This window comes from Colius striatus, chromosome 1 (genome assembly GCF_028858725.1).
Source record: "Colius striatus isolate bColStr4 chromosome 1, bColStr4.1.hap1, whole genome shotgun sequence".
In the NCBI taxonomy this organism is placed as follows: Eukaryota; Metazoa; Chordata; class Aves; order Coliiformes; family Coliidae; genus Colius; species Colius striatus.
In genome coordinates this window covers 124,869,553-125,157,910 of record NC_084759.1, presented here as the reverse complement: position 1 = coordinate 125,157,910, position 288,358 = coordinate 124,869,553, and the positions used below count along the sequence as shown (strand labels likewise).

Sequence of the window (288,358 nt, the reverse complement as noted above, 5' to 3'; positions counted from 1 at the left end):
GATACCACATAGCAGTAGAGGAACTAGAGTAATTGAATCTACATCTCCACATGGGAGTGTTTTATGTGTTTTCTCAAATAAAAAATAAATCACACAGAGACCTCTATGGCAAGCTTAAGAGAAATTAAAATAGATGCCTTCAAGCTGCCTTCATAAAGAAAATACTTCATACATTCTTTATTGCTTTGAAAAAATTAATTTGGGAGTCAGGAATGCTCTGCTGTCTAGACCAGTAGTGCATTCTCACTCTGTTGGCACCTCTACAGGTGTTGTTTCACTTTTTTCCTCTTCAGGTCAAGGCTGTATGAACTGAAGTCCTGCATTTCCATGCCAATGGCAGCTCAACCAGTCATGTAGAGTAGATAAACATCCTCTAAAAGTCATGCCTCCTCCAAGGCTAATACAACTTTATATTCATGATACCTTTTCTTGTTTCAAGGCTATATTGTCTTTTGTCCCAAGATTAGGCCAAAATGGATCATGGAACCCATCCTTCTTTCTCAAATTGTGACATTTTACTAGTTGTAGTTAAATCTTACAAAATTTGTATGCCTCATGGTTACAAAGTGAAAGAAAGAAATCTGAGTCAATATTTTTATTGTTTCTTTTTCACCTCTGAAGTTGTAAATGCACATCACAGTATAATTGAGTAGAAACCACACCCCTTCATCTTCAGTAAAAACACTCATCACTATTCACTGCAGATTCATGATAACATGGGTGGTCTGTAAATAGGGTTCAAACTGTATTTTGGAGGGAGCATTTGTTTCCTGTGATTATGTTAGAAAAATTTGTCCTTATTTTTTGCCATAAAATCTTATAGGTCTGATCTAAAGCTTTTGGGAATCACTTAACACTTGCCTTTTTATCTTTTTCTCTCTTATTTCTCTCAGATCTCTATTATTTAATTTCTGGACCCAGTGTTTGGTTTTTTTTTCCCCCCTCTAATCTTCTCCTGCATAAAAGAAGTATGAAATGCAAGAAAATATAAAGGCGGAATGCAGAAAGTCTGACTGTTACAGTAGGTCATTACTCTGAATCTACAATTGTCATCTTATAGCCAAAAATTGCATTTCTGCTGTCTTAAACCTAACCCTCCAATTTTTAGCCCAGTTCTAGACTGGAGAATTGAAGATTAAATGCCTAGTATTCCAGACTTCCTGTATGATTCTCGGCCAAAGTGACTTACTTTAGGGTATTCATGAGTCTACCTTTAAGAAAGGATTCTTTGGGGATCTGCCTGGGCTATGGGAGTTATCTCACAGGAAGTTAAGACAGTAAGTGTACCAAAACATGTGAACTTTTCGGATAGTATGATACTGAAGTCTTAAAAGCACTCAACAAGATGGACATAATCATAGAATCATTAAATGGTTGGAAAGGACCTTTAGAGATCTTTTAGTCCAAGTTGCCTGCAGAAGGAGGTCCATCTAGATCAGGTTACACAGAAACCCATCTGGGCGGGTTTTGAAAACCTCCAGAGAAGGAGACTCCACACCCTACCTGGGCAGCATGTGCCAGGGCTCCCTCACCTGAACAGTAAAATAGGGATTTTTTTTTGTCTTTATAGAGTTTAGAAAAGGATAAGATAAAAATGTTTACTTAGGTTTAACTTTAACTCATAATATTGATGAAATGCATTGAACTGAACTAGGGGGAAAAAAAATCAAATTTTGTCTTCTCAAGTGTAGGTCTGGCCTTAGCAGAAAAGTTTCCTTTATAACCAAAATGATTGTATGTTGAGCTCCACAGCCAACAAAAACTTCTGAAAATATCCAGGTAGTACTATCACTGCTGAGAACAAGATTGTTCTCAATTATGGAAGTTCCTGAATAAAGCAATTATGGCATTGGTTCCAGTTTGAAACTGCATTAGTGATACTTAGGACCTGACCTCATGAGACTTGCTGTTAATTAAATACAGTTACACTGTAACTTTGATGTCCTACTTAGAGACTTTCCCAGCATCTGTGTGAATAAAGCAGAAAGGATTTGGTTCCCAACATGGGAACTGATTGACTGGGAAATAGCTCTGACGAAAAGGATGGGGAGAGTCTTAGTAAACTGCAAGCTGAAAAAGAATCAGCAGTGACAGAAAAGGAGGTGAACAATATCCTGGACTGTATTCAAAGGCACATAACAAGCAGATAGGGAGAAGTGATTATTCCCCTATGCAGTACTCTAGATGTGGTCTAGCACTTCCTAGACCACATCTAGAGTACTGCATCCAGTTTTAGGTTCTCCTATATGAGGAAGACAAACTGAATGACACAAGTAGAAGGCCATAAAGATCAGAGGAATGGGACATTTGCCTGGTGAGCAGATGTTGGAGGAACTGAGCTTATTCTGCCTTTGTAAGAGAAAGCTTCTGGGAGACCAATTTGTAGCTTTCAACTACACATGAAGAAGTTATTGAGAAGATGGAGACGGAGATGCATGGTGGGAGGACAAGAGGCAAGAGACAAAGTTAGAACAAGAATGGTTCCAGATGAATATAAGGAAAAAGCTTTTCACTATGAAGAGAAATTAACATTGAAACAGGTTTCTCAGAGTTCACATGAATTCTTTCAAGATCAGATTGGAGAAAGCCTTGAGCAACTTGGTCAGAGTTCATAGATGGACCTTGCTTTGAGCAAGAGTATGGACAAAATAACCTCCTGATGTCCCCTCCATCCTGAATTCTTTATCTTAAGATCCTAGTTCTCTAATCATAGGAAATTGCCGCAACAAAATATGTCAAACAGAACAGATTCTACCCTCTTTTATCCATGTTCTGCATCACCTCCTAAACACATAGAATAAGATGGTTTGAGAGAACATTTTCATTCTATCCATAGGCTTCCCTGGCTAATACTTTTTGAAGTCATGTAGCACCTAAAGTCATGAAGTCACCTAAACTTGAAAACTCAGATACTTGTTAAGAGTTTTATGATCTATATCATGAAATGGGGAGGTATTCTATACTAAACAGCTCTACCTGGTCAGATTTCTTTTTTTCTGACTTTTCGGTGCCAAAACAATGGATGAAACACCACCCACACAAAGGTAAAATAGAATACTATTACTAAATTCTGGATTTGTTTAATGCATTTGCTTTCCTTCAAGTCACTTTTAAAAATCCCCTGTCCTTAGTTGATTTTGTTTTATTTAGTGACATGTGAAGCTGTTCAAACAGGACTTGCATGATGGCTGACTGTTTTTTTTAATACATTACAGGGCTTTCCAGTCTTAAAGTGAAATGTAGAAGTAGATGGCAAATACAAGCAGGAAAGGGTTACTTGTATGCATATTGAAGTTTCTAAGTAAAGAAAATCCTCAATGGTTACAAACAAGAAATCCTCAATATATGTGTATGTGTGTTTAATGTGATTAAAATGAATAGAAATAGATGAATGAAGTGCCTCCAAAGGTTCAGAACTTTTATTTCATAGAATCACAGAATGACAGGGGTTTGAAGAAACCTCTACAGATCATCCAGTCCTGCTTCACTGCTAAGGCAGGTTAATCTTCAAAAGGGTGCAACTCTTAAACCAAACATCATCATTTGAAAATGAAAAAGTATTTGAAGATCAGTTTCAGATAATAGGACTGAAACAGCATGACTAAGGAGGACCTTGAAAACTTACAAACCAGTGAAGGTAACTGGGAGCAAGGAGCCCATAATAATGAGCTACCTTGAATACTCAGGAGCTTAAAAAAAAAAAAAAAGGAAAGACTACAGGAATTCAGATACTATTATTTGACAGAACAAACACTATTGAGCTGTAATATTGTACTTTGCTTTATTAGATCTCATAATATTTTCTAAATAATGATAAATTTAAATAAGATCAGATCATAGTACAAGTGAAACACTAGTAGACTTACTCTGTAGTTTCAGTTTTTAAGTCACTTATGTGGTGTCGAGAAAGTCGATTCCACATCATTTTTTCAAAGACTAATAACTGAAAAGTTGAGTAGTTTCATGAGGACAGGTGGAAAGCTTCTCACAGATACTTGTTCACTCCCCTCTACTGGGATGGGGGAGAGAACTGGAAGGGTAAAAATGAGAAAAACTTTTGGGCTGAGATACAGTTTAGTAGTTAAAGGAAGAGTTGAATGCACAAACAAAGGAAAATAATGAATTAATTCATTACTTCTGCTCAGTGGGCAAGTGTTCAGCCATTTCCAGAAAGCAGGGCTTCATCATGCATAACATGATTTCTTTTGGGAAGAAAATGTCCACCCTTTCCACTTTCTTCCCCTAGTTTTTATTTCTGAGTACAATATTCTGTTCAACTGTCTCAGTTGTGTACCCTCCCAGCTTCTTGTGCACCCCTAGTCTACTTGTTGGTGAGGTGAGAAACAGAAAAGGCCTTGATGCTGTGCAAGCACTGCTCAACAATAACAGATTCATGTATTAATCATTTAATCACAAATCTAAAACATAACATCATACAAGCTACTATGAAGAAAATCAACTTTATCCCAAGTAAAATCAGTACAACTGATTTCTCTGTGTATTATTACACAGGGAGCCTAGCCTCAGCTCTTTGCCAGTATTTCCTTTAGAGCTGTAGAGAGAGGGGTTCATCTGGATATGTGGGGAGTGTGTGTGTCTGGTAATCTTAGCATTTAAGGATCTGGTCAAAAGCATTCTTTTGTTGGTGCTTTTTCCATTGCCTAATGACAGATTCTAGACCACTATCTTAGACTAAATCAGTAGCTCCTGACTAGATACCTTGGGTGACTCATCCCGGTTTGCACCCAACTAATGCCACTTGTGGGATTCATTTGAGAATGAGAATGAAAAGTAAAATATGAATCTTATTACTGAGCATCCATAATGTAGCAAAATAAACTTGTGACTGATATTAAATGGCCATTTCAGAATTGGTGCAATAGATAGTACCATCATCCTATTTGCATATTCTTCAGATACACCTAGAGAAAAGACTATGGAAATTGTCTGAATTTTTCTGCAATTCCTATATTACTCTGTAGTTCTCAAAATGCTTTTGAAGCTCCTATGCATTTACAATTAAGAATAAAGACTCTATTAACAATATAACATGTGTCTGACCATACAGACAAGTTCAAGAGTAAAACTCTGAAGTTCCTCAGAAGAAAACAAGTATGATTTGTATAAACAGAGAACTTAGGCATAGGTGTCTTGCAAAAGTGATGGTGTATAGAGATAGACTTTTTAATGAATTTCATCAATTAGGAGTCTGCAAAGATGATAATAACTAGTTTGTAAATTGGTAATTTATCTCGTTTCTGACTTCAAAAAATGAAACTCTGAATGACAAGTCCATTATGAGGAAGAAAGTAGTAACTTTTTTCCATTACTGTGGAAAATAAGTGGTTATGCCTTTGTTCTCATGGGGCCTATCTTTTCAGTATGTTATTATATGTACCACTACAGTTGATGCAGTTTTATTTTTTCTCTTCATTTTTTGAATTAGATCCCTTTTTTTTTATTATAAGCAAATGAATGTACTAGCTTGCATACCTTTTGCATAAGGCTCAGTACACAGGTGACCCATAGACAAATACAACTCTAGCTTCCTTGAATTGTATGCTATTCCAGAAAAAGTTTGTGTCTGAACATGAGATTGATGCAGTCAGGAGGCAGACAGGAGATCACAGGAAGACATGGGGGAAAGTATAAATTTGAGGAATATCTGAAAATGTTGAAATTTTTTCTGTATTTTAGCTTCAGGGTAAGATCTTGTTGTTAAATCTCATTTTTAGCAGGTTATGCACATTAGTTTTAGTAACAGGTTGCACGTGATATATAAAAAGAGAGCTTTTTTTTTTTTTTTGGACACAGAGCTGCAAAACGCTCTGAAGCAGCTTGTAACTCTGTCATGTAGTAAAACTGGGGAAAGTCTTGATCATTTATTTTCCTGTCAAGGAATCGCCTTAGGGCTACTGGTTGACAGAGGCATTTAGGATGAAAATAGAGAGTTTTAAAAGACAAGCTAGAAGATTGTGCCATACTCAAAGAATTATGTGGAGGTATATAGGGAAGGAGCTGCTAGGTAGTGAACAGAGAAGGACAGAAGGACACTAACAGAAACAGAAAAATGCTTCTTCCTTCCTACTAAAGAAAATATAGACATACGGGAGGCTGAGTTATGAAGACAAATGCACATCCTAGCATAGATGATCAAAAGCAGTGTCAGAACCACTTCTCACCAACACCACAGGCACAACTGCTGTAAATTATTTATTTAATTAGCTATTAGCAATAGGAGAGCTAACCTTACATAAGCAGACATGCTTAAATATAAAGATTTTATTTAGCTTTCAATCATATGCCTAAATCTTGGACTCAAGTCTTTCTAAAGCTTTTATGAGGTAAGGTTTTAGAAAATATTTTGCCAGCAAAAACTAGAGTTTCTTATCAAATCTCTGCAGCTGTTTGCTTTTAATTTTGAAGAGCTGTGCTATAGTTAGAAAATGCCTTATCATTGATATCTATTTGAGTTTAAATGGGTGAATTACTTCGTATTATGAGAAAGTAAGTCTAACATTAGATCATTTGGTTTGTATTGATTGTACTGCCAAAAAAGGAAGCACCATTGTATCTGCATTTGTACTTTTCTAAGGGAGTGTTCCCTGAGATTCTCCTAGCTCCCCGTTCACCAGCTACCAATATTGGAAAGCCATCTTAAAAACACTCAAAATTCACTTCCAATGATGCTCACTTTATCTGAATAGTGTTCAAAGCCCTAGAGCAAATATTCATGAAGAAAAATGTTGAATAAAGTCATAAATAGTAAAGATTTGGAGTGATGAAGAGAAATCCATTGCTACCACATGTAAAAAAAGGTTTCAAAATATCCTATCTTTGCCCTTCATAGAAAACAGGAGAACACTCTGGCTTGTTGTGAAAACATGATGGCTAAACTGTCTTGTTATTTGGCTCAACCAAATAACCCGGACTGATCACATGCCTTTTTTCAGCATGGATTCCACCAGACCATGAATATGATGAAACTGTTACACTTTTAAGACCAGCTAGGATCACCATCTTTCAAGCTGGTGAGCCACTCCTTGGATCAGCCCCTCCCTAGTGAGATTAGTATTTGTTAAAAGTCAGTTGCTTTAGAATTATGATTGACACACAGATATATATGTGCAATCTGTCTAGAGCCACTGCTAGGTGTTGACACCATGTCGTGAAGGTGACCTTTTGCACACTGGCATTTAAGATCCATTCCCGATGATTTCATATGTGGACTATCATGTGGTTTTGCCAATGGGAGTTGGTGAGGCCCATCCCAAACATTGAAACATGGGAGGATTAACCACGCCTATATTCTCAAGCCTCTCAGCTACATCCCCTTTGTATCACATTAGAGTCAGCCAGTCTCTATTGCTTCATCAGTCCATGGCACTGTGCCTAGGAGACCAAGTAAGCTAACCGTACAATGAGCCTGAATAAAGAACTAACTCTTGTATGAATCCATTAGATTGTTTTGTTTCTGTCATAAAGAGTACTGTGTGGAAGTAGTGTATACATCTATGTGCAGAAGCAGCATAGATGGCGTTCTCGGCAAATTATGATTGGCTGTGATCTAATATGCTTTGTTAAAAAAAACCAAATCATAGTTCAAATTCTTCAGCTTGCATTTGCCTTGTACCTCCTTAAACTCCTTGTAATTTTATTATATTTCAGTTCAAGTACAAGACAATTATATCTCTTTTATTGAAAAGTTTTTATTTGTCACATTCAGTTCAAATTCTAGCATTTGCTATGTAAGTCATCAGAATCTACAACTAAAACTTAGGGCAAGATTCTTCAGAGACCTAGTCTGAACTCACAATTCAAATAAATCTTTTAAGAGAAAACTTCCAGCCTACAATGCACACTTCTCATTGATTTAGTGTAAAAATTGCTTCAGGAACCTGATTTCTGTGAATCTTTTCTTCTTTTCTGACTATAGCAGTATTATGAAACTATTTCTTTGATGAGAGGAGAAAAGCCTTTGAAGAGATGTGGACATATTTTGTAGAGGCTAAGTAGCCCTATTGTCATTTATTAAGAATTGATTTTGACTTGATCAGGTCATGTCAACTCAACTTCAGCACTTTAGACTAAAAAATGAGCCATATAGACCTCTCTTCCCCACTTTCCCACCATTTTCATCTTCCCCTCCCTCTTCCTTTTTCCTTTCCACCTTCCCTTCCTCCTTTTCTCCTTCCCTCCTTCCCTCCTCCTTTCCTCTCTCCTTCTGTCTTCCTTCCCTTCATCTCTCCCTTCTTTTCTTCCCTTCTTCCTCCCTCATTCCTTCTTGTGTCCAACATGATTTGATCATTTTACAAACATCTAAACCCATGTCTGTTTCTTATTAATCCTCAAATGTCTGCATTAGTACTTACTAATTTTTTTTTGATTTGCAGTCTTATTTCTCATAATTATTTCAGTTTCTGATTTTTGGAGTCTTATCAACCCAAAGATGTCAAAAATCATAGAATCACAGAATGATAGGGTTGGAAGAGACTTGCAGAGATCATCTAGTCCAACTCCACTACTAAAACAGGTTCACCTCAATCAGGTCACACAGGAACACATCCAGGCAGGTTTTGAAAACCTCTGGAGAAGGGGACTCCCCACCCTCCCCACCCTGGGCAGTCTGTGCCATGGCTTCTTCACAGTAAAGAAGTTTCTCCTTGTGTTCACATGGAACTTCCTGTGTTCCAACTTGTCCCTCTTAACGCTTTGTCCTGTCACATGAGTGTAGCATCAGTGTACCACTATAGTGTGCTCATGTAGTAGCAGTGTACCACAATGTACCACAACATTGCATTATAAAGATGTGTTCCTGCTCACAGCAATTTTACAAAGATGTATTCCTGCTGTAAAGCAAAGTTTTAAAATGATGCACAACTTCCTCTATAGTTAGGAGCTAAATATTCATTCTGAAATGTTTACCCATTTTTTGTTCCAAAGTTTGGAAATCGTATTTGTAAAATTCAGCTTTCCTGACTCATTCACAAGGACACTACTCTGAAAACTATGTGATAGAAACTAGTTTCTTCTCCAGCATGTACAGATTTAATCGACAATACTGATACCTTCTCATTAGTCTGAACCCAGACCACAATCAGCAAGCTTGAGTAGACCCTGAGGTGGTGGTTTAAATGTTACATGTGCACAAGGCTGTATTTTGGAGAGATACAATGGGAGAAAGGAAATAGGAGACAGTAAAGATGGGCTTTTATTTTAAATCTTAATTTTCTGAGAGGGTGAAGATTCAAATTAAAAAAGGCTATTAATGTCTGAATAATAAAGCACAATGATCAACCGTGACTTGAGAAGTTCAGGTTGGACATTTGGAAAAATAGTCTCACTCCAAGGCTGTTACAGCACAGAAACAGGTACACAGTAGAGTTTTGGATCTCCATCATTAAGATTTTCAGTTTTGGATCTGCATCATTAAGGTTTTCAGTTTTGGATCTGCATCATTAAGGTTTTCAAGGCTGTGTAAGACAAAGTCATGACAGACAGCCTGATGTAGGGTGATCTCAGGTGTCCTTTATAACCAGTGAACCAATGAATTAATCTTACTAGAAATCTGGTAGCCTCAAATTTTTCATTCATTTTTTTTAATGACTTACTTTTCTTGTATCTTCAAATACAAGTTTACTTGTAAAATTCTCACACAAAAAATGCCACTGATCAGTGAACAAAATCACTGGTTCTTATTTGTGGGAAGAATTAGTCCAGTCTATTTCACCTCTAGCTGAAACCGAAAAGTTTGATTTGTCAAGCACTGAACACTAGAAGAAAGTATGAAGAGTGGATGAGTCAAATTTCCTCCAGAAAGACTTTTTTCCAGGCAAGCTAGTGAATTTTCTGTTATTTATCAGATGCATAACAGGAAAATATAGAGAATAGTTTACAACAAAAATGAGATTAGCACTGGGCAGACTTTTTATAACTTGCTCTGATTTCCCAAAAGGCAGGAATGTTTATTCTGCTCCATAGAATTTGCCATAAAATTATTTTTTATGCAGAATCAGATATTTTCTTTTCCTATTTAATTTCTTTTCTTTTCCAAATGTACTGAAACAGTGAGGAGCCAGTAATTAATACCCTATCGTCTGATTGGATCTCTGGGAAGACTGAAACTGTAGCTGCAAGAGGTATGAAGTGCCTCACCCATCTCAATCAAAGCTTTAGATGTTCTGTACTTGAGTAGCTGGGCAGTTGGTAAGCTTTTCTGAAGATTCTACAGAAATCAGCACATCTTACAAGGAATCTTTAACTTTTTCCATCCATTTGCTGACATTTGTTTGTCCAGCTATCCTTTTGGGAATTCTAGGTAGCTACCACTTTGTCTTGAACTTTTCTTCTGTGTCCTAAGCAGAAGTAGAGCTAGCATCAGTGCACAGCACAGTTTTGCGAAGTCGCTGCCAGTCTAACCACTAACCAGCTTATTAGTACATGTTGCAGATATTGTCCCCATACAAACTTTAATGTATTGATACATTAAAATTCCTAGATAAACTTGGACATTCTCTGAGGTTTTTAAAAAATCATACGTTCTGATACAATAGTCTAGTTGAGCTTATGCAACACTAGTATTTTCTTGCCCAGTTCTGCTTCTTTCTGAGGTACAGTCTCAATTATTTCATTCTAACAAAAAGAGAAGTTTGGGCAAATAATGCATTTGATTAGTGAAGAGGAAAGTGTTGTAAGGACAAAGTTTTCATGTATATAAAGGGATGATGGTAAAGTGTGCTTCTGTAGGAAAAGCAGAGATCTTGCATACTTCACAATTATCAAGCAAGCATAAAACAGCAGCAAGATCAGAGACTTATCAGGGATGCTCACATCTTCACTAGTGTCTTGTCTTGGATAGTAGGTTTCTAAATGAGGCTCAAAACTCTTGCCAATAAATTTCTCTGTGCATAGTTGAGAGATTGCTTAAAATGTTATCATTTCAGAAATAAAAATAACTTATCTTAAAAATCTATATTTAATGTTTCTAAATATTACTCTAATCTGTGAACCAAGTATTTGTTGTATTGGTTTAGTCTCATTTAGAAAGCTTTCAAACAAAAAGTCAGCTTTAATATGTTGATTTAATTTCTTCTGTACAAGACAGACATGGATTTTTTTTTTGGTATTTATTATAAAATCTGAAAAAATATCATTCAGTACTGGGACTAAAGTTAAATATTGCAAATGAGAAAACACGTGCAAATACAAAGCACAATTAAACTATTGTTTCAAAATATTAGTAATTTTGTTATCTTATAAACAAACGGGACATTTTGTTTAGATCTGAGGTCTTCAAAGTATAGAATGCACTTCATCAGGAGTTTAGGGAAATTCATTAATGGAAATTCATCCCATTAGTCTGACTTGCAGTTTCTTTGCCTTATTTGCTTTAATGTGTAGTGTAAGATGAAGCCCTTAACCAAGCTAGAAAGGAAATCATAGTAATCATTTAAGAAATGGTCTAAACATCACATTCAGTAAACAGTAATTATAAATGTAAAACTGGGCTATCCGTATCTGTTTTGCATGTTTATTATTGAGAAAAAGATGCACATAGGTACATAGAGTTATTGCAAGCAAGGAGTATTGTTTCACTTTCCAAAATAGGTCACTCCACCAACATGAGAATATGGCCTTTTCTACAAAGAGCTTGTACTGCATTTTTCATTAAACATTCAATTACTTGAAAAAAAATAAGATCCTTGATATTTTGAATTGTAAATCAGTATTGAAACACTACAATAATTTTGTATAAAGAAATTTCTGATGAGGCTTGCTGCGGAAAAAAGAGATTTAACAAAAAAAGATTGAGATAAACCCAAACATAACAACCCAAACAATTTGTCAATTAATTGTTGTGATTGCTACCAAACATCGGTCCATGATATCTATTGTAGACAAAAATAAGCAGACAGTGTACTTATTTTCAGCAAAATACTTCTTATTTTGCTACAAGCAACTGGATCAAAACATTCATTCTTATCATATCATAAACTCAGAAGTTATTTCAGTAATGTAGAAGATAGTTGGAAGTTAGCAGTTTCAAGGAGGGGAGGAATGTCTGGTTTGAAATTCTTGCAATATTGTTAAGAGAAAAAGACACCTTGCACCAGCAGGGAGCAGCAATAAATACTTTTTCAGAATGTTATGATATAGCTACATCACAAAACATAAAAAAATGAAGCAAATCCTGAAGCAGCACACTCATATGGAATATTGCAGCAAAAGTACTTTGCCTTTGTGTAACTGTAGTCATTGCAGTTTTCAAGTCTGAGACAGATTGCATTGAACTAGCAAAAATGTTAGTCTAGTGCCTCCTATTAATTCATCATTTGAGGTTCACATTGGTACAACTTGTGTATATGTCCTAATGGAAGAGGTTACGTAGTCTACATGTACGTATTAAATTTGAAATTTTCAACTTCTGGTGTGCCCATTATATTTGCTGTCTTCTCCCACTTCAAATTTTCTTCTACAGCTGTTTATCCTCCAGATCAAATAAATTATGCCAGAAACAAGCTGCACCACCCATCATCAACAAAAAAAAATATGCAAAGGTGGATGGGGAATAATTTACTATAGCTGAAGTACTCTGCCTCCTTTTGCATAAAATCATTTTCAAGGATTTTTTAAATTAATATGCAAGAAGCCAATTCCAATAGCAGTCAGGAAGAAATTTTTTATGATGAGAGGTGAAACACTGGAATAGGTTGCCCAGAGAGGTGGTAAATGCGCACCTCTGGAAACATTGGAAAATGGAAATGGTCAAGGTCAGGTTGGTTGGGGCTTTGAGGAACCAGATCTAGTTGAAGATTTTTCTACTCATTGCAAAGGGGTTGGACCTGCCAACCCAAACCATTCTTTGCGTCTGTGATTCTCTATCTTATTTACATTGGGCAACTCTAAAGACAAGGAAATAAACTCATATATGATGCTGTTCTGTGCAAGGAGTTTGAAAGTTAACTATGACAGAATGTAATTTCATAAGAGAAGGCATTTCCTTAAAAATATCTGCTACTGGGTTTTTTTCTTTTCTTTTTATGGATATGGATAAAGAAATCCATAAAGGCCTAGCACTGCTAATTGTGTTCTAGTCTGCCTTCTGTAATATAAGTATGTTGTTTTGAGCTCTAAGATCAAAATTCTTGTTGTTAGTAGCAATGAAGAACACAAAAGTGGACCAGGGCTTACACACCTTATGCTTCAAACTATCTTTTAAAATGTTATCATAATCATCACCACAAACTGGAGCCTTTTTGTAGGAATGGCTATATGTAGCTCTATCTTAATTGTATTTCTGCAGGTTTTCAAATTGGTGAAAAAAATACTATTTTACAGGAGGAGGAGGAAGACATCAGTTCTCCCCTTGATGCTATTTCCTATTCTCTATTAAAGAAAATCCATCTATTAAAGAAAATTAGAGCAGCAAGACAGTTCTGGTTAATATACCACATTGATCACATCTCTGTTGAGGTTTGAACCAGTGATCTATAGTTTAGGGAAAGACTTAAGTAAGTGAGACCAGGCAACACACAGTTCAAAGAAACTAGTCAACTGAAAAGTATCCAGTCTTTTGTCAGTCTTCCATTGGAGCATAAATACACATTCAAGTATGAGAAATAAACACAAAATATTGCAAAGATCATGATGCTCATTATAGCACTTGCAAGAGAGATGTAGATATTTGGTGTGATATTTCAATAAAATCAGAAATCTACTGTATTCAGCTTTTTTGTTATCTGCTTTGATTATCACAGGGTGATTTCACTTAAATCTAGCGCTAGATTTGTTGATTTGTTAAAAACCCAAAGTTTCTGTTGTTATTCCCATTGGATGGAAATGTTAAGACCATGAATTGCTTTTCACGTCTGATATTGGAATGAAACTCCACACGCCTGAGAATACAAAAAAAAAAAAAACCTGAAATGATAGTCTGTTTCTGTGAAAATGTCTCCATTTTTCTTAAAAGTTGTGCCTGGAAGGGAACCTGACTCGGTTGTTCATGGGATAGTTTTAGACTTTCAGAGAGAGAGAGAGAGAGAGAGAGAGAGAGAAAGCGAGCATCAGTTTCTGAACTACCTCTGCAGTATCTCTTATTCTTCTACTCATTTCTTTTAGAGCCATATTGTAGTTCACCACTCAACCTTGATGGCTCAGTTATACATCAGAGAACTATGGTTCAGAATCTTACTCTTACATAGAAAAGAAAAGACCAGATTCAGCTGACTTGGGAGATTAGTGGCTCTGAGGAAGTTTTGTACTGATGAAAGTCACCTAACCATGTCATACATACTCTCGTTAGGAAAATAAATTCCCACTTCAGATCCTTCAGAATCCTCCTAGGAATAGCAATCACTTCTTTTCAAAAGTTTAAAGTGCATTCATGAGACAATAAAATAAATCAAACCAACAAAACTCCATCACCAATAAAACCCCAAACCAAACCAAAACCAAAACATCCTTGCTAAAATAGCACTGTTGAAAATGCAGCTAGTAGAGACTGGCTTTCTTCAGAAAGCAAAATCTGTCAGGCCCTGAATACCAGCTTCATAATTAAGAGTCCTTTTAATCATCACAGTGTCAGTAAGTACCTTCATTCCTGAGCTTAGTTACAGAAATGGAGTTTCAGTTCCATACAAATCATAAAACAACTTAGTCATTTCTCTTTGCTACGAGAGCATTGGGATTTTCTGAAACTGAAGGGAGAGATTATACTGTATTTAACAATCTGGGAGAGGGCTTACTAATCACTTCTGTGTAAATGGATGAAATCACATTTATAGCTTCTTTTGCTTATTTTTGTAGGGCATTACAAAGCATGACAAACCACTACAGATCTTAGCAAAACAAGCCCAACAGCTCTATGCAAAATATCTGCTTAATAGTGGAGACACCTAAATGTAGAAGAGAAATTTATATATCATAGCATAGATACCATGAATTGTTCATAAACTATTCACCAGGAAAGTTCCAGGTGAATTAGTGCATCATGTTGGACTGTGTATGAACAGTTGGAGAAGAGAACTGTTGTGGCAAAAATTATCCGTGTTGTGGAGTAATAAAAGAGGTGGCTTAGACATCGTAGACCTCCTCTCCTGGACCGACCTCTCCACGAAGATGGTGGAAGGTGTTGTGTCTCAGGATCTCCCAACCACGGTGACAACTAGTCCTGGATGTGCTCCGTGACAATGATAGAGCAGACGGTTCCTTCTTGTACAGCATGTCCCTATTGATTTCTAATTTTCCCAAATCTTTGTCATAGTTATCCGTGTCCTGAGACTTAAATGCTTCTGTGTACCGCATCATCTTGTGTTTGTTGGGATCAGCCCTGTCTTCAACTCTGTAAGAGGATTAAAAAACATGAACAGAATGAAGTAAAATCATTCCAATTTATAAAAGAAAAAGAAACAAAACAACAAGCTGCCACAAGAAGGAAGCCTCTCTCAGAAATATGCCCACTGACCAAAACATTCCAGAAAATCTACACAGAAACAGCAGTTAGCGTACAATTATCTCCTAGACCTTCGTACCTATCGTTGACTTCAGTACCCTTACATGCTCATAGTTCCCATCCTTCAACTCATTTTCCAGTCATGGTTTGCACTTTCCTTTTTGCCACTGTAAGCTATTGGCAGACTTACCCCACTTGACTTTAGCTCCAGATTCTTTGTATGTGAGCCATATATTAATATGTAATGTAATGTATATGCATCCATTTCCTTTATTCTCACTTTTCCTCCTCTGATACTCCATGGCTGCTAGCCTCAGGATGTCACTTATCTTTTGCTGTACTTCTGTTTAACTGCTCCACTTCTTTCAACTCTCCTCTACATTATGTATAACTTGTCTGCTGAAATACTGTTCCACAGTATATACAATGAACATACATTCAATTAAACAGAACTACACAACACCAGCACTCTATTCTTTTAACATCCAGTGAAGAATTGTCACTGGATATTGCTCTTGCAAAGTTATATTCTGCACCTTGGACTGAAGATGATGCACATTGATACAACTTTAGGTCTGCTTGTTCTCCCCAGCAAACCTGAAAATCCACAAGGTTAATTTCTCTGCTAAAACATGCAGAAAGTCCTATTTCATACAAACACCACTCCCCCTTCTGGCTTTATCAGCAAGTTAGAAAAGACATATGCCCAAACAAACTTTAATCTTTGCTCACCTTGATATAAATATTGATTAAAATCAGAAATAATGGTGAATGTAGTGGTACCTAGACTAAAGATAGTTCATTTTTCAATACCTAAAGTGAAGTCCTGGACCAAAGACTTTGCAACCTGATGCAGTTTTTGCAAAATATAATTCACTTACTAGATTCACATGAGAAAGAAATCTTGTCTATAATTCTTCAGGTTCTGGCTTTGAATCATCAGTAATGCAGTTAATTGCTGCTGAATGCCTAATTGATTGACTCTGCCTCTGTCATTTCATGCATCTGATGAATAGGGACAGCCAACTAAGCATAGAGTCAAGTTTGATGATACTAATTGTAAGAAGTTTGAAACAAAAATTCAGGCCTTATAATCCCTGTGATTTTGGGATTTGTCTTCTGTGGCTACTGGATAAGAAAACATCAGCTGGTTTCACATGGAATTGCACAGCATAGATTTCTGAGGGGAATAATACTTGTCTACCAGTCACGGACAGAAAACAGATTTGGATCTGTATTCTGGAAGGGCAGGGCTCCATTTACTTCTCCCAAAGCCACTGGAAAGGCTCTTTATTAACATCCATACATTTGATTCCTCTTCTAAGATCATTACATGCACACACTAGAAGAGAATTCACCTGAGATACCATCTGTCTCCTAGCCCATACTCCTGCCCACAGATTCCAGATCGAGGCCAGAGACACCGAGGCAGTTTCCGCTCCAGCATGACAGTTGTAGCGACAACCTTCGGAATTTAAAAAGAACCAAAGATCTCAGATGAATTAGGAAAAAAAACAATTAAAAACCAGACTCTCTTTTAAATTTAGCAGTTTCATCAGTACTGAATCATTACCATATTATATTACAGCTCCATACGTAATGAAGAAAAAATCATGTAGTCAATACCCTATAAGGCAGTTCACTATTTTAGTCCTAACTGTGCCATGCTATAGATTGACCCCAGACAACAACTAAGCACCATGGTTGCACCACTCACCTACCATCTCACCTCCAGTTGGATAAGGAAGACAATCAAAGAAAAGAGTAAAACTCATGGGCTGAGATAAGTATTGGAACAAATTGATTTCCTGTGGCTACGTAACTGATCTGATTTATTTGTTCTGCCTTTTGAGAAAGAGGGTCAAGCCAACTTCTCCTAATGGATCTAAAAATGTTATGACCCTGTTTGTAATCAATATTTGGACCAAGTTAATCAGAGACGGTGTGGAGTCTCCTTCTCTGGAGGTTTTCAGAATCTGCCTGGACATTTTTCTGTACAACCTGATCTAGGTGGACCTGCTCTAGCAGAGGTCTAGACGATCTTTAAAGGTCCCTACCAACCCCTACCATTCTGTGATTCTATGATTACCTTCCATTCATCTCCCCTCAGTCAATCCCTATAATTATAATTATAATTATAATTTAATTTTCAGTTACACAGAAATATAATTTGTAAAAAAAGATATAACTTTAATTCTCTTTAAAAAGAGATTCCATACTAAAGAAACAAACGTCTAGGGAGACCACAGGATGAACAAGAAGGGCAGCATGGCCTCCTAGCTGCTATGTGAAATAAGGTAGGAATACCTACATAGTAAAGAAGTACTGAAAGACAATTTCACATGGGAAAATGTGAAGAGTGGTCTTGCACTTAGACCCTTCAAACTCATAGGATTAAAGAAATTTGATAGCTGAAGCTGTAAAATAGAATTTAAAGGTTTTAAAGTACTTCCTTTAGTGTATAGGTGGCAGAGTAAGTGCACTCTCTGGCACATTTTCCCTGGACAGCTTCCCCTTCTATATTCAAAGCAAATGCCCTACCACCTAAACTAGATTACCTGGGCTCTCCAGAGTTCATCCCGCTCGTGGGCCACTCTCCAGTGGGTGTCACCCATCATGGCAATCAATAAGTTGAGCATAAGAAGGGTAGCAATGATGGCGAAGGCAAAGTATACCACGCTGTACATGAAGGGCAGATCGACATCATAGTTTGCAGGGCCATCAATGATAGTGAGGAACAGCTCAAAGGTGGTGAACAAGGACATGGGATAGTTGTAGAACTGCCCAAGGTTTTCAGGGTTCTCTGTCTGGAATATGATGTAAAAAGCTAGAGGAAAGCAAGGGGGGGTCAGGAGGAAGAGGTGTTAACAATGAGACTCACATTTCAAGAACAACAACAAGGTCCTATAAGTTGCTGACAACATAAAGTGGTCTGGGAAGGAATTGCATGTGTTTCTATGCTAGTGCAGTACCTGGCATAACAAGGGCATATTGTTGTCTAGAATTACCAGTCTCCATTATAAAATTATTCAAAATTGCTTAGATTATTTATTTGTTCTGAAAACAGTGATCTTTTCTTCTTCAAGGATAAAATAAACCTATGTGTGCTAATCTAATTTTACAAAGACAAATATCATAAATGCAGCATGTTTTTAAACCTCAACATACATATACATGCATGTATATATGTGTATACACACACACACATCTACATATATATATATAGTTTCTTTTACCCTGGAAAGCACAAGAATTGGAAACCAAACTCATGAGAGCAGAAATCAGTATTGGGAAAGTTACCATGCTCAAATAAAAAGAAGCTATAAACCATCACTGTGTTTGCCAGCTAACTCAGAGGGCAACCTGAAAATAAATCAATGAAAACCCACACACTTAACTTATACTAAAGAAGCTGTCAGGGGTAATGTATTACTGTTTTGCTTTTGTAGACTCACCTGATGCAAAACCTAGTATCACCACAGCCATGAGCCAGCAAAAGCGCATAAGATCTCCAAATATCATCTGTAGAGCAAAGACAGAGCCATCATAAGGCCCAGCTGTCCCACCAAGTCACAATGCAATCCTGTGTGAACCATTTCCAGGTTCTAAGATCATCCCTGGACTAAAGAAAACTGCACTAAAAAGAGAATATGAAAATCCCAAATCCTCTGTGCAGACAAGAATTTATCCTTATGCCATTAATACTGTTCCTAAGGGAGAAGTGTTCTGTCAGTTCTACTTATCTGAAAAGACGTGTCAGAATGGGTGCAACACACTCATATTTGTTTGTGTCTTTTACCTTCTGGATCATGATGGTAAAAGGTCCAAGCATTTGGAAGCCTCGTGCAAAGTACATGACATTACACCATCCTAGCACCAGGGCAAAGGACATGGGCACCACCTCACCAGTTGTGCTGGTGAGACGCATTACCATGGTTACTAGAATCATACAAGCATATGTGATGCTGCAAAGGAAAAAGAGACAATTAAAAAAAACCTTCAATAAAGGAATCGTACCCTCCCTTTTGTTTTCTTTTAAAAAATTCCAAGATAAGCACATACAGCCCTAGCCCCATAGGCAGAGACCTTTCAACACTGTCAGCTCTACCAGACTGCCCAGCTCCCTACACACAATTTGAGCCACTAAGAGTATATAAATCAAGAGAAGGAATGCTCTAAAAGAATGAAGCAAGCAATTAATCTGGCAAAAGACAGCAGCGAAGATAGCGAAAGTCAACATATTTACTAGACTTTAAAAATGGAGTACTTACACAATTATGTGGAAAGGCCCTCCTAAGATGGTTTGTCCAAAGTATTTTGCTGCTCCAACTCTAAGAATATCTGGGATCTAGGAGAGACATCCTATTGACTTTAGGATTCAGATGGATTCTATTATACTGTTAAATGTCATGGTAACTGCCAATATTCACAGGATCTTGGGGCCAGCTGCATCTGCTTTGTTTTCTGGTTCACAGGTTGATTTCTATATTACTTTAAAAACAGAATGATTGATTCAGATGGGCCCCTCTTTGGATGTGATAGAGATTGCTGGAAAATCTAAAACTGCCTGGGCAGATTGAGAGATTTTGGTATGTGGCAGAGAAGTGTTGCAGCCTGAAGTTCATGTAGATTACTGAGAAGAGACCAGCCAAACATTTGAGCCTCAGAAAAGAAGGTAAAAAAGATTCTTGGGGAATCAAAGGAGTTAATTGTAATTCTCATTGTGTTAGTTGTAGTGTAACCCCAGAGACTTCACTAAACACAGAAAGAAGGATGTATCCTTTTAGAACATATATGAGCAGACAGAAAGCTGTTTACAAGCCCTGTTTTATTTCAGTTCACCCCGGCATTGTCATTCAAGTGTTCTCATATAAAAGTGTCAGATTTCTCTTTCATATTGTAATAAAATCAAATGGGGGATGTATTTATTTTAATTTAACTTTTGTTGGGATTTTCTTTTGGATGTTTGTGGAGATTGACGGCATGGACCCCAAATGCAAGTGCAAGAAGAATCATTTTATTGCTCTCCCCTTGCTTCTTATATTTTTGCCTTATAAAAGCCACAGTTGCATTTACTGATTAAACTATTATTAGCCATTAGCTAAAGGAATCTTCTGCCTTTCATGTCCTTGCTCTGTTTCCAAATTCTGTATCTTGATACTTTATTGACATCAATCAATCTTGGCACCTGCACTCCATTTCTGCCTTCCCATGGCTTTCGACTCTGCACAGTCATAACATTGTTCGCTGCTCTATTCTGATACCTGTTCTATTCTGTTGTCCCTGACAGAAGTTTATGGTAAGAACACGTAAAGATACCCACCTCAGAACTGTGGGTAAGTAAGGCTCCTGTTAAGAGTCTATACAATCATTGCTCTCAAATTAAACTTTTCTGTGTGCACACAGAAACGCCTTCACCTAGCAACCCTAAATCTGTAACTATTTAGGAGAGCTAGGTTAAGGATTTGTAAGAATCTCATGTAACTGAGATTATGCTGGACCCACAGATAATGCTAATAGGAATTGTGGCATTACCCTGCAGGGAGTATTTCACAGTGTGGCCAGTCCTAATTGCTTCTTTTGCACTTGGAGTCTTACTAGTATGTTGTCACAGTCTCTGTTTCATCTAATAGATACTGCTGACTGTCTACTGCTATAGACATATATCAAAGCACTTAGACTAAGCAAATAATTCCTACCAAGTTGTTAGCACAAACTCCTGTTTGTCTAGTAATGTCCTGGTTTAGCAAGGAGCAGCTTTTGCTTGTGTTCTGGTTTAGCAAGGAGCAGCTTCTGGCTTAGTAACAGTGGGAGCGGGTTGCAGTGAAGACCCGGTAAAGAGTCTGCGGACTCTCCCCCCGGCTCCTGGGTTCAGACCCACCTCCGGCCCGGCTGGGCCAATCTGGCGCCTCTGCCATCACTATTTAAGGGACAGGAATTGGAATGCGAGTCAGGAGGTGTAAGAGTGATACAAGATGAAGGCGACCACGCGGACCCTTCAGCCAGAGAAGGAGGAAGGAAGGAGAAGCAATAGACCAGAGACTCCTCTGCAAGCCGTGGCGAGAATGCAAGCTGTGCCCCTGAAACCTATGGAGATCCGTGGCAAGACTGAGAGCCACCAGCAGCTCCATGTGAGTGAGCCCGGACGGGCGAGGGACTGTGTGGGGAGACAGCCATGGCCCAGGCCGTGTTGGAGAGCCTGCGTGCCACAGAGCAGCCCCACACGAGAGGCAGAGAGGAGCCGCAGCCTTTGGAATGAGTGCGCATTGGAGCAGCCCGTGCAGGTCTGCCGTGCGTGTGAGTTACCCCACGGACTTGCAGGGAGGACTGGTGTGGAGTTCATCCGTCCTGAGGAGGGACAAACGGCAGAAGCTATCGGGAACAGACTAACTGAAACCCCCACTGCCTGCCCCCCCAAACCGTTCAGGAGGAGACAGGGTAAAAACACCGGGATCAGGGCTCTGAGCCCGGGAAGAGGGGAGGTGTGGCAAGAAGGTGTTCTTAAAAAGGCTGGTTGGACTCTTCATTGATGTATTACTCTGTGTTGTTTCGTTTTGGTTATGTTTTGGGTTTTTGGGGGTATGTTTTAGTTGATGTTGCATTAAATTGTTTTTTTCTGTTTTCTTCCCCAAACCGAGTGGCCTGGTCTGTTTTGTCCTGAACCTTAAGCGGCAATTAAGCCCTCCCTGCCCTTGAGCAATTCTCAGCCACTTCGGTACTCGAGACTAATCGTGGTTTTGTTCCCTGATGGGCCTAAACCACGACAGCTTGGTAACAGGGGGAGGGGATTGCAGTGCAGAAGCAGTAAAGAGTTTTTGGACTCTCATCCTGCTCCTGGGTTCAGACCCACCTCTGGCCCAGCTGGGCCAATCTCGCGCCTCTGCCATCACTATTTAAGGAAAGGAATTTGAAGTGCTTGGGAGGACGTGTAAGAGTGGTACAAGATGGACACAACCATACGGACCCCACAGTCAGAGAAGGAGGAAGGAAGAAGGAGCACCAGATCAGAGACCCCTCTGCAACCCATGGCAAGAACACAGGCTGTGTCCCTGCAACCCATGGAGGGCAATGGCGGGACTGAGAGCCACCACCAGCTCTGTGTGAGTGCACCCAGATGGGCAGGAGACTGTGTGAGGAGGCGGCCATGGCGCAGGCTGTGCGGGAGAGTCTGTGAGTCCCAGAGACCCACACAAGAGGAGCAGAGGAGCTGCAGCCCTTGGGATGAACACACATTTGAGCACCCCGTGCAGGGCTGCCATGTGTGTGAGGTACCCTGCATAGGAGCAGAGAGGACGGGCGAGGAGCCCACCCACCCTGAGGAGAGACAAATGGCAGAAGCCATCAGGAATAGACTGACTGAAACCCCCATTACCTGCCCCCTCCCCCGCCCCGAGCCATCAGAAGACACTGAACCCGGGAAGAGGGGAGGGGAGGGGAGAAGGTGGTCCTAAAGGGCTGGCTGTGTTCTTCATCATTGCACCATTCTGTGGTTTTTTCTGTCAGTTATGTTTTGGGGTTTTATGATTATGTTTTAGTTGGTAGTGGATTAAATTATTTTCTATTTTCTTCCCTAAGCTGGGACCATAAGTGGCAATTAAGCACTCCCTCCGCTTTGGGAATTCTTAAGTCTGTGGTGCTTGAGTCTAATTGTGGCCTTTTGTTCCTGAATGGGCCTAAACCATGACAAGTAAGTAAAATCGGTCATGACGAAACTCAAAACTACATAACTCAGTTTATCTTACCTCAAGGACCAAAATTACTACAGCTCCAATGACTGTGATCAGCTCCCCAACTAGCCTCAGCTGATCCTCATATGTCGTATATGATTCCTGGAAAAAAGAGGAAAAGGGAGTGAATGGAAAGTAAAAATCAATTTTAAAGTGAGCAAAAGGAAATTAAAAAGACAATAGGAGAAAAGAAGGCTCACATTTACTGTAATAAACATGACTAGATCTGACAAGGCCACTGGAACTATTGCAGCCCCAGTAATGGAGAACAGAGCATACCTCATGTTCCTCACATCTGGCAGAAAGAGAAGAAGGACAGCTGCAATAGCTGGGAACTGGGAAAGACTTGGACTTTCCAGTTAAGTAGGTTAGATGAGAACTGCCAAATGCTGCCCATGGGGCTTTGGTTTCTATAGACACAGTACCTGCAGCATTTTCTGGACATAGATTGTATTATCTCTGCTGCTTGTCTTGTTGCTTGTTCGGGGTTTCAGAGGTCGGTAGACACAGCACATAGTGAAGCAGACCATGTAGAGTATGTAGAATAAAGCCAGGAAACAGAAATAGGGACGACCATACATATTCCACTTCAAGCTCACCAGCTCTTTCACAGGTGTTAGGTCCAAGATCTGGCGTGCCTGAGAAAGATGGAAAGAAGGAATTAATTGCCTTAAGGGCATTTGTTTATCAACATCATTCACACTGTTTCATGGGAGAATGTTAACAAACTATTCTCATTCTATTTGGCATTAGGAGGCTGAATTTATTTTGCAAAAGTCAAATGTTCAAGTGGGTTTGAATTTGCTCAGTTTGCTAATAAAAAACTTTTGAAAAAGAGAAAAGTAAAATTATATCCTGCAAAGAACAGCTTTTGAATACCAATGGGAAGCACAAGAAAATTCTGTTAGATACTGGAATAAGTTTGTTGTCTGCATAGGCCTGGACACATAAACATTCAAGACAAACCTATGATCCAGGTCCTTGAATTCAAATACATGAGCATGTGTTAGAGAAAATGAAAAGTATTATTTAAAATGGCGTTTGACAGAATCCTTTATACTGTAAAAAAACCTAGGCTCTTTCAACTTACTGCTTTTAGACTATTCAAAAGTTTTGGACCTTCTATTTAGAATCTCAGTGGTGCAGCACAAATATATCTAGAATACCATATATATTTCTATGAATAAACAAAAACTTTGATGCATCTTTCATGATGTGTAAGATAGCACTGCTGTGTACCTTGGGGTTACGTTTCTGCCAAAGACCTGCTTATATCCATACATAATGTGGGGCTGAGGAATTCTATACAAAAAGAAAGTTTCATCAAAGAAGTTGAGAACATAGTTTTAGAAGTGACAAAGTGGATCTATAAAAAATAAGAACAGTGGAGTTATGATCACTGAAGGGAAGAATACTCTCTGGTCATACAACTGAATTTCACAAACTAACAGGTAAAATCCAGAAATTTTCTTAAATACCCTTATGATTGGTCTTGTTAATTTGCACACATGCATATAAAGGGTAAAGAAATGCAGTGAAATGTTATGGGAAAAAAAAAATCAAACATCTCTTCTTATGCCTCTGAGTGATTGATTTGCTGCTGAGATGACAACTGTAAAACTTGGAAAGATCAGCGTCATCCCAGTCTTTTTAACTGCTTAGGACAAGATGAAATTGCAGCTACATTAACTGTCTAATAAATGCCGTTACTTCTTCCTACAGATTTTGCTTCATCTTTGTCCTTAGAGCACCACTGCTACAAGTAACCCTATCACATACCTTCAGGCACCTAGTGGAAGTATCTTCATTAGTTATGTGGTTATCCTAACATAACCTTGTAGTCAATAAGGTCCTACAGATTGCCATTCAGTTCACCTGATCAAATCATCTATTCAGCTTCTGCTAGAAGACTGACAGAGTACAAGTATGACAAACAGGGTGTACTTTACACCTTGTTTATGAATTTGACACACACACTTTATTAAATGCTTCTAGACCTATTTTCTATTGGAATGTTTAGAGGACAACTGCAGTAAGCTAGATGGAGGCATAAGTCAAATTTTCATGAATGGATAACTTGTATTGCACTCTAGATGTCCTCCTTCTCTTGCTACATTGCCCTGTTTCCTGTAACTGAGTCAAAGACAGATTGAGTGAATTGCAAGGAGTATGTGTGTTTCAGTAAATGGACATGACTCTAACAGAACTCCTGAAAGGCCTAAAAATATTCTAAAGAATCAAATCTAAGTGAGCTATATTGAACCTACCTAGATAGTCTTAGGTGTTCTGTTTTCTGTAGAAGTCAGTGTTCTAGAATTCTTCACATAGGAGAGCAAATTTCCTCTTTGAAAGGATTCTATAAGTTTGAAGTGTACTATAACCTTCCTTTAGCTTAGTTCGTGTCTATTTTTTTTCCACTTTTCATCCACTTAAGGGTCAGAAAACATGTCTTAGTACCTATTTGTGTGTGCATACCCCTTCATGCAAGAGAATCCTGCTTCCGATTGGGGTCTAAAGGTGCTTGTCTGAACCAATACTGGACTGGGAGAAGGACGATAGAATGGGATGACACATAGCATTCTTCTAGAGGAGACAGAAAACATTTCGGGCCAAACATACCAAATCCAAAGAAGAATTGCTAGTTATGCATGCAAAATTGCAACTCCTCATATTTAAGAGTATTCTGGAAAACACATCGTAATATCTCATGGTTTTGGGGGACATCTTAACCTCTGAAATTAGGAGTCTTGGATCTGCGTGCAGTATATATTTTGAGATAAGACAGAGGCATGATATTCTTTATTTTAGTATTATGGTTTACACTTCTGGACAACTTCTAAGGTTGTTCTACTTTTTTGACACAAGTCTGCTTTCACCTGAATTTCTATATGTACCACCACACATAGAAATGTAGAGGATTTTAAATAAAAGCAAACAGTAGTTTCATAGACTTCTTCCACACTGTGCAGAACTCTCCAGTAGCTGAAATTTTGTTAGAGAAGTTTTGCCTAAAATTTTGATAGGAGGAAACAATACACGATGGGTAGAATTTACCAATTACAGTGTTTTCTGATTAATTTCCTATCCTACTAGTATTATTTAAGATTATTACAATTGACAGGATAGCGTACCTTGGAAGTCTTAAGAAGACTGCCAAGGCTGTCTATACTTGCTATTACATTCTGATATTTTTATCTTAGTAATCCCTTTACAAGTTCTTGAGTGTACAGCAGAGATAATTTGTTCACTTTAAGTCTTAACTTGGACAGAAGATGTCATTAAATGAAGGCAATAATAACAATGAGTAGTTTTAAAATGCACTCCAGTCTAGGAATTCTGAACATAGTTGTGTCTCACAGGGACATTGTGAGAGTTCATCAGTATCACAGTTATAGAAAGCTGCTTGCTAGAGCTACTATAGAGGTACTTGTTACAGATATCTCTGAGCCTGTTGAATGAGTGAGATATTTAATCACAGAATCACAGAACAGTAGGGACTGGAAGGGACCTCTAGAGATCGTCTAGTCCAACCCCCCTGCTAAAGCAGGTCCACTTAGATCAGGTTGCAGAGGAAAATGTCCCGGTGGATTTTGAAAACCTTCAGAGAAGGAAACTTCACACCTTCTCTGGGCAGACCATTCCAGTGCTACCTCACCTCTACAGTGAAATACTTTTTCCTTAAGTGGAACTTTTGTGTTCCAGCTGTTACCCATTACTGCTAGTCCTATCACTGAAAAAAATGTTGCCCCATCCTCTTGATATACATCTTTTAAATACTTGTAAGCTTTAATGAGGTCTCCTCTCAATCTCCTCCAAGCTGAACAGTTCTAGGTACCCCAGCCTTTCCTCATAACAAAGATGCTGCAGTCCTCTGATCATCTTGGTGGTCTTGCGCCCGTCTCTCTTGAGCTGGGGAGCCCAAAACCAGACACAGTAGTCCAGATGAGGCCTCACCTGTGCAGAAAAGAGTGGGAGAAGAACCTCCCTCAAATTCTTCTTGATGCATCGTAGAATGCCATTGGCCTTCTTGGCCACGAAGGCACATTGCTGGCTCATGGTTAGTTTGTTATCAATCAGAACTCCCAGGTTCTGCAGAGCTGCTCTCCAGTAGGTCAATCACCAGCCGTACTGGTGCATGGGGTTGTTCCTTCTCAGCTGCAGGACTCTGCACTTGTCCTTGTTGAAACTTCTGAGGCTCCTCTCTGCCCAACTCTCAAGCCAGTTGAGATCTCACTGAATGGCAGTACAGTTTTCTGATGAATCATCAGTGAACTTGCTGAGGGTACACTCTGTCCCCTCATCCAGACCATTGATGAAGATGTTGAATAACACTGGCCACAGAACTGACCCCTGTGGAACCCTGCTGGCCACAGGCTTTCAATTTGACTCAGCTCTGTTGATCATCACCCTCTGGGTTCTGTCATTCAGCCAGTTCTTGATCCACCACATTGTCTACTAATCCAACCCACACTGCCTGAACTTGCCTATGAGGATATTATCAGAGATGGTGTCAAAAGCCTTGCTGAAGTCAAGCTAGATGACATCTGCTGCTCTCCCCTCATCTAGCCAGCCAATTATTTCCTTATAGAGGGCTATCAGTTTGGTCAAAGAGAATTTCCCCTTGATGAGTCTGTTTTGAGATCCTCAACAACCAACTTTTCCTTTGTGTATACTGAGATAACATCCAGGATGAGTTGTTCCACCACCTTTCCAGGGATGGAGGTGAGGCTGACTGGCCTGCAGTTTCCTGGGACATCCTTCCTGCCCTTTTTGAAGACTGGAGTGACATTGATCTTTCTGTAGTCCTCAGGCACTTCAGCTGTGCTCCCAGTCATTTGCAAATGATGGAGAACCGCTTAGCAATAACATCAGCCAGCTCCCTCAGCACTTGTGGGTGCATCCCATCAAGTCCCATAGATTGATGAGTGTCAACCTTGCCCAACATGTCTTGAACCTCATCCACCACAGGAAAGTCTTCCATTCTCCAAACTGTCTCACTGTTCTCCAGGGGCTGGGCTTCCCCAGGGCTGGCCTTGGCAGTGAAGACTGAGGCAAAGAAGGCATTCAGTAGGTCCTCCTTCTCTGCCTCCTCCATCATCAGGACACCCTCTTTGTTCATCAGTGAGTTCACATTCTCCCTAATCTTTCTTTTGCTGCTGATGTATTAGAAAAAGTCCTTCTTGTTTTCCTTTACTTTTTGGTTTCATCCCTGCATCCTTTGGTGATGTTCCTATACTCTTCCCAAGCAATCAGGGCCTTTTCCCACCATACATAGATTTTATTCTTCTCATTGAGTGGTTCCAGTAGATCCTTTTTCATCCATGTAGGCCTTTTGCCTCTTTTTCCTGATAATATACTTGTGGGGACACACCGATCTTGGGCTTGGAGGAAGTGTCACTTGAAGATTGACCAGCTTTCTTAGGCACTCCTACCATCTAGAATCCTAGCCCATGACAGTCTTCCAAGCAGATAATCAATCACACAATGTCATTTCCTGTAATTTGCTCATACTAAGTTCTTTCAATTATCTGAAAGTTACACACCTCAGGAGAAACAGTATATAAAACATCAGATGTAGCCAGATCACTAACAAGCTGCTATATTTCATGTATTCCCTGCAGCACATGGTACAAAGTCTGTGCTCTGTGGTTTATATTAAAGAACTTTAACCTTCAAACTTATCATTCTTCTCTTTTTATAGTCACCCAGTTCTACACATAGAAGGCATGTGGTGTCCACAGTACCTCTCTCTTCTTGGTTGAGACAATGAGCTCAAGGAAGGACTGATCTTCAGCCCAGGAATCAATTTCTGTGAGATCATAGAGCACAGTTGTCAAGGGACCAAAGGACCAGAGATTGTGCTTCCGCTTCTGCATAAGGTATTGAAACATCTGAGGAGAAAAGAAGGGGTCAAGGATATCAGCAGCTTTCCAGCATGATAGTTGCTATAGTTCTCATATCTTTCAGAAAAAATTACAGCAGGATAAGAAGTGGAAGAACTTTTTCTGATTCCCATTTAATTATTAGCTTATATCTGAGGTTAAGGATGAGTGATTTTTACTGTAATCAAACTGCTAAAATTATTTGGATGTTACATAGCTTTACGATGGGTTTAATATGGAATTACATGTGGATTAGGGAAAAAAATCCTTTTATACTCTTGTACAAGTTATCAGGAAAGTTGTGTGGCAAGGGAAAGAATCTTCTCCTTTGTGGATCTACAGAAGAAACATTAACCATCTTTTTTTGTTAAAGGGAAGGATGGGAGTTTGCAGTAAATTTTGAGGTTTTGTCTATGAAAAAATGTCTATGGATACCTGAAGAAGTTTCCCATGTGTCATATTTAGGATAATGAAATCTGGACAACAAAGATGATAATTTCAGTCAGACTTTCAAAAGATTACTTGGGATGGGTCTTTCTGTTACACCTGTTTAAGTGAAATGCTTCAAAAATTGGGTCAAAAGATCTAGTCTCTAAGCACTCATTTCTTCCATTAGGATAAAGACATTTCTTGTAACACGTATCTTCTACACCCTAAGAACATGCACAAACTGCCTTGGTGTGTGTTATGTTATTTCAAATTCTCTCTTTTTCTTTTGTATGGAGGCAAGCATGTCACACAAACTCACCACAGTGTTGCCCTCAGTTCCAGCCAGTTTGAATGGAGTAAGCCCCTCATTGTTAGGAATCAATTCAAGCGATCCTGGTCCTTCTTTGTTCCTGTCATAGGAAAGTATCAGGCTGTACATGTGGCAAGCAAACGTCTTATTAGGTTGGTGAACGAGGATGTGAAGAACAGTGTTACCTATGAAGGAAGCAGACTAGATGAAGTATGTGTAACAGCCCAGTCCTGTGAAAAGACTCGCAATTGACTGATGGCTTTAATTTTCCTCACATCCCTCATCTCATAGTATTTGCAATGAGAGAAAAACATGTATGTGCACAGATGACAGAGCATGATTTAAAGTGTTCAGAAATACTATGTGTAATTCATTAGACCCCACAGCACATACCCAGATAATCTTGAGCTCTGATGTCAGCTCCATTTTCAATGAGCAACCGTACAATTTCCTCATTTCCCACACAGGCAGCAAATGATAAAACATGCTCTCCTGCAAAGAAAGGAATGGAGAGAAACAGCATGAAGACCCCAGGAGGCAGGAGAGGTTGAAGCATGCAGAGGGAAAACCATTCATGCTATAAAGCAGAGGATATGAAAGGAAGAACTACTTCAGGTAACTTGTAAATTTCCAGACCCTCTCCTCATCCTACTCAGAAAGGAAAAGAAGACCTTCCCCACATAACCCTAAAAGGAAGAAGTATTCTTTTCAGGACATTATCTTCATAAGAAGATTGACAAGTAAGTTGCAGTATGTGCTCCTAGGAAGAAATTAAATTATAATTTTACTGCAGGATATATGTGTGCATATATGCAAATATATTAAACGTGTACGGTTTATATATTTGTATTTCTGTAGTATGTACATATTCAAAAGGAGTCTACTGTCTGCTAAAATGTGTGTCATCTGCTAAAAGTGTCATCTGACTGATGACACATGGAGACAGGAGCCTCTGCTTATCTGTTTAAATGGGAACTAGAGGAAGCCTCCCTTATATTCCCTCATCACTCTGCTGGTTCCATCCTCTAGCAGAAAGGGAAAAAATAAAGCTGTACCAAAATAGAGAAGATTCTGGGAGCTGCGTCTGAAGAAGTGCCCAGTGGCCCGTGCTGTACAGGCATTGGCCCCTCTCTTGAGTAAAGCCTTCACCAAAGCGATGTTCTGGTTCACTGCTGCAATGTGGAGAGCTGTCTGCCCTGTAAGACACAGAAACAAAACCATACCTTCCAAGAAAACAGCTTCAGGCTGATCAGTAGCCTGTAGTTCATGTTTCAGTCACGGTAAGTTTAAGTTTTTGGGACTGCATGTATAACGGCTATATGATTTAGCTTTGAAGTTATCCTTGTTATGTGCAGAGAGTTGAACTACAGGTTTTCCAGAAGTCTCATTCCTTTTATTAATTCATGAACATTGACTTTACAACCCACCAAAAAAAACAATTGGATGCACTTAGCAATATATTGAACTAGGAACAGTATAAGCCACTTTCCTAAATGTACTGATAGTGCTTCCTCTCTCCCCTGATAAGAATCCTACCCATCCCCTTTCCTTGAGATGTCACCTTCATAGAGATCTGATGTCATCCTCTCATTGATGAGGTCAGGAGCTGCTTCCATCAGAGTCACTGCTGCTTCCACGTTATCATACAAAGTAGCTACATGAAGGGCAGTCTCTCCCACTGCACCTAGAAACAGTAGGAGAGGAATGTGAGTAATTTAGACATTCATCTGTATGAGACAAAAGCAGAAATTTATCTATTGTGTGTGTTCCTCCCTTGAGTACTGCCAGGCGCTGCTTCATTATATGACATGGTAACAGGCACATAACTATATAGTCTCTATCCTTCTCTCCATCAAAATCTAAAAGCTGAACAGAAACTTCAGATGTTTGTAAGTGACAGCACACTCAGGCATGAAGTGAATGAGCACACAGCCCTTCCACTGACCACCTTCCACAGTAAACTCTGTTGCAAAGCTGCAGACATAAAAGTTAAGTAGTTGGTCTGCTAATACAAATGTTTAACAAACTAGTAAACACACTGTTATCTTGTGGCAGGATATCTGCTTCCACAGAAGACCATTTGTCACAAATAATTGAGTTACCTCTCTGATATATATCACATGTTCTGTCAGTGAGAAGTTTCCTAATGGCTGGGAGATTGTTCTCTTTGGCAGCCTGAAGGAGTGGGGATTCCCAGATCCTGTAGTCAAGAAAAAGTGTCTGGTAAGGGTTAGCATGGCCTTTTGCACTGAAAGACTGGTAATGAATAGCTAACAGCTCTATTTTTGGGGGCAGAGGGCTAAGAAAAAGAAGCAGCAAAACCAGATAAGTTCAATGCTATAAACCTAGATAGTTCATCATCTTTTGACTTATTGATGCTCAACCATTTGGGGGCAGCAGAGGGAAACATAGAAGAAACAAACAAACGGAATGTTTTGGTCTCTATAGCCTACATTTTGAGGCACAGAAGATAACAAACAACGGGTCATTTGATATCCCTCCAGTGAGTAGATTAGTTACCTCAGGAGCCAGAAAAAGCTAGTAGATTTTTACACTTCCATAATGGATGAAAAAAAAAAAAGTACAAACAAGAAATATCCCTGTGTTATAGCAACATTTCATATGATATGATTAAAAGAATGAGCTCAGAAATGTAGTTCCTCATCATGCAAAGTTATGATGAAAAATTTGAAGGCTTAACTACACTGGTTTTTTTTTTCCAATGCTGAGAAAATCGAGGAACTTGAGAACTGAAATGTATGCCTGTCCTGGGAAAGCATATGCCATCAAATGAGTTCCAGACTGAAGAATGCCCTGGAGTTTTTCATGAAATACTGGCTTGTTTCAGTAGATCCTTCAGGGCTAATGAAGAATTTACAAGTAGAGCCACCAAACTTCACTACAGCAAAGTCCTTTGATGCAAACAGCAGGTCAAGGGAGGCGATCCTCCCCCTCAGCTTTGAAAACCATACAGTCCTGTGCCCAGTTCTAGGATCCTCAATACAAAAGGCATATGGAGCTACTGGAGAGAGTTCAGCAAAGGGCTGCAAAGGTGATTATGGGACTAGAGCATCCCTCATGCAAGGAAAGGCAAAGAGGACTGGGACAGTTTGGCTTGGAAAAGAGAAAGCTCAGGATCTATATGAACAAGTACCTGAAGGGAGGGTGCAAAGAGTTAACTGCAGTGCCTGTTTGTTTAGCATACAAATAAGCTTTGCCAGTGTTCAAAATAATGAGTTAGCCACACAAAAATAATAAAAAATTAGAACAACATCTACTAATTTGAGGCAAATATTTATATTATCCTCAAATATTTTTAGATTTATCTTTTGATTAATAAAAACTGTTTTGTCATTGCCTTTTTTATTTTTGTTTTTATACAAATAAAGAATTCTAAATAGCCTAAATTCATCAGCTAAAGATTTAAGAGGAAGGAAGAAAGACCCCCAAACCCAAAGGAACAGTCCACATCTCATGAATTTTTAGTATGAAATAGAAAGGTATTCCTCTCTCCAAATAGGGTAAGTTCCATTTTAGATCTCTTTTCAGATGCAATTTTTGTGCTTTTATCTCACCTTTGCTTTCTTGTTGTAGTATAGGTGTTTAATTTGTTCTTAATTATCTTGCATGGATCAGATCAAGTTGTAATGTGTGATATGGAGTAAGTCTAAGGAACACAGTAGAACAATGACAAATTCAAGCTGATATGACCTAGATGAAAAGCCCTCCTTCATTTTCCTACCAGTCCCTGTCAATCCTTTTACCACAATCTAAAAGCCATCAATAGACTGGATGTCAGTCTCACACACACACACAAAGCATACATCTGGAAACACGTTCAATTCTTTCTCATTTCCAAAGTTCTTCCTTATATTCTTGTATTATTTATCTACAAGATTTTGGGGATACAGTTTATAGAGCAAATACTATTTAAAGCAATAGCTGTTTTGCATTTAGTGATAACATGGATTTTAGTACACATTACCTATTGACTCTATTATAAACCACATGAAAACCCACACCAGGGAGACAGAAAGAATATAAATGGCTCAAGTTGTTTTCTCAGAACTTGTGCTTATTAGGTATAAGGTAATTTAACAGAAAAACAATAGAAAAGCAGGCAACATCCATTCTGTGTCTTACAGAAAGATGTATTTCATGATTTAAATTATTCTTTTATGAACATTAGAATCTTGAAGCAAATCCACCCCCCAGACTTCATACACCATCCTCTCTGGAGTTAGTCCACCTGACATGTGTGGGTTCTGCACACCTTTACAGCAGAAAGATTCTGACACATTTGAGAGAGCTTGGGGAATAAAGCAAAACAAAAGTATCAGAATTACACAGATAAATAGGAATAATTTGAATAACTGAAAAATCAATGGGCATGGGCTACAAGTAGTAAAAACCATAAGTGAACGTTATAGTTATCATCCCATAAAAGGAGCACTGCCTGTCATCAACAGCATCCCTATCTAAGTCATTAGAAACTAGACTAAAAAGATGATGAAGAACAGAGGAGAAATAGAAACAAAATATTAAGAAACATCCTGAACAAACCATCCTGGGGTATTTTTATGTATCCTTCAAACTCTTAGCCTCACTACTTTGGGATGTATTTCTTCTTTAGCTTACTCATATGTCTGTCGCATTAGTTGCTACTTAAAAGATGATTTGATGAGAACCTTGCATCTGTGATCTGACAGATAGTAACAAAATAAAGAAGCACACTGAGCAAAAGTTGTAAGATTTAATACCAGTGAAGCAACCTTGCCACCTCTGACATTATTTTGACTGAGAAAGACTGTGTTTTTTGAGAAGCAGGAAGTGGGAAGGAGGTGGGGTTTCAACAGCATAAACAATACTACAATTAATATGTTGATGCTTTATTGGGTAGGTCTTTATCCTTCAAATGACCTCAGAGAGGAGGAAGGATTGGTCAGGAGACAGTGTGGGAGGACATAAACGTAATACCTTTCTCACAAAATTCTCCAAAGCCCTTGTAAACAACTAATTAAATTATGAGCCTGCTAAGAGGGAGACACCTAGTAACTACTACGCTCAGTTTTCAGAAATTTAGACAAAATTGTCAAACCTTTCTACTTACTGTAGCAACCTCAAACTGAACTCAAGGAACCAGAGATACCAAAGGTTCATGACTTATATGTTTACACCATATGCTTTTACTCTCATTCAATTTTCTGTTTCATAATTGGGAAAATATTTTACTGTCATTTAAAACATGCCATTATAATTATCAACTCATTTGTAATACATTACAGCAATGTGGTGATCATATAAATGACAAGTACCAGGTAAGGCAAATTCACTTTAAAAAAACCCCACATTGAATCTAGAACCTTTGAAACAGTTTGATTTTTGCATATTTAACCAATTTCCCTCCTGATCCATCAAACACAACATTAATTTTACATTTTACAAGTCTAGTTCCTGTAAAGCAGCATCAGGTAAAATCTGTAACTTAGTCTCTTAATAGAGCTGCCTATAGTAGTTTCCATAAAGTACCATTATGTCATTGGATGGAGAGAGTGGCTTTCAGAAACTGAATCAGCAGAGACCTATTTAGGTACTCTGAGAAAATAGTTCAGCACATGTAAGTTAAGCTTCTGTCCTAAATCGTTCTCTTTAGCTATCAAGTCAAGGGTCACTAAGTTATCCCTCTAAGTCTGTAACACTAGGCAGTACTTATGTTGCCTTGTAAGATCAGTTTAGGATAAGCACAGCTATATAGCTAATGAGTGGTTCTGATGGATAATGAAAACCTAGAAGTGCTCCTGGGGTCTTCTTACTGAGCTAAGGAATGTAACTCGGTCAAGGCACTAAGACTTGGTCCTGTATTGTTCTCAGTCAGTTTTCTTAGCAGATGATTGAATGATATGCTTAGGAAATTGTGAGTTGTTTTTCAGTGTAGGTGAGGACAAAATCAGGAACACCCAAAAATCCATTGTGAAACAAAGAGAAGACAGAATGTAGGTCAGATTCTGACTGAGGGAGTCATGCAAAATAGTTTTAAACAAGGTTAAGGATTTCACAAGCACTTTCTGCTAGTAATATGTATCCTTTTGAATTTCCATCGTCTTAAGCACTTCTTTTGGAGTGCATCCTGATATCATGAAGAAATAAAGAATGTAAGGACAGGTCCATAAGTCTTAATTCTGTATAAAGAGGAGAATTCAGATTTATAGGGTTATTTTGGAAAAACAACAAGGAAATATGTTGAATATGTGAGCTGTCTGAAAAACAATTGATCTGCAACTTCTTTTTCAAGACAGAGCTTACCAGACATGCAACATATCATCTCTTTCCTCTTCTTTCCTTCCCTTCTCAGATTCTGTGTCATTCACTGTATGAGATCTATTATTTGGTCCAGTTTAAGTTTGGCATCTGATAGCTTCATGTTTTATCCTCATAGCTATGTCAGTTATAGAATCACAGAATCATTGAGGTTGGAAAACACCTTTAAGATCATTGAGTAAGATCACTAACCTCACACTGCCAAGCCAATCACTAAACTAAACCATATCCTTCAGCAACTCATCTATTTGTCTTTTGAATATCTCCAGTGATGGTGACTCCATCACCTCCCTGGGCAGCTTATTACAATGCTTAACAACTCTCTTGATAAATAAATTCTTCCTAATGTCCAATCTAAACCTCCCCTGGCACAACTTGAGCTCATTTCCTCATGTCCTGTTGTTCATTACTGGAGAAAAGAGATTGATCCCCACTTCCCTACAACTCCCTTTCAAGCAGTTGTAGAGAGTGTTCATATCTCCTCTCAGCCTCCTCTACTGTAGGTTAAACATCCCCAGCTCTCTCAGCTGCTTCTCATAAGAGTTGCAGTCCAGATGCTTCAACATCTTTGTTGCTACTGAGGGTCTAAAGCAATTCTTTCTGAGTGATAAATTAATGTTATTTCAGCTTTCTTTTCTTTCCCTGTTGTGGTTCTCAGCATATCTATGATCAATACCTCCTCATGAAATTGCCAAAGGAGATTCATCTTTTCTCTTCCTTCTGCTGTTACCTTTATGTAAATGTGTGCAAGACTTCAGGAGAGGAGTGCTCAGAGGATGCTAACAAAAAGAGGAGCAATGCAATCATCTAACAAGATGCTAACGAATGAGTTAGGAACTAATAGCACAAAGTGAAAAGGAGTCAGATAATAGGGGTTTAGACAACCAATGGGGTCAGCAAATTTCTTCAGTACTGACAAGACTCAACAAATTAACTGGAACCTCTGGTGCATGTATGTCAAAGCCCCTTCATCTGACATTAAAAACAGCTTCTCTGGAAATAAATAAGTTACTAATTGCTGATGCTACTAGACAAGAAACTGATAGGGAAGGCTTATCCCTTCAGATATTTAGCTGTGTACCAGACTAAGCAATAGAAATCTTGCACAGTCGCTTCCAGCAGGGTGATTTCCTTCCATTAATCTTTTTATAAATTCTGCATCTGAAACTTGTAAGGATAATCTCATGCTAGAACTGGATTAGCAATTAATCGTGTATTAGTTATTTTAATTATCACTGAGTTATTAATAAAACAAAGCTATTATCTGAAGCATAACTTCATCCTGCATCAAAACTTCTACCCTCTTCAATAGAGATTTTCTTACAGTTTTATTTTCTTACCTTGTGTCTAATTAATTTTCTCTAACTACTTGTTTAATTTAGGGCCTTTTTTTTCAGAGTGCAAATTTCATGTTTACTTCTTTACAAGGAAACTTATAGCAAATTTTAAGAAGGCAAATGGCTTCCTAAATTTATGAGCCTAAGCCACATTTTAGGTTCTGAGGTCAGATGTGTAAATGTCTGTACATTGTTGGGGTAATATGAGTTCTGGAGAACCTTTACACTTGTGAAATTAAGGAAGCTTGTTTTCCATTATTAGACTCAAAAATTCCATTAGGATGAAGATATAACAGCATTAAAAAAATAATAAAAAATGCTGCCAGTGATGAATTTGATATATTTTACATGCAGCATTAGTTTCCAACAGGCTGTTCTTTGCATCTTAACTTCTCAGAAGCCCTGTTATGGAAACGTATTACCAATGAGGTGGTTGAACTTGGACATGGCATCTTTATGTCACCATCATCTTTAGGAGAAAAGGAACCAGTTAATACTGACAGGCATTGTAGATTTTAAGACAGGACAGTCTTAGGTTAATTTGTGCGCTGAAAACTCTGTAATGTTGTTTAGACAAATGAACAGCAAAACTATGGTACCTGCCTCATTCCTTACCAGCTTGAGAAATACTTGCATAGAAGCTGAAGGCTTTTTGTGTCCCTCTACAACTTTTAAGCAATTTCACTTACTAGCATTAGGCTGAGCTACCTTTTATTTGTGCCATGTTTATTTTCCTGATAATCAAAGCACTTCACTACTATGTCTGTGAGACTAAAGAGCTACAAAAAAGTGTGGAAACTGAAGGGGATGTCAATTTTTTATTCCAACATGTTTGGAATAACCATAGCTTTCTGCAAGTCATACATATTGTGCCCTGCACCTCTAACACATTATTTTTCATAACACAGGTTTATACAGTTAATTGATGTGTCAGAATGCTTTCTTTTTTTTTTTTTTTTCCAGTGTACCACACAAGTTAAATATTTAATTGTCATTAGAATGATGAAGCTTCAGAGCATCTCATGAAGGCCAGGTAATATCCCTAACCCCCAAACAGCAGCTCTGAGTGAAAAGAATATTTGTCAATCAAAGTTATAAAGACAGGCAATAGCTGAAATAAAAATATAACATAATTGTCCTGGGTTCATGGACTTAATTGCTGTAATTTATTTATTGTTTCTTTTTAATGAACAATGCAATTCTCATATGGTGGTATTTCTAAAATTACATGCTAGGGAGATTTTGTTGACATTTCCTTAGAACCTCTTATACTAAAAGCTAGACCAAAAAAAAAATAAATCAAGCAATGGATCTCATAATTTCTAGAAGATCTATTAGACTGTGACAGGCACATCATTCCACTTCACCTCTTACCAGGCCTGAATTTTCATAAGTATTTATCTTTTTATTACCTTTATGACCTATGTTGGGTTTCCATGTCCATGTGCTCCAGGCTACATAGATCACAGTTACTCAGAGGTAACACTAGAAAGGACATATGAGATGTGATCACTGTATCTGAAACTCCACACTGAGCTACAGGCTGTTTAAAAAGAAGAGCCTTGAACAAAAAGAAACCAGCAGATTAAGGCAAAATAAATTCAAAGTTGTCTTCAATATTAGAAGATTGTATCAAATTTCCTGAACTGGGATATCCCTTTGGGAATTGTTATACAGTGTAGGATTAAGGCAAATAAATCCCTCACTATAGATAATGCTGAGATCAGCTGTCAATAAGATTCACAGAACTATTTTACATGAAGAAAGAGGATGAACAGCAATTTCAGTGAAGGTTAGAAGTACCAAACCAGTTAGCTTTCAGATATTATCATCACCAGTTGTAGGACAGGAAAAAACACTGATCTCTTGCAGACGTTCTGTGTGCAGTCAGAGTATACTTATTAAATAGTAACATATTTACCACTATCTCTCAATAAGGTAATTGTAGAATTTAATTGCTGCTTTTTAGTGTATATATTTCAGTACCATTAGCACTAAGAAGAATTCAAGCTGGAGCCACAACACTAAGATTCCAGATCAAAATAACAAAATGAAGTAAAAGACGTCTCAGCTTGTAACAGTTTTTCCACAAAAGCAAAGGCTTTATAAAAGTAGTTCCCATAAACAAGTCACCACAGAAGGTTTCCTGTTGTGTTTTTCTGTCTCTACATAATTAGGAATACAAAGGCAATAGATCTGATTCCAGTCCACTGCAAATAGTTCATGTTCTTTCTCCTCAACATTTGAGCATCTCTGGCGACAAGAAAGGAAACAATGCGATAATAAGAGGAAGAAATCGTTCTGTCCATCTTTAGGAAGAGTATCCACATATTGGCACCATGTAATTTCTGATCAAATAGCAGAAGGCTCATTTATGTTGGGTGAAAGCAGTAGGAAACATTCAGAATGAAAAATGGAAGGGGACAATTGTGCCCCCTTGCAACCCTGATGTCATGGACGACGACATTGCATGTACTACATATGTTGTTACAAGGAGTTGTATAAAGAAATGTTAGTTTTGGGGACCACTGGGGTTACACTATAGTGATCTGAGAGAAGTTTATGAAGAAAACTTTATATGCCTGATAGATTTTCTATTTTTTCTCTATCAGTAACAATATACAAGATGTTCATGGGCCTGCAGAACATGATTAATGAGTATTGTATTGTCAAGCAAAGAGAATGTTGAATGGCAGTCTAATAGCAGCCTATGTGGAAGGAAGTAACAAAAAGGAAGGGGCCAAACACTTTTCTGTAACACCATATGGTAAAACAAGGGGCTACAGCAAATAATGATTTTGAAGGTTCAGGTTGAACATATGGAAAAAAAACCCCTTTCATTAGGAAGTTACTAAAACTCTGTAACACGTACCTAGATACGATGTCCTGGGAGACTTTCAACACCAAATCAGACAAAAATAAAGCAATGTATTTTGTTGCTGGCAGTAGTCCAGCTTGAAGTTAAAAGTTAGAGACCTCCAGAGGTCCCTTTCACATCTCTATGGCTTAAAAAAATGTGAAGATAATGTTACATTATAAAAATCTTAATATATATTTTTTTTATTTTGCACTCATTCATTTGGATGTCACAGAATTTGTGGATAACTTATTTTTCAGTTATCTGTGATAGTTTTTATAAACAAACACAAAACTAAACACTTGAACATTTTATGGAGACGCTATTGTTCCTACTGTCTCTCCCATTTTAAGCATATATAAGTCCAGCTCCTCTGAAGTAAAACAGTTTTTGTTACTTGGTCGGAAGTTCATGGTATATCTAAGTTCTTTCCCTAATGACAGATATGTGTATCTGTCCCTCTCAAGGTACTATCCTACTCATTTTATACACATATATGTGTATACATACACACATATATATTGATAGAATGATTTTGTCCCTCACAGCCACCCTTTTTTGTCCCCAGAGGTGTTCAGAGTTTTTTGAGGGAAAACACTCTCCAAATTTTATAACAGATTGGGAACAACTTGTATTTTGAGTACTACAGCATTTGTGCATGCAAGCAGCAATGAAAAACACATTTAGTTTGATTTCCATAAATACTCCTGCACAGCAGTAACAAACAGCCTTCATTCAGCATTCACATGTGAAGGCACGCGCAATTTTCTTGATAAGATAAAGTTTAAGTGGAGTCACTGTACATATTGACACTTGGGCCAGCAGGACACCAGCAGTTCAGTCCTGGAAGTTCTGACAATACTAAATACTAAGTTCTGACAAGACTAAGTCCACTCTTTCCTCCAGTAAAGGCAACTTTTTAAGAGACAGAAAGCAGAATCCTTGCAAAAAAGACATTATTTCAGCTGACAGCAGCATATGCATCACACACATTCCTAGTAAGAATTTATATAAACAAACAAACCCTCATGCATTTTCTTGTGAGCTTTACCAATGAAGTAGTTATTAATCTGTGATTGAAGTCCTGCAGTCAGGGTAATTCAATTGCAACCTAGTAAACCCACCTGTGAAAGCAGATAAGATTGGAACTCCAGAAACATTCCACCTTGAAAGAAGAAATCTGATAAAGAAAAGTGCTCCAGGGTTGTTTAAAGTTTATCTACTGACAAAACAAAGCCTAAGGGAAAAGAGTGAGAATCAGCTACAAGGAGAGAGTAGCATAAGAAAGGGAAGACAGAAGGCTGAAATGCACTGTACCTTTTTTGCTGTAGTAAGTAGGTTTCATCCAGATGTTTATCCCATGATTTTTTGCCTTGCAACTTCTGACTTAGTACATTCCAAATCCGGAAATAAAAGGGCATACTGTCCCCGAATAAAGGTACCCCCATATCACACCCCTTTTTCTCTCTTCAGGAGCTATCTGAAAGCCAGCAATCCCTACTTAGAAAAAAAGTCAGGGAAGGCTCACTACAAGCCAGCACTCCTACGTCCTCAGCCTGTTACTTACAGAGGAGACTGTCCATCAGCTGTGTCAGGTGATCAAAGTACATGTAAAAACACAAAATAAAATCACTTGTCCCTAGCAAGTGACCATACCTTGAGCCTCATCAAGTACTTAGTTTCCAAAATAGCCCAACCCAAAGGTGTGTCTGATTTAGAAGTAGCTGGCCAGCAGCCTACCCCTCTCAAAGACCCTATACAGCACTGAAGAATTCATACAGCATCAATGTCCTAGGCTTTTTTTTCTGAAGTCTAGAATCGTCCTCCTTGTGTACTTCTGAATTCCTCTGGAAGGCAACATGTAAGCAATTTTGAAATAGATGGCTGAACAAGTCAGGCAAAACACCTTTGAGGTGAGTGAACATGTGGGGACGTGCCCTAAAAGACAGTGCTCTGAGAAGGCAGTATACCTCCCACCCCAGCTGTCTGCAAATCCCATTAAAGAAATTATCATTATAGACTCCACCTTCTCTGCATTAAACAAAATCACTCTACTGAGTAGGAAGAGTTTATATTGATTAACGTGAGCTTTATGTATTTTGTTTTTTTAAAATGTTTTGTGTCTCCTTGTTTCTTTAGATTTTTTCACATTTATTCCAGAAAAGTTTATATAGGAAAGGGGTGAAAAATTAACAAAAAATAGGTTTTTTGTATAGAAAAACATCATCAAGGTCTTGGAGTGTGTTTGCAAAGCAGTGGATAAAATATCAAAATGAAAAGACATCCTTCTTCTTGTGAAGAAACTGGAAGCTAAGTAGGAGGGGGGAAAAAATAATAAAGGAAATTACCTCCAACAACAAAAGCTACTAGTCTGTGATCTTCTTTCCTTAAAGATATATCCATATATCCTTGCATCCTGAATCAACAGAAATGTCCATTCTTACTCTTGCTGTAGTGGAAAGGGATTCCATTCATGGTGCCTGGACCTAGGCAGAATCAGTAGATAGGGGAGAAAAGTGAGTAAAGCGATATGACTGAGTCTTGTATTTAAACTCTTGGTTTATTTAGAGGTTACTTAGACTTGCCAAACCAGGATTCACATCCAAACTTCTGTAAACTCATGATTAATCCTATCTTATAAAAACATAAATCACCACACAGAAAAAAACCACCACTTTCAGTAATTGTATCCTAAAATGTAAGATTCACTGAGTTGTCAAGTTCTGGGAGGAAATGTCAAGTTAAAAAGTCATAATGGGGAAAAAAATATTACTTGTGACATTGAGAGGTTAGAGTGTAACACCATACAAATGTTGTGAGCAAAATGTGAGGGTTTCTAAACAATATCAATAATGTATCCCTCCTAGAATTCTTGAGGGGAGGAAGCAACTTCACTCAAAGATGAGAAAGATATTTAGACACTGACATGTTAAGGATCTATGATAGATGAATATATTCTCTGTTTTCCTGGGTTGTTCCTCCAAGCAGAGAATATTTTCTACTGTTTCTCCAAGGAGTAAAAGCCCTAGAAGACTGGTATCAGGATTGCCACCCAGAAAGTAGCTCTAAGGTACAAGAAGTGAGTAACAGTCAGATAGCAGGTTAAGAGTGTTTTCAGCTAGCCATATGAAGGCAACAGCTACAGCAGCCAGGGCAGTACAAACAACAGCAAAACTGGACTCCCCACATTGTTGTGGGGGGTCATTACAGTTCCAGATTGCTGTAAATCTGACTCAGTAGTTTTCCTCTGCCCACTTGTATAGGTATTAAGTCTTAATACTGCAAAAGAGTGTTTTCTTGTAACTCATGAGAGGTAATTTTCAAGGGTAATAGAATGCAGAGATGAAAAATGGATTAAATAGGCAATATTGGATTACGGCCATACCTCTTAAGCACTGCTGGGCTTTCAGTCTGGCAGGAGACTGAGAACAGCTTTTCAAAACCTAAGGACCTATCAGCCTAGCATTGGAGTGGTGGATTATCCATCTGTACAGTTTTGGTGTATGTGGCTTTTCACATACCTGATATCTGCCTTTAGCTCTTTGTTTCCCCTTCCATGGCTTCTAAGTCATACCATGACTCTGCCTTCTAGCCCTCATTCTCAAAGCCTGACATTGTTCTAGATCTACCTGGTCCTTGTTCCAGGCCCCTACTGCAAATATAGTGTTTATCCTGGTTGCCAGTGACGCTCTTTCCTGCTGTGCGTCTTAACATCTCTTGTTTCTGACAGACTGATTCTAACTGACCTGATTCCTAGAATCTCTTGATTCCAGCTTGACCCTACCTAACAAATATGATAGCTGGTGTCAAAATCTCCTTACACACTGTTTCCCTCCTATGTCCATAGTTATGAATAGCAATATAAGCATGAAGAAATGTAAAGCACAACCTGACCAAATGTGTTGTTTGCACCATAGTGTAAAACAATACAAAATTAAGATCAGTGTGGAAGTGATAGGATGATGTCGATTCTGTGCAGTTCAATCACCCATGGGTCTAGGGGATCTACCAATATTACACATGACACAGTTAGGATGCGATGCCCTTTGTAAAGGTATAGAATCTATACAAATAAGACAATATGTGGAAACAACTTCACAAACAACCAAGGAATTTCTATTTTCACATACCTGCTACAAATACAAAGAGGAGGAGAGACACTTTTGCCATGGGATTGTGATCTTGCCAGAGACAGTACTCTACTCTTTTTTTGTAGTGCATTGCATTTATTTCAGATCAGCTGAGATTATTTTAAAAAAAACCCAAACAAAACCCAAACATCTGAATAGCCAAGTGTGAATTAACCGACTTTTTGAAATCCTGGAACTTTTTCCAGCAACATGTCTGAAAAGAAAAAAGTATTACAGAAAAAAATATAGAAAAAGTCTAAAGAAAAAATTTCTACATAGTCTCCACTTTTCATCCTAGCAACTTCTTCAGTTTCTTCTTTCAAACATAAATCAAAATGGTTATTACCTGGCCTATTAGAAAAGTAATTCCAGTGTTAATGCAGAGACAGACATAATTTGCACAGTACATGGCATAGATTCCTTTCCTTCTGAATGGCCTTGACCCTTACATTCCATGTTCTCACAATACTCCTGTTAACCTTCCTGGAAATTTTGAGTTGCTGAAGGTATGTAGGATTGAATCCAATGTGCTTATCTGGTGACGAATCAAGATGGGGGTGCATGTTCTTTTTTCTCTTTCTCTGTTTTCCTCACAATTTCTTCAAGAGGGTAAAATTGCGAGAGACAGGTGATATTTTAAAGTTACTACAAAGATATATGTAATCCTAGTCTTTAATAAAATTCATAAGAATGTAAACTGTGATTAGCAGGAAAAGGAGAAAATAAAAGGTATTTTAAAAGTAAGGAAGCCTTTGAACATGAAGGAGAAACTTCTGCACATGGTAGAAGTGCTGCATTTTTGTCTTCTGAAAAGATTTTAAAGATTTTTCTTAACCACTGAAAAGCACATAAAGAACAGTAGACTTACACAAAGTGGCATTTGAAGAGAAAGGAAAGAAAAAGAAGTCGACTTATTTATTACAATGAATTTAAATTCTTTTATATTCACCTTCCAAATCTGCCCCCCAAATCCTTCTTAAGCATCTGACAGACAAATAAAGTAGCACAATTAACACATCTACAGCCCCTAAGTAGCCAGATTGTCTTGGCTAGCCTTTAGGCAACCCAAGTTGTTTATGTCAGAGATAAGTATTGCTCCAACCCTTCTGCTTGGACAAATTGCAGCACAAATATCTGCCTGTTTTGCTATCTTAGGGACAGTATCAAAAATACAGGCTGTCAGGACATTCCAGGAGCTCTTATTCTTCTACTGCATATTTCTCCGTGTCTTGTTCTACACATCCTTTCTGAACCATACGTATGCTGAAACCTTAAAAATAAAATAACAGTTTCTGGTTTCCTTCACCTTACCTATCATAAAAATTTGCTCTTAAAAAAATCTCATATCAGAAATCACAAGAGAAAGTCTGTAGTTTCAGTAAAGGCAAAAGCAAGGTACATGGATTGCATATCCAAGTTTAGGCTACCATCTTAAGAGCAAGAGTGGAAGTGCAGCCTACAACCAGATCAGTGTCAACATAGTCCCTGTTTATTTCTGTTCGTGCTGCAATTCTTTGTCTGGGATCTCCACATCTAATAAAAGCTCTAAAGATGTGAGTTGTGAGAGAAAAGAATGAAAGAAAAATAAGTGCAGAAAAAAAAGCAAAGGAAAATAGGTTTCTGAGCACAGGCAGAACAAAGTCAAGAACTCGCCAAGTCAGCAGTAATCAGTGACATAATTTCTCCATAGGTATAATGGATAATTTTCCCTCTGAGAAGGCTGTGATAATGATTAGCCAACAATTGCTTGATGTATTACAGGTATGCTAGGGAATCCTGTTGGACTGTGATATTTCCAGTCATTCAAGTTATAGTATCTTACTTGTGTTGCATAGGAAAACAAAGTAATGGATAATTGTATGCAAATGCATAGTATGTTCTACAGTTTCATATCACTCAACTGCGTGGTCATATATACCAAAACCCAAACCTAAGTAACAGAGGAAGATAACTAGATATTCCAAAAGAAGCATACTAATGTTATCTCCACCAGTCTTAAGAAATTCTTACCTTCACAAGATCTCATCTACTGTGTAAATATAAATTACTTAACCACCAGTAAATCACAGATAACTCAGAAACCGAAGTAACTTAACCATACATTATAAACTATCTCAGGGCATAGGTGTCTTTTAAGGATCTACGATATATTACAGAACTAATCCGGATGCGTAATTCTATGAATCCATCTTCAGACCTGAAAGAGTGCAAAAGGCTGGAGACAAGGTTGATTTAAATACAACATTATGCTGAATTATCTTAATTGATAGTGCATGTTCATTGTGTATGAATATATGTGTGTAGTAAATGTGGTTAAGAGACTTAGAGTAGAATGGATCTCCTCTTCTTGACTTGAAGTAGGAGAGCAACACTGTGTGTAGGGGAGATTGGCAGCAGAGGCATAGACTCATTTGAAAGATACATTCCCCATGTACTGGTGAGTTGGACGAGGGATCAGCAATAGTTCCATTAGCCATTACAGAAAATTCTGGGATTGTAGTGCAAAGATCGGTAGACTTCATAAAATTGAGACCACCATTTGCAGGAGACTTTGAAGCATTTCCAGAAAGAGACAATAGCAGGAACTGAGGATCTCTGGTGAGTGCAACTATACTGGCAACTTAAAGGAGAGCTCTTAATTAAATAGAGTCACCAAGAAGCTTCCTAATTCATAACTAACTTTGAGTGAATGAGTCAGTAGGATTCTACCTCACAGGAGAAGTCTGGACAAGGCTTCGTACAAGTTTTCCTACTGTTCTGATTTGAGCTATTAGCTTTAGTCAGAGATTTCTTTTGTGAGTTGGGAAGCTTGCCATTGGTTTAGGTAAGAAACCAGTTCCCCGGCCTCTTGTCAGGGGAGAGTGTCTGAGGAACTTACGTACTTAAAAAAAAGCAGAAGCATATTATTTTGGAAAAGATGAAATGAGTGAATATGAAACAGATATTCTGCACATAGGACACTGGTAGTGGGCTCTAACATAAAAATAAGTGATGTACAAAAAGTAGAAAAGGGCTTGGAACCCCACTTGGACTGCAGACTAACATAAAAATTGTGACAGTAGGATCTGAAGATATAAGATATTGAAATCAAGCCATGAAAGGCTTCTCATTTGTATTTCATCAAAGGAAGTCTGGGATTTTAATACAGCTCAGGGATGTTACTCGAAAACTCTTAAGTAAGATTTTAACACAGTGAGAGAAAGTATTAATGAGAAAGAGCACTTCACTAATTAACCTTGTGGTCAGGCATCCTGTAAGAATACATAAGTAACTATAAAGTTCTGTGTGTGACTCTGGGAATTCGTAGACCTTGCTTTTTTAGTAGAAATTCTCCTTGTTCCTAAAGGTACACAAAAGGATGAAAGCAAATATCAGAGATGCATTGATAGGAACATTTTGCAATTCAAAGAAAGTGTAACAGCTGCTTGGTGTTCACGACTTACAGTGTTGAATTAAGACTCAATGCAAATACGCTGACTCTCAGTTTAATAGCTGGCATCAGGCTTAACAGACTCTCAGAAACCTATGAAAAATTAATCCATTCTGATTTCACTTTGAGGTTTTTGAGTCTTAGACTGTAGTAAGTGTGCTACTGTTAACATAGCAGACAGGGAATCAAATTTGGATTGTGACTGGTTTATTCATGTGACAATACATGGCACCGCTTAGCACTTCGAACACACAGGTTACGCTGTTGTCCAAGACATCCTGTTCCTGTCTGTGTTTCATCTGGGATAGAGTTAACTTTCTTCCTAATAGCTGGTATGAGGCTATATTTTGGATTTGTGCTGAGAACAGCGTTGATAAGACAGAGATGATTTGGTTATTGCTGAGCAGTGCTTACATAGCATCATGGCCTTTTTTGCTTCCCCCCCCCGCCTTGTCAGCAAGTAGATTGGGAGCGCAGAAGAAGCTAGAAGGAAGCATGGCCAGAACAGCTGACTCACACTAGCCAAAAGGCTATTCCATACCATCCATCATCATGCCCAATATATAAACTGAGAGGAGTTGGTGGGGAGGGACAGATTGCTCCTCGGGCATCAGTTAACAGATGATAAGTAATTGCATTGTGCATCATTTACTTTTTCCTTGGGTTTTATTTGTCTCTATTTTGTTATATTCCTTTTCATTATAGTTTTATTATTATATGTTTTATTATTATGCTTTATTTTAGTTATTAGACTGTTCTTATCTTAACTCACAAGTTTACTTTTTTCCCCAGGCTCCTCTCCATCCCACTGGGAGGTGTAGAAGTAAGGAAGCAGCAGTGTGGTGTTTAGTTGCTGGTTGGAGTTAAACCATGATATCCTGACTGAGCTACTTCGTAGGAGTATATGTTTTTTAGATCAGCTACAGCTATGCTTGTGTTTGACCATAGGCTCCAATAATCTAGACCCTGCTGACTAACTTCTAGCTTGGCTTCAGAGGTACCCTGTAAACATGGACCTACCTAGTGACAAGTGGATCTTGGTTACCATCACTGGACATCATTCTGATCTGTGGATTAATTTCCTAGCTCGATCTGAGACCTGCCTCATCTCCATGAAATTGCCTGACAAGCTAGGTTATTGCTTGAATCTGACTACCATCTACAGGTCTGACTATTCACTTTGCTCAGGTAGTGTGGTTCTGTACGCTAGCTGATGAGATCCCTGTACTATCTGGTGTGAAGTCATGCTCAGCTTCCTATCCCTTAGGGTGCAGACAACCCTTGCTGCTTCCAAACACCTCTCTCAGAGTTTTATAAGTATCTCTGCACTTATTACTATTCAAATTGCAGCACCAAAGATTGTCATAGTGGAGTCTTCATCTCTTCTGAAAATTTTGACAGTATCAAGAGACCATGGGAAGAGGCTAGATCTGACTGGTTGTTCTGGAAAATTAACTTTGACAGTCTACTTTTCCTAAAAGTAGTGTTAAAGCAGAAACAAATATCTCTGCTTACATGAACATGTTGTTTTGAACAACAGAAAAGAAATAATCACTGAAAAATGGTTAGAGTCTACTTGTGGTATCTGAAGAACTTTTTACAGATTTTTCCTGGTACAGAAGTGACGAAGGAGCTGGTGGGTTTTTGCATCAACTGTTGGAAGGCCTTTGATTAGGTGAGTATATCTGAGCTTGATATAACCAGGCAGAGTTTAAAAAGATACTCTGTGCATAAAAGCAGAGAAGCCATAAATGTTCCTCTCATATAGGTTATCCTGAAGGAAGATATTTATCAAAACAACTTGCCCATAGACAGAGGAGGTATTTGTGTATTAATCATCTTTGTTTAGTTAAATGAGGAAAGGTTCAATTTGCTCTGTTACTGTGTGAGTAATCCTGTCTTTTCTGTGCAGGTATGGTATAACAATAGTTAAAAAAGATAGTAAAAGACTGTAGCACTCACTGTCCAGAGCTTCTGGGAAAAGGACTGCTACATACCTCATGGAAAATTTTATGGTAGAAACTGAAGAGTGCTGTATGCAAAGTGGAACTGATTCAGGGAAAAGGCAATAAACTAAACTTTAAATGTAACTTTAACAGCACGAAAAAGGAAATGACAAATCTCCTGTAAAATGGAACCGGTTGTTTTAGATTTAATGTACTTACTAAAGTGACTATTAAAAATAATTTCTTTGTACATTTAATTACTTATTAACAAGTATTTTCCTCTTTATTTCTGCTGGAAAAGTTGGTGGTCGAGATTTTTTTTTTGTCTGGATTTTTGTTTTTCCTCAGATTCTGTTGTTTTCACCCTATTTAATAATGGACACTTATTTCTGTGCTTGTAATATCACTGTGCAGCAAGTTTCCTTTTATTTTCATTCTTGTGTGCTTTTTGTAATGTGTTTTCTGCTTAGACTTCATTAGCAAATGAATTTTGAGCCTGATGTACCACAACACCCAAAGAGCTACAATGCTGTATTTGCATTGGTGATTTGTTTTCCCCATCTCCACCAAGAAGCTGAGAAAGGTTTTACTCCATAGCAGAAACAAGTTTTTCATTACAACTACATAAGTAAAAACATGATGAATGATCAGAATTAAACATTACCCTCTCTTCCACCTGTGAATGTTGAATATACCAGAGGGCTGTTCTTTAAAACATTATTGGTTATAAACGGAGTATAGACCAGAAGCTATTCTTACAGGTCAGATCTTCAGGCACTTACACATACTCCTGGCCCTATCTGGTCTGAACCAAAGTGACAAACTCGTTGCCTTTTTTTTTTTTTTTTTGTCTTTTGCCAGGAACAGTTGAATGTTTCACTATTAACTAGATTCTTAAGGGGAAAGAGATTCCATTGACTTACATAACTCTTACTAGGGCAGACATTTAGCAATGAAACTGTTAGAGCAAGGATTTCTGAGAATAGAACTTGAAATTAAAAGTTACCTTCCCTTTGCAAGTATGATTCATCACATTTTACAGACAGAGTCTCATTTATAGCCTCTCTGAAGTCTCCCATGGTCAGTGGTCATGGACCAAACAATTAAATATGTTTAAATCTTACTTAAACTACACCTTAATCAAGCATTTCTTTCTTTTGTTGTTTAGATTATCCAAAATGACACTTTTTCCTTGAGAGAGCCACAAAAATAACACTCATACTGCTTAAAAAAGCACCACAAATTTGATATCATGCAATGGCATTAGGAGATGACTTGGTACTAACTTCACTTCTTGAGTTAGCCCTTACGTCCCAATATAGACATCACTGTATATCCACCATCAATAAACACAAGCTCAAGGCTCAATGTAAATGACTGAATAACAAAATAACAAAAATAAAAGCATTTTAGTTATTTCTAATGGTCTCCTTAGTGGGTGTCCTACTTTTTAACCTGTTTATCTATGAAACACAAGAGCTGGTGTAGAGGTGGTATTTATGCTTTGATGTACATCCGTGTCCTGTGGATTAATTAGCAGAAACTGACTGCCCTCTACTGCATTGATGAAGGTTTGTTCAAGTTGTAAACGGTGTTATTTGTAATGTTAATACAGTCAGGGTACAAAGGACACCTTTGATAAGTTTGCAGAGTAGTAGAGGTAACCACAGTGCAGAGGGTGGTTGCTATGTGGAGACTACTTGACAAAATGAAGTAACATGTCAACAGGAAGATCATGTTCAACAAAGACATAGACCCAATCCTGGGCTTGGGATAGAAATACCTCTGCATATTGGTACAGGATAGGAAAAGATTGTCTGGGGATGATCTCTGCAGAAGAGAGTCTGCAAGATGAACGTAAGACATCAGCATGCCCTTTCAGCAATGAAAGTCAACCACATGCTAGACTGCATTAACAATACTGTAGGTAGTATGTCAAGAGAAACTGTTATTTCCTTCCATTTCAGGGAAGTTATGCTCCATATAAGAGACTGTGTCCAGGGCTGCCTCCCCAGTGTAGGAGAGATATTGGCAAACTGGAGCATATCAAACAATGGGCCATTACGATGGACAACATGAGGGAAGAGGGGAAGGCAGAGGGAGGCATAGGTCTAAGTGCAGTATCTAACTACTTTAAACATGGCCATAGAGAAGACAGAGCCAGATTCGTCTCAAAAGAACCATTGAAAAAAGCAACAGTTTTCAAATACTGCAGTGAGGATGGCTCAGCAGTGGAACAGCTTGTCAAGACAGACACTGAAATCTTCATTCTTTGAGCTTTTAATAACTTAGTTGAACAAAACTCCAAGCTGATCTAGTTCTGATGTTGGCACTGCTTTGAACAAGGAGCGAGCACAGCATTTTTAAACACTATGAATCTATAGAAGTGCTTTGAAGAACTAAAATTTGACAACTCTTTAAAATTTATATTCTGTTAATTAACATATAAACTTCCTGTATCTGATCATAACCTATTCCCTGATGTTAATGCATACTAGAGCTGTATAACCATCAAAATTTCATCATTCTTCTTCAAGCATTAGCTAAAGCAGATGCTGGAGGTAAAAAACTATTCAATAAACGTGACTGTTGTCCTTCAGGGATTTTTGTGTGAACAAGTTCTATTTGTATTTTCAGCACTTTCTGAAACTGGCTTATAAACACACTTCGGTGTGATATAGTCACTTTGTGATATAGTCACAAGCTGTCGTAACTGAATCAACAAATTGTACATGCAAGTAACAAGGAGCTAAAGCTACATCCCTTATTTCTGCCAAGAAAGAATTTTTAAAGGTTGATCTTAGGAAACAAGAGAAAATTCACTTTATGGTATTAATTTTGTTATTATTACCCGAATTGAAATAAATGAGGTTTGGAGGATTTTAATTTTGCTTAAATAAATTTACAAGATCTCAGTTTGCAGGGAAAAAGAAAAATTTGCCTTTCCTAACAGCTAAAAAACAACTGTCATCCCAAGATGTACCCTCTATCGAATAATTTTAATCTTGACCCATTTCCAATGTACATATGCCAAGAGTACAACCACACTGTAGTCACCATGGTATCTCTGTGTATTAACTAAAGGATTTTGGATGTGAACCTGCCACCAAGCAGCAATAGAATTCAGCATAAAGTGATACTGCTGACAGCACCCAAGCTAGCTCTTTTAAAGCTATCTTGAGTATTTCACCACTACAGATTGAAGACTAAACCTGGTTCAGCAAAGACCCTTTTAGGTTTCTCTGTGCATGAGTGCCCCATGAATCATTCTGCTTCTTAATCTAATATATCTTGAAACACATCTGATCTTTGTATTTATAGTTATGAAGAAACAGTTTCTTATCTGCTGCTCATGATATCAGCGTCAAGTTGATGGTGGTTCAAGTTTTTTGTTATTAAAAAAAAAAAGAAAAAGTAACATTATATTTTTAAGAGACCTCTTGAGGTATCCAGTGTAACTTCTCAGAGTAGAACCTTAGCAAACACTAAATCAGATTAGCTGAAGCTCTGAAGTAGTTGATTTCAGTACAGACTGGGAAAAGATTAGCTGGTGACCGTCTCTGCAGAAAAGAGTCTGCAAGTTCACCATAAGCCATCATTAAAACAACAGAGTATCCAGCTTAAGGGCCAAAGTCTTTGCCCATCTTCCAATTCCAAGCCTGCAAGATCAGAGATCATGTCTCTAGAATTCTTCTGAGATCACTGTATCTGGGTGACCTTCATCCAAACCCTGGGGAAAAGACCACAAAGTATTTTTCCGCCTGAACATCTGCTGTGCACCCACGGCATTTTTCCATAATTTGCCCTTTGGAGTCACCAAGTTTACTGAAAAAGAAAGGCTAACTGAATACACTTATTCCATTTGGCTTCTCCTGTGTGTGCAATCGACAAGGAAAATTATGTATTAAAACCTTCTCTGCCTCTCAAGTTCTTTTGGAAGTCAACTATAAATATTGACTCCCAATCTATTTTCACATGATGCCACATACAAACTTTATTTCAGAACTGATAATTTCTATGACAGACCAGATCATCAGTTTAGTGTTTTGATTCCAGTCTTTAATAAATATAGTGTCGTTTCTTGTGCTTTTCTGGTTTTTTTAGGCCATGTGGTGTTTTTAATCTTTCCATATTTGGAAATTTCTTTTTCCCAACAGTTTGAGACATTTTCATTTTTACCATCCAGTAATAAAACCTTTAAAGCTGTTTCTTTTTCAAAAATAACATAAGGAGAACTTGGAGTATGAAAAGCATATACATATAATTACCATACTTCTGCTTATAAAATCTGTAGGAATTATTTTGCCATCTCATTTCCACAGTTCACAAAACACTGATGATTTGCAGACTCATGAGTGCCCTGCAGCTCTGCAACTATTTCGCGAACACTTTCAACTGTCCATTTTTGGTTAAAAGTTGCACTTGAAAATGGCACATTATTGTCAAGAAGCTGAGGACTGATACTTTTTTAAATTAAAAAAAAATGGAAACAACAATACTGATAATATAAATTTAAACTGTATTACTAAACTACCATCTAAACTGATAATTCCTTAGCATTGTGTCTTTATCTGAAACTACTTATACTGATTTGTTTGCCATGGTGTGATGAACATCAGCTTTTAACTGCATTTTTAATTCACATACTGACATACGTTTATGAAACAAGTGTTTCATAGATACCATGGTGATGACTCTGTGGACTGGGACAGTCATTGGCTACTGTTGCTTTTTTGCATTATCTGTGGGAGGTAAAATTTAATAATAGAGAAATAATCTGATAATAAATGATAAGATAAATTAACAACAATTTAAAAGATCCATTTTTCCATACCTAGCTACCACAGGGGAGTGATATACATTGAAATCTTACCAAAATAATAAAATATATTTAAAGAACAAGAGTAACTTGCTATAGGGCTAATAAAAGATCATTTTACAATGTTAAGAATACTTTTCAGTGCCAGGAAGCAAATATAAATGATATCACTTTATTTTTTGTTTCAATTCTTTGTATTGCCTGTTCTCTGTGTAATATTATCCTTTCCTACGAAACAATAGAAAATATTTTAAAAATATTAATTGCTTATTTATTATGTTGCATCTAAACAGCAAAGAATCCAAGCCATAACTAGAAAGTAATGGGGAGAAAATCCTAAGAATACACCTTTTAGCTGTGTAATTTCACATGAAAAGAATCTCAGAAGGTAGTCACATAAGTTACCAAACATAAGACATTTGAACTTCTCCACCTCTGGGGTTCACCATCACAAAACCACTCATAATCTGCTCTTTGTAAAGGGGGAACAACAACAATCTTCGAAACAGCTTCTGCTATTTGTTTCCCAGAGCTAGACTAGAAGACACACACAAAGAAACTCAATATGACACTGAGTTCAGGTGCTGCAGTGCTGGTAACAGTTCACATTCCAAAACATACAGATCAGATTACAGACTAGGTATCACATTATTGAGAGTTTTATGTGAAGAATGTACATTCTGGCAATGTCTGTCCTTTGGTGCAATTCTATGAAAGCATGACAGTGTTATGGTACTAGGGAGTACTTCTGCCACAACTACACTTTCAGAGCATTTCACTTGCATTATAACCAGGAAATGCCTTTTGTTTGCATTATCAACATATTCCCATTTTAGAAGGAATATTTGTAAAAGAGAGGGCCCCAGGTTTAAAAGAGCTTTATCCAATATAGAGAAGGTCAAGTACATTACTGAAGTTGTAGATAATGCAAAAAATCTAAGATCATATCTTTGCAGCTGCAGTCATTACTTGTCCAGTTTGTCCAGCGACACAATCCTCAGTCTAAAAGCTTGACAGTGGAACACAAATTGTTTTCTCTCCCTCTCCAGGTGACTCTATTTATAAAATTTAAATAATATACCAAGAAAGAAATAACATTGAAACACTCATTTTTGTGCTGACTGGTTTTGTTTCAGCAAACCGAAAGACAAAAAGAAAAAAAAATCACAAACTTCTGGAGTACCATATTGTTAAGTACCTACGTCAGACATCTTGAAGACTATTTGTAGCACTTCCACCTACCTAGTACATATCCAGATACTACTTAAACAAAACCTTGGCTCCAAATGAAGCCATTGTTATTTTGCAACTGACTTCTTTTCAAAATCTGAATACAGTTGCATTTAAAGGGGCAGTTCAATCTCTCACATTTGCCTATTCCATTACAGGAAGTCATATTGCAAACTCAGGCTTATAGATACTTGGAGGAAGAAACAGTGAGACTAGAAGAACAAAACTTCTCTAAACAGAGAAACTGGAATGATATCTATCCTGTGGTAAACTCAGAAGTGAAAGTCACTGAGGGTAACATATAGTGTTCTGGTCTATTTAGAAAACACAACTAGAATAATAAGACTTATTTTTCTTAATAATAGTATCACATTGTTTAAACACTGAATTCTTTGTTTAACTCTTTAAATAGAAGATATTCTTCCTTACTAGTAAGAGTGACTGAAATGTATTTATGACAGACTTTGCAGCTTCAGGGGCAGTTTATAGTAACACCTTTGACAACAGTGAACTATCACACTCCTTACACACCACCTAATCATCTTGGATCTCCCTCTTATCATTGTACTGCCCTCATTTACCCCAAACCAAATTACAGCCTAGAAGGAGGCTTCGATTTATGTACCTTACCTAATGAATAGTTATGTCATGTGGTCAACTCTGGAACAGGTTCAAGAGAAATTAAGGCAGAACTTTGTGTAATTGCTCGTACATAAAGAAAACATGCCAGAGCAATGTCACTGGTGTTTTGCCTGGGGAGAAAGGGATTCAAGGCCTTGACAATGCACCTAATGACATCTGCATTCCCATGATAACTGTACCATTCCTTCCTCTTCTCTGTACTTTTCATAAGAACAGAGAGAGTTGCCTCATATTCCATTTGCAAGAACCCTGGGTATATGTAGCCTCCTCCCACTTGGAGGCCCCATTCTGTTGCCATAATGGTATATATTCATTTATGAAACAATAATAACTAATTATATTTATTAATTTAGCTAAGTAATCATGAAGTGATATCTCTTTTTTTCATATGGATCTTAGATCCCTTCATAAATGAAGGAAAAGATTAAGATCTACATAATAAAAATTAATATAAAACAGAGGGATGGATATAAGCAAGATTCCATGGCAACTGTACATAACTTGCATTGTACAAGCATTACAGTGCCTTCTGCAGAAAGACCTTTGAAGCCTACAGTGAATATTGGACCGAGTTCCTGAATTTTGCCAGCTTTTTACAAAGGGACTTCTGAGATTTCATTACTATAGAAGAACCCTGAAAATATTCAGCAAGTATATCCAGACAGCAGAAGGCAAACAAAATTTCTTATATTGTGTTTCTTATAATCTTAAAGATGGTTTATCCATTTTCTTAAGAACTTGTTTAACAACTGTGACTTTTTGAAATAATAAGAAAACAAAACTCTTTTCAAATAATTTGTGTTTATCTTGTTTCTAAAGTTGGTCAGGGTAGCCTAAAATAAGTCAGAGGAAAAAACCATAAGAACGCTTCAAAGCAAACACATTAAGACCATTGTAAGAGATATTTCAATATTTATTAAATGCATAGGGGGGTGGTTGATGATTGCTGTAAAGATATTTGGCTAAATCATGTGAGGCTTGACAGGCTAGACAGAAAGGTGCTTCAAGAGTTAAAGCTTCTTCTCCCTAGTCTAAGCTAACTCTTCCACTGCTGAGGGCATAAAGTGCTTAATGCATTTGAAAGAAAGGGCCCAGCAGGCAGTGGAGTAGTGTGGTTTAGAAGCTCCAAGCTGTGAATCTCTTTTATCTGAATTCATTTTCTTCAGCATTATAAGCCGGGGTACTTATTCACATATATATATATATATATATATATATATATATATGTATATGTATGTATGTATGAAATATATCATTTGCATCTGAGTTAGTTTTAAAAAAAAACATAAAAATCTTGTCCTAGTGCAGCTGATTGAGCTGGCTGGGAAGGATTGCTTCCCAAAGGCCACTCTCGTGCTATTAAAGAAGACTAGGTTTAATACAGATTTGATTCACACATGTGTATACTTCCACTATTATGATCTTAATTAGTAGTAATCAAGACAAGAACAGATGGAAACAGAAGTGGTACAATGGGAGAGCAAGAAGAGAGTGGCAATACAGGCTATGCTTCAGTGGAAATTCAATTAATACTATTTTTTAAAATAATCATCATCCATTGTCATCATTTTCCATTTTCAAGAGGCAAGATTAGTGGGAGGAAAATAGCCCCATTTTGAAACCCCAGACAAGTTTCTGCTCTTTTTCACCTCTTTCTGAGTTTTCTATATACTGATGACTTTAGAAGCTATGAATTCTGCATGAGAAAGCAAAGAGAGTGCATGTGTGTCTTCCTGTGTGATGCTGTCACGCAAAACAGATTCTAGCAGACTAGTTATCATTCTGATAACAAGCATGACAGAAAAATTAAAAGGACTGTCCACTAGAGGGAAGCCAGTTTTTTAGATTTTGCAGTGCACTTCTTGTCTCCCTGCAACACCACATCAGCAGCCATACTATAGAACTGTCTGCAGTCACTGCTTCACCACTCACACACACTGCCACTCACACACACTGCCACTCACAACTGTCCGTGGCCTGAGCTGCAGCAGTTCATTCATCTCAGACCCATAACTACTAACACCTATCATTCCTGTTTTGCATCTGTCTAGTCATTCTTACCCTATGGCCCCTAAAAACCTCTGTCAGTTCTGTCTTGTCTTGCCCTGCATCTCTGAACTTCTGCTCTGGGGTCATCACACAATTCTCTGCTTGTGCCATTCCTCTCTACCTTATTCCCTGTCATTTGTAGTTCTAGGCACTCCCAAGGGGATCTGATCTCAGTCATAGCCCTGGAGTATCCCCAAGTTCTCCAACGCTATCAGTTTTCTGATCATGGCATCAAAATCAGCCGGTGGGTGTGTCTTTAGTTGCCTGGCACTATCCTGTTCTCCGAGGAACACAGCCTTGGGGTAGGATGCAGAAATTCACTGATTATGATCTTTCGGTCCATTTCTTTTCTTCCCTCCATTGGCTCCTTTTTGCCTCAAGGCCCTTACTACTCCATCTTGGGAATGACTTTACAGCCTCCTCCACCTCCTCATTACAAATCCAACAGGGTTTTGACCTCACATAGGAGAGTCATCTGATGTAGACAGTGATAACCTTCCTGGTGCTACCAATTGTCCTGTACTTTACTGGTCCATGACGGAGAAAGCATACATTAACTAGTTTGTCTTATTCCCCTCCCCCAGCCCAATCTGAGAGCAGTAGCCAATGTGCTATACTGGCTTGGGTATTTTCATTGCCTTTGCACCTTACACTGGGTCACATTACAGAAATAGCTAATGAGTCAAAACCCCAAGAAAGGGAAAATACTGCTTGACTCTGGGTTATTCAACTGTTTCAATGTATTCATCTCTCTCATAGACTTCTCATTCCCCGTCACTCTGGAGCCACTGTATGGACCAAGGAATTCATTTCAGAGGAGTCCAAGGGCAGTCCTTTGGACTACACTAGCAATCCACTCCATTGGTTACAGAAATGCACCTATATCTTCTTGTCTGATAAGGAAAACACAGTCTTAGGCAGGAACCTGTTGTCCAGTGTGATAATGAGCAGAAATGACCATGAGGATTCCAGAAAAGAACAAAGCCATATGGAATGAGATTTCTGAATTGAAGTTGGTCCTCTTCAGAAGCAGTAAGTGATATTAACCTGCTAGTGCACAGGCCAGAGTAGCCCAAGCACAAAAAGGCTCAGTTCAAAATAGGTCCGACTTAGGCACAATATCCAACAACTTTTTAAACACATCAATGTAGTTAATCTATTGAAGATAGATTTACATGATGTAGAGCAATGTTTGCCTCTACATGAGGTGGCAGTGCTGACAAAGTGTGACTTAACTCAGGGAACAGAGGTGAAGTGGAAAAAAGTCAATATTATCTGAATTCTTTCAATTTTTTTTTCTCTCTTTCTTGTGCTGAATGCATACAAGTTGAAATACTCACACATCTTGCACTCACACATACAAAACACTGTAACAGGGAGCATCCAGAGAAATAAGTATACAACATCTGAGATGGACAACTGAATATTTTACTCACTCAGCCACACTGAATAAAAACCTATTTGCTAGATAGTGATTCTGTTCTCAGATGTGGACCTGTGTTTAAGGAGCACTGCTTTTAGCTTAAATCATCTTAGTACATTCCTTTCCTATTGTCATTACACATCTTCATTGGTGGTGACCATATATGACCACAAATGAAGGAAGAATCAGAACTCTCTGAACTCAAGCAAGGATTGTGTCTCTTTATAAGGCTACGGCCTCTATTCAATTTGTACTGTCTGTATCCCAGTAAAGGGGAGTCTGGCCTTCCTCTATACTACCCCATCCATTTGTTTCTACTGTCTAGGCACAAACTAGGGTTTGTGTGACTGCACAGTTAACTAGATCCAAAACCCACTGATTAGAAAAGCAACCTAATAAAACCTGTACTTAAAATGGTTTTGTCACCTAATATGCTTAACTGAGTCACACCAACACTAGTGTCAGCACAGGAAAATATGTAGGAGTAAGTGACCTGTGGCAGGATCCCTTGCTGAGGTAGGAGCCTGAACTAATGCCAGAATGAAGATGTAATCATGACCTCAGTAGTTGTATGAATTTCCACATGTGGCATCTATTTACTTACCTACTTTGGATAAATAAAGAATTTCAGAGGTACAGGTGAGGGCTTGAAAATATTCCCCACTCTCTATAAGGAATGTAGAACACTTTTGATACACAATCTTACATTGAATTGAGTACAGATTCCTTAAGATCCAGAGATCTCTGTAGGGACATGCCCCTTGCAACTACTTTGCTGGTTGTGCTGCAGGACTAAAAATTCTTTGTTCCAGTCCCACTCCCTCTTGTTCTGTCCTATGCACCCTGTCTTCAGATCTGTTGAAGCTTCTGTCTTTCTCCTGTCTTAGAATATATAGGTACTGCTGCCTGGTATATTGATATGACTCATTACACACCATTCAGTAAGAGACAGTATATAAGAAATTTTTACAGACAAGTAATATTCAATCATTCACTTTAATGAACAATTCTGAAAACGCCAGCTTTTAAGTTCTTGAATTCTGTTTCTAATCTGCACCTTCTAGGCTGAGTGTAAAATATTTAGAAGACTAGCTGTGGAAAAAAAATCTTTTAGTATTTTGGACAATGACCCAAGACCACCATCTGGTGTAGAAATCCCAGTGTCTATAAATCAAAGTGTCCTTGAATGTGCTTTCTTCTGTAGTGACTTTCACAGGCCTGGGATAAATGTTATCTTGATTTGACGAGCTAAATTCCTGACCTGCCTAAATTCCAGGCAGGTTTTTTCAATTGTCTCAGAAAAAATGTGAAGATAAAGATCTTAATTAAAGAATTAATTAAAGAATAAAAGACCATTATTAATAAGAAAAGGAGGAAAAAACCACCACAAACAAAACAAAAGGGAAAGGCAATGATAACATAAAATTTTATGTAAATTCAGGAAGTGTGGAAGATATTTGGTATATCAAATTATAGTTGGAGTTAAATGTAGTTTGAAGAAAATTAGAACATTGTCTCCCAGGCTACATCGTCGTAAGTACAGAGTCTTAAAAAGTATTCTGTACAGAGACTCAAAGTCAGCAATTTAGTCTGGCAAAGGGAAGGACAAAGATTAATAAGACAGGAGGTTTTTTTCCTCATTGCAGAACTAGTGCTTTTTAAGATGAGCTGTTTCTGCATTGATGATGTTAGATTGCCATCTAGAGGACATTTGAAAGCACATGCTTGCCACTACTGTTTTTCTTAAATTTATTCGTATTCACAGAGGCTGTGAAAAAACAATATAAAAAAAATAATTAAACATTGAAGTGGGAAAGTAATTTCATTTTCTTTTCCCCTCCACTTGCACCAGTGTTCTAAAACATTTTGTCGAGTTTCAGTCAGTGAGCACTATTTATAAAGGGGAGCTACAGGATAAAGTGTGATTTTTCACACTTGATTTTCACAAATGTGATTTATCACCACATCAGGTGGTGTCCTGTTGTTATGATCCTATTTCTTTCATTCTATTTCTTTTTAACTTTGAGTAGAGACCAAAGCTTTCACACTCTTTGCATATTTTAGAGTGTTGTTAGCTACATATGACCCAAAGTCCATGGTGTTTCTGCTTAACAGCCTATGACATCCTTGTATTTCAAATGAGCTCAGTGATGTCACAATGTGCCCAGAGTAAAGACTGCAGTGCTAGGGAAATCCTGACTCCATAAGCTGAAAAGGGCAAAAAGTGCCTTGTGCTAGAAAGGATAATTGAATGGGAGGTAACTCAACCCTGAGAGTTTCCTTGGGATCTACCATCTGTCTGATAGCTATGTTCCTGGCTACTTACTGCTCAGTTTTCTCTAATGCCATCATACCACTAAAAAGACAGACCATAATTGACACAGAGAAGAATGGACAGCAACAGGGAAGTGGTCTATCAGCAGGTGAGAGGATGTGTTGAATCATAGAATCATAGAATCATAGAATCATAGAATGGTAGGGGTTGGAAAGGACCTTTACAGATCATCTAGTCCAACCACCCTGCAGAAGCAGGTGCACCTAGATCAGATTGCATAGGAACATGTCCAGGCAGGTCTTGAAGACCTCCAAGGAAGGAGACTCCACAACCCCTCTGGGCAGCCTGTACCACTGCTCTGTCACCCTCACAGTGAAACAGTTTTTTTCTTATATTTAAGTGGAACTTTTTATGTTCCAGCTTCATCCCATTACCCCTTGTCCTGTTGCTAGCTACTGTAGAAAAAAGGGATGTCCCAACCTCCTGACACCCAACCTTGAGATTTTTATAAATGTTAATAAGATCTCCCCTCAGTCTTCTCCAGACTAAACAGCCCCAGTTCCCGCAGCCTTTCCTCATATGAAAGATGTTCCAGTCCCCTGATCATCTTGGTGGCCCTGCGCTGGACTCTCTCCAGCACTTCCCTGTCCCTCTTGAGCTGAGGAGCCCAGAACTGGACACAATTGAAGTGTTGAAGTGAAAGGGTGACAAAGGAGGCTTGGCAAGCAAATAAGGGCAGAAAATGCGATGGGGAATGGATGCAAAAGTGGAATGAAAATATATAACTAAAAGGTCAGTGAGGGTCAGATAGCCTCTAAAGAATAGGGAGCCAACAAGGAATAGGGAGTGTGTTAACAAGGCCAGTAGGGCAAGGCCTGCCAGGGCCCAGTCCCCACAACCCCAAGCAGGACAAGCAGGACAGGCCTGGGATGGGTAGTAGTCATGGTAAGACATCACATCAGCAGGGAAGTCCATCATGATCATAGAATGACAGAATTATTATGGTTAGAAAAGACCTTTAATATCATTAAGTCCAACCACTAACTTAACTCTGCCAGGCCTATTGCTACACTAAACCATATCCTTCAGCACCTCATCTATGCGTCTTTTGAATATCTCTAGGGATGGTGCCTCCACCACTTCCTCAGGCAGCCCATTCTAATGCTTAATAACCCTCTCAGTAAAAAACTCCTTCCTAATGTCTAATCTAAACCTCCCCACATGCAACTTGAACCCATCCATGGAAAGGTAATGGAACAACTCATCCTTAATGTTGTTACTAAATATATGAAGGAAAAGACTGTTATCAGGGGGAGTCAACCAAAGGGAGAACCCGTTCAACTAACCTGATAGCCTTCTACAGGGGCATAACTGGCTAGTTAGATGAGGGAAGAGCAGCAGATGTCACCTACCTTGACTTCAGGAAGGCTTTTGACACTGTCTCCCATAACATCCTCATCAGAAAGCTCAGGCAATGTGTCTTGGATGAGTGGACAGTGAGGTCGATCGAGAGCTGGCTGAATGACAGAACCCGGATAGTGGTAATTGATAGCAGGGAATCAAGTTGGAGGCCTGTGACCAGTGGGGTTCCATGGGGGTTGGGGCCAATCTGATTCAACATCTCATCAATGACCTGGATGAGGAGACAGAGCGTAGCCTCAGCAAGTTTGCTAATGACATCAAACTGGGAGGACTGGCTGATTCCTCAGAAGGCTGTGCTGCCGTTCAGTGAAAACTTAACTGGCTTGAGAGCTTGGCAAAGAAGAATCTCATGAGGTTCAACAAAGACAAGTGCAGAGTCCTGCACCTAGGGAGGAACAACCCCATGGACCAGTATGGGGTAGGGATATGTGGCTGGAAAGTTGTCTGGCAGAAAAGGACCTGTTGGTGTTAAGCAACAGCCAGCTGAATATGAGCTAGCAGTGTGCTCAGGTGGACAAGAAGGTCAATGGCATCCTAGCTTGTATCCAAAACAGTGTTACCAGAAGGACCAGGGAAATGATTGTCCCCCTGTACTTGGCACTGGTGAGGCCACATCTCAAATATTGTGTTCAGTTCTGAGCCCCTCACTACAAGGACATTGAGGACCCAGCCCTTGGCCTTGTTGAACCTCAGGTGATTGGCCTTGGCCTATCACTGCAGCCTGTCCAGGTCCCTCTGAAATCCCTTCCTGCCCTCAAGCAGATCTACGCTCTCACCCAGCTTGGTGTCATCAGCAAATTTACTGAGGATGTACTCAATTCCCTCATCCAGATCATTGATAAAAATATTAAACAAAACAATCTCCAACACTGAGCCCTGGGGAACACCACTGCTGACTGGTTCTTAACTGGATTTAACTCTGTTCACTATGACTCTCTGGGCCTGGCCATCCAGCCAGTTTTCCACCTCTCTCAGAGTAGGTCCATCCAAGCCATGGGCAGCTAGTTTCTCAGGAAGGATGCTTTGTGAGACCGTGTCAAAGCCTGGAAGAACACATCCACAGCCTTATCCTCATCCACAAGGCAGGTCATCTTGTCATAGAAGGTCAAGTAGGACCTGTCTTTGAACAAGTGAGGTTGACTAGGCCTGAGCCCTTGGTTATCCTGTATGTGCCTCAGGATAGCATTCAGGATAACCTGTTCTATAACCTTTCCTGGTACTGAGGTCTGACTGACAGGGTTGTAGTTCCCAGGATCCTCCTTCCATCTCTTCTTGTAGATAGGGGTCACATTTGCCATCCTCCAGTCCACTAGGACCTCACCAGTTATCCAAGATTAATAGTAGATGATGGAGAGTGGCTCAGCTCTCCATGTCTCAGATGACGAGACATATCCATGTGTAAGAAGGAATGCCAGTCAGTATCAGGATAAGACATAGTGATGGTAACCAGACACAGCCCTACATTTAAAAGGGGCAGAAGTAGTTCAGGGTGGTTATGACCATCTTAGTTCACTCTTGGCCCTGACTGCAGCCTCCCCTCTCAGCAAATCTCCCTCACACCCCACAGAATTGGTTCAGAATGTCCATTCTATAGAGTGATTTAATTGCTATGGGGTGTCACCGGGTAATTTCCAAGGGTAAAGAGCCATGAAAGGGATAAGAAACTGAGAAATGAGCATGGCATATAGAGAGCTTAAAGCCTGAGGAAGAGGGCCAGGGTGTGAATCAGGTTGCCCATGAGGAACTTTGAAGATTCAGTGGGCTTGAAAAGAAAGGTCTGGGCAGCTGGGAGGGTAGGAGGCTTCACACAGAATCCTGGGGGCAGCACCCAGGGCCAGACTGATCCCTCAGTAAAGATCATAGGCCCTGCTTAGTAGTGGGCCCAGCTCTATGGTGTTCACATCAGTGCTCAAGAAAGCCCAAGTTAACTTTCCGGGACTCCCAAGGATCATCTGCTTTCCATGGGACAAGGAACCAGCAGACAAGACTGCAAGCAAGGTTGTCAAGGCAAGAGCCTCACTAGCCAGGGCCCAGTCCCCAAAGACCCTGAGCAAGACAAGCAAGGAAGGTTTGAGGATGGTAGTTAGGTAATTATAGGCAGTGATAGATAGTTATTCTTTCAAGCATAAAGTAAGACCATAATCATGAGTCAGGCTCAAAGTAAAGGGAGAACAAGTCAGAGAAGCAGAGTGAGCTTGGGAAGACAGAAAGCGAGACAGGCAACAGTCAAGGAGAAATCATGTTGAGAAATAAGTGGGGCAACTGGCCAAACGCACAAGTGAGAAAATGAGGGTAGAGAAAATCAATGGAAGAAAGACACACTTGTAACAATAAGCTGGGAAAGTGTTGACAAAAGGAGCAGGGAGGGGGGGAAGAAAAAAAGGTTTCAAACCACAGGAGTCCAGATTCCAATCTTCAGTTCTTTCAATGCCTTCCTTCTCTATACTTAGTTGTCCTTTGTAAAACAGCAGTAATGATGGTCTCACCTTCCTGGACAACTACTTACTACCCTGCTGCAACTGCATGCACTTAGCAGGACAAATGGAGAAAAGTTTAGGCCAGGTTTGTACATTCATATCCATACATATCAAGAAATCACACTTGCAAATCGTGAGGATGTTATGGGGCGAGTGAGTATAGAGGAATATATACTCAGAGAGGAAGGATAGAAACAAGACAGGTACAAGGGGTGTAGAGAATGGGAAGAAGTATGAGTGAAAAGCTGCTTAGTATGAAGAAGAAAATGGACATACAGTAAGGGTGAAATGAAGTCAAACATTTAGAAAGCAGGGAGAGAAAGGGAGAGGGAAGCAAAGGTGAAGAGGATCAGAGTGTGAAAGAACAAGAAAAAAAGCTTGTTTTCCCCGCCCACAGCTACAGGCTGGGAGCAAATGGAGGAAACATTTGTGGCAGCATCAACAGGGGAAGGAATGGAAGTGATCGACATGGTCCAGCATGAGGATTCACAGAGACTGAGGAATTCAGCAGTGAAGAATCTGCTGTCAGACCTGGCTCTTTCCCTGAGCATTAACAGTATTATGCTCTTTTTTTACTATGTTACATAAAGAATGAAAAAACTTCTGTTCCCATGCGTGATAACCATTTGAACAACTATCTATGTTTCACAATCACCTGCTAGGCAGCATGGCTTCTCTTCACCAACCACATCCAGAGAATTTGCAACACTGAGACCAAGAGCAAGGACCTTATCCACATATAGAAAGTGTTTTCTTCTCTCCTTGAGAAACACAATAAATTCTCAGTTCAAGACTCATGCAATTTTTTTGAAGCCAGATCTCCCTTCTTACACGCACTATAGTTAGCAATAAAGAAGAATTAATTCAACTCACCAACTTCGAGGGTGACTATGTCTTTTAAACAGAATATCCATAAATTTGTCGTACATTGTAAGAATAAGAAAAGAAATTTCATATTCCAGGGAATTGGTTCCCCTATACACTTAGCAGGATAGATATACGCAAAGTTAAAGACTCCTCAAAATCCAGACTGTCAATAGCTTTTGATTTTTCTATGCTTTATAAATAAAGTAGCCAAGGAGTTTCAGCACATTGAAATAACTTCTAAATGACACACAAGTTCTGGTAACATGCTAATTGCTATTAACAAAAGAAGGTCAGTCTTGACACACTGCTAGGACAAAATTGATTAAACAAGTAGAGGAACAGTAAATACTGTTTAAATGATAAAGCACAAGCCCAATTTTTATTATGAGGTATTATTATTTATTACTTGGGAAGTTCAGGTAAGAACTCCAGTCATACTGGAAACAGCACAAATGCAGGTCAAAGAAACAGGACTTGCAAATGAGTTTGCAGAGTAATTGTTTTCCCTGAAGCAAATACTTTATTAATATTTTAGTTAATTAGTGAAATAAAAATCTCTGAATAGTCTGTTCTTGTAAAATATTTTACTGCATTGGACAGTACTTAGAAAGGATTAACACAATTAACTAAGATTTTCACAATTTTTACAAGCTTGCATTGTTAGGGAATGTTTCCATCTGCCATCACCTTTTCCATGTGCCATCACCACAAACAATCCTCAGGCAGTCAATATGATAAGTAAAATAAAAACGCTCCTTTAATCAACAGTTTGAAGAGTATGCAAAAAGTAGGAGTATTTTCTATACTTATTAACTTTGGTAATTTTTAGAACATTGATATACATTTTCTAATTATCAGAACCTGAAATTGATATTAATTAGTAGGTTACTCTTGAGAATGTGCTGTAAGCTCTTCTCTTCCTACCCTAAAATATATTACTTCATACTCTCTTTCTCCTCTAAAGTAAATGAACATATAAAATTCTATTTCAAGTAGAAAGTAAAATTCTACAGCAGCACTACTCCTCTGTATGAATTATAAATATTTACAAATATAGAGATGAGAGAACTTTTAGGGATGACAAAAACAGGTTCAGGATCCAGAGAAGTTCTTAGGATTATAGACTCACTGAATCTTAAGGGTTGGAAGGCCCCTTGAAAAATCATCTAGTCCAAACCCCCTGCCAGAACAGGCCACACAGGAACTCATCCAAGTGGGTTTTGAGTGTTTCCAGAGAAGGAGACTCAACAACCCATCTGGGCAGCCTGTTCCAGTGCTCCATCACCCTCACAGTGAAGAAGCTTTTCCTTATGTTTCTTTGGAACCTCTTATGTTCCAGCTTGAACCCATTGTCCCTTGTCCTATCATTGGACATCATTAAGAACAGCCTGGCTCTATCCTCCTGACACCCACTCTTTATGTGTTTGTAAACATTAATGAGGCCACTCCTCAATCTCCTCCAAGCTAAAGAGCCCCAGCTCCTTCAGCCTTTCATCGTAAGGGAGATGCTCCACTCCTTTAATCATCTTCATGGCTCTGCGCTGAACTCTTTCAAGCAGCTCCTAACTGTTCAGTCTTCAGAGACTTCTAGAAACCCTTGTGACTGTCCCATACTCCACCATTAGCCCTAAATAGAGACTAAAAAAGAGAATCTTTTTGGAAAAAAAAGAAGAAAGAGAATTTGTTCTCAGCTCTCAATCCACCTAGCACTTGCCCCTTTTCTCTCTTAGGAGTTTTGCTGATGAAGCAAAACCAGAACTGGGAATGCCTTCAGTTACTTTCATTATTGACTTATCTTTCAGATGGATTTTAGCTGGATCCTAGTCCCTGTTTCCATTTATCAGCAGGAGAGAAAAGGATCCTTCTCTCTCTGGTCTGTGTGGTTGGAATAGTAACTCACAGGATTTCCCTAAAAGCCAGTCTTACATTAACAAGTCTTAGAGCTCCAGCGTATTGCCCTGTTCGTTGACCATGACTGTGAGGCTTCTGGAGCACACAGAGAAATGCACAGAACAGAGTGCTGTAACAATCCTTCTGTTTACAAGCCTTCAGAAGCTGTTGCTTTCTAGAGACTGGCTAGTCAACTTGCTGCCTTGGGACTTGCTAAACTCTAGAGATGTCACATTTGAGACAGAGTGCTGAGAGCAGTAGGAGAAACCCTTTTGTGCTCAGCTTCAGAATTTTGCTGCCATCAGCTGCTGAGGAAAGCATAACAAGAAAAGGAAGGTAGAGGAGTGAATAAGAGCATCATGTCACCCTAGGGGCCCTGAGATGGTCATATTTTCTTGGATCAGGCCTTCCTCTCCCTGGGGTCATGTCTCTTCCTCCCTTTCCATGCAGATTACCAGATGTGGCACTTCTTATCTGGGTTCATTGGTGATCCACTGGAACAACGGAAGTGCTTGGCAAAGTCCTGGCTATTGCTGACAGGTCCACAAACACGAAGTGGCAAAGGACTATGAGGATCTGTGTTCAGGGAAGACTCTAGTTTCTCAGGATCCTGGTGTCCACACATTGCCTGAAAGGAAGCAAAATAAGCAACTCAGTTTGGCTGGAAGTCCTCATGTAAACAAGATTTAAGGCTTGTCATGACACTGCACACATGACTGCTGGAGTAAACAAGTGAAAACACACAGGTGCCAACAATTTTCAGATCTTTCCCTTCACCATCACAATTTCTGTTTTCTCTTTCCCTAAACTTCTCTGTCCCAGTTTCCCTATCTGACACAGGAAATTTAGATAGCTTGAAGTTTAGGCTCATGGAACCTTGGACTCCATCTAAAGCAATGATATTGACGTGATCTCGATATCTAGATTTAGCTTCTTAAGCAAAAGCAATGAGTGTCCATTAAGAAAGGAAGAGCAGTTACTACTATTCTAGAGATTGATGGGAAGGTTATGTGACTTTATTGGTGTAAAAACCAGTTCACTCTTGTGATTTCAGCCTTTATTCATTGACAAATGATGGAGCTGCCAGATAGCCACTGAAATGCAACTCTTGCCACCAAGACCAAACAATCTGTGATTTCAGAATTACTTAACATAATGCCAGTACACAGACAAAACTTCTCCCTTTGCACAACTGCAGTGACTTATTAGGGTGTGAATTTTGTGAGCACAAAAATCCAATGATCTATCATGAGGAACTCAACTGCACAACTCTGCACAACTGCACAGCTTTGCACAGATCTTTAAACCAAGTTCCCACAGAGATCTCAAACTATGTGTGCATGTACCTCTAGTTCTTTCTTTCTAAATAACATTCTAAATTATTTTTTCCCTATCAGTCACTCAGAACTATGTGATATCTAATTATTCACCATGACAGACAGGTGGATGAAAGAAGGGATGGGGAGATATGTACCTTTTCCAGTAAAATTCCACTTTCCTCTAAGATTTCTCACAACAAGAAAAAAGTACCCAGAAACCGACAATGAAGTTTGCTTTCCCTAACACAAATTGTCTGCTACAACTTAACTGTGGCAGATTTCAAAGCTCTGTAAAAGAGATATTTGTAGTCAGGCCTTTTATTAGCTCTGAGATCCTTCACAGATCCTATATGTGAATTTTATCTTTCTATATAAGATCCTGGTCTCCCAGAAACATTAGTCATTCCTGGTTTTGTGAAGAAGGGGAAAAGGGATTGACTATCGAGAAAGATAAATCATAACAATGTGGAAGACAATAGAGAGTGAAAGACACACATGAATGGCCTAGAATTCATTACATGAGCAAAACTGAGGTAGAAAAGTTGGTCATGTGAAAGTCCAATCTTAGATAAATCCTTCTCTTCTTTGTGCTTTTTCAGCCAATTCTTATAGGCCTGTGGAGAGAGAAAGTTAATAATAATCAATCTGCCTTCAGATTATGTACCAAACCCATGTCTCTGGCAATTAAATATATCAAATACATAGTTAACAAATTAGCAAGTTTGTATATCTCCTCACTCTGAGGTTTTATGCTGCTGGCCATCCACCTAATTAAGATGGAAAAATAACAACTTCTTTGCTTCCCACTTCAGACATTACCATACACACATTGCAATAAGAGATGTGGTGACTGCACGATGAAATAATGACAATTTCTTTTAAAGAAAGTCACAAATATTTGAATAAAAATGAAAAGACTCTCTACCACTCAACATTCTTCATGCAAGAACAGAATAAATAACCAGACCTAGAGATCTCAGAGCACCCTGTCCTTAGTGAACTGGTGAACTACTGCCTGATGATTCACAGAATCACAGAATCCTAGAATGGTAGGGTTGGAAGGGACCTTTAGAGATCATCTAGTTCAACCTCCCTGCAGAAGCAGGTCCACCTAGATCAGGTCACATAGGAAATTGTCCAGGCAGGTCTTGAAGACCTCCAAGGAGGGAGCCTCCATACCCTCCCTGGGCAGCCTGCTCCACTGCTCCATCATCTGAACAGTGAAATAGTTTTTTCTTATGTTTAAATAGAACTGTTTGTGTTCCAGCTTCATCCCATTACGCCTTGTCCTGTTGCTAAAAGAAATAAAAAAATATCTATAAAGTACTGCTGAAAACATCATTATGAAGTCATTTTACCAACACACAGAATTCTGGTTCATGTCACAGCTTAGTTCCTCAAAGACATAAAACATAATGTGTTTTTCTATGCAGGACATAAATGGGAAAGCAAAGAAAGACTGACTTCAGATTTGGTGAAGGGGGGACACAGTCCTACATGGAAGTAGTGAGCTTATGAGCAAAGCTTTGTGAGGAATCTACGTTTGTAACAGCAGAGGACATGCAGGTCGTGCTGCATTGGCTCAGACATGCAAGAAATCTGGAGCTGGAGCAGCATGTAGGAGAGGGTTGCAGCAGAGCAACCTGCTGACATGGTGGGTGAGTTGTGTGGTAAAACTATGAGATTAGACTACAATACCTGGTAAGCAATGGTAAGCCCTCCAGTGTCAGCTGTATTCTCCAACAGTGTGAAAGTACCGTTGACCTTAAAGCTATAGCTTTCATACTGTTCAACCAAGCAGTCTATAGATTTCTGCAGTGTGCTCCTGTTACATGTAGGACAGCCCCCAGGCAGCACTGTGGGGAAAAAAAAAAGAGTCCCAGAAAGCAAAGATATTTCTGACATTCACCTGTATTCCTCACATTAATCACCCAGTCTTCTTGGTAGTCAGCATGGCCTGGAATGTGCTTTCCTTACCTTCATCTACTTTAATTATATATATACACACATATATATACACACGCACACACATACACATTGATACAGGGATCAGAGTTTAAGATCCCCTGAGGGAAAATACTACAAGGGACCTAGAAGAGTAAATAAAGACACTACAGCCTGTACCCACCATAGCCATAGAATGTGTGAAGAAGTTCATGGGCCATGAAGACCCCGATGGCACCAAAGTTCACAGCACTGAAAAATAAACATTGAAAAGCATGCTTTTGAAAACAGAAAGAGAGCAAGTGAACATTCATTATAGCCACTGTGGGCTGCAGAGGAACATTCTACTTGGAGGACATGGAAGCACTTTTATTTCTATCGCTTCTCAGGTGTGCTACAATTTTCATGCAAAAAAGGACATCAAATAATATTTTTACAGTCAGTTGGTTTTAAGTGCTTTTAATATCAGAAAAATATTGCTTAACAGATCTATTCCATGTGACCAAAGCTATGGTCTACAGAAGTGTCATTGTTGCAGAGAAAGACTGAATTAAAAATATATTTGCTTATTAGAGGATGTTTCTTCAAAAAAGGAAAGGAAGAGAACAACTGTCTTTGATCTATTGGAAAAAGACTTCTGTCAAGAAGGTGCTCTGTGAGGCTCCTATTTTCTCTGGGTTAGATTTCTATAGGTTAGATTTCAGTAATTCTTGGAATCGAGAAAATAAAAGGCAAAAGTGAAATGTCTACTTTGCAGTTAATTTATGTAATATTTCTGCCTCTTTTCTCTGGAGTAATATATTTGGCTTAGCTTAGTTTCACTAGATTCTGATTTTACTCCAGCAGAGTTAATGATCACACTCAGAATTCATAAGGCAGTATCCATGTGGCTTTAGAAAAAGCTATTCCCCCTCTGCCCCCCTTACTGGGTCTTTCTTGGATATAGTAAGATGTTAAAGACAGACCCACTAAGATTCTTCCAGGAAACATGATGCAGTCAAGGGACTACATTCAGCTTCTGAATTTGCATACCTGGGAAATTCCATGTGGAAAAAGGGGCTACGGAACATTCCAGCAGGAAAGACCAGCATGTGGTGCCTGATTGAGTAATATGAATGCACAGTCCAGGGGGACACATACCAGCTAGAAGCAGAAAAAGAGAAATGAGAGAATATATTAACTCCTTATCTTGTATCTTGCTCTTTTCCTCCACTGCTCTTGCAAAAATGGAATGCTCAGTCCAACTAACTGTTCATATAGCAACAGCAAAAATGATGAAACTCACATTATCTAAAGGTGTTTGAAATAAACCTTTGCATATTTACCGATGGTCAGAGCTAGTACCTTAGCTTTCACACACATTAAGGTGTTCATCCCACATCTTCCCTGTCAAATAAATTGGGATTAGCAATGTCCTGTACAAAATACTCTTTGGGCATTGTAAGGTCCCAAGCATGTCTGACAATATTGCCTGCCTTCTGAAACATCTTATGTCCTGCATTTGAGGTTACCCTACTGGTATTCATGTCATCACAGTGTTTTGCTGTTTGCTTTGCTGCTCAGTCCAGAAGAACCAGCTATCCCTCTTACTCAAGGGTTTGTGGGCAAAAAAGGATCCTTTTTTTTCAGGGGTCTGGGGCTCCATCCTCAACGGTGGGATTTTTTTTTGGTAACATGAGCTTAAGTTGAATACAAGACAGGTTGCCAGATTCAAGGATTGGTGAAATCACATCTGGAAGTACTGTTCTGCCCCGGCTTGCCCTCCCCCTTCTTCCTCGGTGAAAGAGAGATATAGATAAACAATTGGACACAGTACTGCAAGATCTGCTCTAGCTGATCCTGCTTTGAACAGGAGGGTTGGGTTAGGTGATCTCCACAGGTCCCTTCCAAATTCAATCAGTCCTCAAGCGTGTGATTCTGTTACATTTTTCAGTTCAGTATCTGACACTTACTTATCCTGTGAGTGGTGCAGAAGGAGTTTCAAGTAGGAGTTTTCCCTCAGTACTTTCAAGCAAGCCACCACATTGAAGAAAAAAGTGTCTTCATTTATCTCCAACTGAGGGAAGAGATAGGTAATGTGACCATCATAGGACATAAGTGAGGAATGAATTGGACAGTATGAGAAAAAGTCCCAAGGGTCAAAAAAAAGCTTAAGCAAAAGACAAACCAATGGAAAACTTGTGGTTTTTTTATCTCACAGTTCTGAATTTGAATTTAAGAATTCCAATTTAAGATGTGACAGGAATGTTACCTGCAGGCCAAACAGGACATACAATTAGATCACAACCAATCTCTATCAGGCCACCACTCTAAATAGAAGACAGCATAAGCAACAATATAGAACCAATAGATAAAGATTTTCTGAATTCTCCAGACCCACATATTATCAGAAAATGAACAGTAGGAAATGTGCATTGCTCTGGAGGTCATAGCCTCTTTCAGCATCAGGTAATGTAGCAGTTAGTACAGGCAGGCATGTTTACATTACATAGCTCACCTTCTGGTATTCCAGGTTCACTTTGGCAGTCTGAAGTATCCAAGCTGGGTAGCCAATCTCCACTTGTAGTTTAGAAACCTAAAACCATAACAAACAAACAAAGGATCAAAAAGATATGTGGCCAACAGGAGGCTTTACATTCCATAAGTCCTTTTAAAACTCTCTTTAAACAACTTAAAAATGATCTGTGGATCAGCCCTTCAAAATGATAGCTATTCTGCTTCAACAAGACATCTCTTGCTAAAAGACATCTCTGATTTCTTAACACAATCTCCTGAGGCCTAATGTTGTTCTACTCTACTTTTTTTTATAGTATTGTTTTCTGGCATTCAGCTTCATAGTTTTTAACCTCTCTAGATGTACAAAATGGAACTATATCTCAGTAGAATTAATTCATGGACAAACAAATTGAACCTCTCTATCTCAATACATTAATGTGTGAGCACACATGTGTGATGACACTTATGAAACCACCTACAATTTTCAGTATGTATAAGACATCTATTTAAGACTGCCTGCCTGTAGAAGCAGGTAGGAACATGTGAAGGTCCCTTCCACTCCTTCTTCAGAGGCTTCAGGGAAAGGAAGGCCTCAGTAACTTCTGCCACCTGCACCCACCAAGACTTTAGCTTCTTGGCGGGTCTGTTCATCCATCCACTCCAATTGATCCAGTTGGCCATAGAGGGCATCTTGGATCTCAGAGAACATCTGCTCAGCCTGCAATCGAGAAAAGAAGGCATGGTCAGAACTGCAGGAAAAACATTGTTCAGGCTTAGGTATCATCTTTGCATGTTCCAGCAATTCAACCACAGAATAATTAGGGGAAAAATCTTCTTGTGATGAAATAGGAGATTTGAGTTTCTACAATGATTTAGGCTTCAGTTATTTGGCATCCAGTGGTTCCTCACAGGGCCCACCCTCCTCTCCTAGACACGTTTTCATCTTGTCTCTCACAGTAAACTAAGAGGGAAACATAATTCTTTCTCACTCAATTCTTGTTGGGATAGGAATGGACCAAGTGATTTCCTCACTTCCAGAGTGAAATTAAAATTCAGTATCGACAAGCTTTTCATGCTGTTGCTCCCTTTCTGAAGTTGTGGAAATCTGAGTCTTTCCTCCATAAAAATATGTTTTGTTCATTCAGCTTTGTGCTTCATTACAAGTAGTTTTAGTTTTCCCATTAACTTCTCTTGTGCTATTTACTCTTGTCACTTTATACACTGCAAACTCTTTACAAAACCTGGTGCCTATTCTAATTTCCCTCAAAAGGAAATGAACGCTGATCATCAAAGGGAAAAAAAGAAATCTTTTCTACACTGCAGGCAGGTGATCCTTTTACTGTGGATCCACTCAGACCATTTTGGCCCTGATTTGTTTCTGTATGACTGCTCAAATGATGGTTTAATGATTTTGAATTGAAAATCTTATTTAAATATGTCAGATTGATGATGAATATGTTAATACTACTTGCCATTCCAGGAAGCACACTGAGATTGCATGCATTTGTAGGGCTGTCATAGGTAAGGGTGCTGCACACATGACTTTGTTAACAGTTGAGATGAAGATAGTAACTACTATGTTGGCATTGATTATTCTAGTGATGACAGCAATGTCTTGTTCTGGCATCTTTCATCCCCCAAAAATGAGATGAAGCATGTAAGTACAGAAATATGTTAAAAGGTATAAAAACTTCAAGTGATTTTGCTGCCACAATGGGGTAAGTTGGTATATCAAAAAAAGAAAAAGATGAAGCTGAGCTCTGCTTGGGGATTAAGAGGATGAATACCTACAAGTTTCTTGGTCTGATGAGGGAAAATTTCTTGCACAATCATCTGCCCTAGAACTGGCTCAAAGAAAGAGCTGGTATCAGTCAAGCACTTCCTCCAGCGCTCAGCTGGGATCTGTAAGAACAGAGAAAGAGACACACATGAGAATGAGGACAAACAGACAGGAAGACAGTAAAAAGATATGTAAATGTGAAGTCAGTAGCATATACACTGCTATCTAAAAATTATAGCAGTCAATGATAAGTAATGCAGTTCCACTTGAGCTACCTCAGAAACTTTGATCTTTGACACTGATTTCCTTATGATTTACTCCACTTTCTTTCACATAAGATGAAGATTTATACGCTAGCTGAGACAAATGTATACAAGAAATATGACCATCTATATATTGTTCCCTATCCCATGATACAGTACACCTAGCTCTCTGTAGTCTTGTGTGTCATGTCTACAGAAAACATGTCTACACAAAGACACGTCTTCAGAAAAAGGAAGCATTGAATGGCCTCATAAAAGCAGTTTTTCACCCCAAATCTAAGAAAGCTCATCCCAATGGGACATCAAGAGAACATCTAGAAGGCATGTCCTAGGGTGTTCAGCTGCTGGGGTGGCTGAAGAAGATGGTTAAAGGCTAACTCACCACTCTAGATCCCATTTTTCCATACAGGATCTTAGATAGCTCCAGGCGTGCATCTTGGAACTGACTGTCAAGGGCTGGGGAGAGATTCCCAACCAGACAAACAATCATGTAAATGTGAAGGACCCTGTAGGAAAATGCAATTCAAAAAGACTGAAGGCTGGTCATTGCGATAAGCATCAGAAGAATAATTTGATGCAGAATAATTCTAGTAACCTGAACAATGACAACAAAGTACTCTGAATGGGGTACAGCTGGGGCATGATTTGACATGACTCAACCAAAGAAAACTCTCTCCCCAGACACCATAAAGACTCAAATAGTTATTTTCTGCTGGGGCACAAGATTCTTTATGGGAAGCATAAGAGTATTTTTAGAACTCAGTGAAACTTATTACAGAATATTTTGAGGGGTGTGTGGGATTTTGTGAGACTTTTTCTTATGCAATGTTTATGGGGAGGACCAAAGGCAGGGAAAGGGAAGGATCATGTTGAATTGGAAGGAACACTTGTGGGAAAAGGGAAAGGTGGTAAGAGAGAGTGGTTGAGCATAAACTTGTGGCTTGTGAGGACAGCTATCTGATTGAACCTTGCACATAGTCACTATCATCTGTCCTATCTAATGCTATCATTAATCTGTCCTATTAAATGCTATTCTCAACATTCTACTCTCTGTGTGAGGACTGGGTACTGAAAAGACAAAGAGAGTTGACTGCTAGAGGGACTGGTTCAATCTAGCTGCTTTAGAGAGCAGAAGTCTGAGAGCTGGTTATTGGAGAGACTAGTTGTTTGGACCAGCTACTGGAGAGATTTGCTTATATATGTGTGTGTAACAGGGAGATACCAGAGTACCAGCAAGCAAAGTAGGGCTGCAAGACTCAGGGACTCATATATCCAGATGTCAGCAGTTGTGGACACCACAGGATTTGGGGGCAGCTTCTGGATAGACTGAATTTCTTAGACCAGGTATTGGAGTGATCCATATGGTATGTGTACTTTTATATATTTCGCTAGTGTAGACCAATCCTGATAAGCTGAGAAAGGAAGAATAGGATCAAGCTGTCTAAGCTGTTCATGTTTGTGTGGTGGATGTGTCAGTAAAAACACCGTGTTCCATGTCTGTTGATCTGTGACACACACACACACATATATATATTTAGATGTATGTATGTAAATGGTGAGTGCATGTGGAAACCTATTGGGAATATATGCTAAGCCTTAGTACTGGCTAAACATGTGGATAGAGAGCCACAGCAGCCTTGAAATTGTTAGGCATCAGGTTCTAACTCAGGTCTCTTTAATTTAATGTTATCTGAGGTTAATATTTCTTGAGGCATGAACAACGACAACCATAGATTTTGACTCATACCGTGTTTTCTGCCATTGTTCAATGAGCTGTGACATGCCTCTTAAGTAATCCATGTCATGCACTGCAATTGGCTGAGAGAGGTTCATTGGCATAGGATGGAAGACAGTCTGGAGACATGACAACCAGTCAATAGCAGGTGCCTTTTCCTAGAAGTAAAACAAAGCTTACATGCTGAATTACGTATCTAAATTAAACTCATGAATATTTACAAGTATATAAATGGTGGATGTCAGGACATTGGGGCATCCCTTTTTGCTATTGTATCTAGTGTCAGGACAATGGGTAATGGGATGAAGCTGGAACACAAAAAATTCCATTTAAACAGAAGAAAAAGCTATTTGACTGTGAGGGGCACAGAGCATGGGCACAGGCTGCCCAGGGGGGTTGTGGAGTCTCCTTCCTTGGAGGTCTTCAAAACTCGCTTGGATGTGTTCCTGTGTGACCTGATCTAGGTGAATCTGCTTTGGCAGGGGGGTTGGACTAGATGACCTCTAAAGGTCTAATCCAACCCCTACTATTCTATGATTCTACGAAATTGACTTGACAAGCTATAGGAGGGGAAAACGGAATTGTCTAATAGTTAAGAATGCTTTCAACAAGTTAAACTGGTTTTATGATGTGCGTATTGATTATAGTAGAAAAGGAATATTTTTTATTGAATTTGCACTGGGGAGGAGGGTTGTGGGCCTGAAAAATCCAACTGCTGTCAATAAAAGACTGTAAGTTATCTGTTTATTTAAAGTTGAACTGACTCCAAGTGTAAGTTGCAAGGGAATAGCATCTAGACAGAGTATCTCATATCTTTTTTGAAGAAATAAGTCTTTAGAAAGTGAATGCCATGTATAATTACATTGCTCAAGTTCTAAAGCACAGATACCTGTAGTTCCTTAATGGTAGTTCGAAAGAACAGCATTCCCCTCTGCTGTCTTTCCTGCAGTGGGGTGACAACTCGCTGGAGGTTAGAGATGAAGGACAAGGTAAGGGAAAAGGAATCAGGGGGACCATCCTTTGGCACTCCAAGTAGCCCCCCCAGTTTCTTCAAATATGAGAGATACACACGGAGAACCTGCAATACAGAGCATTTGACCAGTAGCAGACACATGACTGAAATGGGTCACTCCATCCACCCATCTATCCATCTATGCATCCATTCATCTTGACCATATTGGCTTCAATCTTTCAAAACCGTTGCATCCTCTTCACTAAGACTGTCCTGTCTTTCTCACTGCAACATCCTTACATAACTCTTCATGTGGAATAGAGTTTTCCAAATACAGCTCCTCTCTCAGTGAAGAACACTGAATTCCCAAAAGGTTATTTGTGTCCCAGCATACAATTACATTAAATACCAGAATCATTTTAGAGATGCAGGTCTGCCATCTCTGGACTCAAAGGAGAGAGATGTAGTGATATAATGAGACAGTATTTTTGATGGAGAGAAAATGTCAGTTTCATGATTCTATAGTTCATGAGGTACCAAAGGAATACTTGTGATGAGTATTTTTTGAGGACTCAAAGACTCCGATCAAGAAACTAAAATCAATTCAGTTTTTATGAAAGTTCAGAAAAATGACAGAGCTCTGATTAAATTAACTTTGTTGTAATAACTCCCAAGGTCAAAGAGCTTGTTTCCCCAGCTTAAGTTAAAAAATTTTAAAATAGCTTTTAAAATGCTAGCTACTCCTCCCCAAATACACAGATTTGAAGTTATAAAGCTTAGGTTTATACTACTTAGCAAATACAGATTAAAATGATAACATTCTGTTTCTACACTAGAAGTTTTAAACCTGGCATCTGAAAACGTGCTACATTTTGCAAACTATCTTTTTGGAAAAGTAGAGAGTTTTGTAAATAATTGTTTCTAGGTTTTCAGAGGTCACTGACCATAACCACGGAAAAAGATCCCTCTGAATCAGGAAGCAATTTGAGGAGATCCCTACACCAAATAGCTATTTTTTACCTTTCTTCAACCTCTGATATGTTACCTCAGGATAATTTTTCTCTTTTAATTTACTCTCAGGTGGCATCTCAAATTCAGGATGGTCAATCTGCAAAAAGGAGTAAAGGAAAAACATCTTGCTCTTTCCAGAAACACCAGGTATATGAGGATATACTCAACATGTTTTGCTAATTTCTGTTTTACATAATTTGAAACATTAATAAAGTGGTTTTACTTTTGGAAAATGTTTTTGAAGCAATTTTTGTGGATCTATCATATTCTGCAGCTCATTTAAAAGCTCATTACAAATCTATAGAGACTGCTACTCAAATGTAAACCACATTGGTAAGTATTTCTACATGGTGCACTGGTTTTGGCTGAGGTAGTTAATTTTCTTCACAGTAGCTTATATGGGGATGTGTTTTGGATTTGTATTGAGAAGAGTGATGATAACACAAGGATGTTTTAGTTCTTGCTGAATGGTATTTATACAGCATCAAGGTTTTTTCCTGCTTCTCACACCACACTCTATGAGCAGTCTGGGGGTGCACGAGAAGGTGGGAGGGAACACAGCTGGCATAGCTGACTCCAACTGACCAAAGGGCTATTTCACAACATATGACATTGTACTCATCAATAAAAGAAGGGGGAGTGAGTGAAGTTGGCCACAGCTGCCATTGTTTAGGACCTGGCTGGGCAGTGGTTGGTTGGTGGTGAGCAACTGGGGCTTTTTTGTGTCACCATTTTTTAATTTATTTTTTGTTTTATAACTAAGTCATCTTTTTCTCAAATCATGAGTTTTCATACTTCTACTCTTTTGATTTTCTCCCCCATCACCACAATACTGAGCTGTAAAATTTACAGTACACTCTATGCATTAGACACTTGTCAATTAAGAGTCCATTATTGTACAAGTCATAACCATGATCATGAGAAGAACCTGACCCTTGCATGACAAAGACAGTCTACACTATCAGGCAACAGAGGTGAGAGAAAGTAAGCAATTTACTCTTCCTCATCTGCTCATTTTCCAGAAATAAGTGCTTTTTATGTAATAAAATCAAGAAGTTTACTGAAATTTAGGAACACTTTCTTCAAAGAACATATACTTAACTTGAGCAAGCCTGGGTCTCATGGGCTGTGTAACTGACTCTTTATTCCCAATGCTTCCTGGTAATTTTTTTTCTTCATTCTACTCACCTGAATAATATTGGTCTTGAGGTCAAGAGGACTAGGTCCCACATGGACTCTGAAAAAGGGAAAGGTGCTGTATCTGCCCATGATAGTCTGAAGAGTTTCATTAAAATCTTTTGCTTTCCCCACACTTGTGATATTCCATCCACCAACCTAGAGAGGGAGAGAGACAACAGGTGAGAAAAACACTTGTTCAATCTATATTTACAAAATCTTTTTTTTTCACTCCTATGAGCTTCTGTCATTATGACAACTGAGAGACAACAAAGAAGATAGCAACTAGGGAAACTCGTGAAGATTTTGGCATATCCTGTTGGCTTTGAAATGACTTGTCATTTTCACTTAAGCAAAACAATGAACTGCAAAATAATACAGGGAAAAAGAATGATAATTATCAAATGAACACAGTGTACAGGAAAAAAAGCAGAAGGAAAAAGGTCTCATTTCTCTAAAGCCATCCAGGACAAACAGGGAAACAGGACAAACAGAGTGTAAGTCCCATCTCTCCAAAAAGCAAATTCACAGGTGAGTCTGCATTCACTATTCCTTCTGCATCCCCCTTGGAGACAGGTCATAAATGCCCTTTTCTGTCAGGAAGATGTACAACCCTCCCTGGCACAGAGAGAAGTCTCTCAGAGAGAACAATTTCCCCTGAAGCCTGGAGACTTGGCCATCAGATATTAGACCCAAAAATTTCACACGTTTTTGCAAGATATTCCCTGATCTTTAAATTGGATCCTATTGAATTGTGCTTCTGAGATTAAAAGTGATCCCTCTTTGCAGTCTTAGTGTTGTACAGTCCTACAGTAATATGTAGGATGATGAGGAAAGTTTCAGGTACACTGTGTTAGAAAATTAAATCTTGAAAGAACATTTAAAGCTAGAAGATATATCACTTAGAAGTTGTGCTGTGAACCTTGAGTTTATTTCAGATCCAGATGATAGCAAAATTCTGTCTTGTAGGACTATATGGCTCTAACTTCACACTACTTTTTTCTTACAAAAATTATCTTTGGAGGGAAAGGAATTAGCAAAAACATTCACCTGATTTAGGAGGTCCTTCAATGGTTGAGTTCCTTGGGACTCTATTTGTTGGGTATCCATGCAGGAGCGGTAGAACTGGATTGCTTTCTCCTTAGCTGAGCCTCGTATTGCAAACTGTGGGCTCTCTGAGGAAAGAAGAGAAAAAAAAAAGATTAAAAACTACAGAAGCAGCTAAAAAATTCTGACAAAACATTGGGGCAACATAAGAGCAGAGAAAGGATGTAAGAAAATATTACTCTGCCTTTTGGTTTAGAAAAATTTAGTAAATACATCCACACTTCCCACAGTCAGTCAGAGGAAGAGACCTTCTAGTGTCACGACTCTTCTGAGGCCAAATATGTGAATTTCTTTGCATGGAAATGGGAGCACAATGGAAAGTTGGTGTGTATTTAGGCTTCAGTCCCACATGGAGTCAGGACACATGATCAGAGTGCCTATTTAGACAATCACAGCAAAAAAGTTCTGCTTTTATAAGGCAACAGGAAAATGATTTGATGTGATCTCAGAACTGTGAAGTGTGCGTTTCATCTGGCAAGGGGAGCTAAATTTTTTTAAATGTAGCTATTGTAATATGATATGCTCAAGAATAAATCTGTACCTGTAATGACAGAAGAATGAAGAGACTGGACTCAGTCTCTGTTAGGAATGATTGTGCTCTCAGTTATTAGTATTCTCAGCTCTGATTGAGGAAGATGCTGAAGGCAACACATTAATCATCTGTCCCTACCTAAAAGCCTTTTCAGGATCAACTGATTTTCTTCCAACACCACATCAAAGACATTTAGTGATTCTTCTGTGGTTCTGCTTGAGTATTTGCTTTCCCAGCTGCCACAGGCATATTTGTAGAAATCCGTACAGGGGTCTACAGTGTCATTCCTAGAATTCAGGAGTCTGGCCAACAGCGTAAGACCTGGCTCAACATCACAGGATCCTGGGCAGGAAGTAAAAAGGAGAGAACTGAACAGTGACAGTAGAGAGTGAGAACAACTCCAAACACCACCACCACTAACACACTCTCCCTGTCCCACTTCCTAAAATAAAAGAGGAGTTATCTGTGGGACATTTCCTCCAAAATATTTATTTTTGGTGCAAACAAAATTGAATATTTATTTTTGACATGCAATTTTGAAGTCCTTGTAAGATTTTGCTGAAAATAGAAAAGTGTGTTCTGTCTTTCATGTCACAGGAAAATTGCCTTTGCACTTTATATGGGAGATTATTTAAATAAAGGACAGGTAACCAGTTCAGATGTGGTGTCCTCTCCATACCATCTAAGCAGTCACAGGTTGGATTATTCTGACTTCTCAGTGTATTTTCTCTGAATCAGTCAAATTTGTCCAAATGATAATCAAGAAGTAACAAATGGTGTCAACAAATTATGCACATAACATAAGCTTAAGGGCGATGTTCAAGCATGGAAACCATTTCTCAGCAATGACATTCAATAAAATAGGACATAGAATTTCTGGTACATCCTGCTTTCATCTAAAACTCCCTTTATCTAAACTGCTGTGAATCAATGGGTATGTATTCTCATTTTAGTGTGTTGTATCAACATCAGATCAGATCAAGTATTTATTGAAATAAGCCATTTAGAAGTCAAAGCAAGACTTTTCATTCTATGGCTTCAACAGTTAACATAGAAGGAGGTAGGCAGTTTAGACAAAATCTAAACTAACAGTTTTTCATTGATCTCTGAAGTGAACAGTCTCCAATATATAACTGGAGCTAAAGAAAAATGCTAGGTGAAGAGTCAATAATGCTTATTTTGGAGCAAGGAATACCTATATCCACCAATAAAAATTCACCTTCAGTACTGAGCATTTAATAGACATAAACATTTACGTGGACCATTCTGCAGATACTTGTTTAGCAATTTTGAAAGGCAAATTAATACTTCTGGTCTATGCTCACAACTCCCCAGTTAGCAAGAGACTATGCTTTTTTCTTTCTGCACTATGACTGCACTGGTCTATGCTAGAAAACTAGGACTAGACTTCTGAAATCAGGGATGGACAGGTGGAGGAGGAGCTCCAAATCTCATATTCAGTTAATTTTCCTGGAGGCAACTACAGGCAGAACACAACATAATGATAAGACAATGTAAGATAATGTAAGATAAGACAATGTAATGATGCTTTCCCTCTAAACTGGGATCAGGCAGGTGAAGGACAAATGTGGGAATCTCTCCCTACTATGACGCAGGGAAAAGGCAGAACAGTGTACCTTTTTTACAACTGGTGTTAAGATCTTTTGAGATTCTAAAAGTATGATTCTTAACACAGATGCTAAGCTTAATAAATAATGGGAGAGAAACAGGGTCTTACAAATGGAGTGGATGAGGAAGCAGGGAAAGGGATATCTCACATTATACCTAGACCACAAGTCATCATGATGTAGGTGATAAGCAGTGTAAAGCCAAGGATAGTACTGAGGAGAAGTGTACACAGAAGTAGGCTTTTCTCCTGAAGACATCTTTTGTTCTTTGCATCTGTTTTCAGCTCCTGGTCATAGGTCTGAAGAGAGAAAAATGAGACAAACAGAAAAAATGAAGAAAGAAAATTTCATATTAAAATTAGCACTGTTCATATAGTCCGTCCTTCACCTAAACTACTAGAAAATCACTCACAGGACTAGTATGACGATAGCAGCAATTGTCCAAGTCATCTAGATAACTGTACACCTAGGAGCTTTCTCATCTCTTTTTTCCCCTCTCTGTTCCAGCTACAACCTTTGCAGTGTTATGATCAAAAAGACAGCTTGCTGTGAGGAGGTCTGCCCTTCCATAGTTGCTAGTGGTTTATGGAATCACCTTGCATACATCTCCTGAAGATATCAAATCTTTTTGATCCCATAAAGCTAGTAACAGTATGGCTGGAACTGGTGGTTCTTTATTCTGTTATAGTCTGGCAACTTGAGCACTAATTTCAGATCTCTCCTTGAGGAATAACTCTTGCATGCTAAGTCCTCTAGTCCAGTACAAGTGGTAGACAACATTTTCCCTATTCTAAAAACTGCAGTAAGCTCTAAGTCACACAGAAGCTCTTACATGTAGACAGGTTTTATCTCACTTAAATTTAGTTGTGTTCATAATCTAGGTGTGTCTCTTTAGACAGTAGAGAAGACCAGGCACCTTATGGGTACAGCTTCTACTTTAGACATCTATCTTAGGATGAGCTGAGGCATTCTCCAGAGTTACCTGCCTTTTTCTCCAATGACAGCGAAGGAGGCTAGATGGCTATGTTAGGATACATCCTTAACATCTACCTTCATAAAGTTAGATAAAATAATTTTTAGCTTAATGTGTCCACTGCTGCTACCTACTTTGATGTGCAAAGGCTGGAGAACAGCAGATTACAAGAGAACAGACATGGGAATGAATGTTGGTAATATCCTTATATAGAGAAGAAAACTGAAAACATTAAAAGTGGAATGACTGAACAAGAGTATTCAGTGACGAACAGGAGGCAGAAGGAAAAAAACAGGAGATAATGGAAAATCTGAGAGAAGAGGGATAGAGAAGAAGTAGTATGGCAAGCAAGGAGCATATCTCCTTGTGAAAGCTGATGGAAATGCTGCTTTGAGAGTCTTACATGCCAGTGTCAGGGCCTGGCTTGTATTGCTCACACAGCCTCCCAAATGCTCAAGCCTGGTTCTCTGAATCAAAGAAAGTTGTTTGAGAAACTTTGACAGGCTTTGAAGATCTTTTTCTCAAAGACAGAAGTAGCCTTGATGGAGGTGCCCAGTTGTTCACTGGAGAGCTGCTTTTGACAGCTCTGATGCATGATCTCCACCTGAGGTATGCTGAAGAAGCAGCCCCTGTACCCCATTGATCTTAACCTACAGACTTGATTCTGCAGGTTTGACCTTGGGCCTGCCTCCTCACAATGGACTTGCATGGCAATCTACACCTTGACCTGCCCTGCCTTATACCCCTCTTTCCCTTGCTGTAGGGGTGCACCCCCTGCTGGTAAAGTCATTAGTTCTTACCTGCCTTGTCATGACTCTCAAGTTCTAGATTGTTTTCCCTTGTCTGCAACCTTATATGCAGCAGCTAAATTGCATCTGTCACCACATTTGGTGTCTAACTTTGCCACAAAACAAGAAAACATAGGCCTTTATAAAAATCACAAGAAGAAATAAAGCAAAATCTGTTAAGAATTAAGAACCTGACAGTATCTACCCCTTAATCTGAGGAAAGGCTAAGGCAATGAATATCTGCTGCTAATCATCTTGCCTAATATACTATGTAGAATTCCTGTACAAAAACATTAACAGAACACAAAGAAAGAAAGAGAAAAACAAACTTCATCATTTTGTGCCTGTCAAACATGCATTTCATTTAGTCATTATGAGAAGCCTCTCAAAACCCCATGTCAGCTTAGAGAAACTGCTAAGGATTAAACCCCTAACCGCTTTGTTCTGACTTCTTTAGGCAGGATACAGAGTAACTCAATTGGAGCAAGTACATGCAAGTGAATACTGGCATTAAAAAGTGCTAGATGCAGAACATAGTCATACTGGCAAAGTACAGTGTAGGAAATATAAAAGAGGAAATCCAAATTCCTCTCATACACTCCCGCAGTAAAACAGTACCGCTTTCACTGCTCACGTAGAAAATGTCACAACCTAACAGTATGACAGGGAAGTGAGCAAAAGAAAATCTATTTAGACAAAAAGAAGGAAGAAAAACTATCCTTCACTGTGCAAGCCTTCATCTCTCACCATTTAGCTGCTGACTTCTTTGTTGCAAGATTTCCTGTTTTTTAAATAGAAATTCTGGTCTATTCCTACTATGAAATATTTCTATTTTTTCAATTCTTTGGTCTCATGTTATCAGAGGACATCTGTTTCTCTCTTTTGAGTACTAAATAGCATGGCTGTGGAGATACTAACAAGAAACTGGTATTTCAAGACTCTCTGCAATTTCTCCAAATTTCTAGTTAACAGTAGGTCTATGTTGGGCTTATACATTACATTCCTTTTGAAGTGTTAAATGCATCAAATAACAGATTTTTAAAAATCTGTAAGAGAACTAACTACTGTGATTGTCAAGAGTCCAATGTGAAACAACTAGAGAAGGACCTGACTGAGAAGAGCATACACCAAAAGAAGAGACAGGGGAGTGGAAATTCGTTGGTACCTCTACATAGGAACTCTATTAAGATCTTTGTTATGTGAGCCATAAAGACAAAAAGTGTTCTTCAAACACTTCATTTTCCCTAATGATTATCATTCTAATTTTGCCTCAGTTAATATGGCTGGATTTGACAGAGTTTGTGGCCCTACATAAAAGGAGAAAAAAGGGAGGGACAGTCATACTTAGTTGTCCATTATATTGTTTTCATGATAACAGCTTAAAGAAATCTAGTTTGAAAGAAAGTAAGATATTGTCCTGAGCAACATCCTTATCAGATTTTTTATCTAGTGTGAACTTCACATTTATGCCACAAATGGCCTAAGTGGTTCACAGACACTGAAATACAGAGCCCTTCCTAATTCAGTGATCCTGGGTCGAGGAAGTATGGATTTAACCAGATGAAACTGGAGGTGGGATACAAAAAATTCCATGGCACAGGCTGCAGAGACATTACATATCTTGCAGAAAACAGGAGCACTTTATTATAGTATGTTTTGAAGGCTTGATTGCCTCATCCAGCATGCTCCATATAAAGAGATGGGTGAATAGTTTCAACAAGCCTGTGGAAAAGGACAAAGAGCCTTTAATCTCTGACACAACTTTTCCATATGGGCATCACTTATGAGTCAGTGAGAAGAATGATTAGTATTTGGATGAAGGTGAAGACGAATGCAATTTCTCCTACAGTTTTATTTCTTTCATCCTTTTCTTTTAAGAATGTGCAAGTGATCAAATTTAAATTACTTTATTGTACCTAAGTGAGATTCCTGAAAAATCACTAAAGGCTGACTTTGAATTGTCCTCAATTATAAAATTAATATTTTTTAATTGATGTACTACATGAATCATCCAAGTTCAATGTGAGCATCACTTCAGCTAGCAGAATCTTGCAAGAACTATTTGACGCAACTAACTCAGCCAAAGAATCCAATTTTCCTTCAGCATCTCTTTCTTTCTGTTTCTGAGCCATTCCTGAGTTCTGCAAGGAGGTATAAGTTCCTCTGTCTAGTTCTTCCTCACTTTGCATTTAATGTTTAGTGCTGTTGGAGAAGAAGAAGCATCTAATTTTCATGAAAATAAAGAGTGGTATTTCTCAAGGGTTGGTACTGGGACCAGTGCCACTTAACATCTTTTTTGAGGACATGGACAGTGGAATTAACTGCAAGTCTGCTGACAACACCAAGCTGTGTGGTGAAGTTGACATTGCTTGAAGGAAAGGATGTCATTCAGAGGGACTTTGACAAGCTTTAGAGGTGGGCCCATGCAAACCTCATGAAACTCAACATGGCCAAGTGCAAAGTCCTGCACGTGGGTTGGGGCAATCCCAAGCACAAACAGGGCTGGGTAATGAATGAATTAAGCACAGTCCTGCAGAGAAGGAGTTGAGGATGTTCATGGATGAAAAACTGAATACCTAAAAATTCCAGTACCTAAAAGGACCTACAAGAAAGTTGGAGAGGACATTTTACAAGTATATTTAGTGACAGGGCAAGAGGTAGTGGCTTCAAACTGAAAGAGGGTAGATTTAGATGAGATATTAGGAAGAAATTCTTCCCTGAGAAGGTGGTAAGGCACTGGCACAGATTGCTCAGAGAGGCTGTGGATGTCTCATCCGTGGAAGTGTTCAAGGCCATGTTGGATGCAGCTTTGAACAACCTGACCAAGTGGAAGGCATAGCAGTTGTAACTAAATGATCTTTAATGATCTCTTCCAACCCAAACCATGATTCTATGACAGGCAAGGAGAGCAGAAGTTTTCATAATTATTTAACAGACAATTTAAGGGTATTATTTTTCAGACAGTATCTTTCTAATGGCTTTGACTGTTATCCAAATTGTGTTTATCTCATTAGTCACATGGATGACGTTTTCAGACCAATGCCCCAATATTCACAGAAGCTCCAACATTTTCTTGAATTTTTCTTTTGTCAGCAAATCACTTCAGAACATAAAGCACACTAAGCTCTATTTGAAAAACAATATTTTAGCCTGTGTTCAAATATAGTACTCTCTAAGTTTGCTGAATTATATTCCAGACCACTAAATTTTGGGGCATAACCACGACTAATAACTGTTTAAAATCATGAGTGTTGTCTGATCTTTATCATAAAGAAATATGAGAATAGATACAAAACCTATCTATGAGAATAGATACAAAATAGATACAAAACATTGCTGCAAATCCTTTGGACAGAAAAATGCAGACAGGTAAATATAAAGTGATCAGTTGCCTTGTAGCCACAATTGTGTGTGTGCAGTACACCTCTGGTAACTCCTTATCTGCTCCACAGATGGGTCTCTCAGTGCCCCTTAGCAATGAGTCACCCACAACAAGCACCCTTCGCTTCTTTCTACGGTGCCCATTACCTGTCGCAGGTGGAGCAGCTGAAGGTGAGTTGTTTGATAGGTTTTCCCCTTATGGAGCTTGCTCATCGAAGTTCCTTGTTGCCAGATCTAGGGTGACCTGCTTCTGCATGGGAGTTGGACTAGATCTCTAAAGGTCCCTTCTAACCCTACCATTCTATGATTCTATGATTCTATGATTCACAGCTCTCCCAATACCGACCAAAAAAAAAATCAATATGACAAAACATACACATTTCTTTTTTTACATTACTTAGTTACATAGAAAACTTTAAGTATTTCTTCTTTTTTTAATGTTTTGTAAATTTCAGCATCTCTGAGCTAACAAATCAGTTCAGTATGATTTGTCTACAAATACGCAAATTTCCTAGTTATTTATACAAGACATCAAACAAGGAAAAGCACACTGCACTACATAGGGAGCAATTAGGCTTACCATGTCATTCTCACATTCAGAAAACTGTGCCATGCTTACCCACAGTTACTTATGAGGAAAAAAATTTGCATGTTTCTTCACAAGTACCTTTTTGAAATAGTTGAAAAAATGAGGATACAATAAAAAATGAAATTAATCAGATTGTTATTGTTACTACTACTTATAGGTCAGTGCTTCAAATAGATCTGAATTCAGCCTTAAAGTGGCCATTAGGATGACTGCCAGGATGGCCAAGAACCCCTAAATCCTCTCACCACGTCCCACATCATTAATTCTGACACCTGGACGAGCTACTTCTGTCAAAAACTCAACCTCTCCAGTTCCCTCGAGCAATAAGCAGTGTAGCTGTGTGCAGGGGAAATAAAAGAGAGGAGTGCAATGGAAGTACCTCAGCAGACTTCAAGACAGACCCAGTTCCTTACCTCTGGAAGAGTCCTCATTCTTGTCACTAAGCAGCCTTTACTCCTGTTGTTAGCACAGTTGACAACCCTGTTTACTTCTTTACTATCAATCTTCTGTGCCAAGACACACCACCAAGTTCAGAGACAATCTCTTCTTTCCAGCTTGGCTGATTGCTGTGGGGAGGAGAAAAGAGAGGAAAAGCTCTGAGAAAAACACGTTGAAAGAAAATGAGAGGGAAGGAAACAGATACATTTCTGCAACTCTCTGCCCACCTTCTCTCCCAAATACCTCTGTTTCTCTTAAAACTCTATTTTTTTGTTTTCTTCTGCTTCTCCATGTCACCTCTGTGTCCTTCCATTTCTTGGAGCTGCACTGAAATATTTCTGAACAGAAGTATGTGATTCTCTATCTCCTCCAACCTCTTCTCAACTATTTGCTGCTTCTTTTCTCTCCACAGCCTTACTATCACGCCCACCCCAAAAACCTGTTTTGGTCTGATATTCTCACTGCTACTAGCTTGTTTCAACCTGCTGCTTTGAGGCCTGGAGGCCTCTGCTTATTGCAAGATAGTGTGAGTTATGGATCCTAGTGCTCCTTCTCCTGCAAAGTGCCAATGTACTGACTTTCTTTTTGCTCTCTCTCATCTGCATCCAAAAGTCTATTCAAGAAGTAAACACAAATCTACTTCTGATTCCTTTTCTTTTGCATTAAGGGGCATAAAAGAAATCATTCCTTACTGGTTCTATTTATAATTCTTTGCTTCTCAGGTGATGTCTAGCTTGTTTGTCTTTACTTCCTTAAGGATGCATATTGGAAAGATTTGGGAGGGAAGTTTCTCTGCTTTGAGGACTGGGAACCAGGATCACTTACTTCCCTGAGTAGTGGATGGAGACCATCTCAAGTGGCAGCTTGGAGCTGTCAGACATGGTGGGGACAAGTTCAGTGTCAGCTTCCAAAATGACTGAAACAAGCAGAATACCAGAACAGAACTGTTACCTCCCCTCCTTCCTAGTCTCAGGGGAATATAATGTCTGGGTTCACTAGTCTGAAGAGCATTAGGTATCTATTCAGAGATTCTCAAATCTTTGGTCTCTCTCCTAAAGTTCAAATCTTGTTCCCACCTGCCTCAACCTGGGTTGTGGTTTTTTTCCCTATTCCTGTAATTTCTTAACATCTTTGATTATACTGTGACATATCTTGAAAAGCAGTTAGATCACCACCTCATTATAAGTGCGCGTATGATGTTTCAGGAAATGAGATGTGCATCACTTTCTCAGTGAAGAACGTGGATCTTTGAATTGGTACGTGTTTCACTGGTTCTGTGATGCTGAGAAAGCTGTCTTGCAAGATCTGGCATAGAGGTGATGCTCTCTCAACTAAGTCATCACAGACCACAATAACATTATATACTGAATCTAACAGAAACTACTGTTGGTTTCTATTGGAAGAATATGCTCCTGAGTATCACTTTGCTGCAACAGAGTTTGTTAAATAATTCAGTAGGAAAGTTGAACAGTTACGGAAAAAAATAAAGTTAAAGCTTTTCTGTACTCTAAAATTCATGTCTCTCTTCAGTCAGAATGTGGATTTATTTCAGGTAGATATTGTCCCTGGGCTTCTGCCCTGAGATATCCAAGTATAAAACATATTTTATCCAAAATTATGACCTACACTTTAGAAAAATCTGTTTGATTCAGTCATTAGCTGACGCTGAGTAATTCAGACACTGTTCATACCTTTTCAAGCAGAGTTTCTTGCATTTGTCAGAGTAAGGACAGAGTATATTTGCATCTGGAAGCAATAAGCAAGGGAAGCATATTTTACATTTTCCACACTACAAATTGGATGTGGAAGACTTTTTCGGGTTAGGTGCCACAGGATAGTATATCTGTATACTCATTTAAGCCTTGAAAAAGGTTTACCTTAAAAGGGATGGCATGTGTGCAGTCTTATGTTTTGATTAAATATACAGCTTGTAGACTTCTGGGGCTCTTGTAAGCTCAATATGTAAAATATTCACATATACAAGAATATGGTGCTGTATACATGAAGTTGTTTTTTGGCTGTGAGCACATAAGTTTTTTGAAGACTCCTTTATCAACTACTGAAAGTGAAGACAAAAAGTTTTCCTGTAAACTTCGAAAAACTACAGAAGTAGGAAGACGGGTTGAGGTGGGTGTGTGTGGGGGGAGACGTCATCCTTATTGGCTGTTTCCCTTCTTATCTTTAAGGCACAGATGACAGTCCATGAATTAGCATGAGGACCTGCCTTTTTCTGGGACACTCAGTTCTCTACATACTGCATTTGCATTTCCAAATGTAGCACTGATCAGCATATTGAAAACAATAGTGTTGGACATGTCTTCCAGGTGATACACATTAAAATGTTTAATGGCAATAATCTTTTAGATATTTCTTAAATTTTAATAGATGTATGCTTCAAAAAATGTAGGATTATTATGTGCATTAATGTGTGTTTGAAAGATGTTGTTGCAAGCATTCTTATACATTCAACATGGTTGGGAATCTAGGCGGATTATTTTCTTAATATCTGTCCTGATATTAAATTAAATTGGGACTTTGATTTCTACAATGTGTGAATAGTATATTCCCCTGCAACAGTTTGATAGGGTGAGCTCTTGCTTCACAGATTCATATTCCAACTTCAATCTTCCAAAAATATGTATGTATCGTAGACTGCACAAAAAAATGCCAGCTTTATGTAATTAAATGAAAAGGCATTACAAAAGCACCATGCAGTAATGTTAATGTAACTGGTTCTGTTGGGTTTGTATTGTTTAGTAATAGTGGTGGCCCCTGTAAGGAGTTCTCAAAACTTTCCCTGGCTCTTAGTCAAACCCATCTCTAGCCCAGCCAGGCCAGCCTGGCACCTCTGCCACCACTATTTAAGAAAGGAAACATGCAGCAGGAGGTGGTGGAAATACTGGGACAAGGTCCAGGTGGCCATGTGTACTCTGAGGACAGGTGTGGACCCTCTGCATCCTGAGATGAGATGGCATCTGTCCCTCTCTACCCCATGGAGGGCATTGGTGGGACCAGAACCTGCCTGCAGCTCGACCCCACAGTGGAGGATTGACTGCACACAGAGGGGCCAAGGTGGGGAGGGGGGGTGGCCATGGAGCAGGCTGGGTCAGGCTGGGCAAAGCTGTAGCCTCGGGACAGACCCACAGCCAAGAGGTTCATTAAGGGCTGTATCCTATGGGAGAGATCTCATGAGGAGTCCTCATCCCTTAGGGTTAAGGAGCAGCAGAGGCCATGGGTGAGGGACTCACTGCACCACCCTCCCCCTAATTCCCTGTGCTGCTGAAGGGAGAGGTACAGATACCAGAACTAAGTGTGTGAGTCCGAGAAGAGGGGATGGGGAGGAGCAGATAGTCTTACAGGGCTGGTAATACTTTTCATCCTCATCCCATACTGTTTTGTTTTCTGTTTGTTCTTCTTTCAGTTGGTGGTGGATTTAATTAATGTGGCATTCAGCCCTAAGTCTGGTAGCCCTGTCTGCTTTGCCTGCAATCATAACTAGTGAGCAAGCCGTCCCTGTTCTTATGGATTTCCATGAGGCACTTGGTCAGCTTTTCCCCATCACAACATGAGTGGTAGGGGAAGAGTGAGTGAGCAGCTGCATGATCCTTGTGCCTGATTAGGCCTAAAACCACAGCAAAAAGTTACTGACGGATGTCTCCAATTGCACTGTGACAGTTCTATTTCATGTAGAAACTATTACTTTGATCACAGAATCTTAAGGTTTGGAAGAGTAGTTAAAAGATCATCCAGTCCAATCCCCCTGCCTAGGAGCTAGACCTCCTAGAGTAGGTCACATAGGAACCCCACAACCCCTCTGGGCAGCCCATTTCAGTGCTCTGTCACCCTCACAGTGAAGAATTTTTTCCATATGTTTCTTTGGAACCTCTTGTGTTCTAGCTTGTACCCATTGCCCCTTGTCCTATCAGTGGACATCATTGAGAAACAATCTGAGCTGATAACTGGGAAGGTAGGGATGCAAAAAATTATTTGCTTCAGGCCATGTGATGGCTGTGGAGTGCAGCAAAGGCCCCCTCAGGGCTCCATACCCTGAGACATACAGTCACTACTTCCAAGCAAGTACAGTCTCATCCTTTGGTGCTGCCAGATGGAATGCTGCACCACGCCAAGGGCTGCAATGGAGGCAGAGCCCAGGGCACATTCGGCAGGCACTTGGCATAGCCCCAAACACCATCAGGACAACTGAATCACAGCACCACTGAACCACAGAATATTAAGGGCTGGAAGGAACCTTGAAAGATCATCTAGTCCAACTCCCCTGCCAGAGTAGGTCAACACGGAACTTGTCCAGGTGAATTTTGAATGTCCCCAGAGAGGGAGACTCAATAACCCACCTAGGCAGCCTGTATCAGTGCCCCAACATCCTCACTGTGAATAACTTATTTCTTGTATTTCTTTGGAACCTCTTATGTTCCAGCTTGTGCCCATTACCCCTTGTCCTATCATTGGGCATCACTGAGAAGAACCTGCCCCCATCCCCCTGACACCCACTCTTTACATATTTGTAAACAATAATGAGATCACCCCTCAGTCCCCTCTTCTGCAAGCTAAAGAGCCCCTGAAGGGGAACTGTAGTGAGGTGGAAAACAGTCTCTCCTCTCCCTTAATGAAATGGGCTCAAGTTGCACCAGGGGAGGTTATGTTTGGAGACTGGAGAAAACTTTCTTACCAAGAGTTAATCATTGGAACAGGCTGCCCAGGGAAGTGGTGTAGGGATTTAAAAGAGATATTTAAAATTAGATGCATAGATGAGATGGTGAGGGATATGGCTTGTGGATGAGCTTGGTAGTGTTAGGTTAGTGATTGGACTTGATGATCTTAAAGGCCCTTTCCAACGGAAATGATTCTATGACTCTGTGATTCCAAAGTGTTCTGCATCTCATATCAAAAATTTACAAGCATATGGTATTTGTGTGGATTTTTCTCTGATGATTTTTTCAAGGTTTCCTGAAAATAGTGATTTTAAGAATTTTGAAAATAAGATGATTATTATAACTGCTGTTATATGGTGTGGATCATCTTTACTAATGGGTTAATGAAAACACTTTGAACTGTGGTTTGTGCCTGCTCTCTGACCACAGTAAGAACTCAAGAGATACCAGGGCTACAACTACTACAGATAGCTACATATTTTGGAGAAGACTACAGAAGTATTAACTTGAGAAACATTACTGCCAGTCTCGTGTATGGGCATCTCTATGCAAGCAATTTAGCTTTTCTTGAGTAACTTTTCTCTGGTTGTTGCACTTCTATGTATTTTTGTGATTTGCCAGCAGTAACTCATCCTAAACAATGGTAGTGTCAAATGTAAGGATAAGTAATGGTCATTTCTGTAAACCAGAAAAGGATTTAACCCATACTCTTTCTTTTAAATAAGAAGTTGTAAGAAAGTGTGGTGGTATAACCCTGGCTGGGTGTGAAGTGTCCATCAAGTCATTCTATCACTCCTAAACTAGATAGGGGAGAGAGCAATATAATGAGAGGTTCGCAAGTCGAGATAAAGACACGGAGATCACTCTGCAATTAGCATCACGGGCAAAACAGACTCAACTTGAGGAGAAATAGTTTGATTTATTAATCATAGAATCACAGAATCTTAAGGGTTGGAAGGGGCCTCGAAACATCATCTAGTCCAACCCCCATGCCAGAGCAGGCCACCTAGACTAGCAGGTCCTTGTCCCGGTGGGTTCTAGAGGAGGAGACTCAACAGCCCATCTGGCAGCCTGTTGCAGTGCTCTGTCATCCTCACAGTGAAGAAATTATTCCTTGTATTTCCCTGGAACCTCTTACATTCCAGCTTATATCCATAACCCCTTGTCCTGTCATTGGACATCACTGAGAAGAGCCTAGCTCTATCCTCCTGACACCCACCTTTTACATATTTGTAAAAATTAATGAACAATCAAAACAAAGTAGAGAAAATGAGAAGTAAAATCAACTTAAAACACCACTCCCCATCCCTCCTTCTTCGCAGGAATCATCCTCCTCCCCCTGCAGTGGCAGGAGGGGCTAGAGAACAGGGGTTATGGTCAGTTCACTACAGATGGACTTTGCTACTGCTGCTTCTCGTGGGGAGGCCTCCTCACACTTTCAACTGCTATGGTATGGGGTCCCTCCCATAGGAGATAGTCCTTCACACATTTGTCCAAGGTGGGTCCTTCACACAGGCTACAGTTCTTCATGAACCGCTCCATCACAGGTCCTTCCCATGGGGTGCAGCTCTTCATGTACTGCCCCAATGTGGGCCATCCACAGGGAAAATAGTCCTTCAGGAGCAAACTGTTCCAGCGTGGGTCCCCTGCAGAATCACAAGTCCTGCCAGCAAACCTTCCCTGTCATGAGCTTCTCTCTCCACAGGTTCTCAGGTCCTGCCAGGAACTTGCTCCAGTGTGGGCTTCCCATGGAGTCACAGTCTCTTTTGGACTCCAGCATGGAGTCCTTTATGGGCTGACTCACAATGGTCTTCACCACAGTTTACAAGGGAATCTCTTTCCCAGTGCCTGGGCACCTCTTTCCCCTCCTTCTCCAGTGACCTTGGTGTCTGTGGAGATGTTGTTCTCACATTCTCACTCTTCTGCTGCTGCTGCAATTTTGCATCTGAGCAGCAACTTCTTCTCCTTCTCAAACACGTTATTCACAGGGGCGTTACCTCCATTACTAATTTGCCTTGGTCAGTGGCAGGTCCATCTTAGAATTTATTGCCATTGGCCCTATCAGATATAGGGGAAGCTTCTGGCAGCTCTTTGTCTAAAGAATCACTGTAGCCTCCCCACTACTAAAACGTAGCCCAGATAAAACTGCTACAGAAAGCCAGATTCAAAACTGAAGTCTGAAAAAAACCCCCAAAACACTGGAAGAAAATTCTAAAATTAGAATCTAGATCTCTCATTGCTTGTCTTTGAAGTTTATTCGTGCCTAGAGTTTCCGTTTGGCAAGCACCAAGAAGTACTCTATACCATTTCTGACTCGAACTCTGGTGGAGTAAAAACCTTAAACCCTAGGTAATGCACCACATGCATTTACCATTGCCATGCCCACATGCAGCACTACCAAATATAATTGTGGTTTTTTCTCTATTTTTCCTGTACAACTAGAATTCACACACTCCTAAGGTAATAACAAAGGGAAAGCAGAATTCAATTATTAGCGATAATCAGTCACTAGCACTGAAGGAAGAAAATTTGAAAATGTTGTAAGGAGCGGTAGAAAGTTGATTATATACTGGTTTGCATACCTAGGATCACTATCTAAAATCAATTTCTTTAGCTAGAACTGAGCTATTTTCAATCCCACTCTTTCTGAAACTTTGATGCCTAGGGGGAAAAATCCTGAAGAACTAATGTACAATCATGCTCTAGTAAAACTTTTCACCACAGAATAATTCCTGATGGAGCTCTAGCCTGTGGAGTTTATCTAACTCCAGTTTCTGAACTGCACTTCAAAATTATTCCTGCAAAGTAATTTCTTGTCATCTCTAACACATCCCAAATGTTTGCTTGAAGCATGTAGACACTGTGACTGTGTTAACAATAGTACTCACTTCAAGTTAAATTCTTGTTTTAATGTGATCCAAAAGAGGCTCTAGTATGAACTGCTACTTGTTAACAAATGTCATAAAACATTTGTTTGTTAATCATTACCACAGAACTCCAAAGACACACTATTACACATTTATGGAAAGTCAACCTTGAAAACCAGCTGTTCTTAATTTTTCCATTTGTGTTTATTTGCTTTATTTCTCCCAATTTTTAGGACTCTTATCTATCATTATCAATCAACCCAGGTCAGAGCATGCTTTAATGACAACTTAGAACCATGGTGCTTTTTTCCCTGGGTGAATTTCTGTGTCTCACTTTCTCCATATATGAGGTGTGAATAGCATATCTTCCAGGACTACGGGAAGTAGTGCTGTCCTTTCTCAACCTTACAGAAGTCTATTGCAAGTCAATATGGACATGCAAGAACATATATTTGACTCAGTCTGCAGCAAAGCCAGCATTAACAGCCTCGTGTGCATGTTTCACAAAATCAGGAATAAATTTCTTAACACCAATGTGGCATTAAGAAGCAGGCATTCCTTTATGCAGAGCTGGATGTGCAGGGGAATCACTCCGCCTAATGTGCATGTCATATGTTGGATCAGCTAAGGCTTATATTATCCTGTTACATATATATATGGATTAGATTTTCCCAGACAAATGTATAACTATCATATTTTCACAGTCGTGCATCTGGCCAGTATCTTGAGGAGCTTCAATGGGGGTTTCGGTGGTCCTTGGTTGTTCCTAGTGGTTACTGAATAGGTGTCTCTCTGTGTCCTTTCCAGGAACTCTTGAGTTTTTCTTCCATATATGGTCTTGTCCTGCCTCATCTCTCTGTTCATAGATTTCTCTAGTTTCTTATCTTGGTCTCAACTGGTGTCTGCTGGTTTATCTGCACTTCCACAGGATGTACCAGTCACAGTTGCAAAATTTATGTCGAGTGCATTTTCATCTGAGGGCCCTTATAACACATGTCTATACTGGTTTCTGTGTATATTTGGGAAGCAGGCAACAGAAGGATACGCATGAGCTTTCTGGTGAAATTAAGGCCTTGGTCTCAGAACTATGAAGACTTTACGGGAGGTTCATGGCTTCCCATTCAAAGATCCTGACACATTCTACACATCTCACTAACTTGAGGTTGTGGGCTATGTATAGCAGTGCTGTCAACTCATTCATTCTTCACAAATTGGAGGGACAAAAAGTACATCCTGAGGGGGATTTCCTTTTATTTTGTAGTCAAGACTGTTGGCTGCTGTGGTAGGGGTTGGTCACATTCATACTTTTTTCCTATACCCCCTCCATATTCAGCAATACATCTGGCAAACTTCTTCAAGGGATGTAGGATGTTTTATGGGAATTTCCTGGTGCTTTCTGACAGGCATACACCACATCAACATGTGGGTACCTGAAGGGGATGTCAGACTGTTTTGGAGCACAAATATCTCTTTATGGCCTTAAGAAGACATGGAAAAGGTATCCAGGACCACCAGCCAGCTAGCAACAGTTTCATGTACTTGTTTCACGACCTTCATGTTCATGTGGAAATACTTCTGTATACTGAACCAATATCTGGACGTTCAAACGTGAGATGCCAAGGTACCCCTTCAGCATGCTCCTTCATGTGTCTTTGAAGAACTTTAAGGATTTGATGGTGTTTCTTGTCTTAGTGATCCTTAATGGCTTTGGGATGGCAGAAATGAGGGATCTGGAACCCCTGTTGCCAAGTTTTCTCTGGAATGTTCCAACATTAGGGAGTATGTTATACCACAGCTTGGTGCTTTTGGGTATAGTGCTAGCTCCTCCGCCATACCCAAGTAGCTCAAGAAGAGAGTCCAGTGCCACTGGCTACCTCGTACTTGCTGACTTTTTGTAGCACAGCTGTCCCTGGGCAAATATCCCTGTTCCATGATTTAGGCACAGCTGAATTCAGTGCACCCTCAAGAGATCCACAGTAATGCTTGGTTTCAACAGTTGGCTGACAAGATTTTTTTGTGAGTTTGCTGATTTTCTTACATTTAGGGGTGTTTTGTAGCCTAACTGGGCATCATTTAACATGCCATCATACAGATGCAGATGTGGACATTCATGGTTTCTTTCTCCCTTTAAACCTCTTTGTCCCTTTATACAAGGTCATAAATAAAGTCAGAGATCTAGGAGTGACTGCTACTTTCAAGTATTTGATGATGTATTTCCTAAGTAATAGTCTATAAATTGAAGACTGTGTGCTCATGTTGCAAGTAAATCTCAGAACCTTTTTAACCTTTTTAAGAGTCAAGATTTCTGAGATACAGCTAAGTTCATAGGATACATATACTTCAGATTAATAATGAAAAATCTAAGAGCTCTACAAATACACAGGAAACAATCAGAAGAACGGTGACAAATCAAGACCGCAGCCAACACAACTGCCTGAATCAGCTACTGCTAAACCACTGGAAGTTACTAATATAGTGAATGCCCCTGTGTAAAACAAACAATGATGATTCCATCCTCTTTGGAATGTAATGCAAACAAAGGCAGACTCCTGCATAGAGGAGTACAGAAGTTAAGATAGGGAGTCTGGGGAAAGAAGAGAATTTCAGGATTTAACAATGGAATTTTGGGAATGTAGAGGATTAATTATGGGATGTTTAGAGGGAACGGGAAGGATTAAGTTGTGGTTCCCGGCATTTAATTAAAAACTAGAGGTGATCTCACAATTCTCTGAGGCACGTGTCACAGCATAATACAGCATCATTAATGCAACTTTTCAGAAACATTCATATTCAGAAGCATTAATTAATTTTCAGAAGCATTAATTTTCAGTTGTTCTGTCATTAGTTGATTGCATACTAAATACGAAATGCTGGACAGTTACCTCAAGCTGATTTTACCACACGTGGCTTAAATACTGACTTCATGACTGCTTGGGATTAATAAAAACTGGAGGAAAAAATGTGACAGGGAATCATGTAAAAATATTTTGTAAAAAAATATTTCTTTTAAGGAAAAATGATACAATAGTAGCCACAAAAAGAGAACACCAAAGCTTCCATGTATAAATTAAAATGTCTCAGAGAATGTGCACCTGCCTTAGACCACAATTCAAAATAAAGTCACTAAAACTTTACTTTCAATTTATTTAACTCTTGAGGAGAGACACATTCAGGGGATCACAAGATCAAAATATAGTTTACTCTGCAACTGAATGACATCTTGACTTTTTTTACAACATAAATCACACTGGCTTGCACTTGAGCTCTCCCTAAAAACAACTTTTGACAAATATATATACATTTCTTTGAAGTACGATTTTCTCAAGTCATAATTTTGTTGGCAAATTTTTGGCTGCCATGTCTCCAAAAGTGTTTGGGTCCACAAAATGCATGACTAGCTTTTGGAAGTTTTTAAAAACTACAATTATAAAGGTTCACACAAGTAAATAACACTCCCGATTACTTAATTTCAGATATGTGTTTAAACCATTGTCAGTTTGAGATACAGAGATTAGTCCTTTTTGAAGCTTGGTTTTAACTAAACCACAAGATACATCTCTTCTCTGAAACTCAAAATGCCCCCAGTGCAATCTGAGTAAGGAAGAAAGTGGTTTCCTTCCTAACTGCTTGCTTTCCTTCAGACACTCTCATCCTTAACACTAAGCGTATTAGCTCCATCTCTTAGCTCCATCTGTGTTTTGCTTCAAGGTAATAGTAGTTCAAAGACACATATACATGGCCTCCAAAAACAGTTCTGAAGCAGGCTTTTTTTGAGTTTTAAAGTTTTGTGTTAACTTTGGATCACAAGACTTGTTTGTGTGTCTGTGTCTTCTTCACCCACATTCATAGACATGTGGGACTGAAGGTCTTAAGACCTAGAGGAAGCTTTTGTAAATGTGTACATTCTTCTCGTACAAAAGGGTCCATATTCTCATTAAATCCATTTAATAGCACCATAAGACAAATACTTAAGAATTTTTTGTTACCTGTAAGCCTAGTAGTTTGAAAGGTTACCAGATACAGTTGCTCTGTAGCACAATTAAATTAAGCTCCTTCACCTGCCTACCTATAGCATGCCAGAGAGGCTGACAGGGATAAGCAGCCAAAGGGCAGCAATAACAGCTATCTGGAATGCTATCTGAAGACCGACAAATTACGAAGAAAGATTTGCTGCATTCTGATAATTTCAATAAGAAAACCGTCTGACTTTGTAGTCAAAAGTGTGGGAAAAAAAGAGCTCTCTATGAATACAGTTCCTGTTGTTTGAGGGGAAGCACTGTGGTAGCATATAGTAGAGGGAATTAATCAGGCAAGATTCTCTTAGTTATGTTGCAGGGAGTGACATATTTATAAAAATTCTAAGTGTTAATGTGCAGCAACTCCCTTACATTTATACCTGTATGTACTAGCCACTCTCTTGCAGTGGTCATGGGAGCAGCATGGTCAGGCTGCTATTATTTAGGTATTGCACTATCTGCTATCTTTGCACAGCAGGCGTGTTTTATCTACTGTGAGGGCTGCACTGTAGAGATGTTGGAAAATTCCTTCCAGGGGACCTGTAGATTTGTGTGAGTCCAGTGTCCTCTTTCTTACAATACCACTTCTCAGGGAGAGCAGATGCAGTCTCAGAGGTAATGCAGAACCCTCATATAGCTTTGGTTGGACTCATGGGCACTACATTCCTCCCATCTTCTTAGACTCATGTCTCTTCTTCTTAGATCCATGTCCAGTACAACTGCTTGTTAAGAGATCTCTCACTATACAACTCTGTACTACCAAGTATTGAAAACTCTTTACAATAAAAGTCTTTTACAGACTACAAAAAAGGACTTTTCTTGCCCACTTCCTACTCTATATACATCATGTTCACATGGATTGGGAGGGATCCTCTATGCTGGCACGGGGATGAAGCCTGGCAGGTATCAAGATGATCAGAAAGTTCTTCAGCTGCAGGAGGGAGAGATGAGAGTGAGCCTTGTGAGTACCCCTACACTGTACAGTAAGCAAGTAGACTCAAGCACTTAACCTCTGTCCACGATGTAGGTTCTGGTTCAATCTCTTGCTTTGTTTGGGCCCACTTCAAGGGAAATATGATATAGAGGGAATTGATCTTATGCAGTGTGGGTGCAAGTCAGTCTTTTGCCATCTGACTGGACCCAGTGTCAGTTGCTAAGCAACTTTTACTTGGCAATGTAGACAATAATTGTGCTGACTGCTTCAAAAGTAAGATGAGCCTCTAACCACATCCTTTGTTTTTTGCTCCAGGATATGAAAGCCTCAGTGTCTCTAATGGTACTTGCCTTCTTAGGTGACTCTGTGTAAAAGCAGTCTACACACCAGTCAGCTGCGGGGTCCTGTCAAATTAATCTTCCAGCTACTCTCCCTGCACAAACTGTGAGTGGTACCCATGCAGCCTGCTTCAGAGCCCTGCTGCAAGAACATCATTATGTGATCAATTCCCTATGCTACATTTCTTTGCAAATGTAAAGTGATAGGACTGAGGAGCATCAGAAGAGAAGGCGAAACCCTCTCTTCTACTTATATATATACCTATACCTATATAATACTATACCTATTAGATAAACTGGAGATTTCCTTCTGAAACACTGGGCTATTTATTGGGCTGTTCTCAACATATGTGTCCTTTTTGCAGGAAGGTGAGTATCCCCTGTATATGGACAAATCCTGAAAACAACGAAGCTTCTCTCTGTGCTCCAACCAGATTGGAACCTTGCCCTGTATCTCCTTTTCTTCTTCTTTCCTTGCAAGCTGGAAAACAATGGGCCTTGCCCACCTCTTAATTTTTGCTCATCCCACTAAGGAGAGTTGAATCAACATTAGGTTAGATTCCTTGCAAAAGTTTTGAGAAGTAGTCCTTAGCAAGAAGGTATTCCTAGAGCTGACAATAGAAGCCCTGGGAAGGAAGTGCTGCTTTGGAAGCAGTATGGCTTGAAGCACCTTCTTGGCAATCACATAAACAGTGGTCAAACAGTATATTGAGACCTTATTTTCATTTCTGTGAAGAAATAGGCATCATTTTGCTCTCAGAATGTACAATAAGAAAGTCATGGAACTGATACTAGTATGGTGCTTCTCATACAGCAAAAAAATTCTCTATTTTCTTCTTGCATTCTTATGAATTCTAACTATTGTGTGTAAAATTTCAGTTTATTAGGGTTTCTGTGAGGGCTTTCTACTTCTTTCAGGTTCTAGACCATCAGCATCAGTTACGTCTTCCTGTCCAAGGGTGCAGACTATGCAGTGTCCCTGCAACTCCATAAACAATTTGATTTTTAGTTACTGTTGCAATTTAAGCCCAGCTGGTCACAAAGCACTGGAAGGCCCCTGGCTCACTGCCCCTGCCTCAGGATAGGGAAGATGAAAAATAACAAAGGCCTCCTGGGTTGAGATAAAGACAGTGAGGGATAAGTCACAGGTAAAATATACTTAATGGGGGGGGGGAAAGAAGAAACCCATTTATTCTGCCACCAATCAAAAAGAGCATAGGAGGAAATAGCCTTCCCCCACATCCCTCTCTTCTTCCCAGGCTAAGCTCTGCTTGTGATTTCTCTACTTCTTCCCCACTTCAGCGTCACAGGGAATGGGAGTTGGGATCGGTCCCTCATAATGGCCTCTGCTGTTACTTTCCCCTCTAGGGGAGGACTCCTCATACTCTTCCTCTGCTCCAGCACAGAGTCCCTCCCAAGGGAGACAGTCCTCCCCAGTTCTCCACAAACTGCTACAGTGTGGGTCCCTTCTATGGGGACAGTCCTTCAGGAACAGACTGCTCCAGTGCACCCTTCCCACACAGTCATGCACTTTTTCAGGTGCTGGTATCTGCTCCATTGTGGTGTCCTGTGTGGGCTGCTGGTGGATGTAGCCCCACCATTAATCTCCATGGGTTGCAGGGGAACAGCCTGACATGAGATGCAGGGGAGTCTCTGATCTGGCACACCTCCTCTCCCCTTCTTCACTAACCTTGGTATCCTCATAGTTCCTTCTCTCTCATCCCACTTCCTACTTCTTTTGCAGGTTTTCCCTTCTTAAATATGTTATTCACAGAGGTGCCTGATTGGCTTGGCTTTGACCAGAGACGGGTGTGACTTGGAGCTGCTTCAAGCAGCTTCTTACAGGGGCCACCACTGCAGCCTTTCCCCTGCTACCAAAAAAAACCCCATCACACAAACCCAATACAGTTATAGAGTTGTAAATTTTTTTCTCAAGCGTATAAGACTGAGTCTTGTTCCCAGCACATTCTGTTGTATGCCTTCAGACCACGAGGGTTGTTTTTTATTCATCTTCCTAGGCTTTTCTGATGAGGAATTCAACTCTGAAAGAACCTTCACAAGTGACATAAACCATCCAGAAGTCCCAGAAACTCATGTAAAGTGGGGAAAAAAAAAAAGCACCAAGAATTCAGCAACATATTTTTACAGTGGGAAAATCAAACTTTAAGCAAATGTACTTCAGTATTTCTTCATCAGTCTTGAAGTCATTCCTAGTCCTTCAGATCCACTTATTTCACACTCTCAGATTCCCCTCATTGCCCCATTAGAAATTTTAGCTGTCATGATCGATATCTTGTGAAGGAGAAGGCATCCACTTCTGAGACGAACAGTGGGCATACAGCGTGGAAAGCATCAGGGAATACTTCTGAAAAGGTGGTGAATGGACCTCCAAAGGGATGAAACTGATAGCAGTGAACTTTTTCGAAACAGATACTCTTATTAACATATCTGTAGGGTTTTTTTTCTTTACCCTGACAAGTTTTCCAGTAGAGTGGGAGTGACTCTCTGTTTTTCAGAAGTCTGTATCAGGGAGTAGAAGCAGGCTGCTCTTCAAAGGAAGATCATCTAGGAACTGAATCTGACAGCAAGCCAGGCATGAGGCAGGATCCAAGGGGTACAGTCTCATAGAAAACTGAACAAGAAGTCCAGTGACTGCAGCCAGGTTAAGTGTGTAGTCCAGGCAATCCAGACAAGACAGTAAGGTGGTAAGGTGGTACATCCAAGCCATATCAAGCCATAAAGTCAGCAGATATGGGTCAGTGCCAACAAAGTTCATGGCAAGACCCAAGCTTGGCTGCCATATAGCTCTAGCACAGACCAATTGAGCAACTCTTAGGCAAAGAATGGTCAGCCCCTGGCCAGATTTTTCTCTGCTCTTCACCAAGCAACTCTTTCCACAGCAGTCTGACCCAAGGTTATGCTGCTGCAAAGTTATACAGACCTTGAACGGGTATATAAAGCTGAGTGAGAAGGGGAAGAGGTTGAAGAGCATGTTGATGTACTAAGAACAGCTTAGATGTCACTGAACTTGGGCTTCTGGATAAACAGATAGGTGCCATCAGAGAAAAAGAGTATGTTTGTCAGTGTCATAAAGAGGATTGTGTGTTTAGATTGATGTAAACAGATGGTATTCTGCAACTTGTTCCAGTTGCCAAGAATTATTCAAGAAGCCCCAATTTGATTAACAGTGGCTTTTATTTCCTTAAATTCATCATTCTAGAGTGAGTGAGAGAATGGGCAGAATTACCAGTAATAGTCATTCACAACCCAAAACAAAAAAAAACTTAGTAGAGGAAGCAGGAAGTCTTATAATTTACATCGTAAGGACGATGGTCTTTCAAGACCTTCTGACCATATAACTCTCAAGTTTTGACTGAATAAGGAAACCCTGAGGAGCGCTTGCCTCAAAGACAGAGCTGGTGTCATTTTTTCACTTACAGAACTACTGCTAGTGATAAATATCACTTCTGTTGATTTTATAGTGAGGGTACAGTTTCTCCCAAGGAGATGGATGAGCCACAAAGTTAAGGATTTTCTAAGCCTTTTTCTTCTCCAAAGTAATTCATAAAATGACCAATGTTCTGCGCTTTCACATTACTTTGTCAAGTGAGAAGCAACCATTTTGCCTACTGCTCTGCCTGTATCACCAATGTTGGTCCTATCGAAAACCAAGACAATTCCGATGATGACATCAGAAGCACAGTCATCTTTCATATAAGGTCACAGGAACAATTTTTCAATTTTATTGGAGGTTTGTGTTCTTTCAGATTTGAGATTACTGTGTTGATAGTATCTGAAAAGGTGAAAAATATTTCTATTGGTTCCTTCATGTAGTTCGTGCTACCATGTGAATCTATATATTTCCTCCTTTGTAGTCATTTGTGACACTCAGAGCCCACACAGAGTGTGGTTCTAGGCAGTGCCTAACAGTGTGTTTCATCTGTCTGCAATCAGGATGGCAACAAAAGGACTTCTTTGTACTCCAGTGTTGTGGCTGCTTCTCCTCTCCATTCAGGTGTCGCTGGGTAAGTTAATACTTCATTTTACATATGGTAGTAAAATAGGAAAAGAATTTAAATTAAATATAAATAGCCCCTGTAGCTTCCCAGAGAGAGTGCATCTGTGTCATGGTTTAGGCCTATCAAGGGACAAAAGACCATGATTAGACTAAAGTACCAAGGGACTGAGGATTCCTAAAGGGTAGGGAGGGCTTAATGGCCGCTTGTGGTCCCAGACAAAACAGACCAGGCTACTCAGCTTGGGGAAGAAAACAGAAAATAATTTAATCCACCAACTAAAACATAACCATAAAACCTCAAAATATAACCAGCATAAAACACCACAGAATGGTATAATGATGAGGAGTACAATCAGCCCTTTAAGACCACCTTCTCCCCACCCATCCCCTCTTCCCCTGGCTCAGAGTCCTGATCCCAGTCTTTATCTCCTCCTCCACTGTTCAGGGAGGCAGGGAATAGCGGTTTCAGCCCGTCTATTCCTGATAGCTTCTGCCACTTGTCTCTCCTCAGGGCAGGCAGGCTCCGCGCTGATTCTCCCTGCTCCTCCGCGCAGTACTTCACACACACAGCAGCGCTGCACGGGCTGCTCCGACGTACATTCATCCCAAAGGCTGCAGCTCTTCTCCACCTCTCTGCAGCCCACAGGCTCTCCAGCACGGCCTACACCGTGGCCACCTCCTCGCAGGGTACAGCCTGTGTTCTCGCCACGGCTTGCAGAGGGGTCTCTGGTCTGGTGCTTCTCCTTCCTTCCTCCTTCTCTGACTGTGGGGTCCGCGTGGTTGCCTCCATCTTGTATCACTCTTACATTTCCTCCCAAGCATTTCAAATTCCCGTCCTTAAATAGTGATCACAGAGGCGTCAGATTAGCCCAGTCAGGCCGGAGGTGGGTCTGAACCCAGGAGTTGGGGGACAGTCTGAGAACTCTTTACTGGGTCTTTGCTGCAACCCCCTCCCCCTGTTACCAAGCAAAAGCGGCTCCTTGCTAAACCGTGACAACCCTATAGCAGTGTGAGAGCCACCACCCTTAGGGAGTGAGCTGGTCCTTGGGCAGTGAGCTGGCCACCTGCAACTGAGGCAACACTGGCTGCTGGAAACCTCCACTTAGGATCTGAAGACAGGGATGCTGTACTGGGTTTGCATAGCAAAGTTTTTGTAGCCAGAGGGACTGTAGTGGTGGCTTCTGTGAGAAGCTGCTAGAAGTTTCTGTTGTCTGACAGGTCCCATGCCAGCCGTCTCCAAAACAGATCCACTGCTTGCCAAGGCAGAGTCAATTAGCAGTAGTGGCAGAATGTGTTTAACATATTTGAGAAGGGGTGGAAAAGTTACTATTGAGGAGCAAAACACAGCTGCAGAGAGGAGTGAGAATATGAGGGCAACAAACCTTCAGGCCATGGTGCAGCCCATGGTGAGGCAGGCCCTGCCTCTGCAGCCATGGAGGGTCACGGCAGAGCAGCCTGGGTTTTTAATTCACATGGTTCAGTAATGCCAACACAGCATTTTTTCCATTTTCTCCTTTTAAGTTTTCTCCTTGAGACGCATAAAGCTCATATCCAACAACTTGGTTCCAAGGGGCTCATGAGCTGACAGCAATGGTGAACAGGTGAATGTGATGAGTACAAAATGATTTAGTTGTCAAGAGGCAAACAATTTTTTTTAAAAGTGCCCCAGGCTTCTTAGTTCCATAACAAAAGGTGCAGATCTTCCCTTCCTCTGAAACATAAAATTCCTTTAAAATGTTTCGATATTCTATGTGTAATTCAATTGAGCATTTATATCCATCAAGTAATTACATATCTGTCTTCATTTCAGATTGGCCTGTATCCCAAGGCTCAAGGGTTTTATATCTCTTATGTAATCACTATTTAAGTGTCTGATTACAGCTTGATAAATTCCTTCATGAAAAACTTCCTTGTGCAGAGGTTGCTGAAACTGCTAGCATGATGAAACACAAGGCAGTTACATATGCCAGTACACAGATACGCATGCACACACATACATATACCTGTGCATGGATGGCCACACAAACAAAACCACAGCAGTGACACAAACAGAAATAGCACCAATGGCCTCATCATGAGAAACTGATGTCATCTATCTTAACTTCTGTAAGGCCTTTGACATGGTCCCTCACAACACTCTTCTCACTAAATTGGAGATATGTAGATTTGATGGATGCACTATTCAATAGATAAGGAATTGGCTGTCTGGCCACATCCAAAGAGTTGCAGTCAACAGCTCAATAGCCAAACATCAATCATTAACAAGCACTGTCCCTCAAGGGTCCCTCCTGGGACCACTAATGTTCAATATCCTTATTAATAACATAGGTCATGAGCTTGAGGGCACCTTCACCAAGTTTGCAGATGACACCAAGCTGAGTGGTGCAGTTGATAAGCATGAGGGAAGCAGTGCCATCCAGAGAGACCTTGAAAGGCTTGAGAACTGGGCCAACATGAACCTTACCTCATGAAGTTCACAGGGCCAAGTGCCAGGTCCTGCACGTGGGTTGGGGTAGCCCACAGGATCCACTCCCTGAGTGATCTTGACTCACTAATCTCTCATTGTATTTCTCTCTCCCCTGTCCAGTTTTGGAGGGGGAATGATAGACTGACTTGGTGGGCATCTGGCACTCAGCCAGGGCTAAACCACCACATATGAGCTGGAAGTGTTACAGGCTCACAAATCACCTCAAAGGGATATATTTCTGCAGGAGATGCCCAGCACCTCGGGCAGCAAGTACTGATCCTTCTGATTTGTCTAAAAGAGTGATCTTCAGCAGGGCCATACACTTTTTTCCCTACAGTTGGTGGGACAGATGATCCATCCTCAGCGCAAAGCAGAAGTCCATAAGGGACCAGGATTATTTAGCCTCATGGTATCTAACAAGATTTTGGGAACTAATGTCACAACTGTACATTAGCAGGGACAAGGTAGAGTCGATTCGCTGCAGCTGTCCAGATCCATGCTATCTAGTTCAAGGATGTTTCCCCTGTGTTAGCTCTATATGCCAATCTCTTAGTTCTAGGGCAGTAAATCCTCTAGTAGTGTGGAGGGAGGAGGGTTTTGTGCCTCCAGAGGCGCCTTCTGTTGTTCTGCCTTCATCACTGGTTCCAAGAGGTGAGGAGACAGGGAATCATTCTCATTATCACCTTGTCCTGAGGGGAGGGTATGCAGGTCTGTTTTTTTCCAGATATCCCCGTACCAATCATCATCATACATGGCACAATCATCTTTAGGTTCCAGCAAGCTCCTCCTCCATTCTTGAGTTTCTGCAATAATCTGTGGCTGCAGTTTTGACTCAAGCAGTGTATTTTGCATTTCTAATTGTTTACACTTCCAAGTATACCTTCTATTTTCCTTTTCTCTCTTTTTTCTTTTTTCAACTGTACATTTTCCCCTTCCAATACATCAAATCGTACCTGTTGCTTCTGTAAGACAATTATCTAGTATTAAAGACATGACTACTTTCCCTTTTCTCATCTCTAACATAAAAGGAGCCTGCCATGTGGCAAGCTCCTGCCAAATTTGATCAGCCATTCATCATTCAAGTAGTAAGGTTTCCTAAAGTCGCTAGACGCTTATCGAACAAGGCACTCTTAACATCTGTGGAAATCATACATATGTTTGCAAGCTTGGCCAAAAGGCCTTGCAATCCCAACGACTGAACTGTTTATTGTTAAGTTTTTATTTTATTTTATTCACTTTATTGTGTAGCTTTATTGTAGTCCCTTGTAATACTTTGTAGTGTTTGCATTGTCCCATTATTTCAAACGTGCATTGCAGAGTTTTTAATCCCCTTGTTCTTTATTGTATAATACTTTATTTCCCGTTAAATAAACCCACCCGACTGTGAATGCCAAGTACCACCTGATGGCTGTGGGAGTAGCGATACGGAATCTCGTCTAGATCCATACGAGGTGTCATGTAAAACTCTGATTGGACAAGTAATTCCTGGACTTGCCATAGGTGGACAGGCCACCTTTACCTAACCCGGAAAAGAGACAGTCTCGTCTGTCTTAGTAATAACCCATAACTTTTACTTTGTGCACCTATGAGACAAATAGAAATTAAAAACCTAGCTGATCCTGACAGTGCCCATCCTCTGTTATCATCTGACATCCCCTGTATTACACCAGGAAGCACAAAAGCCTCAGCAGCCCATCTGCTGTTGCCTCTGCTTCAAAGACTTTTTGAGTAAACTGCTGTCTTATACCTTCCAGCTTGGCAGTTTGGTCTGTACTATTTCTGTAAGTTATCAGATTCTGAAGAAACTGACAGAAAAAAAGACAATGGCTAGAGGAGCCAGCACTCTGCAGGTGACAATGGCTGTGTGACAGCCCTTTATCTCTTCCTGGGAAGAGATAAAGAGATGTCTCCCAGCAGGACTTTGACCTCAGCATACATCAGTGTCAGCCAAACTGAGGAGTGTGGTGGTTTTACCTCAGCCAGCAACTAAGCACCATGTTCACTCATGCTCACTCACCATCCCCCACCTTTCCCCACAAGCACGATGGGAAGGAAAATTAGGGGGAGAAAAGTAAATCTTGTGGGTTGAGATAAGAACAGTTAAGAATAGTAAATACAACGAGGTGGAATATAATAATAATAATATTATGTAGTTGTAATAGTAATTAGTAGAAATGTAACCAAGTGAGAGAAATAAAACCCAAGGGGAAAAAAAAGAAACCAACAACCCAAAATGATACCCAATGCAATCACTCACCACCCACTGACTGATGCCTGAGCAGGGATCGCCTCTCCCCACCAACTACCCCCAGTTTATATACCGAGCATGATGTTCTGTGATATGGCTAGATTGGGTCAGCTGTCCTGGCCACGCTCCATCCCAGTTTCTTGTGCACACCCAGGCCCCTCACTGGCAGGGTAGTGTCAGGAGCAGAAAAAGCCTTGATGCTGTGCAAGCACTGGTCAGCAATAACCAAAACATCCCTGTGTTACTCAGTGTTGTTTTCATGACAAATCCAAAACACAGCCCTGTACCAGATACTTTGAAGAAATTTAGCTCTGTCCTTGCCAAAACTAGTACAGCATCAAAGACATGTTTCTATGACATGCAGACCTGCTCCAGTTGCTGGTAATTAGACCTCCATGCAAATACATGCACACTAAATAGAGTCACTTCACCCAGGAAAACAGATTTTAATAAGAAGATGAAACAGTCAGAGCTGTGTAGGTGCAGGGCATAGCCAGATAAGCATACTGATCAGCAATCTGCTTACCCTCCTCTGGCTGCTTTTCACTGAATCACAGAAGAGTTGCCTCACTGGAAAAAAAAATAATTAAAACAATTCTTGAACAAGTCCATTTTTTTTGTTTATGTGTCATTACATCTTAGGCTACATGCTTCATTTGTTTCTAGTATTCACTGTGTCTGTGCAAGATGCAGGCTCAGGTCTTAGGAGGCCTTTGTGTAGCTTGGCTTCCTAAGAACTGCTTCAGCATCCCACCATCATTCTTGTATTTCAATGTAACAAAATTGTCCTTGGGTTTGTAAGAAACTATGAATTAGGGTATTGTTTATTAAAATTTATGTTAAGCTCAATGTAAAGGTTAAGCGACAAAAGAAAGGAAAGTACTTATGTGAACAGCTGCAGGACATCACTCATGTGAGATAAGATAACTGCAATTGCTTTCACATACCAGACACCATTTGTGTAAACAGGAGAGATACTGCTCAAGGATGACTACAAGATGTTCTAAGGGACTGGCGAAGAGAAGAAAAACAACTCTATCTAAGTGAGGGATCAATTATAAAACAAAGAAGGAAAACTTCTTACTCAGCAAGCACCGAAAGACAGAAAAAAGATCCCTCACAGTAACTGAAGCATGTGCAGAGCAGTTCTCCTACTTTACAGCCACGGATGCAAAATGTATAAAAAAGGACTGTTTAAACTAATCAGTACGGCAGTTGGCGGAGGGCAGACTCCCCTGTCGTCCAGCGCTGTCTTTGCTCTTATTCTACTTGCTACAATTAATAAAATTATAATTGGCTTATGATCCATTGTGGTCTCAATTTATGACAGGTTTTCAAGCATTAAATCCTACTGTATAATATTTGAAGTAGCAGCCCAATACTGTAAAGCAAGAAACCAATATATATCTATTCCTTTTTCTCTCAGGCTCTTTATCAAGTGGCCTGTGATGACTGTAGTTATTTTGTGAGTCCACAGGTAAAAAGACTGGGAAATGTACATCCATATCAAAGGAAAGAAGCAGACCTGGGAGCAGAGAAGAAAAGAGGAGCTTTTGGGCGTCAGGTTCACCTTAAGAGATGGTGGGGCATAAGAACAATATGAAGACCTACCTATCTGTCTTTTGCTTATGCTGCTGCATCTCCTGAGATAACATGCCACCCCTCACAAGTGATTCTTTTCTCTCATTGAGTACCCTTGCTTAGGAGACACAGTGGCTAAGGCAAGAGAGGAATGAAAATGGTAAAGAATATTGGGACACCCAATTGTAACTACTAGTTTGTCTGAGAGGAAGAAGTCAAGTCAGACAGGGGAAATTGCTTTTTCATGGCATACGTGGGAAGAAGTTGGTGCTAGTGATATTATGATGGTAGAATGACAGAAAGAAAGAATCTCTGATGAAGCCTTTGTGAATCACACAGCAGGCACACTACTCAGCATTTCCCAGTCCTGATAGATCAGGACAAAGTTCACCCATCATTAGAAATATATATATTTTAACACTGTGATTTGCTCAAACTTGTCTTTTGCTCAGATAAAACTCCCTGAAGTTGGACTATTTAGAAAGGTGAACCAAATAAGTCTGATTTAAGAGTAAATTAGGAGTAATAATAAAATAACAATTTTTAGTGGATACTTGTGATTAGGTGTGATCCTTTCCATAACCTTGCTCTGTCTCTGTGTGTGAAGGTGCCGATGAATTGAGGCTGTCAAACGGAACTGGTCCCTGCTCTGGGAGAGTGGAAGTAAAACATGAGGAGCAGTGGGGGACTGTGTGTGATGGTGACTGGACTATAGAAGATGCTGAGGTTGTTTGTAAACAGCTACAATGCGGATCTGCTGTTAAAGCCCTTAATCGAGCTCCTTTTGGGGAAGGATCTGGACCAACGTGGTTGTATCGACTTGATTGCCGTGGTGATGAATCCGCTCTCTGGAACTGCTCACATTCAGGATGGGGTGCTTTTAACTGCCCTCATTATTTTGATACCGGAGTGATCTGCTCAGGTAAGAAGTCATCCAACTTTGTATGATAGAAAAATGCCTGAAGGCTGAGATCAAACTTTGTCCCAGCTGGATAAAGCCAAGTACTGCACAGAGGTAACATTTTCTCCATGACCTCTACTCAGCTAAAGTAAGTTGCACCATCAGTAACTCTTCTGCTGACTAGAAGTGTTTCTGTGTTCCTGGGCACAGTAATGACATAGAATGGAAGAAGACATAGTAAATGATATCTAGAACAGAAAAAGAAATGTTATTTGTTTATACCACAGCTCTCCAAGGCAACGGGAGAGCAATACTGAACTTCTCTTTGGCCAGGAATGGAGGCTGAAAAAGCAGATGTAGAAGGAGAAGCAAGAAAATGGTGTGTTATACCATACAACTAGCCTTCTTCTCCAGATCTCTGTGTAAGCTAAAACAAGACAGTCTTCAGTGGCAAACAAATCCATTGTCTGCTTGCTTGCATTGCTCTGCAAGATGAGCTTGGTTTTGCTCTTTGCATAAAGTACCATTGCAAGAGGTTTTCCCTTCTCAGTTTCAGAACGTAACGTTTGTCCTTTTTGATCTTTACAAGGTTCCTCTCAGCCCATTAATCCAGTTTGTCCGGGCCCCTCTGAATGGCAGCTCTTGGGATTATCACCCCCCTATCCCTCAAACCAGTAAAAGTGCACTCCATTACCTCCTCTAGCTTGTTGTTAAAGATGTTGAATAGAACAGGTACCACAAAAGAAGCAAAAGGGGTATTCCACTTGTTGCCAGGCTCTGGGTAGAGTGCAACCCAGTAACTGTTCTCTCAGCCTGATCATCGTCTTTTTTTTAACCATGTAGTTGTCCGTCCACTCAGACTGTAACATCCTAGTTTGGACATAAGAATATTGTGCAAGACATTATCAAAGGCCTTGCTAAACATGACTTAAGTGACACTCACTAGTCTCCCCTCATCCACAAATTCAGTCAACTTTTGAAGTCACAGAGGACGTAATAAGGTCACATAGGCATGATTTACCCCTGCTAAATTCATGCTGACTCTTCCCATTCACCTTCTTGTGCTCAGAATGTATTCCAGAAGGAGGATCACTCCATGTTTTGACTTAGGTACCAAAGTGAGGCTGACCGGCCTGTAGATCTCCAGACCATCTTTTTAGCCTTTCTGAAGATATGTACAACATTTCCTGTTTCCTCTTTCTGGGGTGCTTCAGCCTCCTATTAATTTGAATAATGAAGTTTCAAGGGCACACACTACTAAATGGCTATTTATTTATTTGGGGATTGCTATTTCTCAAGGATTTCACAAATGTTCAAAACTGAGCCTTCTGTGGTTTCCCAAGGATTTAGTATGTTTGTATACTGTGGGAAAACAATAGAAGATTGTTGACAAGGATTGTAAACACACTCAAGTGACTTGCAGCTGGAGTGTAGAAAGAATAGATACTTCATTCTAATTGTTGTCTGTCCTCGTGTGTTACACAAGTAGAACATCTGTGTTCAGGTAACACAGGCCTGTGAGTGATTTTGAGGCACCCTATCAAACATGCTTAAGATTGCTGCCCTGCTGTGGGAAAGTTAAAGCACAGTGTTAAACTACAGCTGTGTGACTCCCTGAAATACAGGCACAAACAGCAGCCTTGGTGATCCTCTAGCAAGGACCGAATTCCACGGTGCCTGTGCTCCCTCTTGTGTGCCTGAGCTTGGGAGCTGCTTCAGGGATTGCCCACTTGGCGAGCTAATGAAAATAAAAGCACTCTTTGCATTTCATTCATGGTTTTGTCACAGCTCCTGCATCCTGCCTGCATCAGCTCACACATATACTAAGGAATAAGCATTCCCATACATCATTGTTTTTCTTGTCAGTGGCATACAGGAATTGCCACAATGGTTATTTAAAAGTGCCAGTGATCTTCAAAGAATTGATGTGTGTCTTGCCTACCAAGGTATAACCAACTCTTGATGCTGGATTTCTTGGGGATTTTTTCCAGGCTTCTCTGAGCTGCAACTGACTGGAGGGGACACTGCCTGTTCAGGACATCTGAAAGTAAAACAAAAAGAAACTTGGGCTATGGTCTGTTTTTCACACATCGATTTCAAAACTGCCTCTGTTGTATGTAATGAGTTAGAATGTGGCCAGGCTGTGGATATCTTTAGAGGAACTCACTTTGAAGACAGACATGAACTGATATGGCAAGAAGAGTTTCACTGTGAAGGGAACGAGACTCATCTTGCACACTGTTCCAGGACGCTGCACCACAGACAGTCATGCTCTCATTATGCTACTGTTGTATGTTCAGGTGAGACTTCAAACTGATGGATATAATTTACATGTATCCCATAGGTCTTCTTCCTGACAACCCACAGTTCAGAGCCTCTGCCTATTTCTGTGCTTCCTCTATCACATCTTGAGCCATTCAGGGAAAGCCAGCACCCACATAATCTCCCAGTCACTCTACAGTCTGCACTTAACATAGGCTGTTCTAACTATTTCACTCCTGCACTAGGGATGTAAATCTCTAAAGTGCTATTCATTTATTTTATGCTACTAGAGGTATGCATTCAATGTCCATGTCTTTCTTATACATAAAAGGAGAGATGGTCAGAGCAGACAAGCAGAAGCGTGGGGGAATGAATGTGTTTTCTGTGCTGCAATTCTGTACATAAATCAGTAGCACTTCAGGTAATTATAAAAGTTGGGAGAGACACCATATCTCCAAAATGCCAAAGGACACACAAGTTACAGATTTAAGCTATTTAAAAAAAATAAATAGAAGAAGTCACCAGGGACCTGGATGACTTTAGTTGTGACTCGTAGCTAACATTGTTTAAGAACTCCATACAGTCATTGCTGTTGGGGAGGGGTCTCAATACAGCTAACTTAATGCCACCCACTACAAAAGTGATAATTAGACCTAGCAAACACAACATTTTTTTCCTGAGGGCACAAATCATAGACTCAGAATCATTATGGTTGGAAAAGACTTTTAAGATTATTGAGGCCAACCACTAACCTCACACAGCCAGGCCCATCACTAAACTAAATCATGTCCCTCAGCACATCATCTATGCATCTTGTGAATATCTCTAGGGATGGTGACTCCACCACCTCCCTGGGCAGCCTGTTCCAATGCTTAATAACCCTCTCGGTGAAAAAGCTCCTCCTAATCTCCAATCTAAACCTCCCCTGGTGCAACTTGAACCCATTTCCTCGTGTCCTATCATTCGTTACTAGAGAGAAGAGATCCATACCCACTTCACTACAACTCCCCTTCAGGGAGTATTCATATCTCCTCTCAGCCTCCTCTATCCAGACTAATCATCCCCAGCTCCCTCAGCTGCTCTTCATAAAACTTGTGCTCCAGACCTTTCACCAACTTCATTGTCCATCTCTGGACATGCTCCAGCACATCAATGTCTTTCTTGTAGTGAGGAGCACAGAACTGAACCCAGTATTTGAGATGTGGCCCGACCAGCACCCAATACAGGGGACCAAACGCTTCCTTGGCCGCACTGGTCACACTGATACAAGTCAGGATGCCATTGGCCTTCTTGGCCACCTGGGCACACTGCTGGCTCATGCTCAGCCAGCTGTCGAGGTCCCCCAAGTCCTTTTCCTCTGGACAGCTTTCCAGCCACTCTGCCTCAGGCCTGTAGCACTGCTGCGAGTTGTTGTGGCCCAAATGCAGAAGCTGGCACTTGGCCTTGTTGAATCTCATACAGTTGGTGTTGGCCCATCACTCTAGCCTGTCCAGGTCCCTTTGAAGAACCTTCTCACCATCAAGCAGCATCTCCTGCCCAGATTGGTGTCATCAGCAAATTTACTGATTGTTGGCAACACTCTTTCACAAAGCAAGCTTGGAAAGGACTGTAGTTTATGATCATTTCCCAGTCAAAGGTCTGTAGTCTGTTTCAAGACTGCCTTGGATACTGTCCCACTGACCAGGGCGATCTCAAATGCTGTCTGGGAAGACATGGGAGCCAAACAGCCCAGTTAAGATATCAGTAGTTGACAAGTCTTGGCTCCTGCCTTCATCTTGCAAGAGTCATAGCTCAGAGTAGAATTTCAGGTCTCATTAGGGGGAGTACAATGCAAGGAGCAAGCAAGTGGAAGAAGTAACAGTGGAGAAGCAAGAGGGACTGCATGAGGTTGACAGTAGGATCCCATAGTCTTACCCAAGCTGCACTTAAATTATTGCAAATATGCTGATGGGTATGGCCTGTTGTGTTCAGAACCTTATGCTATAGTGTGGATGAAAGCTAAGAACTGCTAAGAAGATGCTGATTACCAGGTAATGTGAGGTGATCAGCTACTGGAAGAGAGAGTGCTACTGTTAGCTCCTACTCTTTGTTTCCCACACGCTCCAAATGCAAGGCAATATTGGAATTGCCAGTGAAAGAAAAGACATTGCAAAGTAGCAGCAGTATTGTGGAGAGAGGAGAAAGCAGCAGGATACAACACTGACAATAAAGACTTTTTTTCCAAATCTGGCTTATGAGCAACCTGGTCTAACATGCTTCCCAGTAACCTGAGACATAACAAGAGTTAGTTCCTTGCAGCGAATTCCATGCAGCTACATCTGTCTTAAAATTTCCAATGCATTAACACAAAAACGAAAACAAAAACCACAAAACCCCAAATCTGATAACTTCTTTTATTCTTCCTACAGGCTATGGTGGATACAGGCTGGCAAATGGCAGTACCACATGTTCAGGGAGAGTAGAGCTTCTTCATGGAGGCACGTGGGGAACCCTGTGTGACTACCTGTGGGATCTCCCTGCTGCTAATGACCTTTGCCAGCAGATGGACTGTGGAGTTGCCCTACTAATACCAGATGGACAGTATTTTGGGAAAGGAAATGAATCTGTCTGGAATGGCACATTCAGCTGCAAGAAAAATATCTCAGGCCTGAGAGGTTGTCCTGTGAGTGTGCTAGGTCATGATGAGTGCCCTACTGGGAAAGATGCTCGCGTGGTATGTTCAGGTGAGCAGCAGAAAAGTCTAAGAGGAGAACTGAAATGCCTTCTTTGAAGAAAAATATGATCCCAAAATTGTGAGAGTATCTGTGGAGACAAGCTTTGTCTCTTTTTTTGCTGCTACAGGCATTTACAGGAATTGAGGCTGCACTTCACCTGTACCACAAAGCTGCTCTCTGTGAAAGGCTCTTTGTCTCAGGGAACAGCGAGAACAGGGCTGTTCCATGAGTTAGGATGAGCTGGAGGCAGAGGATGAGGCAAATACAGGCAATGTCCATACCCACTAAGACACAATCCAAAGCACCTGCACTGAGGACAGAGGAGGTATTGATAAGAAGGTCTGTGAACAGTTCCAGACAATGCAAAGTAATTAATCAGATGTAGGGTCCAACTGAAAAATACAGGAGTATTTTCAGGAGTACCAGGAGACAAAAATGGAGATAGTTACACCAGTCACATAGTTGACATAAGGACAGAAGGCTTGCTCCAGGTTTAAGTGAGACCCTGGACCAGTAGCCTGAGGGTGTGTAGATGGAGGCCCTGGTTGAGGCTGGTCAGAACAATTAAGGTCTATTGGTTCACCCAGAGCCCTGAAACCTAGAGTCCTGATTTTAAAAATTGCAAAGGGGAACAGATCCTGATTTCTAGTCATTCTCAGTGGATAGAAGGGTAGGCTGAAGTTTAGTTATGAATATGGAAGTTTCGGTGGCCCAGCAGACTCATTTTTACTACGGAATGCTGAGGAAAACTTCTCTCCATTTATCAGTCTCTTCAGGTCATGCCTATGAGCATTTAAGAACGTGACCTCTCAGTATTCACTTTCTCTTATGTTCAGGGTGTCCTGGGGGCAGGTTGGTGAATGGCAGCACATGCTCTGGCAGGGTGGAGATCCGCCATGGAGACACGTGGGGAAGACTCTGCCGCTCCCACTGGAATTTGCAAGCTGCCAACGTTTTCTGTCATCAACTAAACTGTGGCTATGCAAAGTCAATCCAGACAGGAGATCGTTTTGTGGATGGGAATGGGCTTGTATGGAGAGATGCTTTTCATTGTGCAGGGACAGAGTCCTGCCTGTGGGATTGTGCTCAAGTGACTTTGGGCAATCCAACCTGTTCAGCCAGAGAAGCAGCCACAGTTATTTGCTCAGGTAAGTCAGGAGTGGCCTTTTAAGGATAGTGAAACTTTAGACCAAAGCAGTGTTAGTGATCTCACTCTGCCAAGCAAGGCTAGTATGTCAGCCTGCGTTTAATGCCCTTTCCTAATCCTCACCTCTCCAATTTTGGTTTCAACATAGAAACTTCATTTAGTAAAGGGATTCACATTGTTTAGGTGTTCCTGACTCCTCACAGGATCTAGTTTTTGAGCTGGGGAAGCTTTCTCTCTTCCCATTGCAGACCCTTGTGTGCAAAACCACAAACAGAGCCTTGAGAGGCTCTCTCCTTAATCAGTGGTGAGACCCATATTTTTACTGACATAGAAACTTGTCTTCCATCTATCTGCATGTCATTTCTACTACGATTAAAAACAGTAGATGTTACTCAACACATTTTACACTTCTCTTGAGCCCAGGTCTTGCTGAATCACTCAGACTCTCTGGTGGTGAGAGCCGCTGTGATGGACGACTTGAGGTCTCACTCCATGGCTTGTGGAGTAGAGTTCTGGATGATGACTGGGACATTAAGGATGCTCATGTGGTATGCAGACAGCTCCAGTGTGGAATTGCTGAGAAAGCCTACTACCTTCCAAGGTCTCAGCGAGGCATAGGTCTTGTTGGCTTAAGAAGTGTCCAGTGTGCTGGAAATGAGACTCAGCTGATGCTCTGTAAGACCTCTCAATCTCAGACAGTGCCAACTGGAGTTGCTGAAGACGTTGGTGTTATTTGCTCAGGTGAGTTACTGTGTGAAAGGTTCAGAATGTTTCCTAGGGTTTCCTCTAGCCCACCTTGTGCTGTGTTCTCACCAGATCCTAAATAGACATGGGTCAGAACTTGTGATACCCATCTGCTTGTGTATCACAGAATCATAGAATGGTAGGGGTTGGAAGGGACCTCCAGAGATCATGTAGTCCAATCTCCCTGCAGAAGCAGGTCCACCTAGATCAAGTCACATAGGAACATGTCCGTTTGGGTCTGAACAAATGATAGTTAAGGAAGCAAGTATAATTTACAGAATGCTTTCTTCACCTAAATTTCTTAAAGAATTTGTCTTGCAGAATAAAAAAGAAACAATAGAATACAGAAGCCTTAACAATGCTAATTTGACCATGACTCCCACACATTCTGATTATCACTTGGGAGGTAATAGGTTTTATTTTGTGACATTTCTATCTTTATGGATACCTGCAGCCTTTCTAAAGTAAATTAGAACTGTTTGTACCCTTCTCTTAACTTTGTAACCCATATATGACAAAAACTGTCTCTTTCTGACTAAAGGAGTTTAGATAGCAAACTACTTCCCCAGCTTTCTGGTAGAAGATGATATCTTTATATACTTAGTATGACTAGACACTCCTTGTTTGCAGCATTTACCTGATGCAGGAGCAGGCCTTTCCCATTATGCAGTTTTAGCATCACAGGAGTTGTACCCAAGAAGCCATAACAGAAGAACTGGAATATAACAAGAACATGATGCCTTATAAGTGTTTTAAACATATAGGATTACCCTGACCTCTGTGCATTATTGCTATATTGCATGTTGACAGCTGGGTTTTCTTCCTGCAGGTAGCAAACAGATAAGGCTGGTGAATGGAACAAAACGCTGTGCTGGGAGAGTAGAGATTTATCATGATGGCATCTGGGGCACCATCTGTGATGATAACTGGGATCTATCAGATGCTAATGTTGTTTGCAAACAGCTAGGATGTGGACATGCCATCAAAGCATTTGCCTCTGCTCATTATGGTGAAGGCTCAGGACAGATCTGGCTGGATGATGTGAACTGCACTGGAGCTGAATCTGATCTCTGGACATGTGTCTCTAGGCCATGGGGCCACCACAATTGCAGACACAAAGAGGATGCTGGAGTCCTGTGCTCAGGTGTGTTCAGAAAATCATTTTCTAAGCCTGTGGGTTGAAAGGGGAAACAGAATTAGCAGAGACTTGCTTGGAAAGCCTCTTGTTCTCTTAACTACAAGCATAGCTGGTCAGCACAACTCCTTGGTCCCACCAAGATCCAAAGGGTCTACACAAACCCTTATTTTATGTTAATAAACACAGAAGTGTGGTGGAGTGGGATATTTGGGAGGTAAATGAAAAGGTTTATGTAAAGATTTCCGCAGCAAGGGGCTGTGGGTGTTCCTTGAGCAGGAGGAGGAGAGAATAAGGAGGAGGTCACCAACTGCCATGTGCCCATTATAGCCAGTTACAGCTGACTGAAACCAATGGCAACATTGTGTTACAAAGCAGCAACTAATAGAGGAATATATGGTGGCTCTGCTAATGTATATTTAAGACAAAGCAGCAGTTGCAATAGAGAGAAGAAATGAAAGAGAAGTGGAAAAAGACACTGCTGGGAACATGGTTAGAGACATGTTTTCCATGACAGATGAGGTATACCTCTGAGAAGGCTGTGGCCTGTGTATAAGCTATGCTGGAAGACATACACCCCTGAAGGGACCGCCACCTGTGGAGGGTACATGATGGAGCAGATACAAACCCTGAAGGGACTGTAGCCTGTGGAGGATCCACAATGGAAGAGGTGCAAACTCTGAAGAGACTACAGCCTTTGGATAGCCCATAAGGAGTAAATACAAGCCCTGTGAGTATCCAGGCTGACGTAGAGGAAAATGAAGCACAAAGAAGCAGAAAAAAAACCTGACCTCTTGCATTATTACCCTCGCTGAAGGAGGAAAAACAAAGGAAATTAGGACTAAAGGAATGGGTCGAAGAGGTTTCCTATTTGTTACATTGATAAATTTTTCTCTTTTTTTTCCCTCATTACTCAAAGCAACAACTGAAAGCTAAGATGAAGTGCACGAATGAAAATAAAGTTAAATTTCTGAAGTAGAAACTGTTTTGGACATGACAACAGATAGTAAATGTGGGAGACATTCTGTAGTACCTGGCATGTCCTGGGAGTAGATAGTGTCCTGTAGTGCCCTACAGTACCCTGTAGTGACTTTGAAGCTCCAGAGAAGCCTTAGTTCTGATACTGGCAATTTGTCTTCTTGTAGTGTTGTGTAAATGGCATACCCATTGTTGGGGACAGAGGGAAGTGGGCAACTATGTGTAAACAGATGGTAAAGAAGTGAGATAGAACTTGTTGGAGTGGGAGGTGATAGGGAAGAACACCAGTGGCAGGGAGCATGGGTATTTTTTTGTCTAAGAATCAGATGTCATCTACCTTGACTTCAGCAAGGCTTTCGACACTGTCTCCTATAACATCCTCATCAGAAAGCTCAAGCAGTGTCAGTTGGATGAGTGGACAGTGAGGTGGATCGAGAGCTGGCTGAATGACAGAGCCCAGAGGGTGGTGATCAATAGCACAGAATTGAGTTGGAGGCCTGTGGCCAGTGGAGTTCCACAGGGATTGGTTCTGGGGCCAGTCTTGCTCAACATCTTCATCAACAACCTGGATAAGGGGATAGAGTGTACCCTCAGCAAGTTCACTGATGGCACCAAACTGGGAGGACTGGCTGATTCCCCAGAAAGCTGTGCTGCCATTCAGCAGGATGTCAACCAGCTTGAGAGTTGGACAGAGAGGAACCTCATGAGGTTCAACAAGGACAAGTGCAGAGTCCTGCACCTCAGGAGGAACAACCCCAAGCACCAGTAAAGGCTGGGGACTGACCTGCTGGAGAGCAGCTCTGCAGAGAGAGACCTGGGAGTCCTGGTTGATAATAAACTGAACATGAGCCAGTAATGTGCCCTTGTGGCCAAGAAGGGGATGCATCAAGAAGAGTGTAGCCAGCTGGTGGAAAGAGGTTCTTCTCCCTCTCTACTTTGACCTGGTGAGACCTGTTGGTATTGTGGAATGTTGCTGAGGCAGGAAACAGACAATGTAAGTAAATACAAAAATAGAACCATTCAAGGGTTAGTAGATTGGGCCCATTGCCAGGCAGATGGAAAAGCAGATCTGTGCAACAATTCAGTTAAACTCATGCAGCCCAGAAGAAAACCTAAGTTCATTTGGGAGATAAAGTACCAGCCAGACATGAGGATGCTTGGATTGGGAAGCCTGCAACAGTTGGAATCCCTAAGGAAAATGGTCTGTATTGTTTGAAAAGCAGGATGTACTTACCCGCTGATCTTTGGAAAAAGAACAATGAAATGTGTGTCTTTACATAAAGTAAATAAAATAGAGTAACCTTACTTTACCTCATAAATTACATTCTTGTTCATGTGTTTTGCAGGGTCAAGGTCTGAAGCTTGTAACAAATATATGTTGAGATTGGTATGATGTTAACTCCTACAGTGTGTTTCCCAGAATGAGAAGTAGCATTTTATTCACTATATGTGCACATTGTTACAATAGCAATATCTGTTGTCTGGGACTAAGGGTAAGGTTTATAATGCATGTATTTTATGACTATGATGATGGTAGAGTTTAGAATGGATTTATGTTCAAACCCTTCTTAAATAGGTGTTTCACAGAGATAAGGGGTGAAATGTGTTGGCTACAACTGGCAGGGTCTTGGTCACCAGAAGCTGCAAAGCTGCCCTGGGCTTGTGCAGGGGAGCCATTCCAGATAGCTCTGAAATTATTGTAAAGTTTGCACACCAAAACTTCAGTAAGTCAGAGAAACACCTGGCAACTGTGTTTCAGCACACCAAAGAAATATGCCTGTGACTGTCGGGAGTGGCCGTCACTGCTGTTTGTTGATGTAGATGCTAGCAAGTGCTGGATAACCAGAGATGATCACTACGTGACTTTTGAAGTGCTTGTCACTTTTAGAGTGATTTCCTCTGGCACTTTCTCATCCAGAGTGATGAACAGGATTGCTAATAGATTCTGGATTTCACTCATCATAGTCAAGTTCCAGGCAGAATCAGGCCCCTCTAACTACATTTTTATGTCTTTACTTCTAGAGTTCCTGGCTTTGAGGCTGGTGAATGGCAATGACTGTGCTGGTCGGCTAGAAGTTTTCTACAATGGGACATGGGGGAGTGTTTGCTCCAATCGTATGTCTCAACTCACTGCAATAACTGTATGCAAACACCTGAACTGCGGAAATGGTGGGGAAATTGAAAAAGACTTCAAATACGGCAGAGGTTTTGGGCCCACATGGCTGGACCACATTGAGTGTACTGAGCAACATAGCTCTCTCTGGCAATGTCAATCAGACCCCTGGGATCCTCAGTCATGTGATAACCGAGCAGAAGAGACCCACATTTCTTGCACTGGTAATTAGAAATGCATCTTTATAGGACTGCCTAGATATATATATATAAACCTATGCATGGAAATAGCACCTTTTTCTTTACCTATATCTTTGATGTAAATGAGCAAATTAAAATTACATCAGTGTCACCAAGTCGAGTTATCCAGAGGAAACCCCAAAGAAGTCCCTGATTGGATGGTTCCATTGCATATTTTTACAGCAAAAATCTACGATACACAGTCAGTCTGTGAGATCTGAGCTAGGATCAGACTTTAAAGAAGTCTAGAGGCATGTATGTGTTTCTACACATATGGAGGCATATCAGTGCATAGGTGCATGTATACGCATGCATGCACATAGCCATGGTCAAGCGTACGAATTAGTTCAGTTCTAAAGGTCCATTTCTAGTGCCTGCTCTTATGACACTGTTTCATACCTGTGGGTTTCCACTATAACATAAAGAAATTTTAGATGACATTCAGATCTCTTGAAAGGGATTGCATCTGTCTCATAGAAGAATAAAAAAAGCACAGTCATCAGAAAGGTTATTAAATTCACAGCAACAGCCAAACAGAGATCCACCAAGTACTAAACAGGCTATACACATATTATAGGAAAAAAATAACTTGATGGTTAATTCTCATACATTTTATATTCCCTTGTTCTTTTCAGAGAATAATCCCATTATTTACTTTGGTATTTAAATTCTGCAGGAAGAAAAGAGACAATCCCTCCAGCCACATTTGCTGAGTGCCCTAACTCTACAAGTTGTTCAGGTACCTCTGCTTCTTTGTTTCTCCTTATTGGTCTACAGATCTTCTGTTTCAGCAATACAGAAGGTTTCTGTGTTTTGCAGACAGGGAGAAGTTACGAGTCATAGGAGGCGAGGATGGATGCTCAGGCAGAGTGGAGATTTGGCACCAAGGTTTTTGGGGAACAATCTGTGATGATTCCTGGGACACAGCAGATGCAAATGTTGTATGTAGGCAGCTGGGCTGTGGATCTGCTGTGTCTGCTCTGAGTGAAGCTGCCTTTGGGGAAGGGACTGGACCCATCTGGTTGGAGAAGGTGCATTGTGAAGGAACAGAGTCGTCTCTCTGGGACTGTCCTACCAAGCCCTCACTTGGCAAAAACTGTGATCATAAGGAAGATGCTGCCGTGAATTGCTCTGGTTAGTGGCTGGTCCTTTGGTTCATTACATAGATCTGGAAAGGAGCTGGATAGAGGAACATTATGTCAGCTGTACATCCCAGAGACTAGTCCCTTCATAATTTTGACTGCGGGAACTTCACAACTGATGTGAAGATGTTCTCCCTATTTATCACACTTGCCTCTTCCTTAATCTGGACTTGTCTTGCCTTTGTAGGTATAACAGAAACAACAGTATCACCCACTAAAGCAGGTAAAGCATTCCTTCTTCCCCCTTTCTTCCATTAAACGAGGAATTACTGTCTCTGATAGTGCATAGCAGGGAAATCAGCAATATATTCCAGCTCATCGGTAAACATTACCCACAGTCTTTTGTAAAGAAGAGCCCAGTGGCACTACTGCCATCTGCTGAATTCTAGCTGCTTGGGCAGGACCCACAACTGGGAAGCAAGTGCCCTGCCTGATCCTGCTACCACAGGTACAGCAGGAGGCTACACAGAAGCAGACCTTTGAGTCACCTGATTCTCTACCTGTTGCTTCTTCATTTTGATTCAGACCCTCCCCGTCGCCCTGCAACAGAAAGTACAAGAATTTCAGTGCCTGTCATCCTCTGCATTATCCTGGGTGCCCTTTTGTGCCTGGTCCTTGCCATTCTTGCTGGGCAGATACGAAGTGCACGGCAGAGAGGTGAGTCCCTCAGGGCTGGTAAAAAACGCCACCTTGACAATGGCTGGTGAGTGTTTAGTTGGCTGGGGAAGCTGGGGGATGAATGGCACGACATTGAATGAATTACATGAATGGCATCTGCTGCCACACTGAGATTTTTACTTACTGTCTGGCAGTGAAAGAGCTCAGCAATACTTATCCTCAGTCAACAGCGCTCTGTGACTTTCTGAGTACCAACCAGGTCATGCAGACCCCTTTAGGTCACTTCTCCTTTTCACGATCCCAGCCTGAGTATGAACAGAGACTGTTTGAGTGATCATTGGCTTTTACTTTCAGGTTCCCCAACATCCTATGACACGTTCTCTGAGGTTGTCTATGAAGAGATTGACTATAACCTGATGAGAGACAAGCAGGGCGTGACTGGCCTCTCAGGTCTGTGTATCTCACTCTTTTCAAGGGGAAATTCCTCCTGGTGGCCCAGATCCCACTCTGATACTTTGCAGCTCCCAAATCTTCTGGGATATTGAAAATTCCTAGATTTAAAGAGCGGGGTTCCCTGCTCACTAGACTCTGTCAGTTCCTCTCCTGGGGACAATTGATTTTCTGCTGGCCTCACTGCAGCTGTAGAGCATAGACTAGTATAGGTGAAACAAGCAATCTATAAACAAACAAAAAAGGATCCTGCTGCAATTATTTAAAGCGGGAACAAAGGAATAATTCATATCCCTCCCCACAGCCATGTGTCTTTTTAGGCTTCCTCCTGTTCACTACATTTCTCCTCTTGTGGCTTGCCTTCCTCATGAGCCATGAGAGGTATAATGGGACCCCTGAGGGATTCCTTACCTTGCAGGCCTTTTACCTTGCAGGAGTAATTCTGACTGCCCAAGAATCTGTTGAACTTGGATGGTATTGCCTACTCTTTTCCTCATGATACAGTCTTAGCAGCTAAGGAGTGTTTAATGTGATATCACTGTTTCTTGTTTGCCTAGATTTTTACTCAGAGAGTTCCAAAACAAAGGCACAGTTTTATAGTGGGGACAGTGATGAAGATAATGGTCCTGGAACAACTCAAGGTAATGGAAGATGGGGATCCCACATAGAAAGAGACCCCAAAACAGTGTAGTTTTTAATTTCCAAAACATTATTGGTGACTAAAAGTTTTCTTCACTTCATGTGTACTGGTGATGTTTTGGTGTGAACCAAAAATTCCAGTTTAATTCTTGTGGTGGAAGAGTGTCGTACCATCTTATATGTAAATGCTAGTCTTCTATCTGAGAAATTGAAAATAAATGTTCACTGGCAGTATAGCACTCTTCATAGGATCCAGTCACATGAACCCAACAATTTGGCAACTGCTTCTCCCAGAAACTGCAACTGTAACAGCTTGTAAGCTGTTGCTTCATTGATGAGAAAATGAGGAGAATTAAGACAGAGAAAAAACATGCTCCAAGTCAAGAACGTTGGCATCTGACTAGAGTTAATTAGGGAATTTTAATCTGAATGATCTGAAGAAAATGCAGTTTGCCAAATGTGGGGGTTTTTAAATTAAAAAAGCTGAGGCAGATAAAGTGTTTGAAAAAGATTAGCATTTTCCTACAGCTGATCAAAAAGCTCTCTTGCTTATTGTCTGGTCTCTGAGACATCAACTGCCAAAGACACAAGTTTTGGACCTCAGCTGCTCATATCCCAGACTCTGCTGTGCTATTTTTTTTAATTATCATTTCTCTTGTTTTTCTTATGCTAAGGTTTTTATTATTTAAAATTAAACTAAAGCTTTTACTTTCCATACTTGCTTTAAAATACTTACCAAAAAGATACTTATTCCAAATAACGTAGCTTTTTCTTATTCTGATTGAATATTGAGTACTAGGCATAAAGTTAAATAGTGCTTTGATTGAGTTTGACTTTTGACTTTCAATTTTATGCATGTATTATTTGATTGTCCATACCAGAAATCAGTGACAACTAATAAACTCTGAGGGACTGATTCTAGTTAAATACAGATCACAGAGCTAGCCGCCCCTAGGGTATCTGGCTGCTCACAGAACTGAGTTTGGTGGGTGGACTATTCAGTGGATAAGGAATTGGCTGGCTGGCCACATCCAAAAATTTGCAGTCAACAGCTCAATGTCCAAATGTCAATCATTAACAAGCACTGTCCCTCAGGGGTCCCTCCTGGGACCACTACTGTTCAATATCCTTATTAATGACATAAGTTGTGAGTTTGAGGGAACCTTCATCAAGTTTGCAGATGACGTCAAGCTGAGTGGTGCAGTTGATAAGCATGAGGGAAGCAGTGCCATCCAGAGAGACCTTGAAAGGCTTGAGAACTGGGCCAATGTGAACCTTATCTCATGAAGTTCACAGGGCCAAGTGCCAGGTCCTGCACCTGGGTTGGGGCAGCCCACAGGATCAGTACAGGCCGGGAGAGCAGCCCTGTGGAGAAGGACTAGGGGATCCTGGTGGGTAACAAGTGGCATGAGCCAGCCATGTACACTTGAAGGTCAGAAAAGCTCAAGTACACTTGAAGCTCACATCCTGACCTGAATAAAAAGTACAGCCAGTAGGTCAAGGGAGGGGACTCTGCCCCCAACTCCACTCTGGTGAGACTCTGCCTATGGTATTGCATTCAGCCCTTAGCACACAAAAGGCATGGAGCTGTTGTAGTGGGTTTGGAGGAGAGCCACAAAAATGAAACTCCTTTCCTGTAAAGACAGGATGGGAGAGCTGATGTTGAGCATGGAAAAGAGAAGCAGAACCACAGATATTTTTCTCTAAAGGTTTGGTTGAAATTTGTAGCCCCATGTCCACAGGCAAACAGCCAAGGGTGGCTACTCAGCTAGACCATTTCAGAGAAATTTAACAGAAAGTGGTAAAAGTAATGAAAAGAAAAGGAAGCAGATGCTACACAGAGATAAACAAAGAGCAATTTGTCATTGTGCAATCATGAAATGGAGGAATGTTATTCTGAAGTAAACCTTGTCACTAACTGCCTCCTCCTCTAAGTCTTCTTCCCTGTCCTGTCCCTCCTTCATCTTAATTTTTGCTTTCTACTTGTTACAACAATATAAAGCCATTAGTGGACCATTAAGGTCCTCAGGACAATTCCTGATATATTATTGTTCATCACCATTTTGACAATGTCAGTATTACAGGCTTTTATTGCTGCATCATTAGCTAATGCCTTCTCTAGTGTAAGACCTTTCCTTGTGGTAATTAATACCTGTACTGTTTCAGAAGTCTCTTCACTTCCTGGAAATGCCCTGGAAGATGGTTATGATGATGTGACAGAAGCTCCTGGACCTAAAGATGCTTCTCTTTCTGGGCAGAATAATCAGGAAAACATTGGGATTCTTGAAGAAAGTGACAGAAACAAGGATTCACAGACAGGTGAGGTCAGAAAAGCAGTACTGTAAGTTTTCATAATCTATAGTTACCATACTGAACACAGGGAAAATCAAGGTAGAGGGTAACTGAAGGGATCACCTAGGTTTTACCTAATTGCTATCAGGAAGGAACACTACTACATACACAAAGACTGTAGGTCAGATGTTTGATATTCTGTTCTTACAGCCATCCAGCAGCAGTGTTTCCACAACCTTTGCAGATAATGTTTACCCATAGTGTCTTTCCAGCTACAAAATTCTTGCCTGTGGCCTAACCTAAGTCTGATGCAACTTCAGATCCTGCTTTGTAAAATACTGTATACCATTAGACACCAATCCTTCTAATCATACAGTTCATTGTTTTTCTCTTCATCTATGGTCTTAATAGATTTGACTCTATGTTGATCAAAATTTTGCCAGGATTATTTGAATTATAGTATGGAATGTTATAATCAGGAAAATGTAATAAGAACATGTGTTTTTTCTCTTAGGATTTAATACAAATACTTAGCTGTATTTAGGACTGTCAAAGAATCTTACCTGATACAGTGAGCTACACTAAGAATACGATTTTTTACTGAATCTGCACCCAGTCTACCGAGGTTTCAGTTAGACGGTATTTCTCTAGTTTACTTATAGAAAAAATCTTGTGAGTGGAGTGACAGTTTGCTTTACTCACTTATAAGATAAGACACTTTTAGATAATCAAAAAGAAAAATCATACGTATCTGGTGTGACTTATTTTTGACAAATCCATGTTATCTGTTATCTACCTGTTCTTCTGTTTCACAGAATCACAGAATAGCAGGGGTTGGAAGGGATCTCTAGAGATCATCTAGTCCAACCCCTCTTCCTGACTTCCTGACAAGTAGCTTATTTGTTCTCATATCTTTCTGAAGTTGAACTTTCTGTGACTCCTAATCTCGTTTCTTTTCCCACATAGACCATCTTAAAAATAAGCATATGTTGCTCATGTTGTCCCAGTCCTTCAAAGCTCGTTTTCTGTGGGTTCTTAAAGACAGAGGATTGTGCCTTGAGGATGGGTTCAGGTTGGTTTTCATGCCAGCACTGAATTTCATGAGGCCAATCTAATTCAGAAATCATTAGCAAAAAAAATATTTAAGATATCCTTTTCTTTTTTTCTGTTGCTCTGACCAGCATTACCTTCTGGGATAATGATAAATATATTTGAGAGACTGAAGACATGAAAAATAATCAAAATATTTCAGGACTCAAAGTGATTAGAGAAACATTAGAGATTTTTTTTTAACAGCCCATGATTATATTTATTTTAACATTATGTGTAAAGTTGTATACATTTCTGTCTTATTTAGATGAATTCTCAGTGTCTTTGTGAACATCACTTACTGACTTCATACAAAGGGCTCCATTGTATCAACAAAATTTGCTCTTTGCAAAAACTGTGTATAGTTGAAGTATACTCAACTCTCTGATCTCTTGTTTGTCTTCTAAAAGTTAGAATACACTAAGGGTTGCTAATTCTGGTAGTTTGATGAAGGTTCCATGTCCTTAGATCAGCCAGTAGAGAGGCTGAGTATGTGTAGGCATGTGCACACACACACACATATAATACATATATGCAGATACACAGGGCTGGCTTTTAGAGCTAACACAGTCAGAAAAGCACTCAAGCACAAGCAGCACCAATGGTCTCGTCCTCCTCCTCTTGCTGACCAAGATGCAAGTGGAAAATAGTTTATATACACACACATTATGGATTCCTCCAATAGTTGCCCTTAGGCAGTCTATCCAGCAGCTGACCCTGGATCCTAAGTTGCTGAAGTTGCTGGCACCTGCATGTACTAACCTTGTAGGCCCACAGACCCATACACAAACACTATATTTCCAATAGTCACTAGGCTTAGACAACCTTTCCAGCTACTTCGCACACCCACACTAACATCCACAACACACACACACACACACACACACACCCCCCCCCCCCCCACAGCCGCCATGATACAGGGCATAACCAAACTGGCCAGCATCCTGTTTACCTATCAGTCCCTTTTATCCCTTTAACATTCCACTTCACAATGTTTGTTCCTCCCCAAACTACACTGATAACAGCCTCTGTGCTTTTGTTTCCTCTCCTAAGAAGACCATTGTAAATTGTCTATAATCCCAAAATGTTCTTGCCCCATAACTGATAGTAAGTCGCATACCTTTGTGGGCAATATCAACCCTCAATCAGGAAGGTGAGTTACATGTAATGAGTGGGCAAACACAATGGGCTGAGCACCCTCCTGTGATAGCACTACAGCAGCCAGAGCAGAGCACATTTGTGGCATTAAACAAGGACACATCTAATAAATTTGCAGTGTGGCAAATTTAAGTGGCATGTAACACATGAGCCAGTACACTTAAGGGCTCCAAAGATGATCAGGGGACTGGAGCATCTGTTGTGAGGAAAAGTTGCGAGACCTGGGGCTGTTCAGTCTGGAGAAGGGTGACAGGAGACTGTAATCAACATTTAGAAATATCTAAAGGGCACGTGTCCAGAGGATGGGTTGAGTATTTTTTCCTGTAGTGCCCAGTGTCAGGACAAGGGGTAGCAGGCACAAGATGGAATACAACAAGTTCCACTTGAATGTCAGAAGAGACCTCTTTACTTTGAGGCAAAGAAGCCCTGGCACAGGCTGCCCAGGGAGGGCTGTGGAGTCTCGTCTGAAGGTTTTAAACCCATCTGGATCCATTCCTGTGTGATCTGATTGAAGTGAACCCTGCTTTAGCAGGGGAGTTGGACTAGATGATCTCTAGAGGTCCCTTCCAACCTCTACCATTCCGTGATTCTGTGATTAAGTAAAAAAGACTTGGGTTATCTACAGATTTTGAAGAATTGTGTTTATTAGAAGTGTTTAAAGTTAAATCAGTGACCTGTTTTCTGGGAACAGCAAGCTTAATCTTTGGATATGTGTACACGTAGCAGGAGGCAGGATGAGACAAGCATTTCTCAGGCCTTTCACGGCCACACACATTAAAGATTCTAATTTCTGGAAGAGACAACAATGACAACTTTCATTGCCAGCTGCACAACCATGTAAAGGTGATACATACAGGATGTGCTTTTATCTTAGTGTCCTTCCCTTCACATTTTCAGACTGGAGTCCTAATGTGTCAGGAAACAGGACCTCTGAGGCTGAGACACGTTCATCCCCTGCCTTTGAAGATACACGCTATGATGACGTTGAAGAGCTGGGACATTGACCACTTTTGGAAATACATCTCTGTTCATAAAATGCTAATTGGATACTAGTAGAAGCAGAACAACCTGCATTTAGCATTAGTTTACCTAAGTTTGGTTTATTTACGTGGGAGTGGTTACTTAGAAGATATACAAGCATTTCCCATATAATTTTTTGTTGCCAAGACTGCCTGGGCACTTCTTGATTTTTGCTTCTAAATATTTTCATTGTAACTTTTTTTTCCTGCTGAGTTAACCTTTCAATTCATTATATTTTCTTACTAGAAATTGTTTAAAGATCTCTTCTCAAATGTATGGTTCTTTGGACAGGTCAGCTTTATGAAGATTATCAGGACTGGAGACTGAACTGCAAGAAAATCATCAAAGTTCTGTTTCATCTTCCAGATATTCAATTCAGAGATTATTGAGCTGGACCAGCTGTCAAGTAAACGACCTATATACTGAGCAGGAGGGCTCAGAATCAGAGCATGAACACGAGAGAGGCTAAGGGCCCAAGCTGATATTCAAGGGATCTGTAAATCCATGTGTATGTTCCTGAATCTGGAGGGTGAAGGACTGTATTTTCACTAGTGAACTTAAACCCTATCAGCTGAAGGCCAACAGAACTGGACTATCTATACTTACTTTTTTTGGTAGCATTGTAAATGAGTGTTGTTACAGGCAGCACTCTGCCTGTTGCAGTCTGTGTAGCTGCCTATGTTAGTGTTCTGCATGTGTGTGCATGTACACATCTCTCTGGGACACACACTCAGCCTCACTACTGTCTGAGCAAAAGCAACAGTCACACGTATGCTCCGGTGGCCTGGAAGGAAGAACTCCAGACCCCAGAGGATGCCAGAGGTGGTGTCTTATAATATCCATGCTCTACAGTTTTGTTAACCCCCTTGAAAAAAGTGAGGTGGTATTCTCCTTTATAGAATCACTACTGATTCTTCCAAATAGATTTTTTTATTCAGTTGTTCATTAATTCTGTTCATTAATTCTTCTGCAGGGGGGTTGGACTAGATGATCTCTAAAGGTCCCTTCCAACCCTACCATTCTATGATTAATTATTTTTTGGCACCATATCTACTAACATGCCTCACACTGAATTTTCCCAGCTCTCTCCCAAGTCCTTTCTTAATTTGCTCACAGCCTAATACTCATCTGTTAAGAAATATTCTGGTAAGAGGTCACAAACCATTGCTGGGACTTTTCATCCCTGAGTTATTTTAATTTCAGAAAGCTGCTTTGATGAAAATCAAGATTACGGCAAGGTAAATCATGGGGTGCATATTCCAGACCACATTTAGGACTAAAGGGGGTTGCTGTCTAGTGGACTGTGACACATGACAGGATGCAGGGGATGCACATTTTGGGATTGCACGGGACTTCCTGAGGGATGGTCAGAAGAGGAACTGAAGGTGGAAAAGGGGAAAGGTTTAGGTGACTGTTACAGAACAAGTGGGGGAAAATAGAGGGTAAGGGCCAGTCACTTGTAAATAGTTGGCTGATCAATATACTTGCCTGGCCATGCCCTATACCTATCTGATCTTCTTATTAAAGTAATTTCTAACTCTTTGGTGGTTGAGGGCTCTCTCTGCTGTGTGCACGTGTGTACACCCTTCTGAGCACGGCAACTGGTGTCAGATCACAGGTCATAGGGGTCTGTATGGCAACTGGAATGAGTGCAGACATGCATGTGTATGCCATTGTTATTGATAATACAGCCAGACCAGCTTGTAAGTAGGTGAGGCAACCTGAGAACTGAGGCATTGAGTGGGTCTCTAAGGGCCAGCTCTAGGTGTGAGGGTGTCTGCACGTCTCTTAAGGGCAAAAACACCAAAGGGTTAACGTGAGAAGTCTTGGCCAGGAGTGGGGGTGTTTCTGTGTGTACAACACAGTCTGTACCAGCAGCTGGAGTGGAGCTGTAGCCTCAAGGGCTATACCTGCCAGCAGCTGGGGAGACCTGGCATCCAGGGCCAGCTCTTGATCAGATTGACTGAACCTAGCTACTGGAGGAAGCCACCTTGTACATCTATATATATATATATTCCCCCTAGCGGGCTTCCATGTTAGTCAAAGATAGTAGCACAGAATTAGCACAGGCTGTGTGCTTTTGGAAGAGCTGACTTTCACTGTTGCTCACATAGGTAAGCCATGCTTAACACAGCAAAATGAACTTTACTGAGTATATTGAACAGAAGATGTAAGCAGCAAGATATTTTTGCACCATATGCTATATATGCTTCAGCGGGATGTTGGAAGATACCTGACAAGACTTTTAAATATCATGAAAGAGATTCCCTTATAGAAACAATGGTTCACAACTGCATTTTTTTTGCTAGCTAGCAAAGCCTTCCATTTATTACCTCAATTGATTCGCTTTCTAGTGGATTTTTTTAATGGTTTTGTTTATTTTAAGTCTTACGTACCGTCTGCTGGCCCCGGCATACAAGCCGTGCTCCCGGGCAAACATGCCGAGTCTGCTCCCGCCCTCCTTCCTTCGCGGCTTCCTCCCCGCCCGCCTCGCCATGGAGAAGAGCACGAACTCCTCCCGGCTCCCTGCAAAGCCCGGGCGCCTATCCTCACCCCGCCTCTCCCTTCCCAAGGCGGGCTTCAAAGGAGTGACAGCAAAGCGCAGCTCGCAGCTGCGTTAGGACACCCGTGTTGACGGATCTGCACTAGCGAGTGAATTTATCTACCCGTGAATGCAGATAAGCAGGCACTTCTTTATTATGCAGCGCTGGGGAACACAGAGGGTATCTCCTCCAATTGTGCTCCGGTGTTAGTTACAGCTTTCAAGGGCTTTATACATTTGCCAACAAAAAGCATGGATGAAATGTCCATATTTTAATTTGCCCTTTATCTTGATTGGTTCCTAACTACTAGAAAACTTCTTAGTATCATAGTGATTGGTTAAATGCTTATAGAAAGAGACCAGTCCACTCGCCCCATCCACCTACATTGGCAACAGCTAAGTTTTTCCTAACAAACACCTGCACCAGGTATCTTGTGATTATCACATATGGAAAACTAAAGTAACAATAGTTATTGCATTAAGCGCTTCTTTCATAGTTTGCCTCACTGTTAAAGGTCGTGTCGCTATGACAGAGGAATCAGATCACCTGGCAAACACTATGAAGAAAATGAAGAAAGACCACTTTTTTGCAACTCTTGCTGTTTTTGCAATTTAAAGGAGTACTTAATCGTCACGTGATTAAACTATTTGCAAGTGCTTAGCTAGTTAATTAAATTATTAGTAAGTGCTTAACAAGTGCTTAGCTAGTTAGTGTGGTGTTAGGTTATTGACTAAAACAATGGTTTATCTGCAACACCCGGACCTTGCCGTCTATTCAGCGACCCTGAACACAGCGGGGAGGAGGAACTGCGCGGGGAGCGGCCCCTGCTCCGAGGCGGAAGGGTGGGACGTCCCGCCTCCGCCTGCACCGGCCCTCGCCGGCCTCGGGGAAGTGCTGGTGGCGCTGCGGCACGCAGGGGAGAGATGGCGTCGAGAGCGGACGGAGGCAAGTTGAGGCGGACAGTTGTGGAGCTCTTTTACGATGTGGTGTCCCCATATTCCTGGCTGGCGTTTGAGGTGAGGCGGACGGAGAGAGAGGGGGAGAGGGAGGGAGGGAGGCCGGCTGGCCGTTTCCAGGGCGCCCCGCCGCGGAGGCACGGGCCTCCTGGCCGCTTGCCCGCGCCGCTGCCTGTCGTTCAGGAGGTGTCTGAAGGGCAGCTCGCCTTCCCTGCCTGCTGCAGGCAGAGCCCTTCCCGCTTATGTTTTTCTTTAGTTTTCTTCCTCAAATCAGGGACATAACGGAAGCTTTTCCCGGCCAGATGGCAGCGTGGCCTGTACAAATTTGGGAATTACTGCCGAACGTTTTGCTTTAGGGTTAGTTTTAATGTTTAACGAGGTCCGCTCTTTTCCTTATTTAAGCCAGCTTGGACTTGTGTAGTTGTAATACAATTGCGGCCCACCCAGCTTTTCTATTATCAGAGCTCTCTGCTAGGATCCAGTAAAGGCTTTTAGGTGTGTCACTGATAAAATAGAAAAGGATTAATCTGCAATGTGTATTTAATGCCTTAGCTTATTTCTGGGCTGTATGGAGCATTGCAGACATCTCATCTGACTGTTAATCTATCACTACTTCTTTATGTTGTAGGTGCTGTGTCGGTACCAGCACATCTGGAATGTTGATCTGCACTTTCGTCCAGCTTTCCTTGGTGGCATAATGCAAGCAACTGGTACGCAATACAGGGAGAGTAGCTCTACACGGAAATGCCTCCTTCACTAGTAGGGCACTAGTCTTGGTGAGTGCTGAGCTCACACAGCCAGCTTTAAACCAAGTTTTGGCACTGGTAACAAGTTAGCTGTGGGGTTGTAGAGCTCGGTAGTCACTTGAGAAGTAGACCCCAAGGAATTTCATATTGTTGCAGCTTAAACAGCCACTCTTTGTCACATACAGTCTATGCCAAAGTTCAACAATTCTAAAATAGAATAATAATAATTTCATATGGAATATTTTCCTAAGATTTTCCTGTTGAGTTCAAAGCAGAATTAATTTATAGAATGCTTTTAGTTTGTAATAGGCATGAAGGATCCAAGTACACCGTAAAATAGTCCTTGTGGCGTTATTAGAACAAATCAGTCACTGAGACTTGTAAGTCATGAAGTTTAAAAGTCTCTGCATTTCTTTACCCATGCATTATTAGTTGTTTATCTTAATCTGTCTGAATCAATATAAATCCCTGCTAGGACATTTGCCATCTTGGTTTAAAACTGATTCTGCTAACTTAAGGGGCTCATCTGTGAAAAAGCAGAATTGAAGTATGTTTACATCCTAGCATTATCTTTGGAAAAGCTGCATATTTTTCAGTAAGTCAATATGAAATTATACTCCATTTTTTAGGCATGTGTATGCATAAAGTCTCATTTGTGCATTTTTGTCTTGTCCAGTGTTGTTATTACAATAGAAATGAAAATCTCAAGAGAACTTTTTTCCTGAAAGGTAACAAGCCCCCAGCAATGTTGCCAAAGCGTGGAGAATACCTCTTGAAGGATATAAAACGGATGGCAAAATACTACCAAGTGCCTGTACAAACTTCAGAAAATATCCTCGAACATATCAAGGGTACAAGTAAGTAAGAGACTTAGATTAGCTGGTATCTTTCAGCTCTAGCACTTTTGGTTCAAGTTCTCCCTGACCATAAAGGTGAAGATGAATTCCCTGTCCATAGCCTCTTCCTCTCTCTGTGAACACTTCATGTGTGCATCTTTAAGCATAAAAGGAACTTCTGAAGAATTATGGTTGTGAATGATACTAGAGTGGAAGATACTGTGAATAAACATAAGCTTTACTGTTTGGGGACTCTTGCAGAGAAGACCATACTGTTCTTAGGTAACACCTGTGCAGAGAGTGTGTGTTCCTGATCCTGTGCCTTGTTTCACTGTTTCTGTCTCTCCACTAATCCCAGGCAGTCTTGGAGCCATGCGCTTTATCACAGCCATTGATATTACACAACCACAGTACTTGGAACCCTTGTCTAGGGAGTTCTGGATACGTTTCTGGTCACAGGTCAGTATTTTATGAAGCCAGCTGCCTGATTCTTTCTCTGGCACTCTTCCTGTCCCGGTGTTCAAATATGGGATTCGAGCAAGAGAAAGAAAATGTCTTGTAATGAAAGGTCATAGCAGGAAACTTAGAGTCATAGTATGTCAGGAGCCATTACAAGAACAGAATTAGCATATAGTCAGCTTAGTTTCCCTTCCTCTGTGTTTGGTGAGCCCTATGCACCGAGTGGATCAGTAGTTCATATGAGAAAGCACTTAATACATTAGATTGGGTGACTTAAACTTTTTCGGGAGAAATTTCTCTAGCAACTAGTATTGGCTTTATTTCTGTATTTTTAGAAAAATTGCTTTCAAGTCCAAACCTGTGTGTTTGTTCTTAAGTACTGAATTACTTGTTTCATTCTTTTACTAGCAGGAAGATATCAGTCAGCCAGAGAATATATTGACTGTAAGTATCTCATTTTGTTGGTGCTTCTGTATTGTTGCTACAAGTTCTTATTGATGCCTTGGATCGGTAATAGACAGCAGGAGAGCTTAGTCAAATGATCACTTACAGTTTTACAAAATTTCATCTAGGAAAAAAAAGTGTACTTAACTTCCCTAGCAGCAGTTTAGAATGTTGTCATACTTTGAATGACACTCAGAACCATAATCTCATTTCTGGGGCCAATCTTGTTCAACGTTTTCATCGACAACCTGGATGAGGGAATAGAGTATACCCTCAGCAAGTTCCCTGTTGACACCAAACTGGGAAGACTAGCTGATTCCCTGGAAGGCTGTGCTGCCATTCAGTGGGATCTTGACTGACTTGAGAGTTGGGCAGAGAGGAACCTCATGAGGTTCAACAAGGACAAATGCAGAGTCCTGCACCTGGGAAGGAACAACCCCATACACCAGTATAGGCTGGGGATCAAACTGCTGAAGAGCAGCTCTGCAGAGAGAGACCTCGGAGTCCTGGTTGATAATAAACTAACCCTGAGCCAGCAATGTGCCCTTGTAGCCAAGAAGGCCAATGGCATCCTGGGATGCATCAAGAAAAGTGTGGCCAGCAGGTCAAGGGAGGTTCTTCTCCCCCTCTACTCCACCCTGGTGAGGCCTCATCTGGAGTCCTGTGTCCAATTCTGGGCTCCTCAGCTCAAGAGGGACAGAGAACTTCTGGAGAGAGTCCATCACAGGGCCACCGAGATGATCAGGGGAAGGGAACATCTTTCATATGAGGAAAGGCTGCGGGAACTAGGGCTTTTTAGTCTGGAGGAGATTGAGAGGAGATCTTATTAACATCTATAAATATCTCAAGGGTGGGTGTCAGGAGGTTGGGACATCCCTCTTTTCTATAGTAGATAGTAACAGGACAAGGGGTAATGGGATGAAGCTGGAACACAAAAAGTTCCACTTAAATATAAGGAAAAACTATTTCAGTGTTCAGGTGAGGGAGCCCTGGCACAGGCTGCCCAGAGGGGTTGTGGAGTCTCCTTCCTTGGAGGTCTTCAAGACCCGCCTGGACATGTTCCTATGCAAACTGATCTAGCTTCTGCAGGGGGATTGGACCTGATGATCTCTAAAGGTCCCTTCTAACCCCTACCATTCTACGATTAATTTTGTTTGTTAATTCATATATTGAGATACCCAAGAGGAACAAGGAATTATCTGTTCATACATTTTTTATAAGGTATGAACAGTGTCTCCAGAATGCACTGAGCCTTTGATGCAATATGAAATCTTCAGGTGAAATGCAACACTTTAGGGAAGTTGACTTTCATTGGAGAAATGGAGCCAAGTTTTAGTTTAAGTTCAGTGCTGTGTTGCCCTTTTACATGCTTAGAAATTGTATTCTAAGCATGTAAAGAATTGTCCATGCCTAGTCCCTCCTATCCAACATCCCTGTTTGAAACCTGAAGCTTGCAGTCTTGCCGTTTCCCCAGAGTCTAGACCTTGCAAGTCAGCTTTATCTTATTGTACCTTTTTCTTTACCAGAATTTCAGCAAAGGTTTGCATTTTGCCTTTTTCAAGACGAAAGATCTGAAGGATATAACCAAACTGTGGTGCGTTAACCTTGGTAGGCAGCTAAGCACCGAGGAGCTTGTTTACTTCTTCCCATAGCCCAGTGAGACAGGGGAAGAGAAGAAGAATAAAACCAAGAGAACTTTGTGCATGAAGATAAAATTGTTTAATAAGCAAAGGAGAAATGGAAGAAGACAGAAAGAGGACAAAACACATGATGCAAAGGCAATCATTCACAGCCTCCCATGGGTAGACTGCTGCCCAGCCAGTCCCCAAGCAAAAGGTGGCTAACCTACCTGAACTTTCTCCTCACTTCATATTGCTGAGCATAACATTATATGGCACGGAATACAAATATCTCTGGTTATAGTTCAGGTCATGTACCTTGTTATGTATGTCCCCTCCCAACCTCTTGTGCATCCCTGATCTATTGAATGGCAGCAGGGGTGTGTAGGGGGTGAGAAACAGAATGGCTTGACATTGTGCAAACACTTTTCAACAGTAACTAAAACATTAGTCTTTTATAAGCATTGTTTTGGTCTCAGGCCTGAAACACCAAACCACAGGAGCTTCTGTGAAGAAAATTAACCCCATCCCATCCAGATTCAGTACATAAATATATCTAGAACATCCTCACATAGTCTCTGAATCCATCATTATTTAAATAAAGCTAAAGCAAGCACATGCAGAACTTCAGAGAAATACACTTCATACTGAGAAAGATCACTATGTAATTTCATCACTGTTTGGCAGTTTGTGAGTATCCCCCTGTGTTCAGCAAGGCAGAGAGGTAGGCATCACTATGTTTGCTTGTCTCTGTCTTCATTCACCCCCGCAGCAAGTAGTAGAATTTCTCTCTTCTGGAAATATGCCAGCCAAAGGCAAGTGAGGGGTCCCTCCCTTTCATCTGAGTCTTTACAGGTGAATTTGTTTTACACATCAATTAGAAAAATGGAGTGGTGTTTACTTGATACAGTTCCTTATCATTTTTTTACTTCTCTTTTTTTAGTTAGCAGTAGTGTCACATAAATTACTTAGAAGTGTATATTCTTAGAATCCTGCCCCAGTCTATTTAAATATCCCTTCTGCCCTAAAATGGTGAGGACTAGGTATATTTCTGTGTAAATCTTGCACTCTAAACACTGTGGCTACAAAACATATGAGGTTCTACTCCCATGCTGCACTTGTTAACCTCCTGTTTGAGCAGAGTAAAAAATAAAACAACTCATAATCTCCCTGATTTGGAAGTAGGGGAAGGTCCTAGAACGTGAAGAGAAAGGGAGGGATGGGGAGAGGGAATTAAGGGAAGGAAGATCACTAACTGCTGCATGTGCAGGATTACTGATCCACATATAATACTGTATGCATTTTTCAAATTGGGTTTAATGAAGAAAAGGCATGTTGTTCAGGTTCATGGCATGGGCATGGATTTTTCTGTGAAAATTTACTTAAATACATACTTCCAAGTAACTGCTTACAGGAAACTTCCATGTTATCTGGTAAATACTGGACCTTTACCTTTGGCCACTTTATCTCATTTCTGTGTGGCAGAGGCATAGAGGAGGCTAAAAAAGTAACCACTCAGCATCTGTTTAATCTCTCTGAGTTACAGTCTCTTTCATGCAGTATCACTTCTAGGTCCTACGTTGGCATACTTGTCACACAATTCTTGTCTTGGTAGGCTTATACTGTAAGATTTTCAGAACAACTGGTTTTTTGGTGGGGAGTAAGTTATCTGAGAAGTCAATGGATCAGAGGTTAAGTGGCATTTTTGTCACCTTCTATGAGTGCAGATATGGGGACTGGAAGTTTAAAATATCCCTTCTACTTTGTATCTGAAAGTTGATAAATGATGAATGGGTTTGGAATAAGCAAGCCAGTTGTGCAAGAAGGGCTTCAAGGGTATTTGGTAATTTTTTTGTTTGTAGTAGACTTTGGGTGATAATTTTGAAGACTAAATTAACTAGACCATTATATGAATTAGAATACATGATATTGGGGTACTTTTAATTACAGGATCTTTTCACAGGTTGCTGGACGCGCTGGGCTATCATCAGAGCTTGCCCAGAAACTACTTGAAATGATTTCATCCCCTGCAGTGAAGAACCGACTGAAAGACACAACAGAAGAAGCAATAAAATATGGGGTGAGATGCTTCCAATGCCATTTGGTATCACAGCTATGCATTCCTTTTCTATTAAGAATACTGAGCAGAAAGCAACAATGGAAGGTGATGATTAGAAAGCACAATACAGACCATCTCTCTTAGGAGGTCTTTGATTTTTGAACAAGTGAAAATAACTCACTGTTGTTGGTAGTTTCTCTTGTTGTCATCAGGGAAACCAATTCACCAATTGACCCATTCAGCTTATTCCAGCTGGACTGCAAGGATGGGGAGCTACAGGACCAGTACTAAGAGATACCATTTATAGCTACTTGACATGAAACTGTGGATTTATCAGGTTGCTTTTTTTTTGCCCCTTCAAAAAGTAAACAGGGGCTCTGCAAAGTCCCCTACTTTCTGATGGCTCTGAAAGGAGAAGGTGAAGAGGAGGAAAAAAGTCAAAAGTTAATGCTTTTTATTTTAAAGATTGATAATGCGTCTGCAAAAATTTCTCTCATTGTAACATTCTGTTTCATCTCCATGGTGTCAATAGGCCTTTGGGATGCCTGCTATTGTGGCACACTTTAACGAGAAACCTCATCTCTTTTTTGGCTGTGATCGTTTAGAACTGCTAGCCAGTGTTATAGGTGAGTGTACCTAATAACACCTCTTCTGGTTTCATGCTTTCACACTTTTTCAGTGGAGTATGTAATACAGCTAAATCAAACACTCTTAAGGTCTTTCAAGTGTTAAATAATGTTGCACGTCTTCATGGGATGGAAATGCTGACTGGAATGTATCAGTACAGTTAAAGTAACCAAAAACATACTCCTTTTCCAAACAAGAAGTAACTTTGAGTTCCATATCCTCTTTCAGTATGTTTCAAGACTTTGTGCACCACATGCTATTCTCTTTAGTTTCAAAAATGTTCATGTTTAACATTAAGGCATTAAGACTATGGATGATACTGCATTTTTTGTAGTTTTGAGATTTTTACTTTATATCTGTTCCATCTTAACAAAAAGCACATTATCACAGCTCCCCAGTCTGTAACTTGCAATTACCTAGCTATACAACTTCAATAGCTACTCATATGTTGACCATCCTTCTTTTGATTTTTTTTCTAGTAATAGAATACAAACTTTATTGTTTAAAGAGAATTGGAATAGGTTGTGATAACTAATAAAACTCAGTTATCTGCGTTTACACGAGTTAGAGGGCATTGGACTATTGATCTCAAGATTTGGTATCTGAGACGTCACTAGAAAGACGTCATGTAGTAAACTATGAGTCATTTGTTGATAAATTTCAGCAGAAATCTTAATGACAATTAAAATTAGTCATAAGCTTAAACAGGGATTATTTTTGAGGCTTTTGTTTTTTTATTTTCTGGGTGGATGACTCATTCTATTAAAATGTTCTTGATGAAAATTAAAGTGAGGAAGATGAATGCCTAACATCCACTGCGATTGTGTTCTGGTTTTGTCTGGGATAGAGTTGATTTTCTTCCTAGTTGCTGGTACAGGGCTGTGGTTTGGATTTGTTGTGAGAATAATGTTGGTAACACAGGGATGTTTTGGTTGTTGCTAAGTAGTTCTTTTCTTAAACTTTTAAGTGAGGAGGTGCACAGGAAGCTGGGAGAAAGAATGGCCAAGACAGCTGACCTAAACCAGCCAAAGGGCTATTCCATACCACAGAACATCGTGCCCAGTACCTAAACTGGGGGAAGCTGGCTGGAATGGGCAGATTGCTGCTTGGGCATTGGTGAGGGGGTGGTAAGCAACTGAACTGGGCATCACTTGGGTTTTTCCTTTTTTTTCCTCTCTGCATTTTCTTTCTCATTTTGTTACATTATTCTTCATTGCAATTATTATTTTAATAAATTGTTATATTTTGTTTCATTTTTGTTGGTAAACTGTTCTTGCCATAACCCATGAGTTTGATTTTTTTTTTTTCCCTGATTTTCCTTCCCACCCAGTTGGGAGCCAGGTAGTGGTGGCTGCATGGTGCTTAGTTGATGGCTGATGTTAAACCACAACAGTCACTAATCCTAATTGGAATGTGATGGCCTGTTTTCTAGTCTCAACTCCAAGGACTTCAACAGATTTTCCTTTTGTTTCTCTGACTCCCCTGCCTTCCACTCTTCTTACTTCAGCCCCTCAAAAAGGTAGTCCTAAAAAGCAATGGCTTTACCCTCATGTGGAGTGCCCCAGACCTGCAGAATCTCTCATCTGTGACAGAGGAAAAGAATTATTTTGTTTAGTTACAACTGAAGCTGTACAGGGAAGGATTTACGGAGCTGGCTGAAGGATGATAAGATATAAACCTCTAGTTACCCTTACCATCTGTAGTTACCCTACAAAAGAGGAATAGAAACAGTCATCTTATTGCAAAAATGTGACTGGCCAATAACCTTTATATATTAAAATTTAACCTTCTCTTTTGTGCTGGTTTGTCTTGCAGGGGAAAAATGGCTGGGACCAGTTCCATCAGTTCCAAACTCCAAGATGTGAAAAGTCAAGGGGAAATATATAAGAATGAAAAAATACATGTCCATGGTCAGTCTTCAGTGATTATCTGAATGTATCCAGTTTTATGGAGAGATGAATTTCTCATCCTTAACAGCTCACTCTTAATCATGAAGCTTTTCAAGGTTTGTCAGTACTACTAATCTGGTGAGTTGTCTACCAGTACAAATTTGCTCCTTTTCTTTCAACAGATTAATTATTAACATTAAAGATTAAATATTTAACTTCTTGCAGGCTAAACATTCTTCTTTTCTGATTAGTTCACTTTGTCTTACCCTAAAAGGATGAGGTTTAAATTGTTATGGGACTGTGATCTCTGGATTGCACCAATGTTCTTGGTTGTGCTTTAGAAACATGCTTACATACAGCCTAAGAGAAGCTGACCACATTTTTCTTTTAAGTTCAAGGTACTACATAGACACTAGAAGCACAGGACAAGGTATTCCCACTCCCTTTTACAGACTGGCAATTGGAGGGGGCAAGAGAGAGGGAGGGACAGTTCAAGCCCAAAGAAAAATCTAGGGAAGCAATCAAGTATTTCAAATGGAAGTGTCTCCCCTCCTGGATGCGCCATGCTCTGCAGTGACTGACATTTGAGGAGACCCCCACACTCACATTCTCAGGCACCAGGCTCAGATCTCGCAGGGCTTTTTAATTAATGCCAAGTTTTACCGTAACGTCTTTGCAGGACAGTGGTGGGTGAATGCCACTTAAGTTTAGTTGGTAGCTGAACCGTGCTGTGTTTTCCTCAAGGATGGCCTAATTGCTGCCTGTCCAAAGGTGAACTGGATGTGGCCGAGAGACTTCCCGTTATATAGTCTGCAGAAGGAAAGAGATGCAAACAATAAAAGGAAGGAATTTCACACTGAAATAGTTTAAACCTGGCCCGTTATTGGCTGAATTTGAATAACACACTCAAATAAATTAACAAATTAATTAGATTTGTATGAGACAAGCCTCAATGATTCTCGGCTATCCCTGACCCATCACTAAAGGAAGCAGAAGTAGCAGCAACTGGAATTCCTGGTGGGTTTTTTTTTATGAGACAGAAGAGGCTACATTCATTTAGGAGTTAGAACAACAGGAAAATTATCATGTCCATGGATACAATACGTTTGAGCCTTTTGAACCACATTAAAGAATTTTTTAACCGTTTCCTCTCCTGAAATTTGCTAGTCTCCAATCTATACTATTAAACTGATTCTGAAGTTGTGATAAAAATGGAATGACTGAAACATCACTTTTAAGACAGATCTCCCCAGTGACCGCTGCCTTTGGCGGCACTCTGTCAGAAATGTTGAAAATGTGCTTTTGTGGAGGTAATCAACTCTGGTTAGAAAGTGGGGAGAATGCAAGGAACATCTTGAAATAATCTCATGGTGGAAGCCAGGGTCTCACAAAACTTTGTTTTTCGAAACCAGCTTGACTGAAAAAAAGTCTTTGTGGCAAAATGCTGTTGCTTTGGCAGATGGACCAAATGAGGTGGACCTTACAGGTTGCTCTGTTTCCCACAATGATCTTAAAGGCCCTTAGACCTATTTGAAATTAGTGGAAATTGAATGCTCAAGGCTCCTACACTACTGAGATAAGGGAAATCCAGAGTCAGGATTTTCAGCCACCTGCCCTTCCCTCCCCTGCCCCAGCAGGATGAGGAAAATCATGGGAAAAAAAGTAAATTTCACAGGTTGAGACAAGGACAGTTTAATAACTGAAATTAAATAAAATATAACAACAACGGCAATAGGAGTAATAAAAAGGAATATAATAGAGATAAATAAAACCCAAAGAAGGAAAAAAAAACCCAAAGAAGACCCTAAACTAAGTGCTGCAGTTGCTCACCACCCTCTGACTGATGCCCAAGCAGCGATCTGCCCCTCAGGGCCAACTCCCCACAATTTATATACTGAGCACGATATTCTGTGGTATGGAATAGCCCTTTGGCTAATTCAGGTCAGCTGTGCTGGCCATGCTCCATCCCAGCTTCTTGTGCACCCTCAGCTTGCTCGCTGGCATGGTGAGAAGCAGATAAGGCCTTGATGCCTTCAGCAATGAGCCAAACAGTCCTGTTTTACCAATGTTATTCTCAGGATAAATTAAAAACACAGCCCTATACTGGCTACTAGGAATAAAATTAACCTATCCCCACTGAAACCAGGGCAAAGCTCAAATTAAAGGGTACTGGAAGTGAAGAGACAAGACCAATAGCAGCTGATTATTTGTTTGGCTACGAAAAATCAAGAGAACACAAAGTTTGACAGAGTAACTTCTCCTTACCTGCATGTTTTCAACAATCTCAGACAAGTCCACAGTCTGTGAAAAGGAAAAGGCAACACAGAAAAAAATTAACATTTGCAGATGCTAATGTTATCTTCTGCAGTAACCCAGGTTTTGGCACAGGAATTACTTGCTCGCTGAATACAAGATGGAATTGTTCTTCCTTAACCAAAATCATGGACAATACAACTGGACAAATTGTCTTCAGCTTGTGTTGCAAAAGCTTGACCTGCAACCTGATCAGACACACTTCCAGCGTGACAGACTACTGACTTGATAGAGTATAACATGAGAAATGATTTAAATGTAGGATTCTCACAGAAGCAGGCAACTGTTACACGTGCACGCAGAAGAGCTTGCTTGCAGTCATTTCTTTGTCTCAGTGGTTCAAGGCACACTCCAACTGTGAACCAGAGGAATGTGGACTGCCTTTACCTTGTTGCATACAGCAGGAGTGAGAGTACATGGAAAGCCTTGGATGGGAGAGTCTAAGACATCAGGCAAGCAGTGCAGCCCCTCGTCAGATCTCCTGCAAGATACAGAGGTAGAAGGAGAAAAAAAAATTGTAACTTTGTGAACTCAAGGTGCCAGTGCTTGCCTGCAGTGCCTCCTGTCTTGTCTGTGAATCACAGAATCATCAGGTGGGCTGATGAGGAAGCTGTCACTTCCTGTGAGATTCCCTGAGCTGTCTTTACTTACACTTGCCACCTGAAAACATCCTGGATACATCAGCAAAAATCTTATGGCCCTGACTGCTCTGTCTCTGTTCAGACACACTGTTTTCCTCACAACTGTCATGACTAGTAGTCACAAGTGGAGTTTAAGTCAGGGTGAATGTCACATAGGTGGCACAATTGATAGGCATAGGTGGCATAGGGAACAAAGCCCCAGTTTCAAATACAAGGGACAAGACTCATCCTCTTTGTAAGACAATCATGAATACATTTGTTATGTGACCATATAGCATAATCATGGATTGCTATCCTCTAGCAGTTAGATGCATGACTTTTACTGCTTCTATGCTAAGAGATCAGTAGCTCTAAGTCATGCAGACTCTTGTTCTGAAACCAGAGGTCACATTCCTTGTTGTATAGAAATACAACATTTTTCCATAATTGTGAAGCTACAGGGTACTACAAGCACTGAGAATTTCTATTCCCAACAACTCACTGACAACTCACAATTCATTTTAGTAGCCCAGTTGCATCATGTAACTCATTTGGAGGCTGATCTACAACACAGTAACACAGTGCTTCCAAAGCACAGATTTCTCCTCAAATTCAAATGAGATACATATAACACATCTAAAGATTCATAACAGGAGGGAAGACATAGGAATGAGTCTTGACATCCTGAAATAAAACATTAGATAGCAAATGTATTTTAAATTAATTTTACTATTATTATACCAACACATGTATTACTTATCATCTTCTTTTTTGAAAGATGTTTGGGATTAAGAAAAATGTATGCCCAAGGCGGTGTATGAAACGTTGTTGGTTTTTTTCTTTTAGAAATCTGGAGTTTCTGTTCTGTGAGCCCTAAAAAGTTAAAAACTTGATTTGACAAATTCTCATTTTCAGAAACTAGTGATCTCTAGAGAAGTGTAACAGTAGAATTTTGTGCAACTGGATGCCCTGGGGTCTTGTTGTAGGCTACAGTGTTTTTCTTTAGGATGTCACTGGTTTGAACCCCAAATCGTACAGCAGAGATTAAAATACACACCTGCATCATGGAAAGCTGGCAGCTCCTACATGAAGTCATTGTGGCCAGTCCTGCCTCTGTTCTCTCACTATAGATTCATCTCTCTTCTTTGGATTGACCACAACGCTTCATGCACCAACTACTCCTCACCGCGCAATCCTAGTACAGTTCTATTGCCAAAATTACTCCAGCAGATGCCAAAATCACCAGTCTTATGCATTTAGAGATGTTCTCAGTTCTGTAATTCTACCAGATGGGGAATATTCTGAGGGACTTAGTAAAAATCTAGGAGAATGACTTAGATTTTATCTTACTTTTTACAAAATACCACAAATAATTGGGGCTATTGTAACTATTGCTTGAAAATCTATTTGTGAATTTTGAACTTCTGAGATGAAAAGCACTGAGCTTTATTTACAGAAAAAGAAAATACTTTTCAATTTGAAACTTCAAACCCTTTGACCACAGAAAAGCAGAGTAGAATCCTTGTGAAAAAGAAAAAACCAATTCTGCAGACGGGGAGAGGCATGTATCTGTACAAATGTATATTTGCTGAAGCTTTATTTTTAGGGAATAGGAACAAGGGGAAGCAGAGGGCCTGGAAAATGCTGAAGATTAAACTAGAATTTTACTAGTGACAGTAACCAGTGCATTAATTTTGAGTAGGTAGCCGTTTGGCCACTGCTAGACTCCATTCTCAATTCTGAAATGGATTAAGAACCACTTTTACAGACCTCTAAGCCACTATCTTCATGCACACAATTCTGCTCACATCCTTTATTCCTGTCTGACAGTATTCTCTGCTATTTCAGTTTGGGGATCTGTCTATACAGCACTCTTAAAATCATTTCCATCTACTATAGCTGAGCCAGCTCAATAACCAACTCAAAGTAAACATTTGTTCTAAGAAAAACACAAATTGGCATTGACCAATTTTCTACATTCTTTCACCCATCTTTCGTTAAGTATTCCAGAGCTACAGGGGATTTGTTGCGCTTTGAAGAGACAAGTGCCCCAAATCCTTTGGTAACTATTTTCCTCAAAAGTTCACATGGAAGCAGGTGTATAGCTATTGTGACAATATTTGCTAATGTGGAAGCCTTCCAGTAGGAGATACAATACGGCATAATTTGCAGCTAATAATGGCAAAACAGTCAGTATAACTGATATCCCATCCTGATCAGTGATTCTTGCAACGACACACCAATATGTTTTTTAAATCCCTCACTAGAAGGGATGGGTAACTCAAGAACTGAAGGTAATCTGAAACAAAAACAGGCCTGAAACATTCACATCTCGTGACAAAGAGCTTCTGTTCTTTCACCCCCTTGTTTCTCCCATATTTACCAAATACAGTTTCTAGATATTCAGTGAAGACAGCTGCAAGGTTCCTTTTTCTTTGTGCAGGGGTTCTTCTTCTTCTTTGTTGCGCGAAACAGGAGTGACCAGACACTAATATGATGTGCATCAGCTCCCATTTATTGTCACATAATCATCACTTATATACCTTTTTCAAATGCTGTGTACGTGCTACAATTCATGGCAAAAAGTTAATACTAAGCATCACACGCTATGCATAAGGCCTCAAAGTTTCATTTTTGTAACAACTTAAACGCCAACCTCGTGTAAAAACACCATCCTTATTGTGCTTAAAACATCAGCCTTATTGTGTCTAAAATACCACCCCATCTGTTCGGCCTTCAGTTAGTTTTCTCTCACACTATGGTTATGCTTACCTTACATTTAGTTAACTTTATATTATTGTTAGTTACGTATGTTACAATTTATTAGTCAAGTACAAGCAATCATACAATGCTAAATTGAAAGCTCTATTCAGTCTTCTAACAATGCTTAGTTTAATGTCCTGTCCTATCTTCTTGCTTTGACCTTGTTTCTGTTACAATCTGCTGTTTCGGTTTTCCCCTTGCTCGAGCTTGCTATCACATAGGCATTCCTTTCTGTCCATTTTTGCTGTAGAAGGCAATTCAAAGACAAACTGCTGACTTTCTCCATTTCTGACTGACTCCATAACATTCATTTTAGCCCAGGCCCCAACAGACAGCTGAAAAGATAATACAAGCAGCCTTATTCTACTACCAGCTGTACAACTTTGAATTTTGCTCACACACAGATTCTTAACATTCAAGAGAAGGCATTCCCAAGACAGAACTAGGAAAAGGAAGCAACTACTGCAGAAAAGAGGCAGTTTGCTCTCAGATGGTCACAAAAATTTCCTGCTGATAGACCAACTTCCAGATAGGAACCTCACTTCTAGCTGCACTCTCCTTTCAGGCTGCTGGGGAGCTCCTGCCCCTCCTTCTAGAGTCACTGCTCCAACTCCTAGGCAAGTCCATACTGCATGCTCAGGATCTTCCTCTGTCTCTTCTTCCACTGACAAAAGACACGTGCAAGGTATCGAAAAGGCCCAGAAGACCCAGCTAGGTCTCCCTCTCCACCAGGTGCTACCCTGCAGGAAAGAGGGCTCCAAGGGAAACTAATCATGCCACGCATCCGCACTCCCACATCCTGAGAAGTCCAAACTGAAAAGCCCGTCCACTCCGAGTGAGGCTGGAGAAATGCAAGCGAGCCTTCACTCATGTCCTCTCTCTCCCTTCAGTAAGGGGAGCACTCGCCATTCAACCAGAGCGCAGCCTGGAGAAGGAGGGTCTGCAGCCACACTGTGGCCTTCCTCTTCTTGGCTCCTGGCTCTTCTAGGCAGTCCCTAAAACCCCTTCCTCCTGTTTCCGCAACATGGGGGACGAGACTTGCTCCAGCACTTCACCCCAAACGCCTTCAGCTGCCCTCCTGCTCGTCCCCGGGGTGTGGGGGAATGGCTGTGCTCCAAGCATGCCTGCTGGGCCCTAGGCCAGCCCAGGCCGCCCAGTACCGGTTCTGGTACGTACCCTCCCGCAGGCCCCAGCAGAGAAGCAGTGCTCCTGGGCAAACATGCTGCACTGCTGTGTGGAGTTCGCTGCCGCTTTCCCTCCGCTGGAGCCTCCTCCTCACCTGCCTCACCACGGAGAAGGGCATGAACTCCCTCCTGGCTCCCTGCAAAGCCCCAGCGCCCACCCCAACCCTGCTGCTCCCTCCCAAATCAGGCTTCAAAGGAGTGACAGCAAAGTGCAGCTGGGCCTGGACCCTAGCCTCAGCCCTGGGAGGAGGCAAGTTGGAGGGAGAGACAATGGGAGATGGGGTGATGACTCCTAACCTTCCTCTGCTGTAGAAGGTCAGTTCCCCCTTGATCCCACTTTCAGAGGGATCCCTGGCTGGTTCATAGCCTGTAGGAGAAATTTGTCTGGGACAGCTGAACTGAGGAAGCTGTACTCCGGGTTGTCAATGGTGGTAAAATATGTGGTATTGGACAAGGACAGCAGAGGAGTCCCTTATTCAGCTCTGCAGTAAACTATCTCCCCAATCTCTCAGTATCCAGTGGGAAAAGTGAGCATCAAGGCAATCGTTCACAACTTCCCATACTCTTCATGAAAATATTAAGATACCAAATCTACTGCCTAATACCAGAGGCACTAGCCTTTGGTATTTGCAGCTGATATACATCAAGTACCACAGAAATTTGGGTCTATATCCCCCTTATGAAGTAGCTCGCTGATCTAACATGTAAGCTATTCTCTAGGGACACTCAAGTTTGGAAGAGGCAGATACCCTTTAACCAAACATATTTGCATTCACTCACCAATAGATAGTTGTTCCTGATAAAAACTGAGGTTGAAAACATGATATTCCATTGCAAGAGTATCAATATACTGAAGTTTAAATGAGAACACAGAGCTCTTCAAGATACTATTTTTTTCTCCTCTGAGTCCTAATTTCATTCCATATTACAATGTAATGTTTTATCTTTACATTAAGGCCTAGAAAGACAGCTACAGTCTTATGCCATGTCAGCTTCACACTGACTTTGTTCAAACTCATCAAGGGGACGCTAGAAAATACAAGAAGAGACGTAATTTGACAGAGGAGCCAGAGAGCTAGGAGAAGGTGCATCGGAAGAATGAAAGCAGACCACAGAGACACCAGACAGAAAATATGAAATAGCTGATATAGATGAGCAAAAAGAAAAATAGAGAAAGAAAGCACCTACATCAAAGTTTTAGGGATAAAAGTACAGCAATTTCATCCTACAAATTCTACTAATGAAAGCTCTCGATAGAATTGATTATTACAGGGCCTTCAAGGATCTGTGGGTGGGAAAAGAGACTGTAAGGAATCAATGTAAGGTAGATGACAACTTTGAATGAAGAAAGGAGCTACTTTATGTTTTTAGGAACTTGCTTAGAAGCCAGGTGTTTCCATTTCCTCTTGTCTTCCTTTCTTTTCTTTTTTTACCCAGTAGATCTGATACTGGATTACAGGCTAACTCACACAGCTCACCTCCTCGTTCCACCCCAAATGCTTCCCAGACAGGTCCAAGATGCTAAATATGGCAGCTGCTCTCTGCATGAGCAGTTCTTACTCATTCACCTGAATCTCTAATCAGCAATGTGTCTGGGACAAGGCAAAGAGCCAACTTTCTGCTGCATCCAGGAAGGAGGAAGAGATGTTATTTTCTGCTGCCAGAGAGGCCCGCCAACAGCAACTACTGCCCTCCCTCACCATAAGCTGCAACGGCAAGCCTGGTGTCCTGGTTTGGGCTAGGATAGGGTTAACTTCAATACAGCAGTAGGAAGGGGTACAGCATGGGCAGCTGACCCAGACCAGCCAACAGATATTCAATACTATCCTGACGTTATGCGCAGTACATACAGGCAAGCAGCTAGTCAGGAGGGGCGCTGCAGAACTGCGGGTTCAGCTGCCAGTTTGGAGCTGTTGTGTCAGGTCCCAGGTGGTGAGCAACTGTGGCACACACCATTCCTTTTGTATATCCCCTCATTTACTGTTATAACTGTTTTTCCTGAACCTGTTTCTTCTTATTTTTGTTCTATTAAACTGTTCTTATTTCAACCTACGTGGGTTTTTCCCTTTTTTCTATGGTTCCCCTCCCTGTTCCACCGGGAGAGGGAGGAGCGAGTGAGCACCCTCATGGCTCTTTGTCCCTGGCTGGACAAAACCACGACACTTGGCCATGGTGAAAGCAAAGTATACAGAGAAACCCAGGTCTTTCTGTCATTCTTTATTAGCTTGCCACTGTGGCCAAGAGGCAACTGTACAAAGCTACACTAGACTCAGCTTTCACTTAAGTGCCTCACAGCTTTACCTAACCTCCTAGGCAACTCCACTTGTGTACAAAGCCCTCAAGACCCACAAGGAAACCAGCAAACAATTATTAAATACCATAATTACTGTTCTAATTAGCCTCCTTTAGCAATAATCCTATGAAAAATAATTTTCACATGTAAGCAAATCACAGCTCCCCCCCACTTATGATTGCTCAACTTACAATCAGGCTAACAATTGTTACTATTTACACCGCTGATGCAACAATATCCCCTAATATAAGCCTTTAGTTCTACTAAGCAGAGTCAGTTCCTATTGATACTTTCATTTTTCAATTTTTTCATTCTTATTGCTACATTAGCATTTTATCTTGCTCATATAGGAAAAGTCTGTATTAGCTGTAACACAGAAACTGATGTCTGCAATTTTATTAATTGGGTTGTAAGAACATCGGAAGCTCCACAGAAGCTGCACAGTACCACATAAAGACAGCAGCATATCCTTCAGTGGTAAACTCTTTAGGGCAGAACTGTATTTTTTAAAATGTTTTATATTATACAATATTACATTCATAATCTGAAACTCCTAGATATACCCACAGATAAGAGTCATATATGTTTTCACATCAGCCGATTCCACAAATCTATGCACATCCCCAGCTGGTGAGCAGATGGAGACAGGGAACCCAGCTGCACTCCTTTCCTTGCAATATCAATTATTCACATAGGTTGCAGTGTTCTCCCTCCCTCCCTTTCTCTTCCACTGCCCCCAGTGGAATTGAGAGTGAGCAGGTCTGTACTGTCATACTTGAAAGTAGAGGTCATTGTCAATTGAACAGCCAGCCTGTGGAGCTGCTGTGCTCTTAAGCTGAGAAGACTGGTCCTTGGGGAAGGGGTCAGACCGGCAGCTCCAGAGGTGGAGCACAAGGAGATCTGTACACCCTCATCCTGTTCCCTGCACTTCTAATCCCAGACCTGCAGGGATAACCTTTAAAAATAGGAGTTGAGTTGTTTGGTGTTTGTTGGTTTGGTTTGTTTTTTTTTTCTCCTCACAGGAAATCTCATTTTTTAGTCTTCTCAAGTATAATGGCAGTTATTTAGTGACAGTGAACTGGGTCATGCAGATTCATGTGTGTAGATTTGAATAGGAAGGGAAAGTAGCAGACTGAAAAAATCTGAAAAATGCTTAAAGAACAGATTTAGTCCCATAGCAAAGGAGGTGAAAGAGGATAATCTGATGGAACAGGATGACACAGCACTTCCTGCATGAACTGATGAGTCATGAGACTACCCTGTGGATTAGAATGATTGTTCAGTTTTTATACATAATTAATGGATTTCCTATACAGTACCAGTTTTAGGTGATGATAAAATGAGTTCTGGCAAACTTGGGTGGAGGAGTTGAAAGCATTTTGCCTTTGTAGAGGGCCATTACCTACAACCGGGCGAGCTTTAGATACATCTCAGAGCAAAATTAGGTTTAATTAACCACTCCATTTAGAAGTGGAGTAACTCAGCTTGATTCATTCTTGTCCCCGTCGGTGTTCTGGGGGGACCTCCTACTAGGTCATCTCAAACACCACGGTAATTTCTTTTGTGAATTCTTCTCATGACTATGTAGAGCCATAGCAGAGGAACCACAGACACAAAAAAAACCCCCCGAAAGAATAGTTGGATGCTCAAACAGTATGTCATCATTTGCTTTCCTGTCCTATTCAACTTTTCCCATACTTGCAAGAATATCTGCAGAAATTTTACCAGAAGTAATAAAAGAGTTCCCTGAAATTACATTAACAATAAAATGAGTAATCAAAATTATAGGTATTCCAACTTCAGTTGTAAGACTCCTGAAAATTGTCAACTCTTTTTAAAAGGGCACTGTAGTTGCTTGTATCTACAATTGTTTTTATTTATGTTCTTATTTTTGAAACTTCATGGGTCAAGCTTTATCAAGCTTTTCTCCACAATTATGCAGGCTGGGAATGCTTTATTTTAAATAAGGAAAAGCCAGTACCTTTTTGTTTTCATACAAACATGGGAACCAACAAGTTCTATACATAGAACAATGGCAAATTTCCAATAGATTTGTTTTATGTAGTTCTTATGTAGGTCTAAGAATGCTGACTGAGTCTGCTGGAGCCCTTACACCTTCTTTTGTGCTGAATCTTTGGTGAGGTTCACTTTACAATTTTTCCCTCTTTTGGGACTCTTACAGGAATTTTTTTCCTAGAAAAAAAAATGCCTGGATGTTTTCCTGCGCAACCTGATCTGGGTGGACCCGCTTTAACAGGGGGTTAGACTTGATGATTTCTAGAGGTCCCTTCCAACCACTATTATTCTGTGATTCTGTGATAAAGTAACAAAGAAAATGCTTTTTCACTAACCCCCTGTGAATGCCTATTTGCATAGCTGTAACTGAAATGTAACACCCGTTTCTCCTGAGGCAGAAAAGGAATCGCAATGATTTTTTTCTCTCTGAGGAGTTCTGCCTTTATGGCACAAGTGGAGCAAGGCACAGTGAACACTAGTAATAAAAGTAGTAATAAAACTAACACTGAGCAAACTGTTCCCTTTGAATGAAGAACATATAAGGCAGAAAATTTTAAAAGGATCGCTGTTTTATATCTAGTTTTCAAGCAAAAAATGCCTTTATTAAAGTAGAATTAACTAATTTTTTCTTACTTATTTCTTTTAGTACCAAGTTATCTCTCTCTGGCCTTCTGTTCTTGAATTGTTGTGTGGCTTTGCCACACTTGCTTTATGTGTGTGTTATTATGTTTATGTGTGTGTTATTATGTTTATGTGTGTGTTATTATGAGCACTTTAGGCTGGGAATAGGCACCAAGAAGCATGTGGGATGCTGCGCCGCATTTGTTATAAATCACAATGCTCAGATTGTGATCAGTACCAGTGACAGCAGTAAACTCTTTTTCTTCAAAGCATAGTTCAACAGTAAAATGGTTATTTGTCTAGTAACACAGAATTACAGAATCGCAAGGGTTGGATCAGACCTCGAAAGATCATCTAGTCCAACTCCCCTGCCAGAGCAGGACCTCCTGGAGTAGGTCACACAGGAACACATCCAGGTGGGTTTTGAATGTCTCCAAATAAGGAGACTCAACAACCCATCTGGGCAGCCTGTGCCAGTGTTCTGTCATCCTCACAGTGAAGAAATTATTCCCTGTATTTCTTTGGAACCTCTTATGTTCCAGCTTGTACCCATTGCCCCTCCCCCCATTCTTCCACCCCATTATTTACTGAAAAAAAATGAAGAAAGTGCAATATTATACAACAGGAATGTAACAGTGCCTCAAGGAGAGACACTAGGTCCCACCTGTGATAACAAACACTGATAAATTCCTGCTCAGGAAACTACATTCTTTGGCAGTAATTTCAACCTTTTTCTCCTCCTCTCATACCTATTTCTTTTCAGTCCACAGTTATTTAGTATTACAGTAAGTTGCACAGACACTAAATTCTAACCCAAGAAAGCTATATTTTAATGCTGGGTGGTAATTCACAAATATTTCAGGTGTGGTTTCCTAGCAGAACCATCTAATACTGTTGAAAGGAAAGGGGAATCTATTCTTCAACACAGAAATAGGCCACAAGGTCCTTTCTCTTCTCTTGTGGCTATACTAGTGCTTCCTTCACATTTTTGTGACTGTTAGTTTACTAGCTGAACAGAAAATGAAACTTTTTTTCCTACTAACTTGGTTAGTTTTATGCCTTGTTAGCAATTCAGAAAATGTCAGGGAGGGCTCCAGAGCATAACAGGTTTGGCAACATAAGCAGTGAGAATACATCAATAGAACCAGCAAGAAAGATAGGGAATGGGAACATGTTAATTTTTCTCACTGCATCTCATGTCCTTTGGCTGAAAACTTTTGTGTTTTGGAATAGCAAAATGATATCTGGAGAAAAAGACTGCAAATACTGTCCTATTCTAAAGCAGCCCAGTGTATACAGGTCTTATTTTCTCTTATTTCCAGAGACAACTAGTACAGTCTAGAATGTCAGCAAATGATCTTTCTGTGTTCTTTCAACTCTTCTCAATCAATTCACAGAATCACGGATCCCTTAATTTAATCCTGAAACTATTTCTTTTTGCTCACTTGCTCTATCCACACTAGGTATTCCACTTGATTCTTCCACCACATTATGGCAGTAAGATTTTAACTGCCCTTCCTCTTTATCTTTAGTCACAGTCAAGTTCTCTTCTCCTCTATCTGATCCACATTAGGAACTTGAAATTAGCACAAAAAGAGAAGCCACAGTAGTATTCCCTTTAGTAGCATTAGAGTCATTAGAGTGAATTCCTTCAAAAGAGTACATACTGCCAATTATAGCAGAAGTACTGCAGCGTACATTGATTCTACACAAGTATAGAAAGCCCCTCAACAAAAAGTAAACAATATAGATCCAGTTGGGCTCTGATATTAACCTAACCCAGCCACAGAAAGTTTTACCAATGCTAATGAAACCTCACAGTTTTAAAGCCTCTGCCCTAAGAACTCAGAATAAAAAGATGAGGATGTTTCTAGAGTTCACTTTGTTCTTTGCAGAGAAAAACCTCAGCACGACATAAGTAAATTTGAAAGGCTATAGGGGAAATAAAACCCCTCATATATCATAGTCTTAGTAAACACTTTTCAGTATTTTTCATGGCACCACTTTGTTAATTTAAAATCCTTGAGAACTTTAGGCTTGAAAGCAGCCTTGGAAATACTTCTCACCTTAAATATAACTTCCCACTTTCAAGAAAGATAAATCCATTAGGTCTGCATAACATGACAAGTCTCTCTCAGTTGATGTTGATTTATATTTTTCAGCTATCTCTGAGACAATGGAGGAACTAGTAGCAGCAGTAGAAGCTCTCCTTACAATTTCAGTCCCTCTGTAGGTATGTCTCAATCCAGATCTATAGAGAAAAGCCATTGCAGCTAGAGTACAGCCATGCTAAAAAAAACACCATACAGAGACTACACATATGATAACTTTCAACCATTGCCCTGGAAGAACTGTAATAAGCTGGGAGACAAAAAGAGGTTCACAGCTCTCAAGAACTGTATGAACATCGACACGCACAATTAGGTTTCTCGAACTTACGCACATGTTTTGAACATCTGAACATCGGTATAACATCCTTTGGGTTTTGCTTTCTCCTGCTCAAGACATTAGACTGACCAGAAACATACCAACCATTGTTCATGGCTGCCCCATGACCTATTTAGAGATCTAATCATACACCTAAACAGAAAAATCAAAGTAATATTTCACAGAGGTGACTAAACAGAATCTGGAAACAAAAGGAGAGCTAAGCAAGACAGGAAAAGGTGGTTCAGTAGCACTTTGTCCCCAATACTTTCTCAGGCTCTCAGAAATTGCTTCAGGACAAGGTTATAGGGAAGAATAGGCTTAGTGATTACAGAGAGATTAATCGTCACCATGGTATATACGTCACAAACCCTTGGGAATAAAGCAAGCTTCTCTGCATACCAAGCTGATAAGTGAGCTTACTGCAGGCTACTAAGTTAATTAATAGCAGTCTGGGCAGGAGGTATATAGTGAGACGAAACAGGGGAAAGGTGAAATGCTTCCTAGAGAAGGAATGAAGACTGAGGCTCAACAATGAGAGGAAGGAAGGAAGGAAGGAAGGAAGGAAGGAAGGAAGGAAGGAAGGAAGGAAGGAAGGAAGGAAGGAAGGGAGGGAGGGAGGGAGGAAAGGAAGGATAAAAAAAGGAAATCTGTGGTCTTAACTAAAGGAATCTGGTGTTCAATGAAGTCCAGTTTTCATAGCATGATTGTACAACATAAGAAAGCTTTCTATAAAAACCAACTCAACTGCACATGAAAGGGAGACAGTTTGGGATGGCAGTGAAAATGTCAATCTTACATCTACCTTTTGTTTCACAAACATAGTCATACCTCCTAAGCCTTTCCCAAGCTCCTCTGTGTTTTCTGAATCTTGTCATTATCAAAAACGTCTTTGTACAGCTACATGACTAATTCTTCTTTGTTATAGATCGCCACACATTGTATCAATGACAGTCTGAACCAGATTATGACAAGAATCAAAATGGCAGACAGATAAAAATTTCAGATCTCCTTCAGAAGGCCTCACACAAAAGCATTGTGTGACTAGAAATCATATTGCAAAGGTTAGTTGACAGAACTTCATACCACTTTCTATCCTCAGATCCACAAAGCAGTCAGTATCACATTCATAAACACGTTCAAATGATGCACTCACAGCTGCATGGCAAAGTATCATACTTGTAAATGTATAAAAATAATTCCTTACGATTCAGCCCAGTCATCCATGCAACTCCATGGATATAATATACAGGAGTTACCAAACTCCGAACTTCAAGCAAAATAAAATGATGTAATACTAGCAACACCTAATGCAGCAGATATACGTACCACTTTTAGCCTTTTGCATCCTGATATTTTGTAGCTATGTCTACAAATATTTTTTCAGTGGTGCACCAATCAAAATTACTATACAAATTTTCAGTGAAACCTATCTCTTTCTGTCTATCCACAAGTCACATACAGCCCTTCCAATCACAGAGGTAGTTTTCCACCAAATAATGAAGATTTTTTTCACCTTTCTGTCTTTCCCCTAACTTTAGTCTAGCCCCAAAGCAATTTTTAATGTACATACTCCCCACAAGAGAATGTGCCTTGGTGTACAGAAGGATAATTACCTTCTATAGGTACTTACAGGGCAGATTGAATAATAGTTAGATTGTCAGGGGGATTTGACAATAGTCAGCATATGTACCTGAGCTGGGAGTTGCCTAAAGTCATCAGGCTGAGATGGAAATCCCAGTTATAATTAATAGGATTTGCCAAGGACAAGATGTGTCTTAGATTCTACATCTTTCTGAAAGGCTTACTCAGTCAAAGAAGACTTCTTTCAGCTCCAATGGTTTGGGTTGAGCTGATCAAACAGCAGTCCTGGAGTTCACTCTCACTCTCCCTCCTTTTTCCCAATAACTGAGACAGCAGAGCTGGCCCAGCAAGAATTACTGCAAGGAGGACAGGAGGAGATGGAGAACAGCCAGAAAGGAGAGAGGACTACCATATTCCACAGCAATGATCTATTAAGTTTATTCAGCTGCCTTGTGAAAACACACTTTTGGTCACTAATAAAAAAAAATAGAACCCTTTTTGAAAATTCACTACTAGTGATTCTTCTAGTAGTGATGCTCTTTTATTACAATAGCTCAGTGAACAGACTACTTTTCCAAGATGTGTAGTATATTTTAATTCCCTCTTCAACCCAGTAGGCTATAAATATTTTACCTCTAAGGAACAGTTCTAAGAACCACCAGCTACCCTAATTAGAAGAAAGTTGCTGTTAGCACTGAGGCATCCAGATTCTACCACAACATGATTTCTGTGCAGAGAAGCTGTGAAAATTGTTTTGTCGATTGATACCAAGCTGGGAAGTGCTGTTGACTCTCTTGAGGGACAAGAGGCTTTGCAGATGGATCTAGACAGATTGGCTATAATTAATGGGATCAAATTTAAGAAGTCAAAATGCTGGATTCTGCATCTAGGACAGAGTAATGCTAGGCACAAGTAAAAATTGGGAGAGGAGTGTCTGGAGACACTTGAATATGTCCAGAGGAAAGTAACAAAGCTGATGAAAAGACTGGAAGATATGTCCTGTGACGAGAGGCCAAGGACACTTGGTCTGTCAATTTTGGAGAAAAGGAGGCTGTGAGGGGTGACCTCATTGCTCTCTGCAGCTTCCCAAGGCAGGGACATGGAGAGGGAGGTGCTGGTCAATTCTCCCTGGTATAGGATATGTAGGAAAGGTTCAAAGCTGTGTCGAGGGGAGTTCAAACTTGACATTAGGAAACATTTCTTTATGATACAGTGGCCAAACACTGCAACAGGCTTCCTAGCAAGGTGGTCAATGCCCCAAGCCTGTCAACGTTGAAGAGACATTTGGACAATGCTCTTAATAACATACTTTGTCTTTTGGTCAACCCTGAAGAGGTCAGGCAGTTGGACTAGATGACTGTTGTAGGTCCCTCTCAACAGAAATAGTGTATTCTATTCTATTCATTTTCAGACATATACTAAAAGTTCAGATGGTAAAAGACTTCATGAAATACTTCAGTACCTAATTCTCTTGCTCATCAGTATTCATTCACAGATACATCAGGGAGTAAAAGGATTTTAACTCAGCCTTCTGCAAAACAATAACCCATTGCTTCTTTTTTCTTTTGCCTGAAAAATCAAAGAGGGCATAAAACAACACTTGACAAACACCATCCAATCAAGACAGAAAAATGTATAGATTTGCATTTTATGGAACTCATAGATAGGTTTACATGTGGGCCATGTGATATGGGCTGGGATGGCAGTCCTTCCTGCTTTGTGAGGTGGAGATCAAGATTCGTCTGCTACATAGTCAAAGAACATAATTTTTAAGGCGGTTTCTCTCATTAAAGCAAACCAGACCAAACAGATTCGACACAGGTAAGCACTCCCTCACTGCTCACTCCGCCCCCTTTCCTGAGTTTCCTGCTTTTGTAGGACAGACCTAAAAGAGCTGCAAAAGGGCAGAAGGTGTGTGATCGTCTAGAAATTGCTGTGGATTCAGAACCTGGAAAAACAAGGTTCTAGTTTCCCAGTGTTTGGTACCTCCTTTATTGACTAGTTTCTGCTTTTTAGTTAAAAAAGAAATCTTGGCTGTCTCCCTGCAAGAAAACTCAAGAGGAGGGAGAGTTTTTACTAATAACCTATCCTCAAGTCAGAACAGGAAGGTGTGGGGACAAAAGAGCTTGCACATTTTCCTTTGTGATGAAGACAGAAGTTAAAACATGACTGCGCCTACCTACCAAAACCTCCCTCTGGTAAGTATTTACTGAAAAAGAATGTGCTTCGTTTTCTGGCATTTGTATGAATACATTTAACTATTTTTGCTGTAACAAGGGAACACATTTAGTGTGCAAAAGCACATTAAGAAGCTAGATCATTTTAGATAAGTCCTGATGGTCTATTTATGCATTTTACTCCTTGCAACTGTGTCCAAGCATAGCCACTATTCACTATGCTTTCACATAAGAAATTCTAATGTATTTACATTGGCATGCATTTATGCTCAGATTTCTCAGGCTCAATGTGTATGTTGCATAGCTGTGTATTCTCATGATGGCATGTACTTGTCTATATATGTTCTGGTTTCAGCCATGATACTGATAGCGTGTTTGTATGCTCATGTTTCATGTTGAAAAAACTATTCCATCTTCCACAGATGTCTGTCCCCTTAACTGCTCATCTGTTCTGGACTATCTGCTACCACCATCTATACTACCATGTGGTTAGAGACACACTGGAAGAACATCCGCCAAGCCTTGTTGCTTCTTTTCACTGCTACTCTTCTCATTGGAGTCACCATGCTGGCTATTTCATCTAACATCAATCCAGTAGGCTATTTCTTTCTAGGGGTAGGGGGAGTGTGCCTGATTGGCTATTTGCTGACTGCGTTTGTTGAGTGTTACCTGAGGAATCAGCACCGAGATGATGCAAATGAGATACCTCCAAACAGGCAAAGTGAAGCAGGGTAAGCTGCAACCTCATTATTCCTCTTACTTTAACACTCTCCTCAGTCATAGCCATTTCCCATATTGTTTTCTGCTCTTCCCCTAGGGCACCAAGCACAGACTTCATTTCAGAACACTAGAGGTTTTCTTAGGTTGTTTTCCTTCAGGTGGAGGTTGCAAATGTCTATACCATGCAAGTCCTGTACCTTGTCCAATATATATTTTTTTTACCAGGAACTGATACAGTAACAATTTCCAAAGTTAAACAGATCCAGGCCCAGTTTTACTTTGCCTAAGTAGTTAAGTCTTGCCAAACAATGACTCAGACAAGGAAAAAGATAAAAATGTTGAAGCAATACTGAATCTTAGCTGGGTTTAGCTCTATAAACCTTATCTTCAAAGCAACTGTTTCTCGGCAATCTTTTAAAAAGGAACCAGTAACTGGGTGTGTTTCCAGTCTTAAAAACTCAACTTTACATTAACAAACTCTGATTTTTAAAGGTTCTGAATACTAGAAAAAAAAATAGTATGTTTATTTAAAAAATGACCTAAAAAGGAAAATGTTTCTAAAGCAACATTTTTCTCCATAGATACTCTTTTTAACACAGAATAGTTAGCCCTGGTTTAAACTAAATTATAATACTTAATTTCCTTTACTTCTTAAAAATAGATGAAGATTGAGCTAATATATTGAAAGGCCACATCCTGTTTTATTCCAATAAATAATTAGTGGTTTGTAATTCTTCATGAGAAATTTTAACTGGTAGAAGATTTTAAAAGAGGGACACTGAACTGAACAGTGGGGGTTTCTTCACTTACGCTGGGGGCAGTGGAAAAATGGGCAGATGAGCCATTCTCTAGACCAGGAAGCAGGACATTGGGTTGTCTGGACAAGTGATCCAGTGGCAGAATATCACATACACAGATACCACATGAGATATCCTGTCTCAGTCCCATCTGATTGTAGCATATTGATTGTAGCATAGTCCTTGTGGTACATTACCAGACTACCTGCCTCTGCCTAAACTAAGCAGTAAAATAACCAGTCAAACTGCCATTCTTCTCTTTGTGCGTAGGGTGAATGCTGCTTATGAAGCACCTACCTATGAGGAGGTGATGAGCATGTCAGTTCCAGCAATATGGACAATTGCATCCAATCCAGGCTTAGTGCCTTCACCACTGAATGAGCCTCCTCCTTACAACGTAGTTATTGCATCATCTGCCCAAGAAGAGATTATGGTGGAAGCTCTCAGGGTGTCAGTGGTATCGGACACAATGCACACCTCCGAGACAGACACTGGCTCCAGAATGCAGTTGCAGCTGGTCCTGCCCCCAAGACTGCAGCGCTTTGTTTCAGATATCCATGAAATGAAAGACACTGACATCGGGCTTGAGCCACTGGAGCCACTCACTCCACCACCTGCTTATGAGAGTGCCATCAATGATGAGGTCTTTGAAGATGCTTTCCAACCCTCTGTTTTAATTGCACCTTCCATGAATGCAGAACCAAACTCTCACCCCAGTACAGGATGCTCCTAGAGGGAAGGTGAAAGAGCTGAGATTTTTCCACCTGAAAGTTTGTCTCACCATTCTTTGAAGCAGAGCTGAACTATAGACACAGCTTCTGATGCCACTAGAATATTTTTTGCACAAAAAATAAAACTATGCAATACCACAATGTTTTGTCTTGGGAGATAAAACCACTGTGAGGAAAGTTGTTTTATATATGGCAACAATTCTCAAACTGAAGATACACCTTTATGGAGGAGGAGAGTGAACCAGAAGAGACAAGATTGTACTACAGCTTGAGCTAGTTTATTGTCATCATAGCAAGCATTTGCAGAGAAAGTTCAACACTTCCCCAGTTCTCTGTAACAATGCCTTGCACCAGAAGCTTCTGTCTGGATTCTGTAAAGGGCTAGTCTGTCTGCCAAGGCTATAGCGGCAGTGGAGAGAATCTGAGCGTAGCACTCCAGAGGAACATGAGGACATCATCACGACGACTCTAAGTTTGAGCCCGGTTCTAGCTCTCACTGATTAGTGATGCTGTGTGGTCTTTTAAAATAAGCAAGTTAAACTCATAAGCTCTGCAGCATTAAAGCAGTTTGCAGCATGCAAGGAGACATTCATGTCTGGTGAATGTCCAGATTAAAAAATAAAACAGTAGTTCAAATCTCCTACAAAGGAGAGCAGTGATCACCACAGCCTTGTCTCATATGACTGCATCACCTTTAATTCATATGAGGAACCATCAAACCATAAGCTAGATGTAAATAAATTATTTCTTAATGTTTGATTCTCTACAGTTCAAAGAAAAAAAGAAAAGCTTTTATGTTGTTTTTAAATAAATGGGACTGCATTAAAATACTTGGTGGCATCATTGTTTTTTTTCTTCCAAACAAAACACTCCACAAAGCCGTGCTTTTCCTTGCATTCTGCTTGGTAATCTTGGCTTAGAAAAAGCAGAGAAGTTAGTTCCATTTCTAAATCTACAGTTGAACCACTGTGATGTCATGAGGTTGGGACATCTCTTTTTTCTAGCAAGGAGTAATGGGATGAAGCTGGAACATAAAAAGTTCCAATTAATATAAGAAAAAACTATTTTACTGTGAAGGTGAGGGAGCCCTGGCACAGGCTGCCCAGCAGGGTTGTGGAGTCTCCTTCCTTGGAGGTCTTCAAGACCCACCTGGACATGTTCCTATGCAACCTGATCTAGGTGAACCTGCTTCTGCAGGGGGGTTGGACTAGATCATCTCTAAAGGTCCCTTCCATTCTATGAATCTACGATTTTATTACGTCATTAATGACGAAGCAGCTCTGATATCACTTTCATAAAAGTATCATGAGAAGCAAATTTTCCAAGTAATTTATTGCATTTTGCCCAAGTATCTGCAACCACAAAATAACAAACCACAATAAAAAGCAGTACAGGTGTACCACACAGGAATAGAAACTTTGGCTTTAAACTGGGCAACCCAGGCACCTTCTGAGTCTACGGAATTGTGAGAAATCGGGAAAAAAAAAAAAAACTCAAGCTACTGACACAGATTAAAACTAGCCAACTAAAAGTGTCAGCAGTTGTGATCACCGGGATTTTGCCTTCAGCACCTATAAGTTATTCAGGCCTTGGAGCTTAAGTTTTAGGATGTGAAACTCCTGACCACCAAGGAACAACTATAAAAGGATTTACATGACGAGAGCTGTAAACTTGCTTCTGCTGAGAGTTGCTCGCTTGCTTTTCCCCTTTGTATCTTTTGCGTGTTTACACGTCCTCTTCGCTCTCTTCCTTACCTTTTGAATAGTTTGCGGTACCAGAGCCCTTTTTTGTTGTCTGCGCAGTATATCTAACAAAAACTCCCAAATATAACAACCCGCAGAACTGGTACACCCGCAAGGAGAGCGGCGTGCCTGTTAATCCCACCTGGAGGTAACACCCACCCCGTTCCCCTGACGCGCCAGACTACACCCGCCCCGCCACGCCGCTGCCCGGCGCTGCCGCGGAAGGCGGGGCCGTGGCGCGGGACCCCGCCTCGCCCACGTGACGGGAGGCCGCGGCCTACCGCGTCGAACCGCTGGGCCCGGCGGGAGGGGCGGGCGCGCGCGGCGCGGCGCGGGCCGTTTGGCGGGAACTGGTTTCGGGAGAGGGCCCCGTGGAGGCCCGCGGTCTGCGGCGGGGAAGCCAGGGCCCCGCGGCCACGGGAGCGCCGCCGTCTCCGCCGACCCTCGCTGGCGCGTACGGTGGAGGCCTCTTCCGCCCGTTGTCAGGCGGAGGCTGCCCACGGACTCAGTCGGTGTGCTGCGTCCTGAGGAGAAGGTCGGGAGGGGTAAGGACGGCTCTGCCTTTGAGTTGGGCGTCGGTCTCACCTCTCCTGCCAGGATGCTGGTTGCCTGCGGCATGCAGCGATGTCACCAGGAAGCGCTAAAGAAGAACCGGGTCGTGCTGGCAAAACAGCTGGTTTTAAAAGAATTGCTGGAGCATTTGATAGAGAAGGACATCATCACGCTGGAGATGATGGAAATGATACAGGTATGCGCGTTATGCTCCGACTGCACTGTGAGCTTTGTTTGTAGTTAGCTCACTGTCGATGTTGGTAGTGGGAGTGTGGTAAAACTCCGTGTGTTACCGGCTTATCTTAATGTGATCGCATTGGGAGATTCCCTGGTGTTGACTAGGATACAATTAATTTTCTTCCTTATACATGGTACAGGGCTGTGCATTGGTTTTGTGCTGAGAACAGTGTTGATAACAGGAATGTTTTGGTTATTGCCAAGCAGTGCTTGTAGGCCTTTTCCACTTCTCCCCCTATGCAGCCAGTGAGTGACCTGGGGGTGCACAGGAAGCTGTGAGGGAACGTGGCCAGGACAGCTGACTCAAACTAGCCAAAGGGATGTGCCATACAGTAGAGTGGGTGTAGGTCAGCAGGTGGGGAGCAATTGCATTGTGCATATCTTGTCATTTTCCCTTGTGTTTTATTTATCTTCATTGTTATTGTTACATTCCTTGCCATTACAATTATGAATATAGTTCCTATTGCTCTTATTTTATTTACTTTTAGTTAGCAAAATGCACTTATCTCAATACACAAGTTTTACTCTTTTCCTCATTGTTCTCCCCGTCCCACTCAGGTAGAAAGGGGAGCGAGCGAGTGGCTGGGTGATGCTCAGTTGCTGTCTGGGATTAAGTCACAACAGGAGAACGTGCAAAGAAGTGTCGGGTTTGCTTGCAACACACAGAAGAACTGCAGCAAGCTGCTTTTGGCAATCTGAGTTTTGTCTGAGATTTGCCAAATCATTGGCTTGCACGCTGATACGTAGTTGCAGCAGGCTGTGCTTTGTGAGTCATGTGGTATCTTTCCCTCCTTTGTTGTCATATGGTGCGTCTTTTTCCATTTGTAGCAGCAGGAGTAATAAAAACAATACTGTAAGAGTAAATGAATATATTATAAACCAGCTTGTTGTGGCACCTTTCACTGAAAGAATTTGTACTTCACATCTGGTTTTTTTTGTAAACTGTATGAAGAACCTAACATAATCCAAGATTCTCACTTTCAGATGACAAATGCTCTTCATAGGCTTTTGTTATTTATCCTGAGGAGAGGGTGCTATGAAAAGAAGTCATTAGAAATAGTACAGAGTTACTCTCAAGGTATGGCAATACACTGAAGACTCTGCAGTATGGAGATACAGGTCTTCAGAAAGACAGCAAACTGTAAAGTGACTGACCATGCATGTGTGTTTTAAGACTCAAGCAATTTGAGGGACTTTTTAGTCCCTTGGTAAGACTGATGGTCCTGTCATAAGAACAGATGCTGAAAAATAGAATTATGAGCTATTTCCTGGGAACCAGTGCAGAAGGTATGAACCTGAGACTGACAAAGTTTTTGAAAGCAGTGAATAAATAAATTCTTGGTGAATTTTGACTCATTGTGTGTCAAAGATAATGTGACATTCCTCATGGGACCTTTCAAAGATACGTGTGCTAAGTTGTGGGAGATGCAGACAGATTTACCTGAAATAACTCCAGTCCCTAGTTAAAGAAGACAAAAATACAGGAATTCATTCAAAGAATGAATAAAAAACTGATTGCACTGGTTTTATCTGGGACAGTGTTAATTTCTGCATGGTAGCTTTTATGGGGCTATGTTTTGGATTTATAATGAAAACAATGTTGATAATTCAGACATGTTTTCATTACTGCTGAGCAGTGCTTGCACATCATGGCCTTTTCTGCTCCTCACACCACCCCACCAGTGAGTGGGCTGGGCATGCACAAGAAGTTGGGAGGGAACACCATATGATGTCACACTGAGCATGTTGAAGTGGGGGAAGAAAGAAAAAGGGGCAGAATATTCAGAGTGATAGTGTTTATCTTCCCAAATAACTGTTGTATGTGATGGATCCCTGCTGTCCTGGAGATGACTGAACATCTGCCGATGTGAGTAGTGAATGGATTCCTATTTTGCTTTACTTAGGTGCACAGATTTTGTTTTACTTATTAAACCGTTTTTATCTCAACCCATGATTTTTCTCACTTTTGCCCTTTCAATTCTGCCCCCATCCCACTGGGGAGTGAGTGACTGAGCAGTTGTGTGACCTTAGCAGCCCACAGGGATTAAATGATGACATTGCTGAGGTATAGGTGGTTAGTAAGGATGTTAAGTTGCTGACTGCAGTTAGTCTCTGAAGAGGAGAAGGGGAAGGAGAAGAAAAAGAGAAGAAAAGAAAAATGAAAGCACCCTCTCTAAGGTAGGATAATGGTAAAGAAAATAGTCTTTTCAGCAAAGTGTTAAAGTGAGACAGAGGGGAAGAAGACTAAGGGAATTTTCCTTTCCAAGTATAATTAAGTAAAAGGAAATGCAATAATATTTATTAGTGGATTATCGCTAGGGAGAAAGGTGTTAGGATGGGTAAGTCAGGTAAATAGTAATAGCTTAGTAAAAAAATTGTGCCAGATACAGCATGCACACATAACTAAGAGCTTAAGTGTATATAAATAACAATAGCAGCTTAAGCAAGAGAATAAAGTGGCTTGGACTGCTATTGCGGGGTACGAAGATTGAAACAGCAGCAAAAAAAGAAAAATGATAGGAGTAGGGGGAAGATATTCACAACTGGAATGGTGCAGCTAAATACGTGTTGTATTAGGAGATTGTTTGTTGAGGTCCAGATGGAGATACCTCAACAACCAACCTACCACCAACTGTTCCAGTGGCAACAGTCAGCAGGCACCAAGCAACAGGTGCTCAATGTGGGTGACTCACTGCCAAAAGGCACTGAGAGAAGCATTTGTCGATCAGACAAGGAGTCCTGAGAGGTGTGCTGTCTACTGGGAGCCAACATCCAAGATGTGGCTGAGAGATTGCCACGTCTCATCAGGAAGGTGGTCTGCTATCTCCTGCTCTTGCTCCATGTGGCTATGAATGATTGTCATGGGTTTGTGTGGAGCTCTTTCTGGTAATGAGGAAGGACCTGTAAAGGTGGCTTCTGTAAGAAGTTGCTCAGAACTTTCCCTGGCTCCGAGTCAGACTCACTTCTGTGGCTGAGCCACTTACACTGCTCCACAATCATTTTTTAAGAAGAAGCTGGAAAAGGAGGGTTCTTCCTGTTTCTTCTTTTTGTTTTTCCTTTTTTTTTCTGGCTGGTAGTGCTGCAAGGAGTTGGAGGAGAGAGAAATGACCATGCGGACCCTAAGGTCAGCAAGGAAAGAGAGGAGGAGGTGTGCTGGAGCAGAGACCCTCTGCATACTGTGGAGAGGCATGGTGAAGCACAGATCTGTTGGCAGTGTGTAGAGGACTCCATGCTAGGGGCAGTGACTATGCCCAGAGGAGGCCGTGAGTTTGTGGGAGGGCAGCATTGCAGCAGAAGGTGCCTGGAATGCTGCTGGCTGCAGAGGAGTCCCATGCTGGAGGAGATTGTGAGCAGAAGCTGTAGCTGTTGGGAACAACTCACACCAGAAAAGTTTGTTAAGGACTGTGTCCCATGGGAAGGACCTCCAATTGGATCAGAGGAAGAATGCAAGGAGCTATCCTCTGCTGAGAAGAGAGAACTGGCAGAGACTGTCTGTGAGAGACTGACCACATTCCCCATTCCCGAACCCCATATGCTGTTGAGGGGGGAGGAGGTAGAGATATCGTGAGCTGGGTCTGGGAAGAAAGGAGGGATAGGGGAGGGAGATTTTAAAGTGCTGGTTGTATTTTTCTCACCATCCTGCTCTATTTTTGCTTTTTATTCTATTTCTTGTAGGCAGTAGAATCATAGAATGGTAGGGCTTGGAAGGGACCTAGTCTAACCTCCCTGCCAAACCAGGTCTACCCAGGTCAGGTCACACAAGAACACATCCAGGCAGACCTCCAAGGAAGGAGACTCCACAACCTCTCTGGGCAGCCTGTGCCAGGGCTCCCTCACCTGAACAGTGAAATAGTTTTTCCTTATGTTTAAATGGAACTTTTTATGTTCCAGCTTCATCCCATTACCCCTTGTCTTGTCACCAGACACAACAGAAAAAAGAGATGCCCCAACCTCCTGACATCCACCATTTTTATACTTCTAAATATTAATAAGAACCCTCTCAGTCTTCTCTTCTCCAGACTAAACAGCCCCAGTTCCTGCAGCCTTTCCTCATAAGGAAGATATTCCAGTCCCCTGATCATCATGGTGGCCCTGTGCTGGACTCTCTCCAGAAGTGCCCTGTCCCTCTTAAGCTGAGAGCCCAGAACTGGACACAGGACTTTAGATGGGGCCTCACCAGGGCAGAGTAGAATGGGAGCAGAACCTTCCTCGACCTGCTGGCCACACTCTTCTTGATGCATCCCAGGATGCCATTGGCCTTCTTGACCATGAGGGCACATTGCTGGCTCATGGTAAGTTTATTAACACCCAGGACTCCGAGGTCTCTATCTGCAGAGCTGCTCTATAGCAAGTCAATCCCCAGCCTGTACTGGTGTGTGGGATTATTCCTGCCTAGGTGCAGTTTAGTGTCATCAGCAAAGTTGCTGAGGATATACTGTCCCCTCATCCAGATCGTTGATGAAGATGTTGAACAACATTAGCCTTAAAACTGATCCCTGTGAAACTGCACTGTCCACAGGCCTCCAATGTGATTCCATGCCATTGATCACCACACTCTGGATTTCTGTCATTCAGCCAGCTCTTGATCCACCTCACTGTCCACTCATCCAGCCCACTCTCCCTGAGCTTTCTGATGAGGCTGTGATGGGAGACGGTGTCAAAAGCCTTCCTGAAGTCAAGGTAGATGACATCTGCTTCTCTCTCCTCATCTAGCCAGCCAGTTATGCCCCCGTAGAAGACTCTCAGGTCGGTCAAACAGAATTTCCCCTTGGTGAATCTACATTGACTCCCTCTCATAACCATCTTTTCCTTCATATGTTTAGTGACAACATTCAGGATGAGTTGTTCCATCACCTTTCCAGGGATGGAGGTGAGGCTGACCTGCCTGTAGTTTCCTGGGTTGTTGTCCTTGCCCTTTTTGAAGACTGGAGTGACATTGGCCTTTCTCCAGTCCTCAGGAACCTCTCCTGTCCTCAGTGAATGTTCAAAAATGATGGAGAGCAGCTTAGCAACCACATCAGCCAGCTCCCTCAGCACTCTTGGAATATATCCCATCAGGACCCATTGACTTATGAGTGTTAAGTTTGGCCAACAAGTCTTTAACCTCTTCCACCCAGGGAAAGTCCTCTGCTGTCCAGGCCATCCTACTATCCTTATTGGACTGAGCTTCCTGAGGGCCGGCCTTGGCTGTAAAGACTGAAGCAAAGAAGGCATTCAGTAGTTCAGAATTTTCTGCCCTGTCTGTCACTAGGGCACCTCGTGTGATCATCAGCAGGCCCACATTCTCCCTAATCTTCTTTTCGCTGCTGATGTGCCTGAAAAACACCTTTTTTTTCCCCCATTTACTTAGCACAGTTAAGAAGTAGGCAGGAGGGGAGGACATTGTTAAGTTGATGAGCTTACAAGGAATATGAAGATTAAGTAAATAGTTCATAGGTGTACATTGTAGAAGAATGAATAAGTAAGAGCAGCTTCTTTTGATGTCTGAAGTAGGGAGAGGGAGTAGGAACTGTCAGGAGTTAATTTGAATTGGATCATTCAGAAAGAGATTAATTTGAGGTTTTTTTCAATTATATGCAGTTAAGAAAGAGTAAAAAAGAAAAGTTTACTATGTATGATGGTTTAGCCCTGGCTGGGTGCCAGCTACCCACTGAATGGTAGTATCACTCCCCTTCCTAAACTGGACAGGTGAGAGAGGGGAAAAAAAAATAACAAGCGATTTGTGTATCAAGATAAGAACAGGGAGATCACTTAGCAATTAGTGTCACGAGGAAAACAGAGTCAACTTGGGGAGAAAAAGGTTTGCTTTATTAATTAACTATTAAGAACAGGGAGATGAGAAATAAAAACAAATCTTAAACACCTCCCCCCCCCCAACCCCCCGGGACTCTTCTTCCTTCCACCCTAGTGGCACAGGGGATGGGGGTTGCGGTCAGTTCATTACAGACAGACTTTGCTGCTGCATCTTCTCAGGGAGAGGCCTCCTCACACTTCCCACTGCTACACTGTGGGGTCCCTCCCATGGGAAACAGTCTCTCATGAACTTCTCCAGCATGGGTCCTTCCCATGGGCTGCAGCTCCTCACAAACTGCTCCAGCATGGGGCCTCTCACAGGGGCAGCTCTTCACACCCTGCCCCGATATGGGTCATCTACCAGGAGAACTGTCCTTCAGGAACAGACTGCTTCAGTGTGAGTCCCTTACAGGACTGCAAACCTGCTCTGTGGCATGGGCTCCTCTCTCCCCATGGACTCCCAGGTCCTGCCAGGAACTTGTTCCAGGGTGAGCTTCCCACAGAGTCACAGCCTCCTTCAGGCATCCACCCACTCCACCGTGGGGTCCTCCATGGGCTACGAGTGGATCTCTGCTCCCCAGTGGCCTCAATGAACTGTAGAGGGACAGCTGCCTCAGCATGGTCTTCACCACAGGGGAGTCTTTCTTCCAGGATCTAAGCACTGTCCTCCCCCTCTTTCTCCGCTGACCTTGATGTTTGCGGAGATGTTTTCATTCTCACTCCCTGTTGCTGCTGCAGTTTAGCAACTGCCCAGCAACTTCTTCCCTTTCTTAAATACGTTATTCACATAGGCATTACCTCAGTTACTAATTGGCCAGGCCTTGGTCAGCTGCGGGGTCTATCTTAGAATTGACTCACGTTAGCCCTGTCAGCCACAGGGGAAGCTTCTGGTGGATATTTGTTTAAAGAAACCACCCCTGTAGCTGCCCCACTACCAAAAACTTTGCCCAGGCAAAACCACTACACTATGTAGCAAAGGTGATGTAAATATAATATATAGATGAAAGCCAAGAGGAGAGGGATTTTAAACAGCAAAAATCATAGTGGAACTGAAGTGGGACACTTGAAACAGCCTTTTTTAAGATTAAGTCCAAAAATCCACTCCATTACTGCCTTCTTGTCAGAGCATGAGATTTCTTCTGGAGCTCTGAGGTGGACCTTCTGCAGATATGATAGCAAGAGCTTTTTTTTTTTCATAGTTTTTTAAACAGTTTGAATACTCTGTACTGTAATCAAAGAGTATCTGATGGTGTAGATATAGAGACTTAAATGCTCTGTGTTGGTCACAAGACATTAATGAAGGGATTGATGGCTTTGGTAAAGTGACATGAATTTGATTAGGATGTTTGTCAAGTACGTATGCTCTCTCTACAGATTCTGCATGCATGTTCAGGCTCAGTAAGATGACTAATACAATGGATTTGGACAGGGACTCAGTTTATCATGAAATCACAAAATTATCAGACTCTGAGGGCATAAAAATAAAGTAAGGATGTATTAGAGATTGAAAGAAACCTGTCTTACAAAGTCTTACTTTTGAATGCTCACCAAACATTAGTTAGTATAACCTAAATGTAGTGATATTGTGGAAGTTATATGAGAAGGTACTTTGGGTATTTGAGGAAGCATTAAGGAAGAAATCTGCCAGAAGCTCAAAATGCTAGGAGCATTATGGAAATCTCTTAACTTTTCAGTAAAGGTCCAATTCTTGAGGTCTGCTTGTGTTCTTAATGATATTTGTGGCTTATTCATATGAAGAGATAAAGTGATGAAGATTAACGATCCTAAGCTTGTCACAAACAATGACAGGTCTGCTAGAAAGGAAGAAACAATTAATAGGTACTTTAGACTATCACCTGTCAATTCACTTTGTTGGGTAAAATAAAATTCAATGGAATTAGAGCAAGACACAAGTATATGGAGCTGGTTGTCTTCTATGGCCTAATGGAGAAGTTTATGAGGAGAAAGGGGCAAGTATTTTTATACTTAGAGAAAAGCAAGGATGAGATATTACTGAATGCACTTCCAGTAAACAATGTTCTGAAAGTTGAAGAGGCCATTTATGAGGAGTGTGAAAGAATGTGACTTGTTTACTATAGCAAATTGAGACCAATTTATAGAAAGAAGATTTGTAAATAAGAAAAAGGATGAGAACACTGAAGTCAAGAGATGTTGTTGATACAACAATAAATGTTAGACAGTTATGCATGCACATAAGTCTGAAATTTCAGAGTATGTTCGTAAGCACTGGCTCAACAAGAGTTTCCAATATCTTTCCCAACAATGTGATGGGACAAAAGACAAACTGTTTTTAATGCCAAGCTTGATTAATTTGCATTTATAAAGTAAATTTATTTTTAAAAAATTATGAAACAAACCAGATGATGTGTACATCCTCTGCTACAGAAGATTGCACATGTGGCTTGAGGCTTTTTTCTGACTTTCTTGTAATTGCAAATATAGCGCATAGGCCTTGATTCTATGTAACTTGCCAACCATTTTTTATTATGCACCAAAAGAAGAGATCTTGGATTTAAGTGGTAATTCAAAGGATACAGGATGAATTCCATGCAACTGACAAAATTTATTTTTGAGAATATTTTAGTACGTGATGTTTTGGTGTGTTTTAGATTTCGTAGGGAAGCATGTTATTGTATTAATTATATCATTTGTTGTCAAATGCCATGTTAGTAATCTAACAGAACTTCTTGAGAATATTTTACAGATGCATAAATTTTGGTTTTGATTGTTACTTTTTCTCATATAGTACTAAATATTACTTCGTTGATCTAAATGTTAAAGTCTACACATATATAGTATCTTTTTTTTCAGAATTGACTACATATAATAAGTGTTCTACTTAATGGTTTCTGAGGGATTTGTGTATTTGTACTTAAGACCATAAAATATTGGGTGGTAGCTGAAGCATGTTTTGGATTTTGTGTATTCAGTGAGGGGAAGTAGATACTAATCCAACAGTACCCAGAAGGAAAAGTTTAGAGAGAAGAGGGAGTAATAGTATGTGTAGTACTGTATGAATTGTTGGCTTGTTATGTTGCCATATACTCTCCTCCTTTAGCTGATAGGAAAAGTCTGAGTGGGAGTGAAATCCACTAGGAAAAGCTATAAAAGTGGCTCTCGCACAGCTAAGAATAGTACTGAAACATTTGTATGAAGTGGAAAAAAAATCAGTTCTGAAGATGCATTCAAAATCAGTTGTGATAGAATGTTATGTTGAGCGTGGGTTTTGGTGCTTTTTTTCCCTCTTGATGTAGGCCAAGTCTGGGAGCTTCAGTCAAAATGTGGAATTCCTCAATTTGCTGCCCAAGAGAGGCCCTAATGCATTCTCAGCCTTCTGTGAAGCTCTAAGAGAAACCAAACAGCAGCATCTGGAGGCAGTGATCTTGAAGACAACATCCAACTTGAGCCATGGGATTGCAAGGGTATAACAATTTAAAAAAGATGGATGGTCGGACTGCATTTCAGATTGGGTTTTGGGCACAAAGCAGCCTTTTCAAATGGGGAAAAGAAATCAAAATTGTTTACAAAGGAGAGGCTGGGTTTCTGTTGCAAGTTGAAAGTTGTAGTAGCCTTAGTAAAAGCAGAGGGAAAGAAATTTAGAAGCAGTATTTTCACACAGAATCATAAGATGGTAGAGATTTGAAGGGATTCCTGAAGGTCATCTGCCTGAGTCGTCTCTAGGCTGAGCAGGCCCAGTTCTCTCAGCTTTTCCTCCTAGGAGAGATGTTTCAGTTCCATCAGCATCTTTGTGGCCTGTTGTTGGCCTCTCTCCAGTACCTCCCTATCTCCCATGCTCAGAGTAGCCCAGAACTGGACACAAGCTCCATATGCAACCTTCCTAGAGCTGAGTAGAGGGGAAAAATCAATTTCCTTGACCTACTGGCAACATTCCTTCTAATGCAGCTCAGGAGACTATTTAGCCGCCTTTGTGTCAAAGGCACACTGTTAGCTTATGTTCAACTTAGTGTCCACCAGGTCCCCCAGGACGTTGTCTTTCAAGTTGCTTCTCAACTGGGTGGCCCCCAGCATATATGAATACATGGGGTTGCTCTTCCCCAGGTGCAGGACTTTGCACATCTCCTTGTTGAACTGCGCAAAGTTCCTGGATATTCTTGTATCCAATATGTTCTAATGGATTTGTCATTAAGAGCCTAAAAGCTGCAAAGAAAATATTTTCTTTGAAATATTGTAATTTAGAGTTCAATGACTCAGAGTAGAAAGCTACTAAAAGTCTTGTCTGTTGAGGAGAGAGGGACTTTGTTATATTTATTTCTATTTTCACTATCTACAATTGTTAGCATTGGACTGAAGGAAGATTTTAGCAAAGTTTCAGTATTCTTAGTACATTGATAAGGATGGAAACCTGCAGTAAACATGTTTTATATGAAGGATGGCTAGATATTTTGAACAGAGATGTTCCCTTAGACTATGTTTTTTATTGTTTGTTTTCAGTTGTGTTTTTACAAACAGGGAAATCTTGAAAGCGAACAAAAAGGAAAATGAGGAGGATATGATGACCTCAGTGTAAGGTTTCCAAACTGGGATTTGAGTAGAAGTAGAAAGGGAAATAGAAGGGAGGGAACTGTTCATTGACAGAAAATTCTGCTGCTTGTCTTGTCATGACAAGAGATGTTTTGTTAATGTATTGCCATGACAGCACGTCTTGCTGATGATGTTTCATTTATATCTGAAATACTATTTTTTAAGTCATACATACATGTATGTATATATATATTTGTTCCATGATACCTACAGGCTTGTACCATAGAGAAAAAAATAGCTATTTTATGCTGCTCTTTTTCATGGATTTATTTGATGTCTTGTAGCTTGAACACTGTTACAGATCAGATCTTCCATTCTCTGCCAGTGAGTTATGTAACTCAAAGAGACCGCGATGGATTGGTGAGTCACACATGACACCATGAATACTTGATTGGCTGTCTGGTTGATTGCTGTTAATTTCTTCATAATCTCTTAATTAAATTCTACAAATAAGCTTGCCACTGCTTTGCTCATCCCAGAAATACAAACTTAACAGTTAGCTGACTATATTATGATCAGATGCAGGAGGTAGAATTAGGCCAGAAAATAGAAGTGAAATAACATATTGAAAGAGAGAACCCAATCATTTTCTATTCAACTTCAGTTATTATTACAGGAAATTTTGTTCCTAAGTAGCATTTGTAAGTAGATTTTTTCAAAATTACAGATTTTTTTCTCAAAGGATTTCTTCAATGTTTAAGATTTGTTTAATTATTTTGTAATTAATTTGTTTAATAGAGTTTAATTAAACTAAAACTGTGAAAAAAATACTGGTTTTGGGCAGTATTCCTTGACTTAACCTTCCTTCTTAGCAAATAAGTTTAAGTACAAGGCCTTTTATATGTTACAGGGGCCCAACACAGATTTCTGTAGCTTTTGTTAAGTGCAGCAAGTTAGCTTTTATTTAGCAATCATTTGTGACTTAGACCAGGAAACTAGTTGTTGGAATGAGTGTCCTTGCTATTTTTTGTGTTGCCTCTGGTAATGCTTGGAGTACTCATGTTCCCTAACCACAGCGGTAACTGTGTGCTGGTTACTAGGAGCTCTCTGTGTGAGAGATAAGTATGTCATCCATCTCCTTTTTTTTTTTTGTGCAAAGATTTTAGGGTTAGGTTGTTTTGGTTTTAGAGCATATATTTCTTCAACCAGGATAGCCATACCTCAAAAGTCTGAAAAAGTATTTCAAAGGAGATAATGAATGTCGTTAGCTCTGTTTCTTCAGGACAGAGGAATCCCTGTTTGTCTGCAAATAACAAAGAGTTGATTATCATTCCTTTTATCTGCTGTTATCCAGAAGAAAGGATTGTTCAGAGACAGATAAACAATAAAAGACATTGCACTTTATGGATATTAGAAGTGTATAGTTTGATCACTTATGCATGTGTTCAGCAAAAAATAAACAATTGCATCCAGTGTGCATGGGAGGCCTTTTATGAAAGGCAAAGAGCTATTCTATTTGAATATTTCTACAATGCGTTATCAGCCTAACTGAAAAAAATAGTATACTGTACAAAATGACAGAAAGCACACAACGCTAATTTTAGATAAGATTTCTGTTTTCATACTCTATATAACCGAATTTACTAGTCCTCAGATAAGGCTAACTCACAAGACAAAAAAAAAGTTGATGATTAAAATGATAAAAAAATAAGTATAATATTCCAGTACTTTTGCTTGTTTCCACTACATTTCATTGTGTGTCTGTAGTCTCCAATAAAGCAAAATTTTTAGTCATGGATAGCATAATATAGGAACATACCTAAGACCATGCAGTTAGAATTTGCAAGTTAGTACCTTTAATGCAGAGGCTTTGTAGCTGGAATTTTTAATTGATCTGTTTGTTTTGTGCAGAACCAATGGAACATTCCTTGGATAATGGAGATGGTCCCCCAGTGCCTCCAGTGAAATACTGCACTCCTGAATTTTATCGTGATCATCAGCACTTGGTAAGTGGTTGGCAGAGAAAATCTCCTTAAGATATGAAAGTTGTGAGGTGTTTGGATAAATCAGCTGAACGTGTGCTGCTTAAAACTGAGTCAAAACACGTTTCACTGGGATGTAGATCAGCATTGTGCTTCTTGTGTATCTGAAAGGTGTTACCAGTCATATTCAATTTGATGTAGTTCTCATTTACAAGTGTCAAAAAAATTGAGAAGTTCCATAATTCTATACAAGTCTCTGCCTGTTTTTGTGCATGAACAGCTTCATGAAATGTTTATTCTCTTGTTCTGTGCAAGCTGTCAGTACTATTGCCACTGTAAGAAATTAGAACTGTGTTTTATCCAGTAGTCACAGTCTTGGCTGTTTTAATTGCCAGCCGTACTTGCAAGACCTTCTCTTTAGGCTCAAGAACTAGATGCAGATTCTGTGCTGGTTATTATAACCTGAATTTCTAATCTTCCACAGCGTTTGAAGTTATGTAGGTAGTCTCATTATTTTTTGTTTATTTGGTTTGTAAAGCAAAGATTGTGGTGAGTTTGGCTTAAGGAAGAAAATAATTTTGTGTAGTGGGACAAGCACTTTGTTGGGGTTACACAATGTACTAGCACCTAACTCTTCTGACACAGGGTCTGTATAGAGCAAAACATATTGTTGTGGTTTTGCCCAGCCAGCAATGAAGTACCACAACAGTCTCTCACTCACTGACCCCCGTTCACCCCCACACTCTTAGGATAGCGGAGGCCCCAGCAAAATGGGAGGAAAACAGATAACTAAGGATGTTGTGGATGGAGACAAGGGCAGGGAGGGCTCACTGACAATTATGGTTCCGGGCAAAACACTCCAGTACTCAACTTAGAGAGGAAAGTAAGGAAAGTTTATTCTACTACCTACAAGAAACAGAACAGAAGAAAACAACAGGGCAGGATGATGAGAAAATTACAACCAGCACTTTAAGATCTCCCTCCCCCATCCCTTCGTTCTCCCCGGGCCCAGCTCACTGCTCCAGATAGCTCTACCTTCTTCCCCCTCAATGGCTCGGAGGGGCAGGGAACGGGGGATGTGGTCACTCTCTCACAGATGGGCTCTGCTGCTTCTCTCTGCTCAGAGGAGGATGACTCCTTGCATTCTTCCCCTGCTCCAATACAGGATTCCTCCTATGGCACAAACTTCTCCCTTAACAAATTTCTCTGGTGTGGGTTCTTCTCCCAACAGTTACAGCTTCTGCAAAACAGGGTCCCTTCCATGGGATATGGCCTCTTCTAGGCGTAGTCACTGCCCCTGGCATGGGATCTTTTACAAAGTGCAAACGAATCTCAGCTTCACCAGTCCTCTCCACAGGATGCAGGGGAGTGTCTGCTCCAGCACACCTCCTCCTCTCTTCCCTCACTGACCGTGGGATCTGCATGGTTGCTTCTCTCTCTTTTTCAACTCCTTACACCACCACAAGCCAGAAAAGAACAGAGCAAGAAGGAACAGGAAGAACCTTCCTCTTCCATTTTCTTCTTAAAAAGTGATCATGGAGGTGCCTAATTGGCTCAGCCCCAGAAGTGGGTCTGGCTCAGAGCTGGGGAAAGTTTGGAGCAACTTCTTACAGGAGCTGTCTTTACAACCCCTTTCCCATTACCAGAAACGGCTTCAGGTCAAACCACAACAGAGTTGATTTGTTGTTAGAGTTGGAGGGAAAGAGAGGGAACGTAGTTTGGACACCTCTCTTAAATTAGTTCTTTCCTTGTTAACATTTTTTTGCCATCCACATTAACTTTCAGTATCAGTGACTTGACAGTTGCTTGTTACAGTTGCACTCACATGCTATTTTACTTCTCTACCTGCTCTCAACAGCAATTAGGAAATGTTAGCTAAATTTTACATAGTATTGACCTAAGGGCTTTGATGGGGATGATGGAAATATATGGGGCTGTGCTAGGGTGATGATGAGGAAGGGAAAAAAGTTAGGAAGACTTAATTCACAGTTCAAAATGGATAAGCTGTGTTTGTTTTAAAATGAGAAACAAGGCAAGCTAGTATAATATCTTAATAGTAGTGTTGTAGGATCATCAGTTGTGAAGTCTTTGGGACTCTTTGCAATACAAACATTCATTTTATTTATTTAAAAAAACCCTAACCACTTCAGAATTTAGACTTCTACTGTTTTTGTGCCTTCTCGATCAAGAAATCCTATATGTTTTGTCAAGTTGGTAGGTAGGGATTGTGTTCTACTAAGTATTCTGTTATTTCCTTGTGTAGTCTTAATTTATAAATTTGAAATCTTCTTCTCAGGCATATAAACTGACATCAGAGCCCCGAGGCTTAGCTCTTGTTCTAAGCAATGTCCATTTCAGCAGTGAGAAGGATCTGGAGTATCGCGCAGGGGGAGATGTAGACTGTACTTCCCTGGAGATGCTTTTCAAGCATCTTGGTTACCAAGTGACTATCTTTCAAGACCAAACTGCACAGGTAAGGGGGATGGATTCCAGTACTTGCCAACCAGTATGGATGAGAGTTTGCAACTGTTATGTAAATGTCTTAAGAGATTTCCTTTGCTATAACTTAAACTTGAACAAGACGATGTGAATGGTCCCATATGAAGACAAGACTAAATGGGATGATGTCTGTTCACATACTGACAAATATGAAGAAGCTTGGAAAGCAAAGGACTTTAGAATAGAAAGTAGGATCACAATGGGTACTATTCTAGTCTGACTCTTGTGCAAGGGGCAGGAATTTTTAGACTACATCTAGCACATATGTTAAAACTACAAATAAATAAAGTCTTAAGTTTGCTTTAGATACAGCTTTCTAAGTGTTCTTCTGTCCTAAAAGTTAAACTTTGCAAGTATTTGCTCTAGTCTTTGGAAGTATAAGTGATGTTTTTGTGTCCCTACGCAGGTGGAGTCAATTGACATCCTGTTCATCAGTCTTCCAGTATCTATGCAGTTTTTCAGTCTTTACTTTGCTAGAGAATTGCCTTTGCTTCACTTAAGAAAATTGGTAATGTTCCATGAGTGACTCAATCATGCCTTTCTTTTTCCCTAGGAATTGTCCTCTCCTACTCATTTCACAGAATCACAGAATCTTAAGGGTTGGAAGGGACCTCAAAAGATCATCTAGTCCATCCTTCCAGAGCAGGACTACCTAGAGTAGGTCACACAGGAACTCGTCCAGGTGGATTTTGAATGTCCCTAGAGAAGGATGTCCATAGAGGAGACTCAACAACCCATCTGAGAAGCTTGTTCCAGTGCTCCCTCACCCTCATAGTGAAGAAATTCTTCCTTGTATTTCTTTGGAACCTCTTGTGTCCCAGCTTATACCCACTGCCCCTTGTCCTGTCATTGGACATCACTGAGAACAGCCTGGTTTCATCCTCCTGACACCCACCCTTTACATAGTTGTAAACGTTAATGAGGTCACCTCTCAGTCTCCTCTTCTCCAAGCTGAAGAGCGCCAGCTCCCTCTGCCTTTCACCATAAGGGGGATGCTCCCCTCCCTTAATCATCTTTGTGACCCTGCGCTGAACTCTCTCCAGCTCCCTGTCTTTCTTGAACTGAGGGGCACAGAACTGGACACAATATTCCAGATGTGGTCTCACAAGGGCAGAGAACAGGGGGAGGAGAACCTCTGTCGACCTACTAACCACACATTTTCTAATACACCCCATGATACCATTTTGGCCTTCTTGGCCATGAGGGCACATTGCTGGTTCATGGAGTCATCCTGCTGTCCACCAGGACCCCCAGGTCCCTTTCCCCTACTCTCTAGCAGTTCATTCCCCAGCCTGTACTGGTACATGGGATTTTTCTTTCCCAGATGCAAGACTCTACACTTGCTCTCATTGAATTTCATTAGATTTCTCTCTGCCCAACTCTCCGGCCTGTCCAGGTCTCACTGAATGGCAGCACAGCCTTCTGGCATGTCAGCTACTCCCCCTAGTTTAGTATCCTCAGTAAACTTACTGACAGTGCCCTCTGATCCCTCATCAAGATCATTAATGAATATATTGAGTAGTACTGGTCCCAGCATCGACCCCTGAGGGACTCCACTAGATAAAGGCCTTCAACTAGACCCTGCCCCATTGATCACAACTCTCTGCCTTCTTCCCTTCAACAAGCTGACTATCCACCTCACTACCTGATTATCCAGCCCTCACCTTCTCAGTTTTGCTGCAAGGAATTTGTTCTTCCTTTTAAATCTCAGTGAAACCAAGTAGTACTGAAACTGTTAGAGTGTTTATTCAAGAAGGCAGATTTTGCAACACTGTAGTAAGACTTTTGCATCTGATGTGTCAGATTTGGTAATCAACTAAACATGAGCCAGCAATGTGCCCTTGTGGCCACAAAGGCTGATGTCAGAAGAAGAGTATGGCCAGCAGGTCAAGGGAGGTTCTCCTCCTGCTCTACTCTGCCCTGGTGACGCCTCATCTGGAGCACTGTGTCCAGTTCTGGGCTCTCCAGCTCAAGGGGGACATGGAACTTCTGTAGAGAGCCCAGCACAGGACTACCAATATGATCAGGCGACTGGAGAAAAGGCTGTGGCTGTTTAGTTTAGAGAAGAAGAAGGGCTGCAGGGGATCTCATTGATATTTACAAATACCTAAATGGTGGATATCAGGAGGTTGGGGCAACCCTTTTTTCTGTTGTGTCTAGTGACAGGACAAGGGGTAATGGGAAGAAGCTGGAACACAAGAAGTTCCATTTAAACCTAAGAAAAAACTATTTTACTGTTCAGGTGGGGGAGCCCTGGCACAGGCTGCCCAGGGAGGTTGTGGAGTCTCCTTCTCTGGAGGTCTTCAAAACACACCTGGACACATTTCTATTCAACCTGATCTAGGTGGCCCTGCTTGAGCAGTGGGGTTGGACTATATAATCTCTAAAAGGTCTCTTCCAACCCCTACTCTTCTACGATTCTATGATTTTGAGAGGTTTTCCACTTTAAGTTGTTGTTTTGATCACTAGTGTTTGAATGCTGAAGTACCAAATTATGTATCTGTTAAGTTGCTCCAATATGCCAGCAAGACTCAAGTGTCAGTATTAAACCTCTATAAAGTATTAGTTGGTTTCTTCTCTGCTGAATCCATATGTACCAACTCAAGATACTTGATACATCTCTCCTGTTGGCCAAAGTGATTTGTACTTGATAGTGTTATACTTTAGACTGAATATTGCAAAAAATAACATTTTGCTGCTTTTTTAATGGCACGTGTGTCTTTTGCCCTGTAAATTTGATGTTCTATAGGGTTTATTTTGTAACAGGAGGACCATTTGGTTTTTTTTCCTGTACATTTACCCACTTTCTTTGTGCAAGTCTGGAAAACTTTTTTTTTCTATGTTCTAGGAGATGCACAATGCTCTTGAGAGGTTCTCTAAGCTGCCAGATCATCGCAATGTGGATTCCTGCATAGTAGCTTTACTTTCCCATGGTGTGGAAGGTGGAGTTTACGGCAGCGATGGCAAACTGCTACAGGTATATTTGCTGTGTCCTGATGTGGCATTGTAGGTTATCTCTTGGAAAGTAGCAATGGAAGGAGGGAAAAAAAAAGTAACTGAGAATTCAAGTTTCTTAAAAAGGAAAAAAATAAGAGCTTGTGGGAAGAAAAGGGCAGGGAACTGTCTATAGGCTATTTGCAAGAAAAAGAATGGCATAGAAGTAGGGCAAGTAGGGAAAGCTATTTCATTCTCCCAGCAAAAATACTAAGTAATGTGCATGAACTCGGACTAGTAGGAGGTGGGGGAAAGGGTGTGGAAGGGATGTGTTTGTCACACAGTGAGTTTGGAGAGAAAGGAAAAAATATTAAGGCAGGTGAGGTAATAACCAAAATAGAGGAAAGCAAGGTGAGATTGGATTTGGCTCAAAGAAGAACATGATGAAGAATATTTATCTTCTTTCTTCTCAGTTGCAGGAAGCTTTCCGGCTATTTGATAATGCAAACTGTCCAAATCTCCAAAATAAGCCCAAAATGTTCTTTATTCAGGCCTGCCGGGGAGGTGAGTGCCCAAATACCACATATTTGGCATGCCGTTAAAAGTCATTTGACGCACATACACACTCTCACATTCAACTTGCTGTCAACTCTCCTCTTTGCTTCTCTCAGGTGTAAGTGGGACCCATATTCACCTCCCTCTGCCCTGCTGCTGCCACTGCATCTGTTGCTCTGTAAGTGTCTTTTGCTCTGCATGAGGTGTATGCATTGATGTGCAGACCCCAGAGCACCCTAGTGATATACAGCTCTATCATATTCCACCCGTATGTTGAGGCTTTCTCACGCTATGCCTGCAGTAGGGGGAGTGGGGCATACGATGAATCAAACTGCAACACAGCATGGTACACATGCAGCACATTAGCACTGGAGACATGTCTGAGATCCTTTATTTCTCTTGATCCTGGATGTATTGTGTCTGTGTTGTCATCTCTTAAGATATCAAAGTGGCTTCAAGTCCTTTTCCTTTTTTTCCTTTACACTGTTTTCAACCTCCAAATGACCTTTCCTTACACCCTTTTCCATATGTTACTGTAGAATTCTTACTACTGTACAGGAGTCTTTTCTTGATTTTTGTTCTTTTTTTTTTTTAATACTGCCATCCATTTTCCTCTTTGTAGCTAAACACATTCACGACCTTTCAGATCTGCTAATAACCAAATTTTTCCCTAAAGTGTTTGGACTTTCTGTGATTGCTGCGAAACGGCAGATGCTCCAAGGAGAAGTTCTGCCATAGAAGGCTTTAGTTTTTTCCCTTGTGATAGAGAAGTTTTTCTAGTGTATATGCTTTTGCCTCTTTTTATTTCCCTTGTTCCTTGAATTGTCTCTCTTCTTTTTAATTTTTAGCAGATCTTTATAATATGTCCTCTGGCCAAGAGGATGTGTCATTCACCTGTTACCTAGTGGTGTTTAATCCCAATGCAGAGAAAAACCGAAAGTCTACATGAAGTATTTTGTTGATCAAAAATGTTTGATCCCTCTAAGCATTTGGAAATATTGTAATGTTCATACGCAATTAATGTTCATGCAACTAACGTAAATATGCAGACTCAGAACAATGTGGAAATAAGTGTAATAAGCCAGAATTTGCAGCTAACATGATTACATAATTAGATTTATTTGAATCTAATGTCAGCATAATGGATCAGTTCCTATGAACAAATTTGGCTTGACCTTCTTATTTCCAAAAAGATTTCAGTTAAAAAGTAGTAAGCTTGCTATGCAAAATTCTGGGATACTGCAGTAGGCAAAGGATTGAGAGGTGAAAACAGGGCCTGATTTCTTGGGAAGAGTATAGGAACTTTGCCGGAGCTTGCAGGAGTGCAACCAGGAAGGCTAAAGCCTTTCTAGAATTAAACCTAGCAAGGAAAGTTAAGGAAAATAAGAAGGGGTTTTTCAGGTCATCAACAGCAGAAGGATGATCAGGGCAATGTAGGCCTGCTGCTGAACACAGACGGTTCCCTGGTGACAGAGTATGCAGAGAAGGCCAAACTACTGAATGTCATCTTTGCTTCAGTCTTTACAGCCAAGGACGGCCCTTGGGAAGCTCAGTCCAGCAAGGATAGTAGGACAGTCTGGACAATAGACGACTTGCCCTTGGTGGAAGAGGAAGAGGTTAAAGACTTGTTGGCCAAGCTTAAGGCTCATAAGTCAATGGGTCCTGATGGGATGCATCCAAGAGTGCTGAGGGAACTGGCTGATGTGGTTGCTAAGCCTCTCCATCATTTTCAAATAATCATGAAGGGCAGGCGAGGTGCCTGAGGACTGGAGAAAGGTCAATGTCACCCAGTCCTGGATTATTGGACAGTGAGGTGGATTGAGAACTGGCTGAATGCCAGAGCCCAGAGGGTGGTGATCCATACCACAGAATCAAGTGGGAGGCCTGTGGCCAGTGGAGTTCCACAGGTATGGGTTCTGGGGCCAGTCTTGTTCAACATCTTCATCAACGACCTGGATGAGGGGACAGAGTGTACCCTCAGCAAGTTCACTGATGACACCAAACAGGGAGGACTGGCTGATTCCCCAGAAGGCTGTGCTGCCATTCAGCAGGATCTCAACGAGCTTGAGAGTTGGGCAGAGAGGAACCTCGTGAGGTTCAACAAGGACAAGTGCAGAGTCCTGGACCTCAGGAGGAATAACCCCATGCACCAGTACAGGCTGGGGATTGACCTGCTGGAGAGCAGCTCTGCAGAGAGAGACCTGGGAGTCCTGGTTGATAATAAACTAACCATGAGCCAGCAATGTGTCCTTGTGGCTAAGAAGGCCAGTGGCATCCTGGGATGCATCAAGAAGAGTGTGGCCAGCAGGTCAAGGGAGATTCTGCTCCTCCTCTACTCTGCCCTGATGAGGCATCATCTGGAGTCCTGTGTCCAGTTCTGGACTCCCCAGCTCAAGAGGGACAGGGAACTTCTGGAGAGAGTCCAGCACAGGGCCACCAGGATGATCAGGGGACTGGAATATCTTCCTTATGAGGAAAGGCTGCGGGAACTGGGGCTGTTTAGAGACGAGAAGACTGAGGGGGGATGTTATTAATATTTACATGTATATAAATGATGGGTGTCAGGAGGTTGGGACATCCCTTTTTTTGATGATATCTGGCAAGAGGACAAGGGGTAATGAGATGAAGCTGGAACACAAAAAGTTCCACTTAAATATAAGAAAAATCTATTTCCCTGTTCAGGTGAGGGAGCCCTGGCACAGGCTGCTCAGGGAGGGTGTGGAGTCTCCTTCCTTGGAGGTCTTCAAGACCCGCCTCGACGTGTTCCTATGTGACCTGATCTAGATGGACCTGCTTCTGCAGGGGGTTTGGACTAGATGATCTATAGAGGTCCCTTCCAACCCTACCATTCTATGATTCTAAGTGGCCAGGGTTGGAAATGGGATATGGCAGCACTCTTTTTTTTTTTTTTTTTTAACCAATCAACAGCATTTTAAACTGGCCCATGAAACTGTGTTATCAGTCTCCTAGCAGAACCCCTAAGTAACAACTGAGTTTATTTTCAAGCTCTGAATAAAGTTGTCTGACAGTAGAATTTAATGATATAAGAAACATTTAATATTTTATCTGTCTGTCAGTACAGTATGAATTGGGAGAATTTTGGTAGTATAGCTCAGGATATTTGACAACAGGGAAAATTCATATGGAATTACTTGCTAAGTTCAGAGATGACTGATAACATGATTCAAAAAAAGAGGAAGCAGGTCGTCCCCAGAAGTGAATTATCATGTATATGCACAGCACACATGTAAGTTGTTTCGCCTATGTGCACAGCAGCAGCAGAAGAAAAGGTAACATTTAAGTTGCACCAAGGAAAATTTCAGCTATATATAAGGAAAAATTAGTTTTCTCCTTTGAGGATGGTTCAGTACTATGAAGTGCCAAGAGAAGCCAAGTAATCTCCATTCTTGGAGTTCTTCAGAAGTATGGACAAGACTTTGAGCAATCTGTTATAGCTTTGCAGTTGTCCATTTTGTACGTGATGGTTGACCTAAATGAGACTTTTCCATCCTAATTTATTATATGATTTTACTTGCTGCATGGTAGAACAACCGTGGCATGAAATGTTCAAAAGCTCAAAGTTCTTAATTTCAGTATAAAATGTAAGAGCTTTGACTTCTACAGTATGTCACACCATAAACATGTTGAAAAAATTCTCTTGGCATATGTGAGAGCACTCTGAAAATCACAGAGAGTTTATAGCATCAAGCAAGTCTTGCCCTGAAAGTTTATTTCAGGTGTTCTACAATAGGATAATTCAGTCAGGTGAAAAATATAAGATATGAGGACAGCTCTAGCAGAGGAAGGCACTATTTTGCAAACAGTAATGCATTATCTATATAATAATCATGCCTCACAGAAAGGATTCAGTTCCTGGACTTTACAGCACAATTAACTTCATAATTGGCTTTATTAATTTTAACCCAAAACCCCACCTTTCTTTATACTCTCAGTCAACCCAGTCTCTCAAAAGCAGTAATACTTGGATACATATAGATCCAGTTCATGTCCATGAATTACATATGAAATCAAGGCAGAGAAGTGAAAGGATTGCTGTTAAAATGGATGGACAGAGTTTTTTGACAGCTGAGGCCAAAGAGCACATAGGTAAAGATACATGCCTTGCCTGGTTTGGGTCAACAATTTTAACAGTCTGCAGCAATGACGTGTTATTCAAACAAGTTTAATGCAAACAGAAGGACAGGGTTCACCTGCAAAGTTTTTGTGTTATGTGTGTAACCACAAGTTTCCAAACTGGCACTGATAAAAAGATTCACAGGATAGAGGAAAGGAGGTCAGATCTAGAGGGATGCAGTGCAGGATGAGGACCACAGGGATGGATGGAAAGGCAATTGGGCAAGTAATTTTTTTTTTTTTTTTTTTCAGAATTAGGGAGACAGCTTCTCATAATTTCTTTCTGTCCAAAATATCTGAACCAGCTGGGATTATTTCCCACAAAAGTCTCCTGCCAACCTGAAACTCTGGAGGGAGCAGAAGGGGTTAAAGCAGCCTGCAGTACAAGTGCCAGCAGGTAGCCCTCCCTGTCCAGCCACCTCAGGCTGGGGAATCCAGATTGATAGGACGCTATCTAACAAGACCTCCCTCCTCTGGAAGGCCCACTCCTTTTGGCGGGAGCCCATGAAATTAGAAGGGTGCCACGGCTCCTTTAAGAGTGAGAGCAGCTGCTCATTAGTGTGGATCCATTGCAGAGGGGGTGGGGAAGTATCCAGTATCTGCAAGTCACCTGCAAGCCACTGTGTCCTGATTAGTGAAAGCCAGCTGAGCTTGTACTCGGAGGCATGAAAGTTTGCTTATAAATACAGGGGGTGAGTGGAGTCTGTGCTGATGATTTCTCAGACTTGATCAACACCTGAAATGTCTGTATTTCAGTGAAATTTTTTTCTTTTTTTCATTGGAGGAGGAGGCTCAATAGCTCATAATCTTGGCTCTATTTGCAAGGCACAAAATAACAGTCCCCTGTCTAAAGAAATCATCAAAGACACCTCTGGTGACCCAAGGTGTAAGTGCTTAAAGTCACAGCTGAAAGTTTTGTAGCAACTGGAAACTGAACTGATCTGGCATCAGTTACTCAGTTACAAGAACAGTTTCCTTCCTTCCCTTTTCCTTGCCATTGTTCCACAATAGAAGAAAAACATGCAATACAGTGCCTTTCTTTAACTATGGGAAGGAGAGGACATTGTTACTTACTCGAATCAGGACAGTAAACAAACAATATGCAGGCTGTTCATAATTAATTTGTCAAGAGAATTTCATCAAGAAGCACCTACCAATTATTCCACAATGAAAGGCCACCTGAAAAGTAGCGAAGTTGGATCACACAGACCATTAGGAGACAAGATATTGGTACATTTACTTGTTAACAGATAAGGACACATAAAGAATAGGAAGGTCTAACTGTCTTAAGTATGAACAACAAAGAATGACTGATACTTGACAAATACTTGGTACATATAGTCTTAAAAAGAATAACTTCATGATATTGAGTAAGAAGATGTCTACCACTTAGGAACCATACACTAACTCTAAATACCTAGAAAATCTATTAATGAAGAGTGTGGGGGACATTTTTCTTATGTGAATGGTTGAATGTGTCCTACCATGTTTGTACTGTACATATCACAATAGGACACAGTTCCACTTGGCATATGTGGGCTGTGCAGTATAGATACAGGTGTATTTATAAAATACATAATATATTCTATCAACCCTACAGTAAAAAATGAATCCATGGCTTCAAGTTTACTTATTGCAGAGAAGTGCTCACTAAACTTTTTGTGCATACGGTCAGACATGTCTCAAAATAGTGTTTCCACATCAAACTTAAATGACAAAACAACTAAGGAAAAACGATTCTGTGGACTAGTTTGTTAAACTCCTCACTGGCCAGGATAGCACTAAGAGGACAACAACAGACCACTACTAGAAAATAACTGTGTATAGTGCACTATGGATAGTAAGAAATTGGTAGAATTCCTAGGCTGCAGGGTGCTGAACTGCTACAACAAAAAAATCCTAGTTTACTGCATTGAAATTGGCATGGAATAAAAAACATCCAGCAATTCTTAGTCAGTAAGTGAGCACATGTCTAGAATAAGAAACATCCAGCAATTTCTAAACTTCTATAAATTGCAGACCTAAAATAAAGAACACCAGCAGTGCTTCAGTGACACATAAAACTGAGAACAAGGAAAATCCAGCACAAGTAGAAATATAAGGAAGGGACGGCAAGATGCTTACTTCCTTCTTAAACAAGAATCAATACATATACAGATGTAACTGATGTAATTATATTTGTGGAATGAAAGGCAGAACTGTAACCAATAGTGTGACTATATCAAAATGAGGAAAGTTAGATTTTTAGGCAGTAAATATTCACACTGTGTTAGTGCTCAAACCCCAGCTAGCTTGGTGTGAATGCTATGGAGAGAACTCAGAAGGGTCAACAGCTAAATCAGAGACTTTAGGACCAGCTACAATAACCAATTACTTTCTCATCCTGAAGAGTTTTGTATAGATATGTCAAATGTGGAGAATCAGCTAAGCTTAGCCTTTTTGACTACAATACCAGTATTTCATCTATCACCCCAAAAGAGTAATTTTTCCCCCTTGACTATTCCAAAGGCATGTCCCATGTTGATTTGGAGAATATCAGGGATCTTTTTTTTTTCTATTTTCTGTATGTTCTTCAAGCTATTCCAGCCTATCATGTAGCAATTACTAGACAAATCTTATCCATTTAGAGACCCACAATTCACAAAAAGACTTCCTTCTGCCTTTGTTTTGTTTGGAAACATGTATACAGTCAAACTCTACATGTCTCATTTGACTTAGCAGTTTCAACACAACCCTTAAGAAAAACACTCAGCCTGCAAAATCACAAAATATAAAATAAGAGCCTTTAAAAAATAATTTTTGGAAAGATATTTAGAAGTGTTTTAATAACTCTAGAGACATTAAATAAGCCATGCAGAGTTTGCATAGAAATGAGCATATTTCTGTCTTCTCCATGTTTGGTAGAAAGTCATGTTGCCAGCTTCACATATTTCAGGTTTGGAATTCTAAAAATTGTGAGATAGGTTTAACAAAGTTCACTGTAGTTTAGACTGCCATGCAAGGACACTTCAGGGTAGGGTTGCAAGGGGAAAGCAGCAAGCAGAAACAAGAGATGTATAAAGCTGTAGTACTCAATATCAGATAATACTTGTCAGGGATTTTCCATAAATAAAGATCAGTGCATCGTTTGGCCTTTACTGTGCTCATAGGAACAAATCACCTAAAGGTTACAATTCTCCTTCACCTCTATGCATTCCTATTCTGCTTATACTTTTCAAATATCACAGAATTTCAAGGGCTGGAAGGGACCTCAACAGATCATCCAGTCCAAAGCCCATGCCAGAGCAAGATCACCTAGAGTAGCTCATGCAGGAACTTGTCCGGGTGGTTTTTGAATGTCCCCAGAGAAGGAGACTTAGCAACCCATGTGGGCAGCCTCTTATGGTGCTCTGTCATCCTCACAGTGAAGAAATTCTTTCTTATATTTCTTTGGAACCTCTTATGTTCCAGCTTATACCCATTGCCCCTTGACCTATCATTGGACATCACTGAGAACAGCCTGGCTCCATCCTCCTGACACCCACCCTTTACATATTTGTAAACATAAATGATCCAGAAAGGTGAAGAACTGTGGTAAATAATAGCAAATAAGTAGTTAGCAGTTATTTTAATCAATTGGGAAAACAATTATCTGAGAGCTTTAGTAAAATTTAAACAGACTGTATCAATCTGGCAGTTATTGGAGACATAAATGAGTTGTTACGTATGCAGAGGAATAACTTGATACGAGTTGGTGCTTTACACTTTTTACTTATATTGGTAAGTTGCCTGCAATGGTGTTTGAAGACAAAGGCATCAGGAAGGCATCTAGTTTTGAAGCTTTAATCAAAAAGGTTTTGTCCTATGTTATGGGATGGTGACAGAGTGAATAATAGTTTGACTGTAAAATTACCTGAGTCTTATCTGAAATAACATACCCTGGACAGTACACTACATTTTAAGACAGAGAACTACAGAGAATTGGAGAAGTGTGATAAAGTACGTGAAAAAAGTGTGGTTAAGATTGGGAAAATTTATACTGCTACCATAAAGAGATGATGAAGGAACTTGATGGAAGTAATGATGAAATTTTGAGCTATGAAGCCTTAATTATAGGCTTTATCTACGTGTCAATCAGTCACCCCTTCCACTACTGCTTTAATTTTGGAGGAAAAGTAGAACATTGCTGACTTAAGAACTGACCATTTCCTGTGCGTAACTATGACATCCTATCAGTGCCACTGCCTGTAAAATTTAGGTTAGAAATTCAAATGCATTCCTTAGTTCATAACAGCATGGATCAGAATCTAGTCTTAGGAGGCATAAGCACCCACTTCAGAGGCCTTCATGTTATGATGACTCTAGGTTTTTACTGCCAGATCATGACTAAGTAGTAGATTCCCATCTGACAAGAAGAAATGGGTAAAATTATGTAGAAAACCTGTAAAATATAGCTTTATTTTTCATACAGTATAGCTGGACTATTAAAGTTATTGCCACTAAGCAGTTTGTCTAGATTACAAAGGAAACTGCCATTGTGATCATGTAAACAACTGATTGTTGTCATGTAAACAACAGTTATTGTCATAATGCATACTACTGAATCCTGGAAAGGATGTTAAATCTTCAAGTTTCAAACTGATCTCCATATACCAGAGTTCTCACTCTTGTTCTACGGGTCACATTATTTTTCATTTTACATAATTTGTGCTTTTAATTGAAAGAAGTGATAGGAATTTAAAGAAAGTTATGCCTTAGTTAAAGGAAGAAACAGGAACAGACTGCCCAGGGAGGTGGTGGATTCATCATAACTGGAGAAATTAAAAAGATGTGTAGATGAGGTACTGAGAGACATGGCTCAGTGATGGGATTTGTTATGTTAGGTTGGTCGCTTGGATTTGATGATCTTCTAGGTCTTTTCCAACCAAAATAATTTTGTGATCGATTCTGGGCCAGTGTTCAATATCTTCATCAGCGACCTGGATGAGGGGACAGAGTGTACCCTCAACAAGTTCCCTGATGACACCAAACTGGGAGGACTGGCTGATTCCCCAGGAGGCTGTGCTGCCATTCAGCGGGATCTCGACCGGTTTGAGAGTTGGGCAGAGAGGAACCTCATGAGGTTCAACAAGGACAAGTGCAGGGTCCTGCACCTGGGAAGGAACAACCCCCTGCACCAGTACAGGCTGGGGATTGACCTGCTGGAGAGCAGCTCTGCAGAGAGAGACCTGGGAGTCCTGGTTGCCAATAAACTAACCATGAGCCAGCAATGTGCCCTCGTGGCCAAGAAGGCCAGTGGCATCCTGGGATGCATCAAGAAGAGTGTGGCCAGCAGGTGAAGGGAGATTATTCTCCTCCTCTACTCTGCCCTTGGATACTGCCAGGGATGGGGCAGCCACAGCACAGCCTGTGCCAGGGCCTTACCACTGTCACAGGGAAGAGGTTCTTTCTCAGATCTGATCTCAGTCTCCCCTCTGTCAATTTGGAGCCATAACCCATTGTCCTATCACTTCAGACCCTTGGATGAAGTCCCTCCCCATGTTTCTTATCAGCCTTTTAGGGACTTGGAGGCTGCATTAAGGTCTACCTGGAGCATTCTCTTCTCCAGGCTGAACACCTCCAACTCTTTGAGCCTATCTCCAGAGGATCTAATGAACATGTTAGGTAAAGTGTTACAAGTTCTGCAATAAATAGGCAATTATTACTACAAACTAGACAAGACATTTTTTAACATTTCTGAGGTAGATAAAAGTGGAAAATGGAAACTTTTTCGACTAGGCATCAAATCCTTCTATGCATGGTGAAGAACTATCAGAAACATCTTTGCTTTCCAATTATGTCATGATCTGCATAGGAAAGAATTGGGAAAAAAGTGAAAAATTAATCTGCATGCGGAGTAACAGGCTCAGCAGGTTAGGCACTTGTTGGTAATCTGCATTAGTATGTGCAGAACATCATTCAATTGAGTTTTAAAAATAGCTGAAAAAGCTTGAAGTTCATGCAAAAGATTTTTGCTTGACAGCAGTTGTGGCACAGCTAACCAGAGCCCAAAACTAAGGAAGTACATGAAAACTGCATCCAGTAATTAAGGATATTTTTAAATATACTTTTTATCTTCTCATTCCCTTTCCTTGTTTATTGCCCCCCCAGATGAGACAGACCGAGGAGTGGATCAAAGAGATGGGAAAGAATGGTCAGATTCCTCAGGCTGTGAGGAAAGTGATGCAAACAAAGAAGAAAATCTCAAGCTGCGTTTGCCTACATGTTCTGATATGATCTGTGGATATGCTTGTCTGAAAGGTAGTGGGGAGAGCCCCTAATTGTCAGGGCATAAGGAAGTTTTATGTGTCAACGTACCCCAGAAACTTCATAACACACACTTTCTTTGCAGGCACTGCAGCCATGAGAAACACCAAGCGTGGGTCCTGGTATATTGAGGCTCTCACCTCTGTGTTTGCAGAAGACTCCCGAGACACTCATGTGGCTGATATGCTGGTGAAGGTAAGTTGAAGTGTCTTTCCTCTCCCATACTTAACATGGTTCCTGAAGAGCCTTCCAGTACTTCAGCTTTCTAGGATTAATGTAGTATTAAAGTAATTGTTCTTGCCTTGCTTGTAGCAAAATTATAGCTTCTTTCCCTGTTTTTTATATCATTATAAAATATATTTTTAATATATATAAATTGATATACAGTTCTACAGCAATTTAACCAAGGAAAAATGCCGTTTCTTTGTCTCCTACATTTCATTTGTGCAGTTGCATGGTGAACTTAGAAGAATAATTAATCTGGCTTGCTAAGATTTATTTTTCTTGTACAGAAATAGCACTTCTTTTCAGGGGAATTCATTCCTTGGACTGGCTCGCCATATAGCTGCACAAGCACTTGCACGTACATAAAGTACAGATTAAGAAAATGGGGGAAGAGAGTAAAGACAGCAGTGTGACCATGACAACTTGAGCTGCTGTGGAACTGCATCCTAGTTCTTTGTCCTTCTCATAATTTAGAAAGACAATTCATAGGGAACTACTTAAACAGAATAATCTTTGAGTATAGAAAGCAAAGATATCTTTCTTATTTCTGTCTTCTTAATTCTTCCAGTCATTCGTGGTTTGGTTTTTTTTTAATCCCACATCTAGGTGAACAGGCTAATCAAGCAACGAGAAGGTTATGCCCCAGGCACGGAATTTCACCGCTGCAAGGAAATGTCAGAATATTGTAGCACGCTCTGTCAGGACCTTTACCTGTTCCCTGGCTATCTGCCAGGAAAATAGCCTTGCCAGCTGTGATGGAAGAGAGATACTGCCAAAGCTGAACTTTGACTATGGATGTCTATGTTTTAGTTCTTATGGGTTGTGTCATCAGATGCACAAGCAAGGAGTGCCAGTCCAATTTGTGATGTCTTTTTCAAAAATAATCTGGTAACTCTTTGTAATCTGATTCAGTTCAGGGTTTAAAATTTGAATATTGAAACATATTCTATATATATATATATATATATAAATGGTTGGAAAGAGGATCAGCACTGAAACTGGGAAGAAGTGGGAACATCCTTTTGAAGGAAACACATTCGCTTTGCTTACAAATGAAAAAGAAAATAGTATTGATCCATTTTTTATAAGTTAAGCCTTTCTGAAAGGAAAATTATTCATATGATGCTACTTACTTTATACTTGTATTTTAAAATTTTTAAATACTTTCTGCCTGGTTCTTCATGCAGGAAAGTCAGCTCCTGTGAACATTAGGAAAAAGCTCCCTTGTGAAGGAGAACCCACCCCCTCTCTAAAATGGAAGGTTATTATTTTCAGTACTTGACAGTTTCTTATCCATTTTCATCACTTAAAAGTTTGGTTTTGCACATTGCTTCTGTAGCCAAGTTATCAAGAGAGAACTAGAAGACATCCCAGGTTATCAACAAAACAAAAATATATCCAAGTTTGCTCATACAGACAAATTATCCTCCATAAACTGCCCCAGAAGAAGTTTTGAATAGAGAAATTCTAGATTAGCTCCTCTAAGTCCCAAGAGTAAACAACTGCATGGAATATTACTTTTGAGAGATTTATTTGCCATAGTACCTGTGCATCACTACAGGCACAGCATTCAATCCACTAACTTCTCAGGAGTCTATAAATTGCACTGTACAACTGAATCCCTGAAACTCTACAGTCTTGTACAAAATTCTACTGAATTAACAAAAATATTCATGGCAGCTCTTTACAATCTAAGCAAACATGTCTAAGCTTAGATTAGTTATCACTGCAGTTTCTTACTGTTCTAAATGAAAGAGATGAGTTTCATATTATTGCATTGTTACTTGAGTTTTCCTTCAGATATGATCATTTGAAGTTGTTTTTTTAGCTAATATTGTTTGCAAAGTGTCATTTCAACTGCCAATAAGAAATCTCATTACATAATTCATCACTTGTTTTTGAAATTTCCTGACAGTCTCTTCCTGCTGTAATTTGTCTCTTCCCTGTGTCCAATTGCAGTTACTCCCATTTGATGTGACATGGGAGATGGGCATTGTTCTCTGTGGTAGAGCCTAAATCCTGATGTACTGGGTTACGTATGGACAACTGTTTGTTGTATCGAGTCTCAATTTTCTCCATTTTGTAGCAATCACATAATCACAGAATGGTAGGGGTTGGAAGGGACGTTTAAAGATCATCTAGTCCAACCCCACTGCTCAAGCAGGTTCACCTAGATCAGGTCACATAGGTGCGTGTCCAGATGGGTTTTGAAGACCTCCAGAGAAGGAGGCTCCACACCCTCCCTGGGCAGCCTGTGCCAGGGCTCCCTCACCCTCATAGTAAAATAGTTTTTTCTTATGTTTAAGTGGAATTTTTTGTGTTCCAGCTTCATCCCATTACCCCTTGTCCTGTTGCTAGATACAATAAGGGATGCCCCAACCTCCTGACGTCTACCATTTTGTAATTACTATTTGTAAATATTAATGAGATTCACCCCTGCAGTCTCCTCTCATCCAGACAGCCCCAGTTCCTGCAGCCTTTCCTCATAAGGAAGGTGCTCCAGTTCCATGATCATCTTGGTGTCCCTGTGCTGGACTCTCTCAAGAAGTTCTCTGTCCCTCTTGAGCTGGGGAGCTCAAAACTGGACACAGGACTCCAGATGAGGCCTCACCAGGGCAGAGTAGAGGGGGAGGAGAACCTCCCTCAACCTGCTGGCCACACTCTTGATGCATTCCAGAATTCCATTGGCCATACAGCTCATTGATGAAGATGTTGAACAAGACCAGCCCCAGAACTGATCCCTGTGGAGCTCCACTGGCCACAGGCCTCCAACTTGATTCTGTGCTATTGATCACCACCCTCTGGGCTCTGTCATTCAGCCAGCTCTTGATCCACCTCACTGTCTACTCATCCAAGCCACACTGCCTGAGCTTTCTGATGAGGATGTTATGGGAGATGGTGTCAAAAGCCTTGCTGAAGTCAAGGTAGATGACATCCACTGCTCTCCCCTCATCTGCCCAGCCAGCTATGCACTCATGGAAGGCTCTCAGGTTGGTCAAGCAGGATTTCCCCTTAGTGAATCTACATTGACTCCCTCTCATAACTATCTTTTCCTTCATATGTTTAGTGATAACATTCAAGATGAGTTGTTCAATCATCTTTCCAGGGATGGAAGTGAGGCTGAGCAGCCTGTAGTTTCCTGGGTCGTCTTTCCTGCCCTTTTTGAAGGCTGGAGTGACATTGGCCTTTCTCCAGTCCTCAGGCACCTTGCCTATCCTCAGTGAATGTTCAAAAATGTTGGAGAGCAGCTTAGCAACCACATCAGCCAGCTCCCTCAGCACTCATGGAATATATCCCATCAGGACCCATTGACTTATGAGTGTTAAGCTTGGCCAACAGGTCTTTAACCTCTTCCCCATCCACCCAGGGTAAGTCCTCTGTTGTCCTACTATCCTTGCTGGACTGGGCTTTCTGAGAGCCAGCCTTGGCTGTAAAGACCAAAGCAAAGAAGACATTCTTCTTAGAAAGAAGTTCAGACTTCTCTGCATCATCTGTCACCAGGGCACCATGTGTGTTCATCAGCGGGCCCACATTCCCCCTAATCTTCCTTTTACTGCTGTGTACCTGAAAAACACCTTTTCCTTTACTTTCCTGGCAAGTTTTAATTCTGAAAGGACTTGAACCTTCCTGGTTTCACCCCTGCATGCTCTGGCAACGTTCCTATACTTTTCCCAAGAAACCAAGCTCTTTTTCCACCTCTCATAGATTTCTGCCTTCTTCCGGAGTTGTCATAACAGCAGTTATTTGACATAGTTCCAGAGTTACTTTTTTTGTGTAAGTATGGCTTTAAAAATTTTCTTTCAGGGTAGAATTAGGAATAGGGAGCACAAAGGGGTATGAAGGGAGAGTGGAAGATTTGGCATTTGTTTTTTTATTGTTTCACTTAGAAAGATGAAGGCTGGATTTCCTCCAGCTGGCATAGGTGCAGCATTAACATGCATCTAGCACTTACACACATGATAAATGAATTGAGGATTATACTTGCCATTTGGTGCCTTACTCTGAAGTTTTATATACCAGTTTAGGGGTGGTTGCACCTCTCTGGTGTATAAACACTTTCTGAGTGCTCTCTCTTTGAAATGATGCAATATTTTACAGATAGCTATATTGATGAAACAGTCCACTCTGATGGATTACAGTTCTGTAAGATTGCATCAAGCTGCATTATCACTGCCACTTTTGTATATTCTTTTTGTATACTTGTATTATACTGCCTTGAGGTGTCAAAATAAAAAATTCTTATTTGATTAATCTGTGCAGTATCTTCCATTTGAAGAGTTATACTTCCGTATAAAGAGAATATTCTGTAATTTCTTGAGATATGAAGTAACTCCCAGGGGCACATAAGCCTGAGAGCAAGTGGTAGGTGCTCCTTGTAAATTTTGATAACACCAGAACTAAACAAAAGTTAATACATTAATGGATAGGAGATAGAAGTATAACTAGGAAGGTGATGTTGTATTTGAGCACCTAAAATATTTAGACTGGGAAAACTGAGTTCCTTGTGTTCTTGAAGGAAAAGTTAGTGCCAAAAAGGAGTTTTTGGGGAAAAAAAAAAAAAAGGAGTCTCTGAAGGAGGAAGGACTCAGAAAGAAGATGAACATATCAGATGGCAGAAGGATCCTGGATATGGGCAAGATCCAGGGGCTCTCTGATGGGATCTGTATGGAAATGAATGTCATGAGATGTGCAGAGACCTTGCCATGTAGCGCCTCACTGGTAGTTGGGAACAGCTTGTACAGCATACAACACAATTTTCTGCACCACCTTCACAATCTAGCAGTGATGTTGCTACTGAGAAGGGAAGCTGACCAAGGCATTGGAATCCTAGGGCTACCGACATACCTGTAACTCCAAGTGTGAACTCTCTGTCTCTGAACAGCACCAAAGTCACAAAGTTACAGAAGTGCCACAGTAGCCTTTTAGCCAGTGCAGTGCTACCCGTCTTGCAGTTTACGTGTGGGAGCTATCTGAAAAGGTATGAATTTTGCCCACTTCACTCAGACCAAAAATCCAGGGTGCTGCTCAAGAGACATACAGTTCCCACTGAGAGTTACAGGAAAGCCTGCAGAAAGCTCAGATCTGTTTCCCACTGTCTTTCTGCTGCTGATGTTGAAGCTCTGTGTCTTGCCATGCTCTTGCTGTTCCTCTTAGCAGTTATACCCAGGATACACACTGGTCCCATCCACAAGACTGGAGCAGACACTTACCTACTCCTGTTGCTGACATTACAGGCCTCAGGTTCCTACATCTCTGGTCTGACTCCATTTTATGTCAGTAAATACACTCATAGAATCATAGAATTGTAGGGTTGGAAGGGACGTTTAGAGATCATCTAGTCCAACACCCCTGCAGAAGTTCTGACCTGTAGCCAACACTCAGTTAACTCTGGGCACTCAATCCAGGGAGCTATGGCCACTCCAGCTACTGATACCAAGACCCCACTTACTCCTCTTCATGGCTTCAGAGCCTCAGCAGCCCTCATCTGAAGGCTTTTACAAAAACAACGGTGCCGTCCTGCACGGCTGTTACTCGCTGCTGGCACAGAATTCAACTGGCAATGCCCGACTAAATTGTCATTGGCCAGCATCTCACTACAGGGGCAGTGCCACCCTACTCCCTGTGATTGGCTGCTGGCACAGAATTAACGTGGTGTACGCCTGACTCTGAATTTTCATTGGCCAGCAGCCTGCTACCAGGGTGGTGCCGCCCTTTGTGACTGTGATTGGCTGCTGGTGCTGAATTCACCTGCCAATGGCTGACTCTGAATTCTCATTGGCCAGCAGCCAACCACCAGGGCGATGCAGTGCTGTTCGAAAGTGAGTAGCTGCTGATGCCAGTGGGAGTGGCTACTGTGACTGGCTGGCCTTTGCTTTGGCCTTCGTGGGGTGACTCGGGTGACCAGCCAGCCTTCGGCTTTGGACTTCAGGGAGTGCCAGCAATGCCTGGCTGGCCGTCAGCTTTGGCCTTCAGAAATGGCTTGGGTGACCAGCCTGCCGTTGGCTTTTGCCTTCAAGGTGTGGCTTCCGTGAACAGCCAGCATTCGGCTTTGGCCTTTGGAAGTGACTCAAGTGACTGGCCTGCCTCCAGCTTTGACCTTCAGGTGGTGGCTTGGGTGACCTGCTTGCATTCGGCTTTGGCCTTCGAGAGGTGGCTCAGATGACCAACCAGCTTTAGCCTTCTGAATTCTCAATTAACCAGCAGCCTACTACCAGGGCGGTGCTGTCCCAAGTGACTGTGATAGGCTGCTGACACGGAATTAATCTATCAGTTCCTGACTCTTGTGGTGGTTCGGGTGACCAATTGGCCTTCGGCTTTGGCCTTCACTTGGTGGCTCGAGTGACAGATGGGCCTTTGGCTTTGGCCTTTGGAGACGGCTTCGGTGCCCGACAAGGCTCCAACTTTGGCTTTGGGCTTGGGAGGGTGTCTTGGGTGACTGGCTGGTCTTCAGCTTTGGTCTTCAGGTCATTGCTCGGGTGATGGGCCAGCTTTCAGCTTTGGCTTTTGTGGGATGGCTTAGGTGACTGGCCTGCCTTCGGCTTTGGCCTCCGGGTGAGGCTTCTGTAAAAAGCCATCCTTCAGCTTCAGCCTTCAGAGGTTGGCTCCCGTGACTGGCTGGCCTTCAGTTTTGGCCTTTGGGGAGTGGCTCAGGTGACTGGCCAGCCTTCATCTTTGGGCTTCGGGAGTGGCTTGGCTAACTGGCCAGCCTTCCACTTTAGCCTTCAGGGCGTGACTTGGGTGACCTGCCAGCCTTCAGCTTTGATCTTTGGGGGGTGTTATAGATGACTGGCCAGCCTTTGCCTTTATCCTTCAAGGGATGGCTTGGATGAACGGCCAGCCTTCGGTTTTGGTCTTCAGATGTGTCTTGGCCGTCAGCTTTGGCATTCAGAGGGTTGCTTAGGTTACCTGCCAGGCTTCTGCTTTGGCCTTCTGGGTGTGGCTCCCATGACCATAGGGCCTTCAGCCTTCTGAGTGTGGCTCCCATGACCATAGGGCCTTCAGCTTTGCCCTTCAGGGGGTAGTACTGGCCACCCTTTGGCTTTGATCCAAGGGACGTGGCTCCCATGACTGACTGGCCTTCATCTTTAGACTTCAAGGGGTGGCTTGGGTGACCGACTGACCTTCAACTAAGACCTTCGAGGTATGGCTACTTTTAGCAGCTGGACTTCGGCTTTGGCTATCAAGGTGTCAGTCGGGTGACCATCTGGCCTTCAGCTTTGGCCTTCAGCTTTGGCCTTCGGGAGGTGGCTCAGGTGACCAGCTGGCTATCAGCTTTGGCCTTCGGGGGGTTACTGTGGTGACTGGCTAGCCTTCAGCTTTAACATTCTGGGAGTGGCTTGAGTGACCAGCCGGCATTCGGCTTTGGCCTTTGGGGGTGGCATGGACGACTGCCCAGCTATCTACCTTGGCCTTCAGGTGTTGGCTCAGGTGATCAGCTGGTCTTCAGATTTGGCCTTAGGGGGATGGCTTCAGTGGCCAGCTTTGGTCTTCAGGGAGTGTTTACAGACTGACTGGCCTTTGGCTTTGGCCTTTTGGGGGGGATTCCTGTGACCGGCTGGCCTTCAGCTTTGGCCTTTAGGGGATGGCTTGGGTGAGAGGCCGGCCTTCGGCTTTGGCCTTCAGGGCGTGGCTCCCGTGAATGGCTGGCCTTTGCTTAGGCCCTTGGGGAGTGGTCCCAGACTGGCTGGCCTTTGGCTTTGGACTTTAGGAATCGCTCGCGTGACTGTCCATCCTTCAGCTTTGGCCTTTGGGTAGTGGCTCAGTAGACTGGCTGGCCTTTGACTTTGGCATTCTGGAGGCGTTGCTTCCAAGACTGGACAAGTTTCAGCTTTGACCTTCTGTGGCTGGCTCCTGTGTCCGGAAGGCTTTTGATTTCGGCCTTTAGGGGTTGGCTCAAGTGACTGGTCAGCCTTCGGCTTTAACTTTCGGGGAGTGGTTCGGGTTAACGGAGGCCTTCGGTTTTGTCTTTCAGGGCAAGACTCGGATGGCCGGCCAGCCTTTGGCTTTGGCCTTCAGGTGTGGCTCTGGTGACGTCACCCTTCGGCTTCTGCCTTTGGGGGTGGCTCGGGTGACTGGCCTCCGTTCGGCTTTTGCCTTTAGGGTGAGGCTTAAATATAAGAAAAAACTATTTTACTGTGAGGGTGACAGAGCAGTGGCACAGGCTGCCCAGAGGGGTTGTGGAGTCTCCTTCCTTGGAGGTCTTCAAGACCCGCCTGGACATGTTCCTATGCGACCTGATCTAGGTGAACCTGCTTCTGCAGGGGGGTTGGACTAGATGATCTCTAAAGGTCCCTTTCCAACCCCTACCATTCTATGATTCTATTACTGTTCAGCTTTCAGATTTGGCCTTTGGGAGGTATCTTTGGTGACCCGACTACTTTCATCTTTGGCCCTAGGGAATTGGCTTGGGTGACTGGCCAACCTTTGGATTTTGCATTCGGGCGGTGCCTTCTGTGACTGGCCAGTCTTCAGCTTTGGCCTTGAGATGGTAGCTCCCTCAAAGGCCAAAGCTGGAGGCCTCCAAGTCACCTGAGCCACTTCCCTAATGCCAAAGCCGAAGGCTGGCCCGTCACTCAAGCCACCTCCCAAAGCCAAAGCCAAACATCGGCCGGTCACACGGGCCACCCTACGAAGACCAAACCAAAGGCTGTCCGGTCACCCGAGCCACCCTCCGAAGGACAAAGCCGAAGGCCAGCTGGTCACCTGAGCCACCCTCTGAAGAACAAAGCTGAAGTTGGGCTGTTCATCCAAGCCATGCCTCGAAGGCCAAAGCCAATGGCTAGCTGGTCAACTGAACCACCCCTTGAAGGCCACAGCCAAAGGCCAACCAGTCACAGGAGCCACTCCCTGAAGGCCAGAGCCGAAGGCTGGCTGGTCAAGCCACCTTCCAAAGGCCTAGGCAGAATGCCGGCTGGTCATCCCTGCCACCCCCCAAGGCCAAAGTCGAAGGTTGGTTGGTGAGCCAAGCTACCCCCTGAAGGCCAAAGATGACAAAGAAGGCCAAAGGCCACCCGAGCCAAGCCCTAAAGGTCAAAGCCAATGGCCAGCCGGCCACACAGCCACCAACCAATGGTGAAGTCAAATTCTGGCCGATCACCCGAGCCACCCCCTGAAGGCCAAGGCTGAAGGCTGAAAGGTCATGGGAACCAACACTGAAAGCTGTGTCTGAGGGTCAGTCCATCACCTGAGCCAGCCCCTCGAAAGCCAAAGCTAAAGGCTGGCAGGTCACTAGACACAGGTATTCTTTCAGACAGCATAATGCTACCTTTCTAACAGCTTCCCAGTGGGAGCTGTGTCCTACTGTGTGCATTTCTCTGCTTGGATCTTAATTGATAATACTACCTGCTGCTCAGTGACATACCATACACGCTGAGTTACAGGAAAGTCGCAGGACCAGGTTTCCTGCGGTATTAGAGAGAGGTCTCAGGGTAGGCTATCAGCAAGCATAGTGCTACCTTCCTAGCAGGCTTCATGTGAAAGCTATCTCAAAGCACATGCATTTTGCCTGTACTGCTCTTCTGAAAATACAGGGCACCGCTAAGAGACATACGATTCACCCTGAGAGTTAGAAGAAAGCCCGTAGCCACAGCTTTTGTACTCGGTTAGAGTGGTATCCAGGTATTCTCTCAGACAGCACAATGCTACCTTTCTAACAGCACTTCTGTAGGAGCTATGTCCTACTGTGTGAATTTCTCTGCTTGGATCTTACTGATCCCTTTTTAAGGTGTTAAAAATCCACCCCTTGTCCCTTCACCAGAGGTAGAGCCAAAGAAAAACTCATCAGTCAGCAGCACAGTTCATGTTTTGCCCATTACTGCTCCCAATTAGTATCCTTATCTCAAATTAAATCTCCAGTGCTCCAAGCCCCACAGACTTGTATGCCATGTTGGGGGCCAAAAATGTCATCGTTTGGCCCAGCTAGCACAGAAGCACCACGACAGTCTCTCACTCAGTGCCCCCATTCATCCCCACCCTCGATAGAAAGGCAGAGGCCGCAGCAAAATTGGAGTGAAGAGATAAGCCAAGTTTGTGGTGGATGGAGACAAGGGCAGGGAGGGCTCACTGACAATTATGGTTCCGGGCAAAACAGACCCCAGTACTCAGAGAGGGAAGTAGGAAAGTTTATTCTACTACCTACGAGAAACAGAATAAAAGCAAAAAGGGAGTAGGATGATGAGAAAATTACAACCAGCACTTTAAGATCTCCCTCCCCCATCCCTCCTTTCTTTCTGGGCCCAGCTCACTGCTCCCGATATCTCTACCTCCTCCCCCACCAACAGCTCAGGGGGACAGGGAATGGGGAATGTGGTCAGTCTCTCACAGATGGGCTCTGCTGCTTCTCTCTGCTCAGATGAGGACAACCCCTTGCATTCTTCCCCTGCTCCGATATGGGGTCCCTTCCCTTAACAAACTCCTCTGGTGTGGATTCTTTGCAGTTTGTGCAGATAGAGGGTCCCTTCCTCAGGACTTGGCCTCTTCTGGGCATACGTTTATTGAGCTGCTTTGTCGTGGGTTCCTCCCCGCATTTACAGCTTCTGTGAATATTGGGTCCCTTCCACGGGATACAGCCTCCTCCAACCATAGTGATACAGGGTCCCCTTCCATGGGACATGGCCTCCTCCGGCCATAGTTTTAATGAAGAGAATCATTACCCCTGGCTCGGGGTTTGTAATGAAGTGATTGGGTCCCTTCCATGGGACACGGCCTCTTCCAGCCATAGTCACTGCCCCTGGCATGGGGTCCTTAATTAAGTGAATCACTGCCCCTGGCTCAAGATTTCTAGCAAAATGAGTCTCTGCCCCTCATACGGGGTCATTATCAAAATAAATCCCTGCTGCTGATGCAGGGACTTCACAAAATGCAAACAAATCACTGCTTCACCAGTCCTCTCCATAGAATGCAGAGGAGTCTCTGCTCTAGCACACCTCCTCTCTTTCACCACTGACCTTGGAGTCCACATGGTTGTTTGTTTCTCTCACTGTTCCTACTCCTTGCACCACCACCAGCCAGAGAAGAAGAAGAGATAGAAGAAGAAACAGGAAGCAGCCTCTTCTTCCGGCCTCTTTTAAGAAGTGATTGTGGAGGAGTCTAATTGGCTCAGCCCCAGAAGTGGGTCTGGCTCAGAGCTTGGGAGAGCTTTGAGTAACTTCTTAGAGGAGCCATCTTTACAGCCCCTTCCCCCTTACCAGAAATGGCTGTCACGTGAAACCATGATAGCAACTCTTCTGTGCTACTGAGCGTGTTACCTAGCTCTATCTTGGTAGCCCAAGCTTGTCCATTCTGTTAGCAAGTCGCTAGGTAGCCTATCACCCAGTACTGCTACCTTCTCACAGGTAGTACCTGTGAGCCAGCAGACTACTACCCTGCTAGCTGACTCCCCATAGCAGCTATCTTTAACTGTATGCATTTTGACTGCTCGGCTCCTCTTGAAACTGCAGTGTGCTGTTCAGAGACACACACTTCACCCTGTGAGGTAGAGTAAACCCCACAGACCCAGCTTTCCCAGACTATTTAACAGGTCACAAGGTAAACTATAAGCCAACAGAGTGCTACCTTCTATCAGCAACCCTCTGGGAGCTTTCTCCAATCGTATGCATTTTTACTGCTCCGATCCTCTTGAAACTACAGTGTGTTACTCGGAGTCATACGATTTACTCTGTGTTACATGAAAGCCCACAGACACAGCTTTCCTACACTGTTATTCAAGTCTCAGGATAGCCTGTCAGCCAGCACAGTGCTACTTTCCTAGCACCTTTCCTATGGCAGCTATCTTCAACCACATGCATTCTGCTTGCTCCTCTTGTAAATAAAGGGTGCCGTTCACATACGGTTCACTTTGAGATTTCACACATAGCACTATGCTGGCTAGACACTGTGGTACCCAGCATTAGCTAAGTAGCCCCAGCTTGTCCATTCTGTTAGCAAGTCACAAGGTCTACCTGTGGGCTTTGCTGTAACTCCCAGGGGCAGTGGCATTTCTCTGAGCACTACTGGCTGATAGGCTACCTTGCAACCTACTAACAGAATGGACAAGCTGGGGCTACCAAGCTAGAGCTAGGTACCACAGTAAGTAGCACAGAAGAGTTGCTTACCCAGCGTAGCACTGTGCTGGCTGACAGGCTACCCTGGGACTCGAATAACAGTGTAAAAAAGCTAGGGCTGTGAGGTTTACTTTAATTCAGAAGGTGAACCGTTTGTGTCTGAGCAGCACACTGTAGTTTCAAGAGGAGCCAAGAAGGCAAAATGCATATGGTTGGAGAAAGCACCCACAGGGAAGCTGCTAGGAAGATGGCAGTGTGATAGTGTACCTTGCAACCTGTTAAACAGACTGGGAAAGCTACATCAGTGGGGTTTGTTGTTCTGGGACTGTGGGCTTCCCTGTAACTCTCAGTGTGAACCCTATGTCTCTGAGCAGCTCCCTGAATTTTTCTGTCTGAGCCAAGCAGGCAAAATGCATACGGTTTGAGATAGCTCCCATGGGGAAGCTACTAGGAATGTAGCTCTGTGCTGGTTGACAGACAACCCTAGGGCCTCACTGTCAGAGTATGAAAGCTGGGGCGGTGGACTTTCCTGTTCCTCTCACTGTGAAACGTATTCTCTGAATACTATCCTGGTTTTTTTCAGTCTGAGACAAGTAGGCAAAATGCAATCAGTTGGACATAGCTCCCACAGGGAAGCTGCTAGGAAGTTAGCCCTGTGCTGGCTGATAGGCTATTCTGGGACCTCTGTAAGAGTAGGAAAGGTGGGGCTGCAGATATTTCTGTAACTTTCAGGGTGAACTGTAGGTCTCTGAACAGCATCCTGAGTTACAGGAAAGCCCGTAGCCTCAGCTTTCCTACTCTATTAGGCTCAGAGCAGGAGGCAGGACCATCATACTTTGCACCCCTACTGATGTTCCAGGATCTTCTACATCCCATAAACCCTTCCTGACTGCTGTTTAGCATCTTTGACTGGATTTTAGGTATAACAATTTATTAAGTATAGCTTTTTTTGCGATATTCCATGTCCTCATGTTATTTCTTATCAGAGATTAAGAAAAAATCCAATATTGACACAAGAAGAAAATATGAAATTTTGATAGGCAACTGGCTCTAGGTGTCCCATGGTTGAGCTGGGAATTTGGACCAGTTGACATCCACGGGTCCTTTCCACCTCAGTCATTCTGTGATTCTGTATGAAAAAGTTGCTGACTGTTGCTTATGACAGAGGATGATGAGTCATGAAGGTACAAAGACTGTGAGGAAGGCTGTTTCTATGTCATGAAGGATTGCGACCAGGGAATCGGCAATAATGTAAAGTATACTTTAAGTAAAGTTTACTTCATAATCTAAAGTATACTCTAAGAAAAACTACATTAAATGTGAGGACATCATGTAATTTATATAAGGAGTAGTCTTCCAAGGACTGCTAGGAGAACTTGCCTTCCCAGGTGTTGTCCCTGAAACAGATTGTAGGAATAACCCTGTTCAAGTTGCAGGACAGTTCTCTTGTGTCTAATTTTAGTAATTTTTAATTTTCACTCTCTTCTTCCTATTCTCTCTCTTGTCGTCATCCCTTATTCCTTCTATGGTCTCACTGCTGACCCCTTCCAAATGCAGTGAAGAGCGATACTGCCTGAAAGAGGCGTGGGAAACCTTACCTTCTGTTAATTTACTGAGCTGTCCTGGTGCCAAGGCAGTAGAGAGATATTAAAGCAAGAAAGCGGCTGCTGTGTCCAAGCACAGATTGAACAGGAGGGGGCAGGGAGTCTCTGGTTACACTCTCCCTCTCTGTCTTTCTCTCACCAGTAACCTTTCTTCTTGGGGTGCTCTGTGGGATTTTAGCTGAAGCCTTACATCTGTTTCAGTTCATGATTTTGCTGGGCAAGACAGGAAGACATTGCCCTGAACAGCCCCTGCTCCACAGGACGTTGTCTCTGGGGATATGACTGGGGATCCCTCTCCAACAAAAGCGTTTCGATACCAAGAAACTCTGGTGAGTACAATACCTGCAGGAGGACAGAATGTTTCCTAAACAATAGCTGTTCCCTTCTCTCCTTAAGGAGCAAAACACTTTTCTTGCCTACAAATATGCTTCTCTGTTTGCATTAGGAAGAATCTGTGAGAGTTCTGTCTGAGCATATGCCCCAGTAGTGTCTTTCTCCAAGAGAAAATGAGACCACATTTTCCTTTTCTCGGTAAGAAAAAGGGAAATGTTACTAATCTCCATGGGTGAAAAATATACATGAGATAAGCAATTCATTCACTAGACAAGTTCCAAAATGCTGGAGGGACTCAGGGCTGAGTCTATAGGGAAGCTGAGCCTGTAGAGCTGTATAGAAATGCAGCTGCTGATGTGACTGGGTTTCCTTTTTCCAGATGGCTACAGATAAGGCACTGAAACTTTTCCCTACCCTTCATTTCAGCTCCCAGAGGATGTAGGTAGGATTCTATCATGCTGGGTGCTGTAAGAGCATGAAGCATGTTGCTCTATGATACCTTTTGAGTATATCCTTGTATTGCCTTGCACCACTTTGTAGTGTAGGTATTTGGATGCAGGCTGTTGCCTCGCTTTCTCATGAATATTCTTTAAGAGATTACTGACAACTTAGAGATCTAAGAAATATTGCACCTCGTGAGTCTTCACACTTCTCTGGACAAGCTGAGGTAGCAGTTTTAAATGTACCTAAAAAGCCACTTCCTTTGGTCACTTGAAGTGAAAACTGCCATCATACACTCTAGGTTGTCTAAGGAATAGTATGAATGGATTCTCGGTCTGTGCAGGTGAATGGTGGCCTATTTGTACCTGAGCATGCAAAGATTTGGTAGTACTGTTTGGAGTAAAAGAAAACCATGTCGGTACTGAGGAAAATGTGAAACTCATCTTTTTTGAGCTACTGCAAAGAAAGATGGAAAAGTTTTTTATAGAAGCTAGAACACCAGGTTTACTAAGGGGAATATGTGATTGCCTTTGGGAATATATATCTGAGGAAAACATCAGGAGAGTAGCTTTCAGTCAAACATTTTCTGCTGCTGAGCCCTGTTCTGGTGTATGATGTAGTGCCTTACAGAAAAATGAAGAGTTATATAATCTTTAGTGTGACCATATAACCTTTATGACTGAAGGCTTGATTTCAAATCCAGGCTTATATAATGAATGTGGTTTTTTTAGTGCTCCACATAGGCACATCACAAATATGTGCCTTCGGCTCAACAGTGTTTTACTAAGAATGCCATTTATCACTTTTCAAGTATTAACATTGTTGAAGGAGCAGTAATTACAATGGAAACTCTTGATTATGAAATATTTAAACTCTGTTGGCACAGCTTTCTGTAGTCTAATACAAAAAAGCAGTATCCTCAGTGTCATGATCGAGTAGCAGCAATAAGCAGTAAGAGTAGGCCTATACAAACACTATACAAACATGTAAGGTTTCTGAAGGGAGGACAAGAGTTGTTTTCTGAGATAAAAAATTTAAACTGAGTTGGTTTCTGAGGTAATGAACTGTAAGCAAATACTATAAATCTGAACAAAAGCAGTAGTAAAGAAGTGAGCAAGAGAAAGCAAAAGATGCAGAAATAGGGTATGCTACTTGAGGGATATGGTTATATTTCCTCTGTAACTGTAACAAACTCACGAATCTCTAGGATCTTCAGTTTTAGATTCTTTACAATTAGAGTTTTTCGACTAGTGGCAGTTTTCTGGGTGCTTGTGGGAAGATAAAACTGGTATCATATTTCTGGAGTTAAAAGACCATAATTTGTATAACTTGAGCTCAGATAAATCTGAGAAAGTATTTGTCCATTACTAAATAACTATTCAGGAGAGAAAGGAAGACAATGTACTGAATGATTTTCATTTATTCATACATTTATCCCAAATATTTGCCATTGAGGCCTTGCTTTTCTTCTGGACAGAGCAGGACTGTGCAATAAATGGTGGTTGTTTCATCACTCAAGTGTCTGCATGGATAAACCTCAAATGCTTAGCTATTTAATTGAATTCAAGTCAACCACACTCTTGATAAAATTTAAGATAAGGAGATCACTATGCTACAATGCCTTTCATTAAAGAAATGGCTATAAATATAGGAATTGTTCAAGAATGACCATATATATGTGAGTCTTTAAGAATCATAGGCAGAGTAGTAGCTAGTTACTGAAAACAGCTAGATGCTGGATCTAATCCAGGCATCAGTACTAAATAGATGCTGAATCACTAACCTTGATAAAGGATTAATTATTTCTAAAAACAAGAAAAGTGAAGAACAGTTAGAATGATTAGGAAGCAAGTAAACACAGGATTGCAATTCTGGATAAAGGTGCCTCCAAGTTCATCTGAGACATTTCTGGGACTTGAGTGTCTTAGCAATTTACATATCAATTTCTATCTTTAGGACCATACTCCTATCAAGTGTCATTACCATGATCCACTCCATGTCACCAGTCATGTTAGTTCTTTCTTGTTTAGTGAGTGAAGAGTAGCAGAGAGCACTTCCAAACTAATGATACATACACCAGATTTCATACATAAAGCAACCACCACACTGTGGGCATGCTGGTCTATAGCAAGAGAGAGAGAGTAGGTCATCACCTGGCTTCAAAAGCTATGGGAATTACTTCTGTTTTCCTCTGATTTGGAAATTCTGTTGCAGTGGTTGGAATCCAAAACCTAAATCACTTATGAGGCCCTTATATCTTGGGATGGAGAGATGGTAGACTCGATAGCTGCTGGTCAGTCTTCAAAGTTACAAATCATCTGTGTAAGATGTTGATGAGTCATCTAACCATGTGTTGTCCTATGATCCATTCTGAGATTAAAGTATCTCTGTTTATTTGTGTAATATGGCCACTTTATTATTTTTTTGCCTCCTGGCTCGATCTTTTGCTGTTTCTCTCTCACATTTTCTTTTAGTCATATATTTGTCAGATATTTATTGCTTCTTTTGTACTTACTCTTTTACTACCCTTTGTTATCCTCACATATTTTTTTCTCATTCTTGTATTCTGCTGCATCTCTTCTGTTTCTCTGCTGTTCCTGCTCTCAGTGTATATGAAGCTGGTGTTAGGTTTCACAGCTGTGTTTTTCTCTGCGCCTTCCTCACATCACTGGCATTGGATTCTGTTCTAAAAATATCCCATGTGACCCTTTCCCTGTGCTGTCCTAAGGCAGTGAGAGGATTCTTCCTTTTGAAGATGTCAGTCATACAGAAAGTAATATTAGAGGGCAGAAGAGACCTGGAGAACTGAGGTCATGAGACATCCCTGTGCAGATTTCTATTGCTAATTTCAAAGCTGGAGAGGAGAAAAGATACAGATGATTAGAGGGCCAAGCTCTACAGGGCAAGATGTAGGCTGCTGACAATGACAATAGAAAAGAAAGAAAAGAGTTCTTCAGTTTCTTGCTGTTTGATTAAAAGTACAGGCATTTATTGGAATCACAGCTATTAGGGAACAATTTTCAGCTTCTCATATTCGGTTTCTATGGGGAGAGAGTCACCTCTTGTATACTGGCATTATTTCTTGGCTCACAGACTGTCCTGTGCTGAAACTAGCAGAGGAGAAAAGAAGAGGTCCATTGCCCATTTTACTATAAGTCAGATTAGAATGTAATATCTACTGAAGATAAAGGGTTTCTATTAACTTATCCAACATACCCACCTTGCTATCCTCTTCCCCTTGCTTTGTCATCTATCGACTCAGTTCTATTAGTGTATTTGAAGATCTGTATTAATTTTCCTCCCTACTTTCCATTAGTGGGACGACAGAACTAATACCTTTCCTTTTCAGAAATTTCCTACAGAAATCAGTATTAGGGTCTTGTGCTGATTGCATGGTACAAATGCCTGGAGAGTTGAAAGGTGTTCCTCCTGCACATAGTAGTGGTCCTCTTCTGTAACTGTCAGCCAGTCACTGGGCAAACAGATCTCCTGCTTTTGTGTTGTGGGATTTTGCCTGAACCTTTCTTAGCTGAGAGATGGACCAGTTTCAGAATCCCAATGAGTAAGAGGTGTTTTCTTTGCCACCCAGCATGCCAGGAGGAAGGCTGAGAAAAAGAAAAAAGAGTACAGGCCTACTAACAACTAACTTTTTCTTAAAGTAACAGGGATTTTCTTTTTAAGATTTTAGTAAGGTGGAATATGCATGGCATGTATTGATTCTGGATTAAGTGCAGATTAATGGGTGGTTTGAGTATAGATTTACGTCTTCAGAGTTCCAGGACCTAGAAACTGATTATGAAGCACTGTTTATAGCTGTCCTATTCACTCTATTTGCAAATACTTTTATGTAAGAACCTCTACCACAAGGTAGTGTTGTGCCTATCACTACAAGGAAAAGATGTTCAGAGCTGCCCTACTTGTTGAAAATACATGGACAGGAAATTTTGGTATATTTTGCTGTGGCCGCTATGAGATCTATCAGCTTCTAGAAGAAATTATTTCTTTTCGAGTCTGTATGGCTATCAGACCTAGTCTTCGTAATTCTATTAATAATCAACGTTTGTCTGTCAGTATTTTGGTTTTGTCTCTATCAAAGTGAAAAAAAAGAGTCATGGAATGATATGGATGGGAAGGGACCTCTGGCAGTATCTAGTCCATACCCTGCTTGGTCATTAATTTCCCTTCTTGTAAATCATAGTTGTTGCCTCTTGTGCTTTCCCTATGCCTTTCTGAGAAAAACCTGTCTTCATCTTGTGATCACTGCTCCTCTGGATAGTGGCAGGCAGCAAATAAAATCTCTCTCAACCTCCTCTTCTCCAGTGTGAATAAATCCAGTTTCTTCAACCTCTCCAGTCAATAACCCACGCAAGACTTCCCAAAGTAACACCCACAGCTTCATGATGGTGCTTCTTATTACGGATCTAAATGCTTTTCCCATGTAGAAAGTCTGATTTCACACAACACTACCTTGCTTGGCTGTTGCTCATGTACTGCCCCTCTACTGAACCACAGTGACAGTTGCAGCCCCACAGGTGCAAGGTTGCCTATAGGCACCTTACCTTAGATGATACCATCCAGGCAGAGTGCTGCAAGGAACTTTTTCTGTTATTAAAGAAAGATTTTTCTTTTTTTTCCACTCATTTCCAAGATCATTCAGGTACTGGGTCATGAAGATATCTGAAATTATACACATTCCTCAGGGCTCAGTGTTGGGGCCTGTGCAATTTAATTTCTTTACCAACGACCTCAGTGAGGGGATTGAGTGTACCCTCAGTAAGTTCACTGATGACGCAAAGCTGGGCAGTTGCATAGATCTGCTTGAGGGCAGGAAGGCTCTTCAGAGGGACCTGGACAGGCTGGAGCAATGGGCTGAGGCCAATTATATGAGATTTAACAAGACCAAGTGCTAGATCCTGCACTTGGGTCACAACAACCCCATTGCAATGCTACAGGCTTGGGGCAGAGTGGCTGGAAAGCTGTCTGGAGGAAAAGGACCTGGGGCTATTGCTCAACATCCAACTGAATATGAGTCATCAGTGTGCCCAGGTGGCCAAGAGGCCAATAGCATCCTGGCTTGTATCAGAAATAGTGTGACCAGCAGTACCAGGATTGTCCCATTGTAGTCAGCATTGGTGAGCCACACCTCAAATACTGTGTTCAGTTCTGGGCTCTTCACTACAAGAGGGACATTGAGGTGCTGGAATGTGTCCAGAGACAGCCAACGAAGCTGGTGAAGAGTATGAAGAACAAGTCTTATGAGGAGTGGCTGAGAGAGCTGGGGTTGTTTAGCCTGGAGAAGAGGAGACTGAGGGAAAACATGAGGTTTAGTGGTAAGCTTGGCAGTATCATAGTATCATAGAATCATTTCATCGGTGTTGCAGTTTAGGCCCATCCAGGGACACAAGATCACAATTAGACTTAAGTACCACAAACTTCAGAACCCCTGAAGGACTGAGAGGGCTCAATTGCACTTATAGTGCCAGACAAAACAGACAAGGCTACTCAGCTTGTGGAAGAAAATGAAACTTAATTTAATCCACCTCAAACTAAAACATAACAAAAAGAAATATCCAACAGAAAGAATAATGAAGTGCATCCCTTCTCTCTTCCTGGGCTCAGAGCCCTGAGCCTGGTGTCATTACCTCCTCCCCCCATAAGCAGTGCTAGGGGCAGGGAACAGGGGCGCAGTCTGTCCTTTCCTGATGTTTCTTGTCACTTATCACACTCCTGAAAAGTGCTCCCCACCAGCCCTCTCTTGCTCCAGCTCGGGGTCTCCCACACACCCAACAGCCCTGCATGGGCTGCTCTGATGGGGTGTTCATCTTCTCCAGGTTGGGGTCTAAACTGCTCACTCCCTCTGACCCAGAGTCTCCAACTCTCACCCCTTCTGTCACAAGGTCTCTACTTCTCATTGAGGGCTACAAGTATGTCTCTGGTCCAGCACTGTTTCTTCTGTCTTTTTTTCCTGCCTGCAGGGTCTGTGTGGCTGCCTCCATCTTGCCCTTCCCTTCCATCTCCTCCTATGCACTTCAAATTCCCATCCTTAAATAGTGATGGCAGAGGTGCCTGATTAGCCCGGCTGGGCCAGAGGTGGGTCCAAACCTCAGAGCCAGGGGAAATTCCAATAACTCTTTACCGGGCATGCACTGCAGCCCCCTCTCCCTGTTAGGAAGCAAAAGCAGCTCCTTGCAAAACCATGACAGTTGGAAAGAGTAAGGTTGGAAAAGACCTTTAAGATCATCAAGTCCAACCCCTAACCTAACACTGTCTAGCCCAACACTAAACTAAACCATATTCCTCCACACATCATCTATGCATCTTTTAAATACTTCTAGTGATGGTGACTCCACCACCTCCTTGGGCAACTCATTCATATGCTCAATAACCCTCACAGTGAAAAAAGCTCTTTCTAACATCTAATCTGAACCTCCCTTGTCAGTGTTGAGTCAGTGGTTGGTAATGACCGTATGGATGGTATTGACAATCTCAAAGGTCTTTTCCAGCAGAAATTATTCTATTATTCTGTGATTCTATGTTATTTCAAACAATCAAAGATATCCAGAAACAAGGCAAAGATCTCACACACCAGGAGCTAGCTGAACACCAGTTGTGTTGCCTCTCAACACTACAGACAGTTGTCTACTGAGAAAGCTGTTGCAACTATAGCACAGTAGCAGTAAGAAAATCTTTATACTTAAATGAGTTTGTCCAGTTACTTGTTCCTTACTTATGACAATATTAAAGGTTTACCACAAACGGTACACATCTCATGTCCCAGCAAATAAATGCCAAAGCTTGGCAGCATGCTGATCAGCCTCCCCCTTGCCATTGATCTTGAGCAGTAAGAAGCAAAAGAATCTGCTTTTGTGTAAATGGCATAAGCGGACAGCGAACATTTATTTGGAACCTAAGAGAATAGCTGCATGCTATTAGCTTTTTTTATATGGAGGAAGAAAGTACATGACTGTTTTGACAGATGATACTTGCATGCTAATGTGATAGTGTATTGGATTAAATTGTTTCAGACAATTTTGAGGTGAGGCAGGGAAAGGGCAGAAAGACTGTACTAGCATTCCTGATATTTCAAAAAGTTAGACCTGTTGCTAGTAAAATTGTCAACAGCAGTAGTATAGGGGCAACTGAGTTACAGAGTGCTGCCCAAGCTATACAGCAGGTGGCATACAAAGTACAATACATGAGAAATCATGCATCAACTTGGAAATGTAGAGTAAATATAAATCCTCAAGGTACACTTTGGTACTGTTGTGAATCTCCACAAAATCTCAGCAAAAAACCTGCACACGCTGATGGTATACACCATCAGCTTTTTTTGACACTGCTTTGTTTTGACACTGTTAAGGATATATGCAGGATTAAAGGATTTGCTCATGTTGTTAAAACTGAGTCATATATCTCTACAGCAAATTCCTGTTTCTTGGTGAAGTAGTTGATTCTTATGTGTTCTTAAAGGAACCAAGTCATTGTTGGGGTTGACAGTCATCCGTTTCCACGGAGTAGTTACCAAAGGTCAGGGATCAGAGATGTTTGCCTATGAGCTATTTGCATTGGGAGTGCATAAGAATACAAAGCATTTTCATTGTATTTATTTCACACTGATAATGTATATATGAGTTGCACCTACAGTCTTTCAGAAAACCATTACTCACAGCTCTAAAACTTCTGACAAATTCCATGCAGTATGTTCTTTTCTGATTTGGTGATGTGTTTAAACATAGTGTTTAAACACATTACCTTGTGGATGCTCAAGTTTGTTTCAAATTGAGTTAGGCCAATTAGTTGCAACAGCACATAGACTAGAATGCACATTCTTTGATCCTGTGTAAACTACTGCCGTGACTAAGGATGTATATAACCTGAGTCTTGGAGCTTCCTAAAGCTCTGCTCTTCTGTTCACACTGAAGGGAACAGAATTTGCCTGAAGATTACTCACAGAAGCTGACAAAATATTTCACCATTAAAAATATACTACTGCTTTTAACAGCTACAGAAAAACAATTACTCCTGTTTTTAGTATGTAATCAGTCTAGGTACAGAACATAGCCATGCAAAGAGATCTCAGAATTAGATGAGCCTTTCTGCAGACAGCTGAATAAATCCCTGGAAGCCATGTGCTGGAGCAACACACAGCAGGGCACAAGCAATCTAGGAGGTTTCTGACATACATTTGTCAACAAGCTCTTATCACAAGCAACAAGAGGAGGTGCTCTGCTGGACCTGATACAAACAAGGAAGGACTAGTTGAGGGTGTGAAGGTCCACAACAGCCTCAGGATCTGAGGGGAGAGAAGGGATAAAAACAAGATCACAATCTTGAGTTCAGGAGAGCAATCTTTGATTGTTCATCAATCTGATTGGAAGAATCCTGTGGGATATGGCCCTGAAAAGTAGAGGTGTGCAAGAGAGCTGGTTGATATACAGGAATCACAGAATCTCAGGAAGGACCTATCATGATGAGCAGAAAATAAAGCAAAACCAGCAGGAGGCCTGCATGAATGAATGAAGAGATCCTGACTAAACTCAGACATAAAAACAATGTAAGTAGGGTCATGTGATCTGGGATGAGTACAGAAACACCTGCCAGATGTGTAAGGATGAGGTTAAGAAAGCCAAAACTTATCTGGATAATCTGACGAGGGACGTGAAGAGCAACAAGAATGGCTTCTACAGGCATATCTGCAGCAAAACAGGCTGTGGACAATGTGGGCCTTCTGCTAAAAGAGCAGGGAACAAGGAGCAAGGACTCTCATTGGAAGAAGATGAGATCAGGGAACATTTAAACATACTGGAAATACATAAATCCATGGAACCCAATAGGGTGTACCCACAAGTGCTGAGGGAGTTGGTCAATTTGGCAAAGCTACTGATCTTTAAAAGGTGGTAGGGACTGGGAGTGGTTACTGACGACTGGAGGAAAACAAATGTCATTCTTTTCTTCAAAAAGGGAAAGAAGTCCACCAAACTAGTCTGGTCCACTTCACCTCAGTTGCCAGGAAGACAGTGAGGAAACTCATCCTTGGAACCATTTCCAGACACATGAAAGACATGAAGGTGATTGGGAGAAACTAGCATGGATTTATGAAGGGAAAAATAATGCTCAACCAACCTGATAGCCTTCTGTGATCAGATGACAGCTTGATGGATGAAGGGAGAGCAGTGGATTTTGTTTATCTTTACTTTATCAAGGCTTTTGAAACTGTCTCCTACAATATCCGCATAGCAAGCTGATTAAGTACAAGTTAGACAAATGGACCTCAAAGTGGATTGAAAACTGTCTGAAGTGCAGGGCTCAAAAGATTGTGATCAGTAGCCAGCTGGAGGCTAGCTATTAGCAGTGTAACCCAAGGGTCAATACTGGATCAAATACTGTTTATTCTCTTTGTTAATTACCAAGGTGATGGAATAGACTTTCAGCAAATTTGCAGATAATGCAAAACTGAGATGAGTAGTTGATACACCAGAGCGTTGCGCCGCCATTCAGAGGGACCTTCACAGACTGAAAGAATGTGCAGAGAAGTGCCTCATGAAGTTCAACATGGGAAGTACAATCCTGCACCAGGGTAGCAATAATCCAATGCACCAGTACATTATGGGGACCCACTGGTTGGAAAGCAGTTTGACAGAAAGGGCCTGAGGTCCTGGAGGACACCAAGTTGAACATGAGACAACAGTGTGCCTTTGCTGCAAATTTCAATAGTATTCTGGGCTACATTAGGAGGAGTGAAGTTGAGAAAGTGATCCTCCCCCTCTACTTAGCAGTGGCAAGGCCACACCTGGAGTCCTGCATCCAGTTCCGAGTTCCCCAGCTGAAAAGACACATGGAGCTACTGTAGAAAGTTCTGCAAAGGGCCACAAAGATGATGAAAGCACTGGAGTATCTCTCATACAAGGAAAAGTTGAGAGAGAAGGCTCAGGCAAGAGACTGAAGATGATAGTGGGTTGGACTATATGATCTCTTAAAGGTCCCTTCCAACTCCTATCATACTACCATCCTATGATTGTATGATGGAGCCAGACTCTTTTCAGTGATGCCCAGTGACAGGGCAAGATTTAATGGGCACAAACACAAGCACAGAAAGTTCTGAGTAAATGTAAGGAAAGAGATTTTGTTGTGAATGTCTATAGAGACTGTAGAATTTGCATCCTTGGAGATATTAAAAAGCTGTCTGGACACAGACCAGCCCAATCTGCTCCAATTGACACTGCTTGAATATAGTATTGGGCAAGACAGCTGATGTCCCATCTAAGTCTGCAATTAACTACTCAGAGGAACAGCAGTGCAAGTTACCTATTGGTCAAAAATATTATTGTCTTCTAAACATCCCACAGAATGCATTTCTAATTCCTTATTGGTAATGAACTCTAATGTCTTCCTTTATTTTTAAAGGACTCACAAAAAAACTCTGGCATTTACTTCCACTACAGAAAAGCAAATTAAAACTGTATGCCTGCATCTAAATTCTGAGAAGGTGTGACTTTAATAGAACAAGATGTATATTGTCTCACCAGTAATTTTGAAGGGATTCTGAACTCACTATCTCCTGAGATATAGCAAAACAATCCTTCTCAATTTATTTTCTCTATATCAATCATTATTTTTGTAGAAACAGAAATGCAAATATTATTCAAGGTGTAATTGCACATTGCATTTTATTTAGTGTTATTTTCCTCCTACTTAACCCACAGTTCTAAACGAAGTGCTGAGAGAGTCATTATCACAACCATTCTGTTGAACCTCGAGACCTTATTCTTAAATACTAAAAATCAGCTTAAATAGTAACGGTTGGATGATTGTGAATGCAAACCTAGAATGTCTGTTCCTCTTCACAGTCATCACTTTACAATTATTGTGACTATTTCATCCATCATTTTATTTCTCAGTCATCCTGTTAAGGTCCTTATACAATTCCTCAGTCAGACTTTGTTCCTCTGAATAAGTTGCCAGTAAATTGTGATCCCATCTCCAGACCAGAGAAGCATTTGATATTACACTTCTTGACATAGAGGACAGGGCATTGAGTGCATAGTGATTTTAGTTCCAGTTTCATATAGAAAAAGGGCCTGATGGAAATATCTTTTCCTTTAATTGGAAGTCAGTAATGCTCTGTGTGTACACCCAAGCTTTGCAAGAATGACAATGGCAAGCTCCAACATAGAGCAAGTATGCAACGTAGCAGTGACAGAAGAAACAGTAACTGTGGTGGAGGAACTTTTTTCAGGGGTAATTCTGACTCCTTCTGTTGGAGATTCAGCAAGGGCTAGGAAGAGTTCTCCTGTTGCCTGAGCATGGGTTTTAATTTTTCAAGTGACAGTGTACGTTGTAGATGAGATCATCTATTGACTGCCACAAGTGATAGCTTCTTACTTAGATGCTGCTTCCCTGACCTACACTGAACTCATTTAAAGCACGACACTGAGTAGTTAATTGTGTAAAGACATTAATGTTTTTTCATCACTTTACATTTCACCTTGCTGAGGGCAGAAGTATCAGAGCAGGTGCAAGGAAGAGAATGGGAATATCCTTTCTTTAGGCCACTCACAATTTTGAAGTAGCTGTGAAGGTTCAGGCCAATGCTGAAAACACCTGAATTACTGAGTGTTATCTAATCCAGCATCTTCCTTACCTTTGAAGAGTACTCTAAACTACTCTTACCCATGACTCCTGAAGAGTTACCTTTTTTTTCTCCTAACTGCTCTCATACCAAATGATAAAAGACAAATCTCACACTTTATCTGGAAATGTGGAATAGGGGATACTAAGAAGTTCAAAGTCTGATAAACTATTGGCTTTTGATTAGGCAGGTGCACAGTGTGACAGGCAGTCTTTTCTGTGTAGGGCTCAGGTAATGTGGCCTATTCCACTCTAACTAGTAGCCTTTCACCACAAGCCTGCAGAAGAAGAGACTCAGAACACCTGCAAGAAGTAGTCCTTCCCATAGTACCTTTCACTCTACATTCAGTTTTAGCCCTGAGATATGAACCTCATCCTTATTCTATAGTTTGTCACCTATGTCACCTTTATTCCATAGTTTTACTCTTACTAGAGTTTTACCATGGGAATCTGCCCAAATGCTATATAGGCTACCCATAGTCATAGCTGTATTAAAGAAACACCACTCTTGAAGCATGAATCACAACAATTTAAACTTGTGAAGCAGAATCAACATCTGCCCAAAATGCCCTATTGGGTCAACTCTTGTGAGCTCTGTCCCACTCCTTCATCTGTTAGGAAACAGAACCCCAGGGGCTGGACATGTACTGAATTACCTTTTCCTTCAAAAGTGGCAGTCCTGGGAAAGAAAGAGAGAGAATTAATGTGTCCTTAGTTGTTCACTAAGTATAGTTTGCATATTAATTTTTGATGTGCTGTTTCTTCCAATCCTGTTTGGTTTATGTTCCACTCAGCCACCTAACTCCTGATACCTTCTAGAAGATGATATCCCTATAGCAAGTACTTAGGATAATGTATTAACAAAAGACCCTAAGATACTCTGGCACACTCTTTCCAAATCCTTCTACAATGACTTTTAACCCTTTCAGAATATTTAGGGTTTTTTCATCTTTCAATGCAACACCTTTTTATGAATGTAGGCTTCTTGCTCTTTCTCTGCACTTCCCAGATCAGTGTGTTTGGGTTTGTAGTAAATGAATCATGTCTAAAGAGAATGAGCAATCAGCTAATGACATTTTGCTACTAAATGTGGAGGACTGAGGCTGATGCAACTGATGACATAACAGTATATCAGCTGACTCTTTATGCCTTTCTGGGTGAAGTTTTACAGTATTATATAATATGATCTAACAGCAGGTAGCTATGAGAGAGAATAGGCTTACTTTCTTCTTGGACATACTTTCCTACTGCCCTTGTCTTGATGAACCTAAGGCCCATGACTACAATGTTTAATTAGCTCGTTGATTGATCAGAAATCTAATCCATCAAAACAATTAGTTTTCCATTGGCCCAACTTGGTTGCTTCTCAGTCATGTGACTGCTCAAACCCCCATGAAAGCAAGAGAAAATTATTTGGTAATACAGTTTCTTGCTCTATAAGAGTGACTTTCTACAGGAAGGTCAGACCAACTGCAGGAAACAGGCTTCTGATGCTAAACATTAAGAAGGTTATCAGCACACTTTTGGACTGAAGATTTAGGAGAAAATAACAGCTGCAAAAGCACCTTTTCTGCAGGCCATTTCGATGCACGACAGTAAAGTTACAAAAATTCTGTATCCTCAAGTGCAGGGCAAATCAGAGTCTGTGAACAATGAAGTTAGACAAAGAAAGCAAATATCATTCAAATTAAATACAGTACCAAAACAAGAACCAAAGTAGTGGTATGCTTATTTCTATAAATGCTAGAATTATGAAAAATAACAGTCTCTTGTCCTAACAGGAGATACACCAGGCATATTAAATTCTTTGAGGAAGACAATTAATGGGAAATTGTAATGTCAGAATACAAAATATGGAGAAAGATAAGCTAAACTATACTAGTGATACAGTAGTATTGTATGCTGATGAGAACCTGGATCAAACTAATTAACTCCATATCTGAATAATGTTGAGATTTCAGACCTAGACAGGAAGCTTGTAGTGTTGTATCTGCATCATCCCCTTCATAGAATCATAGAATCATAGAATGGTAGGGTTGGAAGGGACCTTTAGAGATCATCTAGTCCAAACCCCCTGCAAAAGCAGGGTCACCTAGATAAGGTCGCAATCCCCTTCTGAACCTAGATTGCGACACTCTGATACGTTGATTGAGATCAGAGAGCCAGCTAGAGCAGAAGCTACAGCAGTAATAAAAAATTGCAATGACCCTCATATAGGCTGGGCAAATGTCACACACGGATGTGAAGTAGACACCAATGATTATTGTGGAATAGTCAGATATGGAGTCCACAATAGGTTGTAACTGGATGTGGTGCTAAACAATTCAATTTATTAGTTGAAATCACTGTTTCATAGTGACAACAATGTGCTTGAAGTCAATTTTCCTGTGAAAGCAATAGGGGTCAAAAAGCCACTAAAATGGATTAAACAGAAAACTACATTAAAAAAAAAAAAGAAGCCTTTTAATCAATTAAGACACATGAACAAAAAAAAAATTAAATGTTTGCAGATAACATGGATGTTACTGAAAGACAGCATGCTGGTTTCTAAAGAAAATAGGTCACAGAATCTTAAGGTTTGGAAGGGACCTCAAAAGATCATCTAGCTCAAATCCCTTGCCAGAGCAAGATCACCTAGAGCAGGTCACACAGGAACTTGTCCAGGTGGATTTTGAATGTCCTCCAGAGGAGGAGACTCAACAACCCATCTGGGCAGCCTGTGCCAGTGCTCCCTCACCCTCACAGTGAAGAAATTCTTCCTTGTGTTTCTTTGCAATCTCTTATGTTCCAGCTTATACCTGTTGCATCTTGTCCTATTATTGGACATCACTGAGAATGGCTCCATCCTCCTGACACCCATCCTTTATGTATTTGTAAACATTAATGAGGTCACCCCTCAGTCTCTTCCAAGCTGAAGAGCCTCAGATCCCTCAGCCTTTCATCATAAGGGAGGTGCTCCCCTCCATTAATCATCTTGGTGCCCCTGTGCTGAAGTCTCTCCAGCAGCTCCCTGTCTTTCTTGAACTGAGGGGCCCAGAACTAGACACAATATCCCAGATACGGTCTCATGAAGGCAGAGTAGAAGGCGAAGAAAACCTCTCTCTCGACCTACTAACCACACATCTTCAAATACACCCCAGGATGCCATTGGCCTTCTTGGCCACGAGGGCACACTGATGGGTCACAGTCATCCTCCAGGACCCCTAGATTCCTTTCCCCTACATTACTCTCTAACAGTTCATTCCCCAACCTGTACTGGTACATGGGGTTTTTCTTTCCCAGATGCAAGACTCTACACTTGCTCTCATTGAATTTCATTAGATTTCTCTCTGCCCGACTCTCCAGCCTGTCCAGGTCTCATTGAATGGCAGCACAGCCTTCTGGTGTGTCAGCCACTACCCCCAGTTTAGTATCCTCAGCAAACTTGCAGATAGTGCCCTCTGTTCCCTCATCAAGGTCATTAATGAATATATTCAACAGTAACGGTCCCAGCACTGACCCCTGAGGGATTGCACTAGATACAGGCCTCCAACTAGACCCCGCCTCATTGATCACCACTCTCTGCCTTCTTCCCTTCAATCAGTACAGAATTGTAGTGGGTATGGGATGGTAGTGATTTTCCACAGCAGCTCCTGCAGTGCTGTGCTTACTGTTGATATCAATATTATGACTACCGCTTGCACAACATCAGGGCTGTCCCTCCAGCATTGCTTCCCCCACCTTCACCAATAGCTGTGGATGGGCATGATCTTGGGAGGGACTATGGCCAGGACAGCTGACCCAGGCTGACCAAGGAGATATTCCATACCACATGACGTCAGCTCAGTAATATAAACTGGGGGAGAGGAGCAGGAAGGGGAGGCGAGATTCATTTCTGGCCTTCCAAAAGCAACCGCTACGCGTACTGCAGCCCTGCTTCTCGGGAGGTGGCCGGACATCGCTGCTGATGGGAAGTAGAGAGTAACAGCTTATCTGCTTCTGCTTTGCTTCCCGAGCGCGCGGCTTTGCTGCTTATTTATTAAACTGCTTTTATCTCAACCCACGAGACTCCCATCTTATTTTCTCCCCTTCCCTGGCTTGCTGAGGAGGTGGGGGATAAAGTGATGTGGTGGGCACCTGGCATCCAGCCAGGCTCAAACTACCACAAGAATCCACCTCACTACCTGATCATCCAGCCCACACTTTCTCAGTTTTTGCTGTGAGGATGCTGCCACAAAGGAAGCCCTTGATCCTTCTTTCAACTGCTTCAGATCCTTTAAAGGAGTGCTGTCCTCTGCCAGGATGCAGATGATATTCTTCGTAGAACTGTCTTTTTCTTTAAGATGTAGAGGAAATATGTGATATTATCCATATCCCAAAGAGGTTGAATGAATAACCAGCAAAAAAACCAAACCCATTCCACGACAAGTAAAGTTCCAAATCCTTCAGCTTATCCCAGTTCTCCTAATTCTTGTTGTAGAAAGATGGATCCCAAAACAGGCAAATGCCTGTTACAGCTGATCCGTTGCCACATCCTTCTGCTGGCAGCCATCTCTATATGTAGCTGTGGAAAAATAGTCAGGTGCATGCCATTTCCCAAAGCTTTTGGCTCCATCTTTTCACAGATCCTACGTCACCCATGTTAAAATGGTCACTAGGGCCAGCAAGAAATGTCCTCACAAAGAGTGGGAAGGACGGCAGTTCTATGTAAGAGGTTGTCTGTGCATACTCTAGTGCAACAAACAGATTGTATCAGGAGTGGCTCTACTTGAACTCTTCTACCGTGATGTAGATGAAAGAAGCACTATTATCTAGTTGAAGGTGTGTCAGGTGTCCTTTAGGGAGTGCTGACCCCCTGGCTTCCCAATATCTGGCTTTCATTTCCAATATAGCTTTGCAAGCAGGCCAGAAGCAAAATTCATAGCCAGAACTAGACACTCCTATGGACTGATACTTCCAAGGAAGGCATCCTGATAAAATGACATTGCAGACTTGGTATCCGAACACAGATATTAAAGACATTAATGCACTTCCAAGCAGATCTGAATGAGCAGCAGCTGATTTAGTGCAATGACCATGTTTCACAGCATTCAAGACTACGGGTCAAGAGGGGACAGGACTGTATTGATCAGTGGCAAAGCTCAGTATGAAATTTTTGTAGACAGACATCTCTGTTCAAGTGGTCATGCCATACAATGTAGTTAGATTGCCAGGGTGATGGTCTCCTGCAGGAATACAATGAGGAACCTTCCTGCCCAAAGCAAGGATGGTATGCAGCCCCTGCAGAGACCTTCCCTCCATCCCATGGCATTTAATGACACTGTTTTAAGCTGTTTCTTTTGGAGGCAGAGAGAATAGGGGTGAGGAACCTTCTTGTCAGCAGTGGTGGTGCCATTGGTAACTACAGTACTGTATACCAGCAGTTCAGAAGGTCATCAAGTTAATTGCAACCAAGGTTACAGTGGGTGGGGGAGAACTCTGTATTTCTGTCCTTCCTGACTTATACACATCAAGATTTATCTGTTTTTAAAGAAATAAAATAAAATAATATTATTTTTATTCTAGTAAAGACTGTTAAATTTTGAGTTTTAAAGCCTATTGGTCTTGACCAGAGCTCACTAGGACATCTAGTCAGACCTACTTTAAAGTTCTGTATGAGTTTGGATCTATTTATAAAATATAATTGTGCTATCTTCCCTTTCACTTGGTTTTCTGTGTCTTGCTTTTGCTGCTAGGTTTGCTCAGGTTCTGTCTCCTTGTTCTTTTTGCTCGGTTTCAAACTGTGACCACACTGTGATATAAGACATCCTCAAATTAATGAGTAATTTACCTTAGGTACCATCATCATCATCATAGACACGTTTTTGTTTCATTTTATTCTGGGGTGAATTCACAAAGTGTTCTGTGCAGACTGTTGAAGTTGGATTGTTTCTGGCAACATAACCCTGCTTCTTTAAAGCTCATTTGTTTTTTGCCAAGTGATGGCATATCATGCTCTCATGCATATCACGCTCTCATATCATGTCATACCATATTGTCATCATGTCATATCATGATCTGCTCAAGTTTCCTTCCAAGTTCATCTATACCTTGGTTCTACTTCAGTGGTTCCTTCATATCCCTATGTTACTATAAGTATTTACCTGCTTTCAATTGTGAGATTTTTTTTCTCTATTCTGTGTCTCCTCTAGTAACATCATCATCCCTTCAGTTATCAAAACTGGCAGGTAGCTTACTGATGTTGGTTGAGCTCATTGTTTTTTTGCCTGGCTGAGAAACAAGCAACAGAGTAGAGAGGAGAAACTGGTGAATACTCTAGCCTATGGAAAAGTGAGCATCAAGAAGACCAAATTTTGACATATGTCCATAACTTAATGGCCATAGAGCAGTTTGGTGATATTGTTAAAGAGTTCCCCATAAAGGCAGTTGAGAAGGCTGAGATTAAGATGCAATGCTTAGCAGTTTACAGGGAGGCTTGACTTCTCCATTAGGCCTTGATGTTTCTCTTGTGGACTATGAACATAGAAAAATTGTCTTGGGACACTGAGTGTGCACCCATCTCATTCTGTCTCATTGTATTTGCTGACACCTTTATGATTGTCACTCGGTATTTTAGGGCAAAGGAGAGGACAAAGAAGCTCACCTAATTTTGTTCTCATTGAAAATATGGCTTGCAGAGGATGGGGAGATGTGAAAGGAGAGATCTCATGGATAGTCATTTCTGCTTCATCCTATCTGCATTCTGTCTCAACACTTCTAGCTCTGTCTTACTGTCTTCTTTCCTTGTCTCCCCCTCCCCCTTCCCTCTCCTTCAGGAGTTCCCCTCTTGCCCACACCTGATATTCAATCCCAGTAGAGTTAGTGCCTTTTGCTGAGATCAGACAGGGCGCTGGGGAATCATGTGACAGACGAAGGTTGCTATAAATATAATCAAGCCCAGCAATTGCTGCCTTTGTGGAAGAGAGGAGAAAGTGAGAGAGGCACAAGGAGGAAGAGGAGGAGAGGCAGAGAGAAAGTGAGGAATGGTACAAGTCATGGTGGTTTGAGGAGAGAAAAGAAAGAGGGAGTGGAAGAAAGTATGGAGGTGGTTCTAGATAAGGCTCAGAGCAGCAGTTCTGTTATAACTATGTGTGAGGAAGAGTAGAGGCATGGAGAGCTCAGAGGCCGTGATGCAGGAATCCAGATCAAAATCAGGTTTGGAGGAGAGCACACCACAATACGACTATGTCTGCTTTGAGAAATGCTCCTGTTACAAGACACCTTTGGAGGCAGGACACGAGGCCAGGGGGACAGGGGACGACCTGCACTACCTTGAGAACTCCCTCAGCTACCCACAGGTATGGCTGGACAACTGGGATGGTTGTGGCAGCACAGGTCTCCCTGGGATCACACAGGGTCTTGGGGTTTCCAGAATGATGCTTGTAGAGCACACATCCCTGCCCATTCCCAACCCTACTAGCTATCTCCTTCACTTGCTGACTCTCAGGTTAAGCATTGACTTGCACTAAACCCAGGAGCACTATCAGTATTTTGAGTAAGAGGCCATTTTCACGTGCCATGGACACAAAGAGAATGGGCAAAGCCAGATGGGGAAAATCAACCTAACCATTAATGTCTTTGTAATAGCAAAAAGAAACTGCAACTGCATTCAGCTGCATAGCTGTTAAGTAAAGCAGGAGAGTGAATAAAAACAAAGACAATAAAAACAAAGAGAACAGTGATGGCTATCTGTCTACACAGCTGTATAGATGTGGTCATGCAGAGCTTTGTTCTGACTTTTCTCTGACCAAAAAGCAACTCATGGTCATAGATCCATATATATATATAGATACCTTTGATAGCTCTTAGGGACGCTGTAAGTGATGGATATTCTAACCCTTAAACTTGACCTGACTTTTGCTCTGATTCATTCAAGCAGTGGTTCAGAAAAATAACTGGAACATCAATGTACTCTGGTTATGCCTTCTTGTTCTTTTACCCATTATATCCCCTCTACCTCTCCTTTTGAGATAGTATCCTGCAAAGGGGAGCTTTTACATCTGAGTTTTGTGTCCATGTCTGGGCTCCTCAGCTCAAGAAGGGCAGAGAACTTCTGGAGAGAGTCCAGCACAGGGCCACCAAGATGATCAGGGGATTGGAGCATCTTTCATACAAGGAAAGGCTGCGGGAACTGGGGCTGTTTAGTCTGGAGGAGACTGATGGGGGATCTCATTAATATTTATGAGTACATAAATGGTGAGTGTCAGGAGATTGGGGCATCCCTTCTTTCTATTGTATCTAGCAACAGGACAAGGGGTAATGGGATGAAGCTGGAACACAAAAAGTTCCATTTAAACATAAGGAAAAACTATTTCCCTGTTCAGGTGAGGGAGCTCTGGCACAGGCTGCCCAGAGGGGTTGTGGAGTCTCCTTCCTTGGAGGTCTTCAAGACCTGCCTGGACATGTTCCTATGTGACCTGATCTGGGTGGACTTGCTTCTGCAGCAGGGTTGGACTAGATGATCTCTAAAGGTCTCTTCCAACCCCTACCATTCTATGACTCTATGATTCTATGAAACAATAGTCCAAATGGGAAATTGTCTGGACAGAGGTCTGATGAGAACAGTTTGTGCTTCATTTACATTGATACAAGACAATAGTTTGACCACAGCAGCCTTGACAACAGGCTGATACAGGGTGGGATGGAATGGAGAGGTGCATGCACGCACCTGGAGCTGAGCTCTATTGTGATTCAGCCTTTGAATTGTCTCCTGAGCCAAGTGAAGCTGGAGCAGGCACTGGGGCTGGAGGCAAGGGCAGCTGGTGGGAAGGAGGTGTCTCACCTCAGTCCCGGTCTGGCCATGGGTGAATGTCACAGCTCTTCTGGGAGGATGGCACAGGCTTGCCCTGTGAGGTGCCAGTGGAACAACACCTAGGGCTGGAGAGATGAAGTGGGTTATGGAAATGCATCTTCTGCTATATGTTCTGTACGCTGGGGGTGAGGAGGAGTTGCAATATGCAAACTGTTTCTCCAGTAAAGCACAAAATGGTCCTAGTCCATATGTATCCACCCAAAATGCTAGTCCCACACATCTAAAACTGTACTGACAAGGAGGTGCAGGTGATAGAGTGCACTAGCACAACCCACCTCCATGCTCCTTCTACCAGCTACTACATCGTCATTGTTCTCAGCTCCAGGGGCACGCTGATTGATGTATGTAGATAGACAACCTCATGTACAGAAAAGCAGGCCATCAAATGCATTCCCATGCATACCTGCAGGCAGTAACAGCCCCAATCAAATATACATTTGTCTTTCAGCAGGGCTAACTCCAAAGCTGTGTCAGATTGTCCAGGGCATTGTCCAGGCATGTTCTGAACATCTCCAAGACTCACCAACATCTCAAGATTCACCCACGACTCTGGTCATCTGTTCCTGTGCTGAATTACCCTCAAGAGCGGGTGACTGGGGACATGTTTTCCTTCGGCACAGACTTTCCTTTCTTGAAAGTTATGCCTTTTTCCTTTTGGCCTTCACTGTGCCCCTCCAAGAAGTCTCACTCTGATATTTCTCGACAACCCCTCTTTTCTTTCAGGTGGTGAGACTGCTGCTAGATCTTCCCTTTGCCTTCTGTTCTTCCAGAGAACAATTATTTTATTACTGCCCCCAGCCCATCACACGTGCTTAATTGGCTCTAGGTCCAAGCAGTCGAGCCTAGCCTTTTTATTGACATTTAATTTTACTTATGGAGTGAGTTTTGGGACGTTTCACCTTTGAGACCAAATATGGCTAATCTTTTGTGACCCATCAGGAAAAAAGAACCCTAAGGAATATCATCTCAGAATTAGCAGGGTGGCTACAAGACATGGAGTAAGAGAGATCAGCAGTAGAGTCCAAGGCTCACCTCAGTGTCCAGGTACAGCAGATTAAAACCAGTGTGCACTGACAGTGTAGGGGGAAGTGATTTCAAGAGTGGACTATGCTTTGGAGAAGATATTTTTCAGTCTGAATGACTTGGGAAATAGTTTAGGACTTTGAGAGGAAGGCATTTTTGCGCATGTGCTGAGCTCAGAAAACAGCTCCCAGAGAAGTCTCTATATATTTTCCTCCTGAGATCCTGTGCAGCTTTTCCTCCATTACTCAACCAATGAAACATTCTCATCTTTTTTGAAAGACAAACCTTTATGGTTTGCAGTTAAACATTAATATATGCTTCCTCCCTGAAAATTAACTTTACCCTGGCAGTGCTTTGTCCCTACATGATTTTTACCGCCAACCACCCCACCTTCCTCCTACTAGTATTTATACCTTCAGATGTTTTTCACCGTTATCATGTTCTCACTCAACATTTAGCCAAGCTAGGCATGATAGTGCCTTTTCTGACTCAACTTTTTAGGTAGAAATTGATATCTTTAAAAATTTTTACTAGTTTTTCTGGTGCTCAGAAACCCAGTCTTCCTTGTGTTAGAGAGGGAGAATCAAAAGAAGGAACAGTTTAAATCATATTGTGTTATATATTTAGTTTTATATGTCTTCTAGTGGAGCCTAATCTAAATTTGCTTTAAGTCCATTGTCTGATTTCCTCCAGAAAGCCTGCTCACTCTCTTCAAACCACAGCCAGCTCTTTCTCAAGATGTTAGAAAGCAATTAATGTTGTGTGATCATACTTTATACCTCTGAAAATGAGAGATAAAAAGATTTTTTGAGAGATTAGGAAGAGCAAAAACAGAAAGGCAAAAGAAAAAAAGAGCTGCATCTGTCTGAGAGTTTCTGTGACTCTGTCTCCCTCCTTGGGTACATTTAAGTCTGCATCTCAGACTGCTGGTAGATCTGCCTTTGCATATTTAATTGTATTTGTGAAACAGCATTTGTTTTACCTTTTCTTTCTGATCTCTCTTGCTTTCTGCCTCTCTAGCTTTATGGCCAATACACAGACCAGATAACCAACTTTGAAGAGAAGGAAGTAGTGAAACTACTGAACAAGAAGCAGGCCCAGAAGAACAATGAAAGACCCCTGAAACGTGAGAGTCAAGTAGAAATCAAAGAAGTGCACTATTCCAAATGCCAAGGTAGGGGCAATTCAACTTTCATTACCCTATGACCAGATATTGGGTAGGTCAGCAAGAGAGACAGAATTTAAGCAGAATTAAAAAAACAACAAAAAACAAACCAATCAACCAAACAGAAAATTGTGTATGGGGAGAAGCCAGGAAAAAAGGAAAAGGAATAAAAGTGGATTGCAAAGACTTCTCATGTGAGCTTTCATCCTAGGAAGAGCTAAGGTCTTTTTTGGGAAAAAAAAAAAAAAGGTTCCAAGCTAATCAATTTTTCCACAACAGATCTCTGTGACAGGAGGAAAAGAACTTTCTTCTGTCTGATTTTTGCTGCTAGTGCACAAGACATTAAATTCTTCCCCATCCTGTTATCCTTGCCCCCTTTTTTTTATTATCTGTAAGATTTATCTGTAAGATTTTGCAGGACTGTATAAGAGAAGAATGAGTACTCTTACCTGTGTAAGAGAAGGATGATACAATAAATCCTTATTGAGTCAACTCTCAACATAGGAGAGGAGAGACAGTTACAGGATTCATTTATGTTCCCATTTATGTTTTTCCCATTTATTTTTCTCTCCACAGACTGTGCTAGATGCATCCAGAAATACATTTCCAAGAAGCTTGGAGAGGACTGGATTTTCTTGGTTCTGTTGGGTCTGGTCATGGCATTGGTGAGCTGGGGAATGGATTATGCCAGTGCGAAGAGCCTACAGGGTGGGTCCCATTTAGTTGTTGCAAAAGCACACTGTAAATGATATGAATGTTCCTCCTCTTTTCAACATCAGTTTTCCATCCTCACCCCTCACTGCCTGGCAAGTCTGAAGTATTTACAATATAGTAGAGAGAAGGTTATCTAGGAAGAGGTTCTTTAAAGGAATGGCAGGGAAAAAAGTAGAAGTGGGAAAAACCAAAATGTACGTGTACGATGAGTCTGAAATGAAACATGATTTTGACTCTGTCCTGCTCCTTTTTATATGTAGGAGCACATGGAAGTGATACTGTGATCCTTCCTATTACACTAGTTCCCATCCTCCCCAGCAACAATGAGCACATGGGGGATAGGAAAAGGCCATCCTGACACCGTTTCTGCTTTTTACCTCACCTGGCCACATACTGCTCTTTCCTCTGACTCAGTGTCTCATTCCTGACCAGTACATACACACCATTTCCTCTCAGCACTCGGCCTCTGATGTCCACTGGACACTGCAGTCCCTCAAAGCCCTCAATATTCCTTCAGCCTAGTGATCTGCCCTCTAGAGCTTCTTCATCTATCAGTATCTGGTTTACTCTACCAGTCTCAGAGAGACATGGTCCTTTATACTGCCTGCAGCTGAGTCCTTTGAGGTTTTTTTTTCTTTTCCTCCACCAAGTCTCAGCCTCCTGCTGTGTGGGGAGACAACTCTGTCAAAGAGAAACTGCACAGGAGCTGAAATTCAGACAAGACTCTCTGCAGCTCGTGCTGCTGTATCTGGCTCACCAATGGAACCACTGTTGTTTTAATAGTTGTTATGGCACTCTTCATGCTGCTGCTCCAAAACAGCAAATCATAATCAAAGCTTTTAAGATCATTTTTTTGAAGGAAAGATTTTTCATGTGATTGAGATAGAGGAAAGGGCACTAGCTATTGGTGGACCGCTTCATTGTCCTTCAGGACTGACATAAGGCACTGCCAAATAAAAAGACTCTGTACAGTGACTCATCCTCTCAACTTCATGTAACATACCTCTTCTTATGCCACATTTGGGTACAGGTATTAAGTGTCTAACAACAGAGAGTCACTTTTATTCATTCTTGCAGAATGCCTCTTTTACTTGTGAACTCAAAATATACCAAGGAATTTCTTATAAAATTAGGACTTTAGGATAGCATTTCTCAGGGAGACTTAGTATGGGCAAGTTTAACAAGTGTGTGATTCTTTGATGTCTACCAACTGTTTGGAGCAGCTGTGATTACTGACAACTTCTTTATTTGTCTATCTACAGCCTACAAGTGGATGTACAGAGAGCTGCACCCGAATGTTCCTATGCAGTATCTGGCGTGGGTCACATACCCACTTGTTGTTATTCTGTTTGCGGCCATTTTCTGCCACCTCGTCTCTCCACAGGCTGTTGGTGAGGGCAGAAGGCATGGCAACATCTGTTTCTGTCTGTCTTGTTTTTCTTATTCCATTTACATGCGGGTTTTGTTCATCGCCTGCTCTGCCATTGTTTTCAGGGTCTGGGATCCCAGAACTCAAGACCATTATGAGGGGAGTGGTACTCAAGGAATATCTCACTCTCAAAGCTTTTGTGGCCAAAGTTGTGGGTCTCACAGCTGGGCTTGGAAGTGGCATGCCTGTGGGGAAAGAGGTAAAAATTACTCTTCATGTGCAGTAGTGTCTAGGGTCCGGAAGGTGGGAGGACTTGTTTGTGGAAAAAAAGTCTATAAACATTTTCTCTCTTTTGCCACCATTCCTCTTCTCAAAATTCTGCTCTTTCCAGCAACACTTACCTTCCAAAGGCCATTTTCCATCCACTTTGAAAGGCTTGACATAGAAAACATTTAAAATTCAAGACAGGTAGTCTTTGAGAAGGAGAAAAAAAGAAGATTGGAGGACTGGCTGAGATGAACACATAGAAATTTTGTGATCTGCAATGACTAAATGGTTTTCAGTAACCAGAAGGTAACCCTCTCTGATTTCCTCCTCCTTTTCTCTTACAGGGTCCTTTTGTGCATATTGCCAGTATCTGTGCTGCAGTACTCAGCAAGTTCATGTCGATCTTCTGTGGTGTGTATGAGGTAAGGCATGTGTCTCTGCACACAGTTCTTCCACAGACTGAACTCCTAAGACACTCAGGATAACATTGGTAGACTACAGAACACAGAGGACACATATGAATTGAAGGCCACTTTACTGCTTTGTATTAGTAAATTACAAGAATGTGGTAGTGGAAGGCCAGATACACAGTTAAATAATTGCTCAGTACCACCAATGTTACGTACCACTTACAGAGAGGCTGCTTGGAAATATGCATTTGACAAGTTTTCAATCTCATGATGGTGATACCTGTGATCATTGATCATTGCTGATACTAATGATCACAGATACTGTGATCATTGTCTGTATAAAAAAGTAGCTGCAGGCAAAGATCAATTTGTCTTTAAGCCAAACTTATACAGCATTGCTAATTATAGGCACTGTCTCTAGGCTTTTGCTGTTGCAGAACAGCCTCTGCAGGCTGATCACTCTATTGACTAGATGTATTAAAAAATCTATTAACTGCAGATAGAGCTAAAACTGCTTTACACACAGGTTCTTAGCACAAGCTGGCTGTGCAATACAACAATAGGAGGTGCTGTTCTACTTGAGTAGGTCCTGTCTGTGCATAAGGACCAGATGTCACTGCTGAAGACCAGCTGATAGTACTAAAGACTGCACTAAAATGTGTAGAGACTTGTATTTGTAATAGCAATGGCTCAATCTACTGCTGGTTATTGCTCCGTTTCATTGTTCTGGATCCTAATTCCCTGGCTTTGCTTCCTCTAACCTCAGCATGCCCTTCTCTGGCTGCGCTGTCTGTTCCAGAATGTGCATAGGCAGTTGGACCTCATGGTGGCAGCTTGCTCAGTTGGAGTTGGATGTTGCTTCGGGGCTTCTCTTGGAGGCAAGTGTCTTCCTGTATGTGACATTTAATGTACAACTCACTTAGCCACTTGCCAAGAGGTTTTCTGCTCTCAGGAAAGGTTCTCACAGATACCACTCAACTCTAGCAACACAAGTTGTTTCTTTTCCTGTCACTGATTCAGATGAAGAAAGGGAAGGTTACAAGACATGACACCTATTAACGTGTGGATTTCTAATGATGCAGTTTGTTCAGTCCTTGTTTGCTGTGGACACTGTTCAACCTGGAGAGTACCAAGAACAGTACCGAGTACCGAGAACAGTAGTTAAAAAAACCCTGTTATGTAAGGAGTAACAACATCTAAGGGCAGGAGATGATGGTGTGACAGGAAGTGATAATGTGAATGGGAAACTGCTACATGAATACTTCACTGATGACTGGAAAACAGAAATACCAGTGTGTAAAGTTTTAAGTTCTCCATATAAGGGAGAGTTGCAAAGTGCTAGTAATATGGTTGAGAGGCTGGAGTAATAGTTTATGAGGAGATGCTGAGGAAGCTGGGTTTGCTCAGCCTAAAAGAGAAAAAGCTAGAGTGGTAGTCTAACTGACGTCATCAACCATCTAAAGGAAAGACTGATCCAGGCCCTTTTCAGAGAGGCACAGTGCAAGAGGCAAGAGGCACAACTTGCAACAAAAGAAATTCTGACTGTGTGTTCAGACAGTCAGAAAATATGTTTCCCTGCATCAAGAGTGGTTCAGCACTGGCACACATGTCTGGAGGGTCCAGGGAATCTCCACTCTTGGAGATGTTCAGGACTCACTTGTATGAGAATCTGATCTAGCATTTGAATTAGCACAACTTTGAGAAGCGAGTTGGAGGAGACACCTCTAGTGGTCCCTCCCCACCTTTCTATGATGCTGCTGTGAGGATAAATATGGGACTTTATCCTTGTTCCCTCACATTTGTACTAGTCCTCCAATTCATGGAATTTTCTTAAACACCAGGCTTGCAGTTTCTTTCTCTGTAACTAGTATTAGTATGATCTCAGAGACTGCAGGACAAATACATAGCTTACTAGGAGAGGCTAGATAAGAAAAGGGAATTGGTCTAATTGCTGGCTTCTGTGGCTAAAGGAGATGTTAGAGAGACAAAATAGCCAAATTCTTCTCAAAGAACAGTAAAAGGACAAAAGACAAGAGGCAAAACTTGCATTAAAAAAAAAAATGTCCCCTTGCCCCAAAGGTGGTTTAGGGTGGCACAAGTATCAAGAGAGATTAGTGAATCTCCACCCTTGGAGTTGCTCAGAGCTCACTTCTCACCTTGATCCTGAGCACTTTGATCTCATTTTGAAGTTTGCCCAGCTGTGAGCAGAGGGTTGGTAAAGAAGCATTCAGAGGTATTTTCCAGACTAAAAATTGCTGTCTGTGATAACACTGTAGTATGGGAACAAACTTAAAGTTATCATAGTTTTTGTAGCCCTAGTTGGGTTCCTCTTGTGTATTCACATCAAATTGTTGAATGTGTTTTTGCATCACCTGGGAGTCATGTAATCTTTAGCTGACCTTAGTCTAGGGCAGAGCCTGAAATTTCACATCATATTGCCCATGGTGTATAACTTCTTGTTGTTGCTGATTGAATACCACCCTATGTATTAATGAGGAGACCTCAAAATTAATTTGGAAAGCCAATTTAGCCTTTGACAGCCAAAAGGTGCCCGGACTATTTTTTCTGAGTGAGCTATAGTACTCTTTGCCTGTTTGGTTTGGGGATTCTGGTTCTTTCTATACTGCTACACAGCACCAACACTCTGACATAGTGTGGAGTCCTGGGAGATGTCATATGCTACAGACTGTTCTCAATGGTGGCTACGTGTGTCTCTGTCTCATACTGTTCTTTGACAGTGTCCCATCAGACTTTGCACATTCAAACAACTGTAATTACCTCTTGCCATACTGCAAGCCATGTCACAAGTACCCTGCTTCAAGCTGTTAATCATGATGTTGGTGCACTGTAACAGAACCCTTTCACTACTCCACATACTTTAACTTGAACCTTATCCCTGTTCTGGACATGATTATGTCTAACAGGGCCTAGAAGTTACCTGGGACAAAGTTGTAGATAAGGACACATTGTTCTGGATCAGGGAATGTTTTGTAGCCTTTTTTCTGTTGGGTTATGCAGAGATAGAGAGGAGATACTTTTTGGTTGAGGCTTAGTCTAACACTGTTCAAGTAAACAGGAATTCATGGTCTTCTGGCCTTAGAATTGAGCCTGGCCACTAGGCCACCCGCCGTAACACATGACCACCCTTTCTCAAAACTCTCGTGGGAGATCTATCAGGCTACTTTGAGAACATGTGATAGTAGGAAGTAGCAAATACACAGGCTTTTAACACTGTTGTATTATATACCACCTAGGATTTAGACAAAATAAAATAAAACCTGTCTGCTCTCCCTTCACCATTCTTAGACATTTCAGGACCCACAGGGTGGGTTTTTTGCGGGACCCTCTGGCTCACATGCATCCTGAAATTCCCTCCCAAAGTAAAATCTGTGGACTAAAACATACTTATGTGTCCTCCACCCTCTGGAAGATTTCCCACAGGACATTTCTTCTGCAGTGACAGAAGTGTCCATGTTGCAATTAAAGATGAGATGCTGCCTTCTCCTTGTGTCCTGAAGATGTGATTCCAGGTATAAGCCTGTCTTGTGCCAGGTCTTGTCTTTTGAGTATTTTGAAACCATTCAGAAGAGAGAAGTAATATAAATACAGCTATAACTCTGAGACCGGTGACAGAGCTAAATGATAGCACGTGGCCAAACCTGCCAGCTCCATTACTCACTCTCTGCTTTCTTTCCTTCTATTTTGTTTGTCTGTCTCTCCTTGTCTCTTTCACCAGTAGCAGCCATATTATTACACAGATGTCCTGACTGTGGGTTGCGCTGTTGGTGTCGGCTGCTGCTTTGGGACACCACTTGGAGGCAAGTGGCTGTTCTGTTTCCTTTTTCTCAGGTACCTAAATCCTCTCCTGCTTAGTCCTCTTCTCCTCTCCCCCTTTCCTGCACCATTTTTCATCTGTCATCTACTTTGAACAATGAAGCTTACCTTTCACATAAACAACCTCCCCAGCATCTCTGACAGTCTTTCCACGTGTTGTTAGACCTCTGGAGGCAAAAGAGGAAGGGTCTCTAGAACTGTGGTCACCAAATTGAGGCGTGCATAATCCAGGGGCTGTGCAAGATGATCCACTGGGCTGTGGGCAGGAAATATGGAAATTTGTTCCCTTTCAGCAATGCATTGCAATCAGTGTGTGCCCACTTAAATGGATTTATAGCTTATGTTATATAGCATTAGCTAAACTCTCATAAAATGAACAAGTGGCTTAAAAAGATTCCTACAAAGAGACTGTGGATTGAAGATAATTAATCAAGATAATGTGAACAAGATAATCAAGATAATGTGAATATAGATGAATAACAAGAAAATGACAGAACTGCCACTTTTCCTACTCCTATTACAGGCTCTTAATCAGCCACATTACAAGGTACAAGCAATGGCTAGCTAATCAAGTCTGACAAGCAGTCAGCCAAAAAGAAAGCAAAATTATCAAAGGCTTTTTAAAATATGCATTTATATCTACTATTGTTAATGACAAACTTCACCCTAACTGTATACTGTGTTTTGAGAAGTTAGTTAATGATGTTATGAAGCCTTCAGAATTAGCAAGACACTTAAAAGCTAAGCATTCTGAACATAAAGACAAACCTCTAGGTTTTTTTCAGTGGTGTTCTGAGCTATATGATATTTGATCCAGTACTTCACAAATTTCCACTGAATTTAATGATGGTTAGAAACCTCCTTTGAGGCTTCTTGCTTCACAGCAAAAGACAAAGAGACGCAAGTCACTGAGAAAACATTTGTTCTTCCTCAAATAGTAAAAAGGGCTGCAGTAATATGCAGAAAGAAGTATGTTGGCAAGCTAAAATGCATTCCTTTGTCAGCAAACACTGTTGGAAGGCTCATAGAAAACATGACTGAAGGTCTGAAGAAACAAGTAGCAGTACAAATTACATGCTGTGAGAAGCTTGCTATGCAGCTAGATTGAAGTACAGATGTTCCTAACATATCTCAGCCTAAGATGTTTGCTGTTCAATACTGAAATATATGAACTACTTTCTGTGAACCAGTATAGAAAAGATCTACCAGAGAAGATGTATTCTCAGCAGTAAATTACTTCTTTAATAAAAAGATTTTATGGAAAAACTGTGCAAGTGTAACAATCAGTGGAGCAGCTGCTTTGACTAAGAAGAGTTGTGTGGTAAGTTACATAGCACCCCATCTGAAAATTGTTCACTGCATTGTTCTTAGGCAAGCTATTGTAGCAATGGGAGCCAGGCGTGCACAAAGTGGTACAGGATGACATCAATGTGGTTCATTTCATAAAAACAAGATCTTGAAATGGTACAATCTTTACAATACTTTGTAATGAGGTGGGCAGTGACCATGAAAATCTTGTGCACCATACAGACATTTGCTGGTTATCTCATGGCAACGGGCATTTGAAACAGTTGTTGAAGATTAGTTACACATTTTTCTTTTACAAAAAGACAAATGTTCTGAATTCACTGATCTTTTCTGTGGTGACAAATGTCTGTCAGTAGCATGCTACTCAGCAGTTATTTTTTAAAAAATAAACATCCTTCATGTATCTCTTCAAGGTGAAAGTGATGTTCTAACAGTGGGTGAGAAAGCAACTGCTTTTTCAAAAGAAACTTGTGGACATTCTGTGAATTTATTGCCAAATACAATGTGTGTCACCTGCAAAAACTCTCATACCTGTACACATAAACCACTTGGAAACAGAAATTTCTAAGCTGTTGAAAAGCTTTCAGATAAAGACATTCAGTGGTTTTGAACCCATTTATTAAAGATACAAAAATTCATCAGTTTCTGATCAGTTTGCAAGAACAACTCATTGACATCAAGAAAGATGGAAATTTACTATCCAAATTTCAACAAAAATCTTTGTATAAGTGATGGATGGAAAAATAGTACCATGATTTAGTCAGCACAGTCTATGATGCATTTCTTGCATTTGGATCTACTTACCTTTTTGAGACCTTTGAATCACTGTGTGTATCCCTATCACCAAGTGTCAAAGCGAGATTAGACATAGTAATATGTCAAATGAAGAAAAATAGAAATAATTTTGCTGAGATCATTTTTGTCTATTAATAAATAAAACAAATTAATTTTTAAAAAATCGGTGTTTCATCTTGATGTCATTGTTTTTACTTTGTATTTTTGTGTATATTTTATATTTTACACAACATATTAGTATAGTAATACATGTGTATAATTTTTAAATAAATACCCATATGTTGGGGGTGTATGTGCTCAAAAATCTTCTATTGGTAGGGGATCGCTAACAAAGAAGTGTGGAGATCATTGCTCTAGAAGACTAGAAATTTCTCACACTATTAACATGACAGGTCTGATTTTAACTTTGTTTCCTTTCCACCTCTTTCTAGGAGTCCTTTTCAGCATTGAGGTCACTTCCACTTACTTTGCTGTGAGCAATTATTGGAGAGGTTTCTTTGCAGCTACCTTTAGTGCCTTCATTTTCCGAGTCCTTGCTGTTTGGAACAAGGATGCAGGTAAGCTAAGAGCTATTCTTACTCTCTTTTTACAAAAGTTCTGTATTGATTTATTATTTTCCATCTTCCTCGAAACCATAACTTTGTAAGATGTTCAAAACTTCTGCCATGATTTGACTTTCAGCACTTGCATAGAAAAGAGAAAGAAAAACGTCATTAAGTGTATAATCCATTCCACTTCTAGGCTTGCTGGGGATATGATTGAAAAATGACTGAGTATGAGTCCTTGGCAAGTAAGAGGGCCACGGAGATGGGAAATTTGCCTCTACTCAGCATAATGTCAGGGCTGCAAACAGAGATGTCCCATCACAGAAGCTGTAATGCACACTACTATGTATGCTGCTGTGATCTGCTGGAAATTCCACAGTCTGCTTTGGTCATGTCTTGACTAGAAGTAGAAAAACCAAGTGGTCTAGAAAATTGAGATGATAAAATGATTAGGAGGCTACACGATTAGTAGAGTCTAACTACAGATGCTGCACAAACAACTGTCTCAAGTAACTGAAAAGCATAAGTGCAGACAGAAATGGCACAGGACAAGCTTGTTCAGGAGAGCACTTCAGCTACTGCGGGAATGGAATTCCAGTTGATGCAGAAGGCTGCCATTTCTTTGTAAACCTTGCTTATAGTGGCTTTATCTTTTATTCTTACAGTTAGACCTATTTAATTGATGTGAGCTCCATGTGGGCAGTTCACTTACTTAAAACTACTGTAATTTATGTCTCTCTTGACTTCACAGGGTTGGACTTTTTTTGCTCTAAAACATCATTTGGCTTGAATATTCTTTTGAACACAGAAAGTGACTAGACTTTCTATGTGAATGTAGAAAGTGAGTACATCTCAGTTTGTGAAACATTGCCTTATCTTGAGGGGTATTCAGTCATCAGATCTGTCATAAAGAACACATCTGTTCTTTCCAGAGGAAAGAAATTTGAAGACAGATGACAAGAAATAATGTCATGTCCTTCAATTTATCTAATCTTGCTCTCTTGCTGATCTCAGAAATCATAGAAATTATCTTAATCCTGAAACATCTTAATAACTGTCCCTTCTACTTTGGGATGAGCCTGTACCTTATTTGCCACAGTGTTTTACACTTTACCTTCCTCTGGCTCCTTCTGATCAGTTCTATGCATGGCTCAGCACTATTCTAAAATTCAAAGCTTTTTTTAAGTAGACTTTTCCATTAATTAGACTTTCTCATTTCTTTTTGCTTCTTTTAACTTTCAGAGTTCAGCTACTCTAAACTAGTGGAGTTTATAGCCAATGAAGAGAAAAGAGTTTAGACATTCAGTTTCAGAATGGCTTCATCACTCAGGAAAGAGGATGAGGATAGGTGGGATGGATCTTTCTGCAGAAATCTCTTTCTGTCTTGTGAGAGTAGAAAGGGAACCTAGAAAAACTCAGACTAAGCACTGTGACTATTTCCCTTTGTTCTGGTCATCTTTGCCACCACATGGCAAAACTCTTTGAAAGTGAGCCCTGCTACAGTTTTTAATGTGCTGTCATTTAGTGGCTTGGACCACGAGTTTCCTAAAACTAGATTGAGATGATCACTTTCTTGGACTGATCTAAGAAGAAAGAGGACATCCTGCTTTTCACCATCTTCTATCCCTGACTGTTCTACCTTTTCATTGTACCCATTCAATTGACTTCCCTGGTGGAAGACTAGTCCAGGAAAAAAACAGAGATTTTCTGGCAGGTTTTAATGAGGTGGAAGAACTCAGTGGAGGCTCTGACGTGTTAAAGTGGGCCCAATAAGAGGGGAGGACAGTACTCCTGGGAGAGAAGAAAGGAGATGAAGAGGCAGGGAGTAAGATTTTTCCATTTTGGATAGTAGCATGTGGTTAGAGGGGCTTAGCTATCTGAAGAAATGTAACCCACAGAGATCTGATTAAATCATTGCTCTAAACCCAGTGCTATCTGACCAGTTAACAAGTAATTAACACCTCCTGTAATTATCATATAATGCCACATTTTCATTGCTTCTTTTCTTCCCTCAATGTGTAAATAATTCTTTCATTCAGGGCAAATTGGTATTTATATCCATCCTCATTGAGCTGCATTTCCACTCTGCACTAGATTGCATTTGTATTTTGCCTGTTAGCATACATATATTTACTTTTTCCACGCAATTAAGTACTTTCAGGTAAAAGCACAACAGATTTCAACATCTGACTCAGTTTTGCAGCACAACACTACTAGGAGAGGTGAGCTGGAGAAGACAAGGCTTAGCTGAGCTTTTCCATCTCTGATTTCTAAGACTTTTATTCTTTTAGTACCAGTAAAAAATTTTGCAGATATAACATCAGAGGATCTGAGCTTTGTTTCTATAAGGCAATCACTACTGTGCATGACACAGCTTTTCCAGATATCTAAGTACAACCTGCTTTGGGTTTTCAGTCAGTGAGGTTAGTTTTGTTTTCTAGAAAGTGGATGGTAGAAGAAAAGAAAGAAAAGAAACTCCTTTAAAAGTCTATATGTTCTCTGAAAACAACCTATACCATTTAGCATCCTAGGGTTGCCAGTGCTCAAAAATAGGCACTACTAAAATCAAAGCAGTCTACCAATCTCTAATACTGTATATAATGCCATGAAACCACACGGGAGCATGTACGAACTAGTTCCTCTCTCCCTATACCTACCTTTTATGGCATTCAGCTTCTCACCTCATTATTCACTTTCTTCATCTACCTTTTTCTTCTCTCACAGTTACCATCACAGCCCTGTTCAGAACCAACTTTCGCATGGATTTCCCCTTTGATCTGCAAGAGCTGCCAGCATTTGCTGTGATAGGGTAAGTTTGTGGAAACCTGACTCCCTGCTCTACAAACATTATTATGTGAGCACTGTGAAGTATTTTACACAACAGTTATTTGTTGTTATATATAGTTTATTTTAGATGTTTTTGTTGTCACAAATAAGGTCTCTGCTGGTTGGGATTCCTCCTTCAGAAATAGTATCCATGTAGCACAACGGGTAAGAAAGGAAAAGAGGGTATTATCAAGCTTTGTTCAAGTTCTGAAAAAAAAAAAAAAACCCACAAGTCTAAATTGCTCAAAGTTCTGGGTATAGATTTAGTGAATGGCTCTTCAATTGTTTTGATGACATCCCAAATGACCTGACTCAAAAAATATGGCCTTTTCACTTGACAAAAATAGGACAAAAGATTTAAGATGGAACTTTCCCTTTTACAAGGTCAGGATGGTTATCCTTTTCAAGAGAGGCTGGTACGCTTGACACAGTGGCAGGAGTAACTGAACTGTAATTGGATTCAGAGAGAACAATAAATAAATTATTATGATGAGTGTCAGCTTTATTTTAATTATGGAGATATCTGAGTTGGTTTCATTTGTGGGGAGAAATTTGGGAAGTGAAAGAATGGACTTAAGAAAAAGTATAAGATAATTGGGAAATACTAGAGAAAAATAGTATGGAAATGCTGTGACAAAAAGTCTTAGATTAGAGCTTGAGAGGCTCCAGGGAAATCACTGCAGAGTAGTAGTGAAGGGAATATACTGTAGGAACAAAATACCTGTGTTGGAGTTGTAAATACTCTGTTGCAAGACCTGGATCCAAGACCAGAAATATATTTGAGGTTTTCCAGCTCCATTTAATATGCTGCCCCCATATTCATTTACTTGAATATGAACTCAAGTGGTATTATTTGAAGACACCAGACATGTTGAAAACCTGTGAATATGCAAGAGCTTCTCCTAATAACATGCATTCACTTTCATTTTCTCCTTAAATAGACTTGCATGCTAAATTCAGGGGAATCTAGATTGGTGAGAAGAAAGGTAATTCTTATGATTTACAGCTAATAGAATGCAAAACTTCTTGTCATTGTGTTTTGAACAGTGGTGGCAGAGCTTTTTTTTTTTTCAATACTGCACATAGGCTAGGAAAGGAGTATATGACAACTGTGAAATGCTTTCAAATGCCTATGTGGTATTTTTTTTATAAAAGACTAAAGACTGGGATAGTCTTTGGTAAAGTCCTGGTGCCACTTGGAATGGTCCAAATTCTCTTAAGTCTCAAAATTGAACTCTCCTTCTATTCAAAATATTTCTTCATTTCCAGGCAGGACAAAAGAACTAAGACAGCCCAAGCACTATCAACAAGTAGATCTTGTTTTTCTGTGTCAAATGCTATTAATTTGCAAAATATATACAGGAAGAGCACTTCCATTGTATTGGCAAATTGACAGGTGAGAACAGAGGGATCTATTTTTTAATATTAACTATTATAAATTCAGTTCAGTGTGTAGCTCTTGGGTTTATATTGCCTAAGGGGCTTTTCTATTTTAACAGTACCACTAAACTGTGCTGGCTCAAACTATTTGAGAGAAGCTCATTGAACATGTTTGTCTGTGAGCTGCTTTGTATTTAGTTTAAACTTGCTTCTATGAAATTTTTAAATGATCAAGAAGGATTTTTTCAACATACAGATTTTAAAGTAAGCTAAATTAATCTCTGAATGAGATTTAGCAAAAGCCTGTACAATGTATAACAAAAGGAAAATTCCAATACTTTTTTAAATAATAGAATAAAAATGTTATCCTCAATATTCCGTAGGTTAATTATTTGTCAAATAAAATAATAATTCTCCCTACCAATTCTAAATGCACTTTTTTTCCACTCTCTTTTTTTTTGCTTCAACTTTGAGCATTATGTCCTACTTATCCAGGTTTCATTAAGCTACGGAGCATAAGGATCAAGGCCAGTCCTTAAACAACCGTACTTGCTCTTTCTACTTTATGGAGATGAGGAATATAGGCCTAATGATTAGGATCATAGAAATTGCATAATTTTTTTCAGGCACAGGAATTGCTGTTACTTTTGATATTTAATGTAGGTCTATAATTTTGCTGAATCTAATATACACTCTCTTAATTTTCACTATTTTCTTTTCCCATCTGAAATCTAAGTTGTGACAATATTGGTCTTTGTGCAGTTGCTCTTTGCCAGCCCCCAATGAGATCTCTTAGTCTTTTTTTATAGATTAGAGATTTTTTTTTTAATAGCTGATTTTCCCCTCTAAGCAGGAGAAAATTTTAAGTGGTAAAATGGCAGTGTGGGTGACAGAGATCTAAAATAATCTCTCTCCTCAGGAACTCAACATCTTCAAGTGACTTGCTATACAAGTAATCCTTTAGGTGACATTTAAAACACTTAACAGCTGAAGTTGAAACATACTTCAGCTCATTCTCCTGGTTGATCGTTTGTGTATTATCTGTTGTTTGGTATGATTTTGTTCCTTTTTCTCCATTCTAGGATATGTTCTGGGTTTCTTGGAGCATTTTTTGTTTATCTCAATCGCCAAGTGGTCCTATGTGTCCGGCGTCATACGGCTCTGAGCCAGTTTCTCACCAAATAGTGAGTGCTCTTGATACTTTCTTTAGAGTCTAGATTTTTATACCCTACTGGCATTGAATAGCAACAAATATACATTGTCCATGTATTCTCTCTCTCCATCCCTCCTATTGCATTAATTCTAATGGGAAAAAATTGCTTTGCTGGCAGTTGAACTCTCTATGATCCGAGGAGCAGAGCATTAAATTGTCAGTAACAGAATTGTAAAGCAATGGATACAGATGTGCAGAGAGCTTTCACAGAAACAGCATTCCTAATCCTGAAGTGATAGTGCTACAAGGAAAGGATGTGAGGTTTTATTTTAATTAACTTTTCTTTCTTTTCAGCCGCCTTATATACCCTGGGGTTATAACCTTTGTTATAGCAACTGTGACCTTCCCTCCCGGATTTGGGCAGTTCATGGCAGGAGAGGTGAGAGTGAGATATATATGTGTAACTCTATGCAATTCTGCAGAACAGTCTCTACTTACCTTGTGCCTCAATAACTTTATAAAACGGAAACCGAATGAAAGATACTGGAGAAGTTTGGGTTGAAGAGGAGAGGCTATATTCCAAGACTTAAATTCTCTGCTATCTCCTTCACACAAAACTTGAAAAAGGTTCACTTTTCTAAATGAGTAATAAGGAAGATGTTACCCTGTGTATAAAAGTAGTTATCATTTCGTCAGTTCCGGTAAAGTGCCATCTCTCTTCCTGAAGATTAAAAATGTGAATTAAGTCTTATAATTATCAGTTACCAAAGCAAAACTCTTCTCCACTTTGTTTGAACAGAGATAGAATATTTACTTTGTCTAATCTCATGTATTATGCCTGGGTTTATTTTGCTTTTTAGTTGATGCCACGGGAAGCCATCAGCACTCTCTTTGATAACAATACCTGGGTAAAATACAGAGGGGACCCCCAGGCACTAGGAAAATCTGCTGCCTGGATCCATCCTAATGTCAGCATCTTCATCATCATCCTGCTCTTCTTCCTCATGAAGGTAGGAAAACCTAGATCACCCTTCTCCACTCAGAATGAATGTTCCTGACCTTTTGTAAAATATCGTGTGAACTGCAAAGGAGGAATTGCCAGGTATCAAATGAAGCACTGCAGCTGCAGTCGGTTCTTATATTTTTTGGTGTAAATTTTGCTGACCTTGAATGCAAGTTTACCAACATTATTAGGGAATAGTTTCCTGACCTTAATATAATGATCTCCCTCACTGCTCCCAAGGTCATCATCCTCATGCATGCTGCTCAATGACCTTTGGTACCTAATATGTAGTAGCTGGTAGGGAGGGCTATGTCAGGAAAGATTTCTGAAGTTCCACCAAAATAAATGAGTAAAAAGCTCTCAGATGATTTATATTCAGTCTAAATAAAGTTTGATACAGTCTACTTGATATTACTGACTACAGATAGAGGGCATATAGGAATACAAAAGCACAATCTATAGCTGTATGAGGCTCAAAGATTTGTTGGCAGTGCCATAACTTGATGGAGAAGTGCAGCTGAAAACAGTTTTGCTCACATCTCAGAAAGCTACAAGAGATAAAATGTTCTCAGTTGGCATGACTGTAGAAGTTGCCACTGTTCAGCCTCTGAAAGGATCAGCTGCATAACTGAGACATGGCAGAGCAAGAGAAGAGATTTGAAAGAAGAAAAAAAAATCTATTCCAGTGTTCAAAATACCAAGAAAATAGCAAGAAAGTGGTTTTCCTAAGAGGGGGAAAAAAAACATAAAAAGGCAAAAATGTCATAGAAATGGTGATTTTGTTGTTGTTGTTGTTGCAAAGAAGCAAAAAAGCTGAAGCCACCTTGAAATATCAGTTGAACATTTTTGGATCAGGAATGTACATTGATGATTGATTGACACAGCTGAATCCATCTAAAGTAAGACACCGTATCACATTTCTTACAGGCAGTTAAGGGTTCTGCTTGTGTGATAATTCTGATTACAGTGAATTGAGCAGATAAGGGCTCATTTACTTGAGTAAAAGAGGGATGGACTAGGTGGTTGATCAGTCCTGAATCCATCTGTTCTCTTTCAGAAGAACTACATTCTCAGACACTAGATTCATCAGCCTTTTCTTGTTAACTGCAGGCTTTCTCAACTCACTAGATAACTGCTGCAAGTTGTTTATTTTCTCCGGGATGTATTCAGAGTTGGGATAGATCACATAAAAAGAAACTGTTATTTTGACTCTGGGTAAACACTTGGCCTGACTCTCCACTGCACAGTTGTCCCATTTCTCAGCTGTATTTGGCCTGAGTTTGGTACTACAATGACAGAGCTTAGTTAGCAGTACTTCACTTCTGCAGTTTGCTGACCTCTGTAGCCAGCCAGAAACTTCTCTGGAATATTCAAATGGCTTCTGGAAGGAAGAGAAACAGTACCAAATTGATGGTCCAACTCATCCTCTCAGCATGTTCTCCCACCATGGGCTGAGAAATACTGTTCTGCCTTTTTGTTACTTTGTAGCAGACATTGTTAAATGGTAGACTATATTTTTGCTTCTTTTTCCCTTTTACGCCAACTATGAGAGTTATAGCAGAAAAGCTGTCTTAGGTGGATTTCCTCTCACTAAACTGTCTACAGATTAGTATCACATCTGCCTACAACTACAACAATGTCAGCAGAGACATCACCTCCTCACCAGGAAGGATCTGCCCACCCTGAGGAAAATATAGTCCTGAAATATGAAAAAAACCCACCCTGCTATTGATATGCTGGACCATGGCTGTATCTCTCCTATGGATGATACTGCTACAGCAAGGGACATCTTGTCAGTACACTTCTTTGTACAAGCTTTTGAGATCACAGAATCTTAAGGGTTGGAAGGGACCTCAAAAGATCATCTAGTCCAGCCCTCCAGCCAGCGCAGGACCACCTAGAGCAGGTCACACAGGAATTCGTCCAGGTGGGTTTTGAATGTCTCCAGAGGAGGAGACTCAACAACCCATCTGGGCAGCCTATGCCAGTGCTCCCTCACCCTCACACTGAAGAAATTCTTCCTCATGTTTCTTTGCAACCTCTTATGTTCCAGCTTGTACCCATTGCCCCTTGTCATATCATCCCTTGGACAACATTGAGAACAGCTTGGCTCCATCCTCCTGACACCCACATTAATGAGGTCACCTCTCAGTCTCCTCTTCTCCAAGCTGAAGAGTCCCAGCTCCCTCATAAGGGAGATGCTCCCCTCCCTTAATCATCTTAGTGACCCTGTGGTGAACTCTCTCCAGCAGCTCCCTGTCTTTCTTGAACTGAGGGGCCCAGGACCGGACACAAGATCCCAGTTGTGGTCTCACAAGGGCAGAGTAGAGGGGGAGGAGAACCTCTCTCAAACTACTAATACCACATTTTCTAATATACCCAAGGATGCCATTGGCCTTCTTGGCCATGAGGGCACATTGCTGGCTCATGCTTATCCTGCTGTCCACCGGGAGCCCCAGGTCCCTTTCCTCTACACTACTCTCTAACAGTTCATTCCCCAGCCTGTCTCTGTAGAGATGCAAGACTCTACACTTGCCCTTGTTGAATTTCATTAGATTTCTCCCTGCCCAACTCTCCAGCCTGTCCAGGTCTCACTGAACAGCAGCACAGCCTTCTGGTGTGTCAGCCACTATCCCTAGTTTAGTATCCTCAGCAAACTTGCTGACAGTGCCCTCTGTTCCCTCATTAAGATCATTAATGAATATATTGAACAATACTGGTCCCAGCACTGACCCCTGAGGGACTCCACTAGATACAGGCCTCCAACTAGACCCTGCCCCATTGATCAGAACTCTCTGCCTGCTTCCCGTCAACCAGTTAACAATCCACCTCACTACCTGATTATCCAGCCCACACTGTCTCAGTTTTGCTGCAAGGATGCTGTGGGAGACAGTGTCAAATGCTTTACTGAAATCAAGACAAACCACACCCACTGCACTACCACCATCTATCCACCTGGTTACATCTTCATAAAAGGCTGTCAGGTTGGTCAAACATGACTTCCCCTTGGTAAAGCCATGTTGACTGCTCCCAATGACCCTCTTGTCCTTTAAATGCCTGGAGACAGCACCCAGGATAAGTTGTTCCATCACCTTCCCAGGGATGGCAGTGAGGCTGACCAGTCTGTAGTTACCTGGCTCCTCCTTCTTACCCTTTCTGAAGACTGGAGTGACATTTCTTTCCTCCAGTGCTCAGGCACCTCTCCTGTTCTCCATGACTTACTGAAGATGATGGACAGTGGTCCAGCAATGACTTCCACCAGCTCCCTCAGCACCCGCGGGTGCATCCCATCAGGGACCATGGATTTATGTACATCCAGAGTGCTCAACTGATCCCCTCTGTTGAACTGGCTAGAAGATGGTAGAGGATCCTGTGCTTCTTGAGAAGGCTCGAATTGTTGCTTACACCTCAGGGACTGCAGATTCTCAGTCCACCACTCTATCTCTCTCTCACACTCTCTGATGCTTCTGAGTCTTTCCACCTCCTCCTTGAGTTCAGCCACCAGGTTAAGCAGGTCATTCATCTGGTCACATTGAACACAGGTGTTGCCTTTGACAACTCCTGTTAAGAGTGCCAGACCCCAGCACTCTCTGCAGCCAGAGACTTGAACACCTACATGTTTGAGACACCTCTGTCTGGGTCACCACATTTCCTTGAAAACACATTTTGCCCAGGTTGCTACCACAGATGTCTGTCCCACCAACTGCTCACAGTGACTCCTCTCTCCCGCATGACTCACCAGCCGCGCTCCTGTACTCGACTTCACTCGGTTTGCTCTTGAGGCATTTTAATCCCGGGCTGCGGCTGTTGCTGTGGTCTGAGCTGGCCTCATCTCCCTCGCAAGGGACACTGGATCAGTGCAGGGCCCAGTGCCACTAACCACGTGTAGCCCAGCCCGAGAAAAACGAACCCTGTAACAACCTGCTCAGCTGACTGTCTGAGGATAGTCCTCTGCAGCTCCAAAGGCTGATCCCAGTGATCAGTAGCATTCTCAGTGTTTCCCTCAACTGTGTAAATCTTATATTGCCTGAGGAAGTATAAACATCTTGGCATTTTAGGTGTTTGTAAGATTAGGCTGTTGCCTCCAGAAATATATATGTGCTGGGCTAGGTCTGCATTTCAATTAGGCTCAGCCATAGAAGGATGGATTTTATCATTTTGCACAACATAGTGATAGGACAAGAGACGATAGACACAAGCTAGAATAAAGGAGACTTATGACAGTTGGACTTCAGAAAAAAAATTCTTCCTGAGTGTGGGTCAGCAGTGGCACAAATGTCCAGAAAAGCTGGGAAATCTCTGTCCTTCAAGATGTGTGTAACTCACCTGGATAAGGCCCTTAGTAACCTGATTTAACTTAGGAATTAGCCATTCTTGGAGCAGGGATTTAGGAGTGCTCCAGAGGTCCCTTTGCACTGAAATCATTTGGAGTCTGGGAAGTTTTGACAGCCTTGTTCTATGAAAAGCTAGGTTGTTTGGAGCAGTAGGAAGTATCAGCTTCTGAGATCCAAGGCAAGGTTTTTATGTTCTTCCATCCACTGGTGATTCAGCTTCTCTACCACCACAGCAGTCAACCAGAGGTTCTGTGTGTCACTGCTGGTGTGTTGCCAGAGTTTCTCCAGCTCCCTTTCACATCCCACAGCCCCTTCATTTTCTGTCCAAACTTCCAGATCCCACAGAACATGTCTCCTCATGGATTCACTGGCTGGGCAGTAGAATGGGGCTGCAGCAAATGCTATTGCTATTTCTCAGTAACAACTGCATCCTCTGCCTCTGTTCTAGTTCTGGATGTCTGCAATTGCTATCACGATGCCAATACCCTGTGGAGGCTTCATGCCTGTTTTTGTTATAGGTGAGTTTCAATTCTGTGTTGCAGTTTTGATAGGTGGAGAGGATAAGTGACATTGTGTACTGACCCAGTAGGTTTCTTCTAGTGGATGAGAAGTCATCACTTTATGTCTATGACAAGCTCAAGTTACAGTCCACATATCAGTCTCTGAGTCCCTGCTGTCATTTTCCAACCCCCGAAGTCTAAACTCTGAGAAGGAAATCCCTGTCCTTTTACATAAAGAAATCCACACTGTGGAGAGGCATGCTGAGATAATGGCCTTCTAATTGTCTGTCTCTTCACTTACAGAGAACCTTTCATCCTACAATTAGTAGTAGTTGCTCCTTTGCCCCTGAAAGCCAACTAGAAAAGATATCATCAAAACTTTCTTCCTGCAATGTAACCCAACACTTACTCATTTCTTCTGACTGAAATATAGTAACATACCAGAGTTTATTGATTTTTGACTGCTTTTAATTCCAGGACTAAAAAAATAAAAGGAATATGATGCTAATGCTAAGAGAAAGAGCCTATGTTAGACTAAAGTACATAAGGTCATTAACTTCAGTGTTAAAGTATGCACAGGTCTTAAATGAAAAAGTGATGCACTAAGTGTGCACTAAGGACCTCTGGGTTCTGGCACTGAACATGCGTCAGTGGCGTGCCCTTGCAGTGATGAAGACTAACCAAAACCAGGGCTATATTAGGAAAAGCCTAGCCAACAAGGCAAAGGAATTGGTCATTTCCCTGCATTCAGCATTTTGGACACAATTCCAAAACATTGTGCTGTTTTATGTCTGCTGATACAAGAGATTTTATATCTGCCAATACAAACACAATGAGTCTAGTGGAGGCCGCTGAGATTGTTGGTGAGCTGGAGCCAAAACCAAACAAGGACAGCCCAAAGAAGTTGGGCTTGTTCAGCCTGCAGAAGAGAAAGGCAAGTGGGAATCTAACTGTGGCCTCCACCCTCTACCTGGGATAGAGAGGATAGAAAGGCTCCTCTTAGAGACACAGTAAATAGGAGATATGAAGGCACAAGTTGCAACATGGGAAATTCTGATAGGACGTAAGGAAAAAGTTGTATCCTTGGTTAAGGTGCTCAGAGAGGGTGGAGAATCTCCATCATTGGTGACTTTTAAAGCTTGTCTGGACAAGGTCCTGAGTGACTTGATCTCATTTTGAACTTAGTCCTGTCATGAGCAGGTGTCAGAATCAAACTTCCAGACACCTCTTCCTACCTAAACATTTCTGTAAGCTGTGATTCTAGTATTTGGATACTAATAGAATGAGTGTGTGCAGGGCCTGGACTGACATTGTACAAGTTCTGAAAATATTTCCCCCTACCTGGGAATCACAAATACCACTGTGCCCAGTATGCTTACATGGAAGAATGAGGTGTCAACTGTATTTATATGTCTTAGTTCCTTTTTCTCCTCTTGGAGTCTAACTTCTACGTTTTGCAACTGACAGCTACTCTCTAGTTCCCAGTGTCATTTTAATATAAGTTTTTATTTTGTTTCTGTTAGAAAATATTCAAGTGATTGCCTAGCACAGTTGCACAGCACAGACTGGGTGTTCCTTAGATGTTCTTTCCATAATTGTCAGTGGTATTTTCCAGGTGCTGCATTTGGGCGTCTTATTGGAGAAATCATGGCATCACTTTTTCCTAATGGGATCCTCTTTGATGGTATTGTTTATCAAATCTTACCTGGAGGATATGCTGTCATAGGTGAGTCTCCATGTGTTTCTTTTTCTTCACCTGGTTCCATCCCCATGACTGGTTAACATGACATGTTGTTTCTACATGACAGTCATCTTGTCTCACTATTCCTTTTCCACCTTGCCCGGGAAAGGTGCAGCGGCTCTGACTGGAGCAGTGAGCCACACCGTTTCCACTGCTGTGATCTGCTTCGAGCTGACAGGTCAGATCTCTCACATCCTCCCCATGATGGTGGCTGTCATTCTTGCCAACATGGTGGCCCAGAGTCTGCAGCCCAGCCTCTATGATAGCATCATTCAGGTGAAGAAATTGCCCTACCTGCCAGACCTGGGCCGGAATCACATGAGGTATAGTAATAAAACAGAGGTAGAGGTGGTTAGTGGCAAAGAAATAAAGCAGAAGAGGATGAGACTATGGAAGAATTTCTATTGACCATATTTTGATCATTAAAATTTAGATCATGAAAAGGTGATGGTACTATGAAGAAAATAAAAAGGCAGAATAGGCCTGCAGTGAGAAAAAAAAAGTGGTGGAGTAGAGTTAGGGTTCATACACACAAATGGAGAAAAGTCTTCCTCTTATTTTTTTTCACTGAAAGCACAGGTTTGAATAATCTGCAACCTTACTGGAATGACATTAATACTGCCTAATAGCTTCAGTTAAAAAATTTAAAAATCAAATGTCTCATTTCCATTTTTTTTCTCCAGGAAATGTTTGAAATGCCATTTTATTCTGTTATTTTGCTTAAAACAAAATTCAGTTATTCATATGCGTCCTTCTCTCTCTAGTATATATAATATACATAGTTATGTATCTATATGTATAAAACATCTATACATATATATATATATGTATGTGTGTATTTTTATGGTAAGGGGTAATGGAGTAGACTATAACTGTACTGAAAATCCAGTCAATCTATGTTGATCCTGTTGGAAAGTCCTTTCTGATTACTCTCATACAACATTATTTAGCAACTCCATTGAGAACATTTTTTAAAGAAGGGGTCATTTTTATATTTCTTTAAGGAATTTAACTGCTAGACATTTTTAATAGCTTAACACTTCCCCTTATTGTCTGTAATTTCACAGCAAATACAATATCTTTGTTGAGGACATTATGGTCCAAGATGTGAAATTTGTCTCCTCCAACTGTAAATACCGAGACTTGCAAACTCTACTCCAAAATACCACTGTTAAGACTTTGCCTTTGGTGGACTCACCAGGTAAGCAATGTGGAGAAACTGGTCCTTCCTGAAGACTGTCTCAGCTTAAGGAGCCAAATAAACTAGCTTTCAAATAATGGGCAGTGAAGGAGATGGTGTGACCCACTACATAAAAAAAAATATATATATATATATCCCCAAATCTTCCACTATGGATGAAGACTCTTTCAGCTGCTCAGACAGGTAAGCTGGAGTGTGGGCAGTGAAACAGATACAGCAGGTAAGGGAGGTGTGTGAGAAGTCTGTGAACTGATCTGTGACAACAGGGAGGGATCTTGCATAAGAGCTTGCTTCCAATGTGGTGCAAGAGTGGCATAACTCAGGCATGATGAGCATCCCACAGCCCCACAGTGTATTAGCAGAAACTTAGCAGGGCTGGTCAATGGTTTAGCTCTAGATAGCACAAGTCTGAGGAGGAAGAGGCAGTGTGCAGCAGGGGACATTCAAATCCTTGAAGTGGCTTAATGGCTTCTCTGATCTGTGTTATACAGAGACCATGATCCTTCTGGGGTCTGTGGAGCGATCTGAACTGCAGGCTCTCCTTCAGAAACAGATAAGCCCAGAACGTCGACGGCTCCTCAACAGACAAATGCAGCAGAAGCTGTCTGAGGCACCCTACGATGGGCACAGCAAGGGACCGTGGACAGCCCTGCCAAAGCTGAAGCATGACTCTTTTGCATACATTGATGAGGATGAGGATACAGATGAGAAGGGACAGGTGAGGGAGAGAAGTAGAGAGACCACAACACAGACACTGCTTAAGAAGCAGTAAGGCACTTGGAAAGGCTGAGAAAGAAATGACTCAGGGTGGACTTTATTTTGTCTCCTTCTGTAACAGCTGCCACAGACCCCAAGTCCCACTCCCAGTCACCCAGAGGAGCCCAATGGCCTGCCAAGTCCTCTTAAAAAAATATCTGAAACTTTGGAGCCTGAACAGCCCCCAGGTATGACAACTCCTGGTATGCCTCAGCCACATCCTAGAGAGCTCATGGAAGCTTTCGTGCTGTGTGTGCATGCCTATGTGAGGTGCTGATTTCCCAGGGCGTGAGAGAAGGGGCGTTCTCTGCTGTTCCTGTATTAAAGGTATTTTGTTAATGCACCTCAACATTAGTGTAACACACCTGGAAATATCTGCTGTTTGTGATTCCTCAGAGAGCATGGCAAAAGTAGGCGCACTCTGCATGGAAGGTCCCATCTCCTGCCTCTTTCACCTCATGAATGAATTTCTCTGGGAAAAGCAGTCTGAGCGCTAAAGAACTGTACTAGACTTTTTGAGTATTTTAGGTTGTTTCTCAGCCATCTTCAAAACTGAACAGCTCCTCCCTTGCACATGCATCTCTGATTCAGCTACATTAATACAATGGACAAATACTAACATATTGTGTTCTTTGTGGGCTTCCCCAGCCTATATTAGCTTTACTTCTAAGACTGTACTCATAGCTCACTTCTGAACCATATATTACATGAATGTGATGCAGTATGGTAGGTTTTTTTTTTCCTTTATGTGTCTTGAAATACGCAGAGAGTGAGTAAGCACAGAAGTGTAGTCAAATCTTTAGAATGAACACAGAGGAAAAGGCTCTGGTTTGTGCTTTTTGGCACCCAAAGGTTAGCATGTAATATAGCATATAGCCCATTCTGGTTCCTTAACACCACTCACGTATGACTAAACCTCTAAGGCATAGGAAAATGCACTTCATGCTTCCAAGGCAGTACAGTGATATGACCTTGCTTTCCAAAGCAGAAAAAGGATCACATCAAAACATGGACAGTGTGAGACATTTTATGTGAAGCTAGTATGGAGTGATCCAGGAGCATCAAGAGGAAGTAGATCAGAGGTGACTTCACAAGGCTTTCCCTGCCATAACTTTCAGTTTGGCTCACAGCTGTCATTGTTTCCAACCTACTTTCCTCCACAGCCTTGTTCACAACAGCACAAAACCCAATTTCCTCTTCTTTGCTTAATTCCTGACTGTCCTGCCTCAGAGAATGGTTCTGCAGTCTTTTTGATTCCCACCATTACACTGCTGGCACAATCCCCTTCCTACTCCTCACCCCTCTGTACCTGTCACCTTCAAGCTGTTGATACATTTTGTCTTTGAATTTCCACATTCTCACATCCTCTTTCCCAGACACCATTTTACAAATTAAATGCTATATTGTAACCGGCTCAGCACTGTCATATATCATCTGCTATATCCCTCCTATTATTTCCCACCCTGCCTTGGGCAAGGAGATGGACATGGGGTATTTTTGTCTGCCACATATTCTTCTCTCATAATGTGTTTGTTTTCATCCTTCAGGCAATTTCAGGAGTTTGAGGCAACTGATACAGCAGCTCTTGTGCCATTACCACCGTCCACTTGAAAGCGAGAGTGTCGTCCAGGTTAGGGCTAGAGACGCTAGTAGTACTCTGAAGAGTGAAGGGTACTCATTGGAAATGGAACCTACCACTCCGGCCCATTCCTTGTTTGGCCAAAGCATGCACATGCTTACGGTCCCGAACTCTGCCAGTATCAGTGGGGAACTTTATTTAAGGAGAATGGGGCTGTAAAGGAGTGTGCATCTTCATAAAGAGCCATCTGTGCTCAGGTGTCAAGGTTACTATTAGCACTGTGAATAACTTAATGCTATTCCCCATTAATAATATCATGCTGTTTTGGCTAACCTGTTCTATTACATTTGGCAACATTTTAAACAGACAAAATTGAAAAAACGCTTTTCGCCTTGTGCCATGTTAGATGCCCTTGGGTATCTGACATAACTGCACGGGGTTGGTGGATTTCACACAGAGTCTATGGAAGACTCCACTCTAGGGCAGCGGTTGGACCCTATGCAGGGAGCAGATGACAGCATCTAAAGCATTACTAGATGATCACATTTAGGCACTTGAATTGCTACAACAGCATTTAATCTTCATTGGCAAGCACAGCACAGAGTATGCCTTATAATGTATGAATATAAAGAAAATCTAAATACTCCGTAATATACTATCTGGAACAGAAAAGAGACCACATGGGGTGAAAAGGCTGTGCAAGTTTTTCCTTTCCGTTCTCTGTGAAACTATGGGTTCTTTGTCCTGAACAACGTTTTGTTCTACAGGAGCCAGCGGAAGTTGTTGACACAATGAGACCAGAAGAGGTAAGACTGGGTACAGAAAGGGAGTGAGACTGCTTCTTGTGCCCATTTCCTATCACTTACAATACTTTCTGAACTCTGACAGCCTCAGTGATTGCCACATAAAGCCACAGCTAAAGCCATTTTCTTCTTAGAGTTGCATAGTGGGCAAGTGTCGCCCAATAAGAGAATAAATTGTTCTGCTAGATGTTCTGAGTAAGGCTCTAATCTAGTTTTGAAGTCATTCCTGCTGTGAGCAGGGTTTTAGACTAGAGACCTCCATAGTTCCCCCCTCATGTACACTTTTCTGTGAGGCCATGTTGCTCCTTCATTTTTACACAAAAGAACAATTATATTGCAATAACAAGAAGATGATACACTGAGAAAAGAAAGCTAAGATGTTCACGGCCTCTTTTAAGCAAGAAGGAACAAAACCTCACCTTATCAGAAAACCTCTGAGGTACTGGAACGGTGCTGCTTCCATGGGGACTTGATATCGGGCAAGGAAGGGATGGGAAGTCTGAGGGGTATGATGTAATGGGCAAGATGAATGATCTACATAGGAAGGAAGCAGCTTTAACAGGAGAATGGGGCTAATTCGGGTACACAAGACAGCAACACTGCTGATTGCTGTAAGAGTGATTACTCTTCTTTTCTGTGTCAGATAGATGCTTGGGAACAGGAGGAGCTGAACAAGAATGTCTGCTTTGACAGCTGCCGCATAGACCCTTCCCCTTTCCAACTGGTGGAGAGAACTTCCCTGCACAAGGTGGGTGCAGATGTCTCTCTGAGGCCTACACTGTTCTTCATCCTATCATTACAAGTCCAGTCTATTGCTTATTTTTTCTCCTTGTCTTCACCTACAACTACTATCAGCATCTACTTCCACGTCTAGCTACAGAAGTCAGTTTGTTCCATTAACCTTCTGCACATACCTCCAGTCTCCTGCAAAATGAAAGGCTCTCCGATAAGAAGCCCGAGGGCATTTGTTAAAAGAGCTTTTGGACACCACATAAGATTTTCCAGCCACTACCATAATAGGAGCATCATATGGTTTGCTTCTGGGGGCATACACTGAGATTTACACTCTGATTTGTCAGTGTTCAGCACTAGAATGAGTATTGCTGAATTTCTCAGGGTGTTTCTGTCAGGGAGTAGAGTCTGCCTCAGTGCATGAGAAGAGTTACTTGAAATCACCTTATATCACAGGTTCTTCATTGAACTGAAGCACAAGGACAGAGGAAGCTAGATCATGTAACTTGTAGAGTTAGCATAGGATGACTAGGGATAAAAGCAACCATTGCATATCAGGAGTAAGAGAGGATGGGGCTTTGGCGCAATGGAAAAGGAAAGCAACCTACTGAAGCAAAAATGCACAATCTATGTTTTAATCAATATTCACTGAATGTGAATGGTAAATTCATGCTTCACACAAAATTAATAACTGATCAAAGGGGTAAGATCTCAGCCTTGAGCAAAATTAGAACAGGTTAGCATATACTGAAGACGATTTTGGTGTTTTCTAAAGTGCTGGCTGAAGTAATCTGAAAACCACTAGTTCAAAACAATATAGGGATATAGGGATTACAAGAAATAATACCTGAAGGCTACAAATGGGAAAATTTTCATACCTTGTAAAAAGAGCAAATGAGAAACTCAGAAATAACAGCCAAGTCAACTTAGCCTGGATGCACAAAAAATGCAGGAACAAATAAACTCAGGTGTGCATACTTAGAGCTAAATGTGAGACTACCAACAATGGCAAGAATATCACAGCGTATCATGATCAAATTGTATTTAAGCAGTCTGATTTTATTTTTCATTAGTGTAAAATGTCTTGTTCCTGAGAAATGAGATTTTCCCCAGTTTACACTTGAACGTGACATTCAATCTCTCATGTGATGGCACAAAAAGGCAAAAATCAGGTGTGAAAGAATGATGCAATAGAACAAGAGGAAATGGCCTCAAGTTGTGCCAGGGGAGGTTTAGGCTGGATATGAGGAGAAATTTCTTTACTGAAAGGGTTGTCAGGCATTGAAACAGGCTGCCCAGGAAAGTGGTGGAGTCACCATCCCTGGAGGTATTTAAGAGACAGGTGGATGTTGCACTTAGGGAAATGGTCTAGTGGTTGATAGGGCTGGGACAAAGGCTGGACTCAAGATCTTAAAGGTTTCTTCGAGCTGAAACAATCCTATGATTCTATGACTTCAGGTAAGGCTGCAGGTAAAGTCCAGCTAAAAGAAGTGGGAGACTGGAAATATATCATACCTAAGCACTGAGAATGTAGAAACTTTTGGAAAGCCTGGTCTCTGAAGAACAGTAAAATAATGCGGTATACTTAGATGGAAAAAGATTACTGATAGCAGTGTAAAAGAAAGGGGGAATAACTTGTTCTGTGTTTCCACTGCACTGGATAAGCAGCAACAAGTTTAAATTTTGACAGGAAAAATTCTGAAACAAAGAAATCTTCTAGTCTTAATGAAAGCACGGGAATAAATAATCTAAGCAGTTTCTGACTTTGCATATTACTATAGCTTAATTTCCAGCACCAAAATGAAACAGGATTTGTGTAAGTCCCCAAATACACAGGGTGTTGCATGTAAACCTCTGTTTGCCAGAGGCAGTATGGGAATGACTTTCAGAATGTACACTTCATCATCAACACGCTCTCAACTATGTCCGCACAGCAGAAGCACCAAAATGCAGTGCAAAAGGGGAAGATAGTTTCTCACTGGGATAACTGCAGACTTGTCCACCTTTGTGATTCCCATTTCTAAATTCCAGACCTGGCTCTAGCCCCAACTGTCACGTTACCAGTTTCCAAAATCCCTGAAATAGTCTTTCATGTTTTTTACTTGCAGACACATACATTATTCTCACTGCTGGGCCTCAGCCATGCCTATATAACCAGTATGGGGAAGCTGAGGGGAGTGTTGGCTTTGGAAGAGGTAAGCACAGATCTTTTCACCACTTCCTAATCAACTGCAAGTATACTGTGGATCACTGCAATAACTTAGAGGTGCTGGAAGATCCAGGATTACATATTAACTGCAATTGCCACATTCTCAATGCAGTGTTGAATTCTGAGTCAATCCTTTGGGAGCCATGTAGAGGAATGGATGATTGTATTTCAGAGGAGGCAGCAGGTGGTGTTTACAGGGATTTTAGATGGTTCATCATTTTCATGTACAAAGGGCCCTTAACTTGGTGGCTATTGCTGTTTCTGAAAGTGGTATAGAACTTGTTATTTACAGTGGAATGAAAAATTGCAACACCAGTGTAAAAGATGATCTGTATGTGCCTCAGAGGTACAGTTGTGACTCTATTTCAAAACCCTTTACCCCAGCGAGCAGATGAACTTCCTGATGCATAGGGCTGGGTCAGCTCCCCTTTTCATCCATTTTTCTGAACTTTTTATCTTCTCACAGCTCCAGAAGGCAATAGAGGGCTCCACACGCTCTGGGGTTCGCCTTCGGCCACCCCTCGCCAGTTTCCGTGATACCAACCGGACCTCCATCAGCAGCAAGAAGGTCAGTGAGGACACACAGGTGTGGAGCGAACAGGACAGCTGCACAGTGGCAGCACAGCAAGCAGCAGACTCTGGCACAGAGAGCCCACCGCCTCCCTGTTCGCCCTCCCCCCAGTGCTCACACTTCCATGAAGAGGGGAAAGACCTACGCTCCACTTACGGCATTGATACTGAGTTGGAAGAGATGGAGCTGACAGTGCCAGTTGCTGAAAACATCTCAGACATCCTCAAGGACATAAGCTTACACTCCACTGACCTGGATGAGGATGAAGATGAGGATGTCCTCTTATAGCTGATGTGAAGGGAATAGTCCATCACACTCTCCAGTTGAGCCAGTCTTCTTGTGTGTGCTCCTCAGAGAGAAGCTTTTGGATGTTCTTTGCAATCCTCACAGAGGATCAATGCAGCTGGGAGAAGAGGCACTGAACTGATCCGTTCTGCTTCTTTCTTGCTCTGCAAAGGCTGTTGGACTACATGGTGTGTGCAGGAGTCAAATTGTAGTGCAGGGTGGCTAAGGGCAGGCTCATAATGCTTAGGCTTCTGCCACATCTACGTCACATGGCAGAAGGGATTTTAACAGGATATGAACACTGCTGGACAGTTGGCGTGCTCTGGGTCAATATGCCATGTGGAAAGTGGAGGAGAAGCAGCTCTTCTCTTTCTCCGTTGGTGTCATCCTTCCAGTCACATCTGGCCTGCATGCATCAGTGTAAACACAGCCAGACTTCCAGCCTAAAGCATACTGCTGCTTATGATTGCAACCCTGTCCATGTTGTTGCAGCTCCTTTTCACTATCTCTTCTCTTCCATCCCCCCCAAACATTCTCATGTGGAATATTGTTCCTCTTTCTCAATTTTACTCTGGGATTTTCCTGAATGGGGGTGCAGTTAGGAGCTTCTCTGCCCTTTAGCTGAGCTATGCCCTAAAAATAGGTGGAAAATATTTGGTCTATGTCTTGAACTCAGTCAGGACTCTAAGAAAAGCACTGGAAGGGAGGACAGCCTCTTTGTTTTCCCAGCATCTCTGGAATTTTTTAATACAATTTGAAAATCTTAAGTGGAGGCATCCTCAGTGTTGAGGAAGAGGAGTAAAACTGCATGTATGCACCTGTATTTCAAATACCTGTTTGAAACACCTGAATCACTGTTGATGATTTTTACACAGTTATAGTCTTAAAATATAAGAATTTTAAAAAATTATTGAGTGTTAGTAAGCTGCTAAGAATAAAGCAGAGGAAAGCCATGTTTTCTACACTTTGAAAACAGGTTGCTCTCTGAAATCTCCTGCTCTCTTTGCTGGTAATTCTACCCTCCCTACTTTCCACATATTTCTGAATACCTCAGATATGAGAATTCCAGCTCTCACTTTTGCCAGCTTGTCTCTGTTGTGACTAACAGTGGAGACCTCAACCCTTGTCTGCAGCATCCCTCTCTATTCCAGTTCTAAATCTGGAACAGATCTTGGTCCGTATCCTGCAAAAGAGATGTCTTAACTCATGTCGTGCATGCAAAAGCTAAAGATAGGATGCTGTTAATAGGATCTAAAGATAAGATGCTGTTTTGTTTAGCTCACTGTCCTGGTGACATTTTATCAGTAAATAGGCAAATCAAACTCTGTGTATCCTGCAGCTTTTCTTTAACATTCTACATCTCTTTCTATCATATTTTTAGTGTCTCATGGCATTTAGGTGCAGACTCAAGCAGCCTATTGGATGTGTTCCCACATATCAGCAACAGAGAAGAAATCCAGGCTCTAAGAATATGTTCTTGGGGGTATTCTCTCAGATTTTGGGCCGCATCCCCTTTCTCAATATTAGTAAAGCATTATCTAACTTAGAGTGGCCAGTTTCACCCTAATGGGTAGGTTTTAATAAACTGTCTCAGGAGCAAGTAAAATATATGATTACCTCTAATGCAGTCTCCCTAGGAACGTTCCCTCCTGGCTTTAATTCCAAGGATTGACCTTGCACCAATTCCCTTCTAATGATGCTCATGGGTGGGAGAGTCTGGGACAAAGTTATTATAGCAGGGGGAAAACTCCCCAGCTAGTCTCTTGAAAAGGGAGAGATTTATTTTTACTGTTTGGAATTCATAGGCCACCAGCTCTGTATTGTCTTTGACATGTGATCCGCCTCTATAAGCAAACTGAGAACAGCCTTTCCCTACTTTTCCCTAATCTTCAGTGCTGCAAAGGTCACCCCGTTCTTGTGAGAAGACTGGTAATCAGAGGGCAAGTCTTTGCACACAAGCTACTCTCCTTCACCAGAGGGTTGTGGCACATTTCTGGCTGACTGGCATTAGCATTTGTCCTCCCTGCTACCTTTGTGTCACCTTCACTTGCCTGCAGAGAAGATACAAAACAACTGCTATTTTTTCTCAGGGAACTGTGATAGTCCTATATAAGCACAGAAGAAAGGACATTCCTTTAAAAATCCATAAATGTGTGATAAGTGACAATGCTCTGAGACCAAATCTGATCTGAGGGTCCATACACCTTCAGGAAGGACAAGTTTCTCCAAGTCAACCCCAGCCTTATTAGTAGCAAGTACAGACTTACATTTGTCAGCTTAGCTAAACACTTGAACTGAGACGGATAAGATAGGGAAAAACTTGAGTTTGGAGTCAATACACCACCCTCTCTTCTGAATACAGATATATGTTCTGCTCCAGTTCCACACTTCTCCTATGGTGTGTTACAGAAGAACTGGTATCTGACTGGCTGAGAAAGCAGATGGAGTCTAAATTGAAGCCAGAGAGCGTGAGTCATGATAGACAGATTGTGAGTTGGGGGAGATGAGGCTGGAACAAAACCAATGTACATGGAGAGGCTTCAGGAGCTGAGTAAGACACAAGCTAACCTGGAAAGTTTCTTGAAGTTTGTCACCAGAGGGTACAGCAGCACACCTATGTGTGCCCACATACATATCATTCCATTTCTATTGGCTTAAGGTGTTTCAGAGTAGCTGTGAGGAGCTGGACTGCTCTCTGTGGGGAAGCTGAAAGGTGAATGTTACTGCTGCTCTTTGGAGACATTACTCAATACCTATTCCAGGTATGTCTCCACCCTCAGAGCAGAGGCAGCATTTTTCTCACCTGGGAAAAAGTATGCATACATGAATGTGTACAAGGAGCCAGGAAGGGACACAAAACATACTGCAAAGATGGCTTGCGATGGCTGAATATGTTTCCACTTCCATCTTACCAAGTACTTCAACAGATGTAAAATGCACAGTAAACTAACACTGAACTTTTGTTAAGGGAACCTAAGCTTGCACCCTCTTGGGCAATCTCAGCACACCTCCTAAAAGTTTAAGCTTGAAACCTTTGTCCAGCAACAAAGACACATCGAACTGTCACTCTAAAATCTGAATCTCTCTTCCTATCCAAGTAGCACAGACTTGGCTACCTCCACACAAAAATCATTTCTTCCACAATCCAAAATATCCCGATTTTATATCAGCACTGAGGCCTTCCCATTCAGCTAGAAAGTCAATTCTCAGATCTGCCCTCAAAAAATCCAAGTAGAGGCCTTAAAAACCAAGAAGCTCTGAGGCTGTTCTGAACCACAGAAGCTTGTTTTTCTCCTAAATAGCATGTGTAGTTGCTTAGAGTCATTGTTTTGGGCAGAGACTCATATTAACCAAGCACGCCACTAGCACTCAAGCATTAAAATAGAGCTGATTCTGTTCAGCATTTTCAGCTCCAAGCAACTGCTGAACTACACTTGGTACCCAACATGTAACAGTCTGATAAGAACGTGATAGTAAAAAATCTCCATCACAGCAGAAAATTTTGGGAAAACACCACCAATGCCACCACCACCACCAACAACCACCTAAAAAAATCCTTTGACCTGTATCTTCAAGATAAATGTAATATTAATCTCTTAATTTTATACTTAATGATGGCAAGAAGTTAGCTATTAGATTTTAATCTAGAAAAAGTTGAACTCTTCCATGTGCATGGCATTGAAACATGAAAGCAGAAGTCTTGTTTTTAAACTCATCAATATAAAGAATGAACAAATAAAGAAGACTTAAGGTTGCAAGACAACAGATAGGGCTTTGGGTAGTTATGAGAAGGCTAGAGACTCGGTCATGATTCAGATGAAGGAGAGATCACATGGAAATTGACTACTGGACAATGAGAAAAATTTGCCTGAACAATGTGAACATTTTTGTTTGGCAAATTATTTCAGACTAAAAAAATATTCAGTTTGCTAACTCTATTGACAAAACTAGTGAGCACAAGCAGAAACAGAGACAGACAGAATCAAGATCTCATTAAAAATAACTCTCCTCCTCTCTCTAGTTATGCAAGCATGTATAGAAATGTCTGTTTTGAGGTCAAAGACTTTAAGACGGGGAAATAACCAGCTGAGCACATAGATCTCTTTTTGCCAAATTAGTCCAACCTCAGGATGGGTATAATTAAAAACACACTATTAAAAAAATACTGTCACAGCAAGCACTAAGTTGTTTGTGACCACATAAACAAGGCTCTGTGAACAGCGCTCATAACAATTGAAACAACAGCGGAAAACAATAATTAAGATTCAACACAAAAGCCAGATCTGAGCATTAATATTCTCAAATAGAGAAAATCTTTTTTTTATCTTAAGATACATGATACAAAACTTTTTAGGGCTTTATTTGTGGGATGTGAGTTTAAACTGATCCTGACCATAAACCACAGATTCTCATTGTGGTCAGACCCCATACTGGTCATACAACCTCGTGCACGTGTACTCACATACACAAACGTCATCTTTTTCAAATCACAGGTGTGCAACAGCAGACAGCTCTGCAATTGAGATGCCCATGCTTTGAGCCACATCTTCCCCTCTCCCAGCTTGCTGGAAATCATGAAGTCCTGATGGAGCCTCACAGTACAAAAGACAGTCCTGAGGACTCTGCTAGGATTAGTATGCTAGCTAAATGAAGCCTGTTTCAGACAAATCTATTACTAGTTCAAACACTGGCCTTTCAAGTGAGCGTTTGCTCACATCCCGGCAGTTATGATGTGCTGCTTGTGCAAACACCTTGTAGTAAGAACAGTTACTGAAACATATATAGCCAACTTGAAGGATTGCACAACTCATATGGAGGACAAAGTATGTTGAGGAAAAGTTCCATAAAAAATTTATAAAGGAAACAGAATGTAGAGAACTTAAAATTTTAGTTGCCTGCTTTATATTAAGAACAATCTAAAAGCTGCTAGTATCTGGGTATTTCCTGAATATCTACTTACTCAGTTTGAAGAACAGCAGGTGAAAATACAAGATCTAGTAAGATATGACCAGAATTAAAGTCACACAGACTCAAGTTAGAAGCTTTTCAGTTTTTCCACATAGAAACAAGTGCAAAAGACAGTAATGGAAGGTTTATGAAGAATACATTTGCCAAAAAAAAATCAATTGCTTTTTCCTCCCCTCAAACTTCTATAGTGCACTTAAGCAACTCTTCTGTGAAAAGAAATGGGAGCTGTGAGATGGTTGGATTATGACCAGACATATCACAGAATCTGATGCTTAAACCAAATTTGAAGTTTCTGTCGCACAGAAGATATGAACTGTCCGAGGAGCTGTATAGAAAACAGCCTCGCAGTTGGCAAAGTGCAGAGACAGTGAGGTGTGAAGCAAGAATGGTCTCATGCCCTTTTTATTTACTGTTTTCATTAATGACTTGGAAGTAACATATGGGAGCTTGGAAGACAGCAACATGAGAGAAACATATGGTCTAAACAGAGAAATAAGCAGAAAGTGGAGATCAGAGACTGGGGCAGATACCACAGAGTGAGGTTCATGTTGGGACTAAGCAGCTAAATCCAGAGGAAATATACTTAGCTGAGGGATAAATCTAGACTGGCATAATGGTAAAAGAGTTCTGTTAGGTGAAGCACTCAGGAATTAGAAACCATTAAGAAATTAAGAAAAAAAAGATATTTTTCCTCTGCAGAGGTACAACTTCCAGGCTCAGAGACGTGGTATTTTCCCAAGGACTCAATTCTTAAACATATGGGATATGTGATTGCATTTGACACGCTGCATTTCAAAAAGAATATTGTCAATTTAAAGGCCATTTGAAAAAAAAAGAAACCAAACCAAAACAAAATAGGAGCAAGTGCTAGGGGACTTACAGGATTGACATCCCTTTCTGCTACCAACCCTAAAGGAGGAGTTAATTGCAACTTATGCAAGTTGCAATTAATTATATGAACTATGCAGACATGCATGCTGTGGGATGGGTGGGAAATTATTCAGTAGCAAAGACAGGTAAACTGGAAGGGAACAAATTAACTTCAAACAGACCATAGAAAGCAAAGAACAGCTAAATAGCCTTAAACAGGGTCACTGACACTGCTTAGCTCCTGTAACAACCAGTGGAAAAGTGCAAGTATCTTCACAAGAAAATAGATAAATTTTATGGATAGAACTTAAAATTCTCATACAGTAAACAAAGCACTACTGGATTTGGCCTAATGAACTACATCAGAGCAGATGATACAACAATGTTAGAAGTGCAGAGATGCTTCTTTCCCTCTGGGTCAATCAATTCCTCAATCTGCTGTGAGGACAGCAGGCTACGAAGTGCTGATTTAAAACTGAAATGTGAACCCAAAATGTTGCCACCCAGTTCCAGCACCTTTGTATCCCATCCTAACCTGCTGTTGTGAAACTTCTTCCCAACCCTGTACCAGATGTGTCTGCATGTCACCAACACTGCGACAAAACTTCTATGTATCATCTAGAAAACTGTGTTTCAGTGTAACAGGAGAACTCACTCTATGCTACAGGATCCTGTTCATGTCATGGTACCCATCATCAAATTTGCCACAACAGCCTAAGATTTGTGCCACGGTAGCCACAGGCACACAAGAAATTTTAGACCTGTACAGTCAAATGGCATGTTCTTATCTTCTCAATGAGACATAGTGTACCATGTATTTCCTACTTTGGAATGTTTCTCCAAGCCACCATGGATCTTCTTCAATGTCCTCCACCAGACTATCATCTCATTGAGACCCACCCCTTCTTCCTAGGATTCTCTTTCCTCAGACGCAACTCCCCTGAAATCAGTCCCACAGAAATAAAACACTTCCACCAGCCACGATGGCAAGACCACATTCTGTTTAATATCAACTCCATAAAGGACTGTACATGCTATTTTGAACTACCTCTCCTCCTTTACTGTGGTTGCTGCCACGTACAGGCATGGAGGTGTATAGTGCCATATAGTTTCCTAAGTCTACATGTAGCGTGTGTACATGTATGTATGTGGTTGTACATGTAGGTATTTATATATATCTTTGTAGAAGTGTTTTCTCATAAAAACATGCGAAGTATATCCAACAAAAATTTTCAGGCAAACGTGTTTTGGAACTGGAAGACCAAAGGCAAATCAGACTCAACTAAGGGCTAATGTGGGACAAGGATGACAGCTTTCAACACTGGGTCTCTCTCCCTTTTTGTTTTACTTCCATTCAATACTTTCCCCTCCAAGTAAAAATACACCTCTGTAAACGTTTGCTTGAAAGAATACATATAGTTACCACGCGGCCTTCCCCCTACAGAAAACTTGTACAGACTTGGGGGAAGCTCTTTAAAATTGCTTTGTGCCAGCCTTCATAGTCCCATATGCTTATGCTAAAGCAGTTGCAGATACTGAGAAGACAACATTAGAAGACCCAAGTCTTTAGAGTTACTTTTAAACATGCTTCACAAATCCATGCCGCATGCTACCCCTGAGAGTCCCATCCACCACTCCTGTGCCTCCAAAATCCTCCCACATCTGAAAATACCTGAAACAAGAGAAATCCCATTCCCTGTAAAATTACTTTGACTCCAAATTTAATACTGTAGGAATTTTCAGACACCTACAATCATGCACAATATCCACAAACGAGAGAACAAAAATTGAAGCCAAACAAGAATATATAACTGCAAAAGAGCTTTTGGCTTGCTACATTGCTCACACGTGCAGTACCTGAAAAGAAGTCCACCTGTGCTTGCCTCAGGGGGACTTGGGAGAGCTCTGGAAGAGGATTCTTAACCTTTTGACCTCCAACATGACTGGATTTGACACCCAAGGAAAATGAATCCAGAAAGCTAGTGAATCTGGTCTGGATGCCTTTCTCTTATTAGAAGTAAAGCTTGCTGCACACTATTATCTCCATAATGGAGAAAAGCTTTTTTTAGCCTTTCTAAAAATACACCGTTTTAGAAGTTTTTGTCATGCTAGCACGGACATTTGATCCTTTATGGGAAAGAAAACAAGACTAGGTTTCAGAGGCCATTTAAAATGTCCCCATTCAAAGTAGATGAGGAAGATACTCAGTAGCATTCTTTTCCACAGAACACTGCAATCCTTCTCTTCTTAGAAAACAGCACTAACTAGTAGTCATTAGATAAATCCTGCTAAATGGCAGGGGAACTGAACTAGATGATCTTTAAGGTCACTTCCAACCCAAAACATTCTATGATTCTATGATATCTGCACCAAGAATATTCTTGAAGAAGCCTTTAGATTCCTAGTAAATGTACTCTTTCTCAGAGGGTCACAGCCTGCCAAGCTTTTTCCTCTTCCAACAATGTGTATCTGCACTGGAAAAATATACCACATATTTCTTTTGTGCTGACCAAATCCGACAATCACGGAGCTACTCTTGATTTCCAAGGAAAAGGTAACACTTTGTTCTGCCTGTGCTGGGGAAAAATGTCAGTGCAACTGTAATTAGACCCTGACGTCCTACGTGTAGAACTTCCATGTCCATTCGTTAACAGCACAACCATTTGCATTCATCCCTACCCTAGCTGTCTGTGCTAAGTGTTCCCAACAGTCTTTCCCAGCCTCCTTCCGAGACAGACACTGATATGGCACAGATGTCCAGTTGTTTTCTTCTGCTCCTGTGCAGGTTCACAACTACTTAGCCTGGGAAAAGCCTCTGATACAAAAGGGGCACTTGACACTGACTTTACAGTCATGATCATATTTGAGACTGTGATTTAATGACTGTTGGCTGTGCTACACATACATTTACTTCTAATTGGCACTACTTTACTCACATTTGGATTTTGAAAAAAAAATGTGTATTTCTTATATGATTCTCCTGGAGAATTAAGCATATTGTGATCTGTTTTTCAAAGGTGATGAAAAGGAAGCCAGCAGGTGCCCAGATTCAGGGAGGTCTCTTTCTTATCACTCTGTCTTACAGAAAAATGTTGCTTGAACTAAGGGGTACCGTAAGCTGCACCAACTCTCAAGCTAAGGCTTGTGTAGCAGTTTGATATCTGAGCCCATTCTGCCTGGATTCTGCCATGAAGCTTCCTACCTTTGTTGTGTAAACATCAAGCTATCAAAGCTATCAAGCTTTTATTGATCTTTTTCCCCAAATGTTTCTCTGTCTTTCTCTCTGGTTACACTTCTGCTGTTGCACAGAGCACACAGTTGTCCACATGCCTGTACTGTTGCACACTACCTTGCCTCACTACCATACCTCATACTTGTGTCAAATGAAGAATACAGTTTCCTTCTCTAGGCCTACAACTATATCTTAAAGTTGTTCTTGTATATAATATATCATGCACAGACTCTGCCTAGGTGTGAAACATCATTCTGGATCTCACACCAGATTGGAACTGGCTTGAAGAGAGAGATGAACCTCACCTACAGCTGTGCTTCACTCCTGCTCAAGCCTCTGCCTCTTGTAACTACAGGAGACAATTTACCAGTATCTTTAGCTGCCATGGAGTGTAATCGCCAAGTGCATATAAGATGTATGTTAATTTTATTTATTCCATGCATATATCATTAGTCATCTCCTTCTGCCCAATTTACTGCAAAGAATCCTGTGGAAGGGGAAGGAATAGTCAGGGAAATAACAGGCCATTAACAACAAAGACCAAATCAGGTAAGAGCATGCTAGAAATTCTAAGGAAAGCACTAGTGAAGAAAGAGGTACCTCCCTGGTACCTCAGTTGGGTTTATTCTTCTCAGAGACAGATATTTCACAATCAGCTTAAGTCAATATTAGTTGCATTCACAACCAAAGAGATATTCTTCAACATGACCACCTGCACATTCCTTCAGCCCTCAACAAGTGAAACAATACAGAAAGCTGATCCCACTGAAACCCTCACTTTTATAAGGGATTGAGTCAGTTTTCAAACAGGGTAGTTCCTGAGAAGCCAAATGCATGTTAGCACTGCTGCTTCTTAGGCAGTAGAGGTGTACAGCTGGTGGTGATGAAAGGAGGGAGGCATGACAGCTCCTTAAAACATCTTAGACTCATAATGAAGATGCCATTTCAAAGTGCACTTTCCCAGTTTCTCCAACCCAATAAAAAGACCAATTGCAGAGAATGGTGCTATCTCTCCTGCTCAGAGCTGTCCTGTCTTCACTTTTATAGTAGGATAAAAGTGCAGTGGCTTGCTGTGGGGTCAGCTGTTATCAGCATTTGCACAACGATTGTGGGAGCTAAGCACAGTCAGGGCAAAGGGCTGTGTCCTTCACAGCAGTTCACTATTTGATCAGCTTAGATGTGTGGTTAAACTCTGTTCTCTGCTGCAAGCCTATCATGAAAGGTGATGCTGAAGTTTTTAAGGGAGGGAAATCAAGTGGGTGACTTGTCAGCAGCTTCTCAGAAGAAGATGATGATTTAGAGGCACAGAAACTGAAAGCAGCAGATTGACTTCTCCATTCCAGTGCTTGAGGTAATGGAGTTGAAGAAAACTCACAAGGCTTATAAAGAAACCTTAACATTTATATAAAAGGAAAACTTATGAAACATTGTAACTGAACAGATATGAGCAACCATGAGAAAAGGAACAAGAGAGAATTTTCTTGCAGTAGAATATGAGATCTTTTTCAATTAGGGTCACCTGTGTTTAAGCCTTTCTTTGTGTTCAGCATAATAATTTCAACAAGTTCCCGTCGAAGACAAAGGCTTGGAAGAAAAGATGGGAAACTTCTACCTCTGCTGCTTCAAGAAAATCCAAAATTTTAATGTAATGCAACTCTGCTTTAGAAAGAGTTTGTGTAAATGAACAGCAGGGCTCAGTTTCTTAGTAACTGTAGATCAGGGATACTGAGCTTACCTCTCCTTATTTTCAGCCTCACAAAGTCAATTTGGGCTCTAAGTATTTGGCTGGACTCTCTCCAACTCATCTCTCCTCACCAGGATAAAGGAACTGCAGGCCAAAATTTGCTCACAAAGCACCTGTGCCTTCCATATGCTTGAATAGGCGTAGCTATATAATAATAGCTTTTCTAGAGAATGTACAGTAGGTTCCAGGTCCTTCTCTCTGATCCTGGATATACACAGCAGTAGCCTGTTATGCAAGAAAAGGCCAGGTTACAGAAACTATTTTCCATCTTCAAAGAGATTCAGACTGCCTTTCCAGTTCAGCTCAAGATGCTTCCTTGGGTAGCAAGTCCTTTTGGATTGTGGAGACGTCACGGAAAACAGCCTTTTTCTTTTTTTCAGAGAAAGGCTGAAAGTTTACTACTCACAAGAAGTCAAGATCTTTATGAAAAAAATGTACAGAATTTAGTAAGATTGAAAGTTTTTATAGAGTAGTGTGCAAACCAGTCTGAATTCACAGAGAATAAGAGTCTATATACAAGTTTCTAGAGATCAGGTTACGGAATTATACAGCAGGGTATAATTCTCTATCCCATTCCGCAGAGGTTAGAAAACTCTACAGATTTTCTCTTCCTATTGAACTTCTATAAGGTGATTTTTTTTTCCACACTTTTTCACATGTAGATAATTCCCTGTCAGTGCCTTGCATGGAAACAATGTACACCTTTTAGACATCAATCTGACATCTTAGTAAATGTACCACATTAAAAGAAAACGAAGCCCTGGACAATTTTACCCTCTTGTCCCAATCCTGTAAACAACACAGAGGGATCAATAGAAGCTATTCTGAAAGTTACCGTAAACATAGAGATTGGTCCTGGAGAGGCACGTGGTAACAAAATGGTTTGGAGAAAAAAAAGCAACAAACCACCCGAATCTTCTCCCACAAAGGAGCAGATCCAACCATTTTTGTTTCCCTGAAGGCTGTAAGAAAAGGTTAACATTTACTCATTTGTCATCTGCTGAAGTGCTCTTGGGACTTGGTCCCTTTCCCTGTTCTTGCTAGTGGGATTTCCTAGGCCTTGCTCCATGACTAGACCCAAACCTGTTCAGGCCAATGAGTTTGCACTGGTCCTGCAAGAACTATAGGAGATCATCTCTATCAAGCCCTCCTGCCCAGGGGAGGTTAGCACCTGAATGTGTAAACATCTTTAAAGAGATATTGAAAGGTTATCATTCAGGAGAAAAGTTACCTCCTTAGAAAGATGTAAGCAAGTACAAAAAAAAAAAAGGGGGGGGGGTGGGTGTCACAACACCTTTTATCGCTTATCTATACCAAATCAGCTGTCTTAAACATCCCAAGGGTCTTTCCTTTAGAAGTGCAATGGAGAGAGAAGATAGATCCGCTTGAAGTGGACTTGGCTGGAAAGACCTGGGTGTTCATAGAGGAGACCCTCTTTATGCAGCTGCTTGTGTAAGTGGGAGAAAGCTGAGCGGGGGTAAAGTTTTACCTGAGAGTCCCAAGCACAAACGTACTTTTCATAATTCCTGGACATCATCTGCTTTGCTTGCCAGCTGTCTGAACTCTGACATTTGGTGATATTACTCCAGTCACATTTTATTCTCCTCAAACATTCTTCCCTACAAATGTGTTTGGACTAAACCTGAATCGGGAAAGCACTGTGTATCACTGTCCTGTCATCCAAAAAATACACCAAGCCCGAAGAGGAGGCAAAGAAGAGAGAAGTGTATCATGAATTAGATATGAGTTAGAATAAGTGAGAAAGAGTTGCTGCTGGGATAGTATGGCAGTGTCCAGACAAATTCTTTTCTCTAGCTCATCAGATCTAGCATCTGAACTAAACTCAAGATTTGCTGATGTCTCCTTGCAAGAGGTATTGCAATTAAAATGCAGCATTTAGGTAATCTTTGCTCATTCTGATGAGTCCTCTGGCAAAATCGATAGCCTTGTACATTTTTTCCTTGTGCTTTTGTCCCTGCTTATTTCTTGTGAGAGCTCAAAAGGAGACGGTTTGTTCAATTTCCTTTTAAAACACATCCCCGCCTAAAGGGAGATCCGTAGAAACACGGTGAAGAACTGCAAGAGACCAAATTCCCCCAAGTCAATGATTTTTTTTTTTAAACCAAAAAAAGTAGAACCCATACAAATAGGGAAAACTCCTGAATTCAGCTCTCCACTCCACAAAAAAAAGAGGAGGCGGGAAACAAACAGGCCAAATATTGAGCATTATTTACATTGTTAGGGTAGCAAAACAAAAGAAGAAAATATAGGCAGGGAGAAGAAATAAATAGGAGGAGCAAAGTTACTCTCACCCCTGTTCCTCAAGCTATATTTGGCACCGAACAAATAGCAGCAATGGGAAAGGTGCAGTATTTTTGTTAAGCAATGACTGGAGTACAGACCTTTCCCACTATTAACCACTTTGTTAGGAACACTTACCCAGCCATATAAAAAGGTTAAAAAAAAGCAAAAATTGACAACACCAATGTAAATCAGATATCTGTGATCTTATAGCTGTACACACTGTTCCTGGATCTGCTGGCTGCTCTCTGGATCTCTCCATACTGCTGGCAAGTGAAAAGACAGAAATATACAGCAGTAGCACCAAGACAGACATGTTTTGGAGCCTCCTGCAAGAGTCAGCTTTTTATGACTTCCTCCTCAGTGGAAAATGTCCTTTCCACTGGCATGCAGTGCTCAATATCAAAAGGACATACCACTCTTGCCAGCTCCTGGGAAGGTAGAAATGTCAAAGAGAGAAACAAATAAAGATTAAAAAGACAGCAAAGCATAAATATCTGACAGCAGGGTTAGACTCATATCTGCATCCATTCTTCAATGCCACAGCAGAGCCCAGTCTGAATCCATCCAGCTTACAATTTCATATCAAGGTGCTATTGAGGATCTGGTTACACAGTGAATCTTTCATCTCAGTAGAGTCTGTATTGAATACAGCCTTATCCTCTGTATCAGCCACAATCACTAGTGCAATACTCTATTTTCGTAAAGCTGTTATCTTCATTTTAATTCAGTTTATATTCATATATTCTATCAAAGAGAACCACGTCCAAAGAGCAACATCCATTCTGCAAAGTGGGATTCTAGCCACATAGCCACTCCCTATAACAAGCCTGTCCCATCAGCCACATCTCCAGTACCAGAAGAGCTTGTATCCACAGCCAAGATTTTGTATTAAAAAGATTTAGAAATGATTTACCAATCCAGATCTCTCCAAACACCTCACATGTTGCTCAGAGCAATGAAAATAAAAAAATGTGTGTCCAAGGTGGAGGGGAAGAAGAGGTCTTCTTGTGTCAATCCCTTTGAGATATTTCTCTTGTTTAAAAAAAAATAATTACATGTCAGGAATGGAAGGTGTGTCTGCTCAGAAGTATGGGGAGCTGGAGAGAAAAATCCCTGTAACTTCATTCCTCGCCACCCCTCTCTGTGTTCAGTAGTTATGAGAACTTCATAGAAAGTGTCAGTTGTTTGTTTCTCCCTCTTCCTCATCAAAGGACTGCACCCCAGAGGAGGTGACATCTGAGACTTTGCGGCTCAGTGCTGCATGTTCCATCTCCTCTCGAGGAGACAGTGATTCCAGGTCCCGGCACACTGCATCATCCTCCTCTGGAGAGGGCTTCTTGTTTAGAAGAGGAGCCTTCTCTAGTTGTGGGTTCCCTTCATCCTCAATGTGGTCCTCCATGTATGTGCTAGACTCGGCCCCACTCCCACCTTGAGCAGTCTGAAGGGGCCACACATGGACCATTCCTGTGCTCTGGATGAAGTTCTGCTCTTGCCGCTGTTGCTGCAGCTGTTGCTGCTGGAGAAGGCTGCTCTGAATCAAAATGCTTTCCTGAAGGTTTGTCTGGGACTCATCAAAATTCTGGCCCAAGTAGGAGCCAGTTGCTGGGGAAGCAATGAGGGATTGCTCACTGGTCTCCCAGGCATCAGATGAACCTAAGCAATACATGCCTTGTGAGACGTAGGAGTGAGGCCAGCTATCATACTGCGTCTGGGCCATATGCTCTGCAAGTAAAGGAGGGAAACAATACATAGTTAGATACTCTCTCTAGCCAAACTGGCTCATTCAGATAACGCATGTGTCTGTGCATGACACTGTACTGTACAGAGTAGATAAATCCTTTAGAGGGGAGGAGGGTGAAGAGAAAAGGCAGTTCCAGGCAGCAGGCAAATGACCTTGATTATACCCACAACTGACTGCAAGAGCTGGTAGCTTTCCACAGTTGTGCCCAAAAAGGGCAAAGGAACGGGTCCCTCGTCTCAGAGGGAAAGAGAGAAACATGACAACAAGAGCAGGAAAGGGTTGTTTCAAGATTAGCAACAGGCACTGGAGCTCACCTTGGCTCTCCATTAGCTCCTGATAATTCTCAGAGTAGTTGCCTGCTGGGTTCTCCTGATTTGAGTTCACACTCACATCCTCACCATCCATGGAGGACCAAGCCATGAGAGTTGCCTCAGAAATAGCAAATTGCTCCATCACTCCTGTGCCAAAGGAGACAGGGAGGGGAGACAGGGATGTGTGAAAGTCTCCATTTCTCACCACCCTTTTTATCCTCGTCTCTTGGTCACACTGTCCCACTCTTGTCCTACCCATCACCCACAATTGTCCTCCACCCTCTTCACTTTGCATTCCATTGGCAATACTCCAACCACAGTCTCTCTCTCCTTCCACCATCTGAACCACCCACAGGCCTTCCTGAGTGTGCTTTTCAAGTTCATGCAGTGTGGTCTCTCAGAGATTCTTCTACAAGACACCCCAACCAATCCAATCCACACGGCAAAAAGTTAGCGCTACCTGCAAGGAACCGGGCCTCCTTTTCACCATCGCTCAGGTCTGAGTAGGCATCGGCGTCTTTGCGCGCTGTCTCATGCGTGTGCTGCTGCTGCTGGCTGTTACCTTTGCCCCAGCCTTGCCATTCAATCATGTGTGCCACACGGCCTTGGCCCATAGCCGTTGGCTTTGTGACATGGTCCTTCATGCTGCGAGATATCCCTAAGGGACCAGACATTGGAAAACAACGAGGGGCTATTACACAGCTCCAGGGTTGTCTGCCATGATGTTTACTTCTCTTGGAAGCACATCTTCTCCCCTCCTCTCCTGACAGGGTTCAGGCCTAGGATTGTCTGTCTCCCATCTTTCACTGTATCACTCTCCAGGAAAGTTTCCCCATCTTTCCTTGGACTATCTCTCAGAAGGGGGGAAAAGGGAAGTCCCAAATACGAAAAACCATTTCCTTCCTTGCCTAGAATCCATTTTAGGACAGAGTTGGGCATGAAGGATGAAGCCTAGAAATGAACAAACTAAGAAACGGAAAATAGGATTAAACCCAAAGCTGTTTAAGGGGAAGCATCTGAAGATATCTGAGCTGGGGTGCACTGTGAGAAGCCAACAGGAGTATGATAAATCTGTTCTTTGAAAGGGAAACAATTTAAATATTTCTGTATCTATAATCACAGTGGTAGAGACTCCTCTGATGTCTCGAAAAGGCAAGAGTCAGAAAAGAGCAGCTGGGAGAGTAACAGAGAGATATGGGAAGAGGCACAAAGGCCTGTGAAGAGAAGCCACCAAGGATAAACCCAAATTTTGAGGACCTCACCAGAGAAAGATGATTTAGCCAAAGCCCCAATCCCATAAGCATTGGAGTTGCGTTTCAGCTTGGGGAGGATGGAGGTCGTATCTTCCATGGAGAGCTGAAAAGAGAAATTATATGCAGGAAGGAGAAAAGAATGAAGGAGAATGAATGGGAAGGGAAGGGAAGGGAAGGGAAGGGAAGGGAAGGGAAGGGAAGGAAATTCATCAGACAGCTTTGATACCAAAGAAGGTCTATGGAATTACACTGAGAAGGAGCTGCATTATGAAAGAGCTCCATGGATTTAGAATGGGTTGGAAAATGGCAAACCACAAGTAAGGAAACTACTATCTTTAAGAAAATATGAGTTTGTCTACCTTGTTTTCAGCTAGATAGAGATGCGACAATGAAAAAAATGACAAACTTCTTCACGACAGTCACTGCATGCACCATTATTTTCCCACATAATTTGTTTTTCTAACTGAGTCTAGACAAAAGATCTCGTGCCACAAGCGCCACAATGAAACGAATGTCAGTAGAGCAAGTGTTAGTTAAAAATACGTCCCCTTGATATTTAGTGTCCCAAGTGCTCTCAAACCACAGAGAACCAGAAAATAACAAGTCATTAAAAGTTTTGAAAGTAACTGGAATTTGAAAATGCTTATACTACCAAACATTGAACTTCTAATTCTGCGTTTCCAAGCGTACGCTTTTTAGCCTCCTGAGCACAAAAAAAACAGTTTGACAACACTAATATGTGTTATTCCCTTTTCAGGATCCTGGTTTTGCATTAGTGAAAAAGAAGAAAAGCCCACATATTTTTTCATGGCATGAGTATTAAGAGCAAAGGGAATATGTGTTATTAACATGTCTCCCTGTTTCTTCTTCATTTTGTTAACTGGAGTTAACTGGTATTGACCAGCTCCCCTAGTGACATTAAGAATTTTTTTTAGCTCTGTATGCAACTGAAAATGAGGGATACACTTCTCCCATACTTCTAGACAAGATCAAATGATGTTTTAATCAAATACTACAGATTTTTTTTTAACACGCTGTAAAAAAATGTAAAAGATATAAAAAACATCTCTTTTATCTAGCAGTGCCCATAAATCTCAAAAATAAAACATATTGAATTGACCCACATCTGTCCCAAAATTTACAAAGGCAATTTAATAGCCACCTGCATATCTAGATGCCTGCCAGACAGCAAAAGACCCAGAGGGAAATGGGATTTCTTCACGATACTCTGAATTGCAGATAATTCTCAGAATTTCAGTGGTACCAGAGACTTTCAGGCATGTCTCAATTCTGATCTCCACGGTACCAAAAGCAAAAAAATCCTGGTCTTTCCACGACTAGAAATTTGAATAGTGGTGTGACACATACTCACATTGATCCCATCCCAGGAGAAATCTGTCCGTGTTTGCTAAGAAAAGTAAAGAAGGACATTGTGTTAGCATAGCAAACAAGTTGCAAAAAGCCATACATCTCTCTAGTAGTTTGCCATAACCAACAGCCACTACTTTATACGACATATTTAAAAAACTTGTGTCTTTGAAGCTGATTTCACTCCCTGTTGCCGATTATGGTGTCTGTAGGTACCGTTGTGTTTGAAGGTACAATAGTGAATGGGACAATATGAAGAGTAAGAGAGAGAAAAACAACTTTTTGTAAGTCTCCACTTCTAACATCTGTTTACTCCCTGCTAATGCCTAGCAGCCCTGGGAGTTGCCTCACTTTGTGCTAATGCAAGGAGGAGCTACACTACTTATGTATTTTGAGTATAATACAGCAACACACAGAATTATTTTCTGCTGAAATTATTTTCTTATGTAGTCTTTCAGTTTATCCATTCTGAACCACTTTCCCATTGCATACCAGCCATTGAAGTACAAATTCCTTAGTCTGTGAGGACTCACATCTCAACAGCTTGGGTTTGGGGATGTGGATGCTCAGGAAAATTTAGATTAATTAGCTACAGCTATGGTATCCATCCACAGAAATAATAATGTTCACTGATATATAGTTTATATTCATTGACTTTCAGATCTGCATTAAACTGAATTTTCCATATGAGGTTAGGCCACAATTTCTGCCAAGATTCCATGAAATGCTGTTTCTTGAAATTACATTCCAAGCCAGCAAGGTGCAATAAGAGAATTTAAAAACCTACACATTAGCATTTTGTAAGGTTTTTCAAACTTTTTCTTATTAGTGAACATTATTTGTGATTCCTCAAACATTATGTATTTAAAAATAGCTTTGATCTTTTTATTAATCATAACGACATACCCTGAACCTTATGGAGATGACAACTCAGGTACCTAAGATTGCAGAGGCTGCAATAATTCAGAACAGCAGATGAACCAGACCTTGAGATACCGCATGGCAAATCAATCTGCAGTGAGTTACTAGTCTCTAAGAACTAAAATGGTGATGAACGTGTTTCTTCTAAACATTTTATGGCTGTGGTGCAGAAACCGGGACAGACACAGAGCTGGACATTTCAATTAATCCATTATTCAAGGAATGCAGATCTACAGGCTTGTCAGAACTGCCATAGTTTTTTTCATGTTCTGTTCCACTCCGGTCACGAGTGGATAAAAGCATTTTCATTTGCAAATTTTCACTCACTATGTATATGATGAAGAGAGTGACTCAACTCCATTTCAATGCAAGCCAAACTGCATAGACAAGAAAGTTTGGTCCTCTGGTGCAATCTGGCATTCTGGTCCTCTCTGAATGATGCCTCAGTGATGTACAATACCCATTTCTGAACTGTGACTAAAACTTTCTGATTTCCCTGGGTAAATGGGTCTGGGACAGGCACTCACCTCAGTGGAAGGTCGATGGAAGCTGCTGCCATGCAGTGAACTGGTGCTGTCCATATTGATTTGGTCCACATCTTTCAGTCCCTTCCAGTCTACTGCAATCACCTCATTTCCTGTGGGAACACACCTAGTCAGGCTTCTGAATGCCACTACAATTTGTTCCAGCAATCTTAATACATCTCAACTCAGCATAATGGAGAATTTGTGAGTTTAAGGCCACAAAAGTCTTAAATCAGACCTTCTGATTTTAATAGGACCACCTGTACATCATTGACTATTACATTTCACACATTTATCTCAATATGAAGACCAGTCATTTGTGTTTTTCTCAAGCACAACGTACGCTTGGCTAAAGCATAGATCCCCAGAAAAAAATACATCTAGTCATAATATGTAACTGAGGAAGAATTGATATTTTTTTATATCCTGTTCTAATATTAAACCACCATCATTTAAAAATGCATTTCTCCTTTAAAATGTGAATTGGTCTGACATTAACTCAGACCTGCTGGTGTCCTTGCTTTGCCATTCTCAGCAAGATTAAAGACCTTTTTAACACTTGCCTTTACATTTCAGGAAAGTTATTCATACACTTGTTTTTCTTCTTGACAAATTAAACAGACTGAGATCTTTAGGTTTCTTACTGCAGAGCCTTTTTTTCCAGTCCCCTTAATAAATCCGTGTCTCTTTAAAAGATATCTCAAATTTTTCAGTTCTCTGAAATGTGGACATGAGAAGAATACACAGTAACGTATGTAAAACTAAAAATAGCAACTTGCTGCTCCTCTTCACTGTGCCACAACGGATTCTTTTATTCAGCTGTTTGTTCACTCAGATTGCTATAGACTTTTCACAGCTTTCTGGGCTTGTCACTCATCTAAACGTAGAGTCCGTGATGTTTGATTTTAGATGCATTTTAATATAACTTAAAGGACCAAGTAAAATTAAATATCAATAACATAAAATAGAAATAATAAAATTGAATGAAGACAAAAATAAGATTATTAGACAGGATTAAATGGCAATCAAAGTGAAACTCAATGCAAAGTAGCACACTTCAGATAGTCAAGTAATCAGGACTGCTCTGTGTGACTGCTCCATCCAGTTAGTGATTTAATGTGTCTTCAGATGTTGCACCATCCTCAAACTCTGTTCAAAGTTCTTTGCTCTCATTACAAAGAGGAATCACTATTTAAATCTGAGCCTTTTGTAACCTGACAAGAAATACAGCTCCCAAAATGATCATATCTTCCTGGGATCAATTTAGTAATATCTAGCATGCATGAAAAATATGCCTTCTGGACCTTGCTCGTCTATGTCCTCCATCATTAATGCCTCATACTTATTTGTAATTGGCACACTGGAAGGAGGGTTATGAAGGGGAGCCCTTTACCCACATAAAGACCAATATTTAGAGTAAACAGTTCAATTATTCTTTTCCATTCTTTTCCCCAAACAACCAAGAAAACAACAAATGTAATTGCAGTAATCAGTCTTTAAATTGTTCTTTAAATATCAATTTTCATGATACTTGTGGGAGTGTAGTATCTTTGTCAAATACAACATCATCATGTCCCATCAAACGTGGCTGAAATAAAAGCAGATACTGGGAAGAACTGACAGATGGATGGCTGGATGGCATAATCATAGAAACCCTTCCTTCCCTGCACGTTTTACAGGCCATTTAAAGCTAGCCAAAAGGTCAACATCAAGGAAAGGTGAACTGCCCCTGAGATGGCAACATTCAAATTCTCCCAGGTAAAGCTAGAAATCGATCAACCTGAGTAATTCACATAGCTGTGTAAGTATTCTAGTTTGCAATGTATGAGTAAACAGAAATTAGTTAGCTCCTGCTTGTACCTCCCAACAGAATCACTTGTGGAAGATGAACAGAAAAAAAAATCTGTTTTCATGGATGGGAAGGGGCTGAAATATTCTGGTCTCCATGTGGTGGTGCAGACCCACCTCCCCAACCATGTTGCTATGCTGGAGTCAGCCAACATCAGGTTCTTGTATTAATCACCCATGTGATGATTTGAGACACTGTCATACTTTCACCCCAGCTACCAGAGCAGAATCAAGACGAACTTGTATTATATTGTCCAGTTACAAGTACAGTGAGTTAGAACAATTAGGCACTCCCTAACTGTATCTGAACTCCTATTGTCTGTATAGCATACCACTGACTCCAAATGTCTGCCCATTCTGAGAGAGGTATGAGTTACCTGACAAGCACTGTGGCAAAAAAAAAAAGAAGAATTTCTGACTGAAGTCAATCATCTTGTGACCCTATAAATAGTAGTCCTAAAATGAAGACCTTTGAGTTCTCTGAGAACGCAGCAGCCTGTTCCTCTGATTCTCCCTTTCAGCTGGGACACCTCTCAGAGTAAGGGATCTCCATGGGTTCCAAACCATCCACCCATATAATGCTGACAAAGGGCTAACCATTGTCTGCTGACAAATGCTAATGGTGGAAAACAGTGAGTAATTGACTGCAACTGAGTTTTGTGCAGATTCAGATTGAGAGTTAAGGTTATTTGATTTTACAATTGGCCAAAGTAGAGAAACTTGGGTTAACTTCTATACCTGTGTGCATATGTGCATGTGCAACTTGATTTAGAGCTTTATTATAAGTTTTGTGCAAACTTTATTATCAAATTACTGTGTTGATTATAGCAAATATTATTTAATCACTCTGACAATTAACTGATTCTCAAGTATTGTTAAAAGATTCTCTTCATTCTCTGTATTAATCCCATTAGACGTAAATCCCATTGAGACTAGTTTGAGACTAGGTTTGGACCCAGCCTCACCAAGGCTCGTCTCAGAAGTAGCAGAGAAAGCAAAAGCGTGCATTCTAAACCTCATGACTCAAAGGGAAAGTCTTCTTTAATCTTTTCCTTTGTTTCCAGTCTCTGTACAAAGTACTTCATATCAACCCCAATACAATTTCCCCTTCTATATTTCTCCCCAGGAATAAGTAGTAGGGTGAACCTCATCACTGAACTCTGTTATCTCGTCTTTTAAAAACCACATTAAAATTGTTTCTGGTAATACCTTTGACAGTGTTTTCT

At 41.0% G+C, this 288,358-nt stretch overlaps 8 protein-coding genes across 37 annotated transcripts; 5 read left to right on the top strand and 3 right to left on the bottom strand.

Moving 5' to 3' along the window:
* Window positions 1–9,251: 9,251 nt before the first annotated feature.
* Window positions 9,252–42,204, bottom strand: LOC104550417 (transient receptor potential cation channel subfamily V member 6). 5 transcript variants are annotated; one of them, XM_062006681.1, is made up of 17 exons: window positions 41,629–42,204; window positions 31,902–31,999; window positions 31,361–31,483; window positions 30,855–30,995; window positions 30,193–30,291; window positions 29,809–29,984; window positions 28,923–29,069; window positions 23,604–23,816; window positions 23,194–23,280; window positions 19,723–19,799; window positions 19,251–19,416; window positions 18,907–18,973; window positions 18,010–18,278; window positions 16,810–16,916; window positions 15,102–15,340; window positions 13,867–13,868; window positions 9,252–9,392 (listed from the first exon to the last, which is right to left on the bottom strand). In XM_062006681.1, the coding sequence occupies exons 1-17, from the start codon at window positions 41,757–41,759 to the stop codon at window positions 9,294–9,296; spliced, it is 2,241 nt and encodes a 746-aa protein (XP_061862665.1). In that variant the 5' UTR covers window positions 41,760–42,204; the 3' UTR covers window positions 9,252–9,293. The 5 variants fall into 5 exon arrangements, with proteins under 5 accessions (XP_061862665.1, XP_061862656.1, XP_061862634.1 ...); XM_062006672.1 differs by lacking the exon at window positions 9,252–9,392 and adding an exon at window positions 38,867–38,939 and having other exon boundaries at window positions 11,519–15,340; window positions 41,629–41,699; XM_062006650.1 differs by lacking the exon at window positions 9,252–9,392 and having other exon boundaries at window positions 11,519–15,340.
* A 25,193-nt stretch (window positions 42,205–67,397) lies between these two features.
* KEL (Kell metallo-endopeptidase (Kell blood group)) lies at window positions 67,398–91,473 on the bottom strand. Of its 7 annotated transcripts, none has more exons than XM_062006616.1 (19): window positions 91,251–91,473; window positions 90,999–91,181; window positions 85,005–85,153; window positions 83,365–83,594; window positions 82,638–82,762; window positions 81,600–81,746; window positions 80,446–80,508; window positions 79,338–79,526; window positions 78,461–78,606; window positions 77,096–77,219; window positions 76,462–76,572; window positions 75,290–75,388; window positions 74,672–74,749; window positions 74,127–74,230; window positions 73,207–73,317; window positions 72,359–72,426; window positions 71,929–72,086; window positions 70,749–70,844; window positions 67,398–69,539 (listed from the first exon to the last, which is right to left on the bottom strand). In XM_062006616.1, exons 2-19 carry the CDS (start codon window positions 91,014–91,016, stop codon window positions 69,363–69,365), a joined length of 2,193 nt encoding a protein of 730 aa, XP_061862600.1. In that variant the 5' UTR covers window positions 91,017–91,181; window positions 91,251–91,473; the 3' UTR covers window positions 67,398–69,362. The 7 variants fall into 7 exon arrangements, with proteins under 7 accessions (XP_061862600.1, XP_061862591.1, XP_061862608.1 ...); XM_062006607.1 differs by having other exon boundaries at window positions 90,999–91,151; XM_062006624.1 differs by having other exon boundaries at window positions 90,999–91,151; window positions 91,267–91,473.
* Window positions 90,105–137,229, top strand: LOC104564058 (scavenger receptor cysteine-rich type 1 protein M130). 13 transcript variants are annotated; one of them, XM_062006504.1, is made up of 18 exons: window positions 99,571–100,181; window positions 105,867–106,221; window positions 107,803–107,873; window positions 114,770–115,084; window positions 117,055–117,363; window positions 119,734–120,048; window positions 120,876–121,187; window positions 121,610–121,927; window positions 122,760–123,074; window positions 126,066–126,380; window positions 127,072–127,134; window positions 127,215–127,529; window positions 127,725–127,760; window positions 128,063–128,194; window positions 128,510–128,605; window positions 129,163–129,246; window positions 131,411–131,563; window positions 134,681–135,075. In XM_062006504.1, exons 3-18 carry the CDS (start codon window positions 107,804–107,806, stop codon window positions 134,785–134,787), a joined length of 3,255 nt encoding a protein of 1,084 aa, XP_061862488.1. In that variant the 5' UTR covers window positions 99,571–100,181; window positions 105,867–106,221; window position 107,803; the 3' UTR covers window positions 134,788–135,075. The 13 variants fall into 13 exon arrangements, with proteins under 13 accessions (XP_061862506.1, XP_061862515.1, XP_061862488.1 ...); XM_062006522.1 differs by lacking the exons at window positions 99,571–100,181; window positions 105,867–106,221 and adding an exon at window positions 90,105–90,167; XM_062006531.1 differs by lacking the exons at window positions 99,571–100,181; window positions 105,867–106,221 and adding an exon at window positions 97,130–97,191.
* Window positions 137,230–137,303: 74 nt separating this feature from the next.
* Window positions 137,304–147,200, top strand: GSTK1 (glutathione S-transferase kappa 1). Of its 6 annotated transcripts, none has more exons than XR_009819629.1 (9): window positions 137,304–138,291; window positions 138,931–139,012; window positions 139,777–139,905; window positions 140,243–140,343; window positions 140,755–140,787; window positions 144,370–144,486; window positions 144,998–145,091; window positions 146,060–146,219; window positions 146,908–147,200. XR_009819629.1 is itself a non-coding variant. In XM_062006322.1 (8 exons), the coding sequence occupies exons 1-8, from the start codon at window positions 138,085–138,087 to the stop codon at window positions 146,955–146,957; spliced, it is 816 nt and encodes a 271-aa protein (XP_061862306.1). In that variant the 5' UTR covers window positions 137,305–138,084; the 3' UTR covers window positions 146,958–147,200. The 6 variants fall into 6 exon arrangements, 2 of the variants coding, with proteins under 2 accessions (XP_061862306.1, XP_061862324.1); XR_009819627.1 differs by having other exon boundaries at window positions 140,752–140,787; XR_009819628.1 differs by lacking the exon at window positions 146,908–147,200 and adding an exon at window positions 146,423–146,901 and having other exon boundaries at window positions 140,752–140,787.
* Window positions 147,201–161,858: 14,658 nt separating this feature from the next.
* Window positions 161,859–168,039, top strand: TMEM139 (transmembrane protein 139). Of its 2 annotated transcripts, XM_061988782.1 has the most exons (4): window positions 161,859–162,282; window positions 164,819–165,000; window positions 165,402–165,710; window positions 166,767–168,039. In XM_061988782.1, exons 3-4 carry the CDS (start codon window positions 165,463–165,465, stop codon window positions 167,227–167,229), a joined length of 711 nt encoding a protein of 236 aa, XP_061844766.1. In that variant the 5' UTR covers window positions 161,859–162,282; window positions 164,819–165,000; window positions 165,402–165,462; the 3' UTR covers window positions 167,230–168,039. The 2 variants fall into 2 exon arrangements, with proteins under 2 accessions (XP_061844766.1, XP_061844765.1); XM_061988781.1 differs by lacking the exon at window positions 161,859–162,282 and having other exon boundaries at window positions 163,506–165,000.
* A 1,228-nt stretch (window positions 168,040–169,267) lies between these two features.
* On the top strand, window positions 169,268–202,888 carry CASP2 (caspase 2). Its single transcript, XM_062006304.1, has 10 exons — window positions 169,268–169,717; window positions 178,827–178,994; window positions 180,399–180,474; window positions 181,966–182,060; window positions 184,333–184,509; window positions 187,384–187,512; window positions 187,943–188,033; window positions 198,288–198,437; window positions 198,529–198,638; window positions 199,275–202,888. The coding sequence occupies exons 1-10, from the start codon at window positions 169,568–169,570 to the stop codon at window positions 199,407–199,409; spliced, it is 1,281 nt and encodes a 426-aa protein (XP_061862288.1). The 5' UTR covers window positions 169,268–169,567; the 3' UTR covers window positions 199,410–202,888.
* A 3,160-nt stretch (window positions 202,889–206,048) lies between these two features.
* Window positions 206,049–266,051, top strand: CLCN1 (chloride voltage-gated channel 1). The gene is made up of 26 exons (XM_062009352.1): window positions 206,049–206,096; window positions 206,641–206,769; window positions 207,065–207,156; window positions 231,830–232,031; window positions 235,589–235,742; window positions 236,310–236,441; window positions 237,710–237,838; window positions 237,942–238,075; window positions 238,428–238,505; window positions 242,233–242,311; window positions 244,862–244,987; window positions 247,700–247,784; window positions 250,264–250,365; window positions 250,689–250,773; window positions 251,195–251,344; window positions 256,120–256,189; window positions 257,787–257,897; window positions 258,022–258,235; window positions 258,980–259,113; window positions 259,605–259,831; window positions 259,952–260,057; window positions 261,417–261,499; window positions 262,216–262,254; window positions 262,895–262,999; window positions 265,092–265,178; window positions 265,659–266,051. The coding sequence occupies exons 1-26, from the start codon at window positions 206,049–206,051 to the stop codon at window positions 266,049–266,051; spliced, it is 3,294 nt and encodes a 1,097-aa protein (XP_061865336.1).
* Window positions 266,052–279,930: 13,879 nt separating this feature from the next.
* On the bottom strand, window positions 279,931–285,367 carry FAM131B (family with sequence similarity 131 member B). Of its 2 annotated transcripts, XM_010208644.2 has the most exons (7): window positions 285,288–285,367; window positions 283,844–283,879; window positions 282,481–282,574; window positions 281,679–281,876; window positions 281,222–281,365; window positions 280,712–280,888; window positions 279,931–280,618 (listed from the first exon to the last, which is right to left on the bottom strand). In XM_010208644.2, exons 1-7 carry the CDS (start codon window positions 285,339–285,341, stop codon window positions 280,344–280,346), a joined length of 978 nt encoding a protein of 325 aa, XP_010206946.1. In that variant the 5' UTR covers window positions 285,342–285,367; the 3' UTR covers window positions 279,931–280,343. The 2 variants fall into 2 exon arrangements, with proteins under 2 accessions (XP_010206946.1, XP_061844764.1); XM_061988780.1 differs by lacking the exon at window positions 283,844–283,879 and having other exon boundaries at window positions 285,288–285,356.
* Between the last annotated feature and the right edge of the window lie 2,991 nt (window positions 285,368–288,358).

Coding starts and splice junctions, on each gene's coding strand:
- LOC104550417 (XM_062006681.1), bottom strand. CDS start 41,759: ATGGGGGTACCTTTATTCGGGGACAGTATGCCCTTTTATTTCCGGATT. Junction 19,800..23,193: donor TAGTAATTTTGGTCCTTGAG/GTAAGATAAACT, acceptor TGTCTCTCCTAG/ATCCCAGATATTCTTAGAGT. Junction 18,974..19,250: donor TTACCATCATGATCCAGAAG/GTAAAAGACACA, acceptor TTTGCTCTACAG/ATGATATTTGGAGATCTTAT.
- KEL (XM_062006590.1), bottom strand. CDS start 90,209: ATGAGCAAGCTCCATAAGGGGAAAACCTATCAAACAACTCACCTTCAG. Junction 80,509..81,599: donor TCAAGACCAATATTATTCAG/GTGAGTAGAATG, acceptor TCCTTTTTGCAG/ATTGACCATCCTGAATTTGA. Junction 69,540..70,748: donor TCTACCTCAGTTTTGCTCAT/GTAATGAATTCT, acceptor GCTTCCTTTCAG/GCAATGTGTGGACACCAGGA.
- LOC104564058 (XM_062006471.1), top strand. CDS start 107,425: ATGTTCTGCGCTTTCACATTACTTTGTCAAGTGAGAAGCAACCATTTT. Junction 128,195..128,509: donor ACGAAGTGCACGGCAGAGAG/GTGAGTCCCTCA, acceptor TTTTACTTTCAG/GTTCCCCAACATCCTATGAC. Junction 129,247..131,410: donor TGGTCCTGGAACAACTCAAG/GTAATGGAAGAT, acceptor GTACTGTTTCAG/AAGTCTCTTCACTTCCTGGA.
- GSTK1 (XM_062006322.1), top strand. CDS start 138,085: ATGGTTTATCTGCAACACCCGGACCTTGCCGTCTATTCAGCGACCCTG. Junction 139,013..139,776: donor TGGCATAATGCAAGCAACTG/GTACGCAATACA, acceptor TTTTCCTGAAAG/GTAACAAGCCCCCAGCAATG. Junction 140,788..144,369: donor AGCCAGAGAATATATTGACT/GTAAGTATCTCA, acceptor ATCTTTTCACAG/GTTGCTGGACGCGCTGGGCT.
- TMEM139 (XM_061988782.1), top strand. CDS start 165,463: ATGTGGTTAGAGACACACTGGAAGAACATCCGCCAAGCCTTGTTGCTT. Junction 165,711..166,766: donor AACAGGCAAAGTGAAGCAGG/GTAAGCTGCAAC, acceptor CTTTGTGCGTAG/GGTGAATGCTGCTTATGAAG.
- CASP2 (XM_062006304.1), top strand. CDS start 169,568: ATGCTGGTTGCCTGCGGCATGCAGCGATGTCACCAGGAAGCGCTAAAG. Junction 178,995..180,398: donor TGAGCCATGGGATTGCAAGG/GTATAACAATTT, acceptor GATGTCTTGTAG/CTTGAACACTGTTACAGATC. Junction 180,475..181,965: donor AAAGAGACCGCGATGGATTG/GTGAGTCACACA, acceptor TGTTTTGTGCAG/AACCAATGGAACATTCCTTG.
- CLCN1 (XM_062009352.1), top strand. CDS start 206,049: ATGGACGACTGCCCAGCTATCTACCTTGGCCTTCAGGTGTTGGCTCAG. Junction 242,312..244,861: donor CTTTGGGACACCACTTGGAG/GCAAGTGGCTGT, acceptor ACCTCTTTCTAG/GAGTCCTTTTCAGCATTGAG. Junction 259,114..259,604: donor GCCTTTGGTGGACTCACCAG/GTAAGCAATGTG, acceptor TGTGTTATACAG/AGACCATGATCCTTCTGGGG.
- FAM131B (XM_010208644.2), bottom strand. CDS start 285,341: ATGGACAGCACCAGTTCACTGCATGGCAGCAGCTTCCATCGACCTTCC. Junction 282,575..283,843: donor TCTCCTGGGATGGGATCAAT/GTGAGTATGTGT, acceptor TTCTCTTTTCAG/CTCTCCATGGAAGATACGAC. Junction 281,366..281,678: donor GGAGGCCCGGTTCCTTGCAG/GTAGCGCTAACT, acceptor CCTTTGGCACAG/GAGTGATGGAGCAATTTGCT.